This window comes from Camelus ferus, chromosome 25 (assembly GCF_009834535.1).
Source record: "Camelus ferus isolate YT-003-E chromosome 25, BCGSAC_Cfer_1.0, whole genome shotgun sequence".
NCBI lineage: Eukaryota > Metazoa > Chordata > Mammalia > Artiodactyla > Camelidae > Camelus > Camelus ferus.
Genome location: NC_045720.1, coordinates 34085730 through 34340457, shown reverse-complemented (window position 1 = coordinate 34340457; position 254728 = coordinate 34085730). Strand labels below are relative to the sequence as shown.

The 254728-nt window shown below is 43.3% G+C and overlaps 2 protein-coding genes, 2 long non-coding RNA genes and 1 other non-coding gene across 14 annotated transcripts; 3 read left to right on the top strand and 2 right to left on the bottom strand.

Moving 5' to 3' along the window:
• Nucleotides 1–30321: 30321 nt before the first annotated feature.
• On the top strand, nt 30322–50252 carry PLEKHF2 (pleckstrin homology and FYVE domain containing 2). Of its 3 annotated transcripts, XM_032467648.1 has the most exons (3): nt 30324–30459; nt 44723–44782; nt 47627–50252. In XM_032467648.1, the coding sequence occupies exon 3, from the start codon at nt 47641–47643 to the stop codon at nt 48388–48390; it is 750 nt and encodes a 249-aa protein (XP_032323539.1). In that variant the 5' UTR covers nt 30324–30459; nt 44723–44782; nt 47627–47640; the 3' UTR covers nt 48391–50252. The 3 variants fall into 3 exon arrangements, with proteins under 3 accessions (XP_032323538.1, XP_032323539.1, XP_032323540.1); XM_032467647.1 differs by lacking the exon at nt 44723–44782 and having other exon boundaries at nt 30322–30459; XM_032467649.1 differs by lacking the exons at nt 30324–30459; nt 44723–44782 and adding an exon at nt 30857–30874.
• A 54987-nt stretch (nt 50253–105239) lies between these two features.
• Nucleotides 105240–124325, top strand: LOC106730559. Of its 2 annotated transcripts, none has more exons than XR_004315285.1 (3): nt 105240–105368; nt 116025–116230; nt 121793–124325. It is a non-coding gene; the product is annotated as an uncharacterized LOC106730559 (long non-coding RNA). The 2 variants fall into 2 exon arrangements; XR_004315286.1 differs by lacking the exon at nt 121793–124325 and adding an exon at nt 119994–121096 and having other exon boundaries at nt 116025–116314.
• An 886-nt stretch (nt 124326–125211) lies between these two features.
• On the bottom strand, nt 125212–150773 carry C25H8orf37 (chromosome 25 C8orf37 homolog). Of its 7 annotated transcripts, none has more exons than XM_032468317.1 (8): nt 150501–150773; nt 145707–145794; nt 139940–140004; nt 139378–139443; nt 137044–137085; nt 132132–132227; nt 127796–127815; nt 127313–127693 (listed from the first exon to the last, which is right to left on the bottom strand). In XM_032468317.1, the coding sequence occupies exons 1-8, from the start codon at nt 150656–150658 to the stop codon at nt 127458–127460; spliced, it is 771 nt and encodes a 256-aa protein (XP_032324208.1). In that variant the 5' UTR covers nt 150659–150773; the 3' UTR covers nt 127313–127457. The 7 variants fall into 7 exon arrangements, with proteins under 7 accessions (XP_032324211.1, XP_032324212.1, XP_032324213.1 ...); XM_032468323.1 differs by having other exon boundaries at nt 127320–127454; nt 127731–127815; XM_032468320.1 differs by lacking the exon at nt 127796–127815 and having other exon boundaries at nt 125212–127454.
• A 351-nt stretch (nt 150774–151124) lies between these two features.
• Nucleotides 151125–151206, bottom strand: TRNAS-AGA. The gene has a single exon. It is a non-coding gene; the product is annotated as a tRNA-Ser (tRNA).
• Nucleotides 151176–228921, top strand: LOC116659913. The gene is made up of 4 exons (XR_004315287.1): nt 151176–151273; nt 214945–215039; nt 224500–224728; nt 228292–228921. It is a non-coding gene; the product is annotated as an uncharacterized LOC116659913 (long non-coding RNA).
• The last annotated feature ends 25807 nt before the right edge of the window (nt 228922–254728 follow it).

Genomic DNA, 254728 nt, shown 5'->3' with positions numbered 1-254728 from the left:
CCTCGGTACCTTGGTAGTGTGTGTGTTGCAATTGTGAAGATTCTGCTTTCCCTTAGGAGATAATCTGATTCATTATCAGTAATATTAGTTATTACAGACCATAAACTCCATGGGGGACAGAGCCCACTTTGCCCTCTGTGTATTCCCAGGCCTTGGCATGGTGCCTGTCACACAGTTGGTTCTCAGTATGTGTGCACTGAGTGAAGGACGAGATTCCGATTAGGCATGTAAGACGAAGTTAGGTAATTTGCTCAAAGTCACTTATTTAACAAGTGACCTGAAGTCAGATGAATGCTACTTAACCAGCACTTAGACAAACACACTGGGCACACACACCCTCAACCCAAACCCCCAGGCTCCCCTAAACCCTGCTATGGACCTTTTCTCAAGAGAATGGAATATACTATGAGTAAAGTAATTAACTGACAGATGGAAGTGGAGGGACCCATTTATTGCAAAAGCACTACTGAATCATTAACTAAGGACAATATAAAGCTTTGACAGTTTAATTATATAAGCCCTAGAAGAATATGTTCTAAGCTGAAATTAATCGAGAGAAAACTGTCCTCAAAGGTCCCCGTGGAAATGAAGTAAATAGAGGTTCTCAGCCTTTTTTTTTTTTTTTTGGAGGGGAGGGGTCGAAACACTCCCCGCTTTTGAAATAAACTTTTAATTACCTTATTACTAACTGAAGTCCATAGATGATTCAAATTTCCTTAGTTTTTACCTAATGTCCTTTTTCGATTCCAGAATCCCATCCAGGTCCCACGTTACATTCAGTCATCACGTCCCTTGAGGCTCCTCTTGGCTGAGACAGTTTCTCAGACTTTCTTTGCTTCTGGTGACTTTGACAGTTTGGAGGAGTGGTGTATTTTGTAGAATGCCTGATGTTTTTCTCATGATTAGATTAGGGTTATGGGTTTTCTGGAGGAAGATCAAAGGAGTAAAGTAACACTCTCTTCACATCTTATCAAGGGTACATCAGTGTGACTTACCACCGCTGATGAGAGTCTTGATTACCTGGCTGAGGCTGTTTTGTTGGGTTTCTCCACTGTAAAGTTACTTTTACCCCCTGTCTTTTCATACTGTGCTCTTTGGAAAGAAGCCACTATGCTTACATATCAGGAGTGGGTGTTATGAGCCGCCACTTGAGGGCAAAGTATCTATGCAAACGCTTTGAAATCCTTCTGCTTGGGAGATTTGTCTGCTTTCTCTCATTTTCTTATTTATTCAATCATTTATTTATCTCAGACATGGACTCATGGATATTTATTTTATACTTTGAGTTATAATCCAATAGTACTTTATTTTCTTGCTCAAAGTCTTCCAGCTTTGGCCATTGGGAACTCGCTCAGTTGACCCGTGTCCCTTCATGGTGCGTGCATGTGCGTTGTCTTTCTCTTTCCTCCCCCTCTCCTTCCTTATTTCCTCTCTTTCTGGAGCACTTACTCACTTTCTGGCATTGCAAGCTGCTCCAGGCTTATCTTGTATTTTCTGCCCCAGTCCTAGAATCAGCTATTTCTCCAAAGAGCCCTGGTTTCTTTTACTGGAGAATGGTATTAGACACCCAGATCTGGGCAACAGGTGTCCTCATGGCTAGTGGAGTGTTGTTGACTCTAGGTCCACTCAGCTGACAGAATGGAGAAAAATAAGTGTGTCTAATGAGCCATGTATATATTTATGTATGCAAATATTTCTACATATAAACTTCTGTATCTCTATTAAGCTAAACATGAGTTCATACGCAACTCAGTTTAGCTAATATCCCTGTATCTGATTCTACAGGCTCTGCAGAATGGGGATGTAACCTGTTCTTAGTACAATTTTGAGTAAAGTTGGCTCATCATTTAGAAATAGACTATAAGCCCTGATCATAATCTGTCCTGCTAGTATTCGTCTGTGTTGCAGTTCAAATGTGTGGCTGCAGAGTCCAAGTGCTAATGCACAGCCATTGTCCTATCAGATGAGCCACAGTTTATCCAACAACAGAGGGACGAGAGGCTTCCTTTCATCTGACCATACACGATGTTCTCTGAACTGCCTTTGGATCAACTCGGATTCTGGGGAAGATCTAGATTTCACAGAACAATGTCCTAAGGGCTGACACTGTTTACCCTCGGCCAAGACAGGACCAGAAGAGAAAAACCCAACCGATACTGAAAGAATACAAATCAGCTCAAACAGAGAAAGGAAAAAGCAGCCCTGCCTGTAACTAGGCTGGGAGGATAGAGACAGATAAAGCCAGCTGCAAAGTTGACAGAAAACATCTTTTTTCTCAAGGTTGTAAAATGCCATAATCACCCTCTCTTGGAGTGATTATTGATTCACACCAATGATGTCCTAAACCTGCTTTCTTATTTTCACGTCTTACCGTGGTTTGCCCATTGCTTAGCTGCAAATAGCACTCAATCCCTAGTTAATCCCTGCTTCTCCTAATCTGAGAAACAGCAACCAATCCAGAAAGGGCCCCTTCCCTTAGACCCTCCTCAGAGTCCTTTGGTGGGAATGCAAGCCTGACAAAAGATGCTGCCCTCCATCCTTGGGTCCTCTGGAATGCCCTCCCTGCCTGCAGTCAGGGCGATACATTCTGAAGTGCCCAGGGGAAGTCTACAGCTGACTGTGGCTGTCATTCCTGGCGGGAGGGGTGCGCTGTCCACACGGCTCGCCAGTAGCAGTTTCTGGGAGCTACCAGGAGCCAAATAAAACTTTTCATTCTTAAACTTTCACCTTTCTTGTATATATATATATATAATATATACAATATATACAATCTATATATATATATGTATGTATGTACACACACACACACACACATAATCACTTCTATTTCCAGCTGCTGCTTGTACATTTATAGGAGTCCACGTTTCTGCTATCGAAACATTCTTCATCTCTGTACATGTGATTCTTTGCACATTTTTCTTTCTTGCGGTAAGACACACTGTACCCCTTCACATTTTCCCTGTGGTTCCCTGGACCTCTGTCTCGTTGCCTCATTCAGCTCTGACAGTTGTTCTTTGCATTTTCTACTACCCTTGTTTCCTTGGCCCATGCTTCCATTTAAACTTCTGTGCAGCCAGAAATCTATTTGCCGTTTAAAAACCTTTCTTTGACTTTCTTAACACTTTGCTTAACACTTATATTTTATTTTTAAAAATACGTAAATACACTTTATTTCAGATAGTGATAAATTCTGTCAATATCATAAATGAAGATGTTAAGTTGGAGAGTCATAAATGGATGGGCTATTTTAAATTGAGTGCTCAGGGAAGGCACTTAGAGGAGATGTTTCGGCTGAAATGTGACTCTTTCCTAGTCAAGCATAATAACTTGAAAATATATGCATTTTGCACTGAATATTCTTAATTTATTAGACATAAAAATAAGTTTGGAGCTTTTCACATTTATAGTTTTGTTGTTTATTAGCATTTTATTTTAAAACATTAAAAAAATATTTCTCAGGAGGGGAGGGTCTAGCTCAGTGGTAGAGTGTACGCTTAGCATGCACAAAGTCCTGGGTTCCATCCCCAATACCGCCATTAAAAATAAATACATATATAAACCTAATTACCTCCCCCCTAAAAAACCAAATTATTGAATAATGCAAAATAAAAAACAACATTAAAAAAAGAAAGACAAAATATGTCTCATCATTCTGTGCCTCCTTGAAGAGTGATCTCCAGTTCTTTCCCTCATCCTTTTATTTTACTTTGCATTTCTGTCTTACACACAGTTGCTAATGGCTCCATAGAGCTGACCCATCACCCGGCTTTTCAGACCTTCATTTCCACTCTTACCACAGAACCACAATGTCGGCAGGCAGTGACTTTCCGACTTGCATTTCACAACCTCCACAGTCTTTCTTGCACATTCGATTCAGGGTTAGGGAGTGGCACCCGCAGGATGACAGCAAAGCTTACTGTTTCTTAAGACTCCCCTCCCCCTAGTTAGCCCTGGGAGAGGAGGATAGCTGATCATCAAAGATCATCAACTCTCTGTGGCAGTGCTGAGTTGTTAACATCAAAGATCATCAACTCTCTGTGGCAGTGCTGAGTTGTTAACCCTGCAGGTGCTGTGTGGGCTTGGCGCCTCGGGCCAGCTGCCATCCACCACCAAGGGGGCTCCACTCAGGTGCCTGCACTTGGGTCCCTGCCATCTGCAGTGCCACCTGCAGCCCTCATTACTGCAAGGATGCTGGAGTCCAGGACGCCCACCTGGCTTAACAGCTTCACAGCTGCTACCGCTTCCCCCACCTCCGCAGCACCCTCGCCCTTCTTGGACCCCCAGTGCCCAGCAGGACCAGAGAGGGACAGGCATGCCCATCACATGGGGTCCTAATGTGAGGCTGCCCTTGCCCAATCCAGGTACTTTCCAGATTCCCTCTGGAAACTGGAATAGGCAGGATCAAAGTCATTACCTCCCCCAAGCTGTGCAAGAGTGAATGTTCTTCCACTGTGCAGCATCCTCTGGCTGGATTCTACTCCTTTCTACCGTGGCTTCATTTATTCCCACCCCAAAACATGCCTGCTCCACGGGAAGTCTCCCGCACTTTGTAAGCCCACCGGGATAGGCTTGCAGGGGCAGCTCCTCTCTGCCAATTTCCCTTTTTGATATGTGCCCTGTGATACGAGCCTTGTATTCTCACATAGTGACCTAAGTCTTCACCTCAAAAATCAGCTCTAGGTTATAGCCTAGTTGCTTTTCTAACAATTCCTTTGAAATTCCCTTCCAGTATCACTTTATATAGAAGAAACGTATGTACAGCATAAACTGTGTTTAGAAGAAACAGGGAGGGGGAGTTCGTTGATATTCTTACACATTTCATAATGGAATTTTGCACTCCACAATTTATACCTCCAACCATCCTCTTAAACCTTATAACTTTAGCGCATTTATAGTGGGTGGAAATAGGAAGTTATTGCGTGGAGGTGCCAGCCGCTCACTCCCTCAGACCCAGTGAAACCCTCCATAAAGTGAACTGGGGTGAGCCACAGTGGGCAGCGGGCACCACTCTCCCAAGCGGCCAAAGCTCCACCTGGCGGGAGGGGCGAGGTAGTAGCCCGTCACCTGGGGGTCAGTTGCGCATGCTCAGTTCAGCGCAGGGGGTCAGCTGGGCTTGGAATTAGCTTCTCTATCTTGTGCGCTTTTTGCAAAAAATATTTTGAAAAGTGTTATTCTTAATTAACTTCATAACAGTGGGGCCCATTTTTTGCGGTTCAATATTGGCCCCCACTTACTGCATTATCGTGTAGTTTTATTGTACTTTCCTGCCGGTTGTGTGAATACCTGCCGCCCGCAGGGTCCCCCTACCCTGGGCTCTTCCAAGCCCTTCCCCGGAACGCCTTCCCGCAGCTCCTCGTCCTGTGCAGCCTGAGGAATCCAGGACCTGTGGCTCAGCCATGCCCATTCAGGTTGGTGTGGGTGTTGCTCCCTGTTAAATGTTTCAGATTGCACCAGCTTCTGCCCAGCGTAGCCCCCTTTCCCAAACAACCGGTTGTGGGGAGAACCCCTCAGTTGTCTCTGTGTCCTCTGTGTATGGCTCGGGAGCTTTCCCCTCTTGAAGCTCAGTCTCTAGAATTTCCCTTTCCTAAGCCACGTGGGTAGCATGGCCCCATCAGCTACTTGAGTGTTCTAACATTACACTCTGTATGATTGTATTTGCTTTGTTCTTTAGTTCATGCTCTGGAGTTCCCTTCTCCTCCTGCATTTGACTTACCCTGCTCTGCCTTTACCTCGGGTTCTACTGGTGTCTCCAGCTTTATGCTCGAACACCTCTTTTCTTGGAGACTTGAGATTCCTACAGTGAATCACTTCCTCTTGGCCTCCCTCACCTCTTATTAATTCCTCCCCTCCCCCTTCTCCTCTTCTGCAGGCTTGAGACAAAGTGTAGTCACGGTCCTCTCATTTCCTCTTAAGAACTATTTTCTCCCACTTACCATTTCTTGCTGCCACTCTTGTTCATTAGTTAATATTATGAAAGTCATCTGTTCCATTCTTCAAACACCCACCACAAGCTCAAGTCTGTCATCTTTATTTTCTTCTGGAAGCTCCTCCAGAAAACCTCTCCGCTTTCGTATCACCCCTCTCCCCACACCAGCCCCGAAAAAAACAAACCTCTTGCTTGCCTTCTCCAGACAAATGAAAACAGCTCACTTGTCACTCTTCCCCTTTCTTCTGTGAGTCCGTAAGTGAGCCCACCTCTGCCCACCTCCTCACTGTGTCATGCTCGGCCGTTTGGCTCGCTGTATGTTGTCGGTAAACAGGCAGTGCTGTTCACCTTTCTCATTCACACCTGGGCCAGCATTCCCAACTTCACATTGCACTCAAGAGTTTTGAATCACACCAGTGTATCTTCCACTGTGTCTAAATGGAATAGTCTCGCATGTGGTTAGCCCCAGGTTCCCCTCTGGCAGTTTGATTCCATACTAATCATCTCCAGCGAGACCCCAAACCGGTCAGCATCTTTTATTAGGGTTATTTAATACCTCATGAAGCCTTTTATTTATTTATTAATTTTTAAAACTGGAGTATAGTTGATTTACAACGTTGTGTTAGTTTCTGGTGTACAACAAAGTGATTCAGTTATACATATATATTCTTCTCCAGATTCTTTTCTATTATAGTTGATTATAAGATAATGAATATAGTTCCCTGTGCTGTACAATAGGATCTTGTTGTTTATCTGTTTTATATATAATAGTTTGTATCTGCAAATCCCAAATCCTAATTTATCCAACCCCCTTCCCCTCTGGTGACCATAACGTTTATTTTCTATGTTGGTGAGTCTGTTCTTATGTAGCCTTTTAAGTAAGTAACAAAGTCTCCTATATCCACCCTTACATGCAGAATTGGTATCCGCGATAAGTCCACTTTCTCTGCTGATCTGCAGTTTCATGAGAACATTTGCTCTTAAAGATCCTGAATTATAGAAAACACATGTTGAGTTTACTGAGTTTGTCCTCACTGACATCAGGATCGCAGTGCCCTTCCTGTGCATCTCACTGGGTCCTGATCCCAGGTACAGCCAACTGGGGGCTAGGGTGGAGGGGACGAGTGTGGAGGGCAGACGTGGCTCGGGTTCTAGTCAGCCTTGGGGTGTGTCCCAGCCCCACCAGCCTCACCAGTAGCTGTGGGACCTTGAACAATCGGCTTCGTCTATGCCTCAGCTTCCTCATCAGCAAAACCCCCCAAATAACCTGTCTTTGGGGTTGTTGGAAGGTTTAAGTGAGATAATACTTGCAATGTTCTTAAAACAATTCTTAACACATACAAAGGGTTGAGTAAATGTTCTCTAGAGTCATTTTCACCAAGCATCTTCCCTAAAGTGTCCACCCACTGTTCCCCTCACTTAATTAACCTAAGCTATTCTCTTTTGTTTTCCCTTCCTCAAGTCCTTCTTTAGACCTTGAAGAAATACCTTATTTTCTCCCCTTCCTCCTCTGCTTCCTTCTGGCCTCCCTGCCTTTACTTTTTCCACATCTTTCTATGACTCCTTTCCTAAGTTTGTTTGCACCTGACAGGTGACAACTACCATCTAATGAGAGTCGGGGGAGAAGAAAAAAAAAATGTGACTCCACAGGACTGAGTTTGGCCTGTGATTGTAGAGGATTCTCTCCATCTTGCACACAGGCATCTATGTTTAGTTTGCTCAGCACGCCTCCATGGGTGACTGAGGAGCCAGGTGGTTTGGGCAAACCCAGAGATGTGGGGTAGAGACCCGTGGGAAGATGGTCACCTCTGTGTGGCGAGAGAAGGACATCCAGGTTGGGTTGGGTCCGGGTCATCCCGATGGGGAGAGGAATCAGGGCCAGTAACCTGCAGCCACTCCCTGTGCCTCGTGGCCTCATTCTCTTAACAAAGTGACAGTCTAAAGGCAACTGACCCTTGAGCCCCAGAGTGGAGTGCCAGAGCAGGCCAGGCCTAGAAATTTCCAGCAGGATGTCCTGGCTCTGGCCCAAAGCAGGTAAATCCCTGGGGACTGACTGCTCCCCAGTCCCTCGTCTATTCCTTCCAAGTTCTGTGTGACCCATGTCCTCCCCTACCCAGGTGAGTCAGTGTCAGGGTTTCTTGTGTGTCTGTTAAAAGCCCTTTGAGTCTTTACATTTAAAATGGATATTCTGTTTATTATAGTAACAACTTCAAAAACCTAACTCCAACTTAAGTTTTTCAGTTCAGCTTACAAATCATTTCTATAAGGGTAGCAGGTTTGAGCCATCACTTTTAAGGGGTGTTTGATATTCGGCCCAATTTACAAATAATTTAATTGCTGGTTAGGGGTCAAATCAGAGTGCAAGTGCTCCTTACTCAGAAGAGTGTGCGCATTTAGGAGCTGTGGGCAGCGGGCACAGAAGCGTGCGGTGGGAGAGGGCCAGACGGCGGAGAATGCTGGCAGAGGGGTACCGCAGCCGCGACAGAAGGATTTCCTAGGGACTTGCTGGGGGTCGGGCTGAGAAGTTCTGTTTCTCAGCCACCTGCAGCACCACGGCCCCAGGCACTGGCCCCAGGCACTGACCCCACATGTGCAGATCTGAAACCACCTGCAAGTTTTTAAACAATTCAAGCGACCAAAATGAATAGGGATGAAAAGGAGTTCTTAGTTAACAGACGAAGAAACAATAAAAGAGACATATTAAAAGACCTGAGAAAAGAGAGCTGGGTTTGGAAACTGCAGTGCAAAACTACACAGCTTGTAAGTAGTGGAGACTAGATTCATCCTGTAAATTTTAAAATACACGCGTCTTGAATCACTTTGCCGTATACTTGAAACTAACACGACACTGTACACTAACTTTACTTCAATAAAAAAAATGGTTAAAATACACGTGTCTTGTTAAAAAACTATTTATTAACATCTTGCAAAAGTGCTGGAACTATCTAATCCAAACTGGATCATATTGCAACCTTTTCACCCTTATCATCTTCTCTCAGCCCCTCGTCCACACTGACTTTTTCCAAAACTGCCGTCTCAGGCTCATTACCTGTGTCTCCATGGACTGAAAGCAGGCAAGTCTAATTCCGAGAATTTCACGTGAGGAAAACTGCGGGAAGGAGCTGATCCTGCTGTTATTAGTGTTACTGCAGTTGCCAAAGTGGAAAGCAGAGATCTTGCACACTTGGAATAGGAGGCGGCTCTGGTGGCCGAGCTGGGAAGCCTGGCAGCTGGTCAGCAGTAGTGCTGGTAGAATCTCACCTAATCAGCTGACAGGGAGGTAAGGAAACACCTAAGCTTTGCACATCCTAGAGCTCCCGGGTCCAAGAACAAACTCATTTGTCCATTTTTACCTCTCACTGGATGTTGCCCCTTTTAAAAGCATGTTATGGGCTTAGAATCTTCTTTTCCAGCATCCCTGGGAAATTACCAAAATATATGCTGCACTAGGTCTCAGATTTCCAAACGGAGATTATATAGGCCACGTTCCTTGACTGCACGTGAAATGAAACTAAGAATGAGTACCAAAAGATTTGAGTTATGACATCTCAATTTGAAAAATTGAAAGGACTTCCCTTATTGGGAATGGCATAATTGGTAAAAGGAAAAAAAAATGGGAAACAACCGAAATGTTCAACAACAGAAGATGTAGAATGCTCTGCAGGTTTTAAAATAATGTTGTAGGATCCATCTTCTGCCTTACATGGTTGATGCCTGGGTTGAAAATTAAGCTTTCAGGAGTTGGTGTGTTCACGAAAGAACTTCTAAAATTCATTCACTAAAATGGTAAGAGAAGGTCCTTTATTTTCTCCAGCGACTTGCTTGTTAAAAAATGTTCAAGTGAGAGCAACTTATGCCTTAGTGGTGATATTCTGATCTGGAGTTTCTTCTTGCTTCCCCAAGGTGAATTTTCTTAACAGATGAAAACAATGAATGTCTGTGACTACGTCTTGAGTGCTCAGAATTGAGGAGAGATGTACAGAGCACCGAACAGTGAAACAGCGAAACTGACTGCAATCATGGGAAAAAGTGTGAAACCTCATGTACCATCTGTTACCACAGACTCCTGTGCCACGGAGGGAGGAAGTGAGAAAGTGCAGAGCAAACAAGTCGGCAGCAGCGGTGGGGGAGCTGAGAAACTTCACAGGTACAGTGACCACATTTTCTGAATTAAATATTGGCGTTCCAAGTATGAGGATGAAACTGGAATCTCTTGGAATATTGGGGATATGGGTTTTCCTCATTCTATGAAATCTTAATGAGAAATTAGACAGATTGTGTCCCAAGAGGAAAAAAAATTAGTAGCTGCGCTTGGGGAAATCTTGAAGAAGTTGAAAAGTAGACTGGTGATTTGAGAAAGCTAAGAAAACTGGAGGTTCAAGAGACACGTTTAAACATTTTTTTAAATTAAAAAGTGTTGTGGAAAATTTGGAAAATCATAAAGAAAATAAACGATCTGTAATTTTACTACTCTGAAGCCACAGCTTCTGGTATTTTGTTGTATTTTTTGTCTAGTCTTTTAAAATTAAATAAATAATTTTTAAAATTATAGTAAAATATACACAACATAACATTTATCATTTCCCCCCATTTTTAAGTGTAAGTGCGGTGGCACTATGTGGATTCGCATTGTTGGGCAGACATCACCACCATGCATCTCTGAAACTCTTTCGTCTTGTGAAACAGGAGCTCTGTACTTATTAATCACTAACACCTCATTCTCCTGTCCCCCCAGCCCCTGGAAACCACCATTCTACTTTCTGTTTCTATGATTTTTAATGGAATGCATATTTATTTAAAATTGAGATTATGCTATATACTATAGAGCTGTGTGCTCTGCTCTCTTTAATTCATATTAGGTGCCTTGTATCACTAGTCTTGGAGGCATAATTTTGCAATATATCCTATATGGCTGTTTCTTCTGTTTTTCTCTCTTTGTCTTCTAAATTTTTCTGTAAGCCTATTTATATATAAAGTTTTATAGGTGAACAACATTCTGTAGAATGTTTTAAATAACTCCATAAAATTAACATCTGTTGAAACCTGTTTGATGAAACAAGTTAAATGCTGTCACATGGTTTCTTATTTTTCCATTTTGGTAGAGAAGCTATACAAGTTAGACTATAAACGAAAGAAAAATACTTAACTAATCTATAATTTAGTCCATTTTCTGAGACCGTCCTAACATGATAAACATGTGTGCCAACTTTCTACACTTTTTCCTACTATGATTGTTTACATGGTAAAACAGAGGATTATAAAACACAAAATAACCCACAGGCGTGAATACTATTTTTCCTAAGAGAGTTATAGGATTTCTGGCTTAATTCTCACCATTTCTTATTTGGATCAAATGTAGGCTAAATGTGGAAAAACCCAGGTGGTGGCTGCTTTGAACCTAAAAATACCTCCCGAGAGGAAAACTTGACCCTTGTGACTTGAGAACAGGACAACAGGACCATCTTCCTTTGCTGACTCTGGTACAACGCAGAGGCCTGGTCTGCCCCCCCCCCCCCCCCCCGTTACCCCTTGCCTCGTCTGTGATGGTGTTAACATGAGTTCTGCGTGGTGTCGGGATCCTGGTGTGGCAGGCACTGAGCCAGTTTGTACCTGGGACTCGGTCATGCCCTTCCCTGGGGCTGACATGCTCCTTGTTTTCCAGAAGGAAAGAGCCAGACTTGTTAGTTGTGGCTTAGTTGTGGTGAAGGTGGAGTAGAATCCCTGAATCCTAAAAGCCTTTTTCCTCCTGGAGGCTCATTTCCCAGCAAACCCTTCCTTAGGACCATGCACGAGGGAAATAACAGAATCTTTGTCCTTTAGACCTTAGAAAATACACCCATGCTTCATCAGCCCCGTTCCAAGCACATTCAAACAGGCCAGGGCTAATGGTGAATTTCAGCTAGAGACATCCCCCAACGGGGCGACCCCACGTCTTTAGTACCACTGCGGCCTCTCTTCATTTGTCAATGCCACAACATTGCCAGTGGTGTGGGGGCGACTCTCCAATCTGGAGAGATCCATGTTCCCTGAAACCTGGCCTCCTTCTCAAGGCGTGTTCTTATGGGCCACCACCAGCCACCACAGTACTCCTGGGCTCCAGGATGGCCCACAAAAATGGCTGTGCTGGGTGATGCCTGCCTCCCCATTCTTTGCACATCTGCCCTTCACTGCCTGGCCAAAGCTTCCTCAGTTCGTGCAGGGCGTTGACTGTGATAAGTTCCTAGTTCTTTCCTGGTGCTAAGCAGAGTGGAGGGCTCCTCTGGCGATGGCCTCTGGAGATCAGACTCTTGACTGTTCCATCTCTTCACTCTGGGATACAGAGCCCAAATCTTCTCACGAGGGCTTGCTGGAGGCGCACCCCATCCCAGGGGTTCAGGGCTCCTCGTTCCTAACCACCCCGCTTCGACTGGTCTCTAAAACATTTCCTGTAACAGAACATCTGCCAGTGGCTATAAAATAAAATCTGTTAGTGGAAGTTTTGGCCTCTAATGCTTTCTCTGGTGCCCCCTTCATTGCTCCAGGCTTCAGGAGAACATCTGCAAATGTGCTTTCCCAAACCCCTTTCCTCCGAAACAAAGCGTGCTGAGGTTCTTTTGCGCTGATCTGGGCTGCAGGTAATGATCCCTAAATCGTACATGAGGCTTTGGAGTGAATTGAACGTGGATGGGTCTATCTGATCTAGGAATTGATTTTCACTGATCAGAGAAGCCGAATGGTAAGCACTCCATCCAGGGGTAGTCCCCACTTCTCTTGGCACCTAATCAATTCCTGCCTTCCCTCATTCTGTGTAAGGAATAAATAAGCAGTCACAGAATGTCCCTGAAATGAGGATATCCTTAAGAATTAGGTTTTAAAATGATTTCCTGCTCAGGATGCGGTCTGCATGCAAAAAATAAATAGAAGAACAAAGTAAGTAATTGAACTTGAAAGCAGACTTTGCTCCACAAAAACTGTGAAGGAACTGTGGTTGGATTTTTTGTTTTTTCTCTTAAAGAAAAGGGAAAAAAAATCGCTAGTATAAAGGAAGTGATCTGATTTGCTGACCTGTTTGATCTAGAGGACTACTGCATACATAGCCAGACGCAAAGTTGCCTCTGACTTCCAGAATATATTATGTCTTTGAGTGCACTGTGTGATTGATTTTTTATATATTTTAGTTTCACTTTCTTTCTTTCTTTCTTTTTTTTTCTTTAATGTTAAACCAACTTGTCCTCCATGCTGGACCTAGCTAGATTGGGATCAGCTATCTTTAGAAGTTACATTTATTCAGAGGGTTTTGGGAAATACTGGCGAAATAATGCAGCATTCAGGATAATGTATGCCCAGAAACCTTTGCATTAAGATTCTGACTCAAAGTATCCATTATGTTCATAGACAAATACATTGTTTTCTATTTTTGGAGGCATTTCCTGCTTAACTTTCACATGCTCTGTGATGTGATGTAGGTGTGACTCTTGTTTGGTTGATTCTTGTATTCAGACAAGCCAAAGCTCAGCAAAATCAAGTTCTTTTTCTTTTTCCCCTCCCCCTCCCCTTTGCCCTAAGGTCACTATAAAAAACAGGAATAGAATCAATGCTGGCTGCCGCGCAGATTAATGCTCCATACCTTGGGTGAAGCTGGATCTTGGAGCCCTTTTCATTTACCTTCTCGTTTAAACAATCTAATTCTGAGTCAGCTAAATATGCTTGAGCCAAATTAAAACCAAGTGTTTAATATGCTTATTTGCAGAATGATTTTATTTACAGTAATCGCTTTCCTGTTTTGTGTGCAATTCATTGTGTTCTTAGCAGGGCAGAGAAGTCTATTTAAACATCCCTATCTGGTGACTTGGTCTGTTTTCTTTGCATCTGATGTTAACATCTGGCAGTACCCGAAGTTCCAATCCCGAGCGAGTCACGTACTGCACAACGTTGCTTTTGTCTGGTATTCTCTTAACTGGAACTGTCCCATAGGATTTGGGCTGAGGAATTTCCACAAAACTAATAGTGGATTCTTAGATTTGGGGGGACTTTAAAGGTCATTTAGTTATATATCTCACCCAGTGCAAAAATCCCTTCCATAGCATACCTGACAGTGACTGTCACCTCTTACCTGCCAACCCCTCCAGCGACAGGGTCCTCCCAATGGACAAGGCAGTTCATTCCACTTTTGAACACTGAATTGCTGGAAATTTCCTCCTTATGCTGTCATGATGAACTGAGATTTTGACTCTCTGTGACTTCCACTCATTGGTCCTAATTTGGTCATGAGATGACAAATTATATTATGGTCATACAATTCAAAGTCTTTCACATGAAGAAAATGTAAATAGTTCTTATACCGCCTCCTAGGATGATGATTTTTTTCTGGGTAAGCATTTCTTGTTTCTTGAATTGTTCCTCTTCCTTTTGTTCCCAGAGAGTAAGTTCTTATCCCACCGCAGAAAGGATTCAGAGAGGAGATGTGGAGATTAAGAAAGCAAAGTGAGGCTTCTTTAAGTGATGGTACACTATCAAGGCTAGAGCAGACAGACTCAAGGGAGCAGCTGCCGTGAGTTTCTTTGGCAAGCTGGTTATATGGGGTATAAAAATGAATGGGCGGAATATTCATTGGGAAGGGAGGAATTTGGGGTTGTAATTCCTGATTTTCATCCCAGCTCCACTTTCCAGTTGGGATTTTTGTCCTTATTTAGCCTTGATCAGAAGTGTCATGACCTCGGTTCATAATGGGTACTTCTTATCTACAAAGCTAATTTTATTGTAATGAGGGCATAATGAGCAAAAGGTTACATTTGGATGCTGGAGGTTCCTGCCTTTTCCCACCTTTCCTCGTCTGCCTCTAGGATCCTTGTCACCCCAAAATGTGTGGTTTCCTGTCAGTCTGGCGGTTCCTGCATTCCTTTGCCCAAGGAGCCCTGTTGTCTACAAGATGTATGGTTTCCTACCAATTGGCCCGTGTCCCCCTTTCTCTGCTCATGTTTAGCTATGTACCTGCTCTAGCACTTTTGTGTCTTACGTAATTGAAATTCTATAATTTGTCAGAGGCAGAAAACTCAGTTCAAAATGGCTCCACCAAGGAAAAAAAAGTATTGGCTTACCTAACTGAAAAGTCCAGACAAAGAGGCAGGCAGCTTCTGGTCCAGCCAACACCAATCAGGGCTGGTCCCCCTCGCCATCTCATCACTCAGGATCCATCAGTAAAGAGAAGCCACAAGGCCATTTGAACAGGGAAAATTTAATCTAAAGAATTATTAACAGGGGATTGGAGTAACATGGAATTGCCAGCAAGAAGTAAAGAGTCCTAAAGAATGCAAGATAGTGGATACCCCTCCGGGGCTGATATGGAACTCTCGGGAAAGATCTAGGCATTCCCATCTTTCCCCCTCAAGTTGAGATCCAGACTTCGTTGGAGAGAGCACAGCTGTTATCTCACCAATAGAGAGACAAGTTACTGTCATGCTGTTTCAGTGTGACTTACTGCAAATCTTCCCCCTGCAACTTTCTGGAAATTCATCCCCTGAGAGGCTGGGGAAAGCTTTCATGTGGAAGTGTGCCTGACGGAAGTATCAGGGTAAACTGCTGGCCACTGGGTGCTGCTGGCGCTGAAGGAGCAGATGCTAGGAGAAGCCACTGATGATGCAAGGGGCAGACGCTGGGGAATTCCCAGTGAATACACTGGAACCGGGAAGCCAAACCCTTTCTTCTGCCATGTTTCTCCAGTGCTCTCTATTGACAAAGCATAACATCATCACAGCTGGTAAAGAAAAAAATATGTAAGGGCCCACTGTGTTTTTGCAGAGCAGACAATAAAGGGTGAATGTGGAGCCAAGAAGCAATCAGCTGATAACTGGTACACCATTTTTATATTCTGTTCCCCTCTTTAGGCTCTGTATACACTCTGCTTATGGTGGCAAGACCGCTGTCAGAAGCTCCAGGCTTTTGTCCCTTTCTTTTGGTGAGTCCACTGGAAAGTGGATTCTAGTTTGTCAAGCTTGTGCCACATGTTCATTCCTGCGCCAATCACAGTATCCAGATGACTCTGTTGCTCTGATTGGCCAGCCCTGAGGTCTCCTACTCCTGGAGATAGTCAACCTCACCCCTATCAAATGTACAGTGAAAATTCCAAGTAAAATCAAACTCTTGACACCAGAAGGAGGAGGAATGGCTAATAGGCAGGCAGAAGTAACACTGGTGGTTGTTAGGAGCAGAGAGCATGGAACCAGATAGGTCTCAACTAACCAATGCCTCTGTTTTCTCGCTTCTAAAATGGAAATAATAATAACGTCTATTTGAGTTGGAAGGGATAAATAAATGACACACGTTCATTTGGAAACAGTTGAGAAATAGACTCAAGAGTCAGTAGGATGGAGAATAACATGTCAGCTTTATTACTGAGAAAAATTGATGTTGAATGACATTCAGTGCAAGACGTGTTCTCTAGCAGTACTGACCAGCCCACAGGAATCTGCCCCGGCTCTCCCGCTGGGTGAACTGGCTACTGTAAGACTTCTGACATGGACTTTGAGGAGAAGACCATATTCTGTGTTCTTGGTAAGTAGACAAACCCTTAAGACAAGGAGAGGCGTGAACTGACCCAGACACGCACAAGCCCTTTTTCTTAACTCCCAACAAAATAAGTTATTCTTCCTCCCCTGGGGAAGAATAAGTGAGGGTGGGGCAGGAGGGCAGGAAAGTGATTCCAGCAGAGCTCCGTCTACATTTCCTAACTTTATGTTCTCCCAATCTGACGTGTTTTCTCATGAAGAGTATGATCAGCTGAAGGTTTTAGCCACTCGCTTAGAAGAGGAGCTCAGGTGTCGATCAGAGCTGGCTCCCTCTTTCATGGGTCTGCTCCCTCAGTTCCCACCCTACTTGTTCCTTCGGGTTTTCTCCAGGGCACTTGTAGAATTTTAAATTTGAATTAGTCGCCAATGTTTAAAGAGTGAGCGATAACACATAAAAATCCCATTTCCAAGTTCTTTGGGGAAAAAAAATCAAGCAACTCGGGAACCTAATTCTCAATAATCAGTCAAAGCTGAGAAGTGGCTGCCAGTTTCAGGCAGATCCTGGTTTCTCCTGCTGCTGTGGGCACCACTAGTCCTAGTTATTACAACTGGCCACCTCACTCATTTACCTACCTGCCTGGCTAAGGTAGGCATGAAATTTGTACCCCCTATGCTAGACTCCTATGATGGGTGCCTTCTCTGTCACTCTGGGTGGCCTAGTTCAATCAGGTGGACACCTATCTGTGCTCTTTTAGATGGGGCTGGTTAACACTTACCAAGTGCAGCCTAGAAGGACCCAGGCAAAGACTGGTCCATTTCTACAACTCTTAAAAGAATTCAATGCAGTAAGCATCTTACTTTTGCATGAAGCTTTGCTGCAGTGGTCCATTATAGTCACTCTGTAGAAAAGATTTTAAAATGTCCACATTCACATTCATGAACATCAGATGACAGCACACACAGTAAAATCCTGTGGTCCTCAGAGTGTTTATACAAAAAGACGAGGAAGGGGAATTTGCTAGTGACTACTGTTGGGAGATTATTCTCCATGTATCTTTCATGTTTCTGCATGGCTTGTGAGGGGAGATGCTGACTTCCCTTTATTCTGGATTATCTTTCTTAGCTTCATCTAACGATGTTTATATAGTGAATGGCCTTGAAAGATAGAGACAGTGTCTCCCTGTAGAGCAAAGGGCATCATGTTTACAGTCCAGTACAATAAAGGTGATGTCTCACCTGGAGCAAAGGGCATTACAACTGCCCATTGTAAAAGATTCACATTTCCTAATCTTAGGGTTCTGCTCCTCTAAGTTATGCTGCTGCGTGTTCAGTTACCATCAGGCCCTCTTCACATCACCCTGACAGCTGTGTTTCTTTCTTCTTTTTTTTAACTGAAGTATAATTGACCTACAACACTATGTTAGTTTCAGATGTACAACACAGTGGTTCAATATTTCTATACATTACTAAATGATCATCACAGTAAGTCAGTTACCGTCTGTCACCATAAAAAGTCACTACAATATTATTGACTATATTCCCCATGCTGTACACTTCATCCCCATGATTCATCTATTTTGTAACTGGACGTTTGTACCTCTTAATCTCTTTCACCTATTCCACTCATCCCCCAACACACCTGCCTTCTGGCAACCACGTGTTTGTTCTCTATATCCATGGGCCTGTCTCCTTTTTGTTATGTTTGTTCATTTGTGTTTTAGATTCCACATGTCAGTGAAATTATATGGTATTTGTCTCTCTGTGTCTGACTTACTTTACCTAGCATAATCCCCTCTATGTCTATCCACTACACTGTTTTCAAAAAAAAAAAAAAAAATCCAGTAGCACTGAGGCAATTCTCCTGAGTAGTGAGTGAGGAGGGGGTGGTGGGCGTGGTGAGGAGTGGGGAATGCCTGAGAGGGATGCATTGAGATTAACCCAGAGAGGACATTAAGTGACGCCAGAGACCATCACTCAGGTTCTATCAAGATAAAGGGCCCAGCAGAATTAAGCGGAGCCTTGAGATGAGTTTCAGACCAACATGGAACGTGTATGGGCTCTCTTCTCTCTCTGTGTCCAAAATTATGCATAAATATTCATATTCACATATTATCTGGAGTCTAAAAACTGGAATAACATAAATGGACATGATGCTTAGACCCAAGGGCACAGAGAAGGGCTGAGAAGAGACAGTGCTATGAGACTCAGGGAAGAAACTTTTGTCGAAGCTGCTGATGCCCTGGGGGCATAGTAAATAGGACATTCCTAATTACAGGTCCTCTAAGATAGTGTTTCTAATAACTGTCATGTGAGACTCTGGGTGTTCCATGTAAGAAAGGACGAACGTCTTCCAACGAGGCTGATCTAGGTCACTGTCTCCCCCTGCCACCCCACCCCCTCTGCCTTTGATGAGAAGGAAACTGAAACTCTGACTGGTAAAGTGAAAGTGACTTGTCCAGGATCAGGCCAGTGGGTCTGTCTCTGCCTCTTTTTATGAAATATTTTGTCACCTTTCCAAGCAATTCAGAGTTGCGGCTCAGTATATTCTTATAGGGCTTATTTTTCTCTCTATCTTCTTGGAATTACCCTTGTCCAATCCTCTGGATGGTGGTAAAAAGCATTCGTACTAACTCAGGAAAGGGATCCTACGTTGCCCATGGAGCTGTGGCAATTGCTCCAATAATGGTGCCCGTAGTCCAACAATAGCCAATAATGGTGATCAGGTGTCTTTAGTGACAGTGGCATATGCCTGAGAGACGGTTGGAGGAGCAAAGCCTTCACTGTTCTGCCCCATGGTCTCATTAGCGTCTTGCTCCAGCAACAAACCACGAACCAGACAGAACACGCTTCAGCCTCCTACCCAGCAGCCATCAAGACACCTTTGCGGAGTCTGTGTCAACAGACACAGTTTCATTGCTTTGTGAGTTTTGGTTCCCGGATGCCTCTTACTTAAGAAGCCAGATGGGTTACCTAAGCAATTTCCAGTCAGCAGTTTACAGTGTTGGACACATTCCAATAAAAATAATAGTAGCTAACACACGTTGAGTGCTTGCTACATCCAGGCACTGTTCTTTTTGTATATTTACTCATTTAATCTTGAAAACACACCGATAAGGTACATGCTATTATTATCCCAACTGAGTAGGTGTAGAAACTAAGATAAAGAGTGGTTAAATCACTTGTCAAAAAGCAGCAGTGTCAGAACTGGGGTTTGAGCTCAGAAAATCTGGGTCCAGAATCTGCACTTTAAAATTTTTTTACTTTTCTTCCCTGCTCCCCAACTCCAGACTGTATGGTTTGATATAATGGATAATTATACTTCAAACCATGTTGTCTCCCAGTCTCCTGAAGGATATATCGGGCTTCTTCATGTTTGTTTGTTTGTTTTTCCCCATTAAGGTATAATTGGATAATATCCTTTTTAAGCCTCAACATTCAGTGTCAGCTCTAAGATTTTTGTTGCTATGAAAAATTTCTGACAATGCAGTTTTTCTTACGCTGATGGACAAATAGCTTGTAACTTTTTCAGGCAATGTGTTTCTGGAAAGGAATTATTATCCCATGTCTCTGATCCCCCCCCCCCCCGGGAGGTAAAAGCCGCTGGGCTGGCCTGACTTGTCTGATCCTGGGAGGCCTGGGCAGGGAGACTGATACTCTTACCCACAGCTAGGAAGAGGGAGCCAAGCCCCCCAGACCAGCCGGCGCAGCCAGGGAACTCAGAAATCTTCTAACACGCCATCTCAACAAGGTAGTGTTGAAGCAGGTAAAGAGAGCTGAAGCAGGGAGGAATGGGATCCAAAACCCAGTGAACGGAGGAGCAGGAAGAAGCGAGCCAAGGGCAGTCCCTGGAGGGCATTCTGAGCAGCTCTATGCAAGATCTGAGACAGGATGCTGTTGCCAGAAGCACAGACGTGTTTGAATAAACTTCACAAACTTCACAGAAAAGGTAAAAACTCTATTAAAATCTTTATTATTTACATATCGCTGAAATACACATGTAATCTGCATGAATGATTCTGTGCACCCACTGAGTGGTGGTGAGATTTCAAAGACATCGGCCACATGGCATGGCTCCTGGTACACTGTAGGAATTAACACCAGGACTCTTGCCAATGTCTGGTGGGCATGACCCACACCTAAATGGGTAATGCCTGGCAGGGGCCTCCTGGACTTTGCTCCATCATTGCAGCTGCCAACTCTTCCAATTGGTCACAACTGTGCCATTGCAGTTGCTAAATATTTTTAATCTGTACTATGTGTACTGAAAGCAAACCCACACTGAGAAGTGTGTGCTAATGGGTCCTGAAAGCGTGGGAGGAGGGACGGGAGGGAGCAGAGGGCAAAGTGACTTTTGTCTGCACCATGATAGGTAGACAGGATCTTAATGGCTCACAGCCTAATGGAGAAGCATAAGGAAGATTGTTGTATTGTTTTCTGTGGCTACCATAGTGAGTGACCACAAACTGGGCTTAAAAATGAAAGAAACGTATTCTCTTACAGTTTGGGAGTCCAGAAGTCCAGACTCCCTCTGAAAGTGTTGGCAGGGCCATGCTCCCTCTGAAGACACCACGAGAGAATCCGTCTTGGCCTCTTCCAACTTCTGGTGGCTCCAGGCTTTAACTGGCTCATGGCAGCATCACTCCAATCTCTGCCTTCATCTTCGTGTGGCCTTGCCCCCTGAGTCGCTGTGCCTCAAATCTCCCTCTGTCTTTCTCTTAACATTGTCATATAAACATATCCCTTTCCTATCAAGAAGTTTTAGTAAAGACTTAATTATTTAATAACATTTCATTGACAAAGTACTCAGCTGCTCTCAAACAGACCTAGTGTTTTCCCACTTATTTGATATTATAAATAATACTACAATAAATATCTTTGTGCACAAATCATTCTTTCTTTATGGACAGATTATATTCATTCACCTTTAGATCCTCAATTTTGAAAAGTTTTATCCTAAAAAAGTTCTCTTGGGATCATCCCTAACTCTAATCTCATTCCCCATCTCTCTGCGGACAGTGCCCCAATTCAGATTTTTCATCCTGATCTCCCCCCTCACTCTAGACTTGACATCACTGCTTGTGATCACCAATAGTCATTTCAAACTAAATATGGCAAATGATTCTTGAATCTCCTGTCATATTCTCAAACCAGCCTTTCCCAGGAATCTATATCTCAGTAAATGAGGCCACAATCTACTTGATTGCTCAAGCCTAAATCTGGGAGTCATTCTTCATTCTCTCACTTCCTTGCAGTCTGTTAGCAAGTCCTACCTGTTCTGTCTCTAAAATATACCTCACTTGTCCATTTCTCTTTCTTTCTAAAGCTGCCACCCGGATCCAAACTACTGCAATGGCCGCCTAAGAGATCTTCCTGCTTCCGTTTTTGCCTTCCATTCTTTTAAAACTGTAAATCAAATAGTTTCACTCTCCTGTTTATAATCCTTCTGGTTCAGGCCAGAACTTTTATGGCCTCTGGCTACCTCACTAAGCTTGTTGCATTTGCTCCTCCCCCAACCACACTGATCAGTTCTAGTCTGAGTTCACTATAAACTCTTTCTGCCTCAGGGCCTTTGCACATGTTCCTCCCTTGGCCTAGAACACTTTTTCTTAGCTCTTCCAAGAGCTACCACTTTCTCATCTTTCAACTCAGTTACCATCTCCTTACTGAAGCTGTGTGGATCATCCTACCCAAAACAGCCTGTCACTTTCCATTAAAAGCTTTATGATGACTGCAGAACTTTCCTAGAAGAGTAGTTTAGGGACAATAATCTGGTTAAGTGTATGTGATGGCGGGAGGAGGTGGTGGTGACTTTTGGCTAGGAAACTTGTCTTGCAGATGCATTTTCAGAATGACTTACATAAGACTGAGAGGCTGTCAATTATCTTTCTCAAGGAAGAGTAATGGTGGTGAGGTTAAAGTACCTCCTACCCTAAATAATCCTAGGTTATGTCACAGTACTTACCATGTGTATTTCTTTTATTGCATTCTATCACTGTCTGCAATTATCTTGTTTATTTTCTGTCTTTTCTGCCCTAACTAGAAGGTAGGCTCCATGAGGACATGGCCCTTGTTTGTCTTTTCTACCTACTCTATGCTAACCCCAGCTCTAAGAACAAGACCTAGCTCGTAACAGTCAATAGGCAGTTTTTGAAAAAAATGAGTGAACTGATGTATAAATAAATAAGATTAATTAACCTTATCTTTTCTTCCACTTGAACCATTTCCTCAAGTGGAAGATTTCCATGGATTATTTGTGTATTCAAATCCATGGTGATGTACACGTTTATATTTCTATACATAGACACAGTACTCCATATCTGGGAAAGCAGAATGTGTATCAGGACTCTTTCTGCAGTACAGGCTGGGAGAAAATAAGGTGAAGATATGTTAGAGATGACATAGGGGAAAAATAACTGGAAAAAAGTTCATTATTTGAAGAAAGTAGGCAGAGGTGCAAGATGGTGGGAAGAGGCCATTTATAGCATTGCATAGCCATCAAAAAGCTACTCAGTGTTTTCCAGATCAAAACATCCTTTCCAACCCTTAGGAGTTTTGACCCCAGCTTAGAAACAGTCCTCTGCACCAAGTCCTATGGTCTCTGGCTGTGAGCCTATGTCTCTTGACTCTGTTCCCCATTTCTTGGCTGCTTTCGCTGCCTTGCCACTCAGTTTCACTTCCAAATTTGGACTTCCTTATGTGTGAATCAGAATGCAACAGTGATTTTATGCGCTGAGGCCCAGCTGTGGTGAAGCAGGACAGAAGCTCTGCAAGGAGTTTGGACCTTTTCTCTTGGTCCGGCCACTTGCCTCTCTTCTTGTTTTATCTGGCCATGTCTGCCTGCTCCGGCGCCCACCAGACTTAGTGGGCTTGAGCTAAGAAATAAAGAAAACTGTGGGTGGGTTTGGGCAGAAGTCAGGGCTGGGGACGAGCGTTGGGAGCAGCTGCATGCAGAGTCAGAGGGAGACTATGTGATGAGCACAATTTGGTGGTTGCAGCTGAATGGTTGCTTGTTACATAGGATTTGTGCTCCTTGTGGACATTCCTTGTTTGTTCTCAGTTTCAAGTGCATAAAGAAGTGCAAATATGGAAGAAGGATCTTTGCAAGAACTGGCCAGGGATCTGTGAATCAGGCATATCAAGGTTTAATATACTATTTCCTGCCTTTACATCATCTAACTGGTAAAAATTTATATTTTGTTAATAATTTCAATAGCAACAACATTTCCTACAACTGTTACCACCAAATCCACTGTTTACTGAGCACCTACTGTTTGCTATGTGCTTTACTTATGTTACCCCTTATAATCCTAGGGAGCAGGGATTATTTTTTCCATTTTACTGATAAGAAAATTGAGGTGCAGAACAGTTAAGCCATTTACACAAGGTTATACAGTTGCAGAATCTGAATTGAAACCCAGGTCTATCTGGTTCCAAAGTGTAAACTTTTTTCTTTTTGAAATGAATTTTTAATGAAATCATGCTTAAATTTCTTCTCTTGGCATAAAACTATGAGCAACCTATTTATACCAGTATTCTAGAAAAAATATATTGCTTTTAAAAATAGTTTCCTTGGATAATATTTGGATTTAAGGTTTCTATTGAATTTTATTTAATCTGGCACCGACTTTGACAAAGTTAATACAATGCTCTAACTTCGCAGCTAGTATACTTCTTTTGAGCTAGTTTCCTAGATGGTAAGCTTTCTTGATAACTATTTTTGAGGTTAATATTTTGTCATTTACAGGAGTTAATGTTGAGAAATAAGGCTTTTTTTTTTTTTGTATAATTTCCCACTGCTGGCAGAGAAAGTAATATGCAAATCATTTAGGAGTTTTCTACCACAGAAAGCAGCCATTGTGTCTTTTTGTGTATAAGTATTTGAGTATGATTCATACTTCATTGAAAAATTTATGCATGACTATGCCTTATGTGTTTTTTTACAAAAATAAAACAATATGTACTTACTATAGATTGGTAGGTTACAGAGAAGAAGAAAAAGAATCATGCATAGTCCTACCAAAGATAGTTGTGTATTTTTTGTGGCTTTTTTATACAAAATTTTAAATATATTACATGTAGTTCACTAACATACGTGGAATTTATTTTTGTGTGGGGTGTCAGGTGTTTCTTGTAAGACAGAAATGAGCATAAAATTAGTTACTTAGGTTCCAGTATGATAAATAAATGGTGTCCTTGTTGGAAATACATAAACTTGGTTTGAATTGAGGCAAATCCCTGATCCATTTATATCCATTATTGGGAAAAGTCACAGGATTCTTGAGGTATACTAGGTTTATACGTTAAAACTCCCAAGATCAAGATCAAATTTCTGCCAAGAAAACTTAATTTTTAAAAATATGGATAAACTTCTCTGTTCAAATTTAAATGTCATTTTTTGATCATAAGGTAAAATAACTTGACAGATGGTTAAAAGAGCAGTAGTCTGAGAAGTACTGTTTACAATAAATCTTTCAAGAAATGAATGTAAATGCTTGCCAAAAATCTTCTCAAATAACTCCCCAAGCTTACATTCCAATCTCTCCAAGAAACATATGTAATAACTTTTTTCTTTTTTCTATTTGAGTACATTTTATTTTTTAGAGCAGTTTTAGGTTCACAGAAAAACTGTGTAGAAAACACAGAGTTCCCATATACCTCTTGCCCCGACACATGCACAGCCTCTCCTACTATCAATATCCCCCACAGATCGTTACAATTGATGCACCTACATTGACACGTCAACATTACCTAAAGTTCATAGTTCACATTAGGGTTGACTCACGATGCTGTACATTCTATGGGTTTTGACAAACATATAATGAGATATATCCACCATTATCCTGTCACACACAATAGTTTCACTGCACTAAAAATTCTCTGTGCTCAGTCCTCCCTCCCACCAACACCTGGCAATCATTGATCATTTTACTGTCTTGCAATATTTTTAAGGGATATTTCTGTCATTTAATTGGGAAACTTTTCTAAATGATCTTCTAGGAGCTGACTATCAGACTCTCTGTTAAACGACATAGAACTGTATTTCCATGAGTAACCAGGGCCTTCCTTTTTTACAGCAAAAAGTATGCAATGCTGCAATTTGAAGCTGTGTTTGTAATTTGGATTATTCTCTTTACATCATGAATTTTTATAAGGAATGTAATATTATTCCCACTTCATGTAGCCCAGGATCTGCAGCAAGTATGATTGTGCTAAATTAGTTTGTAGGACACAGGGGCCAGAAAAGCCACAAATGTCCCATTTTAAATGTTTAGTATGACACCCTGGGTATGATAGGTTATTTTCCCATAGCCAGGAAGCATCTTGTCTTCTGCAAGAAGAGTAAATTCACTTTTGCTCATGAGAATTAGAAAAAAGCATAAAATATATATATTTTTTAATTGTAGCTCTCAGTCTGGGTCTATTTTGAGACTCGATGTTTAAGACAACTATCTAGTTTGTCTTGCATTATTCAGTATAGTTTATTTAGTGCTATATGTATTTTTTTAACTGTTTTTTGGAGGGGAGGAAGTAACTTCAAACTTACAGTTTGCAAGACTAGAAATAGTGCTGATAGACCCACACACTGTTTACACAGATTCACTTAACATTTTATTCTACTTCCTTTATCATTTATATATGTGATTTCTCTCTTTTATATTTAATATTTCAATTATATGCTATATATGAAAATTTTTTCTGAATCCTTTGAGGGTAAATTATATACAGCATGGTCCTTTATCCCTAAATACTTCAGTGTAGATTTCCTAAAAATAAAGATATTCTCTTATATAACCGGAGCAATAAATTTAACTTTGATGCAACACTTTTATCTAATTTTCTGTTCACATTCTAATTTTGTCAATTGACCTGATAATATCCTGTGTAGCATTCTCCCCTTCCGGTACAGGACCAGTCTAGTGTCAGGTATCAACATCCATCTGTATCTGCGGGGTGGGGTGGGGTGGGATTAGTTCCTGGAGGCCCTCCCTAGCCCATCCCACTCCCCACCTCCCTGTGTACAGGATACCAAAACCTGCAGGTGCTCGAGTCCCTTATATAAAATGGCATAGTACAGCCAGACCCCCTGTATCCTTGGATTCTGCCTGTGCCGATTTAGAGGGCGGACTGTATTGCACTTAGCTGTCATGTCTCTTTTGCCTCTTTTAATCTGGAACATTTCCACGGCCCCTTTAAAGCATTCAGCCCCCGCACCCCCTTTTAAAAACAGGAGTCATTTTTTTCAGGTTTGTCTGATATTTTCCCAGAAGTCTAGGCAAACAGCCCCCTGTGCTCTGAGCTGCCTGAAGCTATGCTGGAGGGTAATGATTTCTCCCTTTCTTCTGCCTTTCAGAGCCCACATATATGTCTCCATTGGCAGAATTCAACCTGGAACTATTCAGGGTAAAGTCCTCTGGAAAACAGAGTTCTAGGCTTTCTCCCCGTCTGCAGAGGAGAATGTAGAAAGAGGTGGTAGTAATGCTGGGTTGACTGACCACTACAAGCCAGCACACACACTGTCCCGTAGGGACCTGGGGGTAGAAATGAGACCAAGACAATGAACTCCCCGCCTCCACGGAGCTCACGGTCTCCAGGCGGACCTACGAGTCCTGTAGGGGACACACACAGGCCCTTGATGGAGAACAGCAGGCACTCTCTCAGGACACAGAGGCCTGACAGATAATGAGGAGCCACAGCTATGTGAAGGGCAGGGTGGCGTGGGCTTGTGACTGTCTAGGTAGAGAAGTGCCTGGGGCAGTCGGCCCTATAGCAGAAAAGAGCACGATATGACTCATCAGGTTTCTGGCTGGTGGGGCCATGTCACTGAGATGGGCACAGGCCAGGGTCTGTCTCTGGGTTGGGGGGACAAAGAAATCAAGGAGTAATTAAAATCTAGGTATTTGCTGTTTTCTTATGAATGTTCTGTTTTCAACTAAAAGCTCACCAAACTCATCTTTTCCAAAGTAGGTATCCTTGAAAAACTTACCCATTGGCATCAAGGACCACAACAAGATCTTTGCGTTTGGGCTTAGAGAATTGAGTTAAACTCAAATTTTACTAATATTTTTAAGTGCCTCTGTGTTTTAGGCAACTCTGCCGGAGACTTTACATACCTTACCTCATTTCCTCTGCTCAGCAGCCCATGAGGTAGTTCCTACTTTCATCTTCAGTTGATAGAGATGTGAAGCTCAGAGAGCTTATTACTTGATTTAAACAGGGTACCACAGCTACAGGTTCAAGTCAGGAGATGATCCTACTGCCCTTGTTTTTTATCAGCACTATTCAATAGAACTTTCTGCAGTGACAGGAATATTTTATATCTGCACTGTCCAGTAGTCATGTGACCTTAAAGCACTTGAAGTGTGATTGATGTGACTGAGGAACTACATTTTTAATTTAAGTAACTATATGTGGCTAGTGGCTACTGTATTGCCAATACTGTATTTGTCAATAGTCTCCAAATTGGGGTTCCCACAGCCCAGGGAGGGTACAGAATATGCAGAATACAGAAAGAAAACATATACATAGACATATATATACAATGTATGTTTTAAATAATTATTTTTGGTTTTTTGTATGTATGTTTTGTAATATAACTTTTAGGCATATCATTGTAAATATTAATAAAAACAGAAACCACAATTAATACAGAGTCAGGAGCCCAGAAGAGGGCGCTCTTAATCCCTATGACTTTAGCAGAGCTCACCAGGAAGAAGAAAGACTTCCTCTTCTTGCTTGGCAGGAGCTCGGCCAATAAGAGACTGTCACAACTCAGCCAATGAGAAGCCACTGTCCTTGGAAATCTCGGTTCCACCAATGGCCTCTTTGTTCACCACTAAGCCTCCCAGCTTCCTTTTCCCCTCTTTAAAAGAGTTCTCTCTCTGCTGTGTGGTGACTTGCGCATGGCTGGCCATATTAGCATACCCTGAATTGTAATTCTTTGTTGATCCTGAGTAAACCTATTTTTGCCAGAGAAATAACTGTCAGTTTATTTGTTATGTCAACATTATAATAGATATAGTGCATGCACACTATATATTATCTATTATTTTGAACGTAGTTAATTATATATATATTTTAATTTAACACTTATATAGCCCTTACTGTTACCAGGCACTATACTTTACAAATATTAACTCATTTAATCTTCATAATGACACCATGACATAGATATTTTAATTATCCTTATTTTACAAATGAAGACACTAAGGCAATAATTGGATGTACCCAAGAACACAGGTAGCTGGTGGCAGGGACAAAATCTGAGTAGTTGTTTTGGCTTCTAAGTCCATGCTTTTTAGGGTAAGCTAAATAAGTATACTGGGAGGTGGAAGAGGGCAAATATTTTTACTGATAGATGTGTGACCAAAAATGTTTGCTCTCTTTAGACTAAACCTTAGACAATCAACCAGACATGGCAATCCCTGATCTCAAAATTTAAGGGGATTTTGGAGATGATCAGTGCATCTTTCTTTCCACTGACAAATGCTGTTGTGTATGTAGAGTGGGATGAGGCTAAATGAATTTGGGGTAGGGTGATGGTTGAGACGAGAGTCCTGGGGACATTCAAAATTGTCCACAGACGCAACTATAGCTAACACATTTCGAGATTTCTGTGATGGTGATTTTCTACATTTCCCTATTGAAAATTTTTATCCTTGTCAGTTTTGTTCTAGTTACTATTTTTTAAAAAAAGATTTGTTTGTTTCTGAGATATTGAAATGGGAGAGGATGGGAGGCTGAAGAGTTGGAGGGAGTAGAAGAATCCCAGACCAAAAGAAAATTGGTGGGAACCAGGACTTTATGTTCCGTACGTGGGCGCTCTTTTATGTGGCTTGGGTGCTGGCGGCTCTAAATCAAGAACAATCAAAGGTAAAACATCCTTGAAGTAATAGACCAATGGGAAAGATAAAATTTACCCAAATCTAATTTCCGTTTATACACTTTTTGTTTGAAGTGAATATGCTGTCCCCTCCTCCCATTCCTTGTCTACCTTACACATCTTTATGATCCCTCCACGTACCCACCAGCATGCTTAGCTATGGTATAAAAGGGCAGGTTTAACCTTATATAGTATCATCACTGTTTCCAGGTGTATGGAGTAGGTAGATGAGGTTTGCGGCGTCAGAGAAAAATTTTGGAAAGACCTCAGTTCTAAGTCAGGGAATAAAGGCATCGTTTAAAAGAAAAGGCTCTATAGCGTACGTGGGGTATGTGTGTTGTAGTCGCAGCTCCCTCTGCTTCAAGTGGTAGGGTTTTTAGGAAATACAAGTGCAAGATGTGACGAGGCAGAAACGCCATACTAAGTGGGAGTGGCAAACAAAAGTCAGCCCAGACGCCTTTGGGCATCTAAACGCAAAGCTTTTATTTATTTCTCGGCCGAGGAAAGTTCTTGAGTTCCCTGCGGAGCCCGATAGGTGGTAGGGGAGAGGGAGACCAGGCTTCCTTCCGCTCTTCCAGCTTCCCTAAGAGCTCCGTGGAGAGATGAACAGTCCTTTATAAGCCCCCGCCCTGGCCAGGCAGCCCAGGTAAGCCGTCCCACGTGCATCCAATACTCTCCAGGGCGCGAGTCTGCACATAGCACTCGGGAACCAACCCCGCGCGCCCCAGCCTCGGTGGGTGTGGCCTCTGCGGTGGCCCCGCCCCTCGAGCACGTCGCGCGGGGCCGCCCGGGCGGGGCGAGGGAACAGACAAGAAAGGGCGGGGAGCGAGCGGTGTGGGTGTGCTCGTGCCCGCGCTCGCGGCTGGCGTGTGGGTGGCGGCGCGCCCGTGAGCGCGCAGGGGAGAGGCCAGCCCCGGCGGCCGTTGTGGGTTCGACTGAAGGGGCGGGAGGGTCACCTGCGAGCGGCCGCGACGCCCGCCCGCCCTCCCTCCCGCCGCGTCTGGATCGCGCCGGCTGCTCGGGGCCGCTGGCCGCACACCCTGAGAGGCTGGGGCAGGGGAGCGAGGAGAGTCCGCGCCCGGCGCCCGGGACGAGGAGGAGTCGGACCTTCGCCGCTGCTGCCACTGCCGCCGCCGCCGCCGCCGCCGCCGCCGTCCGCGCCCGGCCGGGTAGGTGAAGCCCGGGTTGGTTGTCCGCCGGCCCCGGCGGGCCGGGAGAGGAGAAGCGAAACTTTCCGGGCGCTTCCCTCGGCGGTTCCCGGGCCGTCGGCGGCGCGGGGAGGTGTCGTCGTCTCGGGCGGCGGCGGCCGACGCCATGTTGGGGTCTGTGAGAAACGGGGCGCTCCCGGGCCGCTCCCCCGCGCTGGGGGCGCCGCCCCCGTCCGCACGACCCAGCCGCTGCCGCCGGAGGGCTCGGGGGCCGCCCGGGGGGCCGCGCCGGTGCTCGTCCGGGCCGCTGGCCGGGGGCCGGGCGGGCGCGCGAAGGGGGGCCCCGAGGTCGGGCGAGAAGTTGTGAGGCGTGAAGACTAGGGTCCCAGGCGTGGCCGGTGGAGTCTTGGGGCCCCAGCATCTTTCTGTCCAAAAGGTTTGCAGGGTCTTGGCATCAGGGACGTTGTAACTTGAACAGCGTATTTTTATGTGATTTGGGGCAAAACATGGTAGTGCAGAATTTGCTCTGGTAGACGCGTTGGCTCTAACGCCTTACTCATTTAGAACCTTTTAAAGTTGTATGGTCTTTTGCCGAATTTATTTTTCCTTTAAGAATTTTTATTGCAGGCCGAGAGCTTGCTGTTCATGTTGCTTGAACACCCTTGTGCGCTCTCGGTACCTTATAGCAGTAATTTGTGAGTGTGCGGTGGAAATAATGGGTAGTATCAAGGTTGCAGATTACCAAGCCTTTCTCTGTAGTTCATAGACTTACGAAGTATATAAGTTGACAGATACCTTCTTTGTTGAGTTTTAGTACGTTACTGAAGAAATTCAGTAAAGAAAGACTTAGACGCGAATATTGACTGAGAGACTTAAAGGCATGTGTTGTTCTCTTAATAAGGTGAAGTGATCTTGACATCGCGAAGTTTTCTCCCTCCCTTTGCTTCCTTAAAGGTGCATGCCTGCTGTGTTTTGGCATTTACATTTTTTTCTGTACTCTGGAAGTTCGTGGGGTCCTCAGGTTAATTCTGTATTAACGAAGGCTCCTATCTTTAATCTCTTTGGGTCCTCACAGCACTGGAGGTGAATGGTATTAAGTTACTTATTTGGAAAGCACATGTAATCGCCTCAAAAAATAAAACTGGTGTCCTGACCAAGGCATCAAAAAAGATTCAGCTTGAGTTACCCCAGTAAATGAATGTAAATGACTGGCTTTTAATAAAGGCATCTGGGCTTTAAAATTCTGTTAAATGAACTGGAAGGACTCTGAACCACAAATAAGATAAACCCTGAAACATGTCTTGGAGAATTTCTCTTCTTAATCTATAGGTAAAAATAAAGCGTCTGCTGAGATTTGATAGCTGATTTCCTTAGTTCTTAAAGGGAAAAAGCCTTTTTCCCCTTCGTTGTCAAGTAATTGCCATTATACATATTTATTTTTCTCGATGAAGAGTTACCTAGAAATGAAGTGATTTAAGTAATTTCACAAATCTAGTAGCCAAGCTGATATTTAACTGAGGTCTTAGGACTGAAGCCTTCTCATTTTTCCTGTAGCATAACTTTGCGGGGTACATAACTCATTCCTGTGGAGCAGTCTCCACTTTGTTTCCTGTCTTAGCTGCTCTTTCTGATTTTAATTTAGTTCCTCAGTATATATACTTCCTTCCTGGAGAGCTGATTTACAAGGATTCTTGTACTAAAATTTTTCCTCTTAACAATACTCACTTGAGCTTATAACTCTTTGCAGCTTTTTCTGCCCTGTTGTCCTTACCTCCTTTTTCTCCCCAAGAATAATTCACTTACCTATCCCACTGCGTCCCAGTAAATATTACATTTATCTGTCATGGCACCTTCTTGACAGCAGGCATTACGTGACGTCTGATTTGCCTCTTCATCCCTAGTGTGCCAAGAACCTAGCAGATGCTCAGGAAAGGTTCGAATGGATAAATACACATATGTTCCTTGTAAAATATACTTTATGAATTTCTTATTAAATTACACTTTCCATGGGCACGGTAAAATCTCTAACCATTTAAAAAAAAAAAAGAATTTATCTTGGTAACTCAGTTCTGGCCTGGGGATACAGAACTTGAATTTTCATGAAATTTCTAAGTAGATAATGGACTGAAGGATAATAAAAAAGAAGTAGCAGCTGTGGATCAACAAAAGGATAATAATCATAATTTTAAAGTGCGACTGTATTTAGTATTTGCACCTGATGGGAATAGAGTTAATGCCTGAAAAATTTGAAGGTCATCTTTTTATATTTAAGTTCTTTGATAGAGCAACTCTCATTTCTCTACCAATTATTGTTTTGTTAGAATTGTGTTAGAATTTTGTTTTAGGATGCCTGCCTTAATGGAAAGCATAAAAATTGCTTTTCTATTGATAAATTTATATTTGAGAACCAGCTTCGTACAGCAGCTACATGCTTAATAGCAATGTGCATGTTGGCTTAAGTGAATTAAATAGACTTCATAGGTATACTCTCAGTGCTATTTTAAGTTACCAGACCTCTCTAGGTGAAGGTTTTCTGTAATTTTGTAATGAAATTACTGTAGAATTTGGGATTAATTCCCTGTCGCTACCCAAGGTAACTTTCTCTCCAATCAATACATAAAGTGCAAACTGGTGTGCTCAGTTTGGGAGGTCCTGAGGGGAGAATAGAAGACATTCAGGTAGTTGCTGTAAGTGCTAGAGAAAGCAAGTTGCATATAGGGTGGACTGGAACAACCAAAAAACCAAACCTGAATCCCAACTCTGCCCCATACAGGTTTGTGGTTCTTGAACAAGTCACTTCACTTCTCTAAGCTTCACTGGACTCATTTGTGTAATGGACACAGAAATATTTGCCTCACAGTATTACAAGGATTTATTAAGATGGTTGTCAACAGGGCGTGGTGCAGGATATTCAGTAAGTTAATTAGCAAATGAGCAGAGTGACTGTGCATTATGTAGAATCATAGAATTTTAAAAGGGAAGCAACCTTTAGAAATACCTGTTCAGTTCTCAACCTTAGCTGCACATTAGAATTCCCTGAGGAGTTTTTTCAAAATAGTGATGCCTGAACCCCACCCTTGAACAAATAAATCAGAATTACTGGGTTTGGAGTCAAAGCGTAGGTAGCTTTGCCACTTGTTTGTTTGTTTGTTCTAATGTGCAGTTAGGGTTGAGAACCCTTAATTTAATTCAATCTCCGTTCTCCTTATTCTCTTCATTTTGTGGTTGAATAAAATGCAGAAAGAGGTTAAGTGCCAGCCAGATTCCTATCAGTCAGGCTAGAAAGGATGCATTTGCAGCAGAAGAAAGTGAAGTGCACAGAGGTTTAAGTAACAGTAACCTTCATTTGAGACCAGAAAGGCCACATTTGGAACTATAGCTCACTGAGTCCAATGACCTTCATCTCCACTCTACATCAACAGCCTATGTGCATGACTCTGTTAACCTTTGTCATCCTTTAGAACTCAAGTTTTAAACTTTGAGACCAGAGGTGATGATTCAAAGGCCTATCTTTCTATTTTTATTTTTCATCATACCTGATAAACCAACTCTTTGTTCTCATTGTTACCTGCAGTGCCTCCCACGCTGTTAGTTTTCTTCCTTCTTTCCAGTCCTAAACTCTGTAGTGCACATAGTAAGTAACAACCCACTAGTACCACATAGCCCTCCTCTCCTTGACCTTTACTGTGTATAAACAGGTCAGTTCTCAACTTGTAAGTATCACTGTTTACTTTTACTAATTCTGTCCTTGCCCTGCACCCCCGAAACAAGTCACACCTCTGGTGACTGTTAAATACTTGTCTTCCACCTGCCTGTGTACTAGTTCCTTCCTAATCCTTTTCTCATCCAAAAGTTGACTCATTTTTTCTACTGCTTTTTCATTCTTAAATCACGTTGCTAACCCCAATCTTGAAATGCTTGACTCTGGGCAGAAGACCTTGCTTCCTTCTAAAATGATGTAAGATTTTATGATGTGAATTTTTTATTTTCTTCTTTGCATCAACTTTTTCATCTCTTTTCCTTGTTTATCTCCGTAAGTGGAACTATCTTAATTCTTTATACTTGTTTCGTTTAAACAATACCAGGGGAAAAGTCAAAACTTTTTTTTATTCTTTGGTCATATTTTTATTAATTACACCTAAAACTTTGTGTTTGTTATATTCTTCTAAACATTCTTTGCATTTTGTTACTTAATTTAAAAACTTTTTCTATGAGAGATGTATGTTCATTATAAAATAGTCAATATCAAAATATTTCACCCTAGTACTTAGAGATAACCAGTACTAAATTTTTGGTGGGTATCTTTCCAGACTTAAAAAAAAAAAAGCTTTATAGAATATGTACTATTTAGAAGACTTTATTTAATAAACTGCTTTATTTTAACAGTTTTCCACATTAAATATTAATCTGTGTTCTCTGAAAAGCTACGTAAAAATCCATTATGTGGATATGCCGTAATTTACTTAATTAGGCTCCTATTGCTGAACATTTAGATTTTTTGGCTTTTTAACATTATAGGCAAAGCTGCAGTGAACTGCTTTATGTGAACAATTTTGTACACTGGTCTAATTATTTTTTCCATATATTCTTGGAAATAAACTTTTTAAAGTGCTTACATTGCCAAAAATGGCATTTAGAAAAGTTGTTCCAGTGTATACTCTCAAGAATGTTGAGTGCCCATTTTCTTCACATCTAAGAGTTGAATGATACATCATTTAAATTTTTATTTCTTTAATTAGCACTGAGAACAAACATTTTTCCATTTACTGGTCATTTTCATTTGTTCTTTTGGAAATTGCTATTTGTATCTTACTCATTTTTCTTTGGGGATATTTTCCATTTTTCTTACTGATTTATAGGAGCGCTTTATATATTAAAAATGTTGACCCTTTGTCATATATTGCACATATTTTTCTTTAACTCTTTTTTCGCCCATGTTGATATTTAAAATTTTTATGTAGTAAAATGGTTTCTTTTATGATATTTAGCTTTTTCATGTTATACTTAGCCATTCCTCTCCAGGGCTAGAAATTTAGGTTCTGTTTGTCACCATTAGAGTTAATGCCAGAGGGAAGACTTTTTACTTTACCACTCCCCCCTCGATAGTTTATTTGTCAGGATAAATTTTTGTGGTTGAAGATTCCAGGGTCAAAGGACAGTGCTTTCTTAAGTAGTAGTATATGTTACTGTCAGTCCTCAGTTTTTCCCATGTTTCACTGCTTATTGTGACCTTTTGGCACAGTAAGGTTATTCAGTCTCTGAGACTTGTGACACGTGTGAAAGCACGGTGAAAAGGTGCTTTGTGCACTCTTGTTCCCCTTTCTCTCTGTTCTTGCTTCTGCTTTCTAAATCAGACGTTCTCCAGAGTATAGTCCTCTGCCCTCTCCTCTCTTCCACAACATCAACCACCATCTCTTCCCGAATGACTCCTAAATCTCTTTCTGTCCTGAAGCTCCCTGCTCATCTTGGCATTTCTGTTTGCCTGACAGATATTTGTCTCACAGGTACCCTGAAGGTACTACAGGATGAATATGTCCCAAACTGATTTCTTTTCTGTCCTAAAACTAAACTAGCATCTGATCTGCCCAAAGGCTTATGCTTAAACCTTTGAAGCCATCTTACACTCAGTTGGTTCCTAAATCCTTTCTGCCTTGTCTCAGTAATCTCTTATTTCCCTCTTCCCCTTTTTATTTCTCCTGTCAGTTTTTGTCTTAGGCTTTTGTTATTTTTCACTTAGACACTATTGTAATACCCTCCTGGCTGCTTTTCTTGCTTTCAGTCTTGTTTCTTCAATAGTCTCTCCAGTTTCCATCCTGTGTACCGCTTCTGTGTACTTATTAATATTTTCCTTTTTAAAAACCTTAGTCTTCCTGTGGCTTATATAATAATAAAGCCTAAACTGTTCAATCCGATGCTTACTTTCCTTTGCATTTTGTCTCTTCCCTATCTTGCTAGATTTCTACTCTGCTGCTTTACATTCTCCTGGCCCTGCCTCCTCCGCCTGGGCTCGGCTGTCCCCTCCCCGGGGGATGCGCCGTATTTGTACACCATCATCCCTGTTCTCTCTTCCTCTCCCCTAAATAGTTTAACCTACTGCTTGTGCTTTAAGGCCCAATTTGAATTTCTAGTCAGTTAAGAGTTGTTCCTAAATATCCCCCTGATCTGAATTATACTCCTACGCTACCCAAGAGCCTACACTACGCTTTGGGCTGTAGGCCTCATCACTCTTTTTAAATTTTTTTTTTAATTTAAAAAGATTTCATGTTTTTGGTTTATTTCTTCTCTCTCCTTTAGACTTTGCACAGATTTGGGTTAATCATATTCCTCAGTTCATAGCACAGTATATGAGTGCAAACCCCTTTCTTGTTTCTTATTTCATTATCAATTACTCCATCATCCTCTTTTCTATCGTAGCACACCCTAGACTATAATACATGAATTAAACATACTTTTGTATATAAACTTGAGTATATAGCTATCTTTCTCCTTCACAAAGATTGTTAGTTTTGAGTACTTCTATCTTTCAACACTGTTTTGTACAGAGTAAGTGGTCAGTAAATGTTTGCTACTTGAAATTCGTTGAAAATTATTGATTTTCTTAGCTCCGATTTTGCTTAGACTGAAAACCCAGGGACATAATTTCAGCTTTACTCTTCCACATCTAGTTAGCCACAGCATTCCTGAACCTTACCTCTTCTTTCCTTTCCTATTGCAAACCTCAGACTCTCATCAACTTTTACCCTTTACTTTTGCAATAATTTTTCAACTCGGCCCTGTTTTCAGTCTCTCCCTTCTCAGTTTATCTTTCATTGTTTCCACAGTTATCTTAGAAAAATTCAGATTAGGTTGGGTCACTCCAAAGAAATCTCAGGAACCAACAAGATCTCTTATTTTTTCTCCCATTTTTCTACTGAATAACTTCTCTCCAGCCTCTTCTACAGCTGTACATGTAACTTTTTTAAAGCACATTTTTACTTGCAGAGCATTATGCCTTTATCATTTTTTACCTTTTGAAGTTCCACTTATTTTTCACAACCCGTTTCAAGTGTTCAACTTCTACATTCTTTCTCTGCTTTCACTCTCCTTTTTTTTATTTTGCTTCCTTTCCACTTTAATATTTTTATTATAGTATTTATTTCATTGTGCTTTTTATTACAGCCTTGTGCAAACTTGTCTTAATTGCCAGTGTCTGGTTCATTCTTCTTTTCCCTCTAACACAAAGTGTAAAGTCTTGAATGTAATGGGTAGATTGTAACTGCTTTGAAAAATACTAAGGAAAATTTGTTAGGGCTGTGATGGGTACCAGCTTTAGTTTTCAAATATTATACAGTGGTTTCTTAACAGCTGTCAGCACTGTAGAGCTGCCCCTGTACAAGTACTTTTTGGAATGATGCCATTTTTTATCTGAAATCTGTTGATGATGAAAATAGACATACATCATCATTTTCATTAGCTAACGAAACAGCTGTGCTTTTTAGCAAGAAATCATTTTTATATATCATCATGAGATTGAGTTTTTTTTTAAAAAGCAGAATCTGCTATGCTCAATACTTAGAATCCATAATTAGATACTATAGTTAAATAAACCAGAACATTTGCTTATGAATTTAAAATCTATGGGTCTAGTAAAGCGTTTGATGTGTTGGGTGTGGTTCCTGTTTTGTGTGAAAATTAGTACTACAGATGTCAAAAAGAAGCCTTTGATTTTCATCAAACTCCAGATTGAAAAACTGCTGCCACTTTTAATTGCTGGTCATACTCAGCTCAGTGCACACCAGTGGCATGTATATGTAGGAAATTTTGTAGGTGCTTTTGGGAATACAGTGTTGTAGGAAATGATACTCTTTTGTTGAGGAATTTTCCAGATCTTTCGGGAATAAGTAGGTACACAAGAAATCTGTATAAAACATAATAGAATGTAAGTGCCATAAAATGGTACAAGTAAAATGGTATGAGGATTTAAAGATAAAACTATGTGGCTGTGAGGTTACTGAACTGACTGGTAAGATTTCAGAACAGCAAGTAGGGGAGGACATGTAGAGGGGCTCATGTAGAGGGGAGGACACCCGGAGCACATCTGGAAATAGGTAGTAGTCTGGTTGGACTATAGCAAAGAGAACCTATAGAAAGGGCTAAAACTGAAAAGGCAGACTGGACAGGCAGGAGCTTGACTGAAGAGCTTTGAATACCAGATTAAGGATTTTGAATTTAATTCAGTTGGCCAGGGAACCTTTGGTTTTTGGATAGAGAGTTACCTGGTTGTAGCTGTAGTTAAAGAATATTAATCTTGTCTTTTGTGATATGTTTTGAAGACTAGAGGACTTGTTTAAAGCTTGAGGTCCATATTCTTCCCCTCTCTGAAAACCTTTTGTAACTCCCACTGTGACTGTCCTGGTTTTCCAAATTAATTTGTTAAAATCCTCAAATATGGCTTAGTTGTTCCTTATATACCACGGTGAGATTCTCTGTCAAGCCCAAGCTATTTAAAACCGCGTTTACTGACACCCTAAATTAGTCATAACTTCACTTTTCACTTCCTTTTAGTATTTGAATAATTATTTTGAGCATATTTTATACTTATTACCATATGTTTTAAAATTTTTTCCCTCTTATCAGTGGCTTTCCCCCAATACATAATAAGGTCCACATGAGTGAAATATTTCTGGAACATCTATTTCTGAAGGTAGCAAAGTATAATGGAAAGAACATGCGTTTTTATAAAAAACTGTCTGTGAGACCGTGGGAAAATTCCTTAACTAGTCCATGACTCAACTTACTTTTTTGATAAAATTGATATGATTATCCATTTGAACAAAATTGAGATTATTAAACAAGGTAGTAAAATGTGGACCTGCCTAGCATATGTGTAGGTGTTGAGTGAATGTGTTTTCTTTTTTTCCTTTCTTGGCTGCACGTGTGGTGTAGTGCATTTGAGTGTACTTTTCGGTAATAGGGAGATTTGGTGCCTAGGAGAGATGTTTTAGAAAAATTACTGTGGCTCTTCTCTAAATGTGATTCAGAGTTTTGAAGTTTCAATTCTAATTCAGCTTTATATGAATTTAAAATTAAAATATAAAAGCTTGTTTCTTTTTTTTCACATGTAAGAAATGATCCTGTTTCCTTGATCACTACTGATGTCTGCAGTACATGTTGTATAGTTGGTTTGCCGCAGTGGCAGAAATGCTAGTGGAAAGGGTAGGAAAAAACTGTCTCTTCTACTGAAATTCCACATTTAATTTGCTAAGTGTTCAAGTATTTCTTCTTTGCTTTATCATCCTAATACTTTATTGAAAGTCTTACCTAGAGTTTCCTGACTGTCAATGCTACCAAATTATAGAACTTTTGAAACTGAAAACTGGTCCTTTTGTATGTGGTAGGTGCTTAGAATAATTGTTCATTTGACTTAGCATTAGGAGAGGAGTAGTTTGCTCTAATACTTGTATATTTGTCCTGGGAGAATATACCTCTGATAGTTTGTTGCTGCTTTTTGTTTTTAATCTCTTCTTTTCCCACTTTCCTATTTGTCTCTCCTTTTCCTTTTACATTTTCTGTCGTCTCAATTTATCAGTAAGACAGATTTTAAAATCTTTATTGGTATTATTAAGACATAGTGAAAAGTTTGAATAAAAGTTAATTTGTAGACAAGTAAAGCTTGTAGTAAACCAAAAGTGTGGCCCATCTACTGTCAGAGTTCATTTTTTTTTAAAGACAGGATTTTACAGATTGTTTTCTTCAAGATGGTGGCTGCTGGTGAGAGTGTGTGTGTGTGTGTGTGCGTGTGTGTGTGTGTGTGTGTGTGTGTGTGTGTGTGTAGCAGTTGGGTAATTTGTGTGAAATCTCTTATTTAGTGCCTAAGCTGAGATTAGAATTGAGGTCTTTTGGTTCATAGTTTGTTGTTTTTTTCCAGTATAATGCGTAGTTTGAATACTGAAGCTCACTGATACCGGATGTCTTGAGTATATGTAAGAAATTAATTAGGTGATTTTTTTGTTTTAAACTAACCTGCATGGATGAGATAAAAAGTATCCGTTTTCAGTAAGAACTGGGCCATAGTGTTCTGTGACAGTTGGGCTCTCTTCTCAATTGTAAATAGTCTTCTGACTCTTTTTTTAAAAGAGGTTTTGCCTCTTCTAGTGTTACATTTTTAACAGGTGGTAGGCACTCCATTGAAGAACATATTAAGTTTAGAAACAAGATGTTACCAAAAGAATAGGGTGGAGCTTAGACAATTCAAATGTAGTTCTTGTCTATAGTTGTGGAAGACTTAACTTGAAATTTGGGATTGTTTAATTTTTAAAAATTGGCATATAGTGGGGAGGATATAGCTCAAGCGCTAGAGCACATGCTTAGCATGCACGAGGTCCTGGGTTCAATCCCCAGTACCTCCATTTTGAACAAACAAACAAATGAAACAAACCTAAATACACCCCCCAATTTTTTTTTATAAATAAAAATAAAAAATTGGCATATAAAGCTGGCTTTATAAAAGTTAAGGGAGTTTTTTGGTTGATTTGTTTGTTGGTATGCTTTTACTATGGTTCTTACATTTTAAACAATGAATTAGGTCTGCCAGACACTATTTGCTGGAAAAAAAGACGAAGTCAGTTGGGAAACTTAGAATGTATACAGTTCTGTAAAGTGGCTGGATATGGGGGGGGGAAATCCCAGAAATGTTAATAGTTTTCTTATTGGTAGTAGTAATAAATTAGAAAATACAATGTGGAAAAGAGATTAGATTCAGAATAGCAACAAAAAGTATGAAATACCTGGGAACCTGCTTAAGTAACAACAGTGGTGAGAAGAAACCTACAGAATTACTGGGCCATTAAACAAGATTTAAAACCTTGGAAAGAGATAGTATCAACCTGCTAGGAACATTTGAAACTATAAAGATGTTAATTTATTCTGAGTTAATTTATGGGTGTAATAATGTTCTCCAAAATTTAAGTGGATTTTGTCTGTATTTTTTCATTTATCTGTTGTAATTGAAAATGGTTCTAAACCTTAGCTACACAGTAGAATTACCTGGGAAGCCTTAAAATATTCCAGTGCCCAGGCCATATCCACATACCTCAGAACAATAAAATCAGAACATCTTGAGGAAGGATTTAGGTGTCAGTATTTTTTAACCCTTTGTATTTATTACCATCACAGCCCATTGGTCTCAATTTTGCTTTGAGTTTCTATTTTAAGCAGTTCTGATTATTTGTAGTGATTGAAATGTTGTAACTTTTACTATTTCTTAGAGATTTTCAAAATGAAAAGGAAATTTATTTATTAAAAAGCATAGAATAAAACTCATTCTAGCTTGTGATTACCATATGGGTTCATTGGACATGTATAAATCTAAGTTACAGGATTTTAGAGATCTTGCTTTTTCCTTTATCTTAAAGCATTTTACTGTTTTATTATCTTAGGAATTATTTAACTGAAAAGAATAAAGTGAGTGGTCTAATTGCCTAGAAGGATGATGCAATGATAAGATAAATCATCACTGTTGCACTAGCATTACCCAACATATTGCATGATCTTTCAAAAAGATATGAAAGCAGTTTGGAGCTACTCTTCTTAGTCTTTTTGTCTTTAAGCTTTCTTTGAACATATTTGAGAATTAGGATTTTTTCATTTTTTAATTTTCCATCTGATACAAAGAAAAAAATTGGCAAACCTAGACATTTCAGAACTATTAGAGAAGTCAGAAGATGAATGCAAAGAAACAGTTAAGCTAATAATGATGGTGAAATATTATAAGTTAAATCTCAGACTGAGTCTTTTTTAAGCTTTTTTGTGGGGGGGGTAATTAGGTTTACTTATTTATTTTTGATGGAGGTTTTGAGGATCGAACCCAGGACCTCGTGCATGCTAGACATGAACTCTACTGCTGAGCTACACCCTCAACCCTAGACTATGAGTCTTTAGATGATGATTTTCTACATGAATCTCCTCAAACTCAGAATTAATTAGTAAATAATATTCTTAAAAACAGAAATGAAAATATTACAGATTCATGCATGATAACTTGTGAACAGTTAGTTACATTTAAAGAATGCTATTATTTTGAATCTATATACCTTCAATAACAGAAATATGTAATAAGAAATTTGCTATGTTTAAATTTTTATAAAGATTCTTAAAGTTACTATTTTTATTATCTTTTTATTCTTATTTTTGTAAATTAGTTTAAAATGGCTTAAAATATTAAAGATAAATAAAAAGATAGTAAATTTGGGGGGCCATTTTTATCTGGTATACTAAAGGTTAAGACTCCCCTGTGGTTCCAGGCATCTAAGTTTGAGAACCACTGTTCTGGGTAGACTTCATCTGGACAAATAAACAGAGAAGATTAGGTAAAGATTAGGTAAAATGTTTTTAAAAGATTAAGTATTGGGAGATAGTCTAGTCTAGTCTATTTTACCAGATGCATGGTACTGACACAAGAATTATAAAACAAATGAATGGATTAGACCAAACAGCCCAGAAGCAGTACTATAATACTATATAGAAATTTAATATAATAATGCCATAAATCAGATTAGATTATCAGTACCAATAAATAATAGCTACCACATGTTAACTACTTGCTGAACATTTTATATGCATTATCTCATTTAATCATCCCCCTGAAATACCTGCTATTATTTACAAGTAAGGAAACCTGAGGTCACACAGTATTTGGTGATTCTGGAGCAGTTAGCTCCTTTAGAATGCAAATATTTAAAAAGAAAGAAGAATTTCTTACCTATGCCAGAATAAATTTCAGGTGGATAAAAGAATTAAATGTAAAAGTCATATAATAAAACATAATAATAACAAAACATAGATAACAGTAAATAGGTACATCTGATACCTGGGTGAGGGAAGCTTTAGAAGTCATGGAAGAAAATCACAAAGGAAAGTATCTGTCAGTGTAACTACGTGATAAAACCCTCTCTATGTTAAACACTATAAACAAAATTATAGATTAATATACTATGAAAAGCAATGAAATAAATTGGTTAATAGCCTTTATGTGTAAAGTACTCACGCAGATTAATAACCTGTAAATATATGAGGTTAGAAATACAAGTTAGTAAACACATTACAGAGTGGCTGGCCTCACTAGGTAGCTACGAAATAAAACATTCAAGTGAATCAAAGTACTGTTCTTGCCTGTCTTGGGACCTTTGTCCATAGTATTTGTTCCTTTGCAAGACTGACTTCTCATCTCTTAAGACCCCATGTGAAGCACCACCTCAGTCAGGTCTTTTTGAACTATGAGTTCTTGTGAGTTTTTTGTGAGTACTGTGCTGATTTCTTTCATTGCACTTCGCCTTCTGGATTCGTCTATTGGTTTATTTACTTACTGTTTTCTTTCTCCACTAGACTCTAAGCCCTGAGAGGAAAAGGATAATATCTGTCATCTAGAAGGTGTTCAGTAAACAATTACTAAGTGAATAAGTGAAATGAATAAAAGACAAGTAAAAGAAATGAATACAGTGAGATACCATTTTTAAAATCTGTTGTTTGAATTTTTTTAAAGGAAAATACTGCGTGTGAGACAAGACGGGATCGGTACAGTCATTGTGCTGCTGGGTAGATGGGTGTTACCTTTCAGAATGGAAACTTTGTAAAAGTGGCAAGAACTTTAAACATTGGTGCTTTTTGACCCAATAGTTTTACTTCTTGGAATTTATCTTAAAGAAGTCATCTCTACCAGATGATGGGGAAGAGTTCCTCCTAGCCCTTCCTATATTCACTGAAATTCCTTCTTAAGTAGAAGAAATCTAGTGGAGCCACATTTTATGTGTCTTTTGTGCCTTTCAATGAATAGGATATGCAGAGAACTCAACCTTTGGCTAGCCCAGTATTCTTATATTCTAATACTCTCACAAAAGTCTTTGAGAATTCTTGCTGCTTGGGGCACCTTTGTGCAGGTGGTAAATTTGGGTTTGGCTTTGAGGGAAGGCAGAAGTCCTGTTTAGGCCCTGGGCCAAATGATAATGCCTTAAATCCAGTTTACTAAAGAACCTTGCTTTGGGGTATCTAGCAGTAATCCAGCTAAAGGGTGGTACTTTGATTTCTCCCATTCTCTCAGTCCCTCCCTGTCATGCCATCCCCTGCCCCCTAATCTCTTTGTGTGTGGGGGGGGTACATTTGTGTATTCTGGGTTTTCAAGTTTAGTGCTTTTCTTCTTTTTCATGTCAGACACGTACAGAAAATATTTCAGGACCAATAAGGATAATGGAAAGGACTGCTTAAGGCCAAAGGCTTTAAATTCTTTGTGCTCATTGTTTTTCAAATATAGGTTACAATCCATTTCTGAAATCAATCAAGTGGGCTGCAACTATCATTAACATAAATGAAGGTAATAGAATGCATCATTCATAGAGTTACATAAGTCTGTTTGTAACATTGCAGTGTGAAATATATTTCTTGTCAACGTCATTGTGAAGCTTTGAGAGTTATTTGTTCTAGCCAAATACCAATTAATAATGCCCCAAACTTCACTTTTGTTGCATCGCTCTTAAGATGGGGGAAAGATTTATGAACAGAGATTCAGGCTTATTACATTGAAAAATTTGAACAATGAAACATCAGAAGACTGGCTGAATAAAATCATGATGACCTATCTTTTCAGGTTATTTGCTCAAATTAATATTTTATCTTTCTTCAGTGTTTTCAGAGTTTGCAGTGAAGGTCCAGAGGTTAGCAGTAGCTGTCTTAGTTCTTGTAGAGTCAGTGGAGCTGTAAGAAATAGTGTGCCATGATATACTGGTGACAGCACAGAGGAATCAGCCTTGAGCCCCAGTCTGTGACAGCCTGGAGCATGGTACTTAACTCCTTTATGTCTGTTTGCTCATCTATAAAATGGAGCTAATAGTGCATACTTATCATAAGGTTGCCTGGGTAGGAAGTACAGTAGTGCATATGAAGTGTCCAGCTCTTGCTTCAGCCCCCAGTGAGTAGAGTTCACACCAGGCTGTTTTGTCTGAATCTCTAAGGTCTTTGTGCCTTAATTTCTCCTTCATCTCACATTTCAGCCAATATTATTAGGTGCTTCTTTGAGAGTAAAAACTTCTCTAGTTACTTCACAGGAGTTTGAGACAGTTAAAATTAAAAGATAATAAATGTGAAAGCACTGCACAAATTTGTGGTGGTCTTGATGCCAGTAGTATCAATAATAGGAAACCTGTTTGCACTGCATGTGAGCTGATATGTAACTGTATGCCCAAACGAGTATCTGGAAATCAGCAGCATCTTAGATTTGATAAAATTTGGGATGTATTTGAAACAAAAGTGAGATTATGATGTTCAACTCTCCCCACATAAATATCTTGAGTATTTTCCCACATCACTATATTTAGAGCTATCTCATTCCTAACAGATACTCAGCATATTATTACGAGTGTATGGTAAATTGTTCAACCGATTCCTCCTGATGAATATTTGGAGCTTTTCCAGTATTATTTTTCTGTTAAAAATAGTGCTGCATTGAATATCCTTGTACATATCTATGTACTTGAATGAAATTTCTTTTAAGTACCTAGATCGATGGGTACATATTTTCTGTAGTGTATGAGGATACCTGTTTCCCTGTATCCCCAGTAGAACTGCATCTTAAGAAATTAAAAAAAAAAATTCTAATCCAGTGAGTGAAAAAAATATCCTAATGTTTGACTCATTTATTTAATTATGAATGAAGTTGAGCCTCTTTTCATGTTTACTAGTTGTTTTTATTTCCTCTTCTGTGATGCACTTGTGCATAGGGCAGGATTGCCCTAACTAGAAAGAGAAGCCATCACAGTTTGGAGCCATGCACTGTCATACTAATTCTTGGGAACAACTTGCAGGGCAGAGCCTACCTTTGTGGAAGGCAAGACGGCTTTATAAGGACTCAAGACTAGGGGAGAGACAGTTCAGGAATAAATAGAATTGTTGTGCCCTTTATGGTGGAGGCTAGGAAGGGTCACAATATCATCAGTTTGTGAGCTGAATACTAGAACTGAGACTGTGATGTTAGTCTTTAACTGCTCCTCTTTTTACTATGATCTGGGTGTAGTGTGGTATTCTTAGGTTAGTGGTCTGGAATAGGGCACAACTCTGGGACTTGAGTGACGTCAGTAGTAGACCTAGAGATTAAATCTGTGATCATTCAAGATTAGATTAATACGGGGTTTTTTGCACATGGCCAAAATGTTCTTGTCAACATTTTTGAGCATTTTTTGCTATGCTAGATGGTGTGAATTTCAAAGATAGCTATCAGGTGGTCTCTGCCTTAGTTTCCTTTGCAGCCTGTGGAGGAGACAGATTTCAATCCTTTGGTAGGAGTGAGGCCAGAAGGTGCATGGGATATGAAGAGCACAGAGGAAGGTCTTTAGCCTAAGAGTTTAAGGAAGGCTTCCTGAAGTAGATATGAAAATCTAAACTGAGTCTCGAAGGATGAGTAAGAGTTAGCTGGGGGTAGTAAGTAGTAAAAGATACAGTACCGTGAGAGAAGACGTGTGGTTGAAATGGAGTACAAGTGGTGGGGTATACTTAGAACATAAAACTTGAGGTAAAGAGTGCGTTATGGTGAGTCTGGGAAGGCAAACAGGAACCAAATGAAGGGCCTATAAATGCCATGTGAAAGATTCTGCGTTTTATAGGTTAAGGGGAACCATTTTGAGTAATGGCATGGTCAGTTTTGTATTTGAGAGATTATTTGCCTGAAGATTGATTTGAGAGGCAAGACCAAAGGCAGGGAGACGTGTTGGGAAACTATTCTGCTGATCCAGGTGAGAGAATTAAGGCTTTAGCTGCTCAATGTAATAGCTTACTGGAAAAATCGTAAGTCACTTCTCTTAGTTTGTATAATATTTGGCCCTCTTGTTCAGAATCCCTCTGAGGTTAAATTTCAAGGAGCTGATGACTTATATTCATTTTCATTATTTTTGTTCCTTTATGTCTGTAGGAAGTTTCATCCTTTGTAAATACCTGCTTAACTAGTATAGTACTATATGAAGGTTTCTAAGTTTTTGATGATTATAAAAATAGAGATGTTAGTTAGCCTTTTTGGTATGCTTAATGATTGATTATCTTAGAGGGAAACAGTTTTGGAGAATTTTGCCTTTGGATAAAAGTAATGATTTGTTAGATTAGAGTGTATAAATTCTTATGTGAATTTATAATTTCTATGTGCTAATATCTTTTTCTTTTCTTTTTTTTAAAGGCTGTTAGCAAAAGATGGTGGATCGTTTGGCAAACAGTGAAGCAAATACTAGACGTATAAATATAGTAGAAAACTGTTTTGGAGCAGCTGGCCAGCCCTTGACTATACCTGGACGGGTTCTTATTGGAGAAGGAGTATTGACTAAGTTGTGCAGAAAAAAGCCCAAAGCACGGCAGTTTTTCTTATTTAATGATATCCTTGTATATGGCAATATTGTCATCCAGAAGAAAAAATATAACAAACAACATATTATTCCTCTAGAAAATGTCACAATTGATTCCATCAAAGATGAGGGAGACCTGAGGAATGGATGGCTTATCAAGACACCAACTAAATCATTTGCAGTTTATGCTGCCACTGCCACTGAGAAGTCAGAATGGATGAATCACATAAATAAATGCGTTACTGATTTGCTCTCCAAGAGTGGGAAGACGCCCAGTAATGAGCATGCTGCTGTGTGGGTTCCTGACTCCGAGGCAACTGTGTGTATGCGTTGTCAGAAAGCAAAATTCACACCTGTTAATCGTCGCCACCATTGCCGCAAATGTGGTTTTGTTGTCTGTGGGCCCTGCTCTGAAAAGAGATTTCTTCTTCCCAGCCAGTCCTCTAAGCCTGTGCGGATTTGTGACTTCTGCTATGACCTGCTTTCTGCTGGGGACATGGCCACGTGCCAGCCTGCTAGGTCGGACTCCTACAGTCAGTCATTGAAGTCTCCTTTAAACGATGTATCTGACGATGACGATGATGATGATAGCAGTGACTAAGGACACGTTTTGAAATATTTAATTGGGTGTGTCTATCTGAAAAATCAGCTCTGGGGGGAATGTAAAATTCTGAGCTTTCATTTTGCTCTAGCCATGGATTTGCCTGAGAACTTTTAACCTATGTGCCTCAATATATTCTATAGAAAATAGGTCCTTTTATCACTCCCGCCCTCACCCACTGCTGCCGCCACTCCCCCGTCACCTCCCCCAGCTCCCTACCCTTCTACAGGGATAGACTATTGCAAATATATCAGATAATTTTTGGTTTCTTATTCTTGATTTAATTCTAGACTGTTTTCTTGGATGGTTGGGAAAAAGATGTTTATTTAACATATCATGTACTACATTGTTGTTTATGTTCTGTTATATGGAAAAACTGAAAGCAAAGAATGATGGAAAAAGGAGTATGATATGTTTAGTTAATATTATTAGCATTTTTCTAACTATCCTGTCTAATGGTTAATACACCAGTAACAGAAAAAGACATGCTTTGAAAATAACTTTGGCTTTTTCATATACCAGGTGGTGCCTTATCATAATAGCACTGTTGCATGAAATAAGCCTGTACCTTCTCACTTTTTAGTTTGTTTTTAAAATACACTGGTGCTCTTTGAGATGGTAAAATGAATGTTAAATGGATATAATTAGAAAATACTTTTCATTTGACAGCTGCAAATAACTAAATTCAGAGGTTCTTCATTCTATTTGAATAAATATTTTTCTATAAAATAGTTGTGATTATGTTTTCACTTTTATAGGTACCAAATTATAATTGTCAAATATATATTTTAAATTAATAGTAGGTTGTCATTCTTGGGAACTTGGTTTGAAATTTACCAACTTGTCATTGCATTATTTCTACTTTTTTTTAGTAAGACATATTTGTAGGTATAAATTCATCTGCTTTAACATTATTTCCAGAATGAAAGATCTTAAAACTTCTTGAAATTAAACAATGTTTAAAAAAAAAATCTCATGATAGAGCACAGATCTACTTAGGCTGAAGATTTGGAAGAAATAATGTATAAGAATGATGAAGACAGACCAGTTAAATTTGACTAGACTTCATGTCTGTCGAAGTATTACCTATTTCAGTGTGAAACTATCTTGAATTTACAAATACAGTGTTATATTTTATAGAGTTTTGTAGAGCCCAAACAATATTTCTATTTTTGTAAAACAGTTGTATGTTTAATCTGTTTCTGATGTTATTTTGCAATCTATGAAAATAGAGTAGCAGTTGATCTTTCTAATTTGTGAACTTTATTGAGTCAGTCTAGATTGCTTTTGAGAAGGAGTAATTTTTCACTCTTTGCTTTTGAGGCAGCCATTTAGGTTGAAAGTATATTTATCATATAAAACTTGACGCATTTTGCACTACTCTCCATTTGTATGCTGCAAATAACTAGTCTTTCAAATATGAAAAATCAGTCTGAAGTTTTTTTAAAATTCTAAATTCTTTAAAAATCTTTGAATCTGGATATATTGCAAGTGTCATGAGAGGTTTCATTTAATAACTTGTGATGGAGGATTCTTTGGTTTGATTAGGGCACTAACTTTACTTTTAAATTGTGAAAGTACCTGAGATACATAAATCTCCCTGTAGGAAATGTGAAAGAAAGGCACAACAGGTTGGTTGGTTGGTTTTAATATCATATGGACTTTTGTTTCTAAGCAATATATACAAATAATCAATAAACATACCTGAAAAGGACCGTGACACCTGAGAAGTGCTGATGGAGACTTGCTGATACATAGGAACCGAGCAAATTCAGGAACCAAGGGGAAATGTTCTGAGATAACATTTGTGTTGTCAACCTCTATTGACTCTGTTTTTACAATAAAAAGTATTTTACAACTTACCTTCTGTTCTGTGCATATTGTGACTCGAAGATTTTTTACCCCTTGCTAAGGTTAAAGGAGATGTTACTCATATTTTGCCTCATTTCAACAGCTGTGAGTGCCTTTTATGTACCAGCCATTGTTCTAGGCCCTAGGGGTAGAGCCATGAACAGAAATTGCCTCTTTTTCATGGAGTTTACAGACAAATAGGATTCAGGCTGTGTTTTCTTCCTAATTTTTTTCTGTGATTTCGAAAACTTTTATATATCTTAACATATATATATAAACCTGAAATGATTTTGGTGCCAGTTTCTCATGCCAATCTCTTGAGTGAAATTTACTTGAACTGTACTGGACCCCCATTACATTAACCAAATTGGTAACTGTTGACATAAAGGAAGCAAAATTCTATAGATGCCAAGGAAAAAGGAGTAAATTGAATACACTTTAATACAGGAATTCATGCCTTTGGGCCAGATGCAGAAAATGGCCAGTTTTATATGAAGTCACTCCTGTTCAGTCCCCAATCCCCCAGCTCCAGGCAACCACTAGTCTTTCTGTCTATAGATTTGCCTTATCTGGACGTTTCACAAATGAAATCATACATTACGTTGTCTTTGGTGACTGGCTTGTTTTTTTTCACTTAGTATGTTTTTAAGATTCCTGTTGTCTCATGTGTAATTACTAACCCTTTTTTGTTGCCAAATAATACTCTGTATGGATAGCCTACATTTTATTCATCAGATGACATTTGGGTTGTTTCCACTTAAGGGCTATTATGAATAATATTGCGACAAACATTTGTGTACAAGTTTTTGTGTAGACATGTTTTTATTTCTTTTGAGTATATGCCTAGAATTGGAACCGTGGATTATATGTTACTTCTATGTTTAACCTTTTGAGGAGCTGCCAAATTATTTTTCAAATTAGCTGCACAATTTTGCTTTCCAACCAGCAATGTAGGAAGGTTCCAATTTCTCTACATCTTCCCCAACTCTTAACTGTCTTTGAGTATAGCTTGTGGAGTATCCTTTGGTTTTGATTTGTGTTTTCCTAATGGCTACTGTTGTTGGGGACCTTTTCATGTGCTTACTGGCTATTTGCATATCTTCTTTGGAGATGTGTCTGGTAATGGTCCTTTGCCCACTTTTAAATTTTTTTCTTTTTGAGGGGTCATTTTTGAATTGTAAGAGTTTTTTTTTTTTTTAACTTTTTTTTTAATTGAGTTATAGTCATTTTATAATGTGTCAAATTCCACTGTACAGGCACAATTTTTCAGTTATACATGAACATACATATATTCATTGTCATTTTTTTTTCTCTGTGAGCTACCACAAGATCTTGTATATATTTCCCTGTGCTGTACAGTATAATCTTGTTTTGTATTTTCATTTTCCTGATGGTATTGTTTGAAGCATGAAAGTTTACTTTGATGAAGTCCAGTTCATCAGTTTTTTTCCTTTGTTGATTGTGCTCTTGGTGTCGTATCATTGCCTAAGTCAAGATCATGAAGATTTACTCCTATATTTCCTTCTAATTGAGTCTGATGAAGACTTGGTTGATACTCAGAACATATCTTTAATATTTCCTCCAGAATTGGGAAGTATTTCCTAATGAATGAGATAATTAATTCATTAGAATTAGCGAATTTCCAGTCAAGTAAAACAGCAATGTGTTCTCATTAGCCTTTTCTTTCAAGTCAGTAGGGTAAAGTCCTACTTTTGGATATATTTGCAGGCAGGCTAAGAAAACAAATATTCTTCCATGTGCTGAAGACATGGCTTATTGTTACTGGGAGCTGCCTTAATATAATTTGGCTTTGTAGTCCAAGTTACTGTCAGAAAGAATGCCTCAAACTATTCTGACTTAAGATAAACTACTACAAAAGTAATAGGGTAAAATTGTAAAGTTTAGATTAAAAAAAAAAAAATAGAGATCATGCTTTCTTATAGAAATATTTCAATGACTTCAAGAAACCAAAATTCCAAAGTACTTAAAGCGAACTTTACTCCATAAACATTTACTGTGTCTACTACTGATTTCTTTGGTTTTCATGACCTTGATAGTTTTAAAGCTAATGCACCAGTGATTTTGTAGAATGACCCTCAGTAAGGGTTTGTGTGATGTTTCATTACTAAGTGCAGGTACTCCTCTGTGTAGCAGGAACATCAGAAATGTTTTCTCATCACATCTTACAAGCTGGTGCTCAGCTTTAATTTGTCCCACTACGTATGTTCATTTTGATAACTTGATTAAGGTTTGTAAAGTTACCCTTTTTTCCTGGTATTTTGTGAGGTGGTATCTTGGAGGCCATATGGATATTGTATTCCTCAACAAACTTTCATTTATTTCTTCTGTGGACTCATGGTTTCCTACTTCATTGGTTCTCAGACTTGAGTGTTCATGAAGAATCCTATGGAGGGCTTGTCTCCAGAGTCTCTGATTCTGCAGGTCTGGGGTAGGACCCAAGAATGCGTTTCTAACAAGCTTCCAGTTATTGCTGCTGGCCCAGGGGCCATACTTTTATTACCCATTATTGTAATTTATTCTGATGCTCAAATTGTCCCTAATTTGGCTGGTGGCAGGCTGGCTTCTGTGGCCTGTTGACAAGTCTTAATTATTTGAGCCCTTCTTTACATTTTTGCTACAGGATGTTCTAGGTTCATCTTGAACTTACCCTGCCCCACGCCAGGAATTGGCCATTTCTCCACTCATTTCTGACTGACCACTCATGCCAAGCCACTCCCCTCCGGTGGACACCTGGCCCTCTTTGGGCTCTGATTCACTGCACCAGGTTGCCCACCCTCTTCACCCCATCACTACCCTCCCAACATACTCTCCTCTCTGGCTCTGACACCCGCCACCCCCCACCAGGCTGCTCCTCTGCACAGACCCCGCCCCTGCTCTGGTCTACGTGATGGCTTAGGACTGAATTGCTCAGAGAGAAGGGTTATACACATGATATAATTCCTAGAAAAAGAATAAGGGAGTGGAAGAAAGAGAAAGGAAACGAGGAAGCAAGCAAGCAAGCAAGCAAGCAAGCAGGGGAATATCTTTAAACTCACCTGACAGTATGTGCAAATAAGATACAACTAGAGCTCTGAGCTGCTCTGGTTGAAGGGAGGTTTGGAGGCCAAGAACCAGGCCAGCCCCTCGCTTGTCCTGCCTCCACCTGCTAAGACCCCAGGGGATTTGAAAACCACGGCCTTAAACCAAGTCAGCTGACATCTGTCATGGCACCCAAGCACTGGGTTGCCCAAGATAACCCAGGTGGTTTCCAGTTCTTATTTAAGGGTGATGGAAAAGTAAAGGTGTAAAGTTATTTTCAGGGCCTTAGTTTGACTTGCAAGTAAATCATAACTCGTTTTAACAGTGGTGTAACCCTAACATAAAATAAGCTTGAGGGAGGAGACTTAGGACCCTAGCTTCGATGAGGAATTCATGAATGGAATTTATTGAATTTTAAGAGCTTTAGTGAAAGGAGCCAAAGGAATGAGTTTGAAGCACGCAATTCTCCAGAAATAATTTGAAAATTTATTTCTATAATATAAAAAACAGTGGCCACTACTATATACCTTTCTACATTTATGTTTGAACCATGATACATTGCAGAAGAATATGTGAAATATGTATTCACATGTACAAAGGTAATGTTAATTAAATGAAAATAATTATTCAGAGTAATGTGAGAAATAGAAAAAGCAGAGCAAACTGCTAGAGCAAGGATGATGAGTTTAAAAGAGATTATTCTTTTTGAATACTTGGCTGCTTGAAACCAATTTACTTTTAACTTGGTATAAAAAAGCATATTTGGGGATGTGATGACTCTCAATTTCACAGGCTTCTGTCTTCTAAAAGCATTTCTTGGAGGTATTTTACCTACATCTCTAAGCATAGAAACTGAAACCTGCGCTAATAAAGGTCAAGTTTTTACTTGTTGCTCTGCATTAATTGAAGGTGTGAAAAGCATGTTTGATGTGTAAACATAAACAAATGCCTATAAAGCTGTTCCTGATTTCCTAAGATTTATATCCTGTAACAGGGAAGTATGATGGTAATTCTGTTAAGCTTACGGTGATAATTTGACATTTTGTATCTGGTGATTTAGAAATAGTTTCTATGATTTAGAATATTTAGTAGTAGCTTTTTAGGTCTCAAATGCAGAAAGAATGACAAAATGTAAAAGTAGCTTTCACCTGGCCAGTTGCTAAGATGCCAAATTATCTGAATTCCAGCCAAAGCATGTTGTGGCATCTGGGCTGAAAGGTGTAAATTAATATAATTCCTTATTTTCATTGGGAACCTTCCTTCTATGTAGTGTCTCTTTTTTCAAAGCTCATGATGTATGTGTGTGAATAATTAAAAGATGTGTTAAATCAACTATATCTCAATTAAAAAATAGAATAAAACTTTCAAAAATTTAAAAAATAAAAAGTTACGCTAACTGTGTTTTAGGCAAGATTTACCTGGACTGTCAGAACCGTCCCTCTTGATGGTTGTAGGCCCCCGTGGGGAGGTCCAGTTGACCCCACTGCCTAGGGTGGAAGTGACAACTGCCTTTAAACCATCACTGGTGATTGATTTCACCCTTAGGCATACTGTTCTATTCATAGTAACAAAGACAATAGGAATAGTTACACCATTAATGACAATAAAACAACTATCACTTGATTTGCTCTATGACAGGCCCTGTTCTAAGCACTTTTATTAAGTCAGTCAATTCTCACATCAACCCCCTGAGGCAGGTATAGTATTATTAGGCTTAACCTAGAGGGATAGTGAGGTAGGTCATACGTCTGGTAAGTGGCAGACCCACCGTGTGAAACAGGGGGTCTAGCTCAGAGTTCGTGCTCCTACGTTCAACCTAAAGAGGAGGGAACCCAAAGTGGGGGAAGATTTGAAGAAACTACTGAAGGCATTTGCAGATGGGCAACCCTGGCAAATTCCCACTCTTACATAAGCCTCGGCTCAGACGTCCCCATCCGTCCTCCTCATTTCGTTGTTGATTTTCTGGGGCTTCTTTGACACTTTATTCATGTGTTTTGCATCCACCATGTTTATCAAAAGGTGTCTTTTTACCCTTCTAAATGTGACTTCCTGAGGGAAAGGGTCCCATATTGTTATGTTAGAAACTTTGATATTTATTCAGTCAAACACATTTTTTTAAAATTCATTTATCCATTTAGTGGCAGGAATTCAGCTGCTCTCCCCAAATCTCCACTCTTCTTCACACAAAATCACCCCAAGGCAACACGATCTAAGTAGAAACAATGTGCTTGCTGTGCAGACTAGTTTTAAGGCACAACCTTTCCTTCCCACCCTAAACGGAGACCCATCCGCTTCTTTCCAATGGGGATGATGGAGCGACCATCATGTACTTTAGTTAGTTACCCTGCACTGCACACTGCCTGGCCCATTGATTCACCTGAGTGAACAAGCAAGTATCTCACTCAGCAAATGCACTTTCCACCAGACAGTTTTAGGCCATGGGATTATAGCATTGATCAAAGCAGTCAGGTTCCAGTCCTCACAAAGCTTACGTTCTAGTAAGTAATACAATGACAGGTAGTGTAAAGGCTGTGATGAAAATGAGATAGGTGGGGGGCCGAAGGTGGTGGAGAGAGCTGTTTTGAATCCCTACTGTGTACACAGTGGGTGCTCTGTAAGTGCTGGGAAGAATGAAAATTAAAGCTCAAGATAGACATTTAAGGGGAGGGTATAGCTCAGTGGTAGAGTGTGTGCTAAGCATGCGCGAGGTCCTGCATTCAACTCCCGGTACCGCCATTGAAAAAATAAATAAATGAACCTAATTACCTTTCCCACCCTGCAAAAAAAAAAAAAAAAAAAAGACATTTAGTCTACTGTCCTAAACTGGAATCAACTATTAGGTTGTAATTGCATTCTGAAAGATGAACATTTGTTTAAGTAACCCATGCTTAAAAATAAAGTTGTCCTCTAGAACCTAGAGGAAGCTAGGCCCTGCTAAGAAATATTTGACTTGGAATCAGAAACTTGCTTTCTTACTGAATTCAAACAGAATGATAGTTTTCAGGGTCACGTTTACATGTGTCTTTTAATGTTTTTTAAATTTTTTGTGGGGGGGCAGGTAATTAGATTTATTCATTTATTTAATTTTAAAGGAGGAACTAAGGATTGAACCCAGGACCTCGTGCATGCTAGGCAAGTGCTCTGACATTTGAGCTATACCCTCCCCCTACATGCATCTTTTAATTATTGAATATTGAGTTAATAGTTCCTTCTGGGGACAAATCCAGAGGGGTTTATCTTGCTGTGGGATGACAAAGAGGAAAAAAGGCTTTTAGGAGTGGGTAAATGGGCATGCCAGCTAGTGGTGATAATTGGAATGCTGGCAAAATGTAGCTCAGTCAGGGCTTACTCTCATTTAAAGTCATTCTGTGTCCTAGTCTGCCATCCGCCGAGTGGCTTTGAAGTCTGCTCCCGGCTGCTTTGTTTGGCTTTGGAGGATAGCCACTAATTAGGACGTTATGTATCTAAAGAATGTAGCTCTTTCCAAGCCTTTGCGAGTTCTTCTTAGAACAGTGAGCTTTGGGAGGAAAGACTGGGGTTTGCTTCCTGGCGCTGCAAGTTTGGAGGAAACCCAGCTCAAGTGAGCGCTGCTGAGCGCTCCCCCAGCCCTCTCCTCTCGCCCCTCGCCTGCTCCACAGCCCACCGCCCGACTGGCCTGTGTTTGTCCACTAGTCTAACCTGCTCCTGGTGTGTTAGAGTTGCTTTATTCCTGCCTGTTTCTTGGGCTTGTTTGGAACCCTTTAGGGGCAGGAAGCTGCCTTGTTCATCCTTTTATCCCCGGTGCCTCACACCGCGCCTGACATACACTAAGTGCTCCATAATTGCTCGTTGAGTTGAATGTGACAAGTGTCCACTGGAGCATCCTCTCTTAGGAGAAAGGGGAATGTCTCCAGAGGCTGCCTACAGACATTATTATCTTTAAGCAAGTGTTGGAAGCTTAAAAGAAGCCCTGCTGCTTACTGACCATTTAATTCATCCAGTGCGAGGGTGCCAGGGGACGCCAGGACACCTGTTCCTGCCCAAGAGGCCAGCTCTGTGGTGTGCCCAGTGCCAAATGGACGAGCCCCTGGCGGGGCTGCCCCAGGAAAGACGCCTGGGCCCCTTCACCGTCTGGGCTCCGCCCTTGCCGAGCTCATACCTCTGCAAAAGATGGTGCCATAGGTTTTTTTTTTTTTTTTCCCCTTTTCCAAGTGAGCTTGGGAAGTAGATGAACTCTGCTCTAGCAAAGGTGAAGGATGTCCCTTCTGCTCATCATCACCTCTGTCCTGACCCCTCACTGAGGTTACTCAAATCCATTCTCAAACCAGTCCAACAGCGCTAAGCTTCAGGCTGGCTTCCAGTGCGTTTCCACTGCCGCTCAGGAGGAAAAGCTTTTCTCCCAGCTTCTCTTTGGGAACAATTTGAGTCTGTTTATTTAAACTTAGAGGCCTCACCGCTGTGTTTCCCTGTGAAGTGAGAGACCAAAAGCTGCCTCTTTAGTGAAGCCTCTGGTGGTTTTCTAGGTCAGCAGAGGCCAAGACTGTGATCAATTGGAAACTTCAAAAAATACGGCATATTATAGGGTAATGTATGGGGAGAAATGCCATCTTTTTCTGGAGACTACTAAAATTTTAGTCAGTATTCCATTGTAGGCAGTATGGCTGAAGAAAAATTCAAGATCTTTGATATTTTTCACAAAACATTGTGATCAGAGTTTGAAAAATAGGAGCTTTAAAATTTATCACTATTGTTTCTAATGGCAAAAAAGAAAGTTGAGAACTGACTTTTTAATAGCATTTTCTTACAATAAAACTTTACAAACAAAATCTGGGTATAGGACATTTCAATACAGGAAATAGTATTCTAAAATGTATGGTGCAGACATCAAACCATCTCTGTAAGGGATGTCATCTGTGAATTCGATTCTGGGGAAAAGGCTCTGGCATTTTCGCTATTGGCTATAATGTTGCGTATTGTTTACATGTCATAAATTACAAGCATCTCCTGTTAGCATCGTTAAGAGGCCCATCACTGAGCTGGACGGGTGCAGAAATCCCCATACTGGGGAGGCAGAATGGGTAGAAAGCAGGTGGGCTTTAGTTTCCGTCAAAACCAAGATTACATTCCAACCCACACTCTTATTGCCTTATGTGACCTTGCTGGTCATACAAGTTACATAATCTCTCTAGTCTTGTTTCATCTGAAAGTTGGGGTCAATAATACCTTGCGGGATTGGTGGATAGGTTCATTGAGAGTCTACAACACTTACACTTGTGCTTGACACACAGTAAATCTTACACTTATATTTGGGTCAGGATAGTTCTCTAGTTCCAAAAATTAAACACAGAGATTGAATAGTCTCCTTGCGAAAAGAAATTGTAAAGCACATGACTGGGCATCTTGTGTAGAAAAACAAATTCAATGACAGAAACATCCAAGCTGAGTCCCTGAGATTATCAACAGAGAGTGAGAAGAAACCAGTGGGCCCTCAGGAACACTGACCCTTCAAGGGAAGGCAAAAGCCATTCTGGAAAGGTGATTTAGGGGGGGGAAGTTTGTTCCCAAAACCAAGGGAGGAGTGAATGGCTGAGAGAGTGAGGATACTTGTGAGACGGTGACTGACATGATGTGTCGTGGAGCCTGGGTTTGATGGGGAAAGAAGTAAGAACAGGAGGGGTTGATAGAGAAGCAGGGAGCAAGGGAGTTAAGATACTGAAGGTCTTGCTGAACTAAAATCCAGATGTGGTGATGGTAACTGGAATGAAAAATGGTGTTCAGTGATCAGAGGGAGCTATTAGATTTAAGATTTCATAGGTAGAGCACTTCTGGCTGATGATGAGGTCCAGGGCATGGCCAAGAGAAGGGTGGTGTAAGTGACATTGAGCAGACACTCTTTTGAGATCAAAGAACTAAGATACTGAAGCTACCCAGGATAATGGCAGGACCAAGTAGGGGTGGAAAGGAAGGTCGAGTAAGGTGCCACAGGCTCCTTGACCAAGGAGGAAGAATGACTGGGGTTGGCACTGATTTTGACAGAGTGGAGAGTAAAGGCTAGTTTGGTGTCAGCCTGAATGTGGGGGGGATTGTCATTGGGAGCTGACATTAGGGATCTCCTAACTCTTGGGTCCAGTCTATGCAGGGGAAGAATGAGTGGCATCTCCTTGGGATAGCTTCAGGGGAGAAGTGAGGTCCTTGCAGGGATGAGCTGGGATTCATTTAACCTGAAGAGATGGAGGGAAGGACTCCTCGTGACATGCTTGTGGATAAGAGAGACTTTATCATAGAATGAAGTTCTAGAAAGCTTAGGGAAAGTTACAGAGGAAAGGGGGGCAGTAATAGAAGTTTGATCAAGGGCCAGGAAGCTCAGAGCTCTTTGGGGCTTAGAGTGTAGCAAAGAGATGGCAGAGGGGCTCCCATCTTGGCCATTGGCCTAAGATAACAAAATCCTGTGCTTGGAGGGACCGGCTGGCTGCAAGCGTTCCCAAGGAAGAGACCAGAAGTCCCCTCATAGATGGGAAGGAGATGAGCACTTAGGTCTTTCTGGAAGGAGGCAGCCCTCCTTGGACAAGGAAGGGATGGCTTTCCCACAGAGGGAAGGGGATGGTCAGAGGTTCAGAGAAGAGGGAGTTTCATGCCTTCAGGGACCAATGACTAAGTAGTTTGGTGGGGCAGGATGCAGGGTCTGTGGAAGAGCGAGTGTTGGGTGGGGTCGGATGATGGGGGGCCTTGCACCATCTGCTCAAGGTTTATAAGCACAGGTGTGCCACAGTCAGGTTGCAGTGCCAGTGAGCAGAGAGCAGAGTGGGCTGAATGTGGATGAGGGAGGGAGGGAAGAGGGGAGAGAGAGGATGATGATGATGATGAGACCAGAATATTGAGGTTCTGGCTCTGGCTGCACTGACCCCCACCCCACAACAGGAACATGTGAAAATTAACATAGACACTAAGGAACAGATCTTTTCATACATTTTGCTTTTTCAGGACCTGGTGTGAACCAGTAGATGTAGTCGCTGTTTGTTATCCTTCCTTTTTATAAATATTGATTATCGACTGTAATGAGTCTCTTGTAATTTCATCTAAGACCCCGAACTCACTTAGAAACCAAATATATGCACCTCATGGGCGCTGCAGTGACTTCACCCCCGACAGTCCTCAAATGAGACTTCGTTATTCCCGACTAATAAATGTATTCACGCCTTGACTTCTTTCATTAAAAATCCCGGGGATAAGTAACTCAGAAACACGAGGACAGACTAGAGAAGTAGAAGTCTAAGTAGGGACGTGCGCTAGGATTTGAGACCCTGATGTGCACGTGGTTGATTATCAGATGTGACATTCGCAGAGTTGTCCACCATCTGGAGGTTTAAACATTCCGAATTTACTCTGGGTTTCCTTGTGACTGCTCAACGCTTATATGTTAACTCATCACTATTTTATTCCTTTTGCTCTTTCTAAATAACGACAAAGAGTCTATGTAGTTTGGGGAGTTCGGTCGTATTTCAGGGAAAGGACAGATTGTTGTGTGACTTCCGGACCATCAGTTTGTCCTAGGATGTTCTCGGGGACTCCCATGCGGTGATAGAGTGTTTTTCCTGCTCTGTTTGTGAGGTATGACTTCCTCAGCCTGCATTTGGTATACGGGATAGAGGCGGTGTCCACGTGTGTGCGTGTGTAAATGTTTGTGTTCCTATGCGTGAGCCTGAACGGGCCAGTCTTGGGTAGGTCCATACATTGTTCAGAATTCGAGGTTTGGAGTTCTTTTTAACTCCAGTTTCCGCCTGCTGTGAGGTGGTGGGTGAACCTGAGGATAGAATTTTGTAGCTGGAGGGGTTTAGGTCGTCTGACCCCCTCCGCCAGTCCAGCTGAGGGGTCTGGTCCCCAGGGCAGAGCAGTGAGACAAGGACCTGCCGAGATCCTAACTTCCTAGTTTCTTGGTGGCCATTTGCTAATTGGGACAATTGCACAACATTGTAAATCAACTATACATCAATTTGAAAAAAAAGCTGCTGCTATCTTATCTCTGTCCTGGGCCAACAACTTTGCTTTCCCAGAGATTATCTCTGCATGCACAAATATGTATTTTTTTCTCTTATTTTTATACAAATGATTGAATAATAATGACAGTTCTGCACATTGATTTTTTCACTCATCAGTAAATCTTACTATGTGAGTACAAAAAAAAAAAAACCAATGTAATTTTGATTAAAAAATGCTGAAATGAAGATATGTCATTCATTTAAAATGAGTTTCAATGAAGAGACTGGCGAGCAGGAGGACCCACTGTTGATACAGGAGTGGTTTCTCTGAACGGCGCATCTCACGGTTCTGGATGGCGCTAGGGCTTGGGCGCAGCTGGGTGGGGAGTGGAAGGACAGTGGCCCCTCGAGTCCATCTGTCCATGGGGTTACTTTCTACAATAACACAGGAGGCAAAAATCTAGCAAAGGTAAGGCTTCTTCTGAAAATCTTTTAGGAAGAGACTGGCACACAGGCTCTCAGTAAGACAAATGCAGCTCAGTTTTCCTCTAGCATCAGCTGTTTTTTCATTTAAGCACTAGATGAAGCCACTGGCTTGCACTTGGGGCCACGATGTACCCCAAACACATATCTTTAAGCACTGAGCGGTGAGATGTTCCACCACAAGAGACCTGAGGCTCTGAAACTGAGGGACAAGGGACAGCAGCTTTGGCTCCTAGGGAGGGAGGGATGGAGGGAGGGACGGAGGGAGGGCAGCAGCATCTACATGAAACAAAAACTAAAAGACGACACAAGGTTTTTAACGTAACCATACAATTGAATTTGAGTGATTTAAAAGCATCTTTGCACATTTGATGCCACCATAGACTATCATTTTGTTGAAACCAATGCATTCCAATATGCAAGTCACATAAATTAAATTGTCCCACTCTTTAATGTATTTCTTCCTCTCTTCTCTTAGGTCCTCTCTTTCCCCCCCTCACTTTTTTTTTTTTTCTCCAATCTTAGCTTCCTCTCCACCCCGCAGAATTCTTTGAACACTCTCTCCCCTGAAGATGACACCCACTTTCTATGTTCCTGTTTTTCTTATCTCTCCCTTCCTTCAAGCTTGTCAATCACAGCTTTAAGGGTTTTATATATATATTTTTTAAATTAAAAATTGTTTAATTTTTGTTTCTTTTTAGGCAAAAAGTATTTGGTGATTATTTTTTCCTCTCTTCAGTTAAGTTCCCAGCTGGCTGTGTGATGGGACACAATTTTCTTAACCTGCTTAAGCCTGTTTCCTCTTCTGTAAAGCAGAGATAATAATAGCGCTTTCCGGACGGAGTTGCTTTTAGGAAGTTCATGAGATAAAGTGCTCAGTTCAGGGGACAGCAAATATTTAATTACTAGTAACCACTAAGATTTTCAGTTGTTTGATTTGATACTTGTAGTTTAAATTACATGCAAATACCTGCAGCCTAAGGATAAAGAATATTGTTATTGTTCATTTCAGTTTCTTTTTGTTTTATCCGCACAGGATATGTGAATAAGGTTGAGCTATGAGAATGATTTTGAGTAGTGAGATCTCCCCATAGCTTTTAATTTTTTCAGTCTTTAACGGACTCTGGTTTTTAGAGTGTTTTGGGTTTGCAGAAACACTGGGGGAAAGAACAGAGAGTTCCCGCCTGCCCCATTATCTGCACCATACACATACTGTCTCACCATCAACATCCGGTTTCAGAGTGGTACCTTTGTTACAGTCGATGAACCCACATTGGCCTTTTATTTTTTTTAACTGTAATGCTTGCAGGCATAAATCGTTTCTCAAAGTGTTCATTTCTGTGTTAAAGACTTCCTTTATCCAGCATTTAAGGGAAAGGTATCAGGTCAACAGGGCCCAGCTGCGCGTGAACATTTCATTGTCTATTCAAGATGCAGGAGCTCCTTGGAACTGGATGGATGGTGAGAATAGTACAACTAGTGTGTCCTGTCTGACTGCCCCTTTTCTTTTCTCTTCTACTTCACAAGTTCTTTAAAGGCCTCGAAATGCAGAAACGCAGCCCAAACCTAACGATGGGTGGGAGACAAAGCCAGCTTCAGAGATGCCAGTGTTTACCCTGGAGGGACGTGGGCAGAATCCGCCGGCAAGTAACAACACCGGAGCCATTCAGCCCGAGTTTCCGAGTGGGCGTGGCGCATGAGTAATGAGTGTCCGTCAGCCTTCTTCATTCTGCGTGAGAGCACAGAACAAACTGGGCTGGGGTGGGGAGCACCCCACCTCCAGTCACTGCTTCCTCAGCCGGCGCAATGCCACGCCTCTTGCCACCCTGCCGGGTCCAACTTGAAAAGCAGGCGGGAAGATTTGGCAAAGCATTAACTTTCAAATTAAGCTTTGCCCAAATTAAAGAGAGGATGCGTGGCGCTGTGTCTGGATGGTTAGCATATTTGATGCTGACTTCTTTGCAACATCACCACGTTTTGGTTACAGAAGTGATTACATAATCTCTTCTCCCCAAACCACAGACGTCTTAAAAGTTAATAAAGTGGGAAAGGGGGTAGGGAGGTATAAACTGGGAGTTTGGGATTTGTAGATATTAATTACTATATATAAAACAGATAAACAACAAGGTCCTACTGTGCAGCACAGGGAACTATATTCAGTACCTTGTACTGGCCTATAATGAAAAAGAATATGAAAAGGAATATATATGTGTATATGTATAAATGGATCACTATGCTGTACACCGGAAACTAACACAGCATGGTAAACCGACTATACTTGAATAAAAAAAAAAATTAATAGTAGCAGATTTTGAATCTGGGATGTGAAAATGACCCAAGAACAAGGTCCCAGAGAACCTCCTGATAATCTTTTGTATTGATTTGCTAAAAGGGGAGACAAATATCATACAAGCAAGGAATATAGAGAAAATCTTCATTTTTTCCTAAACCTTTCCATCTTAATGTCTATTGTCAAATATTGTATTTGTCAAGAAATGTAAAAAAATTTATTTTTTAAATGATCATACATTAGTAAGCAATTCTCTTGGAGAACTGGATGGTTTCTAGAAATGTTTGAAAAGATAGACTGGCAGGTAGAGTGTTCTGGAAGGTCTGATGTTGGGGTGTGTTCAGCTGGCGGACGGTGCCCTGGCGGAAGACGCGGCACCCTCTCGCTTTCGCTTGGGCAAACTGGACGTCTGATTTACAGGCCTGGGGGGAGCCCCCACAACTTTTGGCTTTAGTTATGGTACCTAATGAACCGGCTCATTTAACCGTAAGTGTGAAAGCTTTGACTAAAAATCTGATTTAAATGTGGGCTACTGAACTTTCCTGAGGCTTCGAGAACTCACCATTTGTTCAGCCCTCACGTTCAAGGAAACTCTCTTTTAATGAACCTGATTTCGCGTTTGCGCAGAAGAGACCAGCTTGGCTGGAAGAGACAGGAAGCTCCCTGCGCAGGTGCCCTGCCTGGGGCGGGGGTCGGGGTAGGCGGGCAGGCGTCCCGCATAACCGGTCTCCGGTCAGAAGAGCTTTCCTGTCTCCCACTGCCAGCACCTGCCGTCTCCCCGTCAGCCTTCTCCGCTGTCACCTGTGATATTTTCTCTGGTCTTCGCTCTTGCAGTAAATGGCTGTAAAACGTTAAACGTTAACGCCTGGAGTTGCAACCCCCAATCCAATCCCTCCTGCTCCTTGGCTGGTTTATTTTTCCTTCCTTAGTACTCAACTACCATCCAACCCACTATTTACTTTGGTTACAGTTTCTTTATTGTCTCTCTCGCTAGAAAGTCAGCTTCCTGAGGCCAGGGCTCTTTGTTTATTTCTATTGTTTTCTCTCCAGCACCTAAAACAGTGCCTGGCACACAGCAGGTGCTCAGTAAACATCTGTGGCACGAAAGACTAACAGCAGGCCCTACTGCTTAAGCCCTGACAGGCTCTGCTGTCACTGGCTCTGAATTCTTAAGTTTTTTCTTTAAACTTCTGCTTGCAAGTGAAGTCGGGTGGGACCATGGAGCATGCGCGTAGGGGTGAGGGATGGGAAACGAGAGGGTCCAGCGCCAGTTCTCTCCCGGCTTGCTCTGAAAGGATTCCGTGGAAGGAAAGGGAGAGAGAGCTTTCCTCTAGGCCTCCCTACTTGTCAGTAAGCTGACAGCGGCCGCCTGGTACTCTGCTTTGTAGTGAAGAAGTGAAGTAAGATTAGTTGAATTCATTTCCTGCAGCATTTCCACTGTTCTGTCAAGAACAAAACACACACGCATGTGCCAATTCTGAAAACAGGAGTTTTGGAAAATGCCTTTATGTTTACATTTAAAACTGGCTTGTATAAACAGTAAAGTTCATTTCGATGCTGGGGCTGGCATTGCCCTCAACGATCACTTTGTCAAGCTCATTTCCTGGTACGACAACGAATTTGGCTACAGCAACAGGGTGGTGGACCTCATGGTCCACATGGCCTCCAAGGAGTAAGAGCCCCTGGACCCCCAGCCCCAGCAAGAGCACGACGAGGAAGAGAGAGGCCCTCAGCTGCTGGGCAGTCCTGGCCCCAACTCGATCCCCCAACACACTGAGAACCTGACCTCCACAGTTTCTTTCTATCCCAGACCCCTGAAGAAGGGGAGGGGCTTAGGGAGCCCTGCCTTGCCATGTACCATCAATACAGTACACTCTACCCAGAAAAACAAATAAACAAACAAACAGTGAAGTTCATGCTAATACTTTAAAATTTTCACTTCTTCTTTACTGAGAATAACAGTAAACAGCAAGTAAAAAACACCCATGGAAGAAAGGAAGGAGCTTTATGTTTTAGTACCTTTCTTGCTTCTTGAACAAGGGGTCCTACGATTAGTTCCCACAAATTATTATGTTGCTGGCCCTGTTTGCCAGGCCTGTAGTTGAATAATCCAGTCCAGCCTGTCAAATTCAGGGGCCATGTTTCCAACATAATTTTGTAAGTAGAGGAAGTCCAGCTTACCAACAGAGTGCATTCCACCTTGATTTTACAAGTCAATTACTTGGAATTTGGCACGTATTTTCTTATGGGAATATTGTTTTGAATAGAGGTCAGTTTTCCAAGCCAGCCCTCAAAAACATCTTGAAACAATAATTTGGCATGTGTCATGAAGTATTATTCTTTTAATTTTTTTTTCTACTATTTATTAATGTAAAAGCCATTCTTGGCTCCTGGGCCATAGAGAAACAACCTATTTCCCCAGCCTCTGGGTTGTGTCTTTTAACGATGTCAAAAGAAACTTGCCAGCCAGGCTGAGGACAAGCTCTGTCATGAGTGTTTTGGCCTCTGCACATGTGAGAACTTGGCCTGGCACATCTGCTTATCCCGTGTGCATCTCCCTGAGTCATCTGCTTAGATAGCACCCTGTATGAACTTTAAATTTAGATTCTAAATTATTGCTTAATGTCTTGAGAAAGATCACACGATGATGTGGCACTGAAATGAAAGTTCAGAAGATGGCTTGCCCTTACCAGAAAATAGAATTGAAGGCAAGAAATTGAAAAGGCCAGATCCCTTAGACTGGATCCCAGAATTCTCAAAATACAGAAAAGTTAAGAGTAAAGGACAACTTGTCAAAACTTCTGGTTTGACTTTCATGAGAAGTCATTTAATTTCTGTTAATGTGGAATCCCATGAAAGAAAAAAGAATTCCCAGGGACCTAGAAACTGTGGGCACTTCCTAGGGTTCCTCCAGGGGCCTTGAACGTACGCTGTCAACTTTAAAGGTATCTCAGAGGTGAAGGTCACAAGTCCTGGTCACAGAAAGCAGTATGGTGTGGTGGGTGCTTTGCATAACTGCTGATGGCCAGCAGTGATTCCCAAGGCTCTTGGATGCTGAGTACAGAGCAGGCTTAGACTTCAATGTTGATTATGGTGCTAAAGAAGAAAGGGATCTGTTGGTGTTCTGATAAATGTACACTACTGACAGCTGAAAAATTATATAATGTAAGCAGAACTAGGGTGAGGTGAGTGAGGTACCTAGGACACACGTGTCAGGAAAAGGTCACTCTCAGGGTCCTTGCCCAAGTCGGGGGTCAGCCTGAGAGTGAGGAGCTTTTTACACTGATATCATAGGGGCTTGCCTCCCCATAGGCCCGGCCCTGAATTTAAATATAGTTTATTTTTTCTTCCTAAGGAGCTGAGAAATAGACGGTATAGCTTCCAATCCACAGTGTCATAGAATCAAGAAAGTAGAGTGGTCTCAGTTCTTGGGAGGAGGCAGGGCCCTGGCCTCCTGACGGGGTCTTCCTGGCCTGGCTGGCCGGCTGTATCTTTTCACCCTCTGCACCCGCCGTCCTGGGAGGCTGGTAGGTGCCCTCCCTCTGCGCTCTTATCATGCTCTATGCTTGTCTCCTGCTGGCTCCTGAGCTCATGTAATTTTTTTTTTTTTTTTAAATCTGTGAGCTCTTTGGAAGAAAAACTCTTCACCTCTTTATATTGCTGTGGCCAAGTCCTGTGTCTGGCAGTACTGAGGGCAATGGATGCTTAAAGAAAATTGTTGAATGAATAAACATTTTTCATAACAGAGTTCAAATCACTTTCAATGACTGGAAGAGGCTGAGAAGGCAAACCTGACCCCACTGTGCAAGCTATTTTTGAAAAGATCTTCCTTCATCTGGCCAACTTGAGATTCTATGGTGACCTTGATTTGGAAAATCTGAACTTGTACCTTTTCAGATGATGAATTTGCTTTATAATTTTCTAGGTCGGAGCAATGACCAAATCTGTCCTGCAGTGCCAGCGGAGGGAGACAAGGGCAACTTGAAGGGTCAGGATTTAAGAAATTGTGTCATGCCTTCTGCAGCTGGCACAACAGTAAAAAGTTGACAAGCTAGGACAGGCTTTAGAGTGAATCCCTCTGCTGACTGAGGGATTAGATTTTCTGCCTTCACTGTCAGTGTAGCCCCGTGCTAGGAGCCAGAGGGCCCTGCTGGTCCAGGTCTTCCCTTGCCTTCAGTTGCGGGCTAACTTGATCAACCAGATAAAGGCAATATGCAGCTTTTACAGTATAAGACACAACTCCAGCAGCGGTTTTTTTGGGGGTTTGTTTTTGCTTTTTATTTTTTGTTTTTTTGCAAGATGATGTGAATATTCTATTTTCTTTTTTGAAAACCCTCACCAAATTTGCCCCTTCACCACTAAATTCCAAGCAGCCTGATGCTTGGTGGGGATCTATTGTCCAGCTTTTGTGTGGGGAGTCAGAGCTGGACCACTGCTTCCCCGTGAGCACGATGCTCAGTGTGGCTTATCTCACAGGGTTCCTGTGAAGTTCTGTGGTGCTTTGGGAAATCGTTTATCCTGAGCAGTTGCAAGAGCACCTGTTTTCCAAAAAACCTAGAATAAGCATCCAGTTACCTATGGCTGTGTAGTAAACTGCCTCCCCCCAACCCCCACGACTTTGTGATTCAGAGCGCTGATTGCGCAGCCTTGTCTGTTCTGCAGAGGTGGGGACCTAGTCTGGGAAGCAGTGGTTGGAGTGAGGCAACGTCCCTCATAGGTTCCAGCAGTTTAAAAAAATAGTGCCAGAAAGTTAGTCAAAGTGGGTGCAATGCTTAGGACTCTTTGGAAGAAAGATGCTAATATCCACGTGTCAGTGCCTTGTGTGAGACTATAGTTGCGTTTTGTGGGGCTGCAAGCTGTTTGAAATCCCTCTTGTCCCACGGAAGCTAACATGCTAACTTCCTAAAGGAGCAAGACTTCCTAGTTTTGCTAAGATCGCTAGACAAACTGCTTTTGTCTAAGCAGAGGCATAATTCATACCTGACTCCAGTTTCCAGAACTGGATGTTCAGACCTGACGGCCTTCTCTAATTTGACCTACTTCATAGCCACATAATTTCCTATTCATTTTATCCTGAGAAGAGTTTAGATCAGTTTGCACTGGCTCATTATAATTTGAGAAGTCCTGAATTCGTAGCATGTAAGAAAGTAATTGTGTAAACATATATGTTTGTATTTTTTGGTCAGCAGGGTGGGGGCATGGACAGAAAGAGGGAGGTGCTGATGGGTAGACAGAGTCACAGCAGGATAAAGCAGATAAAAATCACGTCTTAATATATATATACATATAACTGAGTCACCATGCTGTACACCAGAAACTGTCACAGCACTTGTAAATCAATTATATTTCAATTAAAAAAAAATCATGTTTCATTCCCCCTTCCAGATATAACTGCTAATATAGTTCCATCCACTCTTTGCTAATGGCATATATTTAAAACATTTTGTTATAAAAATGATACTCGATTATTATAGAAAATTAAAGGATAACCAGTGTTATCCTATAGTCAACCAGTGTTACCATTATGACGTCCTTTGTTTTTTGCCCCCATGTAAATGCAAACGCTGAATATGCATTACAGAATAAGCATTTTCCCAACCAAAAAACTTAGCACAAACTTTAGTTGCCCAAGACAGAAATGATAGCACAGAAAGCACACACATATCTCGCATTTTAATCTTATTTATAAACGTTGATGAAAAATATTAAATAAAATACTGGATATATGTACTTTAAGAATGTGCCATGCCCAAGTGAATTTCATTTCAGTAATACAGAGGTAACAAAATATTAGGAAACCTGTTAGTGTAATCAGTCTTATGTAAAAACTTCATATGATCATTTTGATGCTGAAAAAGCCATATGAAAATTCATCATGTGATTTTTAAAAATCTCAGACTATAGTATTATGCTTCATTAGACAGAGTCCTGTTAGAGTCAGGGAAAGACGAGTCACCCTTTTCTCCTTGTTGAAAAGTGCTTGTCAATACAGTGAGCAAGATACTTAACCGAGGTGTCTAAATATCGGAGAGAAGAAGGCACAGTTGTCTTCCTTTGAGGATGGTATGGTTGCCGACCAAGAGAATCACTAACAAGCTTTCAGAAGCAGAGTTCCCTGTAGTGTGCAAGTACAGAATACACATGTATAAAATCAATGGTTTCTTGCATGTCAGTAACAGCCAGTCAGAAAATGTAATGGAAAAGATACTCCACTGGCAAAAACATTAATAAAATTAAATACCTAGGAGTACATGTAACCAAAACCAAAAACAAACAAAACAGAATAGAATCTTTATGAAACTCTCCTGGGAGAAGCACGGTTTGAATACATGGAAAGACGGATCATGTGACTGGATGGTGTGCTAGTTTCCTGGGGCTGACATAACCAATTACCACAGACTGGGTGGCCAAGGCACTTAGGGTCACAGTTCTGGAGGCTGGAATTCTGAAATCAGGGTGTCAGCTGACTCTCTCTGAAGGCTCTAGAAAGGAATCTACTTAATGCCTTCCTCTTAGCTTCAGGTGCTGCTGGGATTCTTGGCACTCCCTGGCTTGTGGACACATTGCAGCAGTCTCTGCCTGTGGTGTTACATACCATTCTCCTTGTGTTTCTGTCTCCATGTCTCTGCTCCTCTTCTTATAAGGACACCTGTCGTATGGAATTAGGGACCATTCTAATGACTTCAGCTTGACTCCATCTGCAAAGACCCTATTTCCAAATAACATCATGTTCACAGGAGCCAGGGGTTAGGAGTTCGACATATCTTTTTTTGTTTTAAACTTTCATTACTTTCTTTCTTCTTTTTTTGGGGGGTGGGGAATTAGATTTTATTATTATTATTATTATTATTATTATTATTATTATTATTATTATTATTATTATTTTTTTTTTTTAATGGAGGTACTGGGGATTGAACCCAGGACCTCATGCATGCCAAGCACGTACTCTACCACTGAGCCATACCCTTTCCCTCAATGTATCTTTTTGAGGGGACACAAATCAACACATAACAAATGAAAAGATAGTGTTAAAAAGCTACATTCTCAAACCAATCTCTAAATCCTGTGCACTCTCAATAAAAATCCCAAAGTGATTCCAAATGAATTCTGACCCTCACGGCGGGAGAGCAGCAATGTGAAAATAGCCAGGACAATTCAGAACAAGGCAAGTCATGAGGCGGTGCTTGCCCACTAAGTACTAAAATGTATGACAAAGCTATAGCAACCGAGTGTATGTGATACCAGTGTAAGAACAGACGGATCAATGAAACAAGATGCTCAGCCCCCAGTGAGTGAGTGTGTGTGTGTGACATGGGCTGAGCTGCGTCCCCACAGCATTCAAGTCCTAACCCCCAGGATCTCAGATTGTAACTATATTTGGAAACATCGTAGCGTCCTTAAAGAGGTGATTAAGTTAAGATGAGGCCGTTAGGTTGGCTTTAATCCAGTGTGACTGGTGTCATTGCAGGAAGAGGAGATTAGGACACAGGCAGGGTTTTAATCCAGTGTGACTGGTGTCATTGCAGGAAGAGGAGATTAGGACAGACAGGTGGAGAGGGAAGACCACGTGAAGGCACAGGGAGGAGACAGCCACCTGAAGCCAAGGGGAGAGACCTTAGAAGAAATCAATGCTGCCAACACCTTGATCTCAGATTTCTGGCTTCAGAACTGTGAGAAAATAAATTTCTCTTGTTTAGGTCATTCAATCTGTGGTACTTTGTTATAGCAGCCCTAGCAAACGAACACAGTGTGTGCACATAGATACAGATCAGGATTTAGTTATGTATATGGTACAGGTAGCGTTTTAAGTCTCCTGGAGGCTAGGATATAGCTCAAGTGATAGAGTGCAAGCCTAGCACGCACAAGGTCCTGGGTTCAAACTCCGGTACCTCCTCTAAATAAATAATACACCTAATTCCACCCCCCCCCCCAAATTAAGTTAAAAAGTTTAAAAATCAAATCTCTGGCCATGAAAGAAAACCATAAATATTGATCGTTACCTCATTTTCTATAGCAAAATAAATTGTAAATAATAAAAAATTCAAAGATGAAAAATGAACCAAAAAAATACTAATATGGGTAAATATGTTTATAGTCCTGAAGTGCAGAGGGATGATACTGAAGGGAAACTATAAGGAATATTTTACAGATTCAAGTACAGGGACAAGCATGCAGAGATGGTTGCCTGAGCGTGCCTCTTGTGGTGACTGTCTTAGCAAAAATGTAGGGAATGTCCCTCGGTAGGAAATGAGTTATCTACATAGCAGACGAGCCACATTCTGGAGTACAATATGGCCCTTAGAAATAATGGCCAAAAAAGTCTGTATTTATTATTATGTAAAAATACCTATTAGAGGCTCAGTGAAAGCAGTTTGGGAAAAAAAAATGGTATCATGATTCCATTTTGTGAAATTATGTGCCCAGAAAGATGTCTGGAAGATAATTTGTTGGAATATTGATAGTGATTGCCTATTGATGTTGGAATTTGGGGTAATTGTCATTTTTTTTCTTTGTGCTTTTTAATGTTGTTTGGAATTACAATGAACACAGACTATTTTTAGCATCAGAACAGATGAATAAAGGTATTTTCCTTTGAGGAAAACTATTCATAAATACTTTTAATGATTGTAAAATAATAATGGCTCCACTACTTTGTACACAAATGTTTGTTCATATTTCAGATTAGTTCTTCTCCTGGAATGGAATTACTAGATCAAAGGTATGAACATCTTTAAAGCTCTAGATAAATATTATCAGACTGTTTTTGAGAAAGAGCATGTCAGTCTACATGGCTTTGATCATCACACTCTTATCAATATTGAACATTATCACTTGGAACAATGTTTGCTAAATTAATGGGAGGAAATAATATTCCATTGCTGTTTTTATTTGAATTTCATTTTTTAACAGATATATTAGTCACTAAAGAAGATACTTCTGTTATAATTCTTCAGTCACATCATATGCGTTTTTCTGTTGCAGTCTCGCTGTTTATCTTTTAACTATTACAGATGCAGTAACATTTTGTCATATTAATAGTAATATATTTAAAAATTTGAGTTAATGTTACAATTTTTGCCATGAGTTTTAAGTTGTTTAGTAGTTAAATTAATTGATCATTTCCTTTGTAATTTCTTTCGTTACTGTTACGCTTATGTAGTCTTTCCCTATCCAGATATAAGATAAAATATCTATATTTTTTTCTATTTTATGTCTTAATTTTTCTTTTTACATTTTAACGTAAACATTTTCTGAGTGTGAAGTGTTCTAAATATTTTCCCAAGTTTCCATTTCCTCATAACATTAACTTAAAAAAAAAATTAAATTGACTTTATTTTTTAGAGCAGTTTTGGGTTCATAGCAAAATTGAGCAGAAAGTACAGAGAGGTCCTATATACCCCCTGTCCCTGCCACACACACACACACACACACCACACACACACACACACACACACACACACACAACATGTACACACACAGAGCCTCCTCCACTATCAAAATCCCTCACCAGAGTGGTACCTTTGTTACAAATGATGAACCTACATTGACACATCATTATCATCTACAGTCCATAGTTTACCTTAGGGTTTATTCTTGGTGGTGTACATTCTGTGGGTTTTGACAAATGTATAATGACATGTGTCCACCGTTATAGTATCCTACAGAATAGTTTCACTGCCCTGAAAATCCTCTGTGCTCCGCCAGTTCATCCCTCCCCATCCTCCAACCCCTGGCAACCCCTGATCTTCCTATGTCAATAGTTTTACCTTTCCCAAGATGCCATCATACAGTTGGAATCACATACTGAAGCTGGAATCAGTTTGTAGCCCCATTGCGTATTGGCTTCTTTCACGTAGTAATATGCATTTAACTTTCCTTCATTATTTTTTCATGGCTTGACAACTTATTTCTTTTTAGTAGTGAATACTATTTCATTGTTTTGATGTACCAGTTTATTTACTCATTCACCTACCGCATGGTATCTTGGTTGCTTCCCAGTTTGGGAAGTTACAAATAAAGCTGCTGTAAATATCCACGTGCAGGTTTTTGTGTCAACACAAGTTTTTATCTCATTTGGGTAAATACCAAGGAGCTGGATCTTAAGGTAAGAGTATGTCTAGTTCTGTAAGAAACCACCAAACTGTCTTCCAAAGTGACTGTACTATTTTGCAGTCCCAGCAAAAGTGACGAGCGTTCCCATTGCTCCACGTCCTTGTGAGCATTTGGTGCCGTCAGTGTTCTGGAGTCTGGCCATTCTGATAGGTGTATAGCGGTATCTTACTGTTTTAATTTGCATTTCTCTACTGACATATGATGCTGAGCATCTTTTAATATACTTACTTGCCATCTGTCTTAATCTTCTATCTTCTTTGATGAGTTGTCTGTTCAGATGTTTAGCCCATTTTTTAATATTTTTTTCTTTGTTTTTATTTTTGGGGGGTGGTAATTAGGTTTGTTTATTTACTTATTTATTTTAATGGAGGTACTGGGGATTGAACCCAGGGCCTCCTGCATGCTAAGCATGTGCTCTACCACTGAGCTGTACCCTCCCCCACCTCCGTCTTCATTTTCATACATCCCTCACTCTCCTTGAATCCAGCCTCCCCCTCAGCCTGTGTTTAAATCAAGTTGCTCATTTTCTCATTGTTGAGTTTTAAGAGTTTTTTGTATATTTTGGATACCAACCCTTTATCAGCTATGTCCTTGGCAAATATTTTCTTCCACCCTGTGGCTTGTCTTTTCATTCTCTTGACAGTGTTTTTTTTTCACAGTGCAGTTTTTAATTTTAGTGAAGTGCAATTTATCAGTTAGATCTTTCATGGGTTGTGCCTTCGGTGTTGTATCTAAAAGGTCATACTGTACCCAAGGTCACCCGGACTTTCTCCTGTGTTAGCTTTTAGGAATTTTATACCTTTGCATTTTATGATCCATTTTGAATTGTGAAGAATCTAGGGTCTTTGTCTAGATTTTTTTTTGTATGTGAATGTCTGGTTGTTACAACACCATTTGTTGAAAAGGCTACCTTTTCTGCATTGTATTGCTCCTCACAATCTTTTGTTAAGTAATCCATCCTTTTACCTTTTGTTTGAAGTGCATGCTTTGTCAAATTTGTTGTATCAGGTACACTTCCGGATTCTGAATCCCGCTCTGTTAATGCATTTGCCTATAACTTGCACACACTTGCTATTTTAATTTAATAAGCAGTGCTAAAACAAAGATGGACCAGTCCCCAGTTATTACTATTTTTCCCCTTTACATTTCTTGGTTTTCCCTGGCCACTTATTTTTCCAAATTTGTGAGGTTTCACCAAAAAAGTGAATTTTGAATGGAATTTATGAGGCCATAAATTAATTCGGAAAGACTGACACATTGGTTTCCCATTTTTAGGAACCTGGAAGATCTCTGTCATATTGTTTTGCTCACTAATGGAATCAGGCCAAAGGGCGTGAAGCTGAAAGCAACCTCAACAGAAAGGTGGAAACCGGCTCTGAGAGGCACTCTCTGAGGCTGGCTTGTGGAAGGAAGTGGCCAGAAATTGTGAGGACCACCGGGACACTTCCAATGAGTATTTATTAACTAGAGGCATTTGTTTTCAAGTTTTCATTCCAGGACAGATTGGCCCCGAGGGGAAGTGAGGCTGTGTTTTAACACAGATTCCTTTGGGTGGGTGGGCATGAATAGAGCTGGCTGGACCTAGCATTGTCATGTTTGTCTCACTGCTTCCCAAGGGGACAAACTCCCTTGGTAAGAGGGGCCGTGGGGAGCAGTGGAAAGCCCAGGGGCTTCGGAATAAGGCATATCAGGGGTCAAGTTCTGACAGCTGTGTGATCAGGTCTTGCTTCTCAAAGTCTCTGATCCTCATCTGAAATGTGCATAACGATCCTCACCTGATAGTGTTGTTGTTAGCGTTAAATGAGATAAACCACAAAGGACCTGTACAGGCCGGCCAGCACACGGTAACACACAATTGGTGGCTATCAGTAATAGTAATACAATGATTGTTTCTTTGATGTTGGGGGGATTAAAAGGAGTGACGGATAGAAACACTTATCATGTGCCTGGTGCACATTAGTTACCGTTGCCACGGTGTTATTATTGGGGTTCTTGTTACTCACATAGGATGTAGGCATTCCACACATGATCCTAAACTCTTGGGTGCAAAGGCACCAATTACAGTGGTGGCAGGTGCCACTGGGCCGTCCCTGCCCACCTGTGTGGTGTTGCCCACGGGAACCCTGGTGGACTCGGCCCATGTGCCTGGGCTCTGCTCTAAGAGCTGCATCTCTGTCCTAGGAGCCATCCTCTCTGACCATAATGATGTGGGATCCCTTCTCACTCTACCATCCCCAGCTCCCTAAAGAGTAAGTCGGAGGAAGCAGCCCCGCACTGTGAGGTCAGGGGCTCAAGGTTCCAGTCTCCACTCACTTTTTTATGGGCTGAAGTACATTAAGCAAATCAGCTTCTCTCCCTAAGAATCCTTTTGCTCATCTGTACAGGGAGGTCAGTAACTTAATCATCACTCCCTTCCAGGGCCATGTGATGCTCAGAGGAGAGAGTGCAGATGGCATCCGTCCCACAGCAGGCCTCCAACTAGGGTCACCCAACAGGCTATGGGACACCCAGTTAAATCTGAATCTGAGATACATAACAAAGAATTGTTTTAGTATAAGTATATCCCAAATATCCATAGGACATACTTATCCTGAAAAACTTACTTGCTGTTTATCTGAAGTTCAGATTTAACTGGGAGCCCTGTGCTTTTATTTGCTAAGTCTAGCACCCTTATCCCTAACAAATGTCAGTTCCCTTCACCCTCCGACCATCTGTAAGCAGGGATTTGTAACCCTGGCCATCACCCGGGTCCCTGTGAGGCTCTCATGAGTTCCCATGAAGGGATTCAACCGAGAAAGCCTTGTTGGGCTGGTGCGGGAGGTGCACAAAGACAGAGGGATATGGGTTAACTGAGATTTCTGGCTTGGACTTGTATTATGAAGTGGCCTAAACAAGGTCAGGTACCATTCAGACATGAACTGTTGGTGGTAGGGTGGCTGTTCAGTTTCCAGGCCTCCTTTTGGACTGGAAACTCCAGAAGAACAGCATCTGATCTCTTTCAGGAGCTTAATGTGGTATCCGTCACCTCCCCTTGGTCCTCTAGGAAGGCTGTTGGTGCAGAGGAGGAGCTGGGTCACATGCAGGTCAGGGCAGAAGCTGGGATTAGCACCTCCAGGCTCGCAAAGCCACAGTGTAGTTCTCACTCCCTCCTGGGCTCTGCTCACACCTGTCCCTGAGTCAGCGCTGTGTTCTGGCTCCTTCTGACCGCAGGAGCCCTCCTGCCTGCCCCTCCACCCCTGCTCCCAGGGGAGATTCCTTCCTGAGCTCTTCAGAACTATAAAGGCCCGTGGGTAGGGGGCAGATGGCTGCCTGGCCACACCTTCAGACTACCCTGGGTACTGGGTCCCCGGAGCAGGGAGAGGGGCTGTGAAGCCTGCCTGTCTTGCCATCCTCCCAGCACTTCCCAGGTCCTGCTGGGCCTGCTGAAGCCAAAAGAGGGCCTCCCCCTGTGGCCAGTCCCTGTCGGGGTGGGGAGAGGGGCAACCCACCTATCAGAGTCGGGGCAGTGGGTGTGAGCTTTCCTCCTGCCTTTTGGGGTGCTTGGGATGGAGGTAAGGCAAGGCTGTCAGTCCTCTTCGGGAGGGGAGAAGCTTCTTAGAAACTTGTATCAGGTCAGGTGGCTTGCAGGTGGCGGGTTGAGCAGGTGTCATCCGAGGGGAGAGCAGAGGCTCCATAGCGGAGATGTGGGTCGGCTCTGGTGCAAACACCGTAGGCTCACAGTTAGTTCTTCTTTGTGCCCAGTTCCCTCCTTGCAAATTAAGTTTAATAAACCCCCAAACTCATGGGGTTGCTGGGAGACATAATGAAAAGATGCAACTAAGCTTCCTAGTCCAGCTCCTTGTGCTCATAGAAGGGAAAGGTCTCCCTGAAGTTGGGCTGAAATAGTTTCTCTGCAGTAACCTGAAAAGATTTCCATGAGACCTTGGTTTGTGCTGATGTCCTGGGGTGGGGGGGGGGGGTGGAAGACTTCTGTTGCCCTCACCTCACCCTGGCCTCCAGTAAGGTGTGTGTGTGTGTGTGTGTGTGTGTGTGTGTGTGTGTGTGTGTGTGTTTAGCTCCTGGGCTCACAGCAAAACCACCTGATCTTTATAAACCAAAAACCTGTCCCTGCAGAATTCCAACCAGCAGGCACGCCCAAAAGCCAATGCCAGAGGAATTTTGTCACACCTAGGAGGGGCCACTGGTTCCTGATGCCTCTGTGCTTAGTCCCAGAGGGATTGGCATCTGTATGCTGTAGGGACAAAGTTGTAAATACGCCCACTGATACACAGGCACAAAGAAAAGGTAACCCAGAATGCTGACATGGGGGCGTCTTAGAGGAGGAAAGAGGGAAATAACATTTATTGGGTCCGGGGTGCTCTGCAAACATCACTTCATTTAACCTTCATAAGAATCCTGTATCATCGATAGCTTACATCCGTTTAGAGAAATGAGGACCCAGGGGTTAAGCCAGAACCCCCACATCACACAACCTAGAAGTGGGGGTGTCAGGACGCACACCCACGGCCGGCCCTGCAGCCTCCTTCAGGCGCGTTAGAGAGCGCCCCAGCCGCCGCCCTGCCCCGCACCCCGGCAGCGTCCAGGGCCGCCGTGGCGCCCCTGCCCGGCCCGCTGGCCCCTCCAGCGCCTGCGTGGGGCGGAGCGTGCCGCCCGGGCCCGTGGGCCGTCCCGGCTCCGTTCCGGCTGCCTTCCGATTGCCCACCACAGGCTCTTTGTGCCAACTCGGATGCGTCTTAGGGCCCAGCCCCCCAGCCCCCCCGCGGAGCGCCGATGCGGGGGGGGGGGGGGGGGCTCGGGTGGGCGGGGCGAGGCCAGGCTGTGGCGGGCTGCTCCGGGAGGCTTATCCCTGACGTGAAGCACTGTTTTCCTTAGCAATGTGTACGCTCGAGTCGGTCATCGCCCTCTCCTCTGTTAAACCCTGGGAACTCTGGGGTAGGTGATACCCACACTTCACTGCAAATTTATTTTCTGGACCACATTTTTCTTTGTCCAGAAGGATAAGCTAGACTCTTCCAGTTGTCTGTGGCTATTGGCTGAAACCGATAGCTTAGAACAACAGATGATCCCCCCGCCCCCCCACCCCCCCCAACACACATGACTGACTATCTACGAAGAACCTGCCAAGGAGTATCCAAACCGGTTGTGCAACTTCTGGTCTTGGCACGTGACCCACCTCCAGCCTAGATCTAAGGAAAGTCCAAAGGTTGCTCAGAGAGCAAAGGATTTCCTTAATGAGCGTGCAGGCCACCCTGTGTGGTGGCTTCTTTAAACTATTTCTTGGGAGGGGCATACGTACACTTCCAGAATTTGTTGGGCCAGGGCTGGAATGTTTCCCTGGAGTCCAAGGTGACCTGACTGACACCTTGGGAGGTAGCTAGGCTCCAGGGCCTTGAAAGCACCTCACCCAAGATTCCTGCCTGCTCAGGAAGGGGGACTCCAGCAAAAATTGCTCTGTGGGCTGTTCTTTCAAGCAGGAGCTAAGGAATGTTTGTAGAAATTTAGCCGGAGAGGGCATCACCCATGTCACCTGGATCAGAAAATAGGGCAGCGCTGGGGACCTCCAGCAAGAGGTCTTCAAGAATCCACTAAAGGCTCCCTTGAGGAATAAAAAGTCTGCCTGTAGACAACCGGTAAATAACAGCCCCTAAAGATGTCCGTATCCTAATCTCCAGAACCTGCAAAGATGTTGCCTTAATGACAAAAGATGTGATTAAGTTAAGGGTTTTGAGATGTGGAAATTACCCTGGATGATCCAGGCAGGCCCAACATAATCACCAGAGTCCTTGTAAGAGAGACCTGAGGACAGGAGCAGAAGTCAGACAGGAGAGAAGGTGCTATTGGCTTTGAAGATGGAGGAGGGGGCCACACGCCAAGGAATGTAGGTGGCCTCTGAAAGCTGAAAAAGGCAAGGAAAAGGATTGCCCCCATGAATCACCGGAAGGAACGCAGCCCATTTTAGACTTTTGCACTTCAGAACCGTAAGAGAATAAACGTGTGCTGTTTTAAGCCTCTGTGCTGGTGGAAGTTTGCTAGAGCGGTGATAGGAGGCGAATACACCTTCTGTGACTCGGAAGCATTCAGCAGCCAGATAAAATACAAACAGGGTGCCCAAATATGGCATGCAGCATTCTTATACCAAAAAATTATTCACTGTTTATCTGATGTTCAAATTTAACTGGGCATCCTGTTTTTTTATTTATTTATTTTTAAATTTTTTAAATTTGCTAATTCTGGCCAGAGAGGAATAGAAAACCCATTAACTAAACCCATTAATTAAAAGGACCCTTTGCCCCTCTGCTTCTCACTTCTCCCTACCCCAAACCGGGTGACCCAAAAGCAGGTGGAGAATGTAGAAGAGGGAGCGGAAAGTCAGGAGGAAGAGCCTGCGGCCCTCCCCAGGGCAGGTTTCTGTGTCTGCATCAGGTGTGGGGCTGAAGAGGAAGGAGAGGGAAGAGGACTTGAGTTGGCTGAGAGATTCAGGTTTTCATTTGTATTGGCCTGGAATTTTTAATATCTGAAAATAAGGATCGTTGGTTAATATCTGAGTATGACCAAGACATTTTGGGATCTTTCCAAGATATTGAGCCAGGAGGGGAAGAGAGAACCCAGAGTAAAGGTTTGAAGGCAGAGGGGAGGAAAAATAAAGGCAACGTCCAACCCCACAGCAGTCCAGCCCGGTCAGTAGACCAGCTGCCATTTCTTTACTCAGTCACCGCTCTCAGCTCTGTTGAAGGGCACTCACCACTTCTGGAAAAGTGATGTCCACATTTTACCTGCCATCATTTGACTACATTGCTTCCGTTCTAGGCCAGGAGGGATGACCTGGCACAATGAGGGGAGAGGGTGAGGAAAGGGGCAGACATTCTGGAGGGGACCTCAGGATTGGAGGACCACGTGTGAATTCCGTGACCTCCTGGAGCCTGGCCATCTCTCGAGACGGGGCCTGGGCAGCGTTGGTGAACCAGGCCCAAATCCTACCATCGAAAAGGGAAACTATGGTGAGGCTGCAGAGCTATGTGCCTGGAGTTTTCTGGACAGGTCCTGTGAAAATCTCCCAAAGCCGGGCTCTCGCCAGAATTCCCCGTGACTGTTGTGTTGGCTGCCGGGAACTGCTTAGAACATTTCTCTCCACCTGGGTTTTCTCGACCTAAGCAGGTGTGAGTGGCTTCTGTCTGACTCACCCTAAGCCTGACCTATTTGTGAAATGCTTTCTCTACAAAAAACTGGAGATAAGTGCAGAGAATTACACATTTATAATCCCAGTATAGACAGGACTGTCCAACCCTCTCATTTTAGCTGCTCCCTGCCCTGCCCATGGTCAGTGAATGCTGACCAAATGTTGGCGAGTGTCTAGCGGCCTAATCTATTGGCTTCAGTGGTAACTGCTAGGGAGGTAGGGGTGGGGGGCGGGGATGGGGAGTCGGGGAGGGCTTGCAAAGTGCCAGAGCAGCAGGCGGGGGAGGCTGCGAGGACCCAGAGAGCCACCTCTAATTCTGCCTTTGCTTCCGTGGAACCCCAGGAACCTCGCAAGTGTGAATGGGCCGCAGGTGAGGTATCAGCCCAGCGGGGAGCTGGCTTGTTATAGTGGGAAGAGCTGGGACATAGATCTGGGTTTGGATTTTTCTACCGTCTTACTTGCTGTGTGATGGTGGCTTTTCATGCTCTCTTCCAGAACTTGTTTCCTCACCTACCAAGTGGCCGTAGTGATCTGCCCTTCACACCTCTCAGACTCCGTTTAAGAGCAACAGAGGTGTTACCTACGAGAGGACATTATATACTGCGTAGCGCTCTACGAAATTTATTGAAAGTGTTTAGAGAGCTTTACTTGGGGCTTCTGAAAATTTGCCTTTTTCGTGGGTAGAGAGAGAAGCTGAGTTATTTCCAGATGACGGCAGATGCTAACACGACTGGACTGGCTGAACCAGCCTGGGACCCTCCAGTCCACCTGGACTCTCCCACCTGACTCCCTGGGAGGGTTTGGGTGGGGATCTCCGTGGGCCAGGCCCCGGTCGCTCTGGGTATGAGCTGGAGCCACCACGCCCAACACCACAGAGCTGCTGGTGCCCCTGGGAAAGTCTCCGTTTCCACCTCTGCATCCCGTTGAGGAGGAGAGAGTGCTCAGGGGCTGGTGGAGATGGGGTAGAGGACAGCGGCCCCCTGGGTGCGGCGGTGGCTGCCTTGCTCAGCAGTCTCTGAACGTGGAGCTTTGAGGGGCATTGGTGGTGACCCTGGCTTAGCTCAGGTGCCACCCTTGTTCCTGCCGCTGAGCGCAGCTGCCAATAAGGGCAGGTGTGGGCCTTTCCTATGGTGGAGACTGGGGCTGTATCACTCTCCTCAAGCTCCTTTTGGCTTCGTTTTATGAAAAGAGAAGATGTGACACGGTGGCTGAGTCATGAGCTGGGATTCGGGCTTGTTTCCTTGGAGACTTGACGTGGCGCCATCGGGCCCGTGGGCAGGAGTGGAGCTGGCTTCTTCCTCCACATCTGTTTTTGTCGGTTTCTGATAGAATGTCCGGATCCCAGAGACTTCCAGGTCTAGCTGGGCCAGATTGGGATCCGAAATGAGACGAGCAGGGGTTCAGGGAATACACACACGGTGGGGGAGGGGGAGGCTCAGACAGGCTTCCTGGTGGGCCTGCTACCTGCCCCAGGTGTGAGGGCCCTGGGCCTGCTGTGGGAAGTGGGGTGGGAAGTGGGGAAGAAGCTGGACCAAAGTGAGGACATTTCCTGACAGAAGTGTCTCTCTAAGGACTTCAGTGAACAGCCGTTTAGGATGTGATGAGTCACTTTGGCTGACACCCAACGTACAAAACTGTTAAGCCATTCTCATCGTTGTCTTTTGCTAGGATCACTAGCACACGGACGGGACCAACACAACACAGAGGCTCTCTCAATATGCACATTTCGGACCCAGACTGCCTGGATTCAAATCCTGACTTTACCCCTTGCTCACTGGGCCACTTTGGGCAAGTGACTTAGCCCACCTGTGCCTCAGTTTCCCCATATGGATAATAATAGCATCGACCTAACAGGATTGTTGTGAAGGAGGAAAATGTAAATCAATACCTGCAGAGTGCTTAGCACAGGGAGGGGCCCAAGTTAAATTCCCAACAGGTGTGAGCTCGTCTTGTTTTGTGTCATTAAGAGCCTAACACTTCTTTCCTTTTCATATGCGTGGCTCTGATGGAAAATAGCTTTCAACTTGTGTGTCAGGTTCTGTCATTTGGTTGCAGCTGTCTGGACAGCTGTGTTGAGAAGGATTCTGAAGCTGCATCCCATCGCAGCAAGGGGAATCAGAAGTGTCCCCTTAGCAGGGTCTGTTGTGTGCGCCACACAGTTTGCCGTTCTGTGCTTTAAGGTTTTTTCTCTCTCTCTGTCCCAGTCCTCCTCTCGCTACCCGCCTTTGCCTCTGGCGTCCTGGTCCTTGGATGGGCTTTCCAGCTGAGAGCAGCTCTGGAGAATCTGGAGTTCATATCAAATAGGAACTTTCTGAGACTTTTTTTCCTTTGGAGAAAGCAAAGCCCACAAGGCCTGGTATCGAGGATGCTACCCTCTTGGTGGGGCACCTACGAGCTCCTCTGTGTGCAGAGCAAGGATGTTCTTAGAGAGACCAGGAGGCTCTTCCCCGAGCAGCTTAGTCTCCTGTGATCCCCCTGGTTCTGGAACCCGAGCACTAGCGGTGAGCACGGGAACCCCCTCCCGGCCCAGGCAAGCATTGACGCATTAATCCGTGCAAGGCCTTGTGCTGAGTTACCTCTGTTTCCATTCAGTGGTCAGTCTTTCTGCCTGAACCCAGGTCGACTGTGGTGGACAGGTCACCTGGTGGCGCCTTGTGGCCATGTCTGATTGCTGCGCGCCAGTCTGCCAACTTTTGTGAGCTGTGCTTTGCCTTGAGTCTGAGAGACCCGGGTGTGAATGCCTTGTTCTACCCATCCCTAGCACTATCATTGGAATAAGTTCTTTAACTCTCTAAGCCTCACTGTCCTTGTCTGTGAAAGAGGAGAACAGCAGACCCACCTCATCAGGCTGTAACGAGGCCCACGTGAGGGAGGCCTGGCCCACGGAGCTTGCCCAAAGGAGGAGCTATTGTTTTCTTAACCAGAAAGCGCATCTTCATTAAATAATATACAAATAATGGTTCACTATAATGAAAAAGAAAATGAAAAGGAATATATGTCTGTATATGGATGACTGGAACATTATGCGGTACACCAGAAACTGACACAGCATGGTGAACTGACTGTACTTCAATAAAAAACAAAAACAAAAACAAAGTAAGGGCAAAGAAAGAGAAGCATTACACTTATAATGGAAAACAAAATTTTGTTTCCATCAACCTCAAAAATTAAACATCACTCATATTAAAAAATAAAGTTCACATTTGTGTGACACTTTCGCCTTTATTATGCCTAGCGCAGAGCCAGTGCTGAGTATCAGCTATTATTATTAATAACAATATTGACAGCAACAGCTCTACTTATCGTCCAAGAAGCCTTGATCAGAATTCTTAATCTGGGGCCCAAGGACCCCTTGATGGTCTGTGGATAGAGTTAGTGGGGTTTGTGACCTGGGAGAAGAAGAAAAAAAAAGACCTTTATTTTCACTAACCTCTAACTGAAATTAAGAATCTCCTTCAATTATGAACGAAGGCAACAAAATACACTAGGTATAATGATACCTGTGACCTTGACGCCAATACAAGGTCACATGAAGTATTGGCTATGCTTGATATTACTTCAAAACTAGATATTAAATCTAACAATGTTAGAACTTGTTATTTAACGTGTAAATAAAGAAGCACGGATTTTGATACTTATGTTTCAACGTAAGTGGTTTTCTTTGAATATGTTACATTTCACGTTAGGCGTTTAAGAACATGATCCTGAGAAAAGATGGCAGGCTTCACCTGACTGACTACCGAGGGAGATCAGAGCATGAAATGAATTTAGAGGGTGTGGAGGCAAATCCCAAGACCACCCTCACTTCTGGGGGTCCTGAGTTCCCCAAAACCACCCTCAGTTTTGATAGATTACTAGTAGAACTTACAGAGTTTACTGAAAGCTGTTACGGTTACGGTTTATTACAGTGAAAGGAGTGAGCCAAGAGAAGAAACACCTGGAGTACAAAGTTCCGAGAGTGACGCTTCTGGCTGTCCTGTCGCAGTGGAGTCCTGGACAGTGATGTGTGACAATACATGTGGGGAGTCTCCCCTGAGCCTCGGTGTCCAGAATTTTCGTTCAGCCTCAGTCAGTAGCCACAGTGGGCTGCTGACCTTTCATCTCCAGTCTTCTGGAGGTTGAGCTGATAGCATATGGCCAATCTCCTCCCCCTTTCCCACCACAAATCACGTTCTAGACTGTCCAGTGTGGTCCAAGTTCCCCAGTAAAGTCTTATCAGGGAGGGCACTCTGAGAATTTAGCGACGACTCGCAGGTGCTGAGGACAAAAGCCAGACCTCTCTTTGGGGAAGGTTAATTCTTTGCTGCGCAGGCTCCACTCTGGAAACTGCCCTGGAGCTGCAAGCGTGGAGGCGGCCGAGTGTGGGGGGTGGGGTGGGAACCAGCTAGCACGCACAGTCGTAGCTCCAGAAACCCAATTTAGAGGAAGATTTCTTTTTTTATACCCAGCAAAGACAATGTAGAAATCATTGTTTCCAGTAGCCACTGAATAATGCCAATGATTAAAAACATCACTCGGTTGACACAACATTGTAAACTGACTATACTTCAATAAAAATATATATATTTAAAAAAAAATCCCAAAACAGAAAAGGAAAAACAAAACAAAACGAAACCCAAACATCACTCGGTCTTGGCTCCGCACCTAACACTTTCCAAAGTCTATTTCCATCTGTTGTCTCATTTAATTCTCAAAAGAGGTGGAAAGAAGGGGTCCTGTTAAACTTCAGAAGCAGGAGGCCCCGGTGGTGGGGACGGCTGTGGCCTCCTCCCTCACCCCGGACCGCCCCCACGCCGCCTCCTGAGCTGTTCAGACAGAGTGAGTCCTGTGGCCAACAAGATCAGCAGGTATTTTGCAGAATCAGGTTAGCAGGTAATGCCGGGGTGGGGTCAGGAACTCAGCCAGCTTTGGAGATGGCCCATTCTGGAGTTCACCGGCGGGGTGATTACATGACATCACCGCCTGCGGATGTGACCAGCTTACATGGGGGAGAGCACGCGTTTGCCGGAGTGTGGAGTCTCCTAGGCTCAACAAGTTTTAACTCATCTAAAGCGATCTCAGAGTCATGACCTCATCCTTAAGTTGGGTGTCAATCACATGCTGTCAGTTTCTCTGTCAACCTTGTAAAACCACGCTTTCAGGACCCTGTTGCTGGTGTCTTCCTGGGGTTAGGCCATCTCTCTCTCTCTCTGCAGGAGCCTGTGTTCCCTGAAGGGCAGAAGTGCAGGGACTGACCAGCACGGGCCCCACAGGCACAGAACGCTTTCAGGGGTGCTTCCAGAGAAATTTGTGTTATCCTGAAATGCACACCTGTGCTCACAAGTATAATTGTGTATAATTTATGCCACCATTTTATGGGGGTCCCTGTGGTTTTTTTAAAGCTACCTTTAAAGAGGATGGTTTAAAATGGCCATTCTGTCCTTCTCCTCATCTGTGATGCTCTCCGTAATTATTCAGAGCAAACTTTCAGATAATCATCTACCTTGCCCCTTGGGTCCTCAGCACCCAGCTGGACTGCAACTCCGTGGGGTAAGGCCTGCTCTGTTCCATGCATCTCAGCACCAACAGCACTGCCTGGCATATAGTGGGCACTTGGTAGATGTTTGTTGAATGAATAATATGAATGAATCTCATGAGGTCACTCAGTGTCTTCATTTCCTGTGGCCCCTATAACAAATTACCAGAAACCAGGTTGCTTAAAACAACAGAAATTTGTTCTCTCACATTCTGGAGGCCATAAGTGCAAATCCAAGTCTCACTGGCCCAAAATCAAGGTGTCACCCTCTGGAGGATCTAGGGGAAAATTTCGGCCTCTGGTGGCTGCAGCGTTTCTTGGTTTGTGGCTGCATCACTCCAACCTCTGCCCCTGTGGTCATATCACCTCCTCTTCTGGGTGTGCAAACTCCCTCTGTCTCCTGCTTACAAGGATACATGTGATTGCATTTGGGGCCCACCAGGAAATTCAGGATAATCTCCCCCTCTCAAGACCCTTAATCACACCTGCAAAGTTCCCCTCCTTCCCTTTTTCTCTGTATAAGGTCGTGTTCATGGATTCTAGGTTTTAGGCAATGGAAGACTTTGGGGGGCCTACCACACTCACAAAGGAGATGTAAACCCAAAGAAGGCTGGGCAGTCCCTCACTGAGCAGTCTGGCGGTGGGTGAGGGGGGTGGGGGAAGGGACACACATGTTCCTGAACACTGCTAATTCAGGGAAAGTGTCACAGAGGACCATAGTTCAAAGGGGAGCCCTCATGCCCATGTTTGGGGCTTATATTACTATGAACACGTAAGAACCAGGAATAAGCACCTCCTATTTCCCCTCAGGCTCTGTGCTCTCAGCAGACCCACACTCGCCCTGCCCAGAGCAGGCTCCCAACTTGAGTCCAGTGGCAGTGGCAAGTGGCAGGAAGAGCCACCCTTCCCAGGGCCCATCCTCAGCAGAGCCCTGGTCCTAGGGCTCCCAGGGGTGTCTCTATGGGGGACCCGCCTCTTCCTGATCTTGTAGATCGGTCATCCTTCCCCTTGGCAACAACCTCATTTTCACAGCCCTGCTGGCCAGAGGTGAGGGGTGAGTGGAAGCAGCAGATAAGAGAGTAGTGGTAATCTGGAAAGGTCAGATGCCAGATAAGAAAGGTCAGATAAGGAGGAATCCGCCTCAGGTCGGCAGACTAAAGCTTGCAGCAAGTTCTACTTTTTGTGGTGCCTGGGGCCTGCAGATTCTGCTGCTACCCTCTGTCCCCAGACAAAACATGAAAAAGAAAGACTGCAAGAAAATAAAGAGGGCTTGTTGTCTTGTCAACTAAAAAAAAAAAAAAAAAAAAAAAAGCACAACCTAAACATTGAGAGTTATGTGTTATTCGGTGGACATTTCTGAGGACTTAAGCCTGGGTTACAGCCCCAGATTGTTTTGAGAGACTGCTCGGAAGAGGCAAGGGAGGAACCAGGATATATAGTAATTTTTGCAACAAAGACCAGGTAGTCAGAACATTAACTGTTAAGTAAAGAAAACCAGATATCTCAGGTTAAGAAATTTAGTGCTTTTCTTTGTATAAGAAGTTGCACAATCTGGGCTCATTGAAATCATTCCTCTAATGTGCACCTAGCTGTCTACGGCCAATCTCCTGTGCTTCTGTATCCTGGGTTCCCTCAAGGTGTGCTGTTGGGGGTGGCAGCAGAGGCCGGCTGCCTGCTTTTTTCCATCCTGAGTTCCCTCTGCACACTCTGTCTGGGGCAGTGGTAGTGGCTGACGACTTGATGGCTGCAGCATCCTTTGTTTACTGATGTGGCAGGAAGCAATTTTCATTCCCAGTCTGAATGTGGTGGGTTTATCCATGCTCACCCATGCTCCACCTCACCCTCCTCCTGGATGCCCTGCCTGCAATGGTTCGGAATAGTTTTTCAACCTATTGTTTAGGGACCTGTGGGACTTGTAATTGAGGTCTTTTATTCTCAATTCTCTGGTTTTTCTCTAAGTTTTCCCTAATCTTATTATGGCTTTGGCCAGGCCTCCCAGAGAGAGTCCCCAGGAAAAGTTGGGGCTCAAGCAGACTATAATCCACCACCGCCTCTGTGCTTGGGTCTGTCCCAACCCCCAGCCAGTGTGGAGCTGGGGTGAAGGGAGGGATGGGCACGAATGCACATCTCCCTCCCAGCAGGGCGGGCTGTCCTTCCCCGGATGGGCTGCCCTCTCTGGGAGCGTTGCCTCTGCTAAGCCCCGGCAAAGTCTCCTCCCTGTGATCTGATTCATCCCCTGTGGGCACTAAGAAGCAGTGTGGGATGCCAAGCAGAGTCCTGAGCGCAGAATCAGATGGCCTCAGGTGACCTTCTGCCCAGGATCATTGAGACAGGACAGCATCTCTGCGCCTCTGTCTGCTGCTCTAAAATGGGACTAGGGTGGAGGTGAAGGGTATAGCTCAGTGGTAGAGTGTATGCTTAGCATGCACAAGGTCCAGGGTTCAATCGCCAGTACCTCAACTTAAAAATTTCAAAAAATAATAAAATAAAATGGGACAGAGTGAAACAGGCTGATCAATAAGGATCTTTCTAGGGGTGCGACTCTGGGCCTCTGTGGTGTTAGAACTGGATCTGGGAAGCCCAGGTTTATTCTGTCTGTATCTGCAGCACTCTTCAAAGAGCAGGAGTGAACTAGTTTGGTGCACATGGCTCTGCTTCTGTCTGAACTTGCAGCCACTGTGTAGGATTCATTCCAGGACCAACAAAGGACTGGCTTGGGCCTTGCATTTCCAGAAAGGGGGGACCAGGCTCTTTGGGCACACTCAAGTGTGGAGGGGCAGCAGCGGAGCTGAGGACGGGGTGAGGTGGGAAGGCTGCCTGCATCCTCCCTTTCTGCAGCAGCCTTGCTGGGTGAGTGCACATCCTTCTGCTATGAAGAAGAGCCTGAAAGGCTAGACTAGGCGGTGGCTGCTACAACAAAACACCACAGAGTGGGTGCTTAAACAATAGAAATGATACAGGAAAAAATGGGGGGCGAGAGAGGATGGCTGGTCCCAGGTCTTGGTTGAGTCCCTGGGATGCACCCCACCAAGTGAAGGTCTTTGGCTTTTCGCAGGACAGAATTCAAGTGTGAGCCATAGTTAAGTAAAAGTAGATTTATTTAGAGAGGTGTACCCTTCATAGACAGAGTGCAGGCCATCTCAGAAGGCGAGAGAGAGAGTGACCATGAGTCATGGTGTTGCTAGTTTTTATATGCAAAGAAGTGAGAGGATTATTCCAATTACTTTGGGGAAGGAGTGGGGATTCCCAGGAATTGGGCCACTGCCCTCTCTTTGACCTTCCGTGCTTAGCTTGGAACTCATGGCGCTAGGGTGTGTCATTCACCATACTAACACATCACAATGTGTGTAATGTAGCTCACGGTCCACTGGAGGTCGAGTCTCCAGCCATCTTGGGCCTCCAGGTTCCTCCATCCTGGTGCTAACTGCTGTATCATTCCTTTAATGGCTGTGTCCTGCCCCCTGCCTTCCTGTCTCAGAAATGCTCTTCTCACAGTTCTGGAGCCGGAGATCAGGTTGCCAGCATGGCCACTTTCTGCTAAGGGCTCTCTTCTTGGTGTAGACAAAAAGAACAATTTGCTCATTGTGCTCTTATATAAAGGGTTAAATCACAACCCACTGCAGTCACCCAGGACAATGTGCCCCGAGGGGAATTCAGAATGGAAAAAAACAGGGTGAGGCACTCTCTGCTTTGGATAAACAAGCCCCTAGATAGTTAAGATGCATTTCTTTTTAAAAATATTTTAATTAATTAATTCTTTAATGGAGGTACTGGGGATTGAACCCAGGACCTTGTGCATGCTAAGCATGCACTCTACCACTGAGCTATTCCCTCGCACCCAAGATGCATTTCTAAGGAAGAATTTTAATGACCGCAGATCCTTGCATCTTCTCATTCTAGAAAAGCACTAAAATTAGTTACTGGAGATGCCTGTTCTTTGTGATTAGCAGTAATCTTTTACCAAGATGTGTGCCTGACTGACTACCTGTTTTCCTAGCCCCCACATGCATTCACATACTGTTCCTCCCCTACCTCTTCGGAGCAGGTCCTCAGAGCATCTGAGAGGCTGATTCTCAGGCTATAGTCCTCAGTGAGCTCCCCGAAAAAACTTAGCTCACAACTTTTACACTGTTTGCTTTCCTTTCAGCCGACGCTGGCCCGCAGACAGTCTCCTTTCTTGCTGTGTCCTCACGTGGTAGAGAAGGAGCTCCCCTCTGGAGTCTCTTTCCATTAGGGCACTAATCCCCTTCATGGGGGCTTCACCCTCATGACCTCATCTAAACCTAATCACGTCTCAAAGGTCCCCTGTCCCAAGGCCATCACAATGGGGATTAGGTGTTCACATATGAATTCCAAGGGGGACACCCACAGCACTGTTCCTGAGGGGCAGTGATGGCAGATTCTCTCCTGCAGCCCACGAGGCCAGGTGTCTGCCCACAAGTCTGGACGCGGACATGAAGGAGGGTACAAAGGGGACTTCCACCCCACAGCCTCCTCCCGGGAATCAGCTTGCCTGTGCAGAGTGGCTCCCAGTTTACATGTGACATCTTTGTCAGATCCATCGTCTTTTCCTTTCTCGCCACATCCCCTGAGCTCCTCCTGGGTACCATATCCCGCAGGAAGAGGAGGTGAGTCCGTCCTGGAACCTGCCCTCTTGGGACTCTTCCTGGTAGGGAAGACCATCATCAGGTGGGCCCAGGGTGGGGGGTCCAGCAAGAGATGCCTGTAGAAGGTTTGCTATTTTCACCTGTTCTAGTATTTTTGATACATCATGGTCGTCACCACTTAGAGGTCTTGCCAATTCTCTTCCCCCTGCCCAACCCCTCTTCTCCCCCGTACCTGGAGAGCTCCTACCCGTCTTTCAGGTGCCCATGAAAGTCTTCCCTGAGGCCCTCCCGTCATTATTTCAATTCCTCTTGACATCTCATAGCTTTGTTTCCTTTTCTTCTCCCTCCTACCAGGCAGACTGTGTCTGTTGTGTTCCTTGTCGTACCCCAGTGCCTGGCACATGGTAAGCAGGCAGTAAATGCTTATTGCATCATTGAAGGAAGCTGTTACACAGAGGAGGTGCTGGTTAACTTTATCAGGAGTGAATCAAGGAAAGCTTTATGGAGGAGGTGATAAGTAAGCCTGATTGTAGAGGGAGAATAGATGTTTGCTGGGTGTTCCAGGTGGTGGGAACAGAATGTGCAAAGGCCCAGAGTAGTCACATCATATGGAAGGTCCATGTTATTGGGATGCAGACAAAAGTATGGCAGAGGCAGCAGGTGTGTTCAGAAGCTGGGGAATGGCGATTAGAAGGGGGAATAATGCCACTGCTCTGGAGGCTGTGTCAGGTGGAATGAGGGCTCCCAGGCTGGAGCAAGGAAGCCAGTTAGGAGGTTATTGTGATGCACCAGGAATAAACATGAGGCCTGAACTCAGGCAGCAGCTGGAGGGAGGATAGGTGAATTTGACACTTTAGGCTGGAGCCCCAGGACCTGACACCTAACTCAGCGTGGTAGAAAGAGCAGTGGAAAGTGGAAGGTGATTCCACTAATGAACCACAGATGGAAGAAGAGGAACAATTTTGAGGAAGTTGAGAAGGGAAGGTCTAGGTCAGTTTTAGACATACTGGGTTTGAGGATCCTTTGGGACCTCATGTAGCAAACAGCTTTATATTTGGGTCCAGAGCTCAAAAGAGAGCTCAGAGCAGGAGGTGTAGATTTGGACTCCTGGATGTATATGTGGAAATTAAAATCACAGGGATGAATGAGATTGTTGGGGAGACGGTGTGGAGGAGGACCAGAAGAACTTTAAGCATAAAACCCTTGGGGAAGTGAAAATTCAAGGTACCTTCAGAGGAAGAGGACCCAAGAGAGGACACCAAGAAAGATCTTATCCTCTTTGAGGTAAGGATGTGGCCCTTCCCATTCTGGAGAGTGGATCTTGATAGTGGAAGCCAGTGGTGGTAATCCCACCCTCCTTGTCAGTGATTGGTTCAAGAATGGACATGTGACCCATCCTGACCAATGAAACATGAGAGGAAGAGTTGTAAAGGGCTTCTGGGAAAGGTTTCCTATTGTTAAGACAGAGGCAAGGATGGGATGGTTCTAGTTTACCTCTGGACTTTGTCGAGTCTGCATGTGATACCTGGAACAGTGGTAGCTCTCTTGTGACCATAAGGAAAACCAGCCTAGGGAGCCAGTCAACATACCAAAGCTGGAAGAGAGGAGAAATGGAAAGACCTGGAATCTCTGATGGCATTGGTGATCCACCATAGCAGCCGTCCCTGGAATCCACTCTTTCACAAGCCTTTTTCTATGTGATGTAATAGACTGTATTTTTATTTTAGCTGGTTTGGATTAGGTTTCTGTTATTTTCTACGAGAGTAACCAAGGGAGGAAAATATTTCATTCAGCAGAGTCACACGCCTCAGAAATTCGTTATGAAAAAAGTCTAATTCTGTCAATTGGATTTGGCAATATGGTGGTCACAGGGAAAGTTCAGTAGACAGATGGGCTAGAAGGCTGACTAAAGAGATTAAAACATGAGTGGGAGGTGTGGAAGTAAAGACAGCAAGTGTAGACAATTCCTTTTAAGAAGCTTGGTCAAGAAAATCTGATGGAGAAACAGTCAGAAGACCTGAATTTTTAGTGAAGTAAAGGTTAGGCTATGCTGTGATAACAAACATTAAATCTCAGTGGCTCAACGTACATGAGCTCTGTGTTTTGTTTTTGTTTTTTCACTTGTATGAAGTCCTCTGTGGATCAGACAGCTCTCTTCCAGCAGTGTCTTGGGGGTCTGGGCTGTTTCAACACTGTGGTTATGCCAGCTGAGAGTGAGAACTCTGTGGTCACCTTGGCAAGTGAAGGGAGAGCTGAAGGGACTTTCTGGGGGTTTTCTTTGCCTTATTCTGCTGGTGGCACTTGTCACTTTTGCTCCCACTCCATTGGACAGAAGTAGTCACATGGACCCACCTAGTTACAGGAGCTGGGAAATTTGGCAGCACACATAGATATGTGGTGAGCTTCAACTGTGTCTGCTGGTTCTTAACTTTCTGAGCTTTATTTTTTCCTGTATAAAATAAAATATCACCCAGCTCACAGAGGGGCTGTGAAAAATCCAGCAAGAAACTTTTTTTTTTTTTTTTTTCTGTTGTCTTCTAATGATTCTGTTTTGTCCTGGTTTTTCCATGCCTACAAGTCCTGGTATTAAACATAAATCCCTCCTACTGAACACTTACCACTCATAATAGTAACAGCAGAACTGACTGAGTGCTTACTATGAATCAGGTACAGTTCCGAGCACGTCCCATACATCAACACGGTATTGAATGCACTATTTCCTCCGTTTTGCAGGGCACTCATTCCTAGCACAGTGCCTGGCACACAGAAGGCATTCAATAGATGCTTGGATAAATGAAGCAACTTGTTCAAGTCACAGATCTAGCAAGGGGCAAAGTGACACGCAAGGCCAGGACTCTCAGCCCAGTGCTCACTCCTCTCTATCTGTGTCACCATCTCTACCTTCATTCATTCAGCTGCTGCTGATTCTCCGAGATGGTTGGGCGTGGGGTGGGGTAGGGACTTAGGGCTGGGGAGGATTTAGATCTTCCTGCGTTCAGAGTTTTTGCCTTGCCAGGTGTGTTAGACTAAATAATGCACTGCCCCCTCCAACATCTCAATAGGTCTCAATCCCTAGAAGCATGGGCATCACCTTCCTTATATGGCAAAAAAGGACTTTGTCATAATCCAGATGTGATTTAGTTAAATATAATCCAGCTGTGGTTAGGGATCTCAAGAGATTCTCCTGGATAATTCACGTAGGTCCCAAATGCAATCACATGTATCCTTTTAAGAGGGCTGCAGAGGGAGATTTGACACAGAGAGGAGAAGGCAGTGTGACTGAGGAGGCAGAGACTGAGGGACACGGCCACAAGCCAAGGCATGTCACTAGAAGTTGGAAGAGGCAAGGGATGGATTCTTCCCTTTCTCAGAGTCTCTGAAGGGAGTGCCAACCTCCCAATTCCTTGATTTCAGTCCTGCAAACACTGATTGCAGAATTCTGGCTTCCGGAACCATGAGGGAATAAATTTCTGTTGTTTGAAGTGACCTAGTTTTATGGTTATTTGGTATGGCAGCCGCAGGAAACTGACACACCCGGTTTGGGGGGAGGTGCCCAGGAGCACCTCAGAGTCTGCAGTCCTCTGACCTCTACCACCTCTGCCATCAAGAAGGGGTTCCCTGGGTCTGCTGTGCCTCAGCAGAAACAGGGGAAGAGGCTGAGCTGCACTGGGGTTGGATTGAAATGAGAGTTTTAAAAAACGGTCTACAGACTCCAAGGAATCGGAATTAAAAGCCATCCATCCAGGAATCTTTCTTACGCACCTGCTGTGTGGCCAACCAGCTGGGAAAGCATATTTAATGACTCGGAACTGGGTGTGGGTGGATTCATGTTGTCAAGGCCGATGAGTGGGTCTCGAGACTGGACAGCAGGCTGGAGCTTTTGGGGCACAGGGATTCCCAGGCCTGTGCTGCTGGCCCTGCTACGGGGTCAGGTGCCTGGGCAGGAAGGGACTGGACTCTGAATTCTCCTGCCCCTGAAAGCAGATGTGAGGGGCGTTGCAACCCAAGGCAAGTAGGTAGGGGAACGCGGCCTGGAGCCCTGCCTGACCTGGAAGGAAGTTCACAGGGTGAAGTAAGGAGCTGTCAAGTTCCAGGGGGCCTGGGCGGCCTGTGCTGAGGCAGGGAGCCCGGGGGCTGGAAGCAGCAGGCCGGGGGCTGCCTGCCTTGGTCTCCCAGCCGGCCTTCTCCAGGGACAGAGATGGGGCCCCACTGGAGCTGTGGTTTGCAGTCACTTTTGTGCCTGCTTGGCCCGAGGGAAGGGAGTGGCTGTCCCTGGAGGATGGAGGGGACTCTGGGCTGCTCCACCACTGTTGGGTGTTGACCTTGGGCCTGAGGGTTTCTAGACCTTGGTTGTCACGTGACACTCCAACCTGGGCTGGGAATCTACAGGACCTCTTCTCGGAGGTTGTCCACGGGCACCCTGGCCCAGAGCTCCGCCTGCCCGACTCCCTGGGTCAGCTGAGAGGGGCCCGAAGCATCTTCTCTTCAATTTTATGGAAGAAACAGATCTCAGTGAAGAGGGTGGTGTCCTATCAAATCAGGAAGAGAAAAAAAAGGGGAGATTAGCCAGGAAGCGGGGCTGGGATCCTGGTCAGCACCCAGCACCTGGAACATTCCAGCACTTGCCTGAAGGAGCTCCTTCAGGGGGAGAAGGCTCGCTCTGTTCAGTTTTTGAGAACCTGACACGGTGAGGACTAATGTGGCAGCACGGCTCTCTGTCCTCTTTCACACCGATGTCCCTCTCTCTCTCTCTCTCACACACACACACACACAAACACACACACACACACAGCCTGGCTTTATTCAGATCACTTTGGCTAATGGGCCAGCCACAGCATCACAGGAAACACCTGTGCTCTGACACGGCCCAAGCACACTTTTTCTATTTTCTCGTTTGCACTTCCTCATTCATCCTTTCCTTTATACAGACCTGCTCACAGTGCCATCTGAGACTTTCTGGTCCCCCCACATATCTTCATCTATTTTTATCAGCAAATGCCCAAATGTCTTCCTGGTGCCTCCCCACCCCCATGCAGCCTGCAGAGAAGGCTCAGCTCCCTGGGGCCCAGGAGGGAGGGGGCTGCTGGGGGAGGGGCGGCTGGCGGAGAGGTCTGGCTCGTCCCCTGGGCTCCTGAGGAGCCCTCAAGCCGGAGCAGATGACAGCCTCCCCTGGGCGGCTCCCTCCGGAAGTCCAGCAGAAGAGCGCTCAGGTGGAGGCCACAGAGTTCCCTGCTATCCCAGGATTTAGAGCTGGGATACCGGAGGAGCAGTCGGGGTCCTGCCTCTGTTCCTGGCGACCCCTGGCAAGTCATGTAATCCCTTAGAGCCTCAGTATTTTTCACCTCGAAACATATTTTATTTTGTTCTGCCTGTTGCACAAAGGGTTCTGCGTTGCGAGTGACCTCTAAGGGTGACGGCAACAAAGACAAGGATGATGCTCATGGCAGCACTTGTCACTGACTGTGTGCCAGGCCCTGTCCTAGGTGCCTTAATGTAGGAACTCACTCAGTCCTACCACAGCCTCATCAGTAGGTACTGTTATCAGGTCCCTTTGACAGGGGAGGAAATGGAGGTGCAGAGCGGTTAAGATACTTGTCCAAGGTTGCACAGCGGGTAAGTGGCCAAGCAGGGATTCAAGCTCAGCAGTCTGGCCCCAGACCTCATGCCCTGAAGATTAAGTGTTTTCTTGGTGGTCTGGGAAATGCTCTCCCCTTCCTAAACTTCCATGGTCTGGGAAAACAGGGTTGGTGCCCCTCTCCCGGGACCGCGGAGGAGCCGCATTTCCAGGCCCGGCTCTACCGACCGGTGCCCCGGGGGAGGCGACCCAGGCTGCAGAGGCGGCGGCGCAGGGCCTGAGAGCGCGTGGCGGCCCCCCTTGGTCTTCCCGGGGCTCCGAGGTCACTGGGGACGGCAGGGAGGGGCTGTTCCCCGGCTTCGGTAACCATCTGTGTTTTTCAGGGCAATGTCTTCAGGCTTTTGTTACCACAATACATTTATTTTTGGAGAATTACTATTCCCCGTTTGACACAGCAGGCCTCTTATTTGTCAGCCTCACTCTTTCTGGTTTCTGTTTAAGTGCGTGTCGACTCCGCTGCTGCTAACTCTGCTTCCTTTCTAAAAGCGGTGTTTGAGCGGGAAGCCCTGTGTAGTCACTCGCTTCTTCAACAAACGTGGCTCCCGCGGAGGGACGCTGTGCCGATTGCCCTGGGGCATGTCCAAGATGAGATCGGTGTTGGCTTTGACCTCAAGAATCTTACAGTCCACCGGTGACAAATGCCACCATGCACGGAGGTGGCTGTCTTGGCGCATGGATGCCATATGACCATTGTCACCAAATTCACAGCAGGACCGCAGACACAGCCCTCAGGAAAGCCTTTTCAGGGGAGCTGGGGGATAAACAACTGTAGCACAGAGATCCCTAAACACAGCAGTCTATACGAGGTCAATCTTAAGAGAGAATTTTATTTCTCTCTCCCACAACAGTGCGGCTGTAGGCGGCACTAGGCTGGTGGGACCGCTCGGCCCTGCGGGGTCATCCAGGTTCTGCTCTAGCCCGTTGATTTGCTCCACTGACCTGCTGGGTATTGCCTTCAGCTGTATGGTTAGAGCTTGGTCATTGCCACATCGACCTTCCACCTGGTGGCAAGGACGAAGAGAGGATGGAGAAACAAAAGGATGTTTTAAGGCGCAGACTCAGAGTGGCTCATCTATGTTGTTGGCCAGAACTTGGTCATTTGGCCACATCTAGTTACAAAGGAGGCTCGGAAATGTAGTCTATAGCCCAGCAGCCAAGTTTCCAGCCAGAAGTTCAACGCAGACAAAAGGGATAATTAGAGGGGGAGGGGTTCCAGGTGGAGAAAACAGCAGGGGTGTGGGCAGGTGCAGGATGGATTTGGAGAAAGTGAAGGTCCAGCTTCCCTGGGGTGGAGGACTCAGGCAGAGGATGGCGCAGCCCATGTTTGGGCAGAGACGGGACAGGCTTCATCTCTGTAATAGGATGCCCCGCCTTCCCAGAGAATGTGATCCTTGTCACCTGCTATCCAAAAACAAACCTCCTCTAGTCAGCCGCACAGGATGCGTGCACCGTCAGCCCTACTCAGGAAATCTAATCTTGAACGGACAGCACTCTAGATTCGATCACAATCTTGGCTCCCAAAGGGAGCTACTTTCAACAGTGATTCTTATATCACATGCTGACTGCCCTTCAATACACGTTCCATAAAGGACCCCGCCAGCCTGAGGGCCTAGCCAGAGACCTTCCCTGTGCTGGATTTTGTGTTAAGCTTTTGGAAGCAATGACCGCATGAAGAACACTTTGGTACGTTTCGATAAAACATTAAGGATGTTGCCCACGATTTTGTTCACTGAATAATATGGAATTTTTATTTGTATAAGAATCAACAAGTTATATGTCAATTATACCTCAATATAGCTGGGAAAAAAACTTTAAACATTTTAAATGTATTTATAGAGACCCTATATGCATACCACAGACTACATTTGGAATTCTTCGTTAATTTTTATATTGGTTTTTCCATTCAGAAGACATATATTTTAATAATAGTGTTCTTTTTAAAATTTCAACCTAATTTATTTTTTTATTTTTTTAAAGTATGACTTTAAAAAAATTATTTAATAATAGTGTTCTTGCTTTAGCTCATACCTTGTCTTTTTGTTTTGCTTTTCCAAAATGGCCACGTTGTCTTTCAGAGTTTTCATGATTTCTGCTGGATGTGTGTGTGATTTACTGAACAAAGGGAATTTTTCATATGTAGACATCTCTTCAATATGGAACGCTAAAAACAAAAATCATAAATAAAAAATAATCAACCAGCTGTATCTCTTAATATCTTGCTGCTCTGTGCTCGGCATTCAGCACTCCAAATGTCTGTCAAGGCGCTGTTGACAGGTACTGTGCCAGATGCCGGCAGTACAGGGAGAAGAGAGACAGTCCGGGGCCGGGGGTGGGGTGGGTGGTGTGTGTCACGGACTGATGAGTAATAAGCATTTATGATATAACGTGTAAGTGTTGTGGGAGACACTGGGCAAGATGCTGGGGGAGCCTGGAGAGGGAAGATTGAGAAGGTCTTCTGAAGGAGCTGAGTCTTGAAGGTTAAGTAAGGGTTAATAATGTGAGGCATGGATAAAAGAATGTTCCCAGCAAAGGGAACAGTGTGTGCAAAAGCGTGAAGAACTGAGAGAGGGCGGGGAGAGGTGCTTCAGGAGCCCAAGCAGGTGCACAGGGCTCTGGTTTACTTGCCGGTGGGAGCACGGCTGGAGACGTCACTGGGGCTGGTCACATGGGCTCCTTAGAGGGGTGGTCTTTGGCCCAAAGCGTCTGTGTAGTCCTGGTATGTGATTAGATCTGTGTCTTAGAAATGTCAGGCTTGTCACTGTAAACTGGGCAGGGGAGGGATAAAGAAGGGAAGTAACTGTTTCATTATTTCAGGGGAGAAATGATATGGCTTTAAAAATGTGAAGACAAGGCAGATGTAAAGAGGTGGAGGGAGACTCGAGGAATATTAAGGAAGAAGGACCATTTCCACTTGGTGACTGACTTGGGGGGGGAAGGAGGGACACCTGGGAGAGGTTTGGGTTGGGGGCTACTCACACAGAGGAGGGTTACAGGGTGAGGAGCAGGTGAGGAGTGGGAGATGCAGAGTTTGACGGTGGAAACACTGAGATGGGGATCAGGCAGGCAGGTGTGCAGGAGGAAGAGAGATTGAGGAGTTACCAATGTGCAGGTGCTCATTAAAGACAGGAGTGTGTTCAAACCTGGTGACCACTGAGAGATGAACCTGCTGTGTTGTCAGACACTTTTATTCAGTTAAAAAAAAAAAAAGGCTTAGGGAAGGCCTCCTGTGGGCAGGAACCTTCACACTTACCCATTTAGCCCATTTGGCCTGCGAGGAGGGGTCTGTTTATTGGCACCTGGCCTGGATGCAGAAAGGATTTGTCTGTGGGGATTATGATCAGTCTGACTGCACAGTGAGGTTCCAGAGAGTGAAATGAGCAGCTCAAGGTCAGGCTGCACAGAAGGTGGCAGAGGGGGGTTTGGAGCCCGTCTCCTGCGGCCTGGTCCTCACCACAACTGCCTTCCATGATGTGGGTGACCTCTGAGTGGGAGATGCTCAGATCGGGGTGGAACATGATGCCCACTCATGGGGGTGGCATGAGTCAGAGAGGCGCGGGCAACCTGACCGTGGCCTTGACCTAGGTTTCTTTGCTGGGGTTCTGCATCTGGTGTACCTTGGGGGAGCCTCAGACCAGTGATCTCCGGTGACACTCGGAGAGGGCTTGGCCCTTATTCTGCCATCCTTGTCAGAGTGGGAGGCTCTCTTGCCTCTCTCCGTCCTCCACATCCCCTGCGTGCTAGCCGCTGGAGGGGAGCCTGGCACCAGGGCACACCTGTCCCAGGTAGAAGGAGAGGTTCACCAGCAGTAGATTTTGAAAGGTTTGCACAAGGGAATGGGAGGTGGGGAACAAGGTGGGGGTGGATACTTAATCATTGACATTTATTTAGTACAAGGCTGGTGGAGTGGGTTGAATTGTGTCCCCTTTGCCTTATGACAAATATGTCCAAGTCCTAACCCCTGGTCCCGGTGAATGTGACCTTATTTGGAAGAAAGGTCTTTGCAGATCTAATTAAGATGCTTGAGACGAGATCATCCTGGATTTGGGGTGGGTACAAAATCCAACGACCCGGTGTCCTTATGAAAGAAAGGAGAGGGCAATCCGACCGCATGGAAGGCCATGAGAGGCCGGAGGCAGAGACTGGAGCAATACTGCCACAAGCCATGGGACCCCTGGGGCTACCAGATGCTGGAAGGGGCAAGGACAGATTCTCCTTGAGAGCTTTTGGAGAGAGCACAGTCCGAGCAACATCTTGATTTTGACCCAGTGAGACTAAGTTTAGACTTCTGACCTCCAGAGCTGTGAGAGAATAAATTTCTGTTGTTGTAAGCCATCAAGTTTGTGGTAATTCGTTGTGGTAGCCCCAGGAAATGAACACAGCTGGCCAACACGTGCCCCAGGCGGACGTCAGTAGGCATTCTCTGCGTTCTTTCCCATGGAAACTGACACTGCCTCCATCCATCTGCAGGGCCCTCCGGGCAGCTGCCACCCACCGACCGGAGTTGACAAGCTGGATGAAACCTACCGGCATTCTTGGTTCAGCGCCGACCACCCGGCAAGGCCCTGGCAGTTCAGGAAAGGGTCTGCAGGGCCACTGTTCTCAAGGGGCTCAGAGTCTTGGCCGGTGCCGGGGTGTGGGGGTGTGGGGGTGTGGGAGTATCACCTCTGGAGCATTGAAAGCTCGTGTTAGTCTCTGAACATCTGCTCAGCCCACCTGCACTCCGCTCAACAGCTGGGTCTCCTCCAGCACCCTGGCTGCCCAGCTGCAGCTCAGTAGACAGCAGCCAGGGAGTTGTGGCTTCACCCCCACAAGGTGATTGATTTACCCACAAAGCATTAAGCAGTGAAAACCATCACTTGAGCCAACATGATAAGGAAAATGCAGGGTGCATAGATTTAAAGGCTCTGAAATTCCTGAGGGGGGCATCCTTGACTCTGGAGCCACAGAGGAAGACAGCACAGAGGAGAGGTGACAAAGGAGCTGGGCCTTGAAGGAGGAGTGGAAATTATCTAGGTGCGGAGAAAGAGACAAGAAATCCTTAAGGGTGCAGTACCCCCGCCTCCTCCCCACCTTGGGGCCTTTCTTATCCTTCTGACAAGGGCTGATTGCTCACTCAGGGCAATTTTTCTACTTTACTTCATTCCTTCCTTCACTTCTTTTTTCTTTTTTAAGTAGAGCCCTTCAATTAATTTGCATCAGAATCACTGGCTATGCTTACAGATTCCTGCATCCCAGGACAGGACCTCGGTGTCTGCATTTTTAACACCTTCCCCAGAGGATTCTGGGGCACCATCAACTGGGAATGATTGATCTGAAGGTACTTCCAACACGGCCCACCATTGCTGGCCTGATCCAAAGCACGTGTGTGTGCGCTTTGGGGAGGAGCCTCAGTCCCAGCTTGGGAAACTGGTCGTGGGATATGGAGGCCTCCTGGCCCCAAGCAACCCTGAGTGGGCAGGCCGGGCAAGGGGGCGCAGCACTTGGTGGCTAGTCTAGGATTCAGTGAGATTGACTTTGCTCCTCATTAGCTAGATGTTCTTAAGCAAGCTATTTCCTCACCTGTAAAGTGGGGCAACAACAGAGCCGACCTCGGGGGTTTGCTGAGAAGACTACGTGGGGGTCAGTAAAACAGGTGTCTCACCTGGTGCACAGGACAGTTCCAAAAGCAGAGCTTTTGTTTTTATTAATTTTTGATTTTAAATAATGATGATGAAGAAAATTAACTTGTATCTTATCCAAAAGAGAGAAAACCTGATCGAAATCATCACACAGCTCAGCTGAGGTTTGGCTTTTTTGCTCAAAGAGGTGAAGCCAGGCTGAGGAGTGCCTGGAGCTCAGCAGTGATTCTCTGCAGCAGATGACACGTCAGAGCCACTGTGTTCAAAATTATCCTTTCTAACCGGGTTCCACCTGCACCCGACCCCCATCAAACTGGGATCTCTAGTGAGGAGGTATCCGCATTAAAAAAAAAAAAAACTTTCCTAGAATCAAGAAAAAAATCACTTGTAGAAACTTGTAGAAACATTTTCCCTGACTTCTGGAGATTCTGCTGTAGGGAGTTGGGGACGGGTTCTGGAATTTGCGTTTTTATACAGGTGCTTCTTTGGAAAAGTTAGGGAAACACTAGTTTAAAGCGAGCTTGCCCTTCTGCAGGCGCCATCTAGCTAGTCAGAAGCCTCCTCCTTTACTGCCCTCGATTCTCCGTGATGCTTCCATCTCCAGCCAAGCGTCTGGAAACACCGTTCATGGTGAGGAGACCTGAGAGCTGTGTTTGGGGATTACAAAGCATAAAACCTTCGTTAGTGTGTATATGTGTTTATATACACCCAACACACTTCTGAAAACCCCCTAAGATGATGGTAGATGTCAGCCGAGGGAGGCTGACGTGGGGTTCTAGGAGGTGAGCGGCCCAAACGAAAAAATGCACGAGAAGTTGCCATGCCACCAGACAAATTTCAGCCGGAGACACCATGGGGTTAACAACACTTTACTGCCACAGGGAGATGCACACCTATGATGCACCTGTCCTGCTTTTATCTGTTTTCTGTCAGCACATGCACAGTCTGAGTTTCTTTGTTCATTAGGCTTACAGAATATCTCTAGCACATGCGTACTTCTATTTTCTTTGTTCTAAATCTTATATAATTGACGCATGCGTGGAGCAATTATTTGCTGCATACTATAAACACGCTCTGATTGTGGCCTTGGGTCCCAGGGCCTTAACTCATCTCAAGACCAGCTCACAGTAGAAAAAAAAGAATTGGCTAAAACTGTAGAAATTGGGGGCTGAGATAGCGCTCAGAGAAATATTATCTCCAACACTTAAAAAATCCCAAAGCATAAGGGGATATCCCCATGGGGAGAATTTAGGATGCCATCCTGGATGGAGGGTCCAGCAACTGAAACCCAACAGTCCCTACTTTGGTCACCTTCCAAGATGATGCAGCCTCTCAGGCTGCTTCCCCCTGGGGAGTTCTGGGAGCGCTAACCTTCCCCATGAGCGTCAAGCCTAGAAAATGCTGGAACCTGTCCTACCACTTGTGGGACAAGGAGAAGCCTGCTTGGCCAACCCTAGTGAGACATGAGCTCAGGGGAGGCTAAGGCCTTCACTCTCCCCACACCCTCTCTTTCCCAGGACTTCTCTTCCCGTTCCAGCCCCTCCTGTCCGTCTCCTCCCTGGGGCTGGCTGCCAAGGGGTTAGCTTTGCTCGCTGAACCCCTTGCTTCTGGTGCCTTAGCTTTGCTGACATGACTTCTGTAATAGGAACTTAAAAATAATTTGAACGATATCATGCTCAAATAGTCACCTTTTGTGGAACCATCCAACAAGGCATGTTGATGTTTGTAATGAACCAGTGCTGGATCAACAGCATTTTTCCAAGACCAGACAAGGATCACCAGATATGGCAGGAAATGAACAAGTCTTTGGAAAGTGATTTATGAAAACAGAGCAAAAACAGTGAGAATATGCCACTGAAAGCCATGGAGCTGTGCACTTTCAGTGGGCCATCATATGGTATGAGAATTATGTCTTAAAACTGTTACCCACCCATCCTCCCTGCAGAATTAAAAAAGTAAAATGTGGATAATGACTTCCCGAAAAGGTAGTTTCTCATTTTCAGACATGATGAGCAGCCTGTGTGGGACTTGGTTTTCTCTCCTATCCTGTTTGGAAATGCCAGCATGTGATCGTTAGCACCACAGAACCTGACCCACCCCACCTCTACAAACCACGTCAGTATTTAAGAGGGTGAGATTTGACAAATCCCAAAGAGCCAAAGAAGCTAACTATTATTTTTCAGATTGGGTTTGCAGACTGAATCCTGGCTGCTATTAATAACAGTGTCTAGGGCTTGGCAAAGAGCTCTCACATGCCTACCAAGCACGCGCCAGCCTCACACGGGAACCCTGTAAGGACGGGCTACATTTCACACACAAGAAAGCTGAAGTCCAGTGTGAGTAAACTGCCCAAAGTCACACAGCTTTATGGCCGAGCCAGAATCCAACCTCAGGTCCTAACTCTGGCTGCACAGTGCAGATATCTGGAGAGCTTTGCCATCTGCTGGTCCCCGGTTCCTGGCGCTGGAGATTCTGATTTGATGGATTGGGGGTGTGGCCTGAGCATGAGGCTTTTTGCTTTTATTTATAGCGCACAAGTGATTCCAACAAGCCCTGCCCTCCAGAGTCCAGGGTCTGTGTGGGAGAGGCGGTTCATTCCTCATAGGCACCAGGGCAGTGACTTGGGCAGCTGTCGCCGGTGGCATGACTACATTCCTCCATTTGGGGTCAACAGAGGGAAGAATATGAGTTTCAGGTTAGTAGCATGGCTGTGAGCTTGGCAAAGTCTATCTGACCCTTGACCTCTTGGCCTCCCCGCCTCACAGCTGGAAACCATGAGCTCACCCCCAAGTCCAGCGCCATCCCACCCCGAGTCCTCTGTCCACGTCCCACCCCGAGTCCTCTGTCCACATCCCACCCCGAGTCCTCTGTCCCACATCCCACCCCGAGTCCTCTGCCCACGTCCCACCCCAGTGGGGGGGAGCACACGCGGCGTCTTCTGCTCAAGAGTGTGTGTCAACAGCGAGCATTCCTGGCTGTTAATCCACCCAACCCTGTGCTAAATTCCTGTAACCAACTTTTGGACTTTGTCCTGGGTCTGCACTGTGAACCGGTTAAGGTGTCTACCCATCTGCCCAGTTCCTCTGTGAAGTCATTTCTCATGTGTGGCCCCTGCGCTTCACTCAGGGGATCTCTCTAAAGTCTTTGATCCTTTCAGAACTACAGTCGCAAGTCCGTGCCCGGCCACCACCCCGAGTTCGTCTCCCTGGGTCTGGTTTTGCACTGGCTTCCTTTGGAGCCTGGCAGGCTGCTGTCTAGGAAACGGTCCTCTTCAAGACCCCGCGCCCCCCGCGCCCTTGCCTAGGATTTATACTTTCACCTCTGTTTAGGCGTTTGCCCTTCAAAATAGAGTTGTATAGCGTCCTCTGAAGTGAAGACGAAAGTTGGGCTCGAAACACATGATTAAAATTTTCGAGGGAAGAAAGTGGGAAACTCGGTGCCCCACCATCAGGACCGCTCCGCCCAGGGCCGCTCCCCTTCCGGCCCCCCTGCAGCTGGGCCGCCTCCCCGCCCTGGGCTGGCTTCCTGCCCATCTCTCCCCAGTCAGGAGGCGGCTGCCAGAAGGAAGTTGAGGCTCCCCAAACGCACAAGTTCAGCAGGAGATGGGCTAAACTCTACTGAAAAATGCGAGCCCGTTAGACCCTTGGTTCTTGTTGACCTGTCCTAAATAGAGACCCCCTTGTGGTCCACCGCACAACCTCTGACCCTGGGCTCCCAGCCCACCTTCTCCCTGAGAGCTCCTTTCTGGGCTTTTCAGCTTTGCCTTTTAGAAACCCTGTTCCATGGATGACACCCTCTCCCAGGGCTCTTGGCAGAACCTCCTGCTCCTTGTCACTTGAGCAAAGGAAGGAACACGCTGCCCTGGGGACGGAGGCTGCCTGTTCTCACCCCCCAATTTACCTCAGGCCTGGGAGCCATTGCTGAGATAACTGTAGCCTCTCCTTGCTGTTTACAGGCAAAAACGCGTCACCCTCCTCTAGACAATGATGCTCCTTTGAAATCTGTGCCATTTCCCACACAAGATCTGTGACGTTCAGGATTAGTTTCTCTGTTGACAGAAAGCCTGAAATAACCGTGTCTCAAACATTAGATTTTTAAAATTTTTTGTACTTTTTTTTTTTAATGGAGGTTCTGGGGGTTGAACCCAGGACCTCACGCATGCTGAGCATGCACATACCACCCTTTAAGACTTCATTTTTTAACTAAAAGAAGTCTCAGAGGGTAGACGGTCCAGGGCCAGTAAGTTGGCTGCATGAAATCTGCAGGACCCAGGCTTATTCCCTGTCACTGCTCTTTCTTCGATGGGACCATCGTCCCCAGTGCGCTGCACAAGCTTCAGTCATCACACCGGTGTTCCAGGCCAGCCACAGAGGGAAGGAAACAGGAAGGACTTCCAGAAGTACCTCGGGGTGGTCACCTGGCCACTCCAAGCTGCCAGCTGGGCTGGGCAGAGTGATTTGAGTGTGATGTCCTTTACTCAAGGGGAACCATCCGGGGATGGGGGTGGTACAGCACCTCACAAGCAGAGCAGGCCTCCTCTGGGGGGATCTGGGCAAGAGCAAGTTTGTAGAGCTTAGAAGCGGAAACAGGGCCAGCTGGCCAGGAGATCGGAATTTCCCTACAAGGCCAGCAGGTCCTGTTTTCCAGGGCAGGGGAAGCTGGCACTGGGTTATAGGATGGTGACTGGTGTGTTCGTTTCCTTCAGAGTGAAGGGTGTCCCATAAGTGCTGGATGACTTAGATTTGTTAGATTTGTGACCAGGGTGGCCCCCAAATATGAATTACCTTTATCCACACAGAGAGGAAGAGCAGATGGTGCCAGAGACAGAGAAGGGGCTCCTGGAGAAAGAGGGGCCAGGAAGCTAAGGGAGCAGAGAACTGCAGGGGCAGAGACGGGTGGCTGGCTGATTGCAAGTCCTGCCCCCAGGAGTCACCAGGGGAGCCCTGGAAAGACCACGCCAGTGGGCACTCTGGGCTGCTGTCCAGGAAATAGTCTGAGCAGGAGTGAGGAAGGGGAGAGGGGGGCCAGGCAACTGTGCAACACGGGGGGCTGTGAGAGGGCCTCCAGAGGCCAGTGGTCAGAGCCAGGTGCACGAGGGCTTTCTCAGTCTGGGAGAGGTGCTCACATTTATATCCAGGGAGGAAGAAGCCAACGAAGAAGACGAGGGTGAAGGCACTTGAAGTCCAGGGGCTACTCAGAGGAGTGGTAATCCCCGGAGTGGGGAGATTGGACGTATAACTGCCTGCGGCCCAGCTGGCGGGGAGCTGGGGCAGAAGGGAGAGGCTAGCCCTGGAGGCTTGGAAGGAGAGGCGGGCAGAAAGTGGAGGAGGCCACACTGAGGACCTCTTTTCTAAAAACTAGGAAGCAGGGTCATTACCGGGGGTTGGGAGGGCCTGCGGAGAGTGTTAGGCTTGAGCCAGCTGTGAAGGCAAGTGGAGGAAGAGCTGCCCAAGTCCCTGCACGAGGCTGAGGGCGGCGTGCAGGCAGCTGGCCCCGGATCACCGGATCCCGCTGTGTGGCCTCCGGGCCTCTGCCAAGGAGCAGGCTCTGAGCTGAATGCTGGAGGCTGGAGGCTGGAGGCCGAGGCAGGCAAGCGTGGGAGGGGCTGGGAGCGCCGGGAGAGAAGGGCAGGGTACCCTGCGGCCTGCAGGAGAAAACTGAGCGTAGTCAGTGCTGAGGATGCAGGGAACTCAAGGTCCCAGTGAGGTCCCGGAATAGACATGGAGGAGGTAGGAGAGTGCGGGGAAGGATAAGAGGCTGTGTTCAGAGGACACTTTGGAGGCAGGATGACAAGTTCCATGCTGTGACCACAGGGAGGGGAGGCCGCTTGGGTCGTGGAGAGATCAAAGAGTGGGTCTCCCATGATGATGGTAAAGCTGGAGGAAACGAGCCCTGATGTCCTCAGGCTTGTGAGGGAGACCCTTGTCTTGGAAGGCAGCAGTTGGGACGGCAGAGGACGGCGGGGGAGCCACTGAGAGTTGCCTCCCAATTTCCATCCATCCCTTCTTCCTCGGTTACAGGGTTAGATTTTTTAGCTTGTTCTACATCACACTTACTAAATTGTTTTACTGTTGTCACTCGACAGTGCCTTCCTGCCGCCCCCTGCCCCCCTCCCCCGCTCTTCTCAGGGGCCATGTTCCCCAGCGATGTGTTTCACACCCAGCGGTTCAACCGCTCCCTGCATCTCAGCAGGACTCCCTGGTTTGAAGGAAGCAAAGTCTGCCCATTTCTCAGGCACGTTTGGGCCCGTCCAGGAGCCCGGTGGACAGACCTGCCCAGGTCTATTTGTAAGGGAACTAGGAGTCTCCAGGGAAGATCCTGTTTCATCCTCTTAGTCACAATCACCCAACAGATTTACCTCAGCATGTGTTCACGAGCTCTTTTCTAGGCACTGGGTGGAGGGGTGGTCAGAGGAACAAAGCAGATGGCATTTTGGTCTTTATGGAAACAGACATAAACCAGATCAATAAGTGAGCTGTGCTGTGAGAAATGCTAAGAGGGAAACTCGAGCAGGTGAAGAGGTAGGAAGTGGTGTGTGTGTGTGTGTGGACTGGTGCTGACATGTGAGGTAGGGTAATCCCTGAGCCCGTGAGCAAAGACTGAGAGGGGGGTGGCGTGTGGCCACGTGCAGGGAGAACACTCCAGGTCCAGGGAACAGCAACTGCGAAGGGCCTGAGAGGAGAGCAGAGTGAATGAGGAGGGGCATCGCAAGATGTGCGGCCAGGGTGGGGTCGGGTGGGGTGGGGTGGGGGGCAGTGGTGGTGGTAAGTCTAAGAGCACAGGGCTTTGTCAGGACTTGGGTTTTACGCTGAGGTGGGAGGATAGGAGGGGTCTGAGCAGAGCGCACCGGGGTCTGATGGAGGTTTTCCTCAGGCTACTGTGTTACAACAAGGCTGGAGGGCAGAAACAGGACGACCAGTGAGGAGGCTGTTGAGGTAACCCAGGCAAGAGACTGCGGCGGGTCTGGGCTGGGAGCAGTGGCTGTGACGAGGAGCGGTTGGAATCTGCATGGGTTTTGAGGGTAGCAGCAACAGAAAGGCGACGCTGGGCCCGCGGACCGAATGATCCAGACTCTGGGTCATTGTTTCTTGTCTATTTGGACCACGCCTTCAGATTGCACAGTCTGGGTCAGCAGTCTTCCCTCAGCGTCAGTGGTTATGGAAAGATGATAATCTTGGGGTAGGAATGGAGGCAGGCTTGGACTGGGGCTAGGGTGTCAGTGGGGCCTGGATTCCCACATGCAGAGATGCTGGGGGCACTCCTGGTGACGGTGGGTGGTGGTTGGGGTGTTGGTGGTTTTGGTGATGGTGGCGGTGGGCGCTGAGTGAGTTAGGGGCCTGGCCGGCTGAGGGACTAGGGTGCAGTGAGTTCTGTTGATTTTCAGAGAAGCCACTTCTTTTTTTATTTTATTTTATTTTATTTTATTTTATTTTATTTTATTTTATTTTATTTTATTTTATTGAAGTACAGTCAGTTTACAACATTGTGTTAATTTTTGGTGTGCATCATAGTGATTCAGTTATACATATATATTCCTTTCATATTCCTTTTCATTATAGGCTATTACAAGGTATTAAATGTAGTTCCCTGGGCTGTACGGTAGGACCTTGTTGTTCATCTACTTTATGTATAGCAGTTAGTATCTGCACATCCTGAACTCCTGCTTTATCCCCCCACCTCCCCCTTTCCCCCCAGTAACCATAACTTTGTTTTCTATGTCTGTGGGTCTGTTTCAATTTGTAAATAAGTTCATTTGTGTCATTTTTTTAGATTCCACATAAATGATATCATATGATATTTTTCTTTCTCTGTCTGACTTCACTTAGTACGACAATCTCTGGTTCATCTATGTTGCTGCAAATTTTTTATGAGAAGCCACTTCTAAGAGTGGTCATACTTCAACTGCTTGTTGAATATTTATTCCTTTCAGTGCAGACACATCAGTACCCTTGCTGGTGGGCCCTGGTCCCAGTGGGTCAGAGCTGGAGCCATAGCTCTCGGGTGGGCATTGGGACCCAGGCATGGCTCAGAGTGGTTGTTCCCCATTGAGCAGGAGCAGGGAGCGGGGAACCATGGCCACCACATGGCAGCAGAGTCTAGTTCAAGTGTTCTAGGTCTATTCCAAGTAAATTCTTATAATACTTCCCGCCCCGCCCCGCCCCGCTACACACGCCAGGGGTGTGCCCAGCTCCCTGGGACATGTTTGAGAGGGGCCGCAGTTCCCCAGGAGTGGGAAGAGCCCGAGGCAGAGAAAGCCAGTCCGGGTGACTCAGTGTCACGTTCTTCTTCACTCTGGGCTCCTGTTGCCTGGGCGGGTTGCCTTCTTGTCAGCTGACTCCTGATCACTCTCTCCTGGCCAGTGTTCTCCCCTGACGTCCACAGCTTCTGGGTACATTGGCTTCCAATACCCAGGATCCCCAACCCCACACGTCCTAGAGTGAGCTCCTCCCCTTGTGCCCTCCCTCCCTCCTGCTCTCTCGGTCTCCAGAGCCTGGAAGTGCAGCTCGGCTCCCTCTTTCCTTTCATCTGTGACACTCAGTTAATCATCCCACCCTGCGTGTCCTCTCCTAAACACCTCTCCATCCCGCTTGCTTTTCTTCCATCCTCGAGGCTCTGGCCAGGGTCCTGGGGTGGCCCCTGACGGGTTAACCTCCCAGCCACATTCTCGTCTCCCCCCTCCTCACCCACAGCGCCCAGGGTGCCTCCCCGGGGCTGTCCCCGCCTGCTCACCTTTCTTCAGTGGCTCCCTGGCACCTTGGGGAGGACAGCTCTCCCCCTGCACGGTGCACAGGCCTGGCTGCCTGTCCAGCCTTCTGCCCCCTTCACCCCCTGCAGCACTTGCCCAGAGTAGCCTCTCCGAACACTGCAGAGGTGAGGGGGGTGGAGGCTATGCCCAATTCTTTTGTTTCTACAGACTGGAAGGAATCTCAGACTCCCCCAGAGAACAGTGTGGAAGAAGCAGCCCCTCCCTGCTTCTCCTGGGGCTTGAGGGGAAAAACCCAGCCCTCTCAGCCAGGTTTCCCCCCTCCCATCCTGCAGAAACATGCATTTGGCGCTGTTGGCCAGTGTTGGCCGAGTAGGGTGGGCTTTGCTTCAGGGGAAGCGGAGGCCTGTAGTATTGGGTAGGAGGAATCCAGTTTATGGGGGACCCCTTCGAAGGCCCATTCCCTCCAGAGTGCTGTTGATTATTTCCCTGCAACCCTGGCCAAACCAGGCTCTTCCAAACATCCCTGCGTCAGCCTCTGTGCTTCTCTTCCTGAAATGGCCCAACCTTCTCGTGGCAAATTTCTCTCTTCGTGTGCCGTCTTGCTCAGGCTCTGTGTCAGCCATGGGGTTTCCCCCACCCCTTCCCAGGGCTGCAGGGCTCCTTCCCCAGGCTTCCTCCTTCCTTGGAGCATCCTTCCCGTTCTTAAAAGTACCTAACTCTACCACAGTGTTTGTGTGTCAAATGCAGGTTCCCTTCCCCTACCCCATCCCACCACTTCCTTTTCATTTTTGTAGCCCTTGCTCCTCACACAAGGTCTGGCACACAGTATTTTGCTTGGTAACAGTTACTGACTACTTCAGTTCAACATAGTCTATTCCGCATGTATTCCTTCCTAGTCTGTTCTGGGCACGGTGATGCAAGCATTGGTGTTACGGAAGCCAAGGAACAAGCACCACTCAGAGGGTTGGAGTACTCAGATTTATTATGCCGGGGGGCTCAGAGGGGCTTCTGCTCCAAAGCTCTGAGCACCTCCAAGACTTGTGCATGTGGTTTTATAGGGTTAGTTACAAGCTTGGGGTATTTAGCCAATAGGCATGGAACAGCTTTAGCAGCATCATTATCACAAAAGTGGAGGCGGGCAGGCAGCAAACCAACATTTCAAGGCCAGATATGTCTCTTTGAAAATGCAGCTGGCTAGCAAAAAAAACATGAACAGGGAATCAGCAAACCAACACTAATTAACTTAGATTTACGAGCTAGCCCAGCAGAACTCAGATCAGCAATCCGATGCTTGTTACACTTAGATTTGTGAGTTAGCTTGTTAGCCCAGCCCGGCTTCTCCTTCACATTGGAAGGCAAGAGTGAGTGAGATGGCGACCCCTGGAGGTGTATGCCCGCTGGAAGGGGTGCATGCACTGGCAGTTAAGTAATTATCAAGTAATACGATAAGTCCTCCATGAAATCTATGAAGAATGCAGCTCTTGGGCAAGAAGTACTGGATCTGGAGTTAAGACTGGGTTTAAACATGCCATCTAAAAATTGGCACTTGCCACCTGCCTCTACAAGGATGAAGTCACTGACCAGTCACTGACCTCCAACACACCCTGAAAGGAGCTCAGGCTGGAGATCAGGAATGAGGCGCTCAGGGCTCTGGGAGAAACTGGCAGAACAGGCCTTCAGATAGTTAGATATTTTCAGGAGATTTTATGAGCCCCATTTCTTGCATCTTCTCATATCTAGAAAAGCACTAAAATCATTAACAGCAACATCTGCTCCTTGTGACCAGCAGCAACCCTCTGCCAAAATATGTGCTAGATTGAATGTACCCCAATTCACCAAAATCACATATATACTGGACCGCGCCCCTCCCCCACTTTGGGGCAGTTCTTGGGGCTGAGATGCTGTCTCCTGGGCTTAGGCCTCATTTTGTTCCAAATAAAACTTAACTCACAACTCTCATGTTGTGTGTTTTTTTTCTTTTCAGTCAACAGATCCTAGCTCCATCACCCACTGGCCTCTGTTTTCATAACTGTGCAATGGGAATGACAGTTCCTATCTCCGTAGGCCAAGGATAAAATGAGATGAAGTATGCAAAAGCATCCTGTATAGTTACTGGGCGCATAATCTATGCTCAATTAACGTTTGTAGAACTGTCTGGCTGCACTAGATTTGGAGAGGGTGGCTGTAAATCACATTTCTGGACAGAGGTCCAGGAGCTAGGGGTTGGAACTGGGTGAAGCTGCAGGCAAGGGAGTTTCTAGAGGACTGGAAGGAGCAAGGGGGTCAGTGGTGATTGGCCCATCCCCACCCCACTCCCGCCCCTGCCCCAGAACTGCTGAGTCAGGCCCAGGCCCAAAGGGCTCTGTTTTATCCGAGGGAGGGGAAGCTTGCCGCTAAAGGACAGGCCTGGACCGGCGGGCTGCTGGGACTTTGTGCCCAGCTGTTTCATGGGAGCAGCTGGTGGCCCCGCCCAGCCCTTCCCATTCCTCCTAACCTTTCAGGGAGGCCCCAGGGCGCCTCAGCCCAGATTCCTAAAGTGAGTTCCAGCTGGGATTTACAGTGGGGACGTTTTTTCCTTGGGGCTTTGTTTTAGGTGCAGCCCCTAAAGCGCAGAATTCCTGCATCAGGTGGCAGATTTAGAGGAAAAGCAGCCCTGGGTGAAGTCCTAGCGCCTTGAGTTTGTAACCTTGGGCAAGTGGTGTAACCTCTTTGAGTCTAGTTCCTTCATCTGTGAGATGGGGATAACAATACCAGCCTCCCAGGGTTGCTCCCAGAATTCAGTAAGTAAATAAAGTTGTGCGTTTTTACTTTGCACAATGAAGACCTTCAGACCTGGCATTTATTATTCACAGTAGCTGCGGGGGAGACTCACTCTGACCTGATCAATCCGGGAAGCCCTACAGACTCCAGTGCTTCTCAGATTTTCACATTCCAATCAGAATCGCTCAAGGGTCTATGAAGTGCAGACTCAGATCCAGCAGGCCTGCGGGGGAAGCTGCGAGCCTGCATTTCTAACGAGCTCCCCGGGGAGCCCCTGAGCCCCCAGGACCAGGTGTGACCAGGCGGTGGGAGGTTTTCTCCCCACCCTCGCAGGGCCCGGCCTGGCTGGCCGGCCCCTCCAGCCTCCCCGCGGCTCCAGGCCCGCCGCTCACTCTTGTCAGAGCAGCCTTCCCGAAACGGAGGAGGAAATTTCTGACGTGCAGCCCCGAATGACTGCGGGAGCCATCACGGCAGGAGAGGGAAAGGACAGAGGCGTTGTCTTAGGAGTGGATGACCTTTATCTAGCAAAATGCCTCCAAGGCTGCTTGGGGTGTGGGAGGTTAGTCAGCCAGGGCTTGTTTTAAAGAAGATTTTTAGGTGATTTTAAGTGGTATGGGGCTTAGCAAGAAAGGTGGTTGCTTTAGACAGGCCCTCCCTCTGGGTGGGGGATGGTGGCTGTCAGGCTATCAGGTACGGGACTCAGTTTCTCTGCTGGGAAAGGGCTTAGCAGATGCCCGGAAGCCCTGGCTGGTCGGAGTGAGGAGTGCCTGCCCCGGAGGGAGGCCCAATGAAGGGCCGGGAGCACCCTCTCTGCCCCACCTCCGCACACCCCAATGTCAGTGGGGAGGAGGAGGGAGATACAGTGGCCTAGCAGACAGACAGGTCAAGGCCCGCTTCAAAGAGCCATCTCCATTAAGTGCCCTGAGATACTCTGGAGAAAAGAGGAAAATGGGTAGATGAACTGAGGAACAGGGCCAGTAGCCCCGCTGAGGTGTCCCAGCATTGCCGGGGCTGAGTCCTGCACGGGTCTCCCCTCGGGTGGGAGGACTTCCCCAGGTTTCTGACAGCCCTAGCGTCATCCAACAAGACGCTCAATGTGGGCTCCACATAAGTTCTAACGTTGAGAAATGTAAAGTTGTGATTTACTAAATTGCTTGAAACTGAAGAAGGAGCGGGGTGCTGGGAGAGTCTGGCGCTGGAGTGGAGATGCTGCCACTTTGGGTTGCACTGGGTGAGCTCTAAGGTCAGATGCTACGAGCAGATCCGGAGGAGTGTAATTTTCGAGCCGATGAATGAGAACATGCAGATGGCAATTACTGCACATAAACCACATTCAAGAGGACATTGGGGCCCCTGTGAGGCTGTGTGCACTTTTTTGGTCTTGCATAAAAGAGATGATTGGCGTGAGCCTGGCTGGTCTGTTAGCTAAACACAGATGTGTGTTTGCAGCTGTGGTTACACTTGCCGGGCTGTCAGGAGGAAATTGTGTATTTTGCATTAATGAGCAACTGATCAAATAGAGGAAGCTGACTGTCCACCAGTGGTGGCTCTGATTCCACTTTGACAGCATAGACAGGAGATAAGGAAGTACTTTAAAACAAGGGAGGGCCTGGAGTCGACCTATTGCAAATTATTTTACACCTATGGCATCTCTGTGGAATTAAAAAAAACCCGCTTTAATATTCTTCTTTCATTTATTTATTAATCTATTTCCAGAATGTAATAGAGGCAGCTTATAATGAAAAACACCTATGTAAACTGGCAGGAAGACCAGAAACCAGAGGGGAAGTGGGGAAAAAATTCTGCCCAGAACCTAAGGGAAAAGGTACCTGCCCCTAAGTAATAGGTCTGAGGCTCTCTTGTCTCGCTTTCTCCACCTTCCAGTATATGAGACGCTGAGGAAGTTCCATTCCCTGAGGCTCCTGTCAAAGAAGTCATGGAAAATTTCCCCAGGAGTTCAAAGCTGGAGCCTGGAGCAGCTGTCAGCAGTTTTCAGAACCTGGAGAGCACTCAGGACCATCCGTTTTGGCCCTGTGGCCCTTGCTCTGCGGTCCTCTCCTCGCCCTGGAAGGTCACTGCTCACTCCCCAGGTTTGTTCTGGACTCCAGGCCCTGTGACAACCCCTGTCTGGGTCTCAGTTCCCAAGGCAGGTGACCAGCAGAGAAGAAGCCCTGGTGAGTAGAGTGAGGCCAGGTCCTGACAGGCTCTCAGCTGGTCCCCCTGCCGGGCCGGATTCCCCTCCGAATACTCTGCTGAATTGGCAGTGTGGTTCCAGCAGTGCAGGGATTAGCCAGGAATGGGAGAGACAGGAGGCTGGAGAGTGGGCAGGGGCTTGAAGGCCATACTGAATGTGAGATTCGGTGTTTTAAACAGGGAAGCGACCTGGTCAGAGTTATGTTCATACTCACACAGCACTGGGTTTCCGACTGCTGTGCAGGGTGACGGGCCTGAGCGCAGGGAGTGCCTCATGTGTGGAGCTGGGCAGTGGACCCCGGCTCGGGTTAAATGTGGCACGTCCATCCTATGGGCTCCTTTCCCATCTGGTCTCAGTCACTCCCCACTCCTGCTCTCTGAGCTTCAGTCATATTGTAGATCTTCAAGTTCCAGGAAAGGGCTTGCTTCCCTTCCATGAATATAAACCCACAAACTTTACTTAGCTGAGGCCTGCTCCTTCCCTAGGGAACTCGTCCCTGACGTCCCTGACGCCTGACCCTGGGGCAGGCTCCCCCGGGGCACCCTGCAGTTCCCCTTGGAAATATTCACTGTGCCTGTAGTCACACGGATGGAGTAGATACTCCCTATTTTTGTGGCCCAGGCCCCTATTTTGTATGGCTACACTACCCTTGTTTTATTTTGGGGTACTACCCTTCCTTCACTCTCCACCTATGTGCTTTGGGTCAAGTTGATCCCCACCCCTGAGAGCTGAGAGTGGAACATGTGACCTAGGCTAGACAGATCAGTGCAGTGTGTCATTCCTGTGGGCTTCAGTGATTGGTTCAGGAGCGGGAAGGTGATAAAATTAAGCCAATCAGGGCTAAGGACACTCAAGCCCTGGATAGTTGGGTTTTGGGGATCACTGACTCACTTCCTGGATATGAACTGGGTTTGCTTGGACCACCATGAGTGACAATGGAACCAGGCCGGAGGGAGCAGAGCCAAGAGATGTTTCCTGGTGACACTGCTGAAGCTCTGAATCAAGCTATACCTAAAGCCACCTCGATCTGTGCACATTTGTTATGGGAGCTAATCAATCTCCTTCTTAAACACATACCTGTTTGAGTTGGATTTTCTGTCAGTTGCAATTGAAATAATCGAAACCTTAGCCTTGGTCTCAGTGGCCTTTTGCCTTGAGCCCAGGGACTGTGTGTGTCTCCAGGGCCTGGCTTAGTGCCTGGTCCACGAGAGATGAATCAGCAAGCGAAGGGAGGTCTCAGAGCTTCCCCAGGCTCACCTTCGTCCTTTCAGACCCGGGAATGGGGCAGTGGGTTGGGGTTCTGTCTGGGTGACGATCTTGTTACAGAGTCCCACTGGAACCCATTTTCTTTAGAGCGGGGAGCTTCAGCTACAAGAAAGAAGCCACTTATAAGCCATGACAAAAGAGGCCCTGGGAAAGCCCTGTTGCTCGATGAGGTATTCAGTGTCTCAAGTTCTACTGTGAGCAAGGTCCCTTTGGCTTACAATTATGAGGCCTCTTAGGAAGCCTATGTAAATATGTATCTGTATCTGCTTACATGAGTATAAAGACACTCTGAAGACACACAGGAAACTAATACAAATGGTTGCCTGCAGAGAGCTGGGATGGGACTTGGCTCAATGCAAAGCAGGCAGGTGTAGGAATGAGAACTTTTACACTGGTTGAATTTTGAGCCATATGAATGTATTGCCTTTTCAAAAATTAAGTTAAAAAAAGAATGTCCATGAGGGTGCAGAACCACTGGAAGCACTTACCAGCTCCTGACAGCTGGGGTCAGGGGCATTTATTTATTAGCTCATCTTTCAACTGGGGGAGCTGGTTTCATTGGGGGAGGCCCTGATATACTGGGCAGGAGTGGTTTGTCCTCGTTGAGGAAGGGGAGGTAGAAAAAGGGATGAAGAATCAGGGGACCATCTGGAGAGGTCTGGCCTGGGCAGATCACACACCTGACAAGGTGAGAGGGAGAGGAGTCAGGCAGGCCGAAGGGAGAGGAGGAGCATCGAAGGTACTCTTTCCCAGGGGCCCACCTGTCCCTGGCTTGGCTTGATAATTTCCAAGACTCCTTTTATCTAAAAAAACTCCTGACCCCCACTACCTGTGTGTCTGTATGTAGGCCTGTCCCTTCAACTTTCCATGCCTGTTGTCTCATCTATAAAACAAAGGGGCTGGATTAATTATCTAGTCCGAAGTCCTTTCCAGTTCTGATGCTCTTATTCTAAGATGCTGTCTCCTCTGTGCTAAAGTCCGGTCTATATTCAGAAAAGACTTCAGCTGTAATCAGGGAACCACACGTATACCTTGAGGATATGCCAAGCTTAAACACTGAAGGGTGCCAGGGTGTCAGAGCATCTAGTGAGGGCATTTGCAGTTCCTTCCTGTGTTTACATGTTGCTCGTTGAAGTTGTGGATGAGCAGGTGATGAATTAGCTGACTGTGCAGTTGACCTGCTTCCTGCCCCGCTCACCCTGCACCCTCGGGAGCTCCCTGCAGGCCCTCTAATGCCCTCCAGATGCAGCACGCTCCACCACTGGCCAGTGGAGCTCTGCACAGCTGAGGATCTGTGCCGGTGACCGTGCCCCTGGAAAGGCTGCTGCCCCTCACCCCTGTGAGAACCAGGAAGGCCCTTGCCCCAGGAGCACAGTGGTGGCAGTTGCTGTGCTTGTCAGTGGTCAGGGGGTGGGATGGGCAGCATTTCACAATGACCTGACACGGGTGATGGTGGAGCATACAGGCTGGTCTGTGGGGCGGGAGGGTGGGCGTGGCCCTCAGGCATGGGCTCTGTTGAGGGGCAGGAAGACAGGAGGCCCAGTGGGAACATTCACCAAGGGCTCAGCTTTAGATTTCAGTATTACAGCCAATGAGACAATAAATACAGGACAGAGATGCAGTGACAGCACTGAAAGTTGTCCATCACATCACTTAAAACTGGCAGCTCCTGGCATTCAGCTCTTAAGGTGGGGCAAGAGCAGCAGCAGCTGCTCACAGAGGGGTGAAGAGAGTTGGGGGGGCGGGTAAAGATACGACAGAAGCTCTGGAGAGCCTACTGCCTATAATGCACTGTAAAAGGGAAAATACAGACATACAGATTCCATATTACATACACTATATACATCATTACATTCTGTAATTACTATATGGCTTGTACTTTTGGGTTAATATAGTAATTTGCTCAGTGTAGTAGTTCAAACGACAGCAGTATTCGCGTGACACCATTTTGGGCCTTCGTTTTCTGACTGACTGGGACTGTCAGTGCGTGGAGGCCCCTCTTCCCCGGGGGCTCTGTGGGGAGCCCTCCTCTGCGGGTGCTGGGCTCATGGTTGCCCAGGCAGCCAGCGGGGAATTGGAATAGCACCTGAAGAATTGACTCAGCTGTCCTCTGGTGTCCTGAGCACGGGGCTCTGAGTCTACCTGTATCACCTGCCCCAGGTGAGGAGCGCACAGCTGGCTGTCGGGTGCCCGGGCTTCTGCACTGGGAGCTCTGTGTTCCTGTCGCCCGGCGGCTGGCACTGGACTGCCTGAACTCTTTGCCCTGGCGGTCGTAACTTACACATCTATTTCTTTTTGGAATATGACTTTGGTTGGCTTCTCATACTTCGCATTTCTTAGATTCATTTCTGCTTTTCTCCCTGACCACCTCCCATTCTTGATCTTGCCAACAGGAACCTCCCTGCCCCATGTCCTGTCCTCTTTTCCCATGAAGCCCCTGGTAAAAGAAATCTGCTGATTTCAAGGTTATGGCTTACATCTCGCCTGCTGCAGCCTCTGGTGGTGCCAAAGCAAAGGCCGTGGGAAGGCGAGAGCCGGAGGACCAGCCGGATGTTTCTTTTTCTTTTCCTTCTTAGTTCTGTGATCTTTAGAAGCTACTCAGACAGTATGGCCCAAAGTCTGAGACTTCCACTACTATTTACCTACAAGTTGAATTATACTCTATGAGAAGGGAAAAGTTGGTAAATGAAACGAGTTTGGGCTTTGAAGTTAGACATATTTGTGTTAAAATCTTAGTTTAACAACTTAGCTGAAGTGGACAATTTTCTGGAGAAAAAGTTATTAAATTTGATTCAAGAAGTGAAAAAAGTATGTATGAACCAATACTTTACCCTGTTCTCTGAACTTTCCTGTATGTTTGAAATATTTCATAAGAAAATATATTTTAAAAAGCCAATAATGATCAACAAATATAGACTCTTCCTCCCATTCCTTTAGGGAAGAAAACAGTCACTCTCACCCATCGTTTGTACTAATATAAATTACAATCTTGTAAAAAGGGTTATTTGACAATATCATCTAAATTAAAAATGTGCTAATTTGATCAAGAAATCCTAATTTTTTTTTTTTTTTAAAACCACTACCATTTTATCTCACAACTTTGTGGACCATGAATTCAGACAATGCTTGCCCGGGCAATTCTTTTGCTCCACATCAACTCTGTCACTTGCTAGTAATTAGATGGCAGATGGGCTGATCTGGAGGGTCTAAGCTAACTTCACTCAGTAGGAAAGGCTGGGCTCCATTGGCACTATCAAATAGAGTGTCTACACATGGCCTCTCTGGCATGTGGATGTATCTCAGATAGCTGGACTTGTTATGATGGCTGCTTAAAGTATGGTCCATAGACCAGCACTATAGGCATCACTTGGAAGCTTCTTAGAAATGCAGAATCTGACCAGAAATCCCACTTTTAATAACCTGTAGGAGATACTAGCAAGTGTGTATCTGTACAAAGATATTCCCTGAAGCATTAACAGAAAAATATTGAAACAGAAATTGCCATAAATAGAAAAATAGTTAAATAAATCTTGGAACACCCATACCACGGAATACCATGGAGCTATTATAAATGAGAAAAATCTATGTATAGATGTCCATGATATACGCTTTGGTAAAAAGAGCAAATAGCAGGATAATATATCTGTATCTATATACCAGGTATATCTATATACCAGGCCTCCATTTTTGTTAAAAAAAAAAAGTCAGGAAATATCTCTATCACCCTATCCATCCATCCATCCAGAAGTCCAGAAGGATGGGCATCAAATGAACAGTGTTTACCTTTTGGGATAGCGGAGAGATTACTGCATTTTTATATATCGTATTTCAATGCACAAAAAAGTGAGAATGTGAAATAATTTTTTATTTTCTTTTTTGCCTTTCTGTATATTAAAAAAAAAAAACCCAAATCACTGTACTCTGGGACTATTTGTGCTGAACAATCATGTTTAAAGGTCAGGAAGATACGGTTCCCGGGTCTCAGAAAGCCTGTCAGCACAAACTTACCCCCCCCCCCCCCGCAGTTTCCTCATCACCCCTGCCAAACGCAGCACCTTGACTTCCCATCTTTCGCTGTGAGGAGCCATTTCATGGCTCCTCTTTGACTTTATATCCACTTGTATTCCTTGACGTGCTTAAGGAGTTGATTTTTGAAGTGAATCAGTTAAAATGTTCCACTTTTCTTCCTCAGGTGGGGCCACAAGCTCCAGACAACACGTGCGTCCGTGTAGAGAGGGCTGTGGAACCTCCTTGGTAAGCCTGACCTAGCGTTTGGTGCCGACCCTTTTCTCCTAAGAATACTACGAACAAAGGTGGTTTAGACTAGGGAGGATTCCTATTTCCAGCCAAAGAAAAACATTTAACTCCACTCCTATGAGATATCTCTAACAGCAGCAGGCGGATTTTGGTGAAAAGTGGAAGGCATGATGTTTAGGAGCGTTCTTCTGGGTGCTTTTCCCGGAAACCAAAACCCAACAAAGAAATGAGATCTGGTCCCCAGTGCAGGTGTGCCCCCTATGGGCTAGATTCTTAATTTACCAGTTTCACTAAGTCAGCTGTACGTGAAAGATGGGACTTTAAATCCTCAAGTCCCTGGAGCAAAATTTGTCCCTGTCTTCTCCACTGTGACTAGCTGTAGCCACGTGAAGGCTTCCTCAGGACCTCCTCCCTTTGCTGGTCCCTCAGGCCTCAGGGATGGCTGGTATTGGGCGCAGACTGTGACTTGATGCTAGACAGCTGACCCAAAATTGCAGCAAGAATTTTAGACTATGAAAGAGGAATTTTAAGCCAAGTGCTTTCCTTTCTCCCTCCCTGGGAGCAGTGTATGTTTCTAACACAAGAACTGACACATGGGTTAGTTTCCATTTTGGTCACATTAGAATCAATGATGAGTAAACTGGGGATGTCCAGTGATGAATTTCCCTAGGTTGTGAAATTGCCTAACTGTACCAGCTCTGCCTGGAGATGTCTGTATTGTGATGTTTGGTGTTGACCGGAGTCAAGACACCTAACCAATTATGATGATTCCTTAGGAAATGACCTATGTGTTACCAACTCTATTCCTGTCTGAAAACTAGCACCTCTGTGAGCTGTTGCCACAAACTTGGCACAGTGCAGGTGGGCACTTTGGGTGAAACGTGCCTGTGCTTTGAAGAGCCCTTTAAATGGGCCACTTCGGGTCTCCTGCTGTAAGACAAAGCTTTGCGGTATTAAAACATGTTTAAGGCAAAATGAAGACTGCTGACGGAGAAACCCGTGATGCCCGGGACCTACTTTCTACAGGGCCGCATCTCTGAGACGCTGCTTCTAGCACGGAAGGACCTGCACTGTCCACACCTGGAGGCTGCTGTTCTACGTAACGTGAGTGATTATGGGACTCAAACATGAACTCAGCGTTGACCCCATGCTGTTTCTGGTACTAAGAGAAACACTGATGACAATACACTCTGACCCTAAATGAAATAATTACTTTAAAATGATGACATCATGAAAGAGATCCATGAAAGTTTAATCCTGGAAAGGACATTAAAAATCACTTAGTCTAACCTCATATTTTTATGTTGGCAGTGAGGGCTCCTAGCAAATATATATATATATTTTAAACAAGTGAGGATATTGATGATTCCTTCCAAAGAGTAATGTGACATGCCCAGTGTCATATGACTACAAGATTATCAACCCTGGCTGCACACTGAAATGACTGGGACAGTCTTTTAAAACCACTGATGGTTGGGCACCACTAAACACAAATTAATCAGAATTTCTAGGCCTGGGGCATGGGCACTGGCACTTTTTGAAGCTCCCCAGACAATTCAATCTGAGGCCAGAGTTGAGAACCACTGAGCTGGACAAGAACCCAGGTCCTAACTCCTTCCCAGGGTTATAAAATTCAGGGTAGCCTCCCTTTCCTCATCCGTGAGCCCATGGAAGACCTGACTAATGGATTCTGGGACTCTTTCCTGCTGCTTCTAGCCTGGCCTCCTCCTCACGTTGTTCCTGGAAGCTACCACCTGTCCTTCAACATTGCAAGACAACCCGAAACCCTGCTACAGGCGGGCACTGTATCTTGCTTCCTCTAAACAAAGTCACAGAAAATATCCGAAAATATTATTCTTGTAAAGTTGGGGCTGTATACTCTCACGGCCCAGCGCATTTATCAGGCAGGCTAGCAGAGCTCTGCTGGGGAACACCCGGGCGAAAGCCCAGGGTTGCTCAACCGCTGTTCTGCTCGAGCGCACCCTGCGGGAGGCAGCTTCTGCTTCCCCTTTACACACAGGTGCTGGGTCAAGCAGCTCTAGGTCTGACTCCGACTCCACTGTTTACAACCTGTGGGACTCTGGGCAAGTTATTTGTGTCTGTTTGTCTGTTTCCTCATCTGTAAATAAGAATAATGGTAAAACTATCTTGTAAGTCCAGCCTTCTTGCCTCTCCTCTGGTATTGATCTCTAACAGAACTAAAGCCTGGCACCTCAGTCTTTCCCAGTCTTCCTCATCTGTTTGAATCTCAGTCCTCTCAGGCTCCTGATAATAACTTGTTCTGACGAATAAATCCTTGATAAGAAAGGCCTCACTCATGAATATTCAGAGTTCCTGTAAATGATGCTTCTTTTTTCTTTTTAAAATTTTTATTTTATTAAAATTTTTTTATTTTTAAATTGAAAAAAAACCCTTTATTGTCGTATACTTCCTGTAAACTACACACATTTCAGATGTACCATTTGATACAATTGATGAATTTTGATAGATGCATATACCTATTAAACTACCACCACAATCAAGATAGCTAAGATTTCCATCACTTCCCAAGAGGTGCAAATTTTGAACTCCCAAATTATCCCTTCCAACCCCATTTACCCCCAGTAGCCATAAATCTGTTCTCTATGTCTGTGAATCTTTTTGTAGATAAGTTCATTTGTGACTTTTTTTAAAAAAAGATTCTTCATATAAGTAATATCACATGGTATTTTTCTTTCTCTTTCTAGCTTGGAGGACAGTATGGATGTAAAACTAAAAATAGACTTACCATATGATCCAGCAATCCCACTCCTGGGCATATACCTGGAGGAAAATATAATTCAAAAAGACACATGTATTCCAATGTACTCACAGCAGCATTAATGTACAATAGCCAAGACATGGTAATAACCCAAATGTCCACTGACAGATAAAGAAGATGTGGTGTATATACACAATGGAATACTACTCAGCTATAAAAAAGAATAGAATAATGCCATTTGCAGCAACATGGATGGACCTGAAGATGGTCATTCTAAGTGAAGTAAAGCAGAAAGAGAAAGAAAAATACCATAAGATACTGCTTATCTGTGGAATCTAAAAAAACCGAGACAAATGAACGTACTTACAAAACAGAAACACACAAACATAGAGCACAAATTTATGGTGGCGGTAAAGGGGTAGAAGAGGGTAAATTGAGAATCTGCACCTCTTGGGGAGTGATGGAAATGTTAGCTCTCTTGATTGTGTTGGTGGTTTCACTGGTGTATACATCTATCAAAACTCATCGAATTCTTCATCTCAAATATGTGCAGTTTACTGTACACGAATCATACCATAATAAAGATGTTAAAAAATAAAACAAATTACCAAAAATTATTTCAAATTAATCCCCATATGAGTATTTTATTATTAAACAAAGTAACTATATACAGAGTAAAACTATTATTTATTCACTTCTAGGCAAGGTAAGGGCCTGAGTACAATACAGTTCAAATTAAATAGCTACCTGGCTTGATAAAAAATAGATACTTGCTAAAGGTAGAAATGATAAATATTGAAAACAAATCAACAAAATGTTCCAAAAGTTGTACAGATTTTGCATTTTAAAATTATAGTTGATTAGCAACTATACTTTTCTTCTACATTGATACTAAAATAGTTGCATTTTGGCTTAAATTCAACTGGTAATAAAGTTTATCCATTTGTATAGAAATAGTATTCTTTCTACATTTTAGATTAAAAATTGGACAATATTCAAAAGCTTATAAAGTAAATTGCCAACAAAATGTGAATTCATTTATACATTTCTGACATTGGGGAATTATTATAATTATCCTGTTATGGAATGCCAATCATGGACAACACATACAAGTTACAGGATAATTATGATGAAATAATAAAAGAGGAAAATATTTCAAATCCATAATTTAGTAAATTTGCTCATTTAAACTAAAAAAAAAAATCACCATTATGATTAAATGTGCCAAATTCCATGAGGTTCTCAATGTGTGGATCTTGTTGCTCTGCTGATTTTTGAAATGGGTGACTTCAATCCAAATTCCCCTATGTTCCTGATACAATTACAGATGAAATAAAATTTTAGGGAGTAAAAAATTTTTATTGAAAGTTAAGGTCTGTAAACATATTCTTAATACAAAAATATGAGCTTCTGCCACAATGAGACCTGTCTGTTGGAATTCTAGACTTAACTGGCTATGCAAATGTGTCATGGGTAGGAGGATTCTAATGACCAGATCTTTCTTTGTTTAAGTAAAATGGCTGGAACAGATTCAGCATAAGACTAAGCAGATCATAACTTCGCTTCAATTACCCCCTTTCAGCAAGCCTTCTGTCACACATCTGAACCACATGAGACACATGTGGTAAAGAGCTTCTGGCAGATTGGAAGACTGGAAAGCCCCGAGAATCTCCTGATGGGGCTGAGAGCTGGTAGTTTTGAGGCAATTGATTTTCCGAGTGTGCTGCTATTGCAGGGTTCCTCAAGTCGTGGTGACATCAAAGAAGGAGCCCAGCAGGCTACCTGTTGGTTCAGCTTTGCTTTATTTCTCTTTTCATGCACTCCCCTAATAGTGTATCAGCCTGATCCTACCAGAAAAATGCACAGGCTGACTGAGAAAATATCTTACTTGCTGTTCACTTTATTTGATGGAGTTTTAGGGCATTAAAGAATGTACTTGGAAAATCCAACAGTGACCTGTCTGTATTAGAACTTTTCCTTGTGATTTTAGGTGTGTCAAATTTTTCTTATATATAAATATCTGCTAAAATAGCAAACTAAATTAACTTTTGATATCTAAATGAACAAAAGGAGAAATAAGCTAAAACTGGTAATATATACATACTATTATGCATAGTACCACTCTGAACTGGTGAAGTAAGATCAGATATAGGCAGTGTTTTCATTTACAATGTACCTATACTCTCAAAACCCTTCAATTAGCCACTGACCACACGGTCTCTGACATACCTAAGTTATGACCTTTGATAACTGCAGATGTGACCGGAGGAGGTGATGTACACACCCCTCCAGGGCCTCCCTGCATGAGCCGGCTTTATCCCCTTTAACTGCTATAGACGAGGAACGTCTATGCTAAGTGTATTAGTGGTCAGGAATACTGCAGTGGCTACTGAATGGCTATGTATGAAACTCCACAATTAAACTTCTATTTAACAGGAGATAGGCTAGCAAAGTACTTGGATAATGTGTTATCTTACTTACTAAGTGAAATGTCCATATAGCAACAAGAAATAATTCCAAAATGTTAAAGCACATTATCTTCCCAAGTCCATCTGGTCTTTGAAAAGCCGTACAGCCATTAAATGAAATTCCCTGTCTGTTACCAAGGGCATGATGTGGCTGTGCACCTTTACCCAAATACTGCATGATTAATGGAGACTGCTCTCATGGACGCGTCTGTCTGAATGTGAAGAGTCTGTATTCTCAGTGTTTACCACAAACCCAACGAAGCTGATGATCAGTCTGAAGGTCAGTCAGGTCCTCAATAGTTCTCCAGCTACACTGGCAGGCATATGCCCGTGTTCCTTTCTTCTTTACCAACTTTGTTTTTAATTTGTGGAATTCTGGCATATTGTTCCTATTAGTAAAACAAGAAGGTTTCAGCATAGTGCCTTTGTTCAGTGCTTAATGACTTAAAAAAACAAAAACGAAGTTCTAATTGCTTTATTTTCCTATCTTTACAACATCTGAACACTAAACTACCTGGTGCCCTCACACAAAAAATAGAAGATATACTTCGGTGTTCTCTTTCTGAGGGTACTTCCTTGGTATTCAGTATTTTAAATGGTGGTCCTCTGGGTCTGTTTATTAAGGCTCCTGTAGAACACAATGACATGAAGAGCTGAAGACTTACCGATCTGTCCCATCAGAGATGACACAGCACGAGTGGTGGCTTCATCTCCTACCTCATATACTCACCTGGGCCATGTTTTAAAAGCCTGCAATGTGCCAAATGGAGGGCATGTAAGAGGCATAAAGATAACAGGCTTCTGGTGGATCAACTATAGAAAATTTTCATTAATAGAGTTAAAGTGCCTGTTATTTCTATGTGTTGAATTCACACTGTATCTCATTCATTACAGTGATCTGCTTATTTACTTACACTATCAGAAACAAAATAAATGCCTAGCCTGAAATAAATGTCAATAACGTTAACATAATTAAATCAACGGGCAGGAACAGCATAAAAAAGATAACCATCTGACTGATGCTATTATAAAAGAAGACTACAGAAGTTAATTTAAGTTTAATTAATTAAAAATCAATTATAATATTCATGATAACTGAATTTGTGTAAATATTCCATGGCAAAAGAAAAATGAAAAAATTCAAAGTGAATTGATGAAGAAGAACACATAGGGAAATGATGAAATACAGTGTAAATTGTAAAAAAAAAAAAAAAAAAAAAAAAAAAAAAAAGAAATACAGCGCTATCTGTTACTTGTTGATGTCACTGCAATAGAAGGCAGGACGCAAAGTGCCCTCTGGTGGCCAAATGGGCACCACATTTATTGTTGCACAAAATTCAGGCACAATTTAGAAGATTAGAACCTAACAAAACCTGAGAGATTTTGCAGGCCAACTGTGACTTCAGGAATAGAAACTTTGACCAGCTACGTGACTTAGCTAAGGTTACAGTGAGATAGGGGAATAACTGAGTAAGTTTTATCAGAAAGAAAAAAGCCAAACAAAACTAATTGTGTTTAATGGAAACTAAATGGTTAAAAGAAGGAGTGTACTTTATTCAGTCTGCAATATATTTTGACAAACTTAATATCTGACGCTTGATTGAATCCTAGAGATTTTAGGAATAAAAATCAAGAATAGCCAAGGAACTAATGAATACATTTCAAGTAGTACATATCTTAAAAGCTCAGAAAGAAAATTTCATTATTTCCCATAAAGGAAACACATGATTTAACAGGAAAATAAGAGCATTTTACTTAGCTATTATGAAAGGATAGTCAAGTATAGCTTGTACTTCTTTTAGAAAATTCTAGAACTTGTCAAAGCTAGTATTCACTTACTGCTCTCAACTGTAAGATAAGAACAATAAAACAAACTTCTAAAAAGGGTTTCACTGTATAATCAGTGTGCAGACTGGCACCACGAAAAACAAACAGCTCCCACGTTTTGCTGGGCATTCAATGATAACTCTGCAAACCTTTTAACTTGCCTTAGGTCACCACCTACTTCTGGTTTCCCCAGCGATTATTCCCTCCCCACCCTTCTCAAGTGTTGCAACTCCCCTCTATTTCTTTACTTTCAAGCAGATCACATCTTCATTCACAAAATCAGGCCATGCGATATGAAAAGGCTTCCATTTCCTAGCTCTCCTCCTGAACACATGACATCAGTATCTGACCTCCTTCCACCCAGGCACAGAGGAGGCCCTCCTCCTCCTAACCAAGCCTCACTTTCCTTCAGCACTCTGGACCCAAAGCCTCTAGGACCTTGTTACTCACATAACCTCCCCTTCCCATGTCTTCCTTACCCCCCACAATATAAACATCAAAGCATCTCCTATCTTAACTAAGTGGTCCTTTAACTCTGCATTCACCGACAGGCTTCCAAGTCACCTTCCTGGGTTATCATCCAGTTTCATGGCTTCAACTACCATTTTCCAGATTATATTTCCTACCTGAGCTTCGGAGCCACAGGTTCAACAGCTCCCATAATGAACACAGACTCTTCCTTCAAATCTGTTCTTAAATTCCATCTAGGACAGTATCATGGCCCATCTTTGTAAATTAAGACAGAAGTCCAGGATTATCTTGGGTGATACATGTCACTCAGCTTCCATTCAGGACTGCCTCTAAAATCTCTCTCAAACACATTTACTCCTGTCTACCTTCCTCACTGCTGTAATTCAGATCTTTCTTTCTTTCCCACTGGGTTGCAACCCTTCACCAATTCCCATGATTCTAAACTGGACTGGTTCCCATAAGTAGTCAGTAATCTTCTAAAAAATGCAACTATTCAGATCTCTCCCCATTAAAAACCTTCGATGGTCACCCACTGCCTGAAGAATCAAGTCCAAACTCCTCAGTACTGCTTCCTTGGCTCTGCTCTTTTTGATTTTTCTCTCTTACTTCACCTCTTGCCAAGTTCCTCTCTTGTATCCAAAACTTCACACAGTCCAAACTGCCTGTTAGGTTGCCAAACATGCCATGTGGTTTCACCTGTGCCTTTGAAAATAGCTCCTAAAAGAATACCAGTGTCCATCTGGTTTGCCAGGCAGACTCCTGTTCACTCTTGAAGACCGGCCTCCCCTGCCACCTCAGGGTGAGGTGGCTCCGCCTTGTCCCGTGGTCCTTACTCCTCCTCCACACTGATCACAGCTTAACAGGATGGCCCTGCTTCTCAGAGCTGTGCGTTAGTTGAGAGCAGATATTGGGTCCTTTTCATCTTGTGAGCCCAGTACCTAACAATGCCACAGACTATGTACTAAATAGTGTCTGATTTGAAAAAAAATGCTAATAAACTCTACAAAAAATCACATCAATGATTTCTATCCTGATGGTGAACGACAGCCTTTTTGCTGGTTCCATTCTCTCCCCCCAAATACTCCTAAGCATCACAGGCCCCGAGATGGTATTTTCTACTGACTTAAATAATTACTCACTGTTATTAATACTGTCTTCAGTATAGTGTGTAAAACAAGTAACAATAAATACTGTGACTTATTTTTAATAGTGTATTAAATATTCTAGTTCTCATTATTTTATCTGAAAGTATGTATTTTTTTAGACCGGGCTGCTATCGACCTAGAGCAAACCAACCGATGTTCTTGGTAACACTGAGGTACCTCACGTACCAACTGAATCACCAATAAGCTCACTTCACGCCTGTGCTCACCACAGTTTTGATGGGGTATGCATTCTATCATCTTGTACTAGTTTTACAAAAATTGATGTTTCATCTTGGTGGCATATGTGGTTATTGATCACTCATTAGATTAAACAGAAGAAAATATATAGCAGAGGGTTTAGAGAAGTCAGAAAAGGCAAAATAGACCTGAAATTAAAAGTTAACTTTTCCCACTACAGGATTAAAAAGTGGGCTAACACAAACCCAGAGACTAGGAGCTCCTGATCTGGGATTTTGGGACTGTAATAGGTTTTATTTGTGTTGGGGTCTTTGAAACCACTCAAATTGTAATTTTTCTATGTATTTGCATATTTGAATTTTTCTGTGTGTGTGGAGAGGACTTAAAGTTTTCATAAGATTTTTCAGAGCAGTTAATGTGAAAAGTTGAAAAACTTTTATATTAACAGTAGAGGGAACTAGATTTACGTGAGGCTTCCAGAAGAGGTGTGAAGAAAGCCTCTCACCCTTTTCTTTATGTTATTGAAGAGTGCTGCAATAATTCTGATTAGTTGTATCTGAAAATAGTCTTTTTTTAGGTACAGATTTGGGGGGCCCAAAATGCATGATATATGTACTTCACTAATTTTTAGCCCTTAATTTTTATTTGAAAGTGTGAATGTATAGTTCAAATGTATTTTCATAGCTTAAAAACGTTAGGTGTTCACTGAACGTCTACAATGTACAAATTACAAAAATATGAGTAAGACAGTATCCCAGCCACAAGGAGGGAGGCAGACACATAGCAACCTAAGGTTTTCAGCCTTCTGTTACAGTAAGTGCTGTCATAGGTACAGGTGCTGTGGACACACGGGAAAGGATGAGTCCACTTCCAGGTTGAGACAGTGGTAAGGGAATCATGGAAGATGCGCAATGCATTGTCCCCTAGGGACAGGTAAGGTTTAGGGAGATAAAATGGTGGGAAGGTACCCCGAGAGGTGGAGAGTTTGCACAAAGTCATAGGGAAGGGGAGCACTGACTGCTTTGGCATAGCTAAAACCTTGCAAAGGTAGACAGACCAGACAAAGCTGGCTGGCAGGTAGATGTGGACTGGATCTTGGAGGGTCTTGAATGCCATGCTAAGGAGTTTGGACATCGTTCTGTTAGCAGAAAGGTTTTGGGCAGGAGAATGGCATACTCAGAGTTATGCTTTAATTCCCAGCAAGGGAAGGGTGGCCTGAAAGAAGAGACTGTAGGCAGGAAAATCAGTGAGAAGGCTACTCTGTACTTTGCCCAGAAGTAACACATCCTTAACCAGGCTGACAGCAGAGAGATGGAGACCACAGAATCTGGCCAAGTCCAGCAAGAGACATTATAGCTCACTAAGAAATACAAAGTTGTAACAAGTACATTTTTTTTCACAGACTGAAGTTCTTTAGAAACATACCTGAAAAACAGGTAATCGCATGATCTGTCCCACCTGTGGTCATCGTAGCTTACTACCCAGAAGTCGCAGGCTACACAGCGCAAGCGGTCACACGCTCTGGTCAGAGAAAAAGCCCTGTGCGTTAGAAATCACTGGTGATTACACATGGGAACATGCTGATTTACTCACAGAATACACCGCGTATTACAGGTTACTGAGGAAACCAAAGGAAAGCAAAGATGAATCTGACTATAAATTTTTACAGTAAAGGACAGATGATCTATTTGAACTTTCAGGTTAAATTTCTGCATAAACCTACGTATTTAACTAAGATCTTGCACACTGATACATATATGCATACATGTATATTTAGACATAAAAAAAAAATGGATGTGTAGATCTTTTTTGGGGCACAGATTTTGGGAGCCCCAAATGCATGAAATACATAGTTTCCTAATTTTTAGCCCTTAATTTTTATTTGAAAATGTGAATGTATAGTCAAATACATTTTTCAATGGTTTTCAAATTGTGTCTGAGGGAGATATTCACTTAAGCCAACTTTCTTAAATGCTTCCCTTCCTAATGAAATTCTCAGGACGCCTCTATTAGAATTTGCTATATTTTACTGAAATGAATCTGTTTCTCCCATAAGCCACTTAAGTGCTGGGATAGTATCTTGTTTGTTTCTGTTTCCCTACTACTTGGCATACATGTATTCATTCACTCATTTAAAAAATATTTACTGAAAGCCTACTATGTGCTGGTGAGAGTCTGTCCTCACAGAACTTAGATTCTAATGAGAGAAGAAACAAACAATACACATAATAACTAAATGATATAGTATGTTAGAAGGTAAAAAATGCTTCAAGTGAAATAAAAAGTAGAGTGAATAAAATCAGAAGCACTGGGAGGAAGTGGGTTGTAATTTTAAAGGCCTCACTGAGAAAGTTCACCTAAGCAGTTTCTTTAAATGGAGGGAAGTAGGGTTAGGGGAGGTTATATTTAAGAAGGAAGGAAAAAGAGCATGTTTGTATGTTGATGGCAAAGATGCTGTGAAGAGCATAATGCTGCTGAGGAGAGAGGGCAGGGCTTCTAGAACATACTCGGCACATGACAGGTACTCAGTGACTCCCTGAGGAATTGAAATGCCAATCTCAAGATTCACATGCTACATAGTAACTTTAGGAGTAAAATGACAGTATAGAGTAAGTTATGAACTGCTGCTGGAAACAATTTGATTTGTATAATAACCATGACTTACTTTAAAGAAATCTCCATTGTTCGAAGTATTTAAAAGCTATTATTAACATACATACATTTGATCATCTAAAAATTAAAAGGAAATAAGTTTTTAAGATACCAAAAACAAAGTGAATAGATCAGTAATAGGGTGAAAGAAAACATTTTCAACACATGGTCAAATACTTAAAAGAGAGAGTGCTTACCAATGACAACAAAGAAAAAACCCTAAAAACATACTCAGTCTTACTACTACAGGCAGCACAGATTAGCAGTTAGGAGCACAGATGAGACAGGCTAGGTTCAAACGCTGATTCCACTATTCACTAGCTGTGTAACTATAGTTAAGTCATTTAACTGTTCTGTGGCTCATTATCCTTATCTGTAAAATGGGGATAATAATAACTTACACACCTCACAGGATTATTATAAGGAGCCAACTGAGTTAATATTGATAAAGCGCTTATAATAGTGCCTGGCACAAAGCATTTGTTAGGAGGTTAAAATATTACTAAAGAATTAAAATTTAAAGCAACCATGAAATATGTATTTAAACCAATTAACTTGGCAACAGTTAGCGCTCTCAGACATGTCTGGTAGGCATGTGAACTGCTATAATCTTTTGGGAAAAATCTTGGCATTATTTTAAAATTATAATTGCACCTAGCTGCTGCACTAGGAAGCCCAGTGTGGGGAATCTATTACATACAAATAAAAGCACCATAATATAGGCATACCTCTCAAGAATTTCTACTGTAGTATTGTTGAAGGGGCAAAAAACATGAGACCACCTGGATAGCTATCAAAAAGGAAAAAGACCGAAAAACATGCAGTGTATTTAAACCATGGAATATGAAGCAGTTGATAAAGAGAGTTAATTAGATTTATCTACTGACCTAGAGGTGCACAAAGCAGATACACAATAATATATGTAGTATGATCCTATTCTTAGTAGTAACAACTATTGAAAACAATTTCCTGTATAGGTGTTTTTAAGTTTGTAAGAACATGGAAAAAAATACGGAAGGTAAATGCCACGTGGTTAACACTAGCCACCTCAGGAGGGGTGGGAATGCAGAGGAGGGAAGGAGAGTATGATCTTCCTCCTTAAACATTTTTCACTTTTGTTTTAATTTTTTTCAATAAGCATATAATACTTCTGCAATTAAAAAATAAAACCCATCATTAGATTTTTTTCTCTTATTTCTCTCTAAAATTCAGCTACATTAACTTTGAAATTGCAAATATACTAGCCTGAAAGTTTAAGGATAAATGCTTTATATTTCTAAAAATATTAATCACAATAACTAAACATCTAAAATCTATACAAGTTTCCTAAGCAATTCCATATTTTCTTTTAAACTGTTAGCAATTTATGAAGTTGTATTTGTACATACGAAAATTCAACACAATTACATATGTACACACTTGAACTTGGATTTTGAATGTACAAGTCAGGAAATGTACAATGATGGTTCCCAAAGCTGCCATAACTTGCTTTCTTATGCATATGTAGTTTATTACATGATTGCACAGGGTGTTAACTTTAATGCCTTAATACATATGTGCAATTTGGCTGAATTACTGCTGTGGTGGGAACTATAATTTAGAATTTCCTGACATTTTGTATGTGTAAAATTTCAACCATAATGTTAAATACAGCTTTTTAATTTAACTTAAAATTTAGTAGTTTATTCAAATCCATTCACACTACCACATTTTCCTACAAACACTGTCCTTTGAGAAAAATAAAACTGACTTGCAGCTAAGAAATCATTCTGCTGCTACGATTCACTCTATTAGATCATAATTAGTACCAGTCTATGGAATAATCCAGTCTTGCAAGTAGTTTAAAAAATAATTAGGAGAGTAAAATTCAACTTGGCTTGAAAACAATGCCTTGGTTTTATCTGTACCTTTTTAACGCTACCAAGCTTCCTGCTACTACTTTCTCCTTTCCACAAAATGGGTAAAAGACTCAAATCCTTACGTCTAAAATCATTCGGGATTACTCTCGAAACAGAGCTTTATTCAGGAATCAAACAAATATAACACATGAAAATAGCAGGACAGACTCAATTTCCTTTATGCCTGGGCATGTAAATCAGTACTTATTTTCAGGGCTTAAATAATTTTTTCTTCTATAAAATATATATTAAAAATATACCTAATATAAAATCATGATTACCATGAAAGTCAGAACTTTCCTCTAAAATGTGGAGAAAATACAAACATGAAGGTGTCACCAACAGCTTTGTCTTTTTATCCGGATAGTAGTAAAAAATCTTTACTGTTTTAAAGATGTTTATGGTGGGAATGCCCAGAGTACAGCCCAATACAGTCTTCTACACAGACTCCGTGGTTCTCAGTTAAACCCTGTCAGATCTACACAGCGCACTAGGGAGTCTGGCGGTTTGGGCAGTTGGAAAATAACAGTAGTTACAACAGCAAAAGCAGCTAAGATCCTTCCCTCTTATATACGTTACATGATCTGCAAATTGGTAAACTAGAAAGCACAATGGACTAGGACTCAAGTTACACACTAGAGTCCTTGACTTGGGCAAGGCACATCACTTGGGAGTCATTCTTGACAACTTTCTCTCTTACCTCCAGCAGCCATTTAATCACTGAATTTTGTAAATCTTGTATTCTAAATATCCCAAGTGTCACACCTTTTCCCTACAGTTGCTGCCACCACTCAGGTCACAGCTGCCATCGTCGACTCTTTCCTGGACCACTGGTAACTACCACCTGTTGACTGGTCTGCCTGTGTTCTCTCCTGTTTTGCCCCTCAAATTTCCAATCTATGTTCTATTCAGGAAGCAAAATGGCCTTCTTTAGAAACACAAATAGGATTTTGTCACCCCTATTTGCTTAAAAAAAAAAAAGCCAACCCATTGTCTTCCACTGCATATAGAACATACTTTTTCTAAAAGTCTCCAAGGGACTCCAAACCAAATGTCCCTTGACTACCTCTTCAGCCCCATCGGGAGCCACTCCTTCCCCATCACTATACTCCAGCTCACCTGGCTGCTCTCTGCTCCTCCAACACCCTGGCTCCTTTGAGCTCAGGGGTCATCTAACATGGTATGTCCTCCGGCTCCAGTGGTCTCCTCTCTGCTTAATTCCTCTTCATTTGTCATATCATAATCTGATTAAGTGTTATTTGCTTAGGAAAGCATTCCCTAACCCTTCATATTGGTTAGGATGCCAACTATCTATGCTTATAGTATCCTGTACTTGCCCTTCACATTACATATTCTGTGGAAATTAAATAGTTATTTGTGGAATTAAAGTCTTTCTCCTCATCTATACTGAAAGCTCACTGAGGGGAGGGAAGTGTCTATTTATGTGTTCACTCAAAACCTAGGACTTAGCATGCACATGGTTAATTAGTGTGTGATTGATGAATTTAACACTAGGACCTCGATTTCCTCAATTATAAGTAACATGGGCTTAAAAATTCTTGCTCTATCTGCATCTTGTTTTTTCCTGTGAAGCTGGTGAACCAATATACATACACATATACATACGCTCTGGGTAGTATGAAGTACTTCACACATACAGTATTTTACATGCACATGAACATATATGTGTTTATCTTTCTGTGGGTGCTGATCTTTACCATGAAGAGGATAGGTGATGACTAGTATCCTTGTGACGGGTGAAGAAGAAAAGAACTGTGAACATTTACCTGTGCATATATGCAAATTCCATGTGTTTTCCCTTCTTGTCTCTGCAGAAGGTAGGAATGGGGTTTGACAGATTTTGGCATTCTCATGGACCAATATTATATGATAGGACACATATTGCAATTCCATCTACAACAAGACTCTTCCATGCTAGAACTATATCAAAGTACGTGCGAAAATATGCTGTATAAAAGAAGAGCTTAACATTCACTCTTTGGTAGTAAAACAGAACATATTGTCTTAAAGACCATTTTTAAAATCAGAAGGCACCTGTTAGTAAACACATAGGTGTTTCCTGAGATAAACTGGAAAAGTAGAATACAGGATTCTTGCAGCTGAGGTATAACATGTGAGGCATTGCTAACAGAGGAGAAATTTCCACGAATAATGATAAACTAGTGTACCAACGGTAGCCAGCTGTCTTTTTCAACACAGGCATAATTTTAATGTATTATTTCACTTAACCCTTACAATAGCTCCATAAAGTATGTTTAGTTTTTATGGGTGAGGAAACTTAGGTTTTATAAGATCATATCCCTCTTCAAGGCTTCACAGCTGATAAGAGGCGGAGTGAATATCCGAACTTACGTATTCTGTCATCAGAGCCTTTTCTTTTCATGTCCTGGGTACAATCATTTGCTTCTTTATCAGTTTCTCTACTGGTCAGTTGTTTTATCTTTTTTTTGCATCTAGTCCTTATGACACAGTGGGCATTCAGTGAATATTAGAAAAATAAAAGAAAAAGGAAGTTCAAATAGAATGAGAAAATGAATCTGCAGTAAATGAATTAAGAGGTAAGACAGTGGGGACATGCATTAGAAAGGGGTGCCATTCTAGACAAGGAATAAATGTAAAAATATTCAGAGGCAGAAAAATACAAGTGGGAAGTAGAAGGCTAACAAGGGCTGTAGTGGAAGCAGTGTATCTGAGCCAGGTCTAACTGCAGGTCAAAGAACTAAGAGAAGGGAAAGAACAAGGATAAACTGGTGAAGCATTAAACGATGAGTTCAGAGTTAATATGAGGCAGATGGCAACTCTCATTTTCCTTCTGTTTGAATGGGGTGAGGGTGCTCAAAATAACACATTAGGGGTATTATCTTTAATACCTCTAAGTGGGTGAGACTACAGAAGGTGGAAGTGGATGGTAACTGGGGGACCGCTGCTGGAGTTCAAGGGTGACTGGAGACAAGCCTGGATTCGAGGCAGAGTAGGTCTGGCAATGACTGAGACAAATCCGACTGGGCTGACACAGGTCAGCCGGGACCGACAGCAACCAGGCTGTACTCGTCTCTAAGGGCAGTTTGTGTCTTTTTAGATCCCATTTCTATTATTCAATACAACAGCTGTCTCTCCTGAAATGTGGTCAACATCCAATCATATAGCTCAGTCTTCTTTCTTAAAAAATTACCATGGGGGGAGGGTATAGCTCAGTCGTAGAGCTGCATGCTTAGCATGCGTGAGGTCCTAGGTCCTAGCCCCACTACCTCCTCTAAAAGTAAACAAACCTAATTACCACCCCCCAATGAAATAATTAAATAATATAATAATAGATAAAATATTTAAAAAAATCAGAAAATGAAAAAGTGTTTTAGAAATAACTAGACAAAAATATAATAATCTATTTAAGTAGGCCTCTGTAAAAATAGAGTCAGAAGTATCAGGACAATAAAATGGTTTGTTTAAAACCAATCTCTTTCCCCACTTAATGACAATGAGAATGGAATATGCTAGGAGTCTGAGGCTGGTATGCACTTGGGGTAGGTGGCATCAGGACCATAGGACTGCCCTGAGAGGAGGTACTGAGGGAGATACTGGGTGAAAGGAGGGTTGGGGAAGTGACAGCAAAAGGAGGGTTTCTGCTTTTGAAATATGTAAAATCAAGCGACTATGCTTAAGAACTCTCTGGTCCTAAAGACCAGCAGCCTTGCGTGCTGACTGGCCAAGGCAGTGCGGTAACGCGTCATGTGGCCGCATGGCTGCACTGGTCACCTGCCTGACTCATTGCCTTCTACTGCCCGGAAGGAAAAATGACAAGGTGGAAGCTCACTCTCCTGGTGTCCTCTGGAAACCAAGCTGGGATGGAAGTGATCCAGGCACTTCAAGTGGAGCTTAGAAAAGTGTCAACACAATGAACAACACATACCCTACTGTCACAGCCTTCAAGAGCTTTCACCCAAGAATAATAACCACTTTGGTAAAGTGTTCTTAGATTGGCTAATAAAATACACCTTTCTTTATGCAACAGACTGATGCCAAGATGATAAGAATTATGTTTTAACAGGGTATCAATTTGGAAAAACCTAATAGGAAAGTATAATGTAGTTCTGACATCTCACCTCTGTGAAGTATTTGTTCCAATCCCACACGGAACAGCGCTTCCACCAAGGTACACTGGGCTGCAACTAGACACGTTCAACAGAGGGGAGAAAAGAAACTTGAGAAGTTAATTGGGCTCATTGACTCTATATTCTTGTAATGAAATTATATATTTTCCTGAGCAAGCCAGCTATTTCAAGGAAGATGTATTTATTCCAGGATCAATGCTTTATTGGACATAACCTGTAGAATTCAGGAACACTCAAGGAGTTAAAATGAGTCACAAAAAATGTGTTTGCCAAATAGTGTAAGGGACAAAGTAAATACTGAAGAATGTAACAGAACATTAATTTTGAGAAACTGTTCACACTTTTTTTTTTTTACGTTGCAGAAAATTATTTACAATAGCAATAACCTCTCATTCAAGTTCCTTTACACTAAGGGGTCACAGACCATAAGAACACTGAAAATACTGCTATTGGTCTTTCTCCTGCTTTGTTGTTTGATGTTGTTAAACGGCAACAAAATCTACTAGACCACGCTCACTAGTGTGTATAATTCACCAAAGCAATTCCAACTTACCTCTTACCAAGACCTCGGATGGAAGCTCTGACAGATGTGTTACCTGAAGATTTAGATTTTAATTTCTGTTAAAAAAACAAAACAATAAAAGGCCAAAGGTAACTCAGAGAACTGTAACATGAAAACTAATATTCTTTATTTTATAACAAGAATATTTTTAAAAGGCCTAACTAAAAATTTTGTTATCATTTTAAGATTTCTGAAATAAAAACAATGATCAAAACATTTTAAAGGCAAAAGGGAAGTTGCCCTCCCTGAGGAATTTGCAAATTACTATGTTAACTTTTAGTCTAGAAAATTGATATATTGCCATTATTAGCATGGTAAGATTTAGAGTCACTTTATAACTTTTCAGTTAATACTGGAGTTCAATGATTTAATATGAAGGATCTGCTATTTAAAACTTCATCCTGGAAAAATTCAATTGAAAAGGGAAAAAAAACCTCAGACTTATTTTTAAAGGCTGTGAATGGTACTCACCTGAACTAAAAATAAACTAACCAAACTCCTGGATAACTTCAGGAATATTAATTTTGATCAAATGGAATGGTATCAACCATTAGACTTTCAAGGAAAATGTAGAGCCACCTAGGCACAACCATACAGTAGTTCCTATACAGTTACCTAACATCATCGTTAGCAAGCATTTATTAAGTGTTAACTGCTCTACGGTATCAGACAACACGAGCCAACCACATACTAGGACCACCGCCAAGGAAAGGAAGTGGGATGGAGAAAAGGCAATTTAAACTATGCAGAAACATGCCTTCATTTTACCCAGTAGGCGAGGAAACTGAATGGAGGCAAAAATACTTCTTTTTACTATTTCTCTTTACCCTTTTCTTTGATGTTAAACAGAACTGGAAAGAATTTTGGCACATATCTGACAAATAATAATGTGCGTAAGTCTGTTTTTGGGAGCATGTTCCATGTCCCCTCTAGGCTCGTGCTCATGACTCAAAGCTGGCACGCTGGGACATCTGCTGTGGTTTTTGGGCTTTCCTGTGTGAGTTTGAGAGTGGCTAAGAAACACAACAACCTAAACTAATATAATACTGTAAATCAACTTTACTTCAATTAAAAAAAACCCACACATACAGCAGAATGGGAAAGCAATAGGAAAGGGAGCAGTACTCTTAGGAGCACAATCTGGCCGGCAAGGACCAGGACTGGCCGTTCCCAGACACTTCTTTTCCTCCCCTCAACCAAGGTTTTACGTAGATCTGCTTTCCTCTAGAAGTTTATTTGGATTGCTTTCTCCCTTGTAGTCTGGGAAACTGGATAAATGCCTTCAAAAAGGGAGTTACAGAAGAAGCGTATTAAGTTTATTTCACGATTATAAGAGGTATTTAATTTCAATCTAGTATTCTTCTCTAATACTTCTATTAGAGAAGTATTTCCTTCTTTCTGAAATGCCTTGAACTGAAGAGACAGTGCCTCACACGCAGACACGCACCCTGTAGTGCTTATTAAATAGTGAATGGCTGAGATGATCAGTGAATAACAAGAACATCATATAGTTTTTTATTTAGTATTGTTATTTGGCATTTATGATGCATTCTGTTCAGAGTATTCAATACCATTGCTACTGTGTTGACATATTATTCAACTAAGCTATTAGCTTATTTTTTTAAACACTTTTATTATGGTATGTTTTCTGTCCAGTTAACTACACATATTTCGGGTGTACAAGTTGATAAATTTTGACAGATGTATACACCAATGAAACCACTCACAATCAAGATAGCTAATGTTTCCATCGCTCCCCAAGAGGTGCAAATTTCAAATTCCCAACTTATTCCTTCCCACTCCTTTTACATCCTGGTAACCATAAGTTTGTTCTCTATGTCTGTGAGTCTGTTTCTGTTTTATAGGTAAGTTCATTTGTGTCCTTTTTTTTTAGATTCCACATATAAGTGATACCATGTGGTATTTCTCATTTACCTCACTTAGAATGACAATCTCCAGGTCCATTCATGTTGCTGCAAATGTCATTATTTTATTCTTTTTTATGGCTGAGTAGTATTCCATTATTACATACATATATACACATACACACATATACACCCCACATCTTCTTAATAGACAGCATATATATGGGTCTTATTTTTGTATCCATTCAGTCTATGTGTTTTGGTTGAAGCATTTAATCCATTTACATTTAAGGTAATTATCGATACCTATCTTTTTATTGCCGTTTTGTTAACTGTTTTGGGTTTGTTTTATTAAGTCTTCTTTTTTTCCTCTTTATTCTTTTTGGTCTCTTTTCTTGTGGTCTGATGGCTAGAGAAATTCCCTTAACATTTGTTGTAAAGCTGGTTTGGTGGTACTGAATTCTTTTAGTTTTTGTTTATCTGTGATGCTTTTGATTTCTCCATCAAATCTGAATGAGAGCCTTGCTGGATAGAGTATCCTTGATTGTAAGTTTTCCCTTTCCTCACTTTAAATATATCATGCCACTCCCTTCTGGTCTGTAGTTCATGCTGAAAAATCAGCTGATAACCTTATGGGAATTTCCCTGTATGTTATTTGTTGCTTTTCTCTTGCTGACTTTAATATTTTCTCCTTATCCTTAATTTTTGTCAATTTGATTACTATATGCCTTTGTGTGTTCCTCTTTGGACTGATTCTATGTGGAACTCTCTGGGCTTACTGGATGTGGATGACTATTTCCTTTCCCAAGTTAGGGAAGCTTCAGCTATTATCTCTTAGAATATTTTCTCAGGTCCTTTCTCTCTTCTTTTTCTTGGACCCCTATAATGCGACTATTAGTGTGCTTCATGTCGTCCCAGAGTTCTCTTGAACTAACCTCATTTCTTTTCATTCTTTTTTCTATTTCTGCAGTAGTGATTTCCACTAATCTGTCTTCTAGCTCTCTGATCCACTCCTCTGCCTCATTTAGTCTATCTTGGTTCCTTCTGGTGTATTATTCATTTCAGCAATTGTATTCTTCAACTCTGTTTGGGTATTCTTTATATTTTCCAACCTTCATTTCCCTCTGTGTATCTATACTCCTGCTGAGTTCTCTGAACATCTTCACCATCATTACTCTAAACTTCCTCAGATAGATTGACTATTTTTTCCATCACTTATTTCTTCCTCTGGGATTTTATCTTATGCTTTGGCCTGGAAGATATTCCTCTGCCACCTCATATTGCCTATCTTTCTACTTGTATTTTTAGGTAGGTTAGTTATATTCCTCAACCTTGGAGAAGAGGCCCTCTGTGGGAGATGTCCTATGTGTCCCAGCAGTACACTCCTCTTGTCACCCAAGGGCCAGGGTCCAGTCGGTCCCAGGGTAGGGTCTGGCCTGCGTTTGAGGATTCCTTCCACAAGCTTTAGGATTGTTATTTTTTCACTTCTGGTATCTGTCCCCTGGTGGATGAGGCTGACCTAGAGGCTTATGTAGGTTTCCTGGCAGGAGGAGTTAGTGCCTGCCCACTGCTTGGTCCTAGCCCTTTGGTGGGTAGTGTCTAGAGGTGGCTATAGACTCAGGAAGTCTGCTGATAGGTGGGGCTGCATCCTCACCCAGTATGTTGTTTGGCCTGAGGCTTCCCAGGACTTAAGCCTACAGGCTGTTGGGTGGGACAAGGCCTTGGTGCTAATGATCCAAGCAAGATGTCAGCGTCCAGGAAAGCTACAGATGAACATTCCCTGAATGTCTACCACCAGCTTTTATGTCCACAGTGTGAGCCACAGCCACCCTCTACCTCCCCAGGAGACCTTCCAAAACCAGCAGGCAGGTTTGGGCAGGTTCCTATGAAGTCACTGCCTCTGCTCTTGGACCTGGTGCACACAAAATTCTGCGTGCACTTCCCAAGAGAGTGAAGTCTCTGTCTCCCCTAGTCCTGAGGGGCTCCTGGAGTTAAGCCCCACTGGACTTCAAAACCAGATGTCCTGGGGTCTCCTCCTCCTCCCAATGCCAGAACTCTGGGCTGCGGAGCCTGACATGGGGCTCAGAGCTCTCACTCCTAGAGGAGGGTCTCTGTGACTTAATTATTCCTCAACTTGCAGTTCACTCACCTGGGGGATATGGGACCCGATTATATCTCAAGCATGCCCCTCCTACTGCCCTGCGGAGGTTCCCTCATTATGTTTCCAGTTGAAGAGGATCTTTTTCGCCAGGTTCTAGTCTTTTTTTCCCCGATGGTTGCTTAGCAGTCAGTCGTAGTTTTGTTGTAGTCATGAGGAGAGGCTAGCTCATGGTCCTACTACTTGCCATCTTGACTGGAACCCAGCCGTTAGCTTTTTAATTTACTTCCACTGAATTGAAAATGTTAAATTTAGCAAAATACAGAATTTTTAACTTGTTTTTATTTTTGATTCTTTTTTCAAAAGTTGAAGTATAATTGACCTACAATACCATGTTAGTTTCAGGTGTACAACATGGTGATTCACTATTTCCATACCTTATAAAATGACCACATTAAGTCTAGTCACCATACAAATATATTACAATATTATTGACTATATTCCCCATGCTGTAAATCTCATCACTGTGACTCATTTAGTTTGTACCTCTTAATCTCCCTCATGTATTTCATTCATCTCTCTCACTCTCCTCCTCTCTGGCTTTGAGAAATACAGACCTTAAGATCTATACCGGTCATTGGATTTTTAGTCTGACAAAAATATAAGTGGCCATATCCATATCCTTAACATCACCACTACCTAGGTATTTTCAGTACACTGTATTATATTTATTTGTTAGATTTTTTTCCTTTGTGGTCCTTGTAATTTAGACTTCCATTTGGTCTCTTTTCTCAAAATCTAACAAATAAATTTTGCACCCACCAAACTGGTAAAAATTAAAGTATATGAATTCTCATACACTGCTGGTGGGAAGAATATAAGTGAAACACTCTAGAAAACACTTTGGCAATGGGTAGAAAGTTGAAGATGAGCACACCTCAGAACCTAGTAATTCCCATCCTAGGTTTATATATTCTAGAGAAACTCTTGTACATGGGTTAAAAAAAAGGACTTGTAAAGCTATCTCATGAAGCACTGTTTGTAAGAGCAACAACTCAGCATAATCTAAAAGTCTATCAGCAGGGAAGTAGATAGACAAACTCTGGCAGTTTGATAACAGACGTTAGATAACAGATACGTCAGTTAAAATTGCTTATGGTTATATACACAAAATTATAAAAGTATGAATGGAAAGGATAATAGTTACCTCTGGGAAGGAAGGCAGTAGAGTAAGATTTGGAGAGTTCTTAAAGTATAATTTTTATTTCTTTAAAAAAAATCAAGGAGCAAATGTGGCAAAATGTTAAGATACATTCAGTATGAGTAGTAAATATATAGGTAGCTGTTATTTTATGAGCTTTTATAAAGTTGATGTAGATATATAAGCATTAAAAAAATTAAAATATTACCAACTTATTCACTAGTTCATGGGAGAAGAGCAATGGCAATGCATCTGCGATGCTGAGCACATTCCTATAATGAAAGCTGTTTTCAGTCTTTTAGAAAAGTATTCTCAGAGTCTATGAATAAATACAGGTAGCCAGCTTCATCTGTAAGTTGACTTTTTTCCAAAGCTTTTCTAATTTCTCATTATTGCTAAGAAATAAATAGCAAAACATACACTTAAGAGTTTTAAATATTTTTTCTCCTATAAATCTAAGTGGAATAATTTCCTTTGTATTTCTCAGAAATCAAAGGACTATAGATAGTTGTGCATTCTGTAAGTTTTCAGACTATTCTAAACATGTCTTGAAATAAGGAAAGCATTACTGTACATTTATAACACTTGACTTACAAAGTGTTTTTTGTCAAAGTTGGGCTCTTCAAATATTTCATTAATAAGACTGTCAAGATCATCTTCTTTTTTAAATGCTTCTGTTGATCTGAAAAAATAAACAATAAACAAGATAACAGCTGAAGCTTAAGTGCAGATAAAGTCAGCCAGTATCAGAAGAATTTTGATTAAGTAACGCCCATTATTAGAGTTGCTAAGAGGACAAATGTGATGTGAATTTTTTCCTGCTATGGACATAGCCTAAGTTTGTTGAGAAAAAGATGTAGTTTATCAGGTACAAATTCACATATGTTCTTTTACATATTTAAAATAAAACATTTGGGGGGGGGAGGGTATAGCCCAAGTGGTAGAGCACATCCTCAGCATGCACGAGGTCTTGGTTTCAATCCCCAGTACCTCCTCTAAACAAACAAACAAACAAACAAATAAATAAATCTAATTACCTCCCCCCAAATATCAAAAAAATTTTTTTTAAATGAAACATTTAAAACTATATATTGTATTAAAGAGAAAGCTGGACATGTACTTCTCTAAATTACATCAACTACTTATTTAAAGAATACAAAATATGTACAATTATAAGTACAACCTGACAATTATAAACAAAGATAATTTTAATATATCTAATTTTCCCCTTAAGGGTTCAACCGTTAAGTCAAATAATCATATCTCTCTGCTACAGGAGCCAAAGCTTATATAATCATATGACCAATACACACACACACATACACAAAGTGATACCTGCTTGACAGAGTATCTCAACTATCTCTTTACCTTCTGCAGGTAAAGCCATCACACGATTACTGATACAAACTGTTACTGCATGGAATTTGTATTTAATGGCTAACATTACTGAATACTTACTACACAGATGAATAAAAAGGGACTGAGAGGTTCAGAAACTTGCCCAGGGTCATACAAATAGTGGGAGGAGAGACTTGGAATTAAATCTAGGGCAATCCATACACCTAACACTAAACAAGATTAAATCTTTTTAGAGTTTATATGTTACATATGCTGTACATCAGCTTCATTAGATCATTAAATGATTTGTTTTAGAAGACAGGTTTTTCAATCTAACTCTATTTCTAGAAACAAATTTGCTCTGAAATCTTTTACATCAGGACTACAGCCCTTCAATACTGCTTAGAGTAAGATACTTAACCTGATGTAAGAAAATTCAGAGGCTGCTGCTTAATACTGAACGCCTGATTCCATCTATGTCCAGGTTTTACCTCTTCAGTTCTTCCCTAAGTTTTTTTCTCAGTATCTTCCACTCTATACTGGTTTCTCCCCTTGACTTACAAGTATGCTAAGTATGCTTTCCTCTTCAAAGAAATACCGCCCCGCCCAAACACTCTTGAAGCTGCCACCCTCTCTCGCTCACTACCGAAGAGTAGTCTATATCCATTATTTCTACTTCATTATAAGCGTACTGGATTTGGCGTCAGCTGGTGACCTGAATGAGCTTCTCAACTGTGGAACTACCGACATTTGCGGCCAGATAATTCTTTGGTGTGTGTGTCGCAGGGAGAGGGAGTGGGCTGTTCTGCACTGTAGGATGTTTTACAGCATCCCAGACTTCTACCCACTAGGTGCCAATAGCACACCCTTCCCCAGTTGTGACAATCAAACAAATCAGGACATTGCCAAATGCCCCTTGAGTGCTAAAATCATCACCAGTTGAGAACTACTGACCTAGTTTAAATTAATGTAACTTCTCTGAACCTCAGACATTTTATATGTAAAAAAAGGAGATCTAAACAACTATTTAAAACTTCTTCCAGGTGTAATATTCTACCTCTGGCCTTCACATCCCTCTACTCCAGTGAAACTCTTTCTTCCAAGTGACTACTGCCCAAATCACTACATTCAATTGCCTTTCTTAGTTCCAATCTTCTTTAACCTTTCAGAAGCACTTGACATTTGGGTACCAATTCCTTCCATTTCTTTTATGACAGTATTTTGCAAAGATGGCCTCTAGAAACTCTCTCCTCTGGTTGTCATGATGTACTCTCTGGGTTCTCCTCTCATGCAATTTCATAATTTTGAGAATCAGATGCATTCAAATCTTACCAACCTAATCACTACTGTTAGGTATCCAGCTACCAGCTGACATAAGATTCTGGTCTGTTTTTAGACCACACAATTTCATAATGCCTTTGCTTGCTTATGCTTTGCTATAGAAATGGAGGGAAAATGTTATCATTTTGTTGAGAAAGCATACAAATTTTAAAGGACAGTGTAATTTTTTTTTTTGGTCTTTTTATGCTATAATACAATAATCTTAATCACAGGTTAATACACATTTACTGGTTACTTCCCTAAATTTGCTTCTTATATTGAATCTTGATTTAAAATACAGTTTCTGTCAAAAATAAAAGATACCCTCTAAGTAAAATAAATCTAAACACTTGAAACCCACAATTAAATGTGAAAGGTATATATAAAAGCTTAGGTGTGGATGTACAATGTCGTGGTGGACTTGGTAATATGACCTTGGGCAAGTCAACTATTTTTCTAAGTCTTGGTTTGGTCAGTGAAATGAGGATAATAATATTATTCACCTCACAGGGTTGTGGAGATTAAATGAAATAACACATATAAGGCACTTAGCATACAGAAGGACTCGATAAATGTTGGCTATTTTATAGCTTATTATCTAGGATATTATCTGTATCATCCTGAACCACTTTATTCTTACTGCAGTTCAACCCACATCAGGCTTTAAAAAAAAAAAACGAATTGCATAATTCTCTTTATCATTTTGTACACTTCATCAAATTGCATGCGTTCTGACCATTTATATTAGCAGTTGTCCCTGGTATCCAGATGTGGCATGGTCATTTATTTTATTATTTGCAGAGATACCATTTTAAGAGACAAAAATTTCAGAATTTTAACTCTTATAAGAAAAAGAGATATAAGTTATATCAATATACAAGTGGCAGATCGTCTCCTATTTAATACATTCATAATATAAAGTAGTTCTTAACTTTCATGTATTAACTTTGGCTCAGGACAAAATTTTAATGTTTTTGTTTGACATTATATACCAGGTAGGAACTGTATTTGTTATTAGGTTTAGGATCTTTGTTGCTGCTTTTTGCATAATTTATCTTTACAACTACACTGACAAATGAAAAGTTTTAACACATGAATGACAACAGTACTGGTTTGCTACAGCTTTTATAAATTTATTATTGAAAAATCTGATGCAGTAAGGTGGCATGGGGGTGCTAGAAGCATTACGGATAGATTTCAGTAGTATAACAAGAAGCTATGGAGAGAGGCAGAGAGGCGTAAGAGGATCTGTGCTTGGAGAGGATCTGTCCACCTTAGTAACCCTTTCCATTTTGAGCAGCCTGCTCCAAGACATCCTGCTCCTCTGCACCAGTTCTCCTAAGATGAACAGGCTCTGGAAGGCTCTTTGATAAACTCTCTCCATCCCCCAAAGGAATGAATAAGAAGACCAAAAGAAATTGCCGGTAACGTTGTGGGACAGGGAGGACAGATGTGCTGGGAATGGGTACATAAGGCACCTGCAGCACACAAGACAATAATACACAAATTAATGAGAGTGGTATTTACATAAACAGTCTAATGAGCATTAGCCCAGTCATTTTAGCTGGCTCTACATTTATTTTTTTAGAACACTGCCCAATACTCAACTAACTTCCAGAACTTCTGTTTCTGAACCTTACTCTTTCCAACGTTTTTATCTTCTGAGGGTGAATTTTTATAAACAAGCAAATGTCATCAGAAGTAACTGCGTAGCAATGGTGTTGGGTAATGCTTCTGGGAAATCACAGATACACAAAACAAAACAAAACCCACAGATGTAGCCATAAATGAACAAGAATGACTTTCTTGGGTTGTTCCAAAGCTGCCACAAGCATTATCAAGTGATTCAAGCAAGAGTTACCGCAGAGGCTCCCAAGCCATCACTTTGAAGGACGATACTCATTCTGGCAAAAATTTTGTTTTTTTTGGATTGAAGGGAAATGAGATAAAGAAGAAAGTCCTATTATTTTATAATTACACATAAGAAAAATGACTGACAAACTTGAAAGATAGTTTTTTGGATTAAAAATCAAGGCTTAATGAAAATTCGTCACATTTCAATTTGGATGCCTGCGACCTCCCCGGGGACCCTTAGCTGGGGCCGTGGGGAGAAGAAAGGTGGCTGAATTAATAGAGACAGTGTTGTCAATAATTAAACCCTTTTTATCATAAAGCTAATCTCATCCAATTCTCTGAATTAAAAAAAATTAACTAATGATGCAATAAAATGGAATCTTTTCCTCCAACAATTAGGCCAAGGATTGCTCTGCCTGGAAGATGGGGTCAGGGGAACAGGATGAGGTTCTTAGTCCGGGCACCCCAAAAGGGGATGATAACGGCTCAGACAGACGGGGGCCAGGGTCACCGTGACGCCCTCGGGGCTCACGAGGGCCCAAGCTGCAGCCCCCCTCACCCAGCGGAACTCCTTGGGGTTTGTCGGGGTGAGAGACAAGGCAGCGTGAAGCCGCGCGGGCGCTCAGAGGCGGAGCCAGGCTCTGGGGCTTGCCCGGGGCGGAGTCGGGCCCTGGGAAGAGATGCCAGGATCCTCCAGGTAGGCGAGTGGAAGTGTGAGCTACCCCAGGAGTGGGGAATTGAGGGTCTGGGCCCTAACAGGAAGAGGAACTGGACGTCGCGGGCCGGGGTACGTTTCTTTGGGTAAAGCGACGGAGGGGTGGCTTTGGGGCCCGGAGCAGGCTTTACCGGAGCAGCCCACCCCTCCCGCCCGTTAACCTGAGATTCTCTTTCGCCTCGGCCCGGTTCCGGTCGTTGCTCAGGACGCCGCCGCCGCCGCCGCCTCTGGGCCGCTCGACCATGTCCAGTCTCAGTGGGTCTGGACTGCAAAATTTGGACTCGACCTCATCCAAGAGCTCGTCCAGGTCCTCCGCCATCTTCAATCGTCAAGTCCTTACCCGACTCTGGTTGTAGAAGCGCCGGGTAGTTTCCAGGGGCAACGCTAGGTCCCGGGCGCGCGCGCCCTCCCCCCCCGCGCATGCGCGCGCCGTTCCGCGAGGCTTCGGCGCTGACGCGCTCGCGCGAGAGGACGTGGTGGGTTCGCGAGGCCCCGCGAAACCCGGTTTTCCCCGGGGAGCGGAGGTCGTAGCTGTGCCTTCCTGCGCGATGCCGTGCTGCCTTTTTTTTCCTTCGCTCTAGATTGTGTGGCGTGTTTTGTCCCAACTCTCCCTGCTGGGCTTAGGTGGTAATCACAATCACACGGCTTCCCCAGGTCCCTCACTCACTCCTTTTCCGGTCCCGTTGGGGGTCCCCGTTAGATTCCAGTCATTCATAAATTCCTTAAATAACTGTGGAGAAGCCTGCAGAATGAAAAGGAGAATTCGTAGCAAAAGCTCATTGTTTCGTAGTCGGCAGGATTCGAACCTGCGCGGGGAGACCCCAATGGATTTCTAGTCCATCGCCTTAACCACTCGGCCACGACTACTGCTCATGTTAATTTTGGCTATGAGATCTGCCTAGAGTCTGCACACAAATGTCTGCTACAGTAACAGGTATGTTTGGATCACGAGGAAGACATTACAGAGCTGTTCTGTCAGAATATTTGAATGTTATGACAGTAATAATTTTAGGTTTTTGAAGGGCTCTTAGAGCACATTCTATCCAACCCCCTTTTTTTTCCCGTCAGTAAAAAACGAAATTCGAATAAAATCGCTAAAGTTAGAGTCAGAAAACAGGAAGAGAGGGAGGAAAGCCCAGTACTGATGTACACCTGTTTGCAGAGGGATGGAACCATTTCCAGGAGGGAACCGGGGACCCTGGGGCAGCCGACCAGCCTCCCGGCTTCCTTACCTGGCTCCCAGCTCCACCCCTCCGCCTCTCTCTTGTACAAACAGCTCCCAGGAATCTCTTTTCACCCACCAGGCGCTAAAATGCTATTACCCACTGAGTTAGATTCACTATGCAGGGTTAAACTGTCCCACTGCCATAAAAGCACTGCTTTGAAAACTGTAATGCGTGACACAAATGGAAAGTATTGTCATTTAAGGGCACTCCTGTTAATACTATTCACAGTGAAACCTGAACTTTGAGTATTGCTAACGTGGGATAGATAGGTTAGCAACCTCGGAAACTCTAGAGATAGTTTGATCCAGGTAGATTAGTAGCTTCATTTATTTGGTTTGTTGTTTGTTCAGAATATTTTTGATGTCCCTGAAGAGCAGCATGAAGTGGTGTGATGGAGTGAATGCACCTGCTGGTTAGAGCCCACCTTTGAATTTTCATGAATTTGGGGAGCGAGTCGTTAACTGAAACCATTGTTAAAAATTAAATTATGTAAATTTACAATGAAATGAACTATATTAAAAAAAGGAATACTCCAAGTTCACAGTCTAGTTATTTCCCCACATTTTACTATAATTTAGGCCGTTGAGGTTATTTACATCTGTTGGATCTGCAATACTATACAATGGGTTGCTGTTGTGAATTTTGTCTTAACTTCCCATTCAGTGATGTCACTTGGGTAGCTTGAAGTCAGCCTTCCTGGGTGTATTTACACCAGGGAAATTGCAAATGCTACAAAACATGGCTTTTCTCTCTAGAGCTGGTTGTCAAACGCTTGCTAGCAAACCACTAATGTTACCATCAGACCAACCTCTGAATATTCCCAGCAGGGCAATGGTTCTCTTACCTGTAGGACTATCCTGGTTATTCTCCCTGCAGCTTTGTTTTAGCTATGAGGATCCTGGCATTTTGTATAATTTCCCACTCAATATTTTAAAGTTTTGTGGGTTTTTTTACCCCCAAGTTGCCTCACTGGGTGATTATACTTGAAACTGGCCTCCAGCGGAAACACAGGAATAAACCACTTGATACTGAAATTGCCCTTACAATATGGTTCCGGGGGAGTAATGCATAGTTGCCAAGCATTTTAACAGGCTTAAATTAATAATTTTATTTTTCTCTAAAAAAGATGAAATCTGAGGTATACCACCAGTAGTTGAAATAATCTATTAGCATGTAGAAGATTTGCATGAAGGACTATGAAAATATAAAAGAAGGAATGTTTCTAGTTGTGTATTTTGTTTTATGGGTATTGGAAAAAAACTGGAGTTTGTTTCCTCCTTCCTCCACTCCCACCCCCCATTTTAATAAAATGTCATCATTCAGAGGTTGGTGTTTTGAGAATTTCACTTACAGCTCATTCAACTCTTCACTGGGTCTTCTGACTTCAGTTGTGTTGCCTTTCTGGTTTGCTTTAGAGAGGAAAATCAACTTCAGTGTCTACAATAAGAAATGCCACACATCACGTTTGTGTATGGCTGTATGATAAACTGGAAAATGATAGATAGTGCACTATTAAAAATCTCCAGATATCAGGAGTGATACCAGGTGCACTTTGCTGGACTCTATAAACAGTGGAGGTGGATGTACATGGTGAATGTATACCTGACTTTGGAAGATTCTGCATTCATGCAAATCATATTAGAAGATAATTAAAAAAAACCCCATATATATTACTTTGGTCTTTTTGGTTTTCAAAGTGAAGAATCTTATTTATTATCTCTAGAATTATTAATATTTTTAGACAATGATGTGAATCCTTGTCCCCTGTCTTTCCCAGCCCTGGAAGGCACGCCGAGCCTCAGATGTTTCATAAAGGATGATAGCCAGGAGTCTTTAGATGACACAATTTTTAAACATACTAAATAAAAGTGGCATGAAGTGTCTTATTACATTTACTTAGTATTCCAAGGAAATATTTTGGGAAAAAGTGTCCAAAATAAGAAAAGAAAGCTGTGTTGGCTATCCCAAGTTAGCTGAAGAATGCTCTGAATCCGCCTTCTTGCTAGCGCCATTCTAAACGAGTTCACCAGAGGTGGTGAAAGGACTGCTTCTGTGGTCACACACGGCTCCAGGCCATCCCCTTCAATGACAAGGCATTTTATAATCCTCCTGGCTATTCACACAACGAATTGCAAGGCCTCTGTGGAGTCCCACGTACTTGGATTTGATTTTCACGGCCCTGCTTTCCTCCCCACACATCACACACCTTCTACATAGATACCCAGAGCTGGGCAGTGACAGTGGTGTGAGGGGAGGCATCCTCGCAGAGCAGTTGCCAGCCTCCCAGCAGCTAGTGTTGTAGAAGAAATGGAATAGCAATGAGGCAGCTCTGGTTCTTTTAAGTGGTGCCTGAGTCAGGCCTCGATGCTGTGTAGGTAAATTCAGTCCAGAACATGCAGAATCTTTATTGGAATTTGTACATGCATCTCTCACAGCTGTGGAGAGTTTAGACTAATCACAACTCTCACTGGGATACGATCATCTTTGTAATTTGAAAAAGGATCAGGAGCCTGTAGGCTTGGAACATCTTGAGAAAACTCTGGCCCTGAAATACATCATCACACGTGGGGGACACCACTTGCGGCATCATTGCAGAGAGCTTAAGAATGCTGAAATCAAGTATTTCTCTGGCGTGATTTCAAATGGCCTGAGAAATCCGAGAACTGTTTTTTTTTTTTTTAGCTGCAAAACAGATTCTTTCGTCTTCCATCAACCCTGTTGCTGTCAATGTGTCCAATATTAGGTGCCAGAAATGAGCATAGCCTTTTAATGATAACAATGCCAAGGTGAACACAGCTGCTGGGGGCTCTCTCAAGAATCTCTGTTAGTGTGTATTTTGATCCGCAGACACGTTCTGAAGGCATGCACCTCCTTAGTCTTTCTAGTCTCAGTACATTTCTCTTCAGCAGACTGGACAAAACTGTCACTTTTTGCCAGATCTTCTCATGCTCTCGGGCCCCTTGGACGCTATTTTTCATGGACGCCCATGTGTCCAGATGGTAGGATGAGGCTCAAAGTTGGTATTTGGGAAGCAGCCTCTGACAGCACAGAGGCCTAGTGAACTCCAGTCATTTGTTCAAAAGGCCAGGACTTGCAGATGTGCTCTGAGAGGGTAGCACAATTTTTGACCCCACCCAAATGGTTATTTTATCACCATCCACATAGCAACCAACGAACAGATCAGCCTGAGGAGGCAAGTGCTAATGTAGGTAATGGTTCAAACCCATCAACCCTCCAAGGAACCAGTAGTCCAGCCTTTGTCTGAGGCTTTGACAGTTAAAAAAAAATTGTTTCACTTCTACAGTCTGTGAGTCCAGCTCCCTCTTCTCTCCTCCTTGTTTCATACCTCTCCCCCCTTCTTTCTTTCTTTCTTTCTTTTTTTTTTTAATGGTTTTCAGCTTTCAGACAGTTAAACCTGATCCGAGAAAAAGAAAAAAGGATCAGTTGGGACCTGTGTGGGAGGAGGAATTTCAGCTAGGCATTATCATGAAAGTGAAGTGGGAAGCAAGCTGACGAGGCCACCAGAAGTGTCTCACAGGCCTGAGCTTAGGTTCAGTACCTCGTGGCCTTCCATGTCCCCAGCTGGCCACAGCGCCTTCCACTTAGGGAGGGACCCAGGGTTTTAAGCCAACCAGTTTGCTCTATTTCCTCAGTCACTTTTCCACATGTCAGCTAACTGTTTATAATTTTTAAAAAGATGCCTGCAGGATTCTAAAAATCCCAAAACTCTCTACCCATATGAAAAGCTCATGGAAGCCCCTGAGGATAAAGCCAACAGAGCTACTCCCTTACAATGAACTGCCCAAGGACTGTTTGGGGGCTGTAAAGCACTTTTGTGATTGTGTATAATACACCTTCGTTTCACAGATGGAGCGAGCAATCAAAGACAGAGAAGTGAAACAATTTGGAAATTCTTTGATTATTAAGAGATTTTCATTGCAACTGTTACAATGTCTTATTTCGTTATCATGCTGTTTATTCTGGATAAGACAATTTCTAGTGTGTAAGATTAATGATGTAAATTTAATATCAGATTGCCACATTTTGGAATCCTTTCACGCCTGGATTGACAAATCAATTAAAGCTGTCTTATCCCTGCAAGTTCCTTATCTCTGATTGTCTGTATCATTCTGAGGTACCCACTGCTCTGTAGTTTTAGTGATTATGTTTAAACTTCGTATTTGGGGGCTAGGGAATCCCCATTGTATGTTAACAGTAAAGCTGATTCTATGACCTGTGAGTTGGAAGCTGGTAGAGATGGAAAATTCTTCCTCTCCCTGATTCTTACTAACATGGGTGAAGAATGGTCTGTTCAAGCCACAGAAGTGCTTGGCTGCAGAAGAGTCTCCTTGAGTGTGCAGGGACGTCTCAGGCCCAGGAGAGTCTGTGGGGGCCACAGAGGAGGACCGGGGGGCCAAGGCAGACCTCGAGTGTGCCTCTGCGCCCCCGGTGCTGGCATGTGCCTGGCCCTTGAATGAAGAGACAGATTCCTTCCTTAGAAGGAGCAGCGTATATTCTGGCTTTTTGTTGTTTTTCTTCTGAAACAGACATCACCTCAGATTGCATGCCGCCGGGCTCTATAAGATATTTCTTATTTATTGGCAGAACGTCTCTGATTGCTTTGTCAGTTCTTGTTTGCCCTGCTTACTGAAATATCCTGCCTGCAGGATGAACCCCACCATTCCCTGAGCCAACCCAGGACTCACTCTTCTCCATCATGGTTAGATCTGGAATTGGTCTGGGACAGCCTAAGTCTGAGCAAAATGCCACTTTGATGCTGCCCCATGAACCCCTGTGTGATGGACTTCTGGTCTACTTGTAGACTGAACTCTGGTTATTTTTAATAGAAGCAATTAAGTCTTTGCAAAATTAGACTATCTTTACTTTTACCAGTTGTGGGTCAAAAGAAGCAGGAGCATTGGGCATCCTGTTACTATCTCAAAAGTTTGAGAGTTTGAGTTCCAAAAGGTGTGGCTCTGAGATTTAGAAGCACCAATGGCAATGTTTTAGGCAAGGTATTTGGAGGGCCTCTGTACATTTTGCCAACTGAATCTTAATAATGCCATTAGTGAATTTGCAAAACCAGAGGATTGAGGGTGGTAAGCATAATGAAAGTGTTATAAAGCCAGAAGACAGTGCAGACTCGGTGAAGTATCTGACCAGTAAAATGGGTTCCTCAATCACCATAAAGGTTTATAGGCAGGGACAATCTTTTCCAAAAGAACCTTAGCCACAGGAGATGCAGTAGTCTGAAGGGGAAGGCTTCAGTCCAGTATGAAAACATACAGACCAAGACTAAAACATACTTACATCCAGACAGCGGGAGTTTTATGAAATTCATTTGCTAGACCTCAAATGGTCCGTTAGGCTGTTTAAAATGTGTGGGAGCAATGTGAACAGCTTCCCTGGATTGTACTTGAGACAAGTGGGACAAGTAAAGTAGGCACTTTGTGTGGCCTTGTTAATATTTCCCCACCAATTTTGGTTTAAGAAGGCTATCATTTTGTCAGTTGACCAATGATTTAATGCAGGTACAGTGGTGGAGGAGTCTCCAGTAGGACTGGCTTATTATTTGGTCTAAACTAGATCTTTCTCTCTTTTATCAAACCAACAGTTGTTGAATTTCCAGTCTTGATTTTTTTTTTTCTTTTTCTCCCTGAGGCCAAAGTTGGGCTTCTCTAAGCCAGTTTCTCTAAATAATCATTTGGGGAAATAACCCTTTGGACCACGACAGGTTTGGCTGTTGTTGGTCCCTCTAAGGGCAGCATTCCTTGAGGAAATGTTAGCAAGGCGATTTCCTTTAAATTCTAGAGAGTCAAGTTTAGAATGCCTTGGAATCTTAGTAGCAGGCAAAGTGGCAGGGAAAGGCATTGCATTCAATAATTCCTGAACATAGGCGCCATTTAAAATTTTATTTCCAGTGGAATTAAGAAAGTTACATTGCTTCCGCAACATTCCCAGATCATGAGCTACTCCAAAAGCATATCTACCATCAGTGTAAATATTGGCAGTTTTGTCCTTGTGTAAAAGCAAATGATTCAACCTGTTGGGCTGGAGTAGCCATAGGTGAAGATGTTGCCCCAACAACCTCAAAAGGAGTTGCAGTAGCACACCCAGCACAGTATTTGCTGTTTTCACCTTTTAAATAAGGGACATCAGTGAACCATTAGAAGTCAGCATTATCTGAAGAGTTTCTTGTAGATATCACGGGGAATCAGGAAGTGGTCCATCAGTACTAAGCAGTCGTGAGGAGGTGAGGCAACTGTATGAGAAATACTGAGTGTGATGAGAATTCAGGAGGACTTCTGTATGAGGCACAAAAATGGTTAAAGGGGATCCCACAATGATTCTCTCAGCGGCCTTAACCAGAAGGGCAGTGGCAGTAATGGCTTTAAGGCAAGGGGAGTAGCCACATGTCACAGGGTCCAGTCACTGGCTGTAATACCCTATGGGTAGATGGTTGTCCCTGTGTTTTTAGGTGAGTACCCCAAAGGCATTTCCTTCTTTTTCATATACAACAGGGGAAAAGGAGATTTGATAACTGGGATGCTCAAGGGCAGATAGTTTCATCAGAATCTCCTTTAAGGCACTGTAGACTATGTCTCTGGTTCTTCCCATAAAATTCTGCCAGGGTTGTTATTTTTGACTAAAACATATGGAGGTTTGGCCCCAAAAGAGAGAACTAATTTCAGTAATAACTAACTAGCCCAAGGAAACCTTGAAGTTGGCCCTTAGTTTTTGTTTTGGGAAACTTAGGACCCCACAGCATCTATCTGGATCTAGATGTAGCCTTTGTTTTAATATAAGACCCTGTAAATATTGAACCCTTGTTTGGGCAACCTACAGTTTTTCCTTGGTGACCTTTATGTCCCTTTAAGGTGAAAAGCTTTAGCAACTAGATGCTGTCTCTCTGTTCGGAGGCCTGAGAAGGAGAGCAAAGAAGCAAATCATCTACCTATTGCAACGAGGTAGAACCTCTAGGGAGCTTTATATCATTCAGGTTAGCCTTCAGGATTTGCAAGAAATAAGAAAACCTTGAGGCATTACTGTCAAGGTGAAGTGTTTTTCTTCCGAAGTGAAGGCAGAAGGTATTGGCCAGCGTCATCAACTGGAATACTAAAGAATGGACTGCATAAATCAGTTATCGTAAAGAATTTGCCTCTGGTGGGAATGGATGTCAGTCGTGTATGAGGGTTAGAAACAACAGGATGTCGAGGGATAACAATGTTGTTTATTGCTTGGAGGTCCTGGACAAACCTCCACCCGTAGCTCTTAGGTTTCTCACCAGTAAAATGGGAATATTGTGGAGACTAGTACAAGGGATAATGAGGCCTTGAGCTTTGTAATCGTCTATTATGGGTTTTATGCCTTGAAGGTCTTATTTACTTACAGAGTATTGGCTAATTCTGGGGAGAGATTTTGAGGGGTCCGTTTGAATCTTGATGGGAGGTGCACTGTGAATTTCGCAAATGTCAGCTGGAGATTTTGCCCATAAGGAACGTGGTAGCTGATTCAGTAGGGACAGATGAGCAATGTTTCCTGAATCAGCTCTAACAACATCAGAGATTGAAGAGATTAAAGATGTCAAAGGGGCATTTAGTTCATCTGGTTGGTTACTTTGATGACTACTGTAATATTCTAGAATAATTTCTCCCTTTTGGGAGAAAGAAATTCCAGTATGACACTTCCCTAAGAAGTCTCGGCCTAATAAATGAGTAGGGGCAGAGGAGCTAAAGAGAAAAGGGTGTGTGTATCTTAAAGGGCTTAATCAAAGGGAACTAGTTTGAGACAGCAGCCTCTTGAGGGTCATTAGAGATCCCCACTGTTGAACTGTTATTATTCCGAGGCAGGGGCTACTTTATAGTATGAGGTTGAGCACTGAGAGTGTGGCTCTAGTGTCAGTTACAATTGGAAGAGATTCGTTCTCAATCTGGAGAAATGTTTCTCAAAGCTGATTAAGAGGGAGAACTGGGAAGAGCCCATGCAGTTCCTCAGAGGCCTGTTTTTGAGAATTGGAAGGTTGTTGGAAAGGCTAGTAAGGGGGCTGAAGCTGCCTAAAGTGCTTAAATACGTAAAAATCTCTTTTCCAATACTCTGGGTCTTTGCAGTAACAGCAGAAACTAGGAGTCCGTTGGTTTCATTTAGGAGCCTTCATTTGTTGGAGCTGAAGATTAAGAATTTTTGTGGTCTTCCTCTGAGGTGATTTATCTAGAATGTGAGAGAGCTGGCTTGCCAGATTAAATATGGAGTAGAGATAGCTTCCCATTCCTTCCTGGTCCTTTTTACTAGAAGGGAAAGGTCCTAGTTCAGCCCACTAATAAACATAGAGTGAAAGCTACCTTGGTGGACTGAACATCTGAAGAAAGATCAGAATTTTCCTTAAAAATAATCTGAAGTTGATTGTAACAATTATGAACAGGTTCATCAGATTTTTGTGCGCAAGCCTGAATTTTATTCCAATCAATAGGCTTTGGGAAAGCCCTAGGAATTGCTTGATGAAGTTGCCTAGCAGTTGCCCAAGCCGGACCATAGAATAAGCAGGCTGGTCTCCCAGTTGTAACTCTAGAGACTTTCCAGGATTTTTCCAGTTAGCAGTTTCCATCCCATGGTGAGCCTGGCCTTTACCACCACGCGTATGTACTAGGTGACATAAGGCAGAGAAACCAGGTTGGTAAGTTTGAATGACTATATTAAATTTCTCAGCAAATCTGTGAGGATTTTTGGTTACTTTGGGAAAATCTTTGACTATGGGTTGCATTTTAGTTTTAGTCTACAGAGTAGAAGAAACTAAAGGTTTAGCCCCTTGATCCTGAGAAGGCTAAAATTTTAAAGGGACAGGCTCTGACAAGTTCAGAGGAAAAGAGAGTGGGGAGAACTTCAGAGAAAAGGGGGAGTTTGGTGAGAGAATTGGTATGAGGGGACCGAAGGTAAAGAGGAGGTGTAGAAAGGAAAGAGGAAGATGGTGCTAGAGGCAGAGCCTGAGGCAAAGAAGCTGAGGAAGAAGAGCTTAAGGCTTTGGGAACCGCTTTCTTCCTTTCTTTCTTTTTAAACTTTCTTTATTTTTTAAAATTGAAGTATAGTTGATTTACAATGTTGTGTTAGTTTCTGGTGTACAGCACAGTGATTCAGTTACACATACGTGTATATTCTTTTCATATTCTTTTCATTATAGGTTATTACAAGATACTGAATGTAGTTCTCTGTGCTATACAGTAGGACCTTGTTGTTTATCTGTTTTATATACAGTAGTTTGTATATGCTAATCCCAAACTATTTTTCTTAAATCGATTGCTTGCCTCAGTTAATCTTACAATTTTATTTCATAGAGAGGCAATTTTACACCCCTCATAACATTGGGAAGTCTCAAAATACCAATTGAAATAAGCATTCCACTTGGTTCTGGAAATTTTTGACCTATTGCAGTCCCATTTGGCTTTAAGGAAATTAAGTTTGAGGACTGCAAAAAGTTCCCCACATTGGCCACTGATACTCTAGATTGCCTTTGGTCAGGTTGGTCCTTTTATAGTTAGAAATGTGCATGAGGAAGGACCATGGTTCTTAAACATTAATTTGGCTGGAGTCATTGTGCATGTGGGAGGCACTTCCAAAATATTTGGATAACTGGTATCCCATTTCTCAGAGGTTTTCCTCTAGAGTGAAAGAACAGTTTTCGAACAGTTCAAACAGTTTGCAAGCCTGAATACTAACCAATTCAAAGGAAACAGCTTGGTCCTGGAGGAGCCAGGCTGAAGGCTTTTCCAGCCAGTTTCCAGAAGACAGTCCCCTCCTAAGGAATAGGCTGGAGGCTGACCAGCCACAGTTTCATGTGAAGCAGCTTCCTCCTGAAGGATGAGCCAAAGGCATTTTCAGCCACCTTTGGTTGAAATAGTTTGACTTCAAGATCAGATCAAAGTGCTAAATGAGTACTCATATACAAAATAAGGACTTAACCAGAAAGATGAAACCTTAAAATAGATCCCAGGTAAAACCTGGAAATCTCTGAATGCAAAGATGGAGTGAGCTTGGATTGAGGAGAAAGGCGTACCTTCAGACTGCAGGATTGGTGAGAAAAGTAGTGGGTGACAGTGGGCTCGATTGTGGCTGTTGCACCTGTTTGCTCACCAGACCCAGAGTTGTCAGGGGTCTTCTCTGGTCCCCGTATGGGCCACTGCCAGATCTTTCTCCAGCAAAGGTAGGTTTATTCAGGATCAGCAAAAAGTTGCAATGCAGGGACTGCAACCACCGTGAACCACGTGCAAGTCCCTTCGTGGGGAGGGAAGAACTCTTTTATGTAGGGGAAAGGAAATTGGGAGGGCTAGAGTAAACAAAGAGTCCATGGATTTTGACTGAGTTCTTGCCAGGAAAGAAGAGTCGTTCTTGTTCCTCTTGGGCTCTGCTATGGTCGCCCCTTCTGGTCTTTCAACTCTATTTAATAGAAGTTTTTGTTTACTAACTTTTTTATAGTGCACAGTGAATAAAAAGTGCTTAATAAAGGTTAGATATTATTATTACTATTATTAGTCAGAAAGACCTTGTTTGAATCCTGGCTCTGTGGTCATTGAGACTAGGGGGTCTCTTAAACTCTCCATTTCTAAAATGATAAACAGATAAGGTTAATGGTATTTGCCTTGAGGAGATGTTAGATGTTTTTGAAAACTGCAGAGATGATGTTTTTAAAATGGTACCAGCCCCTTTAATATCCAGCAACAGCCTTGGAGCAGATTTTTTGTTATAATAGGAAAAATCACTTGAGTGCATCCCTTAGTTGTAAAAATGTAAGGCCAGTAGATACCTCTTATCCCTGCAGTAATATTCTCAAGGGGTTTTTGTTTAGGGTCTGACAAAGGTAGCCCCTTCACCGTAGCCCTTGGTGTATAGAACTGGTCTTGAATAGGAGCTGGTAGTTTTTCTAGGAGGCCAAGGAACGCCCTGGAAGGAAAGGCATAAAGTCCTTGGCTCTTCTCTTTTGAGTGCTAATGTCATTAGACACTGAGGTACTGGGTGAAATTTGTTGGAAAGAAAGAACACCAAGGGTTCTTGAATGAAATTCACCATAGGCATGTCTAGTCTGGACTCAAGGTCTGGGTCAGGGTTTCATGGGACCCTGGAACTGTGGAAAGGGGTAGTTTCCAGAGCAATTGCATGAAACAGGACCTTTCTACACCCAGTCAGCTGGCCATAGTTTCACGCTTAGGGATGATGACCGAGTAGATGCATTTGACTTGAAAGGGTGGGTGGAGGTGTGACTGTGGCTTATGAGAAGCAAAGACTGCTTTATGGCAGGGATAATCAACCACTGGACTGGGTGGGACCAGTGTCTTGTATGCCCATGAGTAGCCACCAAAGCAGTGGTACTGGTGAGCTAGTGGAACTTTCTAGTTTTCTCTCACCTGGCATTTGGAAGCATGATTGACTGTTTAGAACTGAGAAAGGCCCGAGGATGTTGTACTGTATAGGGATGAAAGAATGGGAGAGGCCTCAAGGAAGGAATTCCAGACTTTCTGCTGGTATGACCTTTGAGCCTCAAGCAATTTGCTGGAAGAATGGAATGAATGGAACAGTATTTGTATTCTAAGCTTGTGAAGCATATATCCTTTACTATATAATTAATGATAATTATTTGATCATTAATGCTTAATGATAGCTCTAATCATAGCTATCATTTATTGGGCACTCACTATGTTCTGGCATGGAGACTGATCTTTGTTCACCAAAATCTGTCCCCTCCTCCTTCCTGGACATGACTAAACTAGCTTTCCCAACATCCTTCGAGTTAGAGGTGGTCCTGTGCCTAAATTCAGAGAAGAAACATTGTGTAGCACTTCTGGCCTTAGGCCTCAGGACGACAGAGGGTTTTCCTCCAGCGCTCTTTTCCTGCGGCTGGTTGGAACCCACAGTAGGTCAGCTTTGATCAGGCAGGTGCTAGCACTGTCCTAGAGGACGACAGAGCAACATAAAGCAAAGTGCCTGGATCGCAAATGACTGTGTGGAGTAGGACTTCCCTGCTACCCTAGAATGTTAGCCCTGGAAGTGTCATGTGAGGAAAAATAAGCTGCTTTGTTATCTGAACGTGCATTTCTCATACTTTAATGGGCACAAGAATCACCTGGAAGTCTTGTTAAAAGGCAGATCCTGGTTCAGTGGGCCTTGAATGGGGGCTTATGTGGGGCTTGAGATTCTGCATTTCTAACAAATTCCTAAGTGATGTTAATAATGTTGGTTCAAAAAATGTACTTTAAGTCCCTCCCCAAGGAATTCTGATTTAATTAGTTGCAGTGGGGTTCTGGAACAATTGAAAAAAAAAAACAAGAGCCCAAAGACCCCCATCTGGGTGATTCCAACCTACAGATAGGGTTGAGAACCACTGCATGGGAGGAACATTTTCTGAGGATGCAGGAATCCTTTCCCGTTGCCCTTCAGCAAAGAGACAGTTCCTTGTAGCTCTTCTAAACAGCCTTGTCATCCTACCTTCTTATTTATTAACTACTTATGGATAATGCTTCTGGTTGCTTGTCTGCACTGCTGGAAGTACTCATCTTTCTAAATTTCATTTCAGCCAGAAACTTTTTTTTTTGTGACATCTCATTTGACATCTTGTTTTGGATGCTGAGCTTTGTCTTTGAACAAAATAAGTCAAGATGATGATGTAGAGAGAAGCTGATTGTTGGCTCTTCCCAAAATCAGCCTTTAGGGACCACAGATCAAACATTTGATCTTCAACACGGCAGCAGCGGTCTGACTTGAGGTTTCGGCCCTAGGACAGACAGACGCTTGCCATTACTGAGATGGATGATGTAATAATTAAACTGCTATTTTGTGCAATCAGTTTCACTTGAAGTTTCCAAAGCCTTAAGGACATCTGGTGGCAATTTGTAGTTAACACAACATTATTTTGCATTTATTAAGTGTTGATAATGCAATAGGTGTTGTACAGAATACAATCCCTGTTCAGAGGTCAAGAGAGGGCAAGCATGTCCCAAAAGAAAGAATATGAAGCTGATAATAGTTAGGGATTTTTCCTAAAAACCCCATCTATCAAGGTTAGTTAAAATTTTATAATTTTGGAAAAAGCTGACATTTGAATAAATTTTCTGAAGTTTATAAAATGTTTTTACGTAGATTATCTAATTTAATCTTTAGCCTTGTTGCCTTGTGATTTAGTCAGTAGCAAGCAACCGAAAGCCTAACTCAAACTGCATCAGACAGTAAGAAAAGTTACGATTGCCTTAACTCTAAATCCAGAGGTGTCCTGGTCTCAGGGTTGTTAATCCAGCAGGTTGGTGAGGGGACTCAGGTCCTATTCTCTCTCTTTCTACCCTGTGAGCCAGGGCATCAGCTCAAGCCAAGACTACTTTTCCCCTCGTGGTAATAAGAGCTCAGTTATTAATACCTGGGACTACCTGTCTCACTACTCGTGTCTAGCTCAAAAGAAGAAAAGTTCTCCTTCCCAAGTGTGGGAGAGAAGTCCTTCTCTTCTCCTGATTAGTCAGGTTAGGCAATGTGTCCATCCTATGGTGCAGGGGCAGTTGGTGGTGACCCATAGTGACTGGCTTGGGTTCCCGGGCCAATTACTGGCAAGAAAGGATGGGGTGACTGTGATTGGCACAGAACATAGATTGGAGCTGGACATGGAGTCAGTTTCCCCCTGGGTCATGGGGAGGGGCTGGATGAATGAACAAAGTCAGGGCTCCGTTAGGAAATAAGCAGAGGGGGAATGGGCACTGGTAGCACTCCATAGGGTTTACTGCAAGTGTTTGTTGCTGAGGTACAAAGGAAAAACCTGAGGGTTATGGAAGTTGAATGACTGCCCAAAATCTCAGTTAAGTGGGTGACGGAACAGACACTTCCAATTATAAATCCATTGTCCACCTTAGCAGTAGAGCCAACCCAAGATGACACTCAAAGCAGAGTTTGTCTGCAGCACCTCCCTCTCCTCCTCCTCCGCTCTCATCCTCTTCCCCTTACAAGTTATAAAAAAGTACTCGCTTGCCTTGTTGGGGGATCTCAGCCTACTGACAGCGGTGCCCTCTGCTGGGCACCTGAGGCACTCGGCAGGCCTCACCACAGTACTTGTTGAGCCCCTCAGACATCCCCCTAAACTGGACCAGTGCTGTGGTTGGATCAGTCCTTGTAGGTCTTATTGTAAACACAGGATGCCCTCAGTCAAGCTATCACTGAACGAGATTTGTTACTTATGAGTCCTGGAGGGTACACAGCACACCTGAAGTCTACTCAGCCATGTGGGAGGTGGGTGGAGAGAGAGAGAGAGATAGAGAGAGAGAGAGCGCGTGAGGAGACCTGGGTCTCTGCCTTTGTTAGGGCCCAAGGGTGGGATGTCTAGGGTTTTATAGGTTCACTGCTGGCTAATTTAAAGCATAATGGGAGAGTTAGGGCACAGGAAAGGAGACGGGAAGTCACTCAAGTGGTCGGTTACCTAGGTTACCCAGGGCTTTCTGAAAGGAAATTTCATGGGTGAGGGTGGCCTAACTCTTTATCTGAGTTTTTTGTTAGTAGCTGTGTCATTCAACTGGTAATGTATTTATTAAAGATGGACGTCTTTGAAATGGATGCCTCAGCAGTCAAAAGCTCAAAGTCCGGCCCTGACACTACAGTAATGAAGATCCTTTTTCTGCGCTGCCCTGAACCGTAGAACTTTGGGCTTCAATTTCTTCAAGGAAGACGTTAGAACTGTTGTGGCATCTTTTGCTAAGAACTCTAATTTTCATGAATTTTACAACTCTTTTCTCCCTCTTCCCCTAATTTCCCTGGGGCCTCTGCTTATTAGTGGTTTCAAACTTTTTTTTTGGTTAAATACCCATGGTAAGATGTGTATTTTATCTAACGACCTAGTGCACGCACACACAGACACAGGCACACACACCCTGAATTAAAAGTTTCATTGAACAATATTTATCCTTAGTATAAAATGTGAGGCACACTTCTAGTATAGTCTACTGTAGTCTGTCTTATTTCAACCTACCCTTTTTATTTTTTTTAATTATGGAGAAATAGGACTACATTGATTTCATGACCCTTCCATGGATCTCAACCCTTAGTAAAGCTGTCAGGGTTAGCCTCCAGCGGACTCATTGGGCCTTAGCTTGGCAAGTCTTCATTCTCCCAATCTCCCCATCCATTACCTGACTCCCAGTAAAATTTCTCAGTCTTAACATCTCATCTCCCTGGGATCCTGGCTCCTGCTTTCCCCTGTGACGGTTCAGCAATTAGATACTCTTGACATTGTATCTCAGCCATGTGCTAACAGTCTTTATTCTGCCAAACCCTCTCTGCCCCAAGCGATTATGAAATCCACTGGTTGGATCTGGTTGGGTCCTCACAGGGTCTCAAGCCACTGCTGGGCCCCTCTTGACTTCTATGCCCATAAGTCATAAATGAGACAGTGGTAAGCTATCCTTTTCTAGGACAGAGATAAAGACTAGAGAATTTTAAAAATGAGCCACTTCTTTCCTCTAGTTTCTATACAATGAGATCCTCTCTTCTCTTTCTACCTCTCCCTCTTCTCTCTCTCCTTCCTTCCCTCCCTTCCTTCCATCTCTTCTTCTCCTCAGAGTGAGATGCTCAAGTCTGAGACTTAGCAGTGGTTTGTTCTAGTTAAACGCTAAACCTCATCACCATGAGTGTTTGCCGTTAGCTCTGCCCATAGAACTGTAAGTCTGCCCAGAATCCCTGCAGAAATGCCAGACTCGTGCAAGAGTACCAGCAACTTTCACCCCTAGAAATCGAGTCCAGTGTAGCTATTCGTAAGTACATAAATCATTTTAGGGGAGGTGAAAGTTCACCTGGCCGAATAGTTCCCCTCTGTTTTTGGTTTATCTTAATCCCGTGTTGCTGTTTTTTCACCACACCCTCAATCTTTTCTGTCTCCAAAAGAAGCACAGCTGCCCCTCCTCAACTTTTACAAATTCCGTGAGAGCCACTTTCTTCGATAACCTGTTCCATATGTTGCATACATGAGCTCTATCAGGATCCTCCCTCCCCCACCCGCGTCCTCATCTTCGTCTGGCTTCCCTCCCTCAGCGTTTGAATCATTACAAGTAAAAGGAGAAAATACTCTCCGATCCACACCAGTGGGACCTTTCTCTTTGGTATGTTCAGTGTGTTGCATCATTTCAAAAGTTTCGTGGGAGTTTAACCCAGTGAGAAACAGCTGTCTGCCTTCTCTTCTCCATCCTTCTCCTCCTTCCCTTGGAAGCCCCATGTGGCTTGGGTGGTGCTGCCCTTCCCTGCTCAGGACACCGTGCTTCCTGGAGTAAAGGTTAAAAAAGGCCTCCATCTTCCTTAGTGGGGACCAGTAATAACTCTGAGTAGACAGAGGACACCTCTCTGGTTTTTACCATCAATTCCTTGTAAACGTACTCTTGGATTTCAGCTGTTTTTTTGTTTTGTTTTGTTTTAGTGGAGGTAATTAGATTTACTTATTATTACTTTTTTTTTTGTAAATTAACAAAGGTACTGGGGATCAAAGCCAGCCATTAACTCATGCATGCTAAACATGCACTTTCCCACTGAGCTGACCCTCCCCCCCTGGATTTTAGCTGTTTTTAACTGCAGCTGGGCATCAGGCTGATTATTTTTAAATACGATTTTTTTCCCCCTTTTTCTAAATAATCCACTTATCTCCATTCTGGTTCTTTTTCTGATCTGTGCCCAGATTTGACTGTTCTGTGAGAGACATACTTTGTTGTCAATTCTTTGCTCCCAGACTAATTATTTCACGTTTCACTAATAAGAATTACTTTTATCTTTGTTGACCTGACCAGTTATTTCGTAGACTGCCAGACATTTCTTCAGCAAAGATGGGTTTATTATGGATCAGTGGAGAATAGCAATTCAGGGTCTACAACGATGTCCAGCCACATGCCGGTCTGCACATAGAGAAGCAGACCGCTTTTATAGAGGGGAAATGGAGGTTAGGAGGGCTGGAGTAAGCAGAGTCCGTGGCTTTTCATTGGCTGTGCCCTTATCAGGAGAGGAGAGGAATCCTCTTCCTGTTGGGCTTGGCTATTGTTACAGGGTATGGGAGCGCCCCCTTCTGGTCTTGAGGTTTCTGTTCCTCAATATTTTTACACCTTTCAGGTGGATATAGCTTTACTTTGTGATGAGATCTTTTCTTTTCTGTGCACCAATAGGCTTTTACACCTTTTATTTTTTCCCACATCTCTCAGAAACAGGAGAGGGGGCCTTGCCTGCCTTGTTCTGGGGTCAGGGTCCTACAGGTGCTAGGACCTGCAAACAGTTCACAGAGCCTGGCGGGGCCGTGGGTGGGGAGTTGCACTTCATTATTGTTGATTTGTAAGTCTTTCTTGCAAAGGTAAGCTGCCAGGAAGCTGCTTTAGAGTGTTTGCCATGCCTTGCAGGCATGGAACCCTGAGGACTTTGGTCAGCCTGCAGAGGCTGTACCAAGGTTCACGAAAGGGAGAGTGATGCATAGTAATTTTTCACAGTACCGACTTCTCCCCCACCCCTTTTTCCAGTCTTTTAAAGATGTCATTGGGTTTGCTCAACAGGTCCAAATGACCACCTCTTTGCAAACACTGGCCTTATGTGTGCTGACACGCACTGCTGGAGGCACTTCTAAGCCAAAGGGGACTTGATAGATTCCTTGGTCTCTCATTTGACTGCATAGTGCATTATTTAAGGGTTTTTTTTTTGTTTGTTTGGCCCCATAATATAGTATTCGAGTAAATAAACTCTGATGCCATACTGCCTAGATAAAATATTTCAGCTCTGCTACCTATTCACTGTGGATCTTGGGAAAGTTAATCTTTCTGTGCTTCAGTTTCCTCATCTATAAAATGGAGCTGTAACACTACTACCTTGAAAATAGTTCCTGGCTCATTGTAAATACCCAGAATATATTGGCTTTTATTATTTGGTACTTCCAAGTTCTGGCTCCATTCTCCAAACCCCCCACTCTAGGAGCACTTCTAGGAATGAACAGTTAGGGAACATCAGTCCTTGGAATTGTTTGCTTTTTAAAAAATCTCAGATTTTATTTTGCCAATTTCTCAGATCCTAGATCTACGCATAGTATGGACATAGGGTTTTGCATTTGGGGCTCCTCTAACAGACACGGTGACTCACAGCAGGGAAAACAAAAGAGGTTTTCAGCCAGGTCTGTGTCTCTCCAGGGAAACAGCTGTATCACCTCCCCAGCTGCCTTAAGGGAATCAGTAGGAACCAGCTCTATCCAGTTGTCCCTTCCTGGATTCCAATACTACCTGCTCTGATTCAGCTATTATGTTCATATTTATTAATTATGCTGTGACTGGCCTTTAGGTAAGCCTTTTGTTTATGCTACTTAGTCAGAATCACATTTTGGGGCAACACTAATTATAGTAATACTGTCAGGTGTTCTGCTTGACTTTCTAAGGTCTTTCCATACCTAATTTTTAGTTTGTGTTGGCAATTTTATGAAATGGGGGTAATCACTTTCTAACTCTGGTTGTCTTTCCCTGGGTGAACTTCCATTTCATTATTTTGGCAAGGGAGCTACAGATAAAGGCTGTGATTATAGCAAAGTGTGTTTAAACATTTTGACTGAATTGAACACAAAGTTAGCTGAATCTTTTACTAAATTGGCAAGTTAATTGAATGGCTGATTACTTGATTAGTTCCTTCAGTCAACTTTCTTGAAGAGTTGGTCTGTTATGATATAGATAGAGCCTGAAACAGTTTCACTCCCTCTAACCCTATGCAAACACAGGTGTTCATCTTATGTGGTTCTTTGTCAGTCAGAACTTGTTCTTAAATCCCTGCTACTGGAGATATTTTTCAGGTACCATTACACGGAGTGTCTTTGTAACTCTTCTTATTCCATATGTGAATCAGCTTAGCAGAATAACAGTTTTGTATGAACTACTGGAGTGTTTCTCTGAATCACTTGCCAAGTGGTTTTGACCTTGAAGGGCAAAACTTAGTATTGGTTTGTGTCCCTTCTTTATCACCAGCCAGTCCAACTACCAATTCTACAGGGCCTGGGGGTGGGGCAAGAAGAGTCTCAGAAGCTGGTTTATTTCTCAGCTTGGGTCTGCTCGAGTAGCAGTACTTGGGGGTAACTCATTTCTTACAGTTACATGATCTGCCTCCTAGATTTATAGACCTCAACATTTATTTTATTAATTTCCAGGCAGTCATAATAACTACTCTATAACTCTCACTGGTTCAGGCACAGCTCTAAGTTAGATATATTACTCCATTTGATACTTTCAACAGCCCTAAGAGGTTAGTTCTGTTATTACACCCACTTTACAGATGAGAAAACAAAAAGCGCTTTAGAGAGATGAGCTTCTTGCCTGAGGCTCTATAGCAAGTGAATGGTAATATCCAAGATTCCAGAGCTGGCGAGGGTAAAGCCAGGACTTAAACTCAAGCAGCCTGGCTCTGAAGTCATGATTATTATACTCTGTTGAGGGACTGACTTAACTGCTGCTGAAACCAGGATGGAAATTGATTTATTTACAACAAGAGATACAATAACTGTGATAATAAACATTGATTATTTTCTCTGGTCACTCCTTCCCAGTGAGCAAGTTCACTTGACAGTCTAAATCATGACCAACTGGTACTAGATGAGCATAAAAACCAGAACAAAGAAATTAAAAAGAATTTTATCAGATTGCATGCGTAGGGAGCCAGGGAGCATTGTTGGTCCCCCTTGTGTCCAGGTCACATGACAGGAGACGTATCAGTGTTTGGAGCCAAGAGGTGATGCCCAAATCTTGCTCCATGAAGTCTTAGCTCAGTGTCAAGGGTCTAGGGCATGGCTACTAGCTCCCCCCTGGGAAACAGGCAGGGAAGGAGCCAAGGTGAGAAGCCAAGAGAACCGAGAACCGTGTGTGATGTGTGAGAAGGCTCCAAGCGGGTTATGGGGAGGTTTTCTGGAAGAATTTCCTGAGCCGGAGTCCAGTGTTTGCTATGGCTTTTTATGTGTGCCTCCAGTGTGGGCATCCTGGGAAGAATGAAAAGAGCTGCCAAAGAGGAAACTTGATTTCTAGGACTCTAAGGAAGCTGCATGGATCACCTTTCCTCCTTCTAGGAATGTGCTTAGAACTCTGACCGTAGTCCCAGAATCAGACCGCCTTCTGTCTTGGGTGGATGAATCACAGTAACATTCTTTACTCTCAAATTACTTTTTAAAAAGATATTTAAAAATTTATTTATTATTGTATTAGTTATTTTATTTTGGCAGGGTGGCGGAGGTAATTAGGTTTGCTTATTTTTGGAGGAGGTACTGGGGACTGAACCGAGGACCTCATGCATGCTAAGCATGCATTCTACCACTTGAGCTATACCCTCTCCCATCAACTTACTTTTTAAAAAACTTTTTATTTTGAAGTACAGATTCAGAGGAAATTGTAGAAATAGTACAGAGAGGTCCTTTACCCAGTTTCCCCTGTGGTACTTTTACGTACTAGAGTAGAGTATCAAACCAGGAAATTGACATTGGTACCATCCGTTAGAACTCTTTCAGATTTCACCAGGTTTACACGTACTTATTTGCATGTATGTGTGAATAGTTCTATGCAGTTTTATCACACGTGTAGATTTGTGTAAACACCACCATAATCAAGATACAGAAAGAACTCTCCCATCACCACAAAGATCTCTGAATTCCTTTTAAAGAGGAAAAATCCACTCCCCAAAGCACTATTAGCTCATGTGGCTACAATACAATTGATCAGGTTAGAGTTTCCTTTATATCCTTTACATTTCATTAATGTTTTTGTATGAATACATCCTATACACCTCTAAGGACTAACGACACTTGGATCTTTTGGACTGGGTTGGGAAGTTAAGTTGCTCCTATTTTCAGCATATCCTTGGGTGAGCCCCCTAAGGAGGTGGGAGATTGGTCTGTCTTGCTTACCGCAGTCTACTCAGCACGTAGAACAGGGCTTAGCACACAGAAGACAGCCAATAAACATTTCTGAAAAGAATGAACTCATTCTATCTTGATTCTTAATACTAATGCTGTCAGTGAGGGAGCCTCCCCCAACCCCATGCAGTTCTGATTGACCTTAATTTGGGGTCTGATTCACTCCTAGAACATTGCCATTTTAATGGATTATTGTCATTAATGGTCTACCATGCACATTTAACAAAATTAAAAAAATTAAAACAACTCTTTAACCAAAGGGCAGTTATAAGTAAATTACTTATAACAGATACTCACCGGTACTCCTCATGCCTGCCCCTCCCCCCCATCTGCCTGCTAGCCTGTTTCTCCCTACAGCTCTTCATTTCATTGGGTGAAAACATTTACCAATTGAATGACATCACAAACACCCCACCCCACCATATCAGTTCTCAGGAACATCTCATTGGCAGACAGGTGGAGAAAGTTACATTTTTTTGAGTCCCGACTGTTTGAGTTTCATGGTACCTGCAGCGTGGCCCTCGTTAAGATGCTGCACATCCCGTCACTGGCCACGTGGATCAGAGCTTGTTTTCATGACTGGACTGGGGTTATTTCATAGTTTTGAGTGTCCCAGCGAGAGTGATTGCTAGTTGCAAAGGGAAACCTGCAAGTGAAAGGTGGTAGGGGTGAAAGGCCAGGATGGAAAATCACTACAAGGTTTTCTTTGACTACTGAGAGAGATACCTGACTCACTGATACTGAAAATCCAGGCAATTTGTCCCTGTGCCAACGAAGTGCAGGCTTCAGATGGACATTGATTAAACTCCCACTCGAGCTTGCTTTTCTTTCCAATATTCTCAGTTGGGCAGAGGCATAACCTTTTCCTGTTTTGATGTTTGATATCTGGCTGAAATTCTCTATGTTTAGTACAATTCCCATTGGTTCTTCCTCTGACACAGCCTTCATCTAATGTCTGGATTCTTCAAACTAAATGTCGAAATGGTATCCTGACTTCAGAAACCACCCCTCCCTGCTTACACCCCTGTCCATTACTGCCCATTATTTCCAGTTGAACCTTTAAGAAGGCCTGCTTTAAGCAAGAGCCCACAGCTGCACATTGGATCAAGTCAAGTCAAAACTCTTATCATTCAGAGCTCTCCTCTTTAACCTCACTCCCCAGCCTGTGTCCTTTGAGTCTGTATGGTCCTTTGTTTGTTTGTTTTGTCACTCAACTTGGTCTGTTTACATAGTATTCCATGGTCACCTTTCCTTTTCTTTCTTTTCTTAACTTTTTTTTATTGAGTTATAGTCATTTTACAATGTTGTGTCAAATTCCAGTGTAGAGCACAATTTTTCAGTTATACATGAACATATATATATATATATATATATATATATATATTCATTGTTACATTTTTTTTTTGCTGTGAGCTACCACAAGATCTTGTATATATTTCCCTGTGCTATTCAGTATAATCTTGTTTATCTATTCTACATTTTGAAATCCCGTCTATCTCTTCCCAACTCCCACCCCCACCCCCTTGGCAACCACAAGTTTGTATTCTATGTCTATGAGTCTGTTTCTGTTTTGTATTTAAGTTTTTTTGTTTTTGTTGTTTTTTTTTTTTTTAAGATTCCACATATTAGTGATCTCATATGGTATTTTTCTTTCTCTTTCTGGCTTACTTCACTTAGAATGATTCTCCAGGAACATCCATGTCGCTGCAAATGGCATTATGTTGTCGGCTTTTATGGCTAAGTAGTATTCCATTGTATAAATATACCACACCTTCTTTATCCAGTCATCTGTTGATGGACATTTAGGCTGTTCCCATGTCTTGGCTATTGTAAATAGTGCTGCTATGAACATTGGGGTGCAGGTGTCATTTTGAAGTAGGGCTCCTTCTGGGTATATGCCCAGGAGTGGGATTCCTGGTTCATATGGTAAGTCTATTCCTAGTCTTTTGAGGAATCTCCATACTGTTTTCCACAGTGGCTGCACCAAACTGCATTCCCACCAGCAGTGTAGGAGGGTTCCCTTTTCTCCACACCCTCTCCAGCATTTGTCATTTGTGGACTTTTGAATGATGGCCATTCTGACTGGTGTGAGGTGATACCTCATTGTAGTTTTGATTTGCATTTCTCTGATAATTAGTGATATTGAGCATTTTTTCATGTTCCTATTGATCATTTGTATTTCTTCATTGGAGAATTGCTTGTTTAGGTCTTTTGCCCATTTTTGGATTGGATTGTTTGTTTTTTCCTTATTAAGTCGTATGAGCTGTTTGTATATTCTGGAGATCAAGCCTTTGTCGGTTTCACTTGCAAAAATTTTCTCCCATTCCATAGATTGTCGTTTTGTTTTATTTATGGTTTCCTTTGCTGTGCTGAAGCTTGTAAGTTTCATTAGGTCCCATTTGTTTATTCTTGCTTTTATTTGTATTGCTTGGGTAGACTGTCCTAGGAGAACATTTTTGAGATGTATGTCAGATAATGTTTTGCCTATATTTTCTTCTAGGAAGTTTATTCTATCTTGTCTTATGTTTAAGTCTTTGATCCATTTTGAGTTTATTTTTGTGTATTGTGTAAGGGAATGTTCTAGCTTCATTGATTTACATGCTGCTGTCCAGTTTGTATGGTCCTTTGATGGTCTCCTTCATGCAGCATCCAACTCCTATTAATACGTACAGCAAGGGGGTGCACAACAGGTAGTGGTTAAACGTATACTATTAATTTCTTTTTAATTTCACAGTCTTAATTTCTTGGCCTCTTAAACAATAGAAATTTATTCTCTCACAGTTCTGGAGGCCAGATGTCTGAAATCAAGGTGTCCACAAGATTGAGCTCCCTCCAAAGGTTTTAGGGGAGAATCCTTCCTCACCTCTTTCAGCTGTTGGTGGCTCCATGCATTCCTTCTGGAGGAGGTGGAAGACTGGGGTAAGAGTGAATCCTGCCTCTCCACGCTGCCCTCCCCCCACATCTGGCATTTTAAAAGTTCCAGATATATTTCTGGGCTCCCCATCTTGGGCCAAAAATGTTCCTCAATTGTAAGCACATCCTGTGTGTTTAGTTCTCTGCTGAGAACTGGAGATTTGTGTAACTAAGACAGAAATAGCTGTGTTCGAAGTGGTTGCCAGGATATGGGAATAGATGAGAGTAAAGGCTCTTGCCATGAGGCAAGGGGCTGCCAGGAAGTAGAGACTGGTCTCTTTTGGAGGGTATGAGGTGCAAGGAGAAAAGCTTCTATTCTAGCCTTGGGAACTTGGTACCCCAGGAGAAAGGATGAGAGTTAAACCTTCTTCCTGCCTTCTAACCTTTGTTATTTTTCTACATTACTGCTTTGGACTGTTCCCACTTTCCTTCCTCCTTGTCCTTTCCTTTCTCCCCTTCCAGCCTTTCTTCCTTTTGATGAAGGAGAAGGGGGATCTGGCCAATAATCTGATTTAATGAAATCTGCCATGCTGTTTGAGAAAATGTGACCTAAGTAATTAAAAATCATATATCAAAATGTTAAATGAGTAAAGTGGACTTGTTCTGGAAACATGTGCTGGGATTTGTTAACGTGAACAAACGCTATTTCAGCTTTGAGGAGGCACCACAGCCTGCATGTGGGACCTCGTGTATGCTCATGTGATGAAATGATCCAGGGACTGATAAGCAGGCTCTCAGAAAAGATGAAATGAATTAGAGGTCCAGAGTTTGGCAAGGTAAAGGGGACCTTCTAATTGTCTTCAGGTAGTTGAAGATGATCAAGTCTCAAGAAGAGCATTTTAGGGAATTTAAGAAGGCACAGGAAAACCAGTATTTTTAGGGGAGTCTTAAAGGGGCATATCTTGGCTGGTAGGTTTACCTAGTAGATTACATTTATGGATTAGTAGCAGAAATAAAGTTTCAAATTCTTTATATCCATTTCCCAAAATTTCCGGAATTTTCCCGGAAAAGTTATAAGCTGAGTTTCACAAATGGTACCCTGAGCCAGTACCCTGGAGTCAGATAGGCTAGGTTCAAATTCACTTACTGGGGTGCTTGATCCCAGGGTATGTTATTTCTCTGAACTTCGGTTTTCTCATCTTTGAAATGGGGATGATTATGGGAATTAAATGAGGTCATAATGGATATGAATGTGGTTTGTAAAGTGCTGTTCAGATACTAGTTGTTGTTCTTCCCAAGTCATGTTTCCTAGAAGAGAAGATTGAGTGAGGCACCTGCAGGGTCTCAGGTGTTTGTCTACCTGCACTCGAGGCTCAGCCAGGATGTGTTTTCAGTGTCCTCACCCAACTGCCACGGGACTTGTGGGACCTGAGTCTGCGTTTCTCTTCTGTCTCTGTTAATGACAATGACATCAACCATCCTAATTGTTGCAGAGTCCCATTAAAGCCAAGCTTTTTCTTCCCCATGCCTTGCGCTCTTTGGGCTGGGTGCTCAGGTGGGGATTGTGGGAGGGCTCGGCTGGCTCCTCCGGTTCCCTGTCTTATTCTCTTACGTCTGCACCACTCCCTCTGCTGACCTGGGCGGGGGTGGGAGGGGAGGAGAAGGGGCTTGGAAGGTCTTGTGTACCTGGCACTGGGGCACCTGAGTGGGTTGGATGCTACTCTTGGGGGGAGGGGGGCTTTCAGGGGCTCTGGCCCACCAGGTTCCCACCCGCAGCTCCCTTGACATGGGTAGTGGCTTCTGCTGTTGGACATTTGTGACACTCTCCTCAGCTCCTGGTGATTGTCCCTCTGTTGGGTCACCTTGACCTTCTAGGAGGTCCGTTTAAAGATAACGCTGTGTTCTCTTTCATGGGGTTTGTAGCTGGCCGGTGAGAAACCTGTGGACATCTTTGCCCCATCAAACACTGAGAAGGCTGGCTGCTGCCTTTGTTGTCTTACCTCTTTGCCACCAGGCAGGACACTCCAGCCAGCCTCTTACCTTTAACATTTGAGGGGCAAGTCAGGTGTCAGTCCTGCAGTCTTTGGGGAACAAATGACAAACTCTTCAAGTTCTTCTCTTGAATAACCCTTCACTTGGCATAAGGTGGGGGTTGGTGAGAAGCACCCCCCCTTCTCTTTGTCCATTGTGGGGATGACTCTTGGGGCACCAACAACTCTCTTCAAAGAAAATCCCAGCTACCTCTCCTAATGAACTTGTACATTGCTTTTTATATTGTCGGGAGGTGGGTGATGGGCTCCCCTTGGGGGAACAATATTTTTGGTCACCCCCTGGCAAGTCTTGCAGGATGGCCTTGGCATCTGTTTTCTAAGCTTTTGGGGGCATGCTCCATACTCAGGAATGTGAAGGGTCCCATCTGATCATTGTTTTACCAGGGTAGGGTTAAGTGTTCACAAAGATGGGGCTGTACACAGAATTCTTTCAGGGCCCTTCTGTTGCCCTGGACCTCAGGGTCTCCTTCCATGTAAATGCCCCAGATTCCTTAATACAAGTCATTTTTTGGTGGGGGTAGGTAATTAGGTTAATTTGTTTATTTATTTTTTTAATGGCAATTCTGGGGATTGAACCCAGGACCTCGTGCATGCTAAGCACACACTCTACCACTGAGCTTATACCCCCTTCCTTAATATAAATCTTGAAACTCTCAGTCCCAACTAATCCCAGACCAAGTCGTTAGACAAAGCCAATCTAGTTCAAGGAAATCACTTAAAGCAAATGCAAAACCAGTGCAGTTAAAAGAGAAGGAAAATTCATGAGGGGAAAAAAATCCTAGAGAATTTCAGCATAGAGTTGTTGGTGGATGAAACTGACCTTCTGTCCTGTTGTAGCCATCCTGTGTGGGCTGGGGGCAAGGAGTGGGGAGCTCCAGAGAAATCTGAGGCACTCTGTTTCTTTCCCTGAGGGGTTTTCTTTTTGCTTTCCCCTGTAGTTTGAAGTACCTCTCCCTTCTATTAACACTGGGTCATCGCCAGTGTGACTCATAGGTATTCTCTGTAAGCTTGTAACCAGGATGGCACATGTACCAAAATGATTCCCAATTTAAAGGGTATGTGGGAAAAAACCCAACCCTACCACATAGTTATTATCTCAGCACCTTTTAGAGAGTCAATGCCATTCCCTCAGCCTCTACAATGACCAGTAGGGGGCAGTGCAGGGTGAGATTCCCAGCAGTACCCCACCTCTTTACCAAGTTATTGGAACATACAGTATGGAATATAGCACACTTATTTTGGCGACAATAGTATACTTTCAGCTATGATAATTCTTGCTGAGAGATTATCTATAAATTTAAAATCTCAGTTGCCCTTGAGTGATCAGCTCAAGAAGGAAGTTTTGGCTTGAAGGATATGGGATGCATTCTGACTGGTGTTGGAAGAATGTGAAACAGTGGGCCCTAGTGATTGTCCCTGGAAGGATGGTTCAGACATGACCATTGGGGGACCATGATGCATTTGGCTGGGGCACTGAGGAAGGATCTGGCAGCCTTAGATTGGAGGATGTGAGGGAGCCAGAGACTTGAAAGCTGAGGGTTTTAAAACCTCAGGAAGCAGCTATCTTCTGTGCCTGACTTTATTGGATACTATGAACTTGGGCAATTGAACTTAAAGCCAGCATAAAATCAAATGAAGGGACAAATAGTTCTTTTTGTTAAGGAAGGGAAATTGAGGGAAGAGTGGGGAGTAAAGAGAAAACAATCACAGATTTTAAGAGTCACAGATACTAAAACAAAAATACAAGGCAGATTTAGAAACTGGGGCTTTTAAAATTTAAAACAAAATTATTTTTCAATGAAGGAATACATTTAGGCAATTCAAACGAAGTATGAAGAGGTTGATGATGAGAAGTCCCCCACCCCTTTCTACGTGGTACCAATTTCCCCTTCCCATGGCTTTCTAGAGAGATTTCATGCATGTATACAAATTATGTGTCATTCTGGCTTTCGTTTTTAATAGGACTATAAGCTTGGAGATAATTCCTTTTTAGTCCTAAAGTGTTCCCTCATTCTTTTTAATTGCTGTAAAATATTTCATTGTCTGTCTGCTAGACATCTGGGTTCTTTTCAGTCATTTCCTCCTACAGACAAGGATTTGTTGGACATCCTTAGACAGGAAGCCGGAGCTCTGGGGAAAAACTAAAGTTCTCTACAGGAGCCAGTTCAGTATCAGGCTGCTTTGGGGGGCTACTAGGGAGGGATACATTCACAGGGGGAGACAAGGACCCCCAACTGTTCCTTATACCCACCGACCCAAGGTTGTAAAATCTATGAATCTAGGATCTCAGATCTACTCCGAGACCATTTATAATCTTTATGAAGTTTTACTTATACCATGGTCTTCCTGTATAGATCCCAAGGAACTTTCTGATTTTTATCCTGTTCCTTTGTCTCCTCTAGGCCTCAGTTTATTCATCTGTAAAATCAGTAAAGTAGACTATAAGATGTTCTCCAACTTTTTTTTTAAGCCACAGCACTTTTATTTTTTATTTTATTCACCAGAAGAAATTTAGGAGGTACTGTAATAAATATTCCTGGTAAAAGCAAGAAATGGTACGATTTCTTAGTTTCTTCATTCTTTCTTTTTTTTTTTTATTGAAGTATAGTCAGTTACAGTGTGTCAATTTCTGGTGTACAGCATAATTTTCTTCATTAATTCTTGGCAAATGGTTTTCTGTGGAACGCCTGAAGTACCTCTGAGAAGTTGTGGGCATTGATGGAGGGTTGGATGAAAAGAGACAGACACCAGCATGAAAGGTTTTCTGCTCATACCTGTGACAACATTATAGTAGTGGCTGGTTACCTTGATTCATAGGGGCACAGGACTCTGTTGAGATTCTACCATCTACCAGCTTCTATATAAATTATGATATTAGATAGATTGCCCCAAAGGGAAATGTCAGAGACCCAGAACATGAAAAGTAGGTCTGGGTGGTGGTGGTGGTGGTGGTGGTGGGGAGGTGGGTGGGAAGGAAAGAAAGAAAATGCAAGAACTAGGGAGACAAATAAGAAAAGACATTCACATGACCTTAGATTAATGAATGGAGCAGTAAGAATCTTTTGTGGGCTGATTCCTGAATGTGGGCGGCTCTGAGATGGAAATGGACCATACATAGGAGGCAGAGAGATTAAGATGCTTACAATTAGTTGAGATGTTAAGAATATGATACTGTTTAGATGTTGATATTTTTCAGCAACACAAATAACTTCATCTTGGGATTATAGACAGGTTGGAAAGATTCTGAACATGGTATGGTTAAATAGCCTGGTGGAAGCATGTTTCAGTCTTATCTTCTGGAGGAAGAGTCATGATGGGGATGTGTCTGTCATGTTGGAGGCAGACTGAACCATCAGTGCTAGCCTGGGGATTTGACATCATTCACCTCTTTGGAATGTCCTCTGTGGGACTGCAGTGTCTGGGGAAATTCGGCTGTGGTAGGCAGAGTTCATTGGAGATTTAGCCCTCAGAATACTTCAGAGTGAATACTTGTGGCCCTGGTCCATTGAATGATAAAAGGGGAACCACAGAAGCGATTGGATTTGTGAGTCATGTCTGAAAGTCCCTGGGCAGCCTCATTTCCCTCCTAATCATAGCAAAGTGTCCCCCATATCTAAGTTTAGAAAGACTCCCAGCATTGATAAGCTAAGTGTCTATCCTTTTTTAAAAAAAACTTATGAAATGGGGATAAGTATAGCATATAATAATAAAATCAGGGTTCTGTGTGCTTGTAATTTTTAATATTTTGCTAGCATTGCCACTTCCTCTCCCTTCCTATAAGATTTACTATCTCAGCGTTTGAAGACTCTTGAGTTTAATGTAAGTCAGGAGATGGAATGGGAAACACAAGGGGTTGTGTGTTTGTGTGTGTGTGTGTGTGTGTGTGGTGTGTAGCAGGCAGAAAAGGAGTTATAGCCTCAAACTTTATTCAGGGTTTCCTGACTTTATAAAGATAGCAGTAACAAAGCTTGATGGTTCAAATATTCTGTCTCTTGACCTTTAATACCATTTGGGATTATAAGAGATGCTGGAATGCTTCCCCCCCCCCCCCCCCGCAGATATCTGGGAAATTTTGTGGATTTTCAGAGTAGGAATGAAAATCTGTTTTCTGAACTGTCTGATATCTGCTAGAAGCCATCCTATCCAAGAAATACTTCATCAGAGTGTAGGGATTTCTGAAGTCTTTTGATTAAAATGAATTTGTGCAGACAAATGACAGATAGCAGGAGAATGCAACCTGCCCTGAAAAGTCATAGTTGGCCAGTCAGCCTCTGAACTTAAGAACAGGGAACTGACAAGGCTAAGGGTAATGGTCCGATCTCCTCGGAGGCTATTAATGGGTTTCCCAACCCCCAAAAGAGATTGGTGCTACTGGTCCCAGATGGGTAGGTTCAGTGAAAACCTCATCGTTCCCATTGAAAATCTGGTTCAGAATCGTTAGTAGTGTTGGGTCAGTGTTGTCGACTCTGTACAACAAGGAGGAAACACTGTTGTTGAAGAGACACAGCTGGTCAGATGGCTTACAAATTCTGTATAATTTGAGAAGTGTCTTAGAATGGTTATGATAATTTTGAACAAACAAATCAAGTGTTTTTTGACTTGATACCTGTCCGCTTATGCATCCTGACCATTGGCAAGTGCAGGATTGGTACCCAGTTGTGGCTGATAAAGGATAATAATCCACATCTTATGAACAGAGAAGAGAGTAACTTCCTTTTTTTCCTCTGAAGATAGTGAAAAATCTGAATCTTTAAAAGGAATTCTTTGATAAAGAGATTTTAAACACCTAGAAGAGTAGGGATGTTTATATATATGTAATTATATATAAAATTTAAAAAGTCCTGTCCCCTCCTCTTATTCCCTCAGTGGTGGTTCTTTGGGCAGAGTGGACACTACTAAGTGTGGTTGACAAAATGATGTTCTAGCTGTCACTATTTGAAATGTATCGTCCGTAAAGGTCTCAAAAGGGGGCTGTGATGATGGGGACAATATTATAAATGGTATGTGGATTTTGAAAGGACATAGAGAGCTTCGAGAGTGTTTGTAGGAGAGGCAAAAGCATCCTGGAAATGCTAGAAAAAAAGATCCTGGACCAATTTGATCGTGCTCTCTCTTCATCCCTCAGCTGTGTGATTGTGGGAAAGTTGCTTAAACTCTCTGTACTTTAGTTTCCTCATCTGTAAAAGTGGAAGAATAATGTATCTGCAATACAGGGTTGTTTCAAGAATGAAATGAGCTAACATAGAACTTTGAATAATGATTAGCAATAGTAAATGTTCAACAAATGTTAACAATTACCATTGCTTTCATTAAAGGTCTTGGGGAAAGGATAGATTAGCTTCCCTCCTCCCCTGAAATGTAAAATATTTGACTAACATGCTTTAAATATAACATTCTTTTAACTTTAGGGAGAGAGAGTTTTGTGAGCCTTCCAGCATAGTGATTTACAAAGGTGGAGTCTGTCATGCTTTCCCCCCACCTCAGCTTCAGCTTCTTTTATGTCTTTCAGACTCCTTGGGACATGAGTGTTTGATGCTCTGTAGAAGGGAAGTGGGACCCGTGAGGCAGTGATTTAGTGGAACGTGTCCCGACTGTGGAGCAGACACTTGTGTTCACTTCTGCCTCTGTGACTTACTGTCCCTGTGAGCCATGGCACTCACTCACTTCTTATATGTCAAATGGTACCTAGTAAAGTGGATGTGAAAAATATTCTATAGGGTTTAAAGAAAAAAAACCACATGGAATTATAATTAAATAAGACTGGTAATGAAAGAGGTATGACTTTCCATACATGCAATAGAATATTGTCTCATTAAAATGTGTTCGTCGTGAGAGGCTAATGACAGCCATGATGCTCAAAATAACCTGGAGATCATCATTCTAAGTGAAGTAAGCCAGAAAGAGAAAGAAAAATACCATATGATAACACTTATATGTGGAATCTAAAAAGAAGGACACAAATGAACTTATTTACAAAACAGAGACAGACTCACAGACATAGAAAACAAGCTTACGGTTACCAGAGGGGAAAGGAATAAACTGGGAGTTTAGGGTTTACAGATACTAACTACTATATATAAAATAGATAAACAACAAGGTCCTACTGTATGGCACAGGGAACTGTATTCAGTACCTTGTAATGCCCTATAGTGGAAAAGAATATGATAAGAAATATATATATATTCATGTATACATGAATCACTATGCTGTACACTGGAAGTTCATACAATGTTGTAAATTGACTATAATTCAATACAAAAATAACTTGGTGCAGCTTTTAGACCTGTCTTCAGATTCATGGATGAAAACCAGTCTCATAACTTTATATCATACTTTAAAGCTTTTTAATTTAAAAAACTTTTCAGTTTAAAATAATTTCAGACTCACAAAAGGTTGCAAGAATAGTTCAAAGAATTTTCACATGCTGTCCATCCAAATCCCAAATATCAACATCTTATATAACCACAGTATATTTATCAAAAGCAGGAAATTAACATTAACTTAATATTATTATCTGATCTACACACCTTATTCAAATTTCACAAACTGTCCTACTCATATCTTTTTTCTGGTCCAGAATCCAATTCAGGGCCATATACTGCATTTGGTTGTATGGCTTTAATTTCCTTTAATCTGGAACATTTCCTTAGTCTTTGTCCTGTCTGGTCTTGACACTTTTGAAGAGAGTTGCAATTGTTTTATAGATTTTCCCTCAGTTTGGGCTTATCTCATGATTCCTCATCATTGAATTGAAGTGGATTTTTGTGGATTTCTGGCAAGAATACCGTAGGCACGATGCTGTGGCCTTCTCAGTGCATTGTATCCGGAGGCACATGGTGTCAGTTTGTCTCGTTGCCCATGGCTGGCCGTACCACCTTTGCTTACTTGGTTGAGGTGGTGTCTGCTAGGCTTCACCACTGTGAAGTTACTACTTCCCCCTTTGTAAATAAGTCTCCTGTAGGGAGATGCTTTCAGACTATGTAAATATCCCCCTTCTCATTCATTATCTAATTTTAGCGTTGTATTAGAGTTCTCCAGAGAAATGGAAACAGTAGGATATGTGTGTGTGTGCATGCATGTGTGTGCATGTGTATATGTATTTACACGTATTCATTATGAGGAATTGGCTCCCATGATTGTGGAGGCTGAGAAGTCCTGTCATCCGCCTTCTGAGAGCTGGCGACCCAGGAAAGCAGGTGATACAATTCCAGTCTGAGTCCAAAGGCCTGGGAAGCAGGGGAGCTGATTATGTAAATCCCAGTTCAAGAGCAAAAGAAGACCAAAGGCTCAGCCCAGGTAGCCGGGCAGGAAGGCAAAGGGCTGAGTTCCTCCTTCCTCTGCCTTTTTGTTCTGCTCAGGCTCTCAGGGGATTGCCTGACACCCACCCACACTGGAGAAGAACATCTGCTCTACTGAGTTCACCCATCACATGCTGATTTCATCCTCAAACACGGCACAGGTGCCCCAGAGATGATGTTTAATCTGACACCTCATAGTACAGTCAAGTTGACACATAAAATTAGCCTTCCCAGCACCTTTCTACAATTCTTGCCTGGAACAACGATTACTTAGGTATTGGCTGAATGGTCACATTTAAAAAGAACTCCAAACCAGTGTGTCTAGATGAGCAGTTTGCACTTGAGTCAGGGTGACTGTGGGTTGTTCCCACGTTCAAATCCAATGTCAATAAGGGCTATTCTTTTCCTCCTCCCATTCCACCCTATCCTGCTAGGTTTTACACCGCCTGCACAGGGGCTTATCAGACAGAGGAAAGCACGTGTTATTTGGAGACACTTTTGAATTTGAGTCCTACACCCACCACATGCTAATTGGGTAACCCGTTCAAGTAACTTCATCTCTGAGTTTCAGGTGCCTCATAAGTGAAAAGAGTGTTTTACTTCACAGATTTTTTAAAGAATATATAAAATACCACGTATAAAATTTTCTACATCAAGCATGATGTGGAGCTCTGTAATGAATGTTGGCTCTTTTATTTCCCCCCCCTTTTTCCAATGAAAGCAATCAGAAAGCCAGGGTAAATACAAAGGCTGATTTTTTTATTTCATTAGTTTGGATTGGAGCCAGCTTAAAAAAATCTCTTCAGGTGATTCTAATGTGCATCCAGGGTTGAGAACCACTGAATGTGATGCTCACTTTAGATCTTACTAATTTAAAATTCTAAGATAAAAGAAAACCGACTATATCTTTACTTTTTAAATTTTAACATGGTATGGTTAAAGATACAATAAAAATAATAAAATATTGTATAAAGGGGAAATTTTTGTGAAAAGAGGTGATTTGAGGTATTGATTCATTCTTCCACTTAGGTAATCGGTGGTTTCTTGAGCCCCTCTGTTCAGGCATTGTGTTACCCTGGGCATATACAGATGACACGGGCAGTTGTTACAGCACAGGGCAGTGTGATGCAAGCTGTAATGGAGGCAGGTACCATAGTCTATGTCATGAATACTATGCCTGGTGTTTGCCATGCAAAGGAGTTCAGCTCTTAATTCATCAGTGTTTGACAACTTATGAAGAATATTGAGTGGGTGGGGGTGGATCATGATTATGTCAGAAATGTTACTCTTGTGTTTTTGGAATGGGTGACCAAGGCGAGAGGGTCATCAGGAAAGAGAAGAGGGAGGGCGAGGGAGAGGAGAGAGACTAAGTGCTTAATGCTGGGATATGGCAGTGGGAATGAAAATGAGGCGCTGGACTTGTGAGATATGTTGGAGTTGGAATGACAGGACTTGAACACCAATTCATGTGAGGAGGAAACTTCGATGATTTCCAGGTGCCTGGGTAGATGGTGTCACCATTCACTGAACTAGGGGAAGGGCAAGGTTGTGGATGGGGATCTGGTGAGTTCAGCTGTGAATCTGGTATGAACTGAGGCATTTGGGAACATGTTATCTTACTAGATGGTGGTTGATAAATGGATCTGGAACTTGGGGAAGGAATCTCCATTAAAGATAAAGAATATGAAAATGAATATATATATGTTCATGTATGACTGAAGCATTATGCTGTACACCAGATATTGACACAACATTGTAAATTGACTATACTTCAATAAAAAATAATATATATATACAAAAAAACAGAAGTATGCTTAAGGACTTATCTGAAAAAAGATGAGGAACTATGCAGCTGGTGTCTGTTGTCACAGATACGGATGAAGTTGTGCATACAGAACACGCAGAAGAATAAGAGAGAAGTCAGGGACGGAGCTCAGGAATCATTCGTGCTGAGAGCAAGGTGGGTGAAAAACAGGTTGCAAACTTCCCCCCTTTCAAGAAAACTTCTCTGACTAATTCCATACCATTCAGTTCCCTCAGCACACCAAGAATGTTGAATGACATCCTCTCTGAGCTGGAAGTCACCTTGTAGGTCGTTGAACCCAGGCCTCACTGAACAGGTGAGGAAATTAAGGCCCAGAAAATTCATTACTTGCCTGAGGCCAAAATACCACAGACTGTTTGGCTTAAACAACAGAAACTTATTTTCTCACAGTTCTGGAGGCTGTGAGTTCAAGATCAAGGTTCTGGCGGGGTTCGGTTTCCGGTGGGAATTTTCTTCCTGCCTTGCAGAAGGTGGCTTTGGCCTCATGTCATCTTTCCTGTGTGCACACATGCTGGGAGAGAGTGAGTGAGCTTGATCTCTGGTCTCTTCTTATAAGGACACTAATCCTTTTAGATCAGGGTTCCACCCTTATAACCTCTTAACCTCAGTTACTTCCCTTCGTCACATACAGCCATGCTGGGGGTTAGGACTTCACGGGGATTTTAGAGGGGCACAGACATTCAGTCCATAATACCAGCCAAGGTCAAGTTTGTTTTGCTTGCAAATTAGAAGCTTTAGCTGAAACACGCAAACCTAAATTTGCCATTTTTACTTTTTCCTTCTGAAATCCAAACTCCAAAATGAAATTTGTTTTCGTTTTGCATCTTGTTCTGCAAGACTGGCTTTATCCATGGTTGAAATAGTAGCCTATTTAATAAAAAATGAGGATCTCTTGAACAGCATTAATTCTCCCTCTTCTCTTGCATCTCTGGCTTCCCTGGCATTTCTTAAGCCAGCCTGTCAGTCAAGCAGGTGACTGGGGACTCTCTGATGTCATTCTCCACACTGATGTCAGATGCCAACTTGGGGCTGACTGGGTGGAAAAATGACCAGCTTGGCTCTTAAAGTTATGGCTCCATGTTGCAAGAAGTTGGCAATTTTCTTCTGGCTTTTTTCTTTTTATGGCTTGTTCCACAGTCTGGAGAACATACACAGCTGCCTGGCAGTTCTGCTCCTAAAACTGTGGCACTCACGATCAAAGGCTCTTACTCTGCCTGCCGCTCCAGACAGGACAATGGCAAATAGTATTAAGCCAAGCCCTGCCCCCAAGGGTCTCTGCACTAGAAGTCTGCATGGAACTTATCAGAGGTGAAATCTGCCTAAAACTGTCCCCAGGATAAGGCTTTTCTCAAACAAGCAGCCCTTCGTGCCACATGTATATGTAAGGAGTTACCAACCAAAAAGGTGAATATAAATATTGCCCTAAAAGACTGTTGGTTCATGCTCATTTCATGTTTTGTTCTGCCCCAGTATTCCCCTAACACCTGGAAGTCACTCAGTACGAAGGAAACCACAGCACTTTCCAGAACCGTTTTTGTGTGTGTGTGTGTGTGTGTGTGTGTGTGTGTGTGTGTGTTTTCAAGTGCAGATGTCTGGGAAACAGTAAACTCTTGTTTTGAAACCTTTTAAAATCGAGATTTTGATTCCAAGCAATTGAAAATTGTTCCTGTTTATGCTTCTTATTGGTGATAGTTTAACTAGCTGGATTTTGTTTTCTCTGGATTATGGTTTTTTATGATTTTCCTTTAGGAGTTTACCAGTCCCTGGAGCTCACTGGTAGCAGAGGAAAAAAGTGTCCAGAGAAATTGAATTTCTTTTATGTCCACGGAAAAAGTGGCCAGTTGCCATTACAGGATAAAACTAGGGCTTTCTTCCCAGGGATTCGTGGATTAGTAAAATCTGAGCAATATTAATGCCTTTTTTTTTTCTTTTGCAAATTTAGAGTATACAGTTTGCAAAGCATCTATAAAACCAAGTCGAGGCAGCCGCTTATTTCTGGCATTTGTTATGGGGTAATTATCCTAATAGTTCTTTACTCTTGTAATTTAGCAGAAGGGCTATTTTACTTACTCTTGAGTTGCTTGGGCGAGCATGACTAATGGTTACCCAAGTATAGATCATTTATTAAAATGTCTAAATCCCCCTTTTTTTTGAGTCAGCCTAACAGGTAGTTGCTACCATCCCGCATCGTTTTCACCGATTCTTCCTACCCCTACCAGCTAAAACCACCTGAGCAGTTATTGGGAATTCACTGTGTGTACATTCCTGGGTGCTGGGATGAGGGCTGAAGGAATGGTGTGATGAAGAAAATATTTAGAAATTAAGGGCACATGTTTGTAGTTGGTCTAGACAGTGGGTGGTACAAAGTAGGTGGAAACCGAAAGGCGGACAGGGTAGGCTTTGCCAGCGCGTGTTCCTGACACGAGAGTGTAGGCTCTACATGGATCATGTGGAGCAGATGGTGGGAGGTGAGAATTCTAGGCTGGAAGATGACTGAGACGAGTTGTGAATGGAAAACCCAGGTGGGTAAGAAAACTCACTGTTGGACAGTCGTATGTTCTGGGAATTGTGTAAAGTCATTTACTGGGTATCTTTAAAAATTGAACCTCTCTATTAATTTACAGCGTGGTAGGAGGTTTTATGTCTTTATTTCAGAGGAGGAACCTTAGACTGAGGAAGTCACACAAAGAGTACATGTTGGAGTTAATAGTAAAACTCAGGTTCACGCGACTCTAAGGAGTGACAGTGAGCAAGACGAGCTCGGGAGGGATTTTCCTGCCTGGAAGGGAGGGGCCTCTACAGGGTGGCGCGGGAGATGAAGTCTCGTACCTGGGGAGTGGGCAAGAGGAGTTCTAGCTCATGGGAAAGACAACTGAAGCTCCTATAGATCCTTGAACGGGGGAAGGATGTGGCGGGAACGAAGGTAGGGAAGTGCTGCCTGGGGACCTTGAGTACCTTTCACAGGGGACCAGGCACCGTTGGAGTGAAGCCTCAACACCCCAACTTGCAAACTGCCTTCCTGGCTGGCCCAGGCTCCCGCATTCTAACAGGTCCTCTCTCAGCAGTGAGAACCGGCTTTCCCGAGTGTTATTTGGAACCCCTTTCCTCTCTTAGAACAGTGCTCAGGACCCCAGTTCCATGCCTTCCTACTTGTAACTCCTGCCTCTTGGTCCCTAGCTGCCTCTTCTTTTGCACCTTGCCCCACCCTTTCCTTTCCAGCTCAGCACGTGTCCACCCTCCTGTTGGCGCAGCTTTTGCATTCTCCCCAGTTTCTTTCTCTCTTCAGTTCAGTGAATTTGACCTCTCCTGTCAAGTCTTTCTAGACAGAATCGACTTCACTTTGAGGGGGTGCTTTAACAGGCCTCTCAGTGTTTGTGATACAATATTAATATATCTCTGTTTTTCGTAGGATCTTTATTTCTTTTTTTCCCACTTTCATGCTTTCTTTCTTTTTTTAACTTTTTTTTATTGAGTTATAGCCATTTTACAATGTTGTGTCAGATTCCAGCGTAGAGCACAACTTTTGAGTTATACATGAACATACATACATTCATTGTCACATTTTTTTTTTCCCGCTTTGAGCTACCACAAGATAGGATCTTTATTTCTAAAAGCCAAAAACTGGAAACCACCCAGATGTCTTTTGAGAGGTGAATAGATAAACAACTTTTCACCCGTACAGTAGAATATTGAGCAATTAAAAGGAATGAAGTACTTATACCTGCAACAATATGGATGAATCTCAAAATCATTATGTGGAGTCAGAGAGGCCAGACCAAAAAAGTTCATGCTATGTGATTCCATTTATATCAAAACTCAAAGATGCAAACTAATCTATAGACAAAAAGATTAGCGATAATGTATCTCTTTTTATTTTATATTCTTTCAGCAGCTACATTTACATAGACAGGTTTGTAAATTTCGTCTATCTGCTCTTAGATTGCAAACTCAAGGAGGGCTGTCAAGGAACTGTCTTTTACAGAGCCTCTCTGTCTCCCCAGAATGCCTGGTTAAGGATTTTGACTTTGATATTTGCTAAATTGTTGCCCAAATGAGTATAGCATATGTCTCATCAAACTTTTTCCTCTTGGTGAATGTTGCTACTTGACAGTGGCCTCATTTACTTTCGGCCTGGATGAATATTTTTGGTTCCTGAGCCTTCTTACTCTTCTTTGCATGTCGGCTTGATCCTACAAGTAGGTCAGGAGAAGCCTGCTGGAAATCAGGTTAATGATTCTGCTGTACACTGGGACAAAAAAGAATAAGAAAAATCCAGACCTCCAAATTCTGCTTTTCTGTCGCATCCCTGTGCAACCCTGCAGCTCTTCTGGAGGGACTTCCAGCTGCCCTGCTCTCCAGAAGCCCCAGGGGAGCACGCAGTGCTCAGTGTGTCCAGCCGAGGGAGCCCAGCACAGTGCCTGGACTGCTGCCTGATCAGGTCAGAGAGGGGCCGTTGCTGGTCTCCTGGTGCCTATGCTGCTGCCTTGCCTGTACGTGAGTCTCCAGCCAAGGCGCCTCCTCCTTGTTAAAGGCAGCTAGTCCCCATCGAGCTCAGCCTCGCACCACGTTCCTCACTTTAGATTTGTGTTACTGTCTCCACCTGACACAGGACTCAAGCTCCTCATGCACAATTGGATATGTGTTCTTCAGGCACAGAGACTCATTTCCTGCTTACTTTATGGCAGTCATATATATATATTTTGGTTAAGAAAGCATTCAATCATACATTTATGATTACAGTTGACCCTTGAACAACGTGCGTTTGAATCGCACAGGTCCACGTATAGGTGGATTTTTTTCAATAGTAAATAGTTCAGCGCTTCACCACCACCTGTTCGTGGAAACCGCAGATACAGATGAACTGCATATACAAAGGGCCAAATATACATAGATTTTAGGCTGTGCAAAGAGTCAGGGCTCTTAACCGCCTCCCCTTCGTTGTTCAGGGGTCAACTGTGCTTATTATTTTATCTGTAGAGTGGCTAAAATAGTTCAAATTTAGTAAAGTGAGGAGCTTTCCTATAATATTTCCTAGCTAGAAGGTATTTCTGCAGGAAACTGTTCTTAAAATGCCTTGTCCAGGAATCCTTTCTTGACTCAGTGAGAGAGGAGTTGATCTTTTTGGCTGAGTGCCGTTCTGCAGGTGAACTTGCCCCAGCCACGAGCTCCCCTCCTCTCCACAGGGAACTAACTGAGCTGGCCACATGGCTGACCCATACTGGAAATGCTTTACTGATTAACACCTGTGTTTCTGAGCTCTTGTAACAGCTTCTTATCTCTCTGAAGGAAGTGAAGGGACAACAGCTCTTTGGCTATCTTCTTAATGGCTCTTCTCATACTTGTCTAATAGAACTGGTTGACAGTGTTTTAATTTAAAAAGTAAGGTATGATAGCACACGGTTGTACATTTTGCATAAATCCAGGTCTGTGCCTGATGCCCTTTGAGGTTCGTTCCCCTGGATGCTGACTGTTCTATATTGTAAGATCTTAAGAGGTTCAAGGTTGTATCTGTTTTGGCTTCTTATACAGCAGTTGGCATTAGCCACGAATATACAGACCCTTGATGAATGCCTTGGAAAAGGACACTTAACAGTGAAATTAAAATATTTAGCAAAGGAATAAAAGTGAGACTAACTGAAGGGTACTGATGCTTTCTCCTGCATGTGTGTGTGTTTGCGTGTGTGTTCACTTTAGCCATGTACTTGGGGTCCATAAAGCTTTAAGAATATTTTCTATAAATGCAAATGAATCTACCTAGATTGGGGTTCCACTCAGGACCAGCCAGATGGAGCAGCTTATGGGAGTAAATAGGTCGTATGTTGAACCTTGAGTGTTGTGAATACACCCAGGCGGAGAGGAGGGAAAAAACAAAGCAGGGATAAGGGCCACTGACAAAGCCAGGAATGCCAGGAAGATGTTTCGTATTGAAGTGTTTTGATAAGAATATGAGCAGAAAGGTCAGAGTGGGGTAGGTGGAGAACAGAGTAGCAATGAGATACAGAACAGGTGTGTTTGGCAGTTTAGGAAATAGTCCTAAAAATAAGTCTTATGTGAGTCACATCTTTTATGCAGAGTTTGGTGGGTGCTGCCAGGGGGTGATGACAAGGGGGTGAGAGGGACAGCTTCCTTGAAGGAGCCTACAAGCCTGTGTCTGCTTTTACACGTGCAGTAACGGAACGCTCCTTAAGCTATTCCAACCATAACTTTCAATCAGAGATATTGGTCTCTTCTTTCCCCTTGGCAGCACAGTCAGCTGGGAGTGTTGTTTCTTCTGATTAGACCGTCATGTGGATAAATTGTAGTTCACTGGTTTCGCTAAAGATCAGAACTGATAAGGAGTTTTTAGAATTGGGTCAAAGTGGCTTTGGGGCCAATTTGCAACAGTCACAAAATGTTTCTCAAAGTATGCCCAGTGCTTCTTTTTTTTAATTTCTTTTTCTTTTTTTTTTTTTTTACATATAGGAGATAGCATTTAAAAATGTCCAGAGTCCCAGACTCCATCCCAGCTGGACTCATCAAGTCACAGATCTGGGAACCTGGGAATCAGTACATTGAAATCTTCCCCATCCGTCAATCCCAGGACTGAGTTGCACACTAAAGTCTGAGAAACAGTAGTAGGCAGTTGGTTCAGAAGATCTTGTAGACTTTCAAGGCTTCCGTATTTAAAGAGCCCAGATTCCAAGGAGGAATCCTAGAGTGGGGCCAATGAATCTTCAGTGGTTTGTGGGAATTAAACCAGAGGGACTGTTTCTGCCAGCCCAAAGAGTACCTATCATCGTAGACATAGCTCAAGGTCACCTTTTAGATGGAGGCCTCCAAGCCCACCCACGCCACAGAGCGCTCTCCCTGTCACCTGCATTCACAGAGTTTCCTTGTACAACATTCTTTGCAGCTCATCTTACTCTGCCTGTGGTATCTCTTAGCTAAATCTTACATAGCTATCGAACTACATTTTAGAAATCACAGTATAACTTACACAGAGTCATGTGCATATCCCTTAAATTTCGTATTGGTTAAATTTCATTCCATTTCCACATGTGTATATAACCATGTAATAACCACCTGCATCATTTCCAGCGCTCCAGAAAATTCCCTTGTGCCCACTGGTCATAGTTTTCTGAAGGCAGCCACTGTTTAAACTTTATCATCTTATAACCATTTCAGGCTAATTTTGAACTTCAGGTGTATGGAATAATGTAGAACGTCGTCTTTGTGTGAGCCTCTTCCCCTCAGCAGTCTGTCTGTGATATTTCTCCATGTTGCTGAGAGTATTACTAATTTTTTCTTTTTTCGTTGCTGTGTTGTATCCTACTGTGTGAATATGTTATAACTCTACTTGTCCCACTGTTAGTGAATATTTTGGTTGTTCCCAGTATTGGGCTAGCAGCATTCTTACACAAGTCTTTTAGTGTTCAAGACCATTCGTTTCTGCTGGAGATCTGTTCAGGAGTGGGGCTGCTAGGTGGCACGCACTGCTAAACAAACTTTTTCCAAGGTGGTTGTACTCACATTCTTACCAGCTGTGTATGAGGGTCCCAACCTGTTTAACTTTTATATCTTGTCTCCCTGACATGGCTTTGGACAGGAAAGCATGCAACCAGGTGCATGTGTTTTACGTTAGCCATAGAGTCTGTGGGTAGTAGGGGTGTGCTAAACACCAAAGGAATTAACGACCAGAAGCTCACCAAGAATCAGATTCTCCACGCTGCAAAAAGACGACAAGAAACTGCAGGAAAATCAAGATCATCCAGACCTTGAGAAAGGGAACAATTTGACTCAAACCTTCCATGCACTGTTTGAAAGTCTTACCGCATTCCTTACTGTTTAATATCAGGATATTGCTGAAAGGTGAACCAAACGACTGTCTGTAGACCTCTGAGCCAAAGAGCCTGTTTAAATAATAGAGTCTTGTGCAAACAGCAGTCTTTTTATTTGAGAATAATAAAACGGTTTTGTCGTCTTAGATGATCTAACAAATTTTCTAAGAAATAACTGTAGCTCTTTGTTCTAAACTCTGTCGTGGGTTCAGTCCAGGGCCTGAAAATACCTTTTAGCTGGTCGTTGACCCTGGATGTGACACACTTCTTTCGTGAAAGGCTGAGCAGCACGATGTGGTAAAAAGCACACGATTTGAGTTTAAATCTCACCTTTGATGCACCCTGGCTATGTGATCCTGATCAGGTGTTCATCTTTCTGGGCTCGTTTGCTCATCTCGGCAGTGACAATGTCTACTTCTCTCCGGGTTGTGAGGATGATGGTCGGGAAAAACACGAGTCCAGAGATGTCGTGTAGGTAGGGTATAAAAAATGCCGGCCTCTCTTCCCTTTGATTTCTTTTTTTAATTGATTTTTCCCCCAGCTTTATTGAGATATAAATGACATATAACACTGTATAAGTTAAAGATGTATAACATATTGATTTGATACACTTATACATTGCAAATGATTACCACCAGTAGTGTTAGCTAACAGCTGCATCACGTCATACAATCACCATTTCTTTTTTGTGGTGAGAATATTTAAGATCTCCTCTTTTTGCAACTTCCAAGTGTATAGTATGGATTATTAACTGTAATCACCGTTGTATATTAGATCTCTGGAACTTATTCATTTTATAGCTGAAAGTTGGTACCCTTTGACCAATATCTCTACTCCTCCCCCATCTCCCAGCCTCCAGCCCTCCGGAAACCACCAGTCTACTCTCTGTTTCTATGCATTCGGCTTTTTCAGATTCCACATAATAAGTGATATCATACGGTATTTGTCTTTCTCTATCTGGCTTATTTCACTTAGCATAATGCCCTCAAGGTCCATCCATATTGTTGCAAATGGCAGGATTCCCTTCTTTCTCAAGAAGGAAACACACACACACACACACACACACACACACACACACATTTTCTTTATCCATTTATCCATTGACAAACACTTAGGTTGTTTCCAGACCTTGGATATTGTGAATAATGCTGCAATGAACATGGGGGTGCAGGTGTCTCTTTGAGATTCCATTTTTCATTTCCCAGAAGTGGTGCTAGATCATACAGTATTTCTATTTTTAAGTTTTTGAGGAATCTCCATACTGTTTTCCACAGTGGCTTCCCTTCCGTTCCTTGGTGGCAGTGTGATGGTTGGTGTTGACACTGGCTTTGGAGTCTGACCTAGATGGGAACCTGGAACCTGGCTCTGCCATGAACTAGCTGTTTGACTTGGGCAAATTACTTAACCTTAGTAAGCCTCAGGTTCATTCATAAGGTGACAGTGCTATACTGCCCACTTTATAGGGTTGTAGAAGGACTAAACAAAGTAACCTGTTTAGTTATGCGTAAAGCGGCCTACTTAGAGGCTGGGGCACAAAAATAGCTCCAGATATTTGTTTCTTTTCCCATTCTAAGATTTCTCCCACAAGAGAATTCTGACTCTTAAGATTTTGAATTTCCCAATCTTTGCTTGAAAGGTCCAAGTTGCAGGGTGTCAGTGATATGAAAGATTTGTAGTTGCCCACTTATTTGAAGCAGAATGTGCAAGATTTGGATTTTGGGGGCAGAAACTCTTATCTTTTATGGTTCAGTAAGTGAATGATACTATTTACCTGAGTGTTTTGGTTTTATGAATGATCATGCAGTAGCTAATATATAATCACCAGCTTTTCAGTTTGTATTTGTTGTACAGACTTCGTTAAAACAGCACCTTACCACCTGCCCCCCTCCAAAAAAGAGAATTCAGAAATCTTGCCAGTGAACTCAACTTCCATAATGGCCAAAGTGGAGGTACACTGAAATTCAGGAGGATACGGGTGAAGACTCTTAGGTCAGTGGTTCTCCCTGGGGGCATTTTTGAAATCTGCAGAGGTGTTACTGCAAAGCTCCATTAGTGTGTAGTGAGCAGAGCCCGAGGCTGCAGCATGCCCCGCGTATCCTGCAGCACACCTTTCCCCCTTCCCCTGTGTTTCCCATTCACCTTTCAAACGTCTTGATCTTCAAGGCCCTCTGTTTCCTTATTACTGGTTTCAGATATGAAGTTAAGAGGCAAGTGTATGTTACAATAAATTTTAGTATGCACCAGTACCTTCTTTCATTTTCCTGTTTTTCCCATGCAGAATGGCTTCTGATCTTTTCTCAAAAGCAAATATTCATAAAGAGCAAAGGCATACACCAGACAACTTGTGTTTTCTGCTATGCTGTCCTGCACTGACATACTGAAACACAAATTATTTCATTATAAATTACTTTACTTACAGCTATCCTTTATATTATAGTTAGAGTGGTATAATCATCTTATGAAATTGTGTGTGTGTGTGTGTGTGTGTGTGTATGTTATATGATTTATTGATACAGTACAGTGATTAGTACAGTGATTATTACAGTGATGAGCCTGATAGGGTTGGATTAATTCTCCACAAGTCCTCCGGAGATTTTTCTACTTGGTCAGTTTTGCAGTTTCTACCCCTCTTCAGTGCAACATTTCTACATTACAGAAAGTCATACTAGGGCTAAAAAATGAGAGAAAGAAATGAGTGGGCAGAGACTCTGCACTGTGCCCTGGTTTTTCTCCTGCTGTGTACTTAGGATTCTTACAGGTGGTGAAACATTGTTGCTGTTAAAGGGCAGAGGCAGAGGCATTTAATTTCCAGAGGGACTGACCCTCACTCCCTTCTCTTTTGTCCTTCCTACTAAAACATGCTTGCTCTCTGATTACCTTAAATCACACACCTCCCTCATTGGAGACGTTCCTGATCTCATCCTGATCTTTTTAGCTTCATCTGCCTAGGATTTTTGCTCCACTTTCTGTTGGATTAAATGGACCCCCTCCATTTCCAGACCTTTTCCTCACTGTCCCTTTCTCTTCCCCCGTCCCCTCACCTACTTATCTGGTAAGCACATCCAGGTGTACAGTAGGTATGGGGTTTACCAGCAGATCCCAGCTGAGCAGGAGAGAGTCTCAGCCGACAGGAAGCCACATGGCAGGGTATGACCTAGAGAAGCTCAAATCCTGCAAATAGGGCTGCCCCTCTTTGGTGCCAGTTTGCTCTAAAGGCAGAACTAGTGAAAGATATGAGTGGAAACAATTTTCGGAATCAAAGGAAGACTCTCCTTCCAAAGCTTTGGGATTATTTCAAAAGCCTGATTTATTCATACCATATTGAGTTGAGCAGGAACAAAAAAAACCCTTATGTCTTGTGTTTTTGTTAAGGGGAATGCAACGTATGAACTAATCATAATGTAAAGATGATATAGTGGTTAGAATGCAGGCTGTGGGTTCAGATTCTGGACTCACTACTCTCTAGTTGTTTCATTTTGGGAAGTTACAAACTTCTCTATGCTTCAGTTCCCTCATCTGTATAATGGGTGTAATAATAATGCCCACCTCAGGGTGATGGGTAAAGGTTTCGATTTTTGTCTGACACATGTAAGAATTTATATGTTATAATTACATAATTGTAATTTATGAAGTATTTTCACATCCTCTGATCCTCTAGAGAGGCCTTGTTTTTTATTATTGATTTTACAACCTACATTAAAGAATAATGGTGTTATTTACGCATTTCATTCTGTTATATTTTGGAAAACAAGTTTACATTTGTGGCGCATTCGAATTCATGTAATAATAAGTTACTCTATAATGGAAGTCTACAACACTGGCTTTCCCCGAATTTTTACTCCAGGGAACACTATTACCGCAAGATGGTCTCCAATAACAGGGTTCTACGTTAAAATATAATTCAGTTAAAGCACACGATATGCCATTCTTGGAGACTCACAATGCACATGAATATGTCAAAGGCTTGTAGAAGTCCTTCAAAGAAACCCGTCTAACTTAAAAAAAAAATTATCTCAATACAAGTTTTCTACACAATAGAGCCGGAGTTGAAGTTTATATCCTAAGGATTTATCAGGAGGTGCAACCCTAGGGCAGCAAGAGTGAGGCAAAAAAGGAAATGAGACAGATAGAGGAAGGCAAATGCTGGAAGGTGCATTACTGAGCTGATCACAGGCTTGTGAGAGGGAGCATCTCAGGACCAGGTGAGGACTGTGTCTTCCAGAAAGACTGTGCGGAACCACCACATTTTGGAATCGTCTGGAGTCGTTTCCCACTATTCAAGGCTTACCCATGAAGCGTTAATGTCACGGAGCTTAGAGACTGTGTCACCTGTCCTCTCTTGGGCAGCTGCCGGCTTAGGCTGATCCCATACTTCATAACATAGTACGGGATCAGCCTAATAACACAGTTGGCTGGATCTGGGCACTAGACCCCTGTGATGCCTCTGCAGAGTACATAGTGGTGGCTTCGTTAAAGCCTTGTCCTCACTCCAGGGGAGGCTGAGACAGCCTTCAGTGCTGTGTTAGGAGATGATGCCATGGTGGCTGTTGGCCTGGGAGAAGGGTGTGGGGACAAGTAAATCTGGAGTGGCACATAAACTGGGTCCTGTATACCTATTTTTGCAAACTTCAATGATGTAAATCTCACTTCCTTTCCCTTTTCCTTTTTAAAATAACTTCTATTATTATCCCATAGGTTAAAGTCCTGAGGCATAAATTATGGAGATGTTGTATATGATTGACTATCAGTAACGTGATAGCGAATTGATAAGACTGAATTCCATAGCTTTTGAAGATGATTGTAGGTATAGTGATGCTTGTAATTTTAGAGCCCTGTGTTTCAATGAGGATGGTCTGTTTGAAGTTTGGGACAACAGCCATACTGCGTTAGAATTGTAGTTCTTCATACACAGTATTCCTGTGCAAAGGGATGGTCCTTAGTAATGTGCTTGGGAGCGTTTGTGTTCCTCCCTAGTGTCAGTCTCCTCTCTTTCCCCTAACCCTCAGTTGTCATTTAGCTTCTGACTGTGTTTTAGATTTTTAAAAAAATCTGTAGATATTTAAAAAGAATTTAAGAAGCTTTTATTAAAATATTTCATTTTGAGACTATTTTAAACTTACAAAAGGAGTAGTACAAAGAATTTCCATATATCCTTCATCCTTCCCCCACTGACCCCCTCCAGGTTTTGCCAGTAGTCCCAGTAATGCTCTCGACAGCAGAAAGGTCCAGGTCTGAAGTGTGTGCTGCTCTTAGTTGTCATGCCTCTCTAGTCTCCTTCAGTCTGAGAACTTCCTCAGTCTTTCCATGACTTTCATGATCTTTATATTTTTAAAGATTATAAGCCAGTCATTTTGTAAAATATCACTCAATTTGGTCTGTTCAGTGTTTCCTTGTGACTAGACCCAGTTTATGTATTTTCGGCTGGAATATCACAGAAGTGAGTCTGTGTTCTTTGTATAGTACCAACATGCTGCGCTCGGTGTTGACTTGCTCCATTACTGGTGGCATTAAGTTTGATCATTTGGTGAAGATGGCGCCTACCAGGTTTCTCCACTGTAAATTTCCTTCCCCCCCACCCCTTTGCAATTAATAAATATTTTGTGGTCAGATACTTTAAGGCTGTAAAACCCATTCCTCATCCCCCTTTCACCCACTAGTTTTAGAATGTTTCTTGCCTCAATTATCACTGTTGTGGCTGCCAAATGGTGATTTTGTTGTTCCAGCGTTCTTTCTGTATTTATTAGTTGACATTTGACCATAAGGAAAAATCTTTCTTTTCTCTCTGTTTTTTGTTTTTCATTTGTTTATGAGTGTGGACTTCTGGCTTCCAGTTTATTCAGTGGGTCGTAATACATTACTATCATTATTTATTTTAATGCTCAAATTGTCCCAGACTTGATTAGAGGGAGGCCTTTCAAACTGACTTGTGTGACTTTTTGACATACCCCCGTCATTTTTGAGCACTTCCTTACCTACCCCACACGACCGATCTTCCAGGTTCATCTTGTTATTTCCCTGCCCTAGTCTTAGACTCAACCATTTCTCCAAGGAGCCCTCATTTCTTTTAGTGGAGAGTGGTACTTAGAAATCCACATCTGAACAGTAGGTGTGCTCATTGTTACCAAGATGTGACTGACTGTACCCAGGCCCTCTCAGAAGACGGAGCTAGGAAATATATGTGTGTATAAACACATATGCCTGCACTTACATTTGTACTTATATATTCATCTCTATCTAAAAATAATTTACACTGGTACCTTCAATTCCAATCAAACACCACAGGGTTCATTCTAGCTTTTCCCTTTCCAAATTTGTACCTACGTTCTCTCTCCATTTGTAATAAATCTGATTCCCATTATCTTTAATACATTTATTTACTGAATCTCTCTGAATGTAGCTGATCTTCTGTCTACTGTAGGGCTATCACCAGGCTTGGACATCCCTCATGCAGGCCCCAAGCTCCACCCTGTTCAGAGTCCCTCCCCACAGAAGGCTGGATGGCAATCTTAAAACTTAGTTATAACCTAGGCTTTCTTAGTAGCTATTTCTGGCTTGGTCATTCATAAATTTTTCCAAATCCTTTGGGGCTTAAATTCATATTCCCCATTTCTACTACTTTCTTGGTGTAATGAGTTCCACAAGTCTAATTCTTTACTTTGTGAAATAATTATTTCCTCTTATTTCCTAAATTAAGTTTCTCAAATTTTAAAAAGTGGTCTTGAGTCCTTATGTTTCAGTATTTGGTAAACACATTTCCAGTAGTTCAAGTTTAGCCCCAAGCTCAACAACCACAGGACTCAGCAGGATTTGTTCATCTCTTATCCATGTGGCTCATGGTTTTATGTATTTTGGTCATGGCCTCTTTGAATTCGTGACCAGTGAAATCTTCATGGACAGCATTTGTCTTTTACCGCTTTCTTCATTGCTTTTCAAAAAAATGTCCTGGTTCCATTACAAGATCTCTGGTATCTGATTATCAGAATTTTATATGCTGTTCAGCTGTTTTACATGGTTTTAAATTAGGGCGGAACCTAATATTTCGGCTTTGTTTGACTATTCTTGTTTGTCCTCGGGCCACTGCTGATGGTTCCTTGTTGAGGGGAGCCTGGATGCAGGGGGCTGAAGCTCAGGAGGGATAATTATCTCAAGTGATTGGCAAGAGGAAACCCAGAGGATAAGTGGCATTGCTGTCTTAAGAACAAAGGAGGCCAAATAGGATGCAGGGCGAGGAGAAAAAAGCCCTCCAAGCAATTGCCGTAAACAGGGCTGTGGAATGTGACATAGTTTTTAGGAGCATTGGCCTCTTGGCTTAAAGACAAGGGTGAAGGCAGATAATAGCAGAACACGGAATCAGTGCTGTGTAGGAATAAACTACAGTAAATGTGAGGTCCTATCCCAAAGTTCTCTAGAACCCTTCACTCTATAAGTATATTTTAAATAATTTCAAGTTTTTACTTAACACACATTTATTACTCTTTTAGTTCCTCCCTGGGACTTATAACACCAGCTTTTGACCTACGTTTTCCTGTCTCATCAGGTGCCTCTTTATCTGAAGTCTCTGGCAACCCCACTTCCAGACTCGTTCTTGATCCAGGACAAGACTTATTAACAGCTGTGATGCCAACACTTGGAAGGACTTAGAATTAAATTCTCCTTCCAGACTTGGGAACCCAGGGCTTGGTTGACACTGAGAGTCAGTGTGCTGCAGTAGGAGGCACTTTGGGTTTAGAGTCCAGCCTCCAGTGTTTACTTTATCACTTACTAGTTGTATGTCTGTAAAACTTGCTCAAATCAGAATTCACTTTCCTTCCCTATGAAATGGAGGTAATATTCTGTGTATAGGATTAATTTTCAGAACCTGTATGTAAAGTGTCTGACCCACAGATGCTGAGGAAACAGTAGCTGTCTCTCTAAGCAGGACGACTGCTGGACTCCATACTGCTTCTTGAGTCGCGCTGTTTATGAAACATCCCTGGCCTACTCTGGGAATGACCACTAGATGCTTGTTAACTCTGAGGAATAGCTGTTTTTTTCCCATTCCATAGGACTGATTCTTGGCCTAGAGATTTCACACTCAGCACTTGCTTATCCCTTATTCCAGTCTGCCTTTCTGCATGGCAGAGGTGAGGAAGCCTGCTGGGGTTCTAAATGAGACTCCATGTCCACCAGTTAGACACACTTGCATGATATTTGGAACACTGCTTGGCTATTTTCTATTGGAAATCAGGATGGAGGAGATGTTGGCTTTTTCTGTAGCATTGGTCCTATCACCTGACCTCTCGGTATGAAGGTCAAGAGGTGACTTGCAGTAGTTCTGAACTGATTGTACTGACTGGAGCGGCATTCCACTGCTTACTTGCTAGCTTTGTGGGGTTAAGAGCCTGGGGTGGAGGTGGTAGAGCTCCTTGATTCCACATCTTCTTCACTGTTGGCAGAGGGAGGTGCTCCTCTGGCAGGCTAATTTGGCAGTGTTTTGCCTGGAGTCATTCCTGGAGTCTCAGCCTCAAGGCTGCTCCTCCAGCTTTCCAGTGAGATTCCAGGCAAAAGTTTCCCTGTGTTGAATCCCTTTTTCCTGAAATAGCTAGAATGGTTTTGTTTCCTTCAGCTGAACCCTGCCAGATATAACTCCTACTCTCTAATTTTATCTGGGTTTTCTTGGCCACAGGCTCAGGCCCACAACTGCAGGGCCTGGTACCTGGTCTTCCTCTTTTGAGACTTGCTCTCTGGAACTGGGGTCTTGACTCAAATCTGTCCTGCAGCCATGGACAGATATTCTGATTGGCACCTGCTCGCCTGACTGAGCTCCAGCTTTTACTGCTGCTGGAGTTCCCTGCTGGGCTCCACCTGTATGAGTGGACTACTCAGTGCAAGCTGCTGCTTGAGGTCTCCTGAACTTGGTATTGCCTTTGAGCTCCATGCCTGGATCTCCTGCCTGCCTGCCTTAATAGCCCCTCGGTTCTCCCAGCCCGCGACTCAGGTCTTAAGCCGAGTCCACCCCCGTGGTTTGTTCTCTGTGGCTGAGAAGGATTTGGGGCACCATATACCCTAAGTCTGATCGCAGATTTTCCATTGGGTCTGGCCATGACTCTTTACCTGGAAGAGTTTAGAGTCAGCCACCGATTTCTGACACCTCCAGGTGCTCCTTTTAGATCACATAGGAAAGTAGTAACTTTATAGATTACTTACAAAAATGGTAAAACCTCTATTGTTTAAATGTTTCCAGTTAGAGAAGGTTAAATCTGCTCTTGAAGTAGTTCTCTGTTGTAAGGAAGAAGTTGAATGGTGTTGTGTTTTTAAAGGTTTCTGCTGAAGTCACTGCATATTTTTACTTACACTGTGGCTGATAAAAGAACAAACATGTTTCCCATCTTCAAGATCTGAATAGTTTTCAGACTGATTGAATTAATATAACAATATAATTTAAGTCAGAACAATAAGTATATTAGACAGTGCTGTGCTATAATTTTCCTATAACCAATGGCTAAATATATTTTTTTATCACAGGTAAGTAAATACAATAGTGCCATTGTTAAAGGTGATATAAAACCATTATAATCAGCTAGAATTCGTGGTAGAATTTCTAAGAAGTATTTCATTTTACAATGGCCAGGTATAAAACACATATAAATCTGAAATGGTAAGATCTTCACCCCCATTCAGGCTAAAATTTATATCTGAGAAACTGACTATACAAATGGATAGTGGCCAGACTATATATAAAATAAAATTGATACACAACCTGCAGCAACCTGCCCAGGAAAGCAATCTTTTTGTTTTTTAAAATAATAACCAGTCTAGGAAGCCAGTGTGTTATCCATCAGATTTGGAGGAAGTCAGACTGCTATTTTTAGTAACAATCTAGGAAGCCAAACAATAATCCCCTTAACAGTTGGCCCCAAATGGTCAGGACTTGATTAGTAAGTGGCAGCTTCCCTAGGTTTTTCCCCTGCTTCCAACTTAAGACCAATGGGAGAAAGGCAGATGCGTCCCCTAACCAATCACCTAGGATGCCCGAGTGCTAGTTAGCCTGTCTACAGCTTTCCCATGGCAGCAGCCTCCAGACAGGGCATACTTGACGCCCCCTTTCACTATGAAGTTTCCCCACTCCTCTGCCTGCCTTTGAGTCTTTACCAGGATGCAAGTTATGGTGACTGGCTATACATATTCTTGGCTTGTTCTCATGTGGTTGGTACTACCGTATTGCCACGAATCTGTAGTGTTTTCCAGAAATCTTGTGAAGGTATTTTTCTTTCCCCTGTTGCCTGTAAGTGTGTTGGTATTCTCAAAGTCCTGAGTCAATAATTTAGAGTTTCTCAATTTCTCAGCTTTCCTGTTATTAAAAATCTATGTCCTCTCATTTGAACTTTTAATTAAGGCTGAATTTGAAAAGTTGATTTATAATTTAAAATTCAACATTCTCTATTCATAATAAAATAATTTTCTCTGATAGGTTGCATTATAACTAAAAATGTAACAATCTTTGGCGTGAGGTTGATTGAACCCATTCTGAATTTTAGCTAGAATACCTCCATGAATTTACGTTTATGTGCATGCTTGTGTTTCTCCTCTGAGAAATGCAAACGATGAAGCAGGCATTCAGAAACTGCAGTGCATCGCTTTTCCTAAAGTGTTTCATAATCTTCCTTTGTTGGACTTGGCAACACCTTCTCCTCATTATTGGTATCATAACCTTTTAAAATTTTAAAGCATTTATTTTATTTATTTTATTTTTTTTCCTTTTTAAAATTGCAGTATAGTTGATAGTATCATCATCTTATCACAATCCTTATTACATTTCATCATCTCTCCTTACCTCACATTCCATAAGTCATTGTTTCTCAAAGCGTGGCCCTCAGGCCACTTGTATTACCCAAGAAGCTTGTCAAAATGCAGATTCCTGGGCCCCATCCACTGCTCTACTGGAAGCTGACTTTGGGAGTGTGTCCCAGAAATTTGCATTTCAAACACGTTCCTCAGATGATTTCTCCGTATATCACATTCATTCTGTGTATCTGTCTGTGTGTCTGCACGACTTTATCATGCTGTCTGTCTGCCTAAAGACTAAAATTTAGGAATCACTGCTCTACTAAATGGCTAAGTGCCTGACATGCCTTCTATCCTTACAATTATAATGTCCATTTTAAATTAAGTTAAATTATTTAAATTAAATTATAATTTCTATTTTATTGTGAAAGGAATTGTGTCTCAAGATGGTAAGTGACTTGTTCAGAGTCACACAGCTAGTAAGTCATAGAGCTGGGAGTAGAAGCCAGATTGTTAACACAGAAATAATCCTATATATTAAGGAAAATCTTTAGCTTTTCTGCAGGGATTCATCTTAATGCTCTACTGAATCAACTATACAGTTGAGCTGTCAGAGTCTCTCTGGTAGCTGGGTGTAAATTATGAGATATGTATTTGGCAATGACACTTAACCATCATTCCACTTATGAGATAAGCAGCGTCTCAGTGAGGGCCTTGAGCAAAGGTGGAAGTGATGAGTCCCCGGGGCAAGTGTGGATGATCAACTCTTAGAGCAGTGAGCAGTCTAGTTTCAGCAGACAGTCCTGTGCTTGTTGAGATTGGGACTGAACTTGAACTGTGGGGATCTAAGCTCATTTTCTGTTGGCAAAACATCTCTAAGGGAAAGTCTTAAAATGGCTTATAAAAACTTAAAAGGCCCTTGGACATCAAATGGCTCTTACAAATTAATCAGAAACATACGGATTAGATTTCTCATAAAATACATTTATGTTTAAAATTATGGGAAAAATCACAGGGCAAAATGTCTTTCAGGTTTGTCCAAACCAAACCCTAAATGCTTGGGAAAAGTTGGAAATACTGTAACAACAGCAGGATGATGCTGAGCACATATGTGGCATCTTCGGGTGGCACACAGACAAAAGGTCCCATTCTCCTACAGTGGGGCGGGACCTGAACTCACCTGGAAATGAGGATGGCAGCTCTGGCAGGTTTCTGTGATGCTGGCTGGTGTGATAAGGTTGGCAGGAGGAGATGGGAAGGGAGGAGAGTTTGGAGGATGAGGAGATGGTCCTTCAATCTTTCCAGGGAAGGCTGGCTAGTGGGATTCTTTTGCCCCCTAGGTGTTTGTTGGCCCATTCCCACCCTTGGAAGGTCTTCTGGGAGCAGCCTTGGTGTAAAGGAGGGGTATGTGGCTGGATGGAAAAAGACGTGCATTTTAGTCCTAGCTCTGCCACTTCCTAGCTGGCTGGTGGTGTTCAAGGCACCCCCACCCTAAGACACATGAATGCCCTTCATGATTCAGGAGGCTTACTAAGCCTCAGTTTCCCACGCATTGAATGGGAGACAGCACAAACCGAGGAGTGGTGTCGGGGAGATTTGGGTGAGACGGTGGTCCACTCCACTTAAGCACAGTGCCTGGCTCCTTCTAAGTGCTCAGTAAATGGCGATTATTGTGATTCTCTGGCATGATCCTAATGTTCTTGTTCTCGAATTTCTGAGGAAAAAGGAGTCACTGTCACCCAGTGCGCACCAGAAGGGAGGACTGGAGGAAGGGATGTGGGATCAAAGGGTTTTTCTTGTATCTAAGAAGATGATACATTTTAGAACTGAATTTAAAACTAAATATTGGAATGAATGTTCCCTTGCATGGAAGGTGAGTCTGGTCTATTCATTTCTCCTTTAGAAGCAAACAGCTTTTCAGTTCTTTCCTTTAAAAAATAAGTACCAGTCAAGGATCACAAATGATTATTTGATCTTGTAAACTTGTGTTTTGTTTGGAAATGATCTGGTTTTCGAATGATATATATTTTTATATGAATTATTGTCTCAAAGAGTTTTGAAGCTATGAAAGAAAAAAAAAAAAGAAAGAAAAGAAGTCTTTCCATGGACTCAGTATTCTTTCAGTACCAAAAGAGAATGTCATTGGAAATAGATAATTGAGTATCATAAAAACCATCAGTCTCTTTTTATCAGTTTCTTCCCTCCTCTCTGTTCTCGGCTTCCACACTTGCTGTCTGTCTGCTTAGAGAGCACGGCCCTCCAGGAGGGCAACTAAGAGCTGTGAAGCTGGCTGGATCCTTGGAAGTGACCCATCTTCCCATTTTCCCCAACTCTTTCCCCTCCTCTAATCCAACCTCAGACAGCTTACTTAAAGCTCAGGGAGACTGAGCAACTGACTACATTTGTCTGTTTGTGTGTGGAGGGATCTACCCACAAAAATACTTTCTTGCCCTTGAAGATGTTTTGGTTGCTGTCTTCTAGTTAGTTCAAAAAAAGAGCTTGAATCAAACTGGATACATCGTATGGTTGTGTATATATTCTGGACACTCTGTAGTAGTATTAGATACTTGAAAAATATAGAAGCATCTGTATGTTCTGTTAATAATTTGTGTCCTTAGATGTTTTACACTCATTTTCATGTTCATATTTGTCTGTGTGACCTTGTAGCACCACGTATCACATAAAACACACCTGTCATATCTGGGAAAATGAATGCAAATCTCTTCTGTTATTGGTTGCCTAACCATTGTTCATTTATATGACTGCATACATACTTTCTTTAATTGCAGATTTTAAATGAAAGAGAGGGGACTAAAATGCAATAATTTAATGCTACCTATGAGAATTCAATTTATTTTATTATCCTTAAATTTATGGCTAACTGTAGTTTTGCTTATACATTATAGTGGTTACACATTTTAGGGGTATATCCACAATGGAAAAAAGCCATCCAGTGCTGAGAACTTCTTGTTAAAACTGGATTGCATAAGCTCAGAGCAGTATGTTACATAATAAGACAATTTACAATCATCATGATAACGTAGGCTGTTTTCTGGAAAGAAAAGATAGCCATATCTGTAAAACTGCACCTGCAAGGAGGCTATAATTTCTGTGTGGCTGTGACAGACAATGTGAATCATGGATTATTACCATTTTTTTAAGGGCTCCATGCATTTCCCATTATTTATTATAGCTCCTATAGGATTTACCCCAGTATACTCATATGGCTTGAGATAGATATATATTCAGACACACAGATGTGTATATAGTTATATACTTATACACATATATTATACACACACATTATGCTTGTAATTTATGGCAAAGAAAATAAATAAGCTCAATGGCTAAAACCTAGCAAAACACCCAACCTCAGACAAAAGGAACCTTTACATCTGCCTGTTAAACTTAGGACTAAGTCCCTGGAAGGATTCTCAAGGCTGCTGCCCAGATTTTCAAGGAGAAACCTCAATCTCGCTAATGAACTGTAGCCAAAGGCCAGGTTTCCCTCCAGTGTACATGCACCCAGTGGCCCCATTTGTCATTTTGCTCTGGGCTCTGCTGAGCTGCATCCAGCCCCAAGTGCCCATGGATGTGACTGATTTCAGCAAAACCAAATGGAGCTCTTTCTTTGCACTTTCCTGTTGTCATCACAAGCTGTTTATAAGTCCCATTCTCTTGGTGCCAAATAATTCCCTGCTGCAAATGAATCACTGCTGTGAAATATTTATAGTTCAGTCTATTAGATATTTAATAATTGTACATGGCAACAGTCTGGGCAAAAATGGAAAGTGCGTCAAGTCTGATTTCTGGCTCCTTTTTTCTTTCTTGATAACCTTGACTACTCTCGGACATCTCTGGTCCCACATTCTTTCCGTATCTGTTACCTATTGCCACAATACTGCCGAGTAACAAACAACTATACAACTTCAGTGACATAATTAACATTTACTCATTCTGGAGTCACCTGAGGATTAGCTAGAGGGTTCTGCTGATCTTGGCTGGGCTTGTTCACCTATCTTGGGTGGGGACAGCTACCCGTTCAATGGTCTAAGAGGGCCTCAGCTGGGGCAATTGGCTTTGCTGGGTGTCTCATCTTCTGGCAAGTGAGACCAGGCATGTTCTTATGATGCTGGCAGAGGTGGAAGAGGGAGGGCAAACTCAACTAGTGAAGCACTTTTCAAATCTTCTTGCATCACATCGCTAACATCCCATTGGCACAGCAAATCACTTGGATGAGCCCAGAGTCAGAGTGGAAGACGTTGTCAAATGACGTGTCCAAAGGCATGAATATAGAAAGTGGTGAAGCACTTGGGGCATGCTTTTGATGTATTATACTCTTCCTCCCATGGGAGGACCTCTCAGGAAAGGATCCAATCTACATTGACCCTGAGCTGCGATCATGGTTTTGTGCAAAGCTAACATATTTCAACTGCTGTGGCTATCTGCTTTATATGTGTGATAAAAATACGGAGGAAAAGGAATTAGGCTCTGTGGTGGATTCAAGATGGCCATAAATTCTTTGTCATTTCCCTGACTGAGGGAGGGTTTGTTCCTCTATCCCCTTGAATCTGGACCAGGCCAATAGCTATACAATTAATAGAACACAGTGGAAGTGGCCCTTTGCCTGTTCTGGGCCCAGACTTCCAGGGGATTGGCAGCTCCTATATCCCCCCTCTTGGAATGTTCATTCAGTTGCCATGAGATAAGAAGCCCGAACCACATGGAGAGGCCACAAAAGGTAGCCTCACCTGCCAGCCACGTGCATCGATGGTTCAGCCCAATTGGGCTCCAGATAACTGCAGCCCCGTCAGCATCATGTGGATGAAAAGACCTGCCCAGCTTGGCCCAGGGTTGTGAGAGCTAATAAAGCGATTGTGGTTTATTTAAGCCACTAGTTTTCAGGATGGTTTGCTATGCAGCCATAGACAACTGAAATGCACTGAGTGACATTCCAGGCATTAGATCAGGGAGAAGGAGGGAGGTATTTTTGATCTGTGGGTTTTTCTAGATCCTTTGTAAATGGTAGTGACCCATTTTACCTAAACTTACAGCCAGTGTTGCAGATAGTTCTATAATAAGGTAAATGCAGTTTATCAAGGGTGCTGACTTCCAAGTAGAGAATCACATAAACCTCGGCGGGATCTTAGCCATTGTAGATTTTGCCACATCAACACCTTGGGCTCCATTCTAGAGTCTTGACTCCAGATGGAACTCCAGAGGGCTCCTCAGAGCAGGAAAGAGGGGCTACCTTCTCTCTTGTCACTTCCTAAGTCATGCACATGCCTGTGTGCATGCGAAAACACACACACACACACACACACACACACTCTCTCTCTCTCTCTCTCTCTCTCTCTCTCTCTCTCTCTTTATACTCATTTTTAAAACTTTGGTGTGGTTTCTCTGCCACTGATTTCATTCTTCAGGGACACTCAGCATGGTTCAGGGCCCTGTGTCTCACCCATGCGTTAATGAATACCAGTCTCTGCCCGTGACATTGAATTTAATTTTGAAAGAGATTTGCTGTCGTGGCTGACAAGCCACACTGTGTCTTTCCCAGGCAAATAGCATCTCCATTTGAATCGCTACCTGCTATGAGTTGTCCAGGCTTTTGCCCTCTTCCTTGCTGCAGATGATCAGAAGCTGACTGCACCACCATTTAGCTCAGTTCTCCTGTCTAGCTGCAAGCTCCTGTCTTGTCACTCCTCCTTTCTCTGGCTTTATTGAAGTATAACTGACAAATATAATTGTACATATTTAAAGTGTATGACATAATTATTGATATACATGTACACAATTAGATATACGTAGTCACAATCAAGTTAATTAACACATTCATGACCTCACATAGTTGCCTTTTGAGTCTGTGTGTATTGAGAACACTTAAGATCTATTCTCTTGGCAAATTTCAAGCATACAATACAGTATTAGTTATGTTCACAGGACGTATGTTAGATCTGCAGAACTTATTCATCTTATAAGTGAACGTTTGTATCCTTTAATTAACTTCTCCCCATTTTCTCTACCCTCTAGCCCCTGGTAGCTACCATTCTACTATTTCTAAGAGTTTGACATTTTTTTTTTTAGATTCCACATATAAGTGATACTGTGCAATATTTTTCTTTCTCTGTCTGGCTTCTTTCACTTAAATGACCCCCAGCTTCATTCATGTTGTTGAAAATGATGGGATTTCCTCCTTTTATATGGCTGAATACTATTCCATTGTGTATATATGTACACATGTATATGTCTGTCTGTCTGTCTGTCTGTCTGTCTGTCTATCTATCTATATCTATCTCACATTTTCTTTATCCATTTGGCCACTGATGGATACTTAGGTTATTTCCATGTCTTAGCAACTGTAAATTATGCTGCAGTGAACATGTGGGTACAGATACCTCTTCAAAGAACTGATTTCATTTCCTTTGGGTATATACCCTGAACTGGGATTGCTGGGTCATATTGTAGTTCTATTTTTACATTTCTTCCCCCATTTTTAGTCCCCCACACCTCTCTGCTTTCCTTTGTGCTTGGTGTCACTGAGTCTGGAGCCTCTGTAGCTTGATTTCTGCGGAGAACAAGGCTGTGGTGTCTGGAAGGAGCCCGGGCCAGGTCAGTCCTTGTCTGGGCAGAACAGGAGAAAGGACCTACCTGGAGAGAGAGAGAGATGTCCTGTCTTCTAGTGTGCCCAGACGTGGATTGCGAAGGCAGGACTTCACAGCTGCCTCCTGTGGGGCTTGCACATCCAAGTGTGGCCCTGTCAAAGGTTCTGTGCAGCAGAGTGATGGCACTTTCCTTGGTACCCTGACCTCTGTAGACTCTCAAATCATAATTTTTATAATTTCTCCTGCTTTGCTGAGTTGTGCATCCTTCCTTGACTCCATCTTTCCAAAATTAGTGTAAATGTTTTGCCTGCTGACATCTCCCCATTGTCTTTATGGGTTAATAGATTTTTTAAAAAAAGTTCCTTTGCTATAATTTATTTGGGTTTTAGTAGGAAGAGGTGATAAACTCCTGTTGTCAATACTCCCTGTTTAACCAGAACTCTTTCTTTGAATTTGAACTGATTTAGGGTCTAGCAATATTATATTAATTTAGTCATCTCTCAAGAGACTTCAGTGGAGTACTCTAATTTCCTTAGGAACCTCCGTACTGTTTTCCCTTATGGTTATACCACGTCACATTCCCCCCAGCAGTGAACAGGATTCCCTTTTCTCCACATCCTCCCCGAAATTTGTTCTCTCTTATCTTTTCTGTAATAGCCATCCTCACCGGTGTGAGGTGACATCCCTCTGTGACTCTTTAAAAGATAAACCACCAAGGGGCCAGGGGCTAGCGGCAACCTGCCAGCCTGGGGCAGAGAAGGATGGCTCTGGGCTCAGGCTTCGGAGACGTATATTCGCCTGTCTGTGTGATGTCTGCGGGTCTCTTCAGCTTCTCTGAGCCTCAGCTTCCTCATCTACAGAGTGGGGGTGGATTAAAGATACATTCCTCTAAGGCCCCTCCTAACTTTGTAACTCTCAGATTTTACAGACCACCTGGAGATACTGACTGATTTTTGGAGACTCCTTTGAGGGTTCTTTCCATGATGTGGGCGGTGGGGGGTGTCATAAGGAACTGGGTACCTTAGGGAAGTGAGCACACAGCCTCTCATGCTTCCGAACCCAGCTCTTTTTGCTTACTTCCCACGTGAAGTTTGAAAATGAGAGCCACGGTCATACAGTACTTCTCTGACTCGCTGCCGATATTTGCTGAAGCAAAACAAGGAGAGAGTTTAGGCTAGTGCACAATCGAGGGGCAGATGACAAAAAATGGTCGTTTCACTTCAGTTAATGCATTGAAAACCCAGTTCTGTTCTTCATGGTGGGCAGAGGTCTCCCAAGATACCTCCTGGGTGTGCAGGGCTGAGGCCCCTGTTCCTTTCTCTGCCACAGACGCACCTCCGTTTTCTGAGCTGTTGGGAATAGCCCCTACCTCTTAGGGTAACTCTGGGGATTAGCACATCCTGGCCTGGACCCATTTCCTCGGGAGGCGCTGGAGGGCCTAGACCCCAAGGTGCAAGCTGAGGGGGGCACATCAGATGGCTGGATGAAGGTCATGTTGGCACTTGTTTCTGTGGCCCAGCTCTGGCGCTCTCTGGGGTGATGAATGGCACACTAAAACAATGAGCGTTACATTAGAAACTTGGAAAGGTGTATTCACTTACTGATGGCAAACTCAGCAATGACTGGGACACACCCAACCACTTTTCAAGTGCTGTGGGGTTAGCAAAAGCATAAGGCTTGTTTTGCCCAGAATTTTTTTCCCTCATAATTTTTAAACTCGTGTGCATTTTAATGGAAACTTAATCGTATGTTTCGGATTTATTTACACTTAACTCATCAAAATGTTGTTTTGCAAGAGGGAATCAGGGTCCAAGAAGTCTTTTGAGTTTTTTTATAAGCTTTTTAAGGACTTTTCTTTCTTCTTATAAACAGGAAACCGTGTATCACTGGGAGAGAACAAACTTGAACCCAAAAAGGTTCAAGTTTGATTTGAAACTCAGAAATCATGAACACCAGGAATACTCTGAGATGAAATGTATTTTCCTGTGTTTTATTCTTAGAAATGAATAGGCAAACAACTGAGGATTTCAGCAGAATACTATCTGTTTTTCTAAAATTAGTGACTATCCCGAAATGTAGCACACAAATCGGAAATGTCTAGCTGTTTTTCTTTTTCACATCACTTGCTTTCTACACGTTTTTCATTATTTTTTTCCTGCTTAAAAGTTGAGTGAAGTATAAAACCACATCACAAACAGATTTCATTTCATGTCAAGTCTCTAAGGAGCATTAGTTATATCAAATCAAGAAATGAATGAATAAATATAAATAAATAAATATTGTGCAAACAAAAGTAACCCTTTATAAGGAAAACTGTCTGTAGCCTAACTCTTCCCAATTATTTTGTCTGTATTGACTGTGTCCATACAGGTAAAGTGGACAGGTGATTGGTTCATTTGTAGATGTCTGTAATAGATTTTTTTTCCTTCTCAAAGGGTTGAAGCAATTATCCCAAAACATCTAAATATTTAGGAATTTGCTGTTTTGATTTATATATGTTATATATATACTTAGATATAAATTTATATATTGTATTATAAATATGTATATGTATAGTCTGTATTAAATACTATATATAGTATAAATAGTAGTAATATAGTAGTATAAATGTATTATTTATAAATATATGTATTTATAATACTATATATAGTATTTATATTCTTTTATAAACTCATACCTTTAGGCTTATATGCTTTACTTATATACTCGATTTATTTTATGCTGTTTATTTACTTACATAAGTATGTGTACTTATATACTTTTAAGCTCTAAATATTTTACTTACATCCTCTTTATTCACTTTATACTTATTTTACTTTGTATTCGTATACCTGATTTATAAAGTCTGGATTCTTAGTGCTTAACTTAAAGTTCATTTTCACTTTGTGTATGGTGTACCTATACGTACCTCATCATCCTTTTGATATCAATTTGTTTATTTCCCCTTGGAACCGCAGATCAATTAATTGATTGCAAAAGTGTCTACCAACTTTAGTGCTAGAAGAGTTGAAATGAGCAAAGTGGACTGACCATTCAGCTCAGAACTGATCACTTAGTCCTTGGTTTTTGCCGTGGTTGGAGAAAGAAACTGACCTAAGAGTGTTCAATTCATGCTTCCCAGAGAGGTGCCTCTGTAGACGGAGGCTCTGCCAGTGGGGCCAGTGCAGGTGGGAAGTTTCTCCTTGCCCAGTGCTCTGGAATACATGATATAAATTGACCTCTGTGAACCTGTCATTTTCTCACCTGAGTTTTCTTTGTGTGTGTTAGTAGGAGGAACAGTGCTTCTAGTTCACCACCACCTGACTAAGCTTTATATTCCTGCTGCTGTGAATCTACTACTGAGATTTTAAATATGGTTCAAGGTAAGATTAATTTTGTAACTAATCTTAATATGGAGGCAATTCATCATTTGAATTCTACTCACTTACATGTAACAAGTTGGAAGGGTCTGAAAAGCATTTTCAACAATATCTTATACATTAAGAACTCTTGTTTTATTACTAATATTTTATTACAGTTTTTAAAAAGTGTAACTGGCAGAAACACCTTTTGGAGAAATGAGTAGATTTAAAAAAAATGAACACAAAATGAAATGTATCAATGCCATGACTGCAGCCAGTGAAGTAACTGACTAGCAACTGCCTCAGTTTCACATCCTTCCCAGCTGTTCAGAGGAACTCCATCAGATCTGCCTGGGAGAGCAGTAAGGAGACTTGGTGGCAAAACACAACACAAATAATTGCTCATCCTGTGTGAAATGCCTTCTGTCCGCTTTGGGAAAACCTCCTTGTGGCAGGAAGAAGCCAGGTAGCATGGAATAAAAGAGTGAGCTGTTTCTGCCAAGCAGGTACCCAAGAGCCAGCTGGCAACCAGGGACTCATGGGTGGAGACCCAGATTTGAATGGCAAAAGTCAAAGGAAAAACAGAGATTGCACCAGCTTCGGAACTGAGCACTTAATGGCCTCATCAAGGAGGCTGTGGGGGAATTCAGCACATAAAGATAAACAAACTTAAAAACAGACTTTATAGGCCCACTGTAGCATGTTAGCTATTATGGGATTTCCGCCCGTGCCCAAGGATGCATCATTGTGGGTGGTTATGGCTCTTGGAAGAGTGCAGAGCTGAGCTGAGCTTAGCGGGGTTGGTGCAGGTAAGTTACTGGGCTTTTATGTGGAGGATGAGCTCTTTTAATGTCCATGCCCAATGGCTATGCCCTCTGTATGCTAGTCACATTCCTGTGCGTTCTGAACGTGACCAAATCAGTCTGTGGCATCAGTGTTGCTGCTTAATATTATATAGTATCTCTTCTGTGAAACAATTTAGAGAACACGTGTCACATAGTTACAAACTCTCCATCAAAGTGTATAACTGTGAAGAGTGATCCACCCATCCATGTGTTTGTATGTGAAATTCACCTTTGAATGCACATTCTTTTACTTTTCTGTTCCTTTTTGGATTTAAGATGAAAATATTTTGAAAAATGACATGGATTCCATGTGAGAAGAGGGCTTCTAGGCAGATTTGCCAGACACGAGAGTCTCCCTGGCAAATTTTCGTTGGGAGTTTTTGTCATACTAATCTTTATTTAGGTTTAGTTTAGGTTCATGATTACAGAATTTGAGAAATAGAAATTCACAAGCTTCTCCTCCCCTCTCTCCACAATCTAAACAAAATTCAAATACCCATCACAATTTTTTTTACCTTTAAAGGGCCTTTACTGGAAGGAGCCAGAGAACTTGGACCCCTCTCCTCCTTCCCTGGAGTATGTTCAGCTTTGTTCTTTGCAGTTGAGGCAATTGCTGTTAAAGAGAGTTTCAGTTTAACATGTAATTAATAGTTTGGCATTTCCCAAGGGCTTTCCTTGGGACCCTTTCTGTATCTGTTTTGTATTACAGGGCTCCCTTGCTAAATATTTCCAGACCATATAGATTTAGATAAGACAAGTTCCAGAACTTAGAGTATTTTTTATTTTGACATTTACAGTATTTATTAGTGTAATGAAAGTAATACTCTGACAAGTCCCCAAGTAATAAATGGCAATATCCTCAACCCCTGAGTAGTTTAGAGTAACTTTCAGTGGCTAGTGACCACCTGATATCCAACTGCTCTCCTTTCAAAGGTGTTAGCAAATTTTAAATACCTCAGGATCAGCCCTTTTAGACAGCTTTCCCAAGATGGTAATTGTGTTTCCCCTCAGTCCCTCTGGGTGGTCGGTGGGCCTGACATATCTTGTTCCTTCATCTGAAAATTAAAGAGTTAGGAAAGGGTGAATTGCAGCCCTGGGGAAGTCACGTTCTTTGTGCCCGGGGTGAGCGCGCGGCGTGCTGGGACTCATGGTGTGCTGGGGGGAGCAGCCATCACCCCCAGGCCATGTGTGTTAACCAGAGGGCAGTGTGGGTCACCATGAGTATTCGGAGACAGGACTTAAACATAATTTCAACTCAATCTGGGAACTAATTATGGTTCACTTGGATATTTTCCAGAACAGTCTTCAGTGAGGTGAGTTGGGTGGGCTTTACTCATTCTCCCTTTCTCCCTTCTGTACAGATCTTTGCTTTCGTATGGAATTTACCCCATTTTGCAACATAGCATAGTAATATGTTCTACTAGAAATATGTGTCTCTATGGGCTACTGAACCTGGGGAGGGACTATTTTTCTCATTGTTCAATTTTCCCTGATCTTATCATAGCCCTTTCCATAAATATTTTTCAAATTTTATTGAAGGTCTAAGTCTTACAGAGCTCTGTATTTTTTTTTTTGATAGTAGTTAGGGTAATGCTAGGTGCTTGTAACAGACAGACCACCAAATTTCAGTGGCTTTGCCCTAAAGTTTATTTCTCATGCACGTAATAGTCGAGCACGAGTTATGTCTGGTCAATGTGGCTTCCTCCATATGGTGACCCAAGGACGCAGGCTCCTCTGTCTTGTGGGTCTGCCTCCTCTAGGCTGTCAGAATTTTCTGCATCCAGCCAGAGATAGGGGGAGAGAGTGTGGAAAAGGGGCATCTGTGTCTCAGTCACCTTGCCTGGAGTGACATGTATCACTTTCCGTTATATTCTGTTGGGAAGAGGTAGCCACGTGATGTCACCTAGATGCAGGGGCATCTGCGAGAAGCAGCCCCTGGCAGGCTGCTGCCTCTTAGCGGATGAGGGGAAATTGTAGGGGGAGGAGCCCACATTTTTGGTGGCCAGCTGTCCATACCATATTTCCCCAAAGGGAAACACCTTGAAGGATGACAGAATCATAGAAAATTATATCTGAAATGACTTTTGAGGCATCATAACCCCCCTCTCCATTTTACAGTTGAGGATATGTGGGCTTAAAGAGGTAATGAGAATCTTCCAAGTCCATATAGCTAGTTAATGGCAGAGTTGGGACTAGAACCTGGGTCTTCTGACTGCCAGTTATTTCTGCAGCACTATGTACAATCAAAGTGCTTATGATTTTTGCACTGCTCAGGTGTAGTGTTATGTCAGGTACATGAGGACAGTGGATAGGGAGCGTGTTTGTGGAATGTCCAGTTGGGGCTCTTGTGCCAGATTTCCTTTTGGTGTATTTGATTCAGCTTCCACTTCCCCTTCTAGTCTTTCACCTCTGACTTAACAGAAGTCCCCTCTTCTTATGATAACTAATAATACTAGTAAATTGTCTGGACTTGGAGGTGAGTAAGAAATGGGAACGTGGTGTGAGTCATAGCTGTAGCCAAAGTGATCAATGCGATCGTAGTGTTGTAAGCCTAAAAATTCCTAGTCATCAACATGAATCTCCTCTTTTTTATTTTTTATTATTTTTTACTTTTATTTATTTCTTATTGAAGCATAGTTGATTTACAATGTTGTGTTAGTTTCAGGTGTACAGCAAAGTGATTCAATTATACATATACACACATATGTATATTCTTTTTCAGATTCTTTTCCATTATAGGTTATTACAAGATACTGAATACATTTCCCTGTGCTATACAGTAGGTCCTTGTTGTTTATTTAATGAATTTCCTCTTATAGTTTTCTTTTTAAGGATTATTAGAAGGTTCTTGTTAAAATATACTCACAGAAATTATTTGGGTAATATGCAAGCATTTAAAACTATTCTTTACTGATTGGTTTGTCAGCATGTAGATCCGTAGGGAGCAGGGTCTTGAGAGGAAAAGAGAGGGCAGATAAGTTTTGAGAGAGAGGAAGAGACTGAAAAGATTTGGAGGAAGGGCTCGTTTGGGGAGGGCAGACTGGGGTGGAGTGCTATGCTAGTTGGGGAGGGGACATATTTGTCAGTCAAAGATTGAATGAGGGCACTGGGTAACTGGGGGATGATGGGGGAAGGGGTGTGTGTGCTGGGAAGGTGAGGGAGCACCAAAGACAAATTTATTCTTTCCTCCTCTTTAGGGTATCATTGGCCTGACCAACATCATCACATGGCAAAGGGTCTTACAGGTTCTAGATCCAGCTTTATGTTCAATCTGTGAATACCACTGGGGCAGGGACTTAACCTTTCGGGGCTTCAGTTTCTCCACTTATAAAATAGGAGGGTGTACCAGACCCTAGTTTTCTAACTGTGTTATCTGGGGACGTGGGGGTCTTGTGGACATGCTTCAAGGGTATCCCCACAGGGATGGCTGCCAGTATCAGGTAAGTGGTTTCTGCCATCCCTGCCGCTCTCACTCCAACCAGGTTAACTTTGCTCTGTTTTGTATTGAGTTTCTGCATTAACTTTTTGTTTGAAGGACAGCTTTTGGGCCTAAAAGAAATTTTGAAGAAGTAGTCAGTCTAGACAATTTCTCTTCTAGCTCTGACATTTTGGGAATTTGTGACCAGTATTCAAAGCCTTCAGATTTGGGGGGCTGTCCATAAAAAGAAATGAAATAATGCCATTTGCAACAACATGGATGGACCTAGAGATTATCATACTAAGTGAAGTAAGTCAGACAGAGAGACAAGTATCATATGATGTGGCCTATATGTGGAATCTAAAAAAAAAAAAAAAAGGTACAAATGAATTTGTTTAAAATAGACTCACAGACATGGAAAACAAATGGTTACTAAAGGGGAAAGTGGGGATAAGGATATATTAAGAGTTTGAGTTTAACATCTGCACACTATTATATATAAAATAGATAACCAACATGGGCCTCTGTATAGCACAGGGAGCTATCCTGTAATATCTTGTAGTAATAACTCATAATAATCTATAATAGAAATGAATCTGAAAAAGAATAGATTTGTGTGTATGTGTGTATGTGTATATATATATATATATGTAACTGAATCACTTTGCTGTACACCTGAAACTACTCAACAGTGTAAAGCAACTATACTTCAGTAAAAAAAAAGAAATTAAAAAAAGAGAAGAGTGGAAATAAAAGCAAATGGAGATGACAGCAAAAAAAAAAAAAAAAAAAAAAAAAATTAGAAGGCCCGTATACAGTCCAGATCACAAGTCCCCAGTTTCCCTGTCCCTAGGAGACTGTAACTGAAGACTCCCAACCAGTGGTTTGGACAGCTACTGCATAGGACACTCTGCCAGATGCATAATAAGACTCACTTATTGAGGTCTACTGCGTGCCTGGCTCTGTTCCGGCATTTTACATAACTGAATACTTGTATCACCAACAGTCTAATTAGATAGATACTATTATTACTATTACCATTTTAAAAATGCGGAGAGTAAGGCTCAGAGAGCTAAAGCAGCCCAGCTCGAAACAAACAGAAAACCAATCAACCAAACAAAAAACTCCAAACAGGGCTGGGGTTCAAAGGCAGCTCTGACTCCAGAGCCCACACACTTCTTGGTTCTCATTCTCTGACCCAGGGACTCCCTTGTGTGGCTCTTGGCTCTTCTGCCGCCTTCCTCTGCCCGCCTCTTGGTCCCCAGGTAGCTCTTTTGTAGTGGGAAGACTTCCTTTCCTGGGTGGGTGTCACAGCCCCCTGGCTGTCAAGGTGACTTACGTTGTCACATGGGCTACAAATTCCTTACTAAGGACAGTGCTCAGCTCGGGGCAGTCTGGTGAAGGACCTGTAACTTCCATGCTCATTGAGGTTGTCAAGTTCCTGAGGGACAGAGGACAGTTCACATAGCACAGGGCAAGGAGCTGGGCTGCTCTAAGAACACCACCCTGATTATTCTGCAGTAAAGTGTGGTAAGATTCTGGTTGCAGGTGAGGAGGAACCACTTAAAAAACCAAACCAAGCAACACCTGCAAGTCTAAAAACAGCCATATGTTGAGAGGTATCTGAATTTTTCTCAAAGACTTTCAACCACTCCCAGCCTTTGGCTTCTAATTCAGTGTGTTGTTAACAACTTTGTCAATCTCAGTTCTGTTAGGAAATGCCACTTGACCTGCAAACTAATTGTCCAAGAGCAAAACTAAGTTGAAGATGAGTTTGGAATCTACCCTGCCTCAGCCCACTTCCGTGTCTGTGTCTGTTTTAAGGCTTATCCTACCTCCCTATTGCAGGCTCCTTGACTAGTATAACCTTAGTGATGAATTCCAGATGTTACACTGTAGAGCGCTTCAGGGGCTTATGTGCTGTAGTTCTGAGTGAACGAATGTGTTTTTTTTTCCTTGTGACTAAAAGGCTAAAAAGCAGGTCACGCATACCTATGCATGCAAAGGGTATTTATATTTTTATTTTTGATCAGGTGGAATGCGCCTGGGAACTGTAAATATCACTGATTGGTATAATATTATTGACTTTAAACGTCTGAGTGGCTCAAAAGACCAGTCCTGGGGCAGAGTGGCCCAGCTCTGTCAGCCTTCTCTCTGGGAGGTGCTGGACGTATCTGTTACCTTGTGATGATGGAATCACAGTGGTTTGTGTATGTCCAAACTCATCACATTGTACACATTAAATGTATGCTGTTCTTTGCTTAAAAAAAACTAGAATAAAGGAGAAAATTATTGGGGAAAAAATCCTGCCAGAGGGCACAGTCATCTTTGCCTATCTTTGTTCAGAATTATCAGCCTCATGCCTTGTTCCTCTGGTTTTGTTTCTCTCAGCTCTTAGAAGTTGCGTTCTTTGTCCCATTTCATTCGTGTGTTCATTCATTCATTCAGAAACCTTCAGTACTGTGATGAATGAGTGCACTGGGAAACAGCAGCACATGATACATGGATGGGTCCTTTCCTGTGTCTAGTAGAGAAGAAGGATGCATAAGGCAAGAATTGCCTTAGAGTGGGTTAAGTGTTCTAGCAGGGGAAAGTCACGTGCACCACGAGTGAGCAAAGGAGGAGACAGAACATGTGGATAGGAGAGTCGTGCAATGAGAGTATGACTTAACCAGAGGAAGAGGGGAGGCAGAGGAAATGCCCAGCCTCTGCAACAGTGTGGGTGAAGCGTTATGGGAAGAATGGCATCCACAGCAGGTAAAGTGAGGGAGCTACAATTGGTTGAGTAGGACTGCAGCCGAGCAGGGTAATGTGTTAGTGGGGAGACGAGTACTGCTGGCATTCTGTGCTTGCCCACTGCAGCTTTGCCACACCCATCGTGACTTATTTGCTTGTCTAGCTCCCCCATCAGACGGCGTTCCTCTGTGGGAGACATTATGTCTCTTTTAGCTCTTTTAGTATGAACCTAGCATCCAGCACTGTGGCTGGTACATAGTGGGGAGACTCAGGTGACCAGATGAAGGAGGATGAGAATAGTTAACCGGGTGGTTTCCACAACAGGCCAGTCACACCTTAACCACTTTCACTCAGCCTTGGAAGTGAGTGACCCTCTCAGACTCAGCCCCAGCAGGCTTTCCTGGCGGCTGCCCCCTTTCTTCCATCAGTCACTGCCCAGCCCACCCTGCTGTCTTCTCCAGGATCAGCTTCTCCAGTTGGATCATTCCCTGCCAGAGTCACTCCAGCCCTGGGGAGACAGTCTCTGTCTGGTCAAGGCTCCCTTTCCCCCCAGTAATCCTCCTCCCTGGTGTCCACCTGAAGCTTATTGACTTGTCCACAGACTTGCTTATTGTTTTAAGCCAAAAGAATTTATTTTGCTCAGATATTACTGTTCTCATTCCCCTTCATAGTGTTTATCAAATGTGTATTCAATACAAAATTAACCATCAGAAGTTTTGTATCTGCTGGAATATGAGCTTCATGAGCTCAGGGATCCCTGACTTTTCTCCTCCTAGGTTTCCAGTGTCCAGCACAACAACTGACATGCCCCGTAATGCTCAGGAAACACTTGTAGAGCAAAGGGTGTCACAGACCCCCTAGAGAACTTGTCTATTGCACATGTGGTGGTGGTTACTTACACACCAGGCTCGTTTTGTCTCCACATCTATGGCTGGAGTTTGAGCTCTCTGAGGGTAAGACTTCCATATGTGCCCTCAGAATGCAGGGTAATCCTGGGTTCTCTGGGACTCCGTAATGGAGGGACTGTCATTTTCATTTGTACGCTCGGTGTGGTGTCTCTGAGCCTCTCTCCCAGCAGTCCCCATGTTCTCTAAGCACAAGACTGTGATGCTGTGATCCTGAAGCCCCTGAGGCTGACAGTCCTCTGAGCCACACCCCCGTTTCTGGAGATGGCTGATGTCAGTCACAGCACGAGGCAGCCTCTATTCCAGCTGCTGACCACTGAGGTTTCCCTTTGGCTGTGCGTGCCAGCATTCCTGGTTGAGTGCCCTCTAATATATAATTAATGATGACTCTCAGCAGTTCACATTTTCAGAAGTCTTTCTAGGCATGATCTCACCACCGAGCGGTGATGCCTCACTGCCAAGGGGCTCCATGTGGCCCTGGGGGAGGTCACTCAGGCCAGCCAGCCTGCAGATCTGGTGTTTGGTGATGTTATGAGCTTGGGAAGTGTGCCTGAACCCAGCCACTCATTCCCACCCTGCCCCCTTTCCCGATGTTTTGACCCATGAAATATATTCATGTTGATTTCAAATGGACACTAGAGTGTGGTCTGGTCACTGGTCATCAGTTAATTACTTGTTCTCCATTTCTACTTCTTTGATCGAAGGAAGGAACCAACATGTTAGGCAAAGTATTGTGTGATCACAAGATTTGAAAGGTGTGCGGGGTATGGAGATGAGTTGAGCGTGGGGCTGGCCCGGTTTAAGGTTAGAGACAAGACGAAACGGGCCTCCTGCAGAGAGCTCTTCCTGCCAAAAGCCGCTTACATTTCCATGTGTACACTCTTTTCAGTGAATAGCAAAGTGGACATTTTGGTGGGCTAGGGCACTTTTCCAGCCAGACCCCAGGATCAATTTAGGCCTCACCAGCAAATTCTCTGAGGCCTTCCCTTGTCTCAGAAGGAGGTTGCATGATCTGGTGGTAGGTTGACTACCAGGGCAGAGGAGGTGCATGACATGGTGAGGGTGGGGGGAAATGTCCCTGCCTGACAGCCTTGTCTGCTTGCTGTGCTGTAATAAAGGCAGGCCAGAGTGCAGGGACCCTGCCTGCCAGACCGTCTCATTGCTAGCCCCGTGTTTTTTTTTTTTTTTTTAAAAACAAAGAGACGAACAGAACGATTCTTTATCAGACCTTGGTGTGAGGAACCCTTTGCCCTTGGTGAGCCTGCTTGCCTGGCAAGTGCGGAGAAGGTGGGGCGTCATGTGCTCTGTGAGTCCTTGGGAACCCTCTGTGTGAGGACAGCAGGAGCTGCTGGGCAGAGCAAGGGCATTCCTTTTACTTGGAATGTGTGTTTATTAAGGGTGGCTTCTGCAGAGCCTGGCAGAGGTTATGGGTGTTTGGTCAAAATACTTCCAGGCAGACTGTGCCTTGTACAACTCAAGGAGGCACCAACCGCACGGGTTGCAGATTGCCAATCCCAAGACCGTAACTGACCAAGGACCTTAGCTCTGAAACCCATCTCTACAATTGTGTCCTGCAGGCCTATGGCTGAGCGTGCTACAGAGACTGAGGCAGGCCCATTCCTAGGAGACAAGTGTATCCTCTGATGGCCAACTTTGGCTCTGGAGTTTCTGACTGCATCGCCAAACCTTCCTTACACTGCTGGCCGTCTTGGAGGCCTCCACTCGACCCTCCCTCTCGAGAATTGCCTGGCATCTGACCACTCCCCCAGCTCTACCTGGCTCCCTCTCCATTTCATCTCTTAAAAGGTATTTCCCCTAATATAGCCCTTGCCTGTGTAATCCCATCTTGGTGTCTGCTTCTCAATGGGCCGGACCAACACAGATGACCATGTAATTTATACTTCAAACTGAGATACTTTTGAAATGAAAGGAGGAAAAAAAAAAGCTAAATGGTAAAAATAACAGTAGTAAACCGGGGCTGGCTTAGGGAATCGTAAACAAAATTTTTTGGAGAAATCCTGAATGCTTCGAGGTTTCTAAAGCCAGGAGAGAAACTGATAGTGGGGACTTCGCTTTGAATATAAAAAATGAGAACTCAACCCATTTAATTCCAGAAAATGACCAACTTAAGTTCAACTAAGATTTGTAGAGTGACTCATGTGCCAAGAAAGAGGCTGAGCATAGAACATGAGGAAGACGTAGTCTCTGCCCTCATGTAGCTTGTGGTCTAGACGGGGAGACCACGTGGTTGGATAATTTTACTGAAATATGATTCTTATAAGGTCGAGTTGGCAATGGGGTTAACTCAGCTGTGTGAAAGACAGGAGCCAGCTCCACCTAATAATTTCTAGTACCTTCCTAGGAGGCAGTGTTGTCTCAGGAAAACGGGCCTGAATAAGCTCTGGAGGCCTGATTTGTGCCAGTGGAGGAATGAGAGGGACAGTGATAAAAGCGAGGCAAATAATGAGACTTCTGCTTTAGCTGGGGGATAAGTGCTTTGTATCCCTAGCACTCTTTTTTTCTTTTTAATTGGCAAGAAAGCAGGTCCCCTCTCCCCCAGTACATGGGTGGAAAAACAGCTCTGTAGTGGACACAGTGATTTGACTCAAGGTGTGTCTTCTGAGGAATTCCTGTCCTACGTACTTGTGTATAAGATCAATTCAAGCCATTACGCGCCCTCCAAGGCAGTTTGCTTTTAGCAACTCCTGGCCAAGTGAAATCTACTCAGACAAGCAGGCAGGTAATTGGCCTCTTCTGGGCCCTGTGTAAGGCGCCTCTCCCCTGAAGCAGCTGGTGCTACCAGGTTGTCTGGCAGAGCTGCTCCTTCTACGAGTAGGGCTGGGAAAGAGCACAGTGCGATGAAAAAAAAAAAAAACACAAAAGTTGAACAAAAACCACTTGAATCAACAGATGCCTGATTTACTCCTCTAGCCTTTCCCTTGGCCTCTTGATGCCTGACAAAAACTGAGTCGAAAGTGATGGCTGGGCTAAGATGAGGCCAGCAATGTGTTGCCCTGATCAAGCCAGGTCCTCGGGGGATGGAAAAGGCATTTAGCTCTCAGCTCAGCCATCGTGCTGCAGCAAGACGACAGCCCTTGTAGCCCTGGCAGCTCCTCCCTCCTCCTTCTTTCCACAGTGGTCTACACTTTCATGCCATTTGCAATCGAGAGACAAGAGAACGTTCCAAATCCCAGGCCCCTATCCTGAAGCACCCTATGGCAGCCCAGGGAAGGATGCCCAGGAGCCTCATGCATTCCTCGGGCCACAGGCAGCCAGTGAGTTTTTCGAAGGATAGAACCAGACTCTAGGGTGTTTCCTAACCCTAGTGGGTAGGAAATCTCTTCAACTTGAAGAAGAGTTTTCATGCTTTTAGAAAGAATGTTAAAAAAAAATGGCAAAAGCTTCTTGAAGCCCAGGGTTTATTTTTTTTTGCACTGCAGGGGAGATCATGGCACTGTCACCTGTAACTGCAGTTAGGCGAGAAAGTGCTGGATGCCACCTCTGCAGGGCGTACTTACCTTACCTCTGGGGTGAAAAGCAGCAGGTATCTCAGGAAACCCTGAAGCCCATTTGCTTGTTTGCTTACCACCAGCATTGCTTGCCACTGCTGTTTCATGGATTGCACTTTCCATCATTTTTGGCATGGGTTTCCACCTACAAGAGTCCTGGGTGGATGTGACCCGGCTTCTGGACCTGAGCTGATATTATCACAATTGGGTAGAGTTTCTTGTGTGGATGCAGTGACTCTGGAGAGTGTGTGTGCCTTGGCAGTGATGGGGGATTAAAAGGTAATATTTTTGGTCCTTCAGTCTGTGGGCTTTTAATTTGAGCCGTGGCCTAAAGATACCTTATGATGCTAGCTTGTAATGGGAACCTACATCAAAGCAAAAGAGCACCAGCCTGTCATGGCAGCACCGTGATTTTATTTGGATGGGTCATCTTGGCACCAAAATGTTGTAGACTCTGCCCAAGCAGTTCTAATGCCGTGCCAGGGGGCTGAAACTGTAGACCAGGTGAGGATGTGAATGGGAAGCAAGAAAAGGGAGATGGGGAGTATAGGTTGTTCTTTCAGAAGTTTCTGCAGCTGATGGAAGGAGATCCAAAAGGCAGAAGATAGAAGGAGAAATAGAAGGAAGTGCCTTTTTGGGGTCGGGGGAAGGTGGGGGTTAATGGTAGAAAAGTGAGTAATGAGGGGAAGCCTTACCTTTATTTCTTGTTCCTTCTCTTTTCTTCCCCCTTTCTCTTCCTTTCCTTTCATTTCTCTCCTTCCTTCTCAGTTACTCAATCAAACTGACAGCGACAGAGAATGTATGTAGTAAGAAACAAACTATTTGTGAAAAAGAAAGATTACGTGCTATTTACTATCTGTAGACTCTGTCTTCTAAAGAGGACAGATCCTAAGTTATGCCTTTTGCTTACCAAGTAGTTCTAGGTGTAGGAATTCATGATCGGAGATTCCAGAAGAGAGCTAAATTGCCAGAGATGGAAAAGGGGGCTGGGAATTGGTTATTTCCAGGAGGCTGGGAAGACTGAAAATAGCCAGGCTGTGAAATCTGCATGGGACAAATGTTGAGAGGAATAAGGCAACGGGATGTAAACTGGGACTTTGGAGGGAAACAAATTGATTTATCCTGGATTTTTATTAAATTTCACTGAGTAAATGTGTGATTGAACCTCCTTCTTCATATTTCCTTAAGATTTTTCAGCAAAAATATTCATTAATTGCTAATGCTGGGCAGAACAGGATTTGCTTTTAGGGGCTGCTTTGAAGTGCCAAATCCTGCTTGGAGTGAGAACAGAGGCTGCTCATTGTTTTCTGTAGGATGCTTTTGGCTGCAAGTAAGAGGAAAGCCAACAAGTGGCGACCTAACCAGGAGATACTTTATTGTTTACTTAATAAGAAATTTGGAGGCAGGTAGTTCCAAGACTGGTTGAGCACTTCTAGTATTCTGATCCTGGCACAAAATCTCTGGAATTCTCTTGCTCTGACCTTATGGTTGCAAGATGACCAAGCCCTCAACTTGAGAGCAAAATGAGCCCCTTTCTTCTCAGATGCCTCCCAGCAGATATTCCTATGCTCCTCACTAGACAGAAGTGGGTCACATGACCACTCTAGCTGCAAGAGAGGCTTGGAAAGCAAGTATCTGGTTTTTCTCAGCCTCTATAGTGGGAGTGAGCAAGAGAGAAAGGTGACTGGGAATGATGATTGGCCAGCCACTGTTGTGGGCTGTGTGTGCAGATATTTGCAGGCACTGTAAGTCCCCAGGGAAGAGGGTTTCACAAAGGTAGGTATTCAAAAAATTTCCTCTGCATTTTTCATAAGAATGGGTTTTTGTTTTCTCATTTTCCAATGTCTACTTCCTTTGTAGGATACCTCGGAAGTTTTGGAAGACATTTATTTGTATCCTGGTCCTTGCAAAGTGATTGAACTTAAGAAAAACTCCTCAGTCATCTTCACTTTTCTCCCCATGGCATATACATCACTAACTAACTGCAAGAGACACAGTGCACGTTTCAGAGCACAGATCAGTGCTGAGTCAGTGGGAGTCTATGGTTAGCATGGCCCAATTTTAAAGAACTTGATTTTGTGATTGCATGTTGTGTCCTGGCTTCCAAGTAAGAATTTCCTTTACTTGGTTTTGTGTTTTTTTTTTTTTTTTTGTATTAAAATAAGTGACTTCAACATAACTTTTTTTAAAGGAAAAAAGTCCACTTTCCCTGTCTTGACAGTAGAAGGCTACTAGCCACATGGATCTTTTAAAGAAGGCCAGTTGCTGATAATAAAAAGGAATTTAATGGACAATCTGAAGAATGGCTTCCAGACCCAGGAAGAATTGAATGCTGTGTTTAACGGTCACCTGCAGAAACCACTGGTTTATGTTCCTATGATGTATCAGTTAACCCCAAACTTCAGTGAGTCACATAACTCTTGCAGCCCTTCCACTCCTGCTGGGTAAGTGTAAATCTTGATGACAATGACCTCTCTATCTATTGGCCTGTTCCCAGCCTCCATGTGGGTGGGCAACATGGAAGCACACATCCACTGTTGTCTTTGAATGTTTTCTTTAGTATGGTAAGTGTCAGTTCAAAGAGCCAATAATTTACTTGAATCACGTTGGTCATTATTTGTGGGGTTTTCTGGTAAATGGTTCTTAGAGGCTTTTGGGCAGATCTGGGTGTAGAGGGATTTGGAGGAGGGAAGCAGGAAGCATCACCTTTGCCAGGTGGTCCTCCCCAATCTCCTCCGCCCCCCACTTTGTCTCATCTTGCTATATGCCTGATGGGATGATGGACTCATCTTGCTGTGTGCATGATGGAATGATAGAGAGCAAGAGAAGGCATTGCTCATGCTGGGTCTCCTTTGGTTTCCCACCTGGCTGGTGTAAAGGGAGAAAACCAGCTAAATGCTAAATGCTGTTCTTCAGAGGAACCACGCAGATGCACACGATGGGGTCATGTTTGCTAGGGCTGGTTCCAGGAAAACCAGCAACTGGGGTAGGCAACTTGGTGTGAAGGAGCATACCTGGCACCAGATATTAGATGTTGATTATTTCATCTGCTAACTCAGATGTTATTAGCTGTGTCTATTCAGTATGGGTGCTGCACCTTAATATTTTCCATTGTGCCTTTTCCTCGGGTACTTTAAAGTTTTGTTGACTGAGTGGACCTTCTGAAAGTTCACTCAACCCTATTGGAACCAATCAGTTTCTCTTTTGAAAATGGAGTTAATGATATGTGTCTCAGAGGGAAAGGATTAAATGAAATAAGTTTGCATAAAATCATTTACCATAGTGCCTTTCATTCAACAGGTGTCCAAGGGAATAGTCGGTCTTATTTCTCTTTTTCTTGGGTCCCTCCCATTCACTGCCTTTCCTCTCCCTTGTGACCTCCCAGATGTTTCAGTTCCTCAATTCCCCTCTTCTTTATCTTGTTTGGTTGGTTGGGAGCTGAGTGGGAGCTTGGGGACAAAGGAGCTGTCCAGGGCTGCAGGAGCTGTATGATGCTGGAATGTACCAGGACCCTGGCTCTGCAGGAGCCTGCTGGGAGTCTGGTGCCATGGGAGTTGGCTGCCTCCGGGTGGGCTGGGAGCCTGGAGCCAAGGAAGCTTCTTAGAGTTGCCTGGGGCTGCTGGAGCCACAGGAGTTGGGGTGAGTGGGGGACCTGGGTCTGCAGGAGCCTGCAGAAAGCCAGCTGGGGCTGCAGGCGTTGGCCTGGGGCTGGGAACTCACTTCACTCTCCTCCAAGGAGAGGGTGTCTCTCTCCACACCAGGCAGCCCAGGCTTGGGGGACGGGGATGGGGATAACATGAATCTATCATCCCTACCATCCTTAATGTGTTTTGTTTCATTTCTGTTCTCTACCCAGGTGCTATAATCCTCACCTGGAATCTTTGATATTTTTGTGTGTGGATAGTTGTTCAGATGGATGATTCTGGGGACAGGGGGACAAATGCTAGAAATCCCTATGCTGCCATTTTGCTGATGTCACTGTCATTTCATCTTCTGAACAACCGTCCGAGATGGATACGTGCATTCGCTCCACTTGACAGACAGGTTGTGTAACTTGCCCGAGGGAGTGCAGCTGGGAGTGTCAGAGCTGGAGCTCACACCCAGATCCATGTAACTCCCAAACCCACGCCCTAGCATGGTGATAAATGTATTGAAAAATATGCATTTACTTTTGAGGACAGCTTTCTCCTGAAATTATGTTCTTAAAAGATTTTTATTGTACCTAAAACGTACATGTCTAGTTTAACAATTAGTTATAAAGAAAACCCAATGTGTAACTCAGGTCAAGAAAAAGAACACTCTGGGACCCTCAGACCTGGGATTCCTTCCTAGTCACAGCCCTGTCCTCTCCCTAGAGGGACCAGAACCTGGAGTTTATGGTATTAATTTACCTTTTAGATTTTCATCGCAATTTAGATGATTCTATGAATATATTGTATATATTTTCTCTTACAGACCTTTCAAAGGTTTTTTCCCCCCTCTGGGTATTACTGTTGATTTAAAAAATATTTTTTAGGTTCATTTCATTGTGGTGAGAGAATAAGGCTTATTTGTTGAGACATTTTGAGGTTTTTTTTTTTTTTTAGATTAACTATTTGGAAATGTGCTCTTTATTTCTCAATGTTTTCTAAACCTGGCTACATAGTAAAATCACCTAGGGAGATTTTAAAATATGCCTGTTTTGCACCCCCCCGCCTCCCGCCAAGATTCTGATTCACTGGGTCTGGGGGTAGGCATAGAATCTAGGTCTTCGGGATGTCAGGTAAGGAGACGCACAGACGTGATAAATAAGTAGCTCATAGACCATGTTAGGTAAGAGCTGCTACGGAAAACTGGAAATGCTGCTGAGGTGGCAGGAAGCAGCTTGCGGTATCAAATGCGCAGAAGAGGCCCCATGGAGAGGGGGAGGGTGAACAAAGGCATGGAGGGAACAGGAATTTGGCCAGGTGGATGTGGGGAAGCGGGGCAGAGGCAGAGGGACCAGCTCAGAGGTGTTCTCTCTCCCCGTGTTTGTCAAAGCTTGCCTTCCCCCACCTTGTGACCCTTCCGGCCACACCCTTTTCCTTTCTGAGTCCACCTGCTGTTTCCGTCTCCATCGTTCTCCCTCCGGCCCTAAGCTGCACTCAGCCAGGTGGCCAGCGTGATGAGTGGAGGAGGAGGGATGTCGAGGGCCAGAGCTGGAGGGGTGACGTCAGAAAGGGAGCGGGTGTCAGCTGAGTGCAGCCTCACATTTTGGCTTTTATTCTGATTGAAATGAGAGCCCCTGGAGGGTTTTGAGCAAAGGAGTGATAGGACCTGCATTTGGTTTTGAAAGGGTCAGTCTGCTACTGTGTTGAGACTGGACTGTGGGTGGCAAGAGTGGAGGCCGGGAGGAGACTTGTTGAGTAGCCACAGCGGTTATCCAGGCAGTAGACCATGTGGCTGGACCCGTGAGAAGTGGTTGGATTCTGTGCCTTTAGTGGGCACTCCGAAAACAACTGACAATGGAGAACCAGTGAGTCTGTCCCCCTGGGGTCATCACGGTAAGGGACAAGGTGAACATGCTCAGGGGCTTTGAGGTGGACAGTCCCTATATCAGAGGAAGGGTGTGGATGACACTCTGAGTCACCCAAGAGCCAAGGTGGGGCTGATTCAGCCAGTGGGGGGTCCTTGGGCCCTGTTTCGGCCCCGGGAAAAGAGCACCTATGTCCCCAGTTGCTGAACTTCAGAGGAGCTTGCAGTTGACAGAGGCCAACGCCCAGGAACCAGGAGACATCACAGTGCTCAACAGAGGGTAACTGGGGACGCCTTCTCTCTGTGCTTCGAGGGTGCAACACATCACCTCACACTCACTCGCCGCGCTAGGATGGAGGCGTCGCAGGGGTGCCCCCTGGAGGAAGGAAACAGCCCCGAAAGTGACTTCGCACTTGAGAGACTACCCCAGTGAAACTGTTTTAATGGGAAGAGACTGGGTAGCCTGAACTAGCAGCTGGATTTCTTTTCTACTCGGCCCAGGAGTGGGAGCTTTTGAGCAGACTTAGTTCAAACACAGAAAAATAAGACAAGCAACAGTTCTGCACATTAGAATGGCAGGCTGTGAACTTCAGATCCTTGATACAGGTGTTGTTACCAGTTAGAAAAAATTATTGAGGCCTTTTTTTGATATCGGTGACCAATTCTGGCTCCTAAATTTGTTCTGGTTGGCTTCCCACCTAAAGGACTGACTGCATGGTGGGCATCTCCTGTGGGAGGAGAGAGCTGGGTCAGCTGAGTCTTTCCAGACCCCTCTGAAACCAGGTGAGTCCTGACTCCCCTGGGCATGGACGGGGCTGACCATCCATTATCAGAAGATGCTTTGGGGACTGCGGAGGAGTCACACAGGTGCTTACAAGTAACTAGTCAGAAGGGAAGCAATACCATTATTTCAGTTTTGCACATGTGAAGAAAACCACCATGGGTTATGTTGGTACAACAAGCACTGAAACCAGAGTATCCTCTTTTCTAAAAAAAATCCATGAACTTCCCCGACCCGTCGCCCGCACTCCCGGCAGCCACAGCGCCCGGGTGTGGAGCTGCTGTTCCGAGCGGCCGTCTTACCCTGCTGGGTGCCCAAGCGGGGATCAGTGAGGGGGCTGGATACGCTGCTCTCAGCTTCACAAACCCTCTCTCAGAGGGTACGTAGCTGCTCTGGGGGGTCCAGTGGGAAGAAGGACATTTTCTTGGATCGTGGCCCGCTCATTACTTCACACTTGGGGCATGCTGTGATGTCAGACTCTTCCCCTGGAGCCTCGCAGAGGGATGCAGGCAGCCTCCCCGGGAAGCCTGGGAGTCCAGGGGAGACGCGGTCCGCTCGAGGAGCTTTGGGGGAGAGTCAGCCTTGAAGGCAGGGCTTGCATTTCTGACCCCTCGTGGAAGAGAACCCAGCACCTTCTGTTAACATCCTGGAGGAGGCCAGGGACGATGGATGGTGGCTCACCGGTCCACCACTCAGCAGAGCCTGAGAAGCGGGGTGCTGGCTCAGGCTGCTGAGAGCTGTGAGGAGGGCAGGGTGGGGGCTGCATCTCTGCCAGCGACGTGGGGTTGGACCTGTTCCTCGGCGTGTGCCTGGATGTGATTTGCTTCCCTCAGTACCAGACCGTGGGCTGTGTGTGAATAGACAGAAAATAAGAAACCACCAGCAGAAGGCATCTTGTCTGGCTCTTTTCCAGACATCGTCCTTGTGAGCCCAGTGGGGCTCCTGACATCCTGCTGTTTCGTGGATTAGAAGAAGAAAAGTCAGGGCGCACTCTGCCCTGTTCCAGAAGGAATTTAAGGCCATTTGGAAAGTCACACCCGACCAACAAAATGGCACATGACTCACCATGAATGTTTGGTGAAGGCGGCTGCAGGGAGAAATGAGGGAGAGCAGAACACTGATAGGAGTCTGACGTGAAGGGAGTCAGGATGTCCTCGGCTTCTTTATTAGGTGCTATTTAACCAGGGATGGTTTTGCATCTGCCTCAAAGGGCTGCTGCGAGAATGAACTGAGTTTAAACGAGAAGTGCTTACCGTGATACCTCAGCATGTAAGCTCTCCGTGTACGTTAGCTACTGTTACTGTGGCAACGATGATGAGGATTTCTGTGGTGAGGCACTTCTACCTGGCAGTCTCGCCTGGCGGTTCAGAACATGGGCTTTGCCGTCTGTTGAATGGAGACCTGAGCCTGATGCTGGACTTGCTGCCTCTGTGATCGCAGACACATTAGTGGTCTCTCTAAGCCTCGATGTTCAGACCTTTTACATGGAGATGATAATGCCAACCTCAGAGGGTTGTCTTAATGGAAGCAACGGGCATGTCATGCTGTATCGCCATCTTGAGCTGCCGTAGCAAAGTGCCAGAGTCTGGGTGGCTTGAACAACGGAAATTCATTTCTCACAGTTCTGGAGGCTGGACGTCCAAGGTCAAGGTGTTGGCAAGTAGGTTTCATTCTGAGGCCTCTTCTTTCGTCTTGCAGGTGGCTGCATCTTGCTGTGTGCTCATGTGGCCTCTCTTTGTGTAGCAGAGAGAAGAGGGGAGAGAGACTGAGGGATCAAGCTTCTCTTCCTACGGGGATACTAATCTTGTCTGATCAGGCCCTACCCTAACAACCTCATTTACATTTAATTACTTCTTAGAGGCCCCATCTCCAAATATAGCGACACTGAGGGTTAGGTCTTCAGCATATGAATTTTGGGGGGACACAAACATTTAGTCCATAACATGTCTGTCAGGCAGAGATATCCAGATCATCCGGGTGGTTCCAAAAACTTGGGGTAGGTTTTATTTCGTGTTGCTTGGTGACCCACTGTGTGCAAAAGCACGAGATTGTGCCCTCTGGGTCATGGATGAAACAGTGGGGTGGAGTTCTCAAAGCAGTTTCCCATTTAATGTGATAAGCACATAACATTCAAAAAAGACAAGGAGGCAAATAGGGTGGGCTGCTGCTGAGGGGTTAAGTGCTGAGTGGGAGCCTCTGAACTCAAGCATGAGTCCTGGGGGAGAGATTTTCAGTGCTAAGACTGTGTAGCAGCAGGGCAAGTTCTCAGTACACAGGTGTGTGGCTGTGTTAGCTGCTAAATGTGGGAAGACTTCTGTCCTGGTTGATAAATGGTCTGGGCACAGTAGGAGGTCTCGAGGACCCTCCCCAGTCCTTTGCTGAGTGCCATCTGGTTGGTTGGTTGGTAAGGATTTTGAATGTCACGATTGTGCGTCAGAGCACACTCTGGGGAGAGATTCAGATTGAGTCCCTGGGGCAGAAACGGGTTTTGTCCCCTTAGTCTTTTACTTTTCATCTAACGTAATTTCTGGGTGTTTGTGTAAAAATAAAGTTTATGGTTTTCCTTACGTTTGCATATAATACTTATAATCTCTAAGACTATAAAACAAATGAAGGAATAGGCTGAGGGCAGGGATTCAGGACCCGTATTTGGGGTCCACGACTCTTGAGCCACTTAAAGGTTTGGAAACCAACGGAATCGCAGGTTGCATGGAGACCCAAGGCTTTTATTTTTGAGGAGGTAGCAGAGTCAGGCTTGCTGGTTATTCTAGTGGTGTGGAGGGTTGTGCTGGACATTCTCTGGGGCTCTGTTATAGATTGCTTGCATTTCCTCCAAATTCATATGTTGAAGCCCTAACCATCCCCCTGCATCTTCAGTTTGGAGATGGCCTTTGGGAGGTTTAGATGAGGTCACGAAGGTGGGGCTCTCCCAGTGAGATTAGTGTCCTTATAAGAAGAGACACCAGAGGGTTTGCTTTCTCTCCTGTTCTCCTCAAGCCCAGGAAAGAGCTCTCACTAGAAAATAGCTATGCTGCCACCTTGGTCTTGGACTTCCAGCCTCCAGAACTATGAGAAAAGAAAATTCAGCTGTTTAGGCTTCCTGCAATGATGGTTCAGGGAAAGGCCTTATTATGTTTCCTGTACCTTCTTGTCCACTTATCATGTGCTTTTATGGTCTTCTGTTCACCTGTCAATCTCTGTTCTCAAGAAAGGCCTGATTCAGTCAACAGTGTGTGACAGTAGGGACGGACAGACAGATATTAAAGAAGAACCTCTGTCAAGGGGACTTGCTCTAGATCAGGCTCTAAGATTTTGGCCGAAGTATTGTCACCTGTGGTATGCCAAGCATCAGGCCCTCCCAGATGTATATAGGAATCCCAGACCTTGACCAGACGTGTGGCCCTGCTGGGCACACAGTAAGCACTCAAGGGGTATCTGAGGGTGACGTTGCTGAGCGTGTCCATGCCTGTTCATCAGTGCCTCAACTGGAGGATCCTGCAGAGGAGAGGGACTATGTCTTTGGGGCGTTCTCATCTCTGAGTGGAAGCGACCTCTTAGTAGAAGAAACAACAGCCAGGGATTCTAAGGAGGTGGCCTTTCTCTTGCCTCCTCTGAGCCAGTTGATGGGCGCTGTGTGATCACACACCTGACCCTGGCCTGCGGAGCTGGAGGGACCTGGAGGCACTGAGGTTTCCCAAGTCTGCCTGGCTTTTTGTTCTCAGATGTCTTGCATGTTTAAGCAACCCCTGTTGTCTTCTCAGGGCTGTTCTCTGAAGCATTTGGAAGAAAAGAAACACCTTTCAGCATGTCTAAACTCAGAATTAGGCCACGGAAGAAAATGAACACCATCCAGTGAACTCTTAAAATACCTTCAGGCCCAGCTGTTCCTCTGAGCCAGTTTCTCTCTGACACTTCAGTCTTTCTCTGATTAAAATGAAACAAACAAACAAACAAACAAACAAAAAACCCCAAAAAACCTAGGTTCTAAGAAAAGGGGACAGTTCTTTAAGGGGCTATGTTACCAAGCTTCCAAGGTAAGTGAGAGCCTGGAAGTCTAAAAGGACTAAGTTGGTTTCTCAGAACACTTCCTTGTTGCACAGACCTTTAGACTTTTCAGAGCATTTTGAGATCTGTTATCTCATTTTTCTTAATGGCAGTTCTATGTTGAAAGGGCAGAGACATTTAGAGCCAGAAGCCCAGGGATGTTAAATACTTTTTAGAACTAAGATCTTATAGCTGATTGACAACCAGAAGCAGGTTGAGAGAGACAGCTACTGGGATGTAAAAGCCCGTGAACCTCTGACAGTCTGGAGATTCCCAACCAGTCTGAGACAAATAACAAGTGCTTCCCTTTGTCCCCACTTACTCAGGGCACAGGGAGGGACCGGTGGAAACTGCTGGCGGAAGGGACATTGTTTACCTACAGTGGAAGAAATGACACAGAGTGTGGGTGGTGTGGGCATGTCAGATGCCTCAGAATTCCCAAAGCATTTGTTTTTCATCATTAACAGCAGCAACAAATATTTATTAAGTGCTAACTCTGTGCAAGGCCCAAGGCAGGATGCAGCGATGAATAAGATGTGAGGTTTATAGGTAAGACACGGTCATTTGAAAAAACACAAACGGCAACACAGGGTGGTATTTGGTGAATGCTGAATGAGGGGTAGAGAAACAAGAGCTCAAAGAGTTTGAAAGTAGGAGATGGAAAGTTCTTCTGAGATGCTCGGGGAGGTTTCTAGGGATAGGGTCTCAGAAGGTGCAGAAAAGCAGAGGGAGCATTTATGGTTGGGGCAAATAATGTAGGGAAATGCAGAGTCCAGAGAATAAAAGGCTGCGTGGTTGGGGGGCATGAGTAGATCAGTTTGGCAGGAGGAGAGAGCTGATTTAGGAAAAGGGATGGAAAACCAAACTGGAAAGGAAAATAGAATTGGGCTGGAATATCAGGTTAAGAAGGACTCGGGACTTCAGGGTATGGGTCATGGAGAACCAGGGGAACGTTTTTGCATGACACGTCAAAGCAGAGTACAGGGAACAGCACATCCTTTGTGAAGGCGGTCATCATGGCGCTGGCTTCCCAGAACACATACAGTGGGGCTTTCAAATACTGAGTTGAGAGGTTGTGCCAGGCACTGTACTGGTTCCCGGAGATGCAAAGGTGAATAAGAACAGTTCCCGTCTCTAAGGAGTTTTTGGTTCAGGTACTTGGACCACAGCAAATTCTTCTTAGTAAGGAAGAGCTACTGCCCACTGTTCCTTTTTCTTCTGTCTTATTTCATTCAACCTTCCCTTTATGTTCTTCCTTTAGTCCTGTAAATATTTTCCATTAGTTTCCAGTGAAATCTGTGGGAGCCCTTGAGCCACTCTGTCTCTTCCAGGTGACTTTGACTAATTCTGGTTTCAGCTCTGGCATTTTATTTTGATTTTATTGGATAACTCTCAGAGGGCAGCCTTGTTTATTTTATCTCTAAATTAGTGGAGGAATGTTCCATTGTGCCCCAGTACTGGGTAAGTACAAGTTCAACCCTAAGCTTGAAAGTCTAGAATTTCTGGAGTATATATTTTATACTAGTTTTGAAAATTAACGGTCAGAAATGGTTCACTTCCAATCTTCAGATACCTCTCCATTTTCCACAACCTATGGTGGTTAGTGATAGTGGCAGACTCTCTTTGTATTGGGTGTAGGCTTGATTCAAACCTGGGGACTAGAAACTTATTTAAAGCTGTTAAATGTCTCTTTCTAGCTCCTCAGCTACTAGGGTGTCGTCTTTTCTCTACCGTCATCACTGCTGCCACCTTCATTTTTGAACAACTACGATTTGCTAGGAAATGTCCTAAAAATATACTAGTTCTAATGGAAAAATATCTAAAGTTCTGATATAAAAATTAGAAGTTCTAATGTAAAAGCATCTATACTATTTCTAATAACTCCGGAAGGTAAATATTAATATCCCCATTCTACAGATAAGTAAGCTGAAATCAGGTTATGTGATTTGCCCGAGACCACATGGCTCCTTAGTGGAGAAGCACACAGCTGAATGCAGGTCTGTCCAGTCTCAAAGCTGAAGCCGGAGCCGCTGTACATACTCCCTCTCATTCTCACTCTTCCTTCTTTCTAGCTGCTACTTGTGGTTTCTATCAATACGTCTTCCTTTAGGCTTCATCTTTAGAGAAGGAGAATAGGAAAGCAGACTGGGAGGGTGAGAAGAGTTGAGTCTGGGAGCCAGACAGACTTGAGTTTGAGTCCTGACCCCAGCGCTGCCGGGGTGATAGCACTTCATCTTGCTGAGCCTTTGTTTTCATGTTTGTAAAAGAGAGACAGTAACTAGCTCAGGGGATGTTGTGCGGGTACAGCGGGACACGTGTAGCCCCTTGGTCAGGGACGGGAACAACAGTAAGTGCTCAATAAACGGGGCTGTTGCAGGGTCTGAAGTCACAGTCTGTGGGAGCGCCAGTTCCTGGCACTGCTCCAGTGCTGCAATTTCTCCTCTTGACTTTCCCCTTTCTTGTCAAGTTCTTCTACTCACCACCCATGAGACTCTGGTTCTGATTCTTCTTTATTTCAGGAGCTTTTTTTTTCCTGTCCCATTAACCAGAATGGCTTCTTAACGCTTTCATCTTCTCTTTCGGCTCGAGTCACTCAGATGTAAAGCACATGTGGTTGTGACTGGCTCAGGGAATTAAAAAAAGGCAAACGTAGTACACACCCTGCAGGTCACTGACACTGACTCCTTGCTGTCCGTGTGTCTGGGGACGTGTTTGGTGCGTTCTCTGAACTCGGGGTTCCTGGACCAGCAGCCTCAGCATCCCCTGGAAACTTGTTAGATATGCAGGCTCTCGTGCTCTCCCCCAGAATCTCTGAGGGGGGCCAGGTACCTGTGTTTTACAGGCCCTCCAGGGGACTCTGATCTACATTAACATTTGACAAGCACTGTTAAAACCCCACGAGAGTCCCTCAAGAATTGGGACCTTGATTGTGGACCTCAGGCTGGCCCGCTGCTCCCTCCTTGGGGCTGGCCCTGGCCTGTGAAGTGTCATTTGTTGGCATTAGTTTGCATATTCTGGTTCATAACCCTGTGCTGAGCCCTTTGCTCTTCTAAGTCATGTGCCATCCAACTCTGGTGTAGATCAGGTAGCTTTTCAGAACTCAGTTCTTTAGAGAGGCTCATTTTACCTGACTTGAATTAAATTTAGGTTAATTTCCTCTTGCTTCTTTAAAAAATTATATAGCCTTTTTATGAGTTAGCCTGGCTACATAGCTTCCTTTTATTCTATGGCTCAGTTGTCTTCTTGTCTTGTAAGGATCACCTTTCTCTGATGTATTTGTGGTGCATTATTGTTTATGACAAATCTTGGATGAAATCTTGCTTGAGGACTTTTTGTGGATTGTTAGGAATTTGGATTATATTGTGAAGAGGTAAATGTATGCGCTCAGTAACACACAGGGATGGTGTGGGCTGAAAAGTGAAACAGCTTCAAGAAGAATTAGCCTCATCAGACTGTGAACCTCGAAAGGAGAGGGAGCCGGGACCTTATTTGCTTTTGTGTCCCCATCATCCAACATCATGCCTATCAAATGTTTATTGAGCACCTGCTGTACATAGGACTTGAGGTTACAATGATGGGAAAATAGATGTGGTTCCTGCCTTCATAAAATTTAGTCTGTTGCTACTCTGTGAATAAATAAATCATGACTCAGTGGGAAACACTATGTTATGTATTATTAAGGGAAACTAAGAGTGTATGGGGTTTCTTGGACCTAGGAATTAATATTGGGGAGGATCACCTAATGAATGACATTGAGTTAATACTTTAAAACATTCTAGAATATGAAGAAGAATATGTATATGTATAACTGAATCACTGTGCTGTATGCCAGAAATTAACACAACAGTGTAAATCAACTAGACTTTAATTAAAAAATAAAATATTCTGATAGGAGAGATGAAATTAACCCTAGTTTGAGCTTCTCAAGTCATCGTTGTTGACAAAGAGCTGAAAACAAGCTGTACAACTTAGCACACTGGGGTAGCAGAGGTGATGGCAACGGTAGCAGTGCCCGTCAGAGCCCACGTGTGTCGTGTTCCCAGTGTACCAGGCAGAATGCTAAGTGCGGTGCAGCCCTGATCCTTTTGGTCTTGTGGGCAGTGGACAGACAGGATCCCAGGTGCTCCCAGCTCTGCTGCTCTCCTGCAGTGTGACTCTGGCAAGTTGCTTTGTTTCTCTGGGTCTCAGGGTTCTTGTTTACAAAGCCTGGGGATTAGACTAAAGGTTGCCTTTGACTTCCAAGCTACCACTTTCTTTGAGTGTCTTGTTAACAGTTAACAGAGAAATACTCGGTCAGAGGTTTAGGTTTAAACCTCATCTATTTCCCTCGTTTATATTGCTCTCGAATACTGTGTTTGAAGCGTGGATAATATGTGAAACTCAGCAAGTTTCGGCCGTGTACTTGGGCATGTGTAGCATCAGCAGAGGACATTTCCTTAAACAGGGCCCTGGGTTTGGAAGGTATGTGCATGAGTATCTCTAGAATTCTCCTGTTCTTTTAGACTGAATCTAACCTACCAACTAAATTTTTGCTTCTTCTAAATAACAAACTAATGCATATTTCGGTAAAAAAAAAAGCATGTCTGTGATATCATGTTATTTTGCTTATTAACAGAGTATAGAACTTCTGCTAAATTTATGAGATGTGCAACAGAAAGTTACAGCGTTCTTGAGCCACCACTGTTTTACAAATTTGGCATCTGCAGGCCTCAAAAGGCTGAAATGTTTTAAATTTATTTACACCCTGCAGTTTCCTTAGGGAACTGTTTTCCATAAGCTAATGAGGCGCTGGTGCAAGGCCTCTCTGTTATTCCTGGCAGGAGCACTGAGACGCACCGGCCTGCTGCCCCGCTTTTTTCCTCAGTAGTCCAGTGCAAATAATAAATATGGGAAAATACATCATCCCTTTGAATGTGGGAGCCAAGCTCCAGTGCTGCCAAGGTTAAAACAAAACAATTGCGAGCTTGGAGCCTGTTCACGTCCTGTACCACAGTGCACGCGTTTTAGGACACTCCGAACGTGGCCTTTGTCATGTCAGATTACTTACCCTGAGAACGTGGGCAGTTCTTTTGAAATTTACTCTATAAAATAGGCCTTTCTGAATAAGTTTCCTTTTAGTGGATTGAATGCAATCCTGAAGTCAGGGAACTTCTTCTAGATTATGGATCGAATGGAGAGAGTTGATCAAGCACCTCCCAGGTGCCCAGCCCCGTGTTGATGGCAGTAGTGAAAGGAGAGGCCGTGGAAAATGTTGTGACTTCTCAAGTCCATAGCGTGCCCACTCAGGCTGGACGGGGCGTCTCAGAGTAGGAGGGTTGCTCTTATCAAGGGCGATGAACCCCACGCGTCCAACTGATTTCCTGAGGAGGTCAACATGGCAAAGTTCTGGACACACCTGGGGCTCTCGGTCGGTGCCCGATGGATGAATGGCTGAATGGAGGCTCCTGCTTTGTTTCTGGTCTCCTGTGAGAGCAGTCCAGCTGGTATTCAACATGGGAGTTAAACTGGTGTTAACGTTAGCAAAGCCCAAGGATTAAACAAATGGGTTAAATATCCTCAGGGCATTCCCAGGCCCCAGACTCAGCCCTTGCTGCCTGCAGATCTTCCCAGCTCCAGCTGTCCTCTGCTATCGCCCTTGTCCGGCTTCACTCCACTGTGGGCAATTAAATCTGACTGATTTAATTGGACCCACTTCCCCCCTTCTCTTTTCTGCTTTGTTTTCTCTGCTTGTCACTCAGAGCAGGTTGAGGTCAATATGCATGTGTTTCCTGAGTTTAGGGAGGCAGTAAAGAGTATGAAAAAAAGAAATCCATTTGGTGGCTCATAAGAAATGAAGGTCTTTTCAAAAACCAGACGTATTTCCATCTTTGCTCTAGTTTTTAGGGAGTCTTGGGTCTGGGGGCAGAAGATGAACCTGAGGATTTTGAAAGTCCTTTTTCAGTTCTGGGACTTCACTAAAGCAACACCTCCATGTCTGGGGGACCTTGGCACAATGGTCCGAGCCGATCCCCAGCAAGGATGAGGTGTGGGCGAAGCTTGTCTTGTGCCCACCCGCGTCCTCCCACCCGGCAGCCTCCTCTTTCTCACTCACTTCACTTCCTGACTGCAGCCCCCAGCCGTGACTATGCCATATCCTTGGGTTTTGCCTTTAGCTGGCTGGCTGTCCCTCAAGGTGTCACTGCAGAAAAGAATGTTAGCTAATAAAGGCTCGAGAAATTGCTAACAGAAAAAAAGTTGGAAGACCAGCAAAAGGGTGGATATGGGGGCTAAAGTCCAGGTTCAGGATCATTACAAATTAGTCCAAAAAATGTGCCTGTGGCCTTGGGATATATTTAGGGCACACATAGACCTAGTCTCTCAAATAAGATGCACCCTGTGTCCACTTCTCCACTGCTTCTCTGAGCCCTCCAACCTGAATGCTGGGAGTTGCTTCATTCCACTGCGATTGGGAAACAGCCATTTCTACTTAGATTCTCCAGAGAGAGAGAGAGAGAGAGAGAGAGAGAGAGAGAGAGAGAGAGAGAGAAGAGAGAGAGAGAGAGAGATGAGACTGGAGAGGAAACCGGGGACTCGGGGGTGCTGCGAGATGATTGCCTGGGGTGCTGCGAGATGATTGCCTGGGGTGCTGGAGGCTTCACGTACATGACCACTATAATTGCATATTTAAGGCAACTTTATGAGATGTGTATTTTCTCACCATTTAAGGCAATTGGAGTTCTGAGAATTTAAATAAATTGTCTGTAGTAACCACAGCTAATAGTGTCAGAGCCAACCTGCATAGCCAGGCCATCTTTTGCTCCTGACTTTGATACCACATTCAGTCCATCAGCTCTGTCAGTTGTCTGGGCAACTGGTTTCATTCTTCACTGGCCTCTGCCGGGCAGACCATCTGGCCATGCTCCCAGGACCCCTTTTCCAACCACAGGAGAATCAGGAGCACGCTTGTTGGTAAGGGTTGGGTGCCCTCCACTCAGACAGAACTCCTGGCCCTTCCCTTCCCCGCTCCAGCTGTCTGCACACACTGTCCACTCGGCCTGAATTTCCTTCCCTGCCGCCAGCATGGGGAGAACAGTAGTCTCAGTGCAGATCTGCTCCCACTGGGCCCCCCCGTGTGTGTCTGTCTGGTAAGGAGAGCATCTTTCCTGCTGCACTGTCCTTATTTATACAGATGCCTTCCTCTTTATATGGAATACAAAGTCATGCATTTTATGGAGGCTTAAGGCCTCTTTGCCTGGCATGAGAAATGTTCAATAAAGGTTGAATAAATGAATGATGAGAGGACAAACTTCTAATCACTCCTTCTGTGTTTCGGGAGAGCACACAGCTAATTCTCGCCTAAACCTGGGAGAAAATTCAGTCCTGTGAATGTTATCGTTAAGACAAAAGCCAAGGGTGGGCCAGAAGTTTCAGGGTACATTGCTGATCAAGGTTCTTCTGCAGTTTTGGCACAGAGAGGAGTGCTGACAGACTCTCCCCATGCAACCGTGTCTCCCCAGGTAGCAATTCCTTTAGGGTGATAAAGTCTTTCTTAAAATAGAAGCACCTTCTAGAGGGGTTAAATCTACTGATGCTTCACTGACATTCATTTTACTCATATTAGTTATTGCTATTTCAATCATTTTTAGTTGCTTTCAGCAGACCTGAGGTGATCTCTTAGAGGAAAACAGAACAGGGATGGGACGGGGACTGACTTGGAGGGCGGAGAAGTCCTGTAGAGAAGGCACCACTGTAGGGACACCTCTTCTCTCCGTGATGAACACCTCGATACAGAGGTTATGGGGAGCTGTGGAGTGAAAGAAGAGAAAGGAAAGAGGAGAGAGGAAACTGGAGAACTGTGTCATCCCTCTGATGGTGAGGACAACCTTGCAGGGGAAGATTCCCATCCCATGGCTGATGCCTGGGTCAAAGCAAGGCTTGTCAGAGAAATGACAGTGTTTGTGACTGTGTTCAGTTGCTTTGGGGAGGAGGTTTTCTGCAGGACATAAGTGGCACCCAGCACCTAGGAAGTCACAGTGAACATAAAATAACCTATAGTCAAAGGCTCCTCAACTACCTGGAACGTAACTCACCAGAAATCCCAAATCACTGATATACTGGGATAATCTGCAATTAAAGAGAAAGCAGCAAGACAGAGCAAGATGGCGTTGAGGATTTATAGGGGCTGATACTGGGATCAGCGTTTAGGTCTAGCAAATTGCCTGCAATGTCTACATCTTACTAGTGAAAACTGATTTTCAGAATGAGAACTCTGGAGTCTTGCCAGATTTTCCTTCATCAAAGGTAGATTCTCTGGTGAAAGTGTAGGGGTAGAGTGATAAGACTGTTCTTTGAACAAATGCATCAGAATTTGCACACACAGATGGCTGTGTTCACTAAGTCAGTATAGCCAATGTAGGAATCCGAAGCTACAGTTTTATCCACGTACTCTTCATGGTCTTACCGTGACCCATCAGCGCTTGTGGTACTTTCTTCTGGGTATCTCTACTAGATTCAAATCCTCGTCTGTTGAGTGGTTGGGATTTGTGAAAACATCCCAGTGTCTCTGGGTGTCAAGTTTAGGGAAGAAGACAGCTGACGTCAATTCTGATACAGAAGGATATATGGCTTTGAAAGACAAAGTCATGGAGATGCTCACGAGTGGTTGATGGTACAGTGTGCTACAAAACCCAGGGCTCCTCCATGGTTCAGGAAGGGCACATTCTGAACAGAGCCTCCCCAGATCCTGCCCCAGCTCTGCTCCAGCACCACCGTTGTGGCGCCTTAGATAGCAGCCCAAGTGGCAGCGGCCCCGAGACCGTTGCTGCGCATCTCTAAGAAGGCCAGCATGCTAGCGCGGTGGTCTTGGGTTGGTACCGATGCGTATTCCTGGGCTCCTGTAGTACTCCTGGGGGAAGATGTTTCGCTTGCAGAGAAGTGAAAGAGTAATGAAACATGGGCTTCAGGGTTCTCAGAGCTGGATTTGAATTCTGAGACTAGCTGGCTCTTGTGTCTCCTGATATCCCTCGGAGCCTCAGTTTCACCATGTATCAGAGAGAGATAACAACCTTAGAAGGTTTAATAATATAGAAAATGCTCAGCACATGGTGAGCTCTTTCTTTGACTAACCCTCGCTTGTCCTTAATCTTTTTGTTTAAACATCCTTCCTTCTTTCAGAAAACCTTCTCTGACCTCCTAAATCTGTGTTAGGCATCCCTTCCATAGACACCATTCTTCCCCACCATGCCCCTTAACACATTTCAAAGCACTTGTTTTCTAAATTCCACACTCTAAGTAAACTCTTATTCCCCAAACCTGTTGCAGTGCCTGGCCATAGTTGGTTCTCCCCTGCTCAATATTTGTAGAATGAAAGAAGTAAATAAATAAACAGTAGATAGCATTTGTTCCAGACCTGTGATGACTGAGGGACGAGGCTCTATGGTGTGGCAGGACAAGTTTGGATGTAGGATTTTTATGAGCCCAATGTGGTGCTGCCAAACAGTGGGGTGCTGGGAATGGTCACCAAGGTGAGGCAGCTCAGGTGTATCAACCTGACCCTGGACCCACTGATTCCCTTAGTTCTGGCCATAGCTAGTTGGGCAGGTGGTCACCCATGGCAGGCAAGTCAAGAGAGGAAATGACACTTTTTCAAAAAAAATTACAAGTATTAAAATACTTGGTGCCTGTGTTCAGTGGTTGATGGAAGGAAATTGAAATACTTTCTTTTTGTGTCTTCTTTAAAGGTGTATGGGTGGAGCTGTCTATTTCAGGCTTGATTTTACTCATTGGGTTGGAAGAGGTCCCATTGTCAGACTGAAATGGGATCTGAAGAGTCTTGGTTTATCCCTGGACATGTATCAGGAATTTCAGACACTTTGATCTATGCTTATTAGATAGCAGCACATGGGGAATGGACCTAAAGTCAAATGACCTGAGTTTATGTGATGACTCACCCCTGTGCTAGCTGATTACTTAGTCCTTCTGACCACTTGATCGTTCCCAGTCTCAGTTTCCTTATCTGTAAAGTGGGCACAGTAGTGCTGCTTTCACAGGCTTGTTGCCAAGGTGAAATTAGTGCCATTTCAAGGTAAGAAGTCACGTAAAATGGCCATCTCCAGTGGTTGCTCAGGCTGAATCCAAGAAACATGGCTGTCTGTTGTGACAGGTACCAAGAAACTTGGCCCTCTTCTGCTGCTCTTTCCATGATGAAAGCAGCCATCAGGCTCTGGTTGGCTTATATGTAAGTAGAAAACTAATACGACCAAAGTAAATAAAAGTGGGAAATTGCATTTGTGTAATTTAAAAATGGTTTATTTTTTAATAAATTCAAGTCATTTGTTTTCATTCAAGCCATTTCCTCTTGGGTTGAGTGGATCATTGCTGTGTCATTAATTGCACTTTGCTCAGAGTTTTTCCCCTTCTATTTCAAGACCAGATACTGTTCTTTTGTTGATATAACCAGTGACCTTATTGAAAGTTTGTCCAGATAAATCATGATTTTTAAGATAAGAGGGACACTAACACAAACATAGAAAGATGGTCGCCACATGGAGGCTTGGATAAGTAAATGCTCTACAATTGGGTAATAGGGGCACATTTTAACGTGCAGGTTCTGATTTGCCTTCTCCATTCATTTGTAGCCTCACTGGGAAGTGGGGAGGGGCCGAGAGTTTACTTGCAGATTTGCACGGAGTGTTACATTTTTAAGAGGTTTTCAATGCATTTTGATTGAGGCAAACTTTGTTGGCTGAGAAATTATATGATGCACCCAGAATACTTTTGCAGAGTGTGGTGTTGAGTGCCATTTTATTCCCATGGTCGATAAGTTCCGTACAAGAGGCCAGGACTGAGAAATGTAGTCTGACGTTTTAGGATCCTTACATCTATCTCACTTAGGGCTGAGCCACTCCTGAAAATTGAAGTGTAAATCTTCCAAATGTACTCGCCGGGGGAGGGTAGCCCTCAAAGCCTAGGAGGTGTGGAGGCATCGCATTTGTGGGGCTGTTCAGACTTTCCATTCACTTATTGTGTGTGCATAATGGAAATCTTTATAGTGCTCAAAGTAAATAAGGGGCCTTTAGGGTATAAGCACTGAAATTAGTGAGTTTACACATTATTATGTATTTGTAGCTACAGCCAGATGATTTGATAATGCCTATCTTTGTCTATTATCAGGGAACACTTGGAATACTTTTCTCCTATTTTATGAAGTTTTGTGTCATAAGAGGAGGTAGATGTAAGTTTATAAAACTTCAGTGTCAGATGTAAGGAATGGTTGTCTGTTGATGAGAACAGAGCGTGCCCAAAGCAGAAAGGTTTTCTAGGTCGACCTGCTTTAAGCAGCAGCAGATGAGTCCTGTTGCCACCAGGTAGGGGAGAGCACGTGTCCTCTGTTGAAACGTAATTATTATTTTTTATTTTTTTTCCAGTTTTATTATGTGGAATTATTACAGTTCAACTGCACATACACATTATATGGCATGTAAATACATATACACAGTATACTGCACTTTTTTTTAGTTTTCCTATATGTACTAATTATTGGTTCTAAGAACAGATTAGATCTTTAGCTTTTTAAACTTACATGGTTATCAAAGGAATAAAGCCAACTGTAAAATAAGAAACAACAGAATACAGTAATCCAATCATAAAGGACAGTCAGATGTGCTTACACATATTCAAGAAATCAAAATAATAATTAGTTCATTTGTGTCCTTATTATTATTGTTACCATTTTTTAGATTCTTCATATAAATGATGGAAACATGATTATTTTACTTGTCTGCCCTTGTCCTAATTTACCTGCATACTTACAGAGAATGTAACTGTTATTACTTGCATTTTCTCAGGGTGCAAAGAGGAATTTGAGCACCTTTCCTACAATCCTTTCCTTCCCTCTAGGCCCTAAATTCCACTCTTCCATTGGCACTGATGACATCTTGGAGACATCCAACTGAGAGCCACCCTCTGCTGACGATCAGGATCAAAGTGACCTGTTTCCAACTGGTCAGTAACTTGAGTTACCACATCCAGCAGATGTTTACCTGGCAGCATTTCTTGATTCTGATTGGTTTCCAACATGGCTCTGCCAGTCCAGGCCCCAGTCCACACTGCTAACTTCACATCTGTATAATGCAGTTCACTGTCCACAGTGCTGTCAGATTAATTTCCTAATGTGGCACTTTTCTCTCACCATGCCTCTGCTTAAAGTACTGTCATGGATCCTTATTACCTACTGAACAGGTGCCAACTTCTTAATCAAGCATTTAAGCTGCTCCCCCATCCATTGGAAAAACATACTGGAGCCTTCCTCCTGCACTGATGGGTTCCGGGGCCACAGTGACCATCAGGACAGAAAGTGCCTCTGTCATCACAGAGCTTATAGTCTAGTGAGGGAGACAGATGTTAAAGAGTTTATAACAAAATCAACTATTTACTGACAGTTCTGCAAAGAGCTCCAAAGGAGAAGCGCTGTGTGCCTGGGAAGTGTGTTACAGGAAGAGGAAGGCTCAGCTGATCTCTGGAAGATGTTCCCAAGTGTGAACAAAAATGAATCGGATGGAGTGAGGTTGGAGGGAGTGGGAGCAAGTAAGTGAAGGTGAGAATCAGGTGGAGGGAACAGCCTTGAGGGGAGGAAGAAGGTTGACCTGTGCAGGATTAGGAGCACGCCCTGCAGCGAATGAGGAGGTGCGGGGCAGGAGAGAGCTGGAGTGGACCTGGGGAGTAGGCCTGGGAAAGGTTTTGGACAGTGCGCAGCTGTGAGTAGGATGTGACAGGACCAGATCGAGTGCTAAAAAGTCACTGTCTGCAGTGGGAGAGTCTGGAGACAGGCCTCAGTACACACAGGTGGACTTCCTAAAAGCTCTTGCAAAAGCCCAGGCAAGACATGACTGTCTCTTGGTCTAAGGTGGCAGCAGCGCAGAGGAGAAGTCAGATTTCAGAGACATCCTTGAGGTGGACAGGAGAGGATTTGGAGGTTGTTTGACACTCGGTAAGGGAGCAGCAGAGTGGCTGCTGGGGTGGTGGTGACATACTCCAAAATAGAGAATACTGGAGAAAGACCAGATTTTTATAAGACATTCAAATAGGGATTTTTTTTTCAAGTAAGCAAATCAGTTGAAAGGTAGTATTGTGTGGTGAGTCAAAGCATGGTCTCAGACTGTGTCTTAGCAGCCATGTGACCTCGGGAAAGGTTTTTAACATTCCTGTGTCCCCCCCCACGCAAGTTTCTTCATCTGTAAAATGGGCATCAAAACAATGGTACCCACCTTATGAGGTTCCTGTGAGGCCCAAATAAGTGTAGCATATGTAAAACACTCAGAGTGGTGGCTGGCGCAGCGTGAGTGCCATGGAAGTGTTAGTCACTGCTATAATTTACATACAGGTCCACAGCTCAGAGAGGTCTGGGCTGCTTCTGTAAATCTGGGATTTCTTCATGAATGCTACCTGTGAGGGTAGGGCTGTCTGGGGAGGGCACACCAAGTGAGGAAGGAAGAGGGCCGACCTCCAGGTCTCGGGAGTCCAAGAGTGGACTGAGGACTGAGCGAGCCCAGGTGCCCGAGACCAGGTGGGATGGAGAGAGAGAGGAGTTCAGAAGCAGAGAGAAGAGGGTGCTGTGAGGAGGAGGTGGAAGTCTTCTGCAGTGTCAAGGGCTGCTAAGAGTGTCTGAACGCTAAGGCAGAAAAGTGTCCAGCTGATGGCGCAGGCCACTGAAAGCTTTTGTAGGTTTTAGGTGGCTTGGTGGAGGTTGAACCCAGCTGAAAAAGTGAGGAAGAGGGAGACATTAAGTGGGAACAAATCATTTGAGAAGTCTGGCTTTTTGGAGAAGGAAACTTCAACCAGAAACACAGGGCCTTCTCCTGGCCAAGTGTGGGCCACCTTACGGTAAGGACCCTAAAGAGTCTACTATATATAAATAGATAAACAACAAGTTTCTACTGTACAGCACAGGGAACTATATTCAGTACCTCGTAGTCACCTATAATGAAAAAGAATATGAAAAGGAATATATGTATGTATATGTATGACTGAAACATCATGCTGTACACCAGAAATTGACAAAACGTTGTAAACTGACTACAACAACAACAAAAAAGACGCTCTCATTAAAACCATGAGAAAAAAATAGAGCAAAAATTTGTGGACCTAATCTTTCTGTGGTAGAACACAGAGAAGTCCGGATTCTTCGACACTGCTGTCTTGGAGAGATGGAGTCTAATGGCCACTCGCTGAGTTGGGATAGTCTTCACAGGTTTACCTGACTGACAGAATACAGTAACGATGAAGTTCTGGGCTTCTGAGGCTAGATCACAAGAAATCCTGCAGCTTTCTCCCAGACCTCTTGGAATATTCATTTACTCTTGAAATAGAGCCGCCACGTTGTGAAGACCTCTGAGTCGCCCATGGAGAGTGCCCTGTGGAGAAGAACTGAGGTCTCTAGAGGACAGCCTGGGCTGAGCTCCCAGCTGACAGCCGTCATCAACTTGCCAGGCACGTAGGTGCACCTTCTTGGAAGTAGATCTTGGTGACCCTCCCCAGCTGAAGCCTCATGGAGCAGAGATGAGCCCTCTCCTCTAGGCTGGACCCCCAATTACAGCAGGTTCATAAGCAAAATAAGTGATTGTTTTTGTTTTAAGCCACTGCAGTTTTGGGTGGTTTTTATTAAGCAGCATATTACTAGGACACTTACAAGAGAAACCAAGACAGACCCAAGACTGCAATAGTTCTAGCTGGATGCTTTAGAAATGGATAGCCTTTAGTTCGATTCTTATTAATCACCCCATCCCCATTAAGGTGCTCAAAAATGCTCCTTGAACGAATGGTCATTTCACTCCTGCTGCCTTCAGAATAGTCAGGGAGTAAGAAGAAACTTTCAGGCTGTTCTTTTTTAGGAATATTATTTCAAGCTTTGGGCCTGTCTTTTTGGAACATCCAGAAAAATCCTAGAATCAAAGGTTTGAAAGGGAACATGTATGATTTGTCACTCTGCCCCGGGGTTACCTGGCACTTCATTCATACGCTTTCCAAGTTGGTTTTATTGCCTCTTTAACTTTTCTCTTGAAAATCTCAAGGGAAGGAAGGCATCAGCTTCAGCCTTGTGACAAGTGAGTCATTGATATTAGTCAAGAAAATGGAGAAAAGGAACATTTTCCCCTTAATGGAGCATAAAAAAGAATTTTTGTCTATTTTTCTCTTAAATGTACTTATTTCCACATTTTATGTAACGAAGTCCACTGCATTTTGGAATGATTTCCCAACAGTTGACAGAATTCCCATTTCTTCCACGGAGGTATTTACGACGGTCTGCGGAGCAGAGCCCTCACCGTGTGTAGCGTGGTGGTGCACCTCAGTGGCCAGCGGATGCTGGCTCTCTGTGACAAGGACATTCCCTGAGTGGCTGGGCTCATCAGGCACCACAGAAACAGATGTTAGGGTTGAATTTGCTACCTGCCTGGGCATCACCGTTAAGTGCTTAGACATACAGTGCTCACGGTAGAGCTCCCTGGACTCAGATGAATTTTATATCTGGAGGGCATTTTTCTTTGGGGGGGAAGTTACGACCCATGAATTCTGTGCTTAAGAGGTGATTTAGTGATTTCAGTCTATTGAATTATGTCTTCAGTTTCAACATCTGCCTCAAGGAGGCAGAGAGATACTACTGTGAGTGGTTGAGAATTAAAGTTGGAAAGAACTGGTAATTCACACAAACTGGCTTCGTAAATCTTTCCGGTGGTGCATCCCATGTTCTCTGCTTATTGCGAAAAAAGAAGCTAGAGAATGTGTTCTGTTCAGTCCTGAAACTGACAGCTTTATAGGACAGTCAACAGGAGAATTGTGTCCTAAATGCCAGTAGCACCCCTGTGGCTGTAATGCAAGGTTTTCAGAGGGTGGCCTGCAAACCATTTGTACCAAGTTGCCTGGTGTGTGTGTGTGTGTGTGTGTGTGTGTCCTTGTTAAATATTTAAATACCTGGGCCTCACCATAAACACTGTGAATCTGAATGGGATTGGGGCAGAAATCTGATTTCCTAATAGGCATTTCCTGTTATTTAATAAATCTTGACGCCTCCTGCCCCTGCAGAAAGACAGGTGATTTGTGAGCAAGAGGAAACATTCCACCTTCTTCTGTCCCCAAAATGACTTCTCAGAAAGTGGAGCTAGAGAGGCTGGAGGTACTCTCTAGGTGGTATCTGATAGAGTCTTAGAACAGGAATCTTCAAAATCTTGATTAGCCATTTTCTATTTTAAATTTCTGCCAGTGATGCTTTTATGCAGAAAGGCTGTTTAGTAGGGTTTTTGAACATTTTTCAAAATATTCCATCATCAGAGATGTTTCCTAACCCAAGGGTGAGAAATCTAAGGGGGTGGATATTTGCCTGTTTAAGAGAATACTTTGACATGTTAGAAGTGGGGGTTAGAATATTTTGTATGCTGTATTATAATGAAAACTTCTAGTCACAAAAACATTGTCTTAAATGGTTAAATCTGAGCCTACGGACTTGCTTGGGTCAAAACAATTCAGTGGAAGTAACACCACACAAGCTCTGGGACAGTGTCTGCTTTCACTTTCCTTTTGCTGTCGTGTAAAGAAGCTCAGGCGAGCCTCCTTGAGGCTGAGAGGCCACGTGGAGAGAGAAGCCGTGGTGGACGAAGGACCACAAGCTGTCTCAGCTGAGCTGCCAGGCCTGTAAGTGGAGCCATCTTGGGGTCTCCAGCCTCAGTCCATCTGCTGACTGACTGAAAAGGCATGACTAAGCCTGAAGAACTCATGGAACAGAGACATGCTACATGTCTGAGCCCAGCCCAGATTACAGAATTGTAAGCCAGTCAGTGGTGGCGGTTTTGTCACTAAGTTTGGGATGATTTGTTACACAGCACTAGATGACTTTAACAAACATGGTGGGCAATGTGTCCTGTGAGTCACACGACACTTAGGCAGGTCAGATGAAGGGAAGTATTATGGGAACCCTTGGGGCTGGCTACACTCTAATGGGGCTGTGGCTGCTTCCATTCTCTTGCAGGATTGCAGCACTGTGTCTTGTGCATGCTTCTATTTTGCACTAATCATTACAATGTGACTTGTTTCTATGCCTGTCTCTCCCACTGGAATACAAGTTCCTTACAGAAGGAGCCATATTTCAGTCATTCTATGGCTCCAGTGCCTAACACAGTGTTTACTACTTAGAGGTTAATCAAGATACGTTTATTTAAAAAAACAGCACCAAAAAGAGAAAAAAAACCTCCACCCTAAATGAAGTGCTAGCCTGTCTTATTAAGGAATAGGGAAGAAAGAGTGCACTTTTGAACGAACCAGCAAAGAGGATTCTAGAGGAAGGAACAATTGTTTCTTTTGAATTCATGGTTTCTTTTTTTCTTCGAGTTGCACTGTGTTTATCTTTCCTTTCTATGTCCTTTCCAGGATACTTGGTGCTTCCTACATTAATCCTTCACTTTGCAGTAATTACTGTGCTACCTAGAAAAAGGGTATTTAACTTCAGTGTTACATTTTTTTTTTTCCTGCCATGATTTAATTCTATCAGTCTTATTTGGCTGATACAAAGCGAGAATTTCATTTATGCCTATAGTTGGGAAAATACAAAAGAACTTTAAACATCTTTGGTGGCATTATCTTACAAGGTCAGAAGATGAATCTGTTACACCATTCTTGAGAGTGGGTATGCCCACGTGAGTGTGTTTGTGTGTCCGTGGGGGCTTTCTGAGTATATTTCTAAGTTTCTCTTATTTGGTTTCCCTCCGTTACTCCTTGTCCCTGTTTTTGTCTCTGTCTTTTGATTTTATGTCTTTCTAAACATTTACTCTGTATCTTTATCTCATCTAGTGTTAAAGTCAAGCTGTAGTACATATTTTACTAACTATATTCATTATAAACCACTTGTATTTTTGTTCTTAATCTAAAAATTGAATAAATACAACATTATATATTAGCTTTTTAAAAACACCCCAAATTATGAGGAAGTCTCTTAACATAACTGATTATGTTCCT

Coding starts and splice junctions, on each gene's coding strand:
- PLEKHF2 (XM_032467647.1), top strand. CDS start 47,641: ATGGTGGATCGTTTGGCAAACAGTGAAGCAAATACTAGACGTATAAAT.
- C25H8orf37 (XM_032468317.1), bottom strand. CDS start 150,658: ATGGCGGAGGACCTGGACGAGCTCTTGGATGAGGTCGAGTCCAAATTT. Junction 140,005..145,706: donor ACTTTGACAAAAAACACTTT/GTAAGTCAAGTG, acceptor TTTTTTTAACAG/AAATTAAAATCTAAATCTTC. Junction 139,444..139,939: donor ATCCGAGGTCTTGGTAAGAG/GTAAGTTGGAAT, acceptor GAACGTGTCTAG/TTGCAGCCCAGTGTACCTTG.